Source organism: Saccopteryx leptura, chromosome 9 (genome assembly GCF_036850995.1).
Source record: "Saccopteryx leptura isolate mSacLep1 chromosome 9, mSacLep1_pri_phased_curated, whole genome shotgun sequence".
NCBI lineage: Eukaryota > Metazoa > Chordata > Mammalia > Chiroptera > Emballonuridae > Saccopteryx > Saccopteryx leptura.
The window spans coordinates 17,488,837-17,764,476 of record NC_089511.1 but is presented as its reverse complement, the minus strand read 5'-3'; the positions used below and the strand labels follow the sequence as shown (position 1 = coordinate 17,764,476).

Genomic DNA, 275,640 nt, shown 5'->3' with positions numbered 1-275,640 from the left:
CAGGGACAGACATTATGATTCATATGATGTGCAGGTCTTTAGAGGTTATGCATTATTTGGTTTCAATGCTTATAAGAGTGAAGAAAAATACATTATAGAGCAAATGAAACATCATTTGCACACCACAGATGTCAAGAGCAACAGAATAATCTTCCAATTTTAATATATGGGCTACATATATTAAATGAGAAAAAAACATGTTTTATTCATGAAGACAACAAATCAAGTAATTTTTCTGTAGAAAACATTTATAGCTCACTTAGAAATTTAACATATAATCTAATAAAGATTTTTATAATGATGATGAAAGAGTTTCTAATAAATAAAGCAAAAAATATCTCAGAAGTCAACCTGAAAGATGTCCTACTAACCAAAGTTGGGACAAATTCAGCATCAATTATGATAATAACTGCAATGGATTGGAACACATCAAAAACATTTACATCTATGAGTTTATAATGATACTAAGAACACAAAATAACTTCTATTGATCACCTTTGAAGGATGCTAAGAAAACAGCTCATTTTTTTCAAAAACTGGCAAATAAGGTAAAAAAAATCAAGTGTTTATCCTGCCTTTCCTATACAAACTGTACCTCAGAATAACCAAATAGTTGATGTAAAGAAATCTTTTTTTATAGATGTATTGCAAAGCTAATAAAAAATAAAAATCAAATTAGAAAATTATTTTGCAATCTCTAATAAATTAATGGACCCTAGGCAATCTATTCAATGGCTGATAATGTCACAAAAGAACATCAGATATGATATACTTCCTGACAGAAGTATACACAATCATCTATAAGGTAGTCTTGCAAAAAAAAAATCAAACTTGAATCTGATCAAACTCCGTCTAGCTACCGATTAATAGGGAATACAAGAAACGGGGGATATGCCACACACAATTTAATCAAAAGGGATTAAAGACTTAAACATTAAACTTGAAACCACAATAATCCTAGAAGAAAATATAGGTGGTAAAACCTGATACATCACCTCAAACAAAGGAAATGAGAAAAAACAAATGTGACTACATCAAACTAAAAAGTTTTTGCATAGCAAAGGACGCTATCAACAAAATGAAAAGACAACTCACTGAATGGGAGAACATATTCACCAATGATACATCTGATAAGGGGTTAATATCCAAAACTTATAAAGAACTTACAAAACTCAACACCCAAAAAACAAACAATTCAATGAAAAAATGGGCAAAGGACCTGAATAGAGATTTCTCCAAAGAGGACATACAGATGGCCAACAGATGTATGAAAAGATGCTCAACATCACTAATCATTAGAGAAACACAAATTAAAACTCAATGAGTGTGGGGGGCGCTCGGAGAATAAAGAGGGACAAATATATAGTGATGGAAAAAGATGTGACTTTGGGTAAGGGGTACACAACATAATCAACAGTTCAAATGCTATAGAAATGTTTACCTGAAACCTATGTACTCCTACTGATCAATGTCACCCCATTAAATTTAATTTTCTACAAAACAAAAAAACAAACAACCCTCAATGAGCCCTGACTGGTGGTGGAGCAGTGGATAGAGTGTTGACGTGGGACGCTGAGGTCTCAGGTTGCAAACCCCAAGGTTGCTGGCTTGAGCGCAGGCTCACCAGCTTGAGCGAAGGGTGGCCAGCTTGAGCAAAGGGTGGCCAGCTTGAGCGTGGGATCATAGACATGACCCCATAGTTGCTGGCTTGAAGCCCAAGGCCGCTGGCTTGAGCAAGGGGTCACTGGCTCGGCTGGAGGTCCCCTCTTCAAGGCACGAATAAGAAGCAATCAATGAACAACTAAAGTGACACAACTGCCCTGGCCGGTTGGCTCAGCGGTAGAGCGTCGGCCTAGCGTGCGGAGGACCCGGGTTCGATTCCCGGCCAGGGCACATAGGAGAAGCGCCCATTTGCTTCTCCACCCCTCCGCCGCGCTTTCCTCTCTGTCTCTCTCTTCCCCTCCCGCAGCCAAGGCTCCATTGGAGCAAAGATGGCCCGGGCGCTGGGCATGGCTCTGTGGCCTCTGCCTCAGGCGCTAGAGTGGCTCTGGTCGCAATATGGCGACGCCCAGGATGGGCAGAGCATCGCCCCCTGGTGGGCAGAGCGTCGCCCCTGGTGGGCGTGCTGGGTGGATCCCGGTCGGGCGCATGCGGGAGTCTGTCTGACTGTCACTCCCTGTTTCCAGCTTCAGAAAAATGAAAAAGAAAAAAAAAAAAAAAAAAAAAAAAAAAAAAGAATAAAGTGACACAACTACAGGTTGATGCTTCTCATCTCTCTCCCTTGTTGTCTGTCCCTCCATCCCTCCCTCCCTCTCTCTCTCTCTCTAAAAGAAAAAAAAAGGTAACTTTTTCTTACGACTGGAGCACAGGGTCTGGAATCAGAGTCCTGGGTTAATAAACCCTGGTTGCATTACTTTGGGCTCTGCAACTTGGGGCAAAAGTCGAAACCTAATTTCATTCATATGTAAAACGGGAACAATAACAGTATCTGCTTCATCGGATTTTGGGAGGATTAAATAATGCAAGGAAAGCATTTAACACAGACCCTGGCATTAATGATATAGTGAATTTAGGAAGTTGAATTAGGAATGCTGATAACTTTCCCAACATTTCTAATCCTTAGAAATTCAGAGTCGTCAAACCCCAGGTCAAAGGCTGGGTCAGGGGCCACTCGGCCAGTTTTACCTCTAGGACCAAGTCAGGGCTGGGCGCTTGACCTAAGCGCCTTGACAGACAGATCAGATGCTATTCCTTTCACATCCGGCCCCTTTCCGAGTCTCTCTTTAAAAGGAGGCTACACATCCAGATGAATCAAAGAAATGGCCAAACTCTTGAGGCGGAGACTGGACGAAGAGCTCTTCTCCCCAACCAGCCCCCCAAGTCGCAAGTTTCAGGAACTGCCAACATTAACGCCCTGCGTGCCTCAACAGCACCCGGACCTGGAACGCCTTCCTTCTCCCGCCAGCGCCCCTCTTGGGGCTCCGTCTCCTCCCACTAGTTCAGACACCGTCCGTTCTGCGTTGATGTGCTTTCTTGGCTCTGTCCCTCAGTTCCTCGCCCTCCGCCCCAGACTCCTCGGTTACTTCAGTTCCTTCACCTCCACCTCAGCGTAACCATTCAGCCTCGGTGACCCCTCCTCCGGCTCAGGGACCTCTCCTCCGCTGCCGTTCCCCCCTGGCTACCTCAGGTTCCCCTTCCGCGGCCTCAGTTTTCTCCCCTCAGCCTCAGACCCTGCGCTCCCGCCTGGCCCTACCGGGTTGCTCCAGGGTCAGCGCCCCCAGGCGACGGATGCCCTCCTCGTCCAGATCCCATTGCTCCGCCATCCCTGCCCGCCCTCCTGCCGCGCCTCTCAGCTCACCTGTCGCCGCCCGCGAGACCGCCCAACGCGCGCTAGGCCCCGCCCCGCCGTCCAGGCCCCGCCCCCAGCCCCGCCCCGCCCCCCTGCGCGCTGGGGGCCGTTATTGCCAGGGTCACGCGCCTGCCCTCCTGCAGCAGGAATCCGAACCATGGTATGGGGCTCGACCTGGAGGAGCCGCCAAAACCACTAAAACGGCGAATTGGGGGGCGATGTGGTGGAGGATTACGGCTACAGAATTTGGCAACTGGCCCTGGGACATGTTAGGGGGGATATGGCTCCAGCTTTGAAGGGTCTGAGTGCTGGCTCTGAGGAATTGGAGCAATGCACCTGCTTTTAGGGGTGAAGTATTCTAGCTTTGAGGATCTAGGGGACTCCAGGTCTGATGAGTGGGGGTGTGCCTCTAGCCTAGGCGAAGGCCTTCACATCTCAGAGCTTGTGGGTGTTAACTATGAGGCAAGGCGGTGGTTGGGCAGGTAAACGGGGAAGAAGGGGATCCAGATCTGAAGGAGTGGGAGGCAGCCCCCTGAGGCTTGCTGGGAAACGAGAGAACTTGACTCTGAGAAGCTGAGATCTTGTTTTTAGAGAATGAAATGGTCCTAGCTCTAGAAATTGATCTGGGGGAGAGGGATCAATGTGGAAAAGAGATTATCTTTGGGATGGGGTGGGGGTGACTATACTAGAGCTAGTCCATTTCCTGCAGTCAGTCCAGCAAGAGGCCTTTTGTCATCCCAGTACTACCGGCCCCAAAGTTTGCCAGTGATTAAAGGCTCTCCCCAGGCTGGGATAGTTCTGCACTAAGATAGTTCTGTCTTGGGAAGAAAGCTCTGGGAAGAACAGCCACATCCTTAACCCCTATCTTTACTATAGCAGGAATGTCTTGAGACCTTACCTATGAATGGGATGTGTTTGTGAAAGAAGGAGATAAACTGTTAAGCCAGGACCCTCTTGTCATACTCTGTCTTTAACAAGAAAAGAGGAACTAAGACCAGACTGTGGCTCACCTTCAAGGAGCAGGTTTTCTTTAGCATCCAAAATCTGCACACTCAAAGCCAAAACTGAGCTCTCAACCAGCTAGTCACTTTTAAGGAGAACAGAAAGCAAAACTACTAGTCCTTGCATATTATTTATGCTTTCTGGTCTAGGTAGGGCCCTCATTTATTCACAACTTGTCATGTTACCTATATTTAGAGAGGCCAGGACTCAAAAGCCTAGATTAGCTCATAAGATTGGCTTTTTTTGGCCCTGGCCGGTTGGCTCAGCGGTAGAGCGTCGGCCTGGCGTGCGGGGGACCCGGGTTCGATTCCCGGCCAGGGCACATAGGAGAAGCGCCCATTTGCTCCTCCACCCCCCCCCCTCCTTCCTCTTTGTCTCTCTCTTCCCCTCCCGCAGCCAAGGCTCCATTGGAGCAAAGATGGCCCGGGCGCTGGGAATGGCTCCTTGGCTTCTGCCCCAGGCGCTAGAGTGGCTCTGGTTTCGGCAGAGCGACCCCCCGGAGGGGCAGAACGTTGCCCCTGGTGGGCGTGCCTGGTGGATCCGGGTTGGGCGCATGCGGGAGTCTGTCTGACTGTCTCTCCCCGTTTCCAGCTTCAGAAAAATACAAAAAAAAAAAAAAGATAGGCTTTTCCAGCTCTGCTTCTGTGAATCAAGACACCATTTTTTAATTTGCAGTTTCTCTTCATATCCCCTTTAACGCTTCCCGCTTCAAATGTGGCATACATAATTGCTCTTCTTTATATCTGAATATTGAGACTAGGTTTATTATAAGATAAAAGAACCCCATCCCCTTCTTTGTTGCATGCATTTATTTTCCTTCCTCAGCTGTCAAAACAGGAGATTTAGGGTTTTATTGAAGAAATGGGCTTTTCCTCTCTTTAGCAACTGCCTCTTACTTTAATACTGTTCCCCCCACCACCAACATTTTAATGTAAAAGTAACATTCAGAAAAGTTGAATGAATTGTACAGTGAGTATTATACAATTACCACCTAGATTTTACAACGCACATTTTGCTGTATTTAGCACATGTTCGTTTATCCCTTTATCAATTCATCTTATTTTTGATGCCTTTAAAAATAAGTTGCAATATTGGTACATTGTATCCCAATCACTTGAGCATGCATAATTTTTACCTAGAATTCAATATTGTTTTATGGTTCTTCCTTAGGTAAAATTTTATACACTAGTTAGCACTCTTTAATTTTTTTGTAAGAGTAGTGCTTATTTTAGAATCTAATACAGATGGTTTGTATGTTTCCTGGCTTTCTACTTTCTATAGTGTTGATAAAGTTCATCTTGAAGCAAAATAGACAATTCACTTATGAATAGATAACCTTGAACTTTTAATAATGAGCTGGAAGGTTAATGATCTTTGCTGCCTTTGTATATATAAAAAGGAACTTGCAGCATTCAGCTGTCCTGCCAAGACCCCAATAAGGTAATGTCTTTGCAGGTATGATTCCAGTAGAACCCTGCACATCCTCAATGGAGTGGAGAGCGCCTCATCATAATTCCCTTTACTTATTTATTTCGTATTTTTCCGAAGTTAGAATCGTGATGGCAGTCAGACAGACTCCCGCATGCGCTGGACCGGGACCCACCTGGCATGCCTACTGGGGGGCGATGCTCTGTCCATCTGGAGCATTGCTCCGTGCCTGCCGGAGCCATTCTAGTGCCTGAGGCAGAAGCTATGGAGTCGTCCTCAGCGCCCCGGCCAACTCTGCTCCAGTGGAGCCTTGGCTGCCGGAGGGGAAGAGAGAGACAGAAAGAAAGGAGAAGGGAATGGGTGGAGAAGCAGATGGGCACTTCTCCTGTGTGCCCTGGCCAGAAACCAAACCCGACTTCCATACGCCGGGCTGACGCTCTACCACTGAGCAAACCGGCCAGGGCCATAATTCCCTTTAAAATTTTTTTTTTCTTTCCACTGATTTGAGGAACCAATGTCTCCAATCTTTGTCAATACTTGTTATTATTTATCATTTTGATTCAGGCCATCCTAATGGGTGTGAAGTGCTATCTCACTGTGAGTTTTGTGCATTTTTATGGCTAATGTTGTTAAGTATCTTTACATGTGCTACTGGCCATTTATGTATCTTCTTTGGGAAATGTCTATTTAGATTATCTACTTTTAAATTTGGTTATTTGTCTTTTTATTATTGAGTAGTAAATGTTCTTTTTTTTTTTTCTTTTTTTTGTAAATGTTCTTTATATAGCCTAAATACAAGTTCTTTATCAGACATAAGATTTGCAAATATTTTGTTAGATTCTGTGGGCTTTGTTTTTTATTTTCTTGATGTTGTATTGGAAGCATAAAAGTTTTTAATTTTTTTGCCCTGACCTGTGGTGGCGCAGTGGATAAAGCGTCGACCTGGAAATGCTGAGGTTGCCAGTTCGAAACCCTGGGCTTGCCTGGTCAAGGCACATATGGGAGTTGACGCTTCCAGCTCCTCCCCCCCTTCTCTCTCTCTGTTTCTCTCTCCTCTCTAAAATGAATAAATAAAATAAAATTTTATTAAAAAAAAGTTTTTAATTTTTTATTTATTTCACTTTTGCTTTTGGTATCTTGTCCAAGAAGACATTGCCTAATTCAAGTTATGAAGATTTTTTTTGTTTCCTTCTAAGGGTTTTATTTTTTAGCTCTTATATTTAGGTTTATGATCCATTTGGTGTTAGTTTTTGCATATGGTAAGAAGGGTTCAACTTCCTTTTTTTCTTTTTTGCACGTGGATGTCTGGTTGTACCAGCATCATTTTTTGAAAAGGCTATTATTCTTTGAATTGAATGTCTTAGTTTCCTTGTCAAAATTCAGTTAACATAAATGTAAGGGTTTATTTCTGGACTCTTAATTCTATTCCGCTTATTTGTATGTCTAGCCTTCTACCAGTAGCACATAATCTTGATGACTATAGCTTTATAGAAAGTTTTGAAAGTGGGAAGTGTCAATCCTCAAATTTTGTTCTTTTTCAAGATTGTTTTGACTATTCTGGGTCCCTTGTATTTCCATATGAATTTTAACATCAGCTTGTCAATTTTTGCAAAATAAGAAAGCTGGAATTTTTGTAGGGATTGTATTCAATCTGTAGATCAATTTGGGGAGTATTGCCATGAACAATATTAAGTTTTCTAATCCATACATATGGATTTTTTTTACATTTATTTGGGTCTTTTTTTAGAGTACAAATATTATACTTCTTTAGTTAACTTTATTCCTAAATGTTTTGTTCTTTTTGATACTGTTGTGTATGGAATTGTTTTCTGAATTTCATTTTTGGATTATTCATTGCTATTATATGAACATACAATTGATTTTTTTATACTGGTCAACCTTGTTGAACTCATTCTAACAATTTCTTAGTGAATTCCTTAGGATATTCTATATTAAAAATTATGTAATCTGCAAAGTGAGGTAGTTATACTTCTCCCTCTCCAATATGAATGCTTTTTATTATTTTTTTTCTTGCATCATTCTCTTTTCATTCCCCTTTAGGAGGAGCCTGGTATGCCTCCTGAGTCAGCAGAGGATTTGTTTCATTTCAACGTTGGGGGCTGGCATTTCTCCGTTCCCAGAAGCAGACTCGCTCAATTTCCAGACTCCCTGCTGTGGAAAGAAGCTTTGGCTTTAACCTCTTTGGAAAACCAGAGGCTCTTCATTGACAGAGATGGTTCCACATTTAGGCACGTGCACTATTACCTCTACACCTCCAAACTCTCCTTCTCCAGTTGTGCAGAACTGAACTTGCTCTATGAGCAAGCACTGGGTTTGCAGCTGATGCCACTGCTGCAGGTAAGATACTCTTATCTTCTAGGAGTGGTGATCAGTAAATATGGGCCTTATTATCACTAAATGTTGGGTTGTATATTGGCTGCTGAGATGACCCTCTTAATGGGGAAGTGTGATGAGTAAATTAAAGTAATAAACAATACTCTGGGAATGCATGTTCTGAATAAAGGATTTCATCCTGACTCTGCCTAATCTAACCAACAGCCACCATGGAACCAGAGTGGGACTTACCAGCCCCAAAGAGGGTGCTCTTGACTCTCAGTAAGCTTATTTTAAAGCTTCTTCTGGTTTTGTTGTTGAATTTTAAAAGGTGAAAACTTTAGAAATCGTAGACTTTGTTATATACACTGTGTCTGAGATTTAAATTCTAAACAACTCATCAAATATAGTATTTCTCATTGAGCCTGTTAGGTCCACAGCATTCACTTACAGCAAAGCAAAAAGTCCTCCAAACTGCAGAATCTTTCCTTTGCCTTCACTTCTGTGTTTCTAAGACTGCTTGTCTTCTCATTGTGAGAGCTTTAAATGCCTTTACTTATACCCATTAAAGTATAGTATCTTCTTTCTTAAATTTTCTCCAAGCTACAGAAATCATTTATTTCTGTGGCTTATCTTAAATAGTTTATTTTTAGTTTTTGAACAATTACCTTTTTTAAATATATATACTAGAAGAACTAAATATTGTGATTGGAAAGGACCTTATTAATCCCACTGTCTGGACAAGGTGTCACTTTATCTCCACAATCACTGACTCAACAAGCCCCACTGCAATTCAGTACTCTACCAACTGTGCCTCCCTAGCACCTTTTAGAAAAGAATTGAGGTAGACCATCCATATCTGGGTCAGGGAGTAAGAGCATTTATAATGAATGTTATTATGGATGCTCCTTACAAATAATTCAATGTTTTCTCTTATAAGTTATTATATATTGGGAAATCAAAATGCTTAACACACTACAATGCAAGTGGTTGTAGTATTCTTTTCTTTTTTTTTTTCAAGCTATCCACCTGAATTAAAATTTCTTTTCAACTATCCCAAGACTGGAATATTAACACTGCTTACAAGTGGCTTCAAAATCACTTAAATATCCTGGCATGTCAAGACTGCTGATGATGCTATACCAAGGCACCATTTTGTGGGGGAAAGGGAGGAGTCACTTATTCATTGCAGAAAAATCAGAAAATCAAAGAGATAAAAGCAATTTTCTGAAGAACCATTTTCAAGAACATAGGCTTATAATACAAACATTTATCAAACCCCTTAACTCCTTTTCTGCCTTCACTTCCCAAATTGAAACAAAATATGACTAGAAAGCAACTTCCAAATGGGAGGTAACCACTCAGAATCCAACTGGCTTATCCAATTCCTGAGTTCCAGTTTGTGTGCAGCAGTACTCAATGAATCATGTGGATTGGCGTTTCTAAAACAGACTGTAAAACAAGTGCTTATGTTTTGGAAATGGTGCTTTCAAAGAAATAAACATTTAGGTCGGCACAGCTGAAGTAGTGTTTATTCACTGAAGCAGAGTGTAAATACAGCTGGAGAATGAACAGCCATCTCGAGCAAATCAAGCCTCACACATTTTCTTCACTTCCCTCGCTGCTAAGACCTGGTAAGATAACTCAGGTTCTTGCCTAAGTGTACAAACACTTCACTTGGAGGAAATGGAGTCTGCCAGCTTTTACTCTAAAGACTCCTCCCAGGCAGCCCAGTTTAATGCATCCTGCCAGTGTATACTGGGAGCATTCTGGGTACCAGGCATTATTCCCATGAACTTAAGGATGAAAGGGGATGATATATTAAAAATATGATGTGAGCCACATATGTAATTTTAAATTTTCTAGTAGCCACATGTTAAAAATTTTTTTAAAAAGTGACATTAATTTTAATAATAAATTTTATTTACCCAATATGTTTAAAATGCTACAATTTCAACATGTAATCAAAATATTAAAATTCATATGTTTTGGGTTTTTTAATTAATTTTAATGGGGTGACATTGATAAATCAGGGTACATATGTTTAGAGAAAACATCTCTAGCCTGACCAGGCAGTGGCGCAGTGGATAGAGCGTCAGACTGGGATATGGAAGGACCCAGGTTCGAGACCCTGAGGTCGCCAGCTTGAGCGCGGGCTCAGGGCTCATCTGGTGTGAGCAAAAAGCTCACCAGCTTGGATCCAAGGTCACTGACTCCAGCAAGGGGTTACTCAGTCTGCTGAAGGCCCACGGTCAAGGCACATATGAGAAAGCAATCAATGAACAACTAAGGTGTCACAACGAAAAACTGATGATTGATGCTTCTCATCTCTCTCCGTTCCTGTCTGTCTGTCCCTATCTATTCCTCTCTCTGATTCTCACTCTGTCTCTGAAATAAATAAATATTTTAAAAAAAGAAAAAAAAGAAAACATCTCTAGGTTATTTTGACATTTGATTATGCTGCATTCTCATCACCCAAAGTCCAATTGTATTTCGTCACCTAAATTCATATGTTTTACATTCTAGTTTGGTACTAAGAGAGAATAGGTAACTCCTTTGTATCCTGAGAAACCACGTGAGTGGTAGATTCTGAGGGATGTGTGAGCTAGGGTGGGTGGTAATCAGGAGTTAGGATTTGAATATGTTAAATTTGAGAGGCAAGAAAAGGGTGCTTATTGAATGTCCAAGTGGTTGGCCCTGTCTTGTTGGCTCAGCAGTAGAGCATCAGCTTAGCATGTGGAAGTCCCGGGTTCAATTCCTGGTCAGGGCACACAGGAGAAGTGACCATCTACTTCTCTACTCTGCCCCCTTTTCTTCCCCCCCTCTCCCGCAGCCATGGCTCATTTGAGCAAGTTGGCCCAGGGGCTGAGGATGACTCTATAGTCTCACCTCAGGTGCTAAAATGGCTCAGTTGCTGAACAATGGCCCCAGATGGGCAGAGCATCACCCTATGGGGGCTTGCCGGGTGGATCCAGTTGGGGTGCATGCGGGAACCTCTCTGCCTCCCCGCCTATCACCTAATGATAAAAAAAAAAGAATGTCCACATGGTAACAGTGAGGAAGCAGCTAGATGTATAGGTCTGAAATATGGGAGCAGTGGGTCTAGAGATATAAAATTTGGGAGTTATCAAAACTGGTATGTAAAGCCCTGGCCAGTTGGTTCAGTGGTAGAGCATCAGCCTGGCATGTGATATCTCAGGTTTGATTCCTGGTCAGGGCACACAAGAAAAGTGACCATCTACTTCTCTACCTTTCCGCCTCTCCCCCTCTCTCTTCCGCTCCTGCAGCCATGGCTCCATTGGTTCGAGCACAGTGGCCCCAAGTGCTGAGGATGGCTCCGTGGAGGCTCTGCAGGCATAGTTCAGTTGCAAGCATAGCCTTAGATGGGCAGAGCCTTGGCTCTGTATGTGGGAGTCTGTATCTTTTCTCCTCTCACTTGGAAAAGAAGAGGAAAAAAAACCAACTGGTATGTAAACCCATGAGCCTGGATGCTTAGGAATGTCATATTTTGTTCACAGAGGCAAAACAAAGTAGTCATTACAGGTGTGTACATTATCACAGTACTTCCTAGAATTTTCTGTGTAATTTGGGAAGGCCTTTTTGCCTAGATGTAAACCGCTCCGAGCCTTTCACATGCTGTCAGTTGGTTGGGAGACACCGCTGCTACGGCAGAGTGTGAAATTTCCCTTCAGGGTCACTCACAAGAGCTCCAGGTTCACGGCAGACTGTCGGTTCCCTTTTATGTGCCCTCTTGAAGTGCACTGAAAACTTAGTATGTTGACAGTACATGCTACTTATGTTTCCTTCTCACTGCCTTCTGGGAACTTCTAAGTTTGGAAATTTAAATTGTTCCACCTGTGCAAGCATTCTGCTACCAGCAAGCAACCCAAATATGACTGTGTTCTTTGTGCTCAAGAGAGCCAGAGAGCCTGACCAGGCAATGGCGCAGTGGATAGAGCGTTGGACTGGGACACGGAGGCCCCAGGTTCAAAACCCCGAGGTCGCCAACTTGAGTACAGGCTCATCTGGTTTGAGCAAGGCTCACCAGCTTGAGCCCAAGGTCGCTGGCTTGAGCAAGGGGTCACTTGCTCTGTTCTGCTTTAGCCCCCCCCCCCCCCGTCAAGGCACATAGGAGAAAGCAATCAATGCTGCAACAAAGAATTGATGCTTCTCATCTCTCTCCCTTCCTGCCTGTCTGTCCCTATCTGTCTCTGTCACACACACAAAAAAGAGCCAGAGAGTTTCATGTTCATCATACAAATGATGCTTTTAAAAAAACAGACCAGTGACAACCTCACATTTCCTATTACTCACAACATGAAGACAGATCACCGCTGCTGGGTTCTGGAAAGGAAGATTACATAAAGAGCAGATACCCCAATAGTGTAGCTTTTCAGTGGATGGGGCTAAGTGGACAACTCAAATGTAAATGCCTTGACATGGCCTCAGGGCTCCTCACAGGATGGCCCGTCTGCTTGTCCTGGCTCATATCCCAACACATACACACATCTACAGGTATACATAGGCACAGGCGCGCATGCACACACACTCTGAAGTTAAGGCCCATCCCTTAGCACCCCACCTTTTCACTTGCTGTTAACCTCTTGCTAGAGTTCCTCCCCTTTAAGATTTAGCCGAAATATAGCCCATAGGAAGCCTAAACCTGACATTTCCAGGCAGAGTCTTTGTGTCTCTGTTCTCATAACAGAGCTAGTTCCTCTCTAATAGCAGTACTAATTCTGTTGGGATCATGTATTCATCTGTCTTTCTCCCTCATTAGCCTGTATTCTTTCCATGTTTCCATTGCTAGCATCTCTCACAGTACCCGGCCTGGCACAGGAGTTACTGAACATCTGCTGAGAAGCACATTCAATGATATACCCGGGATGACCTGTGAAGGGTGACTACTTCTGCCGGGTCAGGGAACTGGAGCTGGCAGTGGAGGGGCAGGTCTGAGGTGCTGAGAGCCGTATCTTATTTGGCTTCTGTGGCCGAGAGCGCTGTTCTGCACAACCTTGTGTCCTCCCAGCCTTGCTTCCCTTGAGCTTCAGAGTGGTGCTGGCCCTCCTTGTCTTTACAAGTCAGTTGGAGAAGCTCCCTCACCATAACTTTCCAGAAGCCTACGTCAGAGCATAAGGCATCTCTGAGCCCTGCTGCTGCTTTGGAAACCCTCCACTAGGTCCCAAAGCTCTGCCAGCAGTGCACTTGTCAGCCATCTTTTGGCAGCCATACTTGCTCACACACTCGCCCCGTGCTGTCAGTCTCATGTTGCTTCTGATTGACTTATTTTTCACTGCAATCTAAGCCAGAAACAACATTAATTTTCCTGGTGCTAGCAGTTAGCCATCTGAATTCAAGTCTGTATTTCCCTAAGGAAATCCTCCTTCTAATATTTTCTGGGTCATACATACGAAGAATAAAAATCCTAGAAGTAATACTCAGGCAATAGTGGAATTGAAGTTCACAGAAGATCAACCACACACACTGGCAACAACTTCAATCAGTAAAGGCAAAGGATAGCTGGAAGCCTAGCTCTCTGAAATGCCTTTTCCCTCCCTCCCTCCCTCCCTCCCTCCCTCCCTCCTTTCCTGCCTTCTTTCCTTCCTTCCTTCCTTTCTTCTCTCTTTTCTCCCTTTCATAAAAATGTATTGAGATCCCACAAGCACTGTTGTGGGTTCTGTAAATACAGCAGAGAATAAACAGGCAGGGTCTCATGGTATTAGATATTAGGGGAGACTGGCAGACAATAAATAAATGAGGAGGTGTTACTGAGAACAATAAAGCAGGATGAGAGGATGGGCAATGCTTTGTGGGGATGCTTACAGTACCCAAGTGGCTTTCTATGAGCGAAGGCCTTGCATTTCTAGAAGTCAGAGCAAGGATTGGCTGAGAAAGTTTAGAAGACAACCTAGCTGAGGCTCCTGGGCCTAATGCATGCAGCATGACTTGACTGATTGGCAGGAATTGTGATCTTTGTGGATTTATTTTTTTGGTGTATATTTTTTGTTTTTTAAGATTTGTCAAACATAGGCCCTGGCCAGTTGGCTCAGCAGTAGAACATTGGCCCGACGTGTGGAAGTCCCGGGTTTGATTCCCAGCCAGGGCACACAGGAAAAGCACCTATCTGCTTCTCCATCCTTCCCTCTTCTTTCTCTCTGTCTCTCCTTCCCTCCTGCAGCCAAAGCTCCATTGGAGCAAAGTTGGCCCGGGCGCTGAGGATGGCTCCATGGCCTCTGCCTCAGGCGCTAAAATGGCTCCAATTGCATCAGAGCAATGATCCAAATGGGCAGAGCTTCGCTCCTTGGTGGGCATGCCAGGTGGATCCTGGTTGGGGACATGCAGGAGTCTGTCTGCCTCCCTGCTTCTCACTTCAGAAAAATACAAAAAAAAAAAAAGATTTGTCAAACACACCTTTCTTGAGAACGGTACTGTTTCCACTTTATGTTAGTGGAAGTAGCAGGAAATGGAGATTTCCTTTCTAAAAAATAGATCTCACAAGCTAATTTGACTGTCATTACTGACACACCCCAAAGGACACACCAGGGTTCCAAACAGTACCTCTAGATAGGACATCCAGGCCCATCCTCAAAATGGTTGTTCTCCCAGGCAGGGATTTCCCTCCCCCAATATGTCCCCTCCCTGATGGTCAACCTAGAGTTGTTCAAGGGCACCATTGTTTCTTCCACTGAGATAGAATCTCAGGATTTGAATCTGCAGGTGAAATAAATGACAGCTTCAAATTCCTGTGATGCAGTCAGCTTAGCAGGAACTTGGAATGGTATGCTATCTTTGAAAGGCTCTCCCTAGTTTTACTCTTTTCTTGCTACTTCATCCAACATTTTTCAGTCCCAACACCAACCAGACTCAAGCCAAGCCCTTTCTTCCTGCCATCTTTTCTCCCTCTCCCTCTTAGACCTTCTCTCTGGACTCCCGGTCCCAAGTCGGAATCGCTGTCTTCACTGCCCTCTGAACTCCCTGCCACTGTAACCCTGTGCTGGCTTTCCTATGGTTCTGAATACTGAGCATCTTCCTCAGTTTAAATGAGTGCAATTTTGGGGCTCCCCCATGTCTCACTTTGCTTTGCTTTACAGAGGACTCAGCCCTTCAGCCCTCCAGTTTTGTGCATTCTTTCATTTAATATAGTAGTTCCGTGTACCTTACTACTCAATAGCTTCTAAACTAGAAGTTGGGGGTGCGTGATCATAGTCCTTTTTCCAGTAGCCTCAGTGAAGGCGGGGGACAGGCCTGAAGCCAAGTCAGAGGCCCAGACAGCGTGGCCCAGGATTGTGGGAACAAAGGAGGAGAGTGGCCCACTCTGGCTGTAGTAGGCATCACACTCCCTAGAGAGCGAAGGGAAAAGAACAGTGTTCTGGGCAGAGGGAACAGCATACATAAGTTGAGGCATCACAGAACATGGAGTGTCTTTGGAGTTGTGTGGAGTTTAGTGGCACTGAAGATGGAGTGGAGATGAAACAGTGGTAGGAGATGAAGGTGGAAAGGTAGTTGGGGTTCTGACCACTAAGAGAAAGGAAATATTTACATTCTTTATTTTCTTTTAAGATTTTCTTTATTGATTTTACAGAGAGAGGCGAGAGAGGGGCAGGGGAGCAAGAAGTATCAACTCATAGCTGCTTCAGTTTAGTTGTTCATTAGTTGTTTGTTGTATGTGCCTTGACCGGCCAAGCCCAGGGCTTCAAACCGGTGACTTCAGTGGTCCAGGTTGAGACTTTGTCCACTGCGCCACCACAGGCCAGGCTACATTATTTCTTTTAATCCCTATAAAGCCACCTCCTTACTTTCTCCACTTTGCATGTGAGGAGCCTGAGGCTTGGAGAGGTTAAGTAACAAGTGGGAGGCAGCTGGTTAAGAGTAGTGGTTAAGCCTGACCAGGCAATGGCACAGTGGATAGAGCATTGGCCTGGGACATGGAGGATTCAGGTTCAAAATCCCAAAGTCACTGGCTTGAGTGTGGGCTCACCAGCTTGAGCGTGGGGTCGCTGGCTTGAGTGTGGGATCATACAAGACATGATCCATGGTTGCTGGCTTGAGCCCAAGGTCGCTGGCTTGAGCAAGGGGTCACTGGCTCGACTGGACCTCCCTGATTCTTGGTCAAGGCACATATGAGAAATCAATCAGTGAACAGCTAAGGTGCTGCAGCTATGAGTTAATGCTTTCTCCTTTCCTGTCTCTCACTTTCTTTCTTTCTCTCTCTTACTCTCTCTCAAAAGAAAAAAAAGTGGTGGTTAAGAGCCTGACCTGCGGTAGCACAGTGGATAATGCATCAACCTAGAATGTTGAGGTTGCTGGTTCAAAATGCCAGGCACCAGGTTCAAAATGCCAGGTTTACCCGATACAAGAAGAAACTAGTAGGAGTTGATGCTTCCTGCTCCTCTGTCCTTTTCTCTCTCTCTCTCTCTCTCCTCTAAAATTAATAAGTAAAATATTTTAAAAAAATTTTAAGTAGTGGTTAAGAGCATGGGCTCTAGTGTCCTGGGTTCCATTCCCTGCATCTCCCCTTACTTGGGGCACTAAGTATTCTTTCTCTTCCTGGGCCTTGTTTCCCATTTACTAAATGGGACTGCAGGGGGGACATTAGGAGGACTCAGTTTAAAAGTTCCTGGGCAATAAATGTTAGCTATTAAAGGACAGAGTTAAGGCCCTGGCCGGTTGGCTCAGCGGTAGAGTGTCGGCCTGGCGTGCGGGGGACCCGGGTTCAATTCCCGGCCAGGGCACATAGGAGAAGCGCCCATTTGCTTCTTCACCCCCCCCCCTTCCTCTCTGTCTCTCTCTTCCCCTCCCGCAGCCAAGGCTCCATTGGAGCAAAGATGGCCTGGGCGCTGGGGATGACTCCTTGGCCTCTGCCCCAGGCGCTAGAGTGGCTCTGGTCGCGGCAGAGCGACGCAGCGGAGGGACAGAGCATCGCCCCCTGGTGGGCGTGCTGGGTGGATCCCTGTCGGGCGCTTGCGGGAGTCTGTCTGACTGTCTCTCCCCGTTTCCAGCCTCAGAAAAATACAAAAAAAATTAAAAAAAAATAAAGGACAGAGTTAAGACTTAAACCCCAGTCCTTCCCCAAGTCCACCAGCCACCCACAGTAGGGAAGACTCCCTCAGGTCCCCTACCTTTTGCAGACCTTAAGCAGTCATGTGGATGTAGTTTATAGCCATGACCACCAGAGGGCTCTTCTCAAATTTCTGGATTCCAATGAGCAGCTTCACAAGAGCTTCACCTGGGTAGCTAGAAATTAGAAACAGGTTCTTTTATTAGTTTTATACTGAATCTGAGGTGTTCTGTCCATTATAAGGCTCTTAGAGAAAAAACTTGTCCATGTGGTCCTGTAAAGACAGGATCACTTTTCCAATTATAGCCAAAAATTTCTTAGGAAAATTCTACCTTCTTCTAAGCTAGTGTCACAAACCCGCGCAGCAAATAATTTAGCAGGTCTCGGGTGGGAACAGTGGAGGATTAGAAAATAAACAGAGGAAGAAAAAGGGTGGGATCGGGAGGACCCAATGCACAGCTGATAGCTTGCGAGAGCAAGTCTCCACCCCCAAACCACTTTATTTATAAGGCAGAGCAAAGTCATTAGCAAAACAAAGAAAGCTTAGATACAAAGTCACATTTCTGAGGCAAACCAAGAATTCTCCCAAGTGCAGAAAACTCTCCACCATGCATAACATCTTTTTTTTTTTTTTTTTTTTGTATTTTTCTGAAGCTGGAAACAGGGAGAGACAGTCAGACAGACTCCCGCATGCGCCCGACCGGGATCCACCTGGCATGCCCACCAGGGGCGACGCTCTGCCCACCAGGGGGCGATGCTCTGCCCCACCCGGGCGTCGCTCTGCGGAGACCAGAGCCACAATAGCGCCTGGGGCAGAGGCCAAAGAGCCATCCCCAGCGCCTGGGCCATCTTTGCTCCAATGGAGCCTTGGCTGCGGGAGGGGAAGAGAGAGATAGAGAGGAAGGAGGGGGTGGGGGTGGAGAAGCAAATGGGTGCTTCTCCTATGTGCCCTGGCCGGGAATCGAACCCGGGTCCCCCGCACGCCAGGCCGACGCTCTACCGCTGAGCCAACCGGCCAGGGCCTATAACATCTTAACTTCACAAAACAAAAGGTAAAAAGAAAACTGCCCCTAGTCTCCTTGAGGGACATGGGGCATGGGACTAGTGGAAACACAGCTAACATGGAGGTGTGGAGAAGGGCATGTAAATTGCCTTTACCAACCTAAACAGTCAGAGGTTGTGGGGAAGAGCTTAGCCTTTTGGCTTAAGTCTTAAACTACAAGGGCTTTGCCAGCTTGCAGTCTCCCACAAGCTAGGGACAGAAAAAATGAGCTTGCTGTTATGATAACCTGTCCCCTGGGCAGGACTTTTGAGGGAGAATGGGTTCCTGAGTGTGGGCGGCATGAAGACACCCAGCCCAGCATCTTCTGCCCTGGGCATCAGCCCTGCTTAGCCAGGGTGCTCCACTCCAGCCTCGGCCCACCCCTGCTCACCTGCTCCTTGAAGTGGAGAAGCTCTGGACTTGGAAGACTGCTTGGGCAAGTCACAAACCCTGTGACCCCAGCTGCCTCGTCAGCAAAACAGGAACGCAAACATCACGTCTATCTCCAAGAGCTGTTTTAGGTTTAGGGTAAATGAGCGAATGAGCGAAAACACTTTGGAAAATGTACCCTGTGCCACGTCCACTTCCCTACTTAGACCACACTCCACATTTAGGATTAGCACAGACAGCAAGCAGAACAAAACAATTACAACAGGTCAAAAAGGGTTTTTGAACTTTTGAGGGGAAATGATAACTGGAAATCTCAAGTTTTTAATGGTTAAATATAAATTACCCTTTAGATTGTGTAAGATAAATTTCTATTAATCCATATAAACTATCATCCAAAATACTGCTTAAAAAATTAGAGGAGCCTGACCAGGCGGTGGCGCAGTGGATAGAGCGTTGGACTGGGATGCCGAGGACCCAGGTTCGAGACCCGAGGTTGCCAGCTTGAGCGCGGGCTCATCTGGTTTGAGCAAAAGCTCACCAGCTTGGACCCAAGGTCTTTGGCTAGAGCAAGGGGTTACTCGGTCTGCTGAAGGCCCGTGGTCAAGGCACATATGAGAAAGCAATCAATGAACAACTAAGGTGTTGCAATGCGCAACGAAAAATTACTGATTGATGCTTCTCATCTCTCTCCGTTCCTGTCTGTCAGTCCCTGTCTATCCCTCTCTCTGACTCTCTCTCTGTCTCTGTAAAAAAAAAAAAAAAAAAAAAAAAATTAGAGAGAAATCATCAATGAGATTTTGAATATCAACATATCATCTTGACCCTGTCCAGTTTGCTCAGTGGTAGAGTGTCAGCCCAGCATGTGGAAGTCCTGGGTTCGATTCCCCATCTGGGCAAATAGGAGAAGCAACCATCTGCTCCACCCTTCCCCTCTCCCCTTCTCTCTTCCTCTTCCATAGCCATGGCTCAAATGGTTCAAGCAAGTTGGCCCCAAGCACTGAGGTTGGATCCATGGCCTAGCCTCAGGTGCTAAAATAGCTCGGTTGCCAAGCAACAGAGCAGTGGCCCCAGATGGGGGTTTGCGGGGTGGATCCTGGCTAGGGTGCATGTGGAAGTCTGTCTGCCTCCTTGCCTCTCACTTAATAAAAAAAAATAAGCCTTACCTGTGGTGGCACAGTGGATAAAGCGTCAACCTGGAACACTGAGGTCGCCGGTTCGAAACCCTGGGCTTGCCTGGTCAAGGCACATATGGGAGTTGATGCTTCCTGCTCCTCCCCCTTCTCTCTCTCTGTTTCTCTCTCTCTCTCTCTCCTTTCTAAAATGAATAAATAAAATAAAATTTAAAAAAATAAAGTCATCTTATAGATCTAAATTTTTACATTTTTGTGTGATTGACTCTATTTTAAAACACTTTACCAAAGTAAGTCACATACTATCTTTTCCTGGTATTTTACCCTAGAATTGGTAGATAGTTACTTAATTTAGAATTTTCACAGTGGTAATCTTCTTTATCTAACAGACTCTAGATAATCTGAAGGAAGGGAAACACCATCTACGTGTGCGGCCTGCAGACATACCTGTTGCCGAGAGAGCATCTCTGAACTACTGGCGAACATGGAAGTGTATCAGCAAACCCTCAGAATTTCCTATAAAAAGCCCAGCCTTCACAGGTATGACTACAGGCTGACCCTTCCTGAAGCCCCCACCAGCTTCCCTTCTCCTCACCCTAATAGAAGTGGCTTCCATCCAGAGAGTACCTTGATTTCTGAACTAGTTCTGAACAATTTCTCTACGTCACTGTCATCTCCTTTGATCGTGTACCCTGCCACATGCCCTCTCCATGGCTGCCTACCCACTGGCATCGATCCTCCTCCACATTCATTCCTCTGCATACTGGTTTCACTCGGGCAGAGCTGGGCTGCATGCTGCACTTCCTACTAGTCAGGGAACACTCCACCATCCTTTCAAGTCATTCTAACCACATAAGAAATGTCCCCAAACAATCACTGTTTGATGGATGCCTTGCAGTATGGACTGGCCTAGCTGAGACATCAAACAACCATTCATGATTATGGATGGATTTTAGACTTCCAGAAGAGTCAAAAGGATCTATTTTACCTGTAGGTCACAATGGTTAGTTTGATCAATTAGAAAGAACCAATTAGATAACCAATGTGAATTTAATTACTTTGGATACAAAGCCAAAATTGTATAGCATGTCCCGCTGCCCTTCATTATGGAAAATAATAGATTTCCATGCCCTGCTATCCATCACACTCCTGCCAAACCTTAGGTTTACATCTAAATAGAGAGAAGAAAGCACCCGGCAGGGATCATCTCCAGAGAGAGTCTTCCCAGCTTCCTCTGGGGCCCCTGAATCAGTGAAAGCCTGGTGGCATCTGAGACTGGGCCTCTTGGAGGCGGTGACAGCCCTCTGCACATTCTCCTCCAGGCCTACATGATAAGGCACCTTTGGGGCTCATGGACACACCACTGTTAGACACGGAAGAGGAGGTGCACTACTGCTTCCTGCCCCTAGACCTGGTGGCCAAGTACCCAAGCCTGGTAACTGAAGACAACTTGCTGTGGCTGGCCGAGACTGTGGCCCTGATCGAGTGCGAGTGCAGCGAGTTCCGGTTCATCGGTGATTGCTCTCTCCGGGGGTAACATGGGGATGGGGGTGGAGGAGGGGGTGGCCTAATAGGGCTCATCCACCCCTCCCTGCCTTGGAGGCCCAGCCTGTGCTTAGGGTCTCAGGAGCATCCCTGGGCAGAGCTGATGGAGGCATGACAGAGCCTTCCTGGAGGCAAGTAGCATCCCAGCTTTAGACTCCTACCAGCCTCGGCTATTTTATTCCTTATTCATCCAGGATGGCCTGGGTATAAGGGGGCACTAGAAACTACCGGTGGCAGTGTCAGGGACCCTAAGAGTTGGTGTGAAGGGCAAGGCCCTGAGCTGGACTCAAAGGTCACTTACCCTTCTTGTTCCTACCTACCTACCACGTGGGCTCCAGGCCTCAGTTCCTCTCACTGCAGAATGAGGAACTAGGGGTGTTTCAAAGTACAGTCCCCTACCTACTCTCACTTCCACTAAACTCAGAATAAAAGGGAAGGGTAGATGGAGAAAGGTTCCCAGAGTTAGAATAGAATTGTCCACTTGAGTTAATGGCCTAAGGATGGATGAGATCTTCAGCCCAGGACAGAGAGAGCCTTCCTCCCACCACTGCCTAGGCAAGCTCTGGTGGGGGTGTGAACTGAACGACATCTTGGATTCTAAGATGCTGCTGCTGCCATCTAGATGAATAGGCAGGAAACACCCAAGTTGTACTAGGGGCCCAAATGCGTAGAACCCCATTCATGTTCATAGTCTCCTGGAAAGTTGTGATGTGCTTCTGAATCTCCAAGTTGGTTCACACAGGACATCTCTGCCTCCTACACTGCACTCCAGGCAGGGACAGTGCCACCTGCCAGCCCAGGCTCAGCTGAGCCCGCCCTGTCTAAGCGGCAAGACAACTCCCTCTTTTGGAATGACCTGCCTTGGGTCAGGACTCGGCAGGGTAAGTCTCAGGGCCAGTGTGCTCACCGGCAGCTTCTGGCTTGGGAGCCCCAAGCCAGGTCACGGGAGACCACCCCCGTGAACTCAAACACAGGCAGCAAAGTAATCTGGGGTCTTTCACCTTGAAAACCACAGGCTTAAAGCTAATCTAACCAGGTATTGTTTAGAAATTGTTTCAGAACCAGGAGAACCTAGGATAAATTGCAGCATTAACAATCTGCCATAAACCTGGACCTTCAGTTCAATTAGAAATGATCTCATTAACTCATTTTGTTTTCCTTTGCTTTTCAAGTGAATTTTCTTGGCTCACGGAAGATTTTACTACCAGATAATTTCTCCAACATAGATGTGTTAGAAGCAGAAGTCGAAATTCTAGAGATCCCTGAGCTCACTGAAGCTGTGAGGTTGTACCGCATGGACATGGGTATGCCACCGGGGAAACCTGTCCTCCCCTCGACATTCTGGGGCCGACGGGCTGGAGCTGGACGAGCCGAGAACAAACATCCCCCCTCCCACAACTGCTTCGAGCTCTGGGTGGTGTGAGAGAAGCAGGTGTTTGGACTGTCTTAGAATCCAAGAGAGGAATTTCATCTGAAGTCCTGTGTGGCCTCTGTCTGTTCAGCCTCCCCACTGAGGGTGGGTGGCTTACAGCCAACAGGGGCTGTTAAGTAGCCTAGTTCAGCTTCAGTTGGGAAACCAGGCCAGAATGTTCTAGAGAGGGAGGCTGGGCCTGATGGCAGATTTCCCAGGAGCAGGGCAGGTCTGGGAGCCACTGGAACTAGCAACACACACCTGCCACTCCTGTCCTTTGTCTTCCAGGCACAGCTGGGGGTGGGGGGTGGGGATTGTTGAACAAATTCCTCCCTAGTGCTTCAGTGTTCCCACCCAACCCCAAACTCCCTTGTCCCGTTTCGAAACCGCCGGCCCCTGTGTCTGTCTCTGCCCACTCCTGACCCTTCCCGACCCGGGTCCAGTCCAGGCCTCATGCTCCCGGCCCAACTTCGTTCTAGCTTGCCCATCTCTTCACGTTTTTTTCTTTTTTTCATTTTCTTTATTTTTTTACCGTCATCCCATTGTGCAAGTCCTGTGCATGTCACAGGAGCTAGCTACTTCAGTGTGGCCTCCGCTGGCATTCTGAGAATGTATAGAACCAAGAACGTGTAGCACGTGGGAAGTGTGGTCTGCACATCACCAGACATTGAGCCCGTGGGGACAGGCCTTCCTTGTCTTCAGGCCCTGCTCTCCCGGCCTCCTCCCGGCAGACAGAGTGCTCTCCTATTGGGGGGCAACAGCGCCTTGCGGCAGGTCTCAGGAACCCGTCGCAGGTTCTTATAACAATCCAGTTAAGGGGGTATGACTACAAACCCCTCTCCCACAGGCTTCTGTTCCTCGGAGAACACGGGTCACTGAGATGGTGGAGTGGTGCCTACGCCACGAGAGCGATGGGAAGGTGGAAGGCAGAAAGTGTGGTGCTGGCCTTCTCTAAAGCACACACCTAAGCGAGACGACTCCAGTAGCCCTGGGGTGGGCAGCTCTGCCCCTGCCTTGCTTTGCAGTTCAGATGAGGTGCTTCATTAGTCTCTCAGGACAGTTTCCTCATCTGTGATGTGAGGAAAGCACTGCCCCTCTCGTAGGCCTGCTCCTAGGATCGGAGATCACCTGTGAAAATCACCCAGCAGCTTCCCCGGGGGCCCACTGTGGCCACTGCAGACTGTGCGTGCGCTGACTGCAGGAGCACAGTGTCCTGCCCAGGAGCCAGCAACCCAAAGCCCCATTGGAAAGTGACACCACATAGAGTATCTCTGGGGGAAATCCTGCCCAGGAGTGACACAGATGGCGAACGTGGGAAGCTGTAGTGTGCTTCTGGTTGTGTGCGCAGGCTGCCGACTTCACCCACGGGCAGTCAGAGCGGAGCCTGAACGGAGGGAGCTGCTCTCAGAGCTGGCCCCGGGGGCTGCTGCACTGAACTCTGAATGCCAAGTGGAGTGACACAGCAGAGTTTTCTCTTCTCCCACCCCACCTCCCAACTAATAGTTTTGACCTCTAAACCTGACTCAATATGAAAAATTATACTGATTTTGAGACGAGCCAGTTTTGGGCTGTGGAAGGAAATGTGGACCCGCTAAGCCTCTTCAGTACTCATTCAGAGCAGCAGTAGGAAGGAGACCCACTGATTCCAATACAGGTATGAGTAGGAGGGGTCTAGGAGTCACCTCTTTCTCCCGGCACAGGTGGCTGTTCCCGGACCGCCTGTCCTTCCCCAAGCCCGGGGAAGGGGGGCCGTGCAGCAGGTCTGGAGTCCATGAAGCCACTATACATGATGGCCCTGGGTGTGCTGGTCAAGTACCCGGACTCTGCGCTGGGACAGCTCCGCATCGAGAGCACGCTGGATGGAAGTCGACTGTACATCACGGGGAATGGGGTTCTGTTCCAGCACGTCAAGTAAGGGTCTCCTCAGAGAATAACAGCCCAGTCCCACTTAGGGTGGGCTTCTTTCTCTAGGAACTAACCTGGGGCCCTGCCACCAGCCAGAGGGAAGTAGTGTCCTTGGGAGCAAACCCATAATTTTAGCCTCTCCTACCACCAGCACTGAAGCCCGGCGTTAAGAGGAGAGGACTGGTGCCAGGGTGCAAGGGTTCCCAAGGTTTAAAGATTCCAGACTGTCCCATATCTCTGTTCTCTGCCATTGCTCTGGTTCTAGCCCTCTGCCAGGTCTGAGGTGACCAAGCCACAGTCACAAGCCTCAGGATCCTAAGTATTGCCCCCATTCACATCCTCCTACATAGGTTCCTCTTCAACCCTTGGGAGGCTCACTGGATGCACAGAGAGGCCAGTGCTGGGGATGAGCCCCCAGAAATAAAGGCAGACTTCACAGAGGAGGTGATACCTGGCCTTTGCCTTGAGGGATGAGCTCAGAATATCCCCATTAGTGCAGGGGCATGGGTTCCAATCCATTTTTTTTTTTTTTTTTTTTTTTTTTTTTGTATTTTTCTGAAGCTAGAAACGGGGAGAGACAGTCAGACAGACTACCGCATGTGCCTGACCGGGATCCACCCGGCACGTCCACCAGGGGGCGATGCTCTGCCCACCAGGGGGCGATGCTCTGCCCCTCCGGGGCGACGCTCTGCCTGACCAGAGCCACTTTAGCGCCTGGGGCAGAGGCCAGGGAGCCATCCCCAGCGCCTGGGCCATCTTTGCTCCAATGGAGCCTCGGCTGCGGGAGGGGAAGAGAGAGACAGAGAGGAAGGAGAGGGGGAGGGGTGGATACGCAGATGGGCGCTTCTCCTGTGTGCCCTGGCCGGGAATCGAACCCGGGACTTCTGCACGCCAGGCCGACACTCTACCACTGAGCCAACCGGCCAGGGCCCCAATCCATTTTTCTAGAAGTGGGAAATGAGGCTTAAAGTGGAACAATTCTTTTAGAGTCACAAAATACATTGGTACTAAAACTAAAGCTAGAACTGGGTTTTTCTGAGTCCTTGAGGAGAGGATCAGCCAACCCTCAATGCTCTTACCCCAATATTGTGTTTTGGGCCTTTGTAGCCCACCCCTAATTTCACAGAGGGCAAAGAAAAGTGCCTTTAGAGGGAGGGGGTTGATGTTCGGACTTTCTTGGGCACACAGGGTATTAGCAATCTAACAAGATCATGGCAGGCTGCCACATAGTGACTAGAGGTGTCTTGAGCAGATACTTATGGGGCCAGGAAAGATGTGGCTGGGCTCTGGCTTGGCTTTTCCACCTGAGACAGGGCCTGAAAGCCTGCAATTAGTCAATGAGAGGGCTTTGATGAAATAGATCAAGCTCAGCTCCAAAAGGGTGAGCCTGTGTTCAACCTCACTATCCTACAAGATACCACCGGGTTTCCAATTAAATCAGGGAAACGCTTTACCAGGTTTGAGCCAGTGCTAGGCAAGACATTCTAGACGCAAAGTTGACGGGCTACACTCCGTTGGGGTGCAGGGCTGAGGCTGTCTGTGACAGGCCTTTCCTCTGAGCAGGAACTGGCTAGGGACTTGCCGGCTGCCCCTGACCGAAACCATTTCTGAGGTGTATGAGCTCTGTGCCTTCCTGGACAAGAGGGACGTCACCTATGAGCCAATGAAAGTGGCTTTGAAGACTCATCTGGAGCCAAGGACTCTGGAACCCATGGATTTGCTCAGTAAATGAAGAAACTTCTTGTTTTGAATTTAGCATCAAGGGAGGGCCTGGAGGATCAGAGGGGGGAAATGAGGCTGGCCAGGGCCAGAAACTATAGATAGAAGAGGTAAGAAAAGCCAGACAGCCCACGTAGGTTTTTGTCTAAAGGAAAACTTTCATGTTAAGTGACCCCTGTGCCCCCCAAGCCCCAAGTAGTCTCAAGCAGTACAGACAGGGGGGTACAGGCTGAGCATTACAGACCCAGTGTGGGGCTGCACAGTGCCTGAGGCACAGCTCCAGCCCTGGGTGCTGCCATGCTGTACTCATTTGGTCCTCACTGCCATCCAGGGAGCAGCAGCCCCGAGTCTCCTTAACAGATGAAGCAGAGGCTCAGGGAGGTAACTTGCTCGAATTATATAGTTAGATCATGATTGAACTGGAGTTGATATCTGAGTCCAAGACAGTATTGTTTTCAACATCTGCCTATAACCTCCTATTAACAAAAAGTTTTTCAGGTCAGGTTTACTCCATATTACTGTCATTCTGCAACATTCAGCATTTATTGTGCACCTACCATATGCCAGGATAAAAGCAGACACTAGGTGTACAGAAGTGAGCAAAACAAACCCAGTCCTTATCTTCAGAACTCACAACTTAATTATATACACCTTATCTCATTATAATCGAGTTATTTACCCTTCACTCATTACAAAGCTCATTAGAAACTGGTTCCCAAACATCACAACAAAGCCTAGATCTAGTCGTCCCCAGAAGAAAGCCCCATTTTCCAGACTAAGGCTTGTTCTCTATAGAAGTGGTGGTGAATTGATAAGAACTGACTCTATGACAGTCACCAAACCATCAGCACAAACATGATGAGGGACTCCTAGCTCCAGTCCTAGTAGCCACATGAAAACTTAACCCAAGACACGCGCAGCCAGAAACCAGAAGCAGTTGACAATGTAGGTAGACAGGAACATCAGTCCAGCTTTCTTGAGAGAAGTGAGTCAGGGCAAGAGCAGAAGTGCCCTTGGGGCTGGGATTCCAAAGGACTTACTCTCTCCACCCAAGGGGAGCCTGACCCTCCAAGCCACCATTCCAAACCTACCTCACCACCCAAGAAACCAAATGGTAAGAATGGTGAGCCATAGGAAAGGCCTGTGCAGCAGAAAAGGTTGGTGTCAGGGATTTCTGCTGCTTTTAAGAGTAAGCAACATAATATGACTGAGGAAGATATTGAGTCTTAACATGCAATACATTGTTGACTGAAGTTTCCCTTCTGGGCCATGTGACGTGTTTCCTCTCTTTGGTTTCCTTAGATGAGGAGTGGATGGCAGAAATTACCGTGTATTCCCCCCAACAGATCATCAAGGTTTATGTTGGAAGCCACTGGTATGCAACCACCCTGCAGACCCTGCTAAAGGTACTGCCAGCCCCAGGTTGCCCGCCCCACTCCCTTTGGCTTCTGTATCTGAGCTGCTTTGGAACCTAGCACCTGAACCTCACAGACCCAAGCGCCTGCTTAGAACAAGGACCTTCTCCCTACTCTTACCATTTAAACAGCAGCCTGAGGCGGCCCGCAGGAGTTTGGGTAGGGAGGAGTTCAGTCTGAGGGGCCTGGACTGAGCAGGAAGTATGGTGGGGTTCCAAATGCCTCAAGATGGTGGGTTAGGGGCCAGCAAAACTTGAAGTAAAAACAATGGGCTTCTCCCTAGATCAGGTGTCCCCAAACTATGGCCCGCGGGCCGCATGTGGCTCCCTGAGGCCATTTATCCGCCCCCCGCCGCACTCCCGGAAGGGGCACCTCTTTCATTGGTGGTCAGTGAGAGGAGCACTGTATGTGGCGGCCCTCCAACGGTCTGAGGGACAGTGAACTGGCCCCCTGTGTAAAAAGTTTGGGGACCTCTGCTAGATGTTCTGCTTCCCAGTGTGGCTCTGTGGTCAACAAATACCAAAGCCTCTGCTCTGGAATGGTCAGGAAAATGAGAGAGAGAAGACTGATCGGCCCCTTACTAAAGACCTAGCTCTTTAAGCCACACTGACAGAGCTAGGTGTCCAATCCCTTGCAGTACCCAGAGCTGCTGTCCAACCCTCAGAGAGTGTACTGGATCACATACGGACAGACCCTGCTGATCCACGGAGATGGCCAAATGTTCCGACACGTTCTCAACTTCCTGAGACTTGGAAAACTGTTTTTACCATCCGAATTTAAGTAAGTGAAGAAAGGAGATCATGTGCTGAAACCCCATCCCTGTGTAACAAAGGAAACTTGAATTTGCAGCCTTCAGGAAGAGGTTATTGTATTTCCAACATGTGAACTGCTGTTGAAGGCAGAAGCTCTGAAGGCCTATGTCCCTACCCACACTCTCACCCAGCTGGCCAGTCCAACATTTCTTTGTCATTTGCAGGGAATGGCCCCTTTTCTGCCAGGAGGTAGAGGAATACCACATCCCATCCCTCTCAGAAGCCCTTGTGCAATGTGAGGCGTACAAGTAAGGGGACTTTGCTTCAGACACCACATTTGAAGTTTGTTCCTTTAACTCCTCTTGGGAATCCTGTTTAAGTCCCATCTCCCAGTAGGACCTGTTTTCCTTGGGGATAAGGAGGTGGGGAAGGCCCAGGATTGGGCAGTGACCTCAGCAAAACCCTTTAAGAGCCCCTTCTCCACTGGTGTCTAGAGTTCACGCTCAGTCAGCCTGACTGACTGGGCGATGGGCTAGTATAGTAGAAACTTCCACTCACTAACCAATCCTTCTTGGAGTCTGCAGGTCATGGACTCAGGAGAAGGAATCTGAAAATGAAGAAGCTTTTCCCATCAGGAGGCTGCATGTGGTGACAGAAGGACCAGAGTCGATGATGGAGTTCAGCAGAGATGCCAAAGAAGTAAGGCCCAGCCTTCCCTGGTCTGGTGGTGTCCTCAAAGGGCATCCCACAAAGCTCAGGGCAGGCTCTGCTGCGACGGGGGGCGGGCAGAGCCTAGCTGGATTCCTAGCACAGCAACTGGCTTCTGAACGGGAAAGGAGGCCCATGGAAGTGTTGGCCGCAGTGGCCTGGCATGCTGATAACATGTCCCTTTGGAGTATGAGAGGCCCCTGGGCTGACACCACCCCCACTCAGAGCAAAGCTCAATGGCTGACCATGTGGGGAACAGGATCATTCTGGGTGAGCAAGTGAAGTCTCAGAGGCCCAGCGTATTAGATCTAGGGGGAGCTCCAGGGTAGAAGCACAACATGACCAGAGCAGCTGTGCTCCCTCCCCAGGCCCCAGCCTGCATGCCTGCGGACTTCCAGGACTGCAGTGACAGGACCCCATGGAACAAGGCCAAGGGCACCCTGCCCAGGTCCAGCCAAGTGGAGGAGGCTGAGCCGTACTCCCGGACTATCCAGATGTCCCTGTGCCGAGGCGCCAAGCGGGCAGGCAATCCCAGCACATACTCCCACTGTTCCAGCCTGTGTGCCAACCCCAGACACTGGGGGGCCCACCCTGAAAGCCCCCCCAAGAAAAAGTCCACCACAGTCAACCTCACACAGAAATGTGAAACCAAAGACCCTCCTGTCACGCCCATGCAAAAACTCATCTCCTTGGTGAGGGAATGGGACATGGTCAATTGCAAACAATGGGATTTCCAGCCACTGCCAGCTCCCCAGAGCAGCTCCTTGGAGGAGGCCGGCCTGCAGCTCCCGTCAGGGAGTGAGGCTGCCTCCCAGCCCAGCACCTCAGCTTCCTGGAAAAGCCATTCCACGGCCTCAGAGAAGGACCTAGGTCTGCAGGCAGGGGCTGGAGCTGGAGCCAAAGACAAAGGGCCAGAGCCACAATTTAAGCCATTCTTCCCCACAAAAAGAGCTGTCACCCTGAAGGACTGGGGCAAGCAGAGGTCAAAGGAGAGAGGTGAGTCCTGTCCCACCCTTGACCTAAGTCTCATGTACAGCAGGAAAAGCAAACCTTGACCAAGACCACAGCGTTATTACAGAGGGGGACTAGAACCCTGCACTCACCAGTGCCAGCTCCGCGCCAAGCAGCAGACTCAGGGGTATGACTAACACAATAGCATGGCTTGAGGAGCGAGAAACTACATATAGCACATGGGAAAGGGGTGCCCATGAAGTAACGGAGCACAGAGGGGGTGCCTATGAAGTGTGGCGTGTCAGCAGAGGAAGGAAGAAGCCTTGGTGCTTGTGGAACCAGGTCATTGATCTAGCTTGAGGTCAGGCTTCCTGTGGAGAATGAAGATAAGACTGAAGACAAAGTAATCAGATGGGGCTTGTGGCCCAAGTTCAGGACCTGGCACTTTGTTCTGGGCCTAAGGGGAGTGGGCAGCCACTGCAGCATTAACCAAGGGAGCAAGCATTAACCGAGGGTGTGCATTCAGAAAGCTTGCTCCAGAAGCAGAGGAAATGCAGCAGTGGGAGGCAGAAGTGGTAGAAGTGGTGAGGTCATTCTAAATCCAACAGGCTGGACAGGCTGGGGGAGAATGGGGTAAGGACTCGGCCAGAGGGGCCAGGTTTCTGACTTGGGTGCCTGCAAGGAGGTGATGGTTGCTGAAGCAGAATGGACAGGATAAGGAGCTGGAGAGAGGGTGAGAGGGTCTGTGGATCGGAGCAGAGCAGCGCCGTGATGTGTGCTGAGAACAGCCACGATGGACTGTTTCTCCTGCTCCGTCAAGGTCCTCCCTACAGTACTGTTGCCTTCCCTTTCAGTGACTCAGCCCTGCTTGGGGGGGTGCTTTCTTGCTCCCTGACCCTAAGCCACAGTTGGTCTGTCAAGCATACTCTTTAGAGTGGTCATATATCAAATGCTCACCCAAAAACTCCTCTCATTTTATAATTTTACAAAGATTTCCAGTCTCCATCTGGGTTATTATTGGCCTTATTTGATACCAGTTTTAGTTTAACAGAAATTTGGAGAGTTCCTTAGAGGGCATTGAAGAGAAGAAAGAACAGGCTCCTGCCAACCCAAGGTGCCGCTCCGGGAAGCTCGAGGCAGCAGTTGCTGGAAAGTTGGGGTGACTGACTGTACTGGCCCGTCACCAGAGGTCTGCTCCCTGCTTGAATTCTGAGATGGCTTAAGAACCCTCTCCCCACATTGTTTTCACAGAAAGTCCTGCCCCTGAGCAGCCTCTGTCCGAGGCCAGTGATCTAGAAAGCACAGGGGTCATCCTCAGAGTGAGCCATCCCCCCGTGGTGGGCAGTGATGGCTCCTGCATGTTCTTTGAGGACAGCATCATCTACACCACACAGCTGGACATCCTGAGGCACACACTGCCTGCAGCCAGCCCGCTGCCCCAAGGTGAGGATCTGGAATCAGGCCTGCACTTCCTGGTGGGATGCTGGAGCCCCACCCAGGGTCCTGCAGGGAGACAGACCCCCTTGGGAGCCCTTACTACAGGCTGCCTCTAAGGCCCTAGCTGTGGGCAGCTGGGGCCACATCCTCTCTCTCCTCCACAGAAGTGACTTTCCTGAGTTTCTCTCTGTCCTGGGAAGAGATGTTTTATGCACAGAAATGTCACCACTTCCTGACTGACATCATCCTGGATTCCATCAGACAAAAGGACCCCAAAGCCACCACAGCCACGGTGGTCTCCCTGGCCAACCGCCTGTGGGTACGTGATAGGCCCCAGGCCCTGGTCCTTCCCCACCTGTCCTCTTACCCCACGATAAGGGATGCACGGCAAGAGGAAGCAAGCCAGGGCGGTGGCGGTGGGGGATAAGTCAGGGGCAGAAGGGTGGCAAGAACAGGGACAGGAAGACAGGGCAGTGTCATTTGGACTGAGCCTGGGCCAGTGCAATGTGGAGTGACAGTGCCTCCTGACCCTTGCAGGCCCAGGGAAGCCCCTGTTCTGCATCCCCCTCTGAGGGCTGAGAGCAAATGTGTGTCAAGCAGCTGCCCCGGCCCTGCCTGACAGTGGGTTCTCCCGACAGACCCTGCACACCAGCCCCAAGCAGTTTGTGGTGGATTTGCTGGCCATTGCTGGCTTCAAGGGTGACCGGCATACCCAAGAACGCCTGCACAGCTGGGTGGAGGTGAGAGCCTCCTATACCCCACTGGGAATGGGGACCCTGTGGATGCCTCAGGTGGGCACTGTGTCTTGCTTCCCAGAAGGCAAGACAGCTAGACCTCAGGACCCTGGGTTGCAGGGAAGGGAAAGGATGGCTGAAATTAACCAGTCCAGAGTGGTCAAAAAGCAGTATTCAAGCCTGACCCGTGGTGGCGCAGTGGATAAAGCATTGACTGGAATGCTGAGGTCGCTGGTTTGAAACCCCAGGCTTGCCCAGTCAAGGCACATACAAGAAGCAACTATTATGAGTTGATGCTTCCCACTCCTCCCTCTTTCTCTCTCTCTTTCTCTCTTACATAAGAGGGGGGGTGGTAATATTCAGGCTACTTGTTTTGTAGTTTTCCTCCAATGATACTAATTTTTCCTTCATCACTGACAACACTGGCCACACTCAGGCAAGCACATCATCCAAGCCCAAGGTTTTGTGATTCTGAAAACAAACTATTCTGAGTCAGACCTTTTCAATAGGTAATACCAGCTTCACCTGCTTAACCACGATGTCACCCTTTCGTACATTCCGTTCATATTGAGAGCACTTACATAAAGAAAAAGAAAAGTTCAATAAGGGCAAAGGAATGATTCCTTAAAATAATTTTAGGGTTCAAAATTTATATTTAACATTGTAGGTGAAAAAGTCTTAGCTAATTTCTCACTAAGCTGGTATTTCTGTAATTAAGTAAATTATTCTAACACCTTTGGCATAAACACACTAATAATTAGTGCCAAATTATTAGGCCCCTGGCCTGATTGGGAAGGTAAAATCAGCATCTGTAGCTAGAAAGTAGAAAAACGGTGGCAGGAACCATACGTTTTTGACTGGTCATTTTGCTCAGGTCCCTGGTAGCCATTTTTAGTCACAGCCCTATAAGATGCTCTTGGGTAGAACTGAGCCCAAGAGCATTTTAGTTTCCCAACAACTGGCTTTACCTTGTCCCTGTCCCTGACCAGCTGGGAGGACCTGCACACACAGAGGTAGAGTAGGCAACTGGCCAGGAAATCAGGGATAAGACCAGTCCCAGGAAATCAGGGAGAAGACCAGCCCCAGGAAATCAGGGAGAAGACCAGCCCCAGGAAATCAGGGAGAAGACCAGTCCCAGGAAATCAGGGATAAGACCAGCCCCAGGAAATCAGGGAGAAGACCAGCCCCAGGAAATCAGGGAGAAGACCAGCCCCAGGAAATCAGGGATAAGACCAGCCCCAGGAAATCAGGGATAAGACCAGCCCCAGGAAATCAGGGATAAGGCCAGTCCCAGGAAATCAGGGATAAGACCAGCCCCAGGAAATCAGGGATAAGACCAGTCTTTCCTTCCAGCTCACACTGCCTTTCGCCAGGAAATACGCCTGCTGCGTGGACCTGCTCATCCAGAGGGGCCTGTCTAGGTCTGTCTCTTATTCTATCTTGGGCAAGTACTTACAAGAGGCCTAGGGTGCCCAGAGATGCTGCCCCACATATCCCAAGCTTCCAAGACTCATTTGAACCAAGGATGTCCCCAGAATGCATGTGCACATCCAAAAGTGTGTATCAGTCTATTTTTTATTGTAAACAAATAAAAGAGTAAATCACAAGTCAAAGGCCCAGACTCCCCCTCTGAGACGCCAAAAACCTAAGAGCCAGTGAAGTAATTTTAGACAACAAATCTAACTGAAAGCTATTCAAAAGGCAGAGTTGATATAACCACACTGACCCTGATAAGAAGGGGTCTGGGGAGCCAGAACAGGCAAGAGTAAGGGCTCAATAGGGGTGGGCTTGCCCCGCAGTTTGAGGAGCTTGCCTTTGAGACCAGGGGTTGGGAAGCAGCAGCTGGGAACTCACTTGTGTTCCTCTGGAGGAGTGGGGCAGTCTGGTCGCTGCCTGGAACCACTTGGTGCCCCGCCCGCCTAGAGCATGGAAACGCCCACCTCTGCTCTAGCCTAACCCTAACCCACAACTGGAGTGGGAGCCGGAGAGGGGGCAGAAGAAGGGGCCAGGAGGCCAGGATCAGGGTGCTCATTCAGGCTCTGCAGCAGACTCCCCTGGAGACGCCCCTGCCAGTCTGTCCAATGGGCATAGACATCAGAAAGGGTAGTCAATAGGGCAGTACGTGTGGGCTGGAAGTGGCTCAGGTGCCAGCTATGCCCTGTCATAGTAGATCCAGAGAAAAGTGATATTCCTTTGAGCTACAAGCTGCTGGATGCACTTCTCACCTTCAAGCCCGGGCTCAGACCTGTGATGTGAAGCTAGGCATGAATGTCTATTTCCCTGGCTCGGGGTCCAGGTGGTGTCTCTGGGGAATGGCTCTGGCCCATCCACCCCCACTTCCACCTAAAAGAAAGGCAGCCATAGGCCCAGAATGGGCTGGGGTGGGGCTGGTGGGTATGGGGCGAAATGGCACTCACATAGGACAAGTCCTCGAGGCCCCTGCCCAGGGCCTGCCCTGACACACAGCTGCTGTCAGAGCCACTGGAGCCACTAGCCGACGGGCACTGGGATGAGACCTCTGAGTCCTCAGGAGCTAGGGGAGGGTGAGGAGCTGATGAGCTGTCATCGGGGCAGCCCAGACCCCAAGTCATGCCCTCCTGCCCCTGGCTAAGCCCAGACCTACTCAAGGACGGCTGGCTGCCCAGCTCCACGTCAGCGTCCAGCGCTGTTTCCTCGGGGAAGCTGGCAGAACACAGGGGCGAACGGAGGTCCTGAAGAGCCGGGTCTCTGTGCAGGTGCAGGTTGAGGGAGCCCAGTACAGAGCGGGAGGCAGGGTCTGCAGGGAGGGAGCTCGATGCCCCCAGGTAGGGGCTATCGCACTCAAATGGGGCCACAGCAATGGAGGCCCGAGAACGAACTTCTGCATAAGAGAGAGGGTCAGATTGGGACAGGTGAGAGCCAAAGTCCTGAGGGGAGTGAAGACCAGGGCTGACTGAGGCCCATGTTGCCTCCCGCGAAGATCCCCTCACCCCCACCCCCACCCCCACCCCATAAGGCTACCTCGGCACTTTAAAACATAGTTGATGGTGCGGTCGTTGATAGCTTCCTCACTGGGGGCGATGTCCCGGAAGGCTCTGTTCCCCACACCCATGGACATCATCTCAGCCATGCGCACCTCTGGGTGGAGAGCCAGGCACAGCTGGGGCCCTCTGTGACCTAAGCCTGGCCCTCGGCCTCTATCTATTCCTCCCCCTTAAGTAAGTCTTTCCTCGACACCCATTCCCAGAAGAGAAACCATCCCGTGCACTGAGCCTTTCTGGTGCCAGGCTCTCTCCTCCCAGCAATCCTGTGGACAGGTGTGCTTCACCTTTTAGAGCTGAGGCCTCGATACTCAGAGATTAATATTGTGTCCACGGTCAGAGACAGGGACAGCAGGACTGCTGACTTGCAGGGTTTTCCCTGCCCTGGCTGCTGCTGCTGGACCTCCTCCCACTTCCCAAGCATTTCCAGGTCCCTAGGCCATCCTGAGCGCCTGTGGGAGGGGTTCTCTGGGGAGGGGAGTGCGGGGTGAGGTAGGCCAGGGCCCTGTGGGGTGGAGGAGGGGCAGGGCCTACCCTTGTTGTGGACAGCCTGCCTCCAGAGCAGGCTGGAGATATCAGCCGTCCAAGCCTGCTTGGTGGCCAAGTTGGCAGCTTGCAACACAAAGGTGTCCCTGGCCTTGCATCGGCGGAACCAGATCTCAAAGCGCAGGTTGCTGTCCCCACAGCTCTCAGTGAGGCCAAGGTCCACCATCTATGTGGCCCAGAGAGGGATGTGGTGAGGGGTGAGGCGGTGGGAAGCAAGGGGCTCAGGGCAGGCGGGGGCCTACCTTGAAGGAGCGCTTGTAGGCAAACATGTCGATGCCCGTGGGTCCTCGGCGAGGCTTGCTGAAGAGCAGCAGCTCCTCAAAGAGGAAAACACGGCGCAGGGACTTGTGGCGCCCGGCACGCACTGTGAACTCATCTTGTCGCACCAGCTGCCCCTGTTCCTTGAGGTTAACCTGCCGAGTTGGGGCCCAGTGGGTGCCCAGCCTCTTCTGCCACCACCCTCAACACCCACTGCAGCTGCCCACCATGCTCTGGCAGGACTCACGTCACAGCCCTGGATGGCATCCATGGCGAGCAGGTCGTTGCCGTGCTGCAGCTGGAAGCGCACCAGGCTCTGGGCAGCCTGCAGTGCGCTCAGCTCTGGCATGGGCCCCCCGCAGGCCCGCGCCAGCTCCTGAAGCAGCAGTGCGTACTTGCTCATGCGCTGGACGGGTTTTAGCAAGTAGGAGGCCAAGTCCAGGTGGTCCCCCAGTGCTCGCTGCTTGTCCTGTCAGGTGGGCCGTAGATCATCAGGCACTTCCAGGGTTCCCACCATCTGCCTCCCCTACAGACACAGGCTCACATACCTTAAAGAAGGCGTGACCGTAGCTGGCCATCAGGGCATCGGAACGAGGTTTATTTTTGCTGTACAGTGCATACATCCCAAACTGCACCCTCTGCAAGGACACGTAGCTCAGCCCCAGGTGCAAGGGGCCAGCTCCCAAAGGCTGCCCTTACCTCAGCTTGAGAGGACCAAAATGCCAACTGGCAGCTCCCAGAAAGGCCTCGCCCTGCAGATTCAATCTGCCCTGCTTCAAATGAGGGGTGATCTGACAAGAACGGGCCCTCGGGGAAGAAGTCCTGCACACAGCTCTGCTCCTCCCACTCCCTGAGAACCCTCTCTGGTCTCAGCTCACCTCGGACTACTACTCTGCTCAGGACACTCAGCCACCTTGACCCGTCTGTTCCTTAACCACTGGGCGCTTGCTCTGTCCCCTGATGGAATGTTCTCTGACTCCAGCCCCTCCCTCTGGCCTCAGCTCAAACACCAGCTCCTCAAGGACTACCTGCTCTCTCTCTAAAGGGGGAACCGGTGCCCTGCTGGAAACTCACAATCATCTGTCTGTTCTGATTATTTTCCTCTTAGCCCCAACTATAATCTGAAATTACCTTTTTCACTTTTATGTCTCATCTACTTAACTATGAGCATCCTGAGGGCTAGGGCCCTATTTGTTTCACTCATGGCTACACCCAGCACAAGGCCTGGCACCAAGCATGGGCCCAACAGCTTTGCTGAGCGTAGCAGAATCAGCCGTGGCCATATGGCCTAGGGGGCTTACATGACGCAGGAAGGCATAGGCCACGCGGGGTGGATGCCGCGTGCAGGCCTCCAGCTCCCTCAGGAAGAAATGGCAGTGGAAGTCGCGCAGCTTCTCCAGGTTGCCAAAGAGGTGGGCACGCTGGCCACGGAGGCCCTGGGGCACATCGGGGCGATCCAGCTCGGGGAAGTAGTTCTCTATGGTATAGTCAAGGGCACGGACATACTCCCGCTCCGTAGCCACCAACTCTGCCAGCACCAGCTGCAGTCTACCAGGAAGGTGGAGTCAGGACCCTAGACATCTGCCCTGCCACTTCCCTCCCTGCCCTGCTCAGTGCCCGTACCTGTTGGGACTCCTGAGATCAGAGCTGCCTGGCAGAGGCATGGTGGGGGATGACCCTGGCTGGACACCATCTCCAGCCTCTGTTCTGTGGCAGGCAGCCACAGTGACCACATGGTGGCAGTGGTAGACAGACTCTCTGAGACTCTGCCCCAGATTCCGGTCAAGGCTGTACGCCTTCCTCAGGGGACGGGTGGCAGCTGCAGCTAGGACCCCGCTGACACACAGGCTAGCTGTGCTGCCCGTTGGTGGTGGCTTCAGTGCAGCCTCTAGCTTCTGGTCCAGGGCCAGCCAGGTGTCCTGGCACCGTGCCCAGGCCCAGTGGCACTCTTGGCGAATGCCTTCAGAGCCTAGCCCTGTGGCCAGAGCCCACATCTTTTGGAAGTGGGCAGGAGGCAAGTCAGGGTGCTTGGTCCGGTGTAGCTGCAGCGGCTGCAGCACGACCCCTGGATTCTCCTGCTCCAACTCTGCCAACACCCGCTGCCCCTCCTCAGCCCATGTTGAGGCCTGCAACACCAAGGCCACACAGGTCCTGAAGGAGGATCCCACCAAGAACAAGACCAAACCTTCTCCCCACGACCCCTCCCCACAGGGTGCTGGCCCCAGCCCACATTCCCAGAGGTTGGTTTTAAGGGTCAGAATGAAGACGAGGAGAAAGAGCAGGCAGGACCACCAGGAAGAGCTCAGGCTGTGGAGCAGCCGAGCGGCCACCCTTCGGGCCCTCCTGACCACCAGGAATAGGCCCCCTCACACACCTGCTTGAAGAACCACAACAGCTTCTCAGCATCTGCCAGCCGCTGCCGCCGCCGGGCCAAAGCCCCAGAGAATTCAGTCAGTTGGGCTTGCAGGGCCAGAAAGCGGGCCCCAAGGGGGCCCAGTTCAGCTGCCTCCCAGCCAGACAGTGGCTGCAGAAACTTCTCCCCTTGCCTGGCCTGCTCCTGGAGACAGAGATTGGGCTCAGCAGCAGCGTCTGGCAGCCTAGCCCTCGAGCCTAGGTCTCCTCCACTGACATCTACACATCATCATCAAGTCTCCTCTATAATTAAAGACCACTCCCCACCCCCACATTTTCTTCTCTCTCTTAGCCCCTCTCCACAGCCAAACCTTCCTGGAAGAATTGTCTATTTTTACTATGGCTGTGTCTTCACCTCATCAGCCTACTCCAATCCACTGCTGCCCACCTCCCAGCACGTCTCAGGACTCGTCTGACTCCACAGCTCAGCAATATTCAACCCTCTCTCTTCTGGCTCCTGACCCCTCCCGACGCTCCCTATCCTTCCCCGGTGGTTTCTTCTCCTGCTCCCAAACCCTGACCCAGGCCCCAGAACACTGAGGCCCCTGAAGACCATCCACTCTCTCTTCCTAGGCAATCTTGTATGACCACACTTCAAATGTCATCCACACACCCACATCCACCAAGTGACCCTCTGCAGCTAGATTTCTCCTCTGAGCGACAGGCCCAATCCTAATGGATCTTCCTCTCATTCCCCCATGGTCATCTCCAAAGTACACCCAAGATTGGACTCATAAATGTCCTTCCCCTAAAAAGTCCTTGTCTCTTGGTACCTCTCAAGGAACAGAACCCATTCGTTCTTACAACCTCCCTCTCCCTCTCCCTCTCCCTCTTACCCTCTCATATATGCATACCATCAAATCCCATCAATTTCTCAGATCCCCTCTGCTATCATATATAATATGGCCAGAGCAACCATTTCCACCTGGACCACTTCAAGTGCCTCTTCAATGAACTCTCCTCCAAATCACTGTTTATCCAGAAACTAGGGTAGTCATCCTAGAACAGAAATCTAAATATATGACTTTCCTGCTTAAACTGTCCACTGTTACAGGGCCCAGTGATCTGGCCACTGACCACTTTTCCAGCGTTTTTTTTTTTAACCTTTTCTCACCCTACTTTCCCTCTCTTTTCTGCTCTACATTTCAACATCGATGTCCTTCTTAAAATTCGTCAGGCAAGTCATGCTTGGTCCTGTCACAGGACCTTTGCACATGCTGTTTGTGCCCTCATCCTGGAATGTCTCAAATCTCCAACCCTCTTCTACCTTAGCTCAAAAATCACTATCAAGAAAGCCTGCCTAGGCCCTGGCCGGTTGGCTCAGTGGTAGAGTGTTGGCCTGGCATGCAGAAGTCCCAGGTTTGATTCCCGGCCAGGGCACACAGGAGAAGCGCCCATCTGCTTCTCCACCCCTCTCCCTCTCCTTCCTCTCTGTCTCTCTCTTTCCCTCCAGCAGCCGAGGCTCCATTGGAGCAAAGTTGGCCCAGGCACTGAGGATGGCTCCATGGCCTCTGCCTCAGGCACTAGAATGGCTCTGGTCGCAACAGAGCAACGCCCCAGATGGGCAGAGCATTGCCCCCTGGTGGGCATGCTGGTGGATCCCGGTCGGGCTCATGCGGGAGTCTGATTGCCTTCCCGTTTCCAGCTTCAGAAAAATACAAAAAAAAAAAAAAAAAAGAAAGAAAGAAAGCCTGCCTAACACCCCTCCTGGGCCAGGTCTTTATTACACACTCAGGTAGAACCACTGAAATTGCTTTTCTCTATAGCTTCTTGCCTCAGTTTGGAAACACACATATATGACTTTGAACCTTTAGTCACAACTTATCTGCTGGACTATAAATCCCAAGAGAGCAAAGGATAGATTTGTTTTCACTCACCCTCTAGTCCTACTACCTGGCAAATTGGCCCAGTGCCCACAGAATGAACACGTGGCCAAACTCACCTGGGCAGCTCGGTCTAGCTCCCCAAATGGGCCTTGGGCCTGCAGCAGCATGTCCAGTGAAGGCTCCTTGGGCTCCTCCAGTGCTGGCCAGCCTACCTGCTGCAGCCATATTTCAATCTGGAAGGGCACAAATAGGGAAAGGACAGAGCAGAGTTACCGTGGGCTGGAGGGTCACGCATGAGATCAGGGATAGGGTCCATCTAAGTGGGTAGTTCCTACCTGGTGCAGCCTGCCCTCCTGGGCCTGTAGGGTCTGGACCAACTCCAGTGCCTGTACTCGACGGTTACTGTGCAGGGTCAGTTGGTGCAGCAGCCCATCCACGCGGCCATACAGTTCATCAGCCTTGTCCACTGCTGGCCTAGTACAGGATACACGATCTTAGAGCCTTTGCCAGGTGCCTTGCTCCACTCCACCCTGTCTGGGGACCACAATAATGGCTGGTTCTGAGCCAATCAGCTCAGTCATTGGTGCAGGATATGGTGTGCTGGTGCAAGATCTGGGAGCTAGGCCTGCACCTACCTGTAGTCTGGGCTCTGGGTCACCTCTGGGACCTCCTGTTTCAGCCATGCCAACTCTATGCTCCCCTGGCATTGTAGCCATGCCAGCCGTGGTGAGTCTAGCACGTACTGCATCAGGACCTGTGCCTGCCGTAGAAGCTGACTCACTTCCTGTGATTAAAGCCAATAGGTAGTGAAGCTAAGCTTGGGAGAAAAAGAGGATGACAGGGAGAATTTGAGGAGAAGTCAGGAGGGGACACTTACCCCAGTCTCCATGGGCTGGGGCAGAGCCTTCAGGCTTTCAATGGCCCCCTGGAGCAGGGCACACACCACCTGGCAGCTCTGCAGTAAGGCTTCCAGACGCTATGAGTAGGGGCAGGCACGACAGAGCAGTACACACTGCTGGTCCCAGGCATCCTGGTTCCAGGCTGCGCAAGCCAGCTCTGCGCTGCGCAAGCCAGCCCAGGAGAGGCTCCTGCTGCCCAGGTGGGCTACATACCCACCCTCTGCCCCACCCAGTGCACTGACCCTCCGGAAGTCCAGCCAGGCCTCATGGCAGTAAGGCAGATCTCCTCCCAGAGAAGCAGGGAGCCATGAAGTGGAGATGTGGGTCAGGAGGCTCTGATGAGAGGACAGCTGCTCTATCTGCAGGAGAAAAAGGTGTTGTCACCCAGGCCTGGCTGGGAAGCACCCCACTTCCACCCCTGGCCAACGTGGCTCAGTACCTGCAGCCCTGAAGGCACCTCCTCTGGCATTTTCCCGACCAGCAGCACCTGGTGCACAGACCCTGGGGCTGCTTCCTGAAAGGAATCTGAGCTCAGCCCTGCCCCCAATCCCACACATGGAGTGGGGAGCTACAATCTTGTACTCACCTGCAGTTGGCTGAGCCCCCAGAAGAGGGAAGAGCTCGGGGGACAAACTCGGGCATCCACTAGTACAGTCAGTCCCAGGGCCTGTACTTCGAGCCTAAGGGAGCAGGCTCCATTCAGTATCTAATTCCCAGGCCTTGCCATCTCCTAGCTCAGGCTCTATCCCCCAACATCCTCCTCCCAACCTGGGGATGCTTCGCAGGTAGAGCAGGAGGCGAACGAGCTCATGGCTGCTGCCCTTGGGATGACGCCAGGTGTGGCTATGGGCGCATAGAAGCAGCACTGCCCGGCCTTCTACATCTCGAGTCCCTGTGGGGAGAAGGCAGTGAACATCTGCCCAGTCAAGTCACCCAACCTCCACCACCTCTAGTCCTTCCTGCTACCTGGCAGGGCAGCCATGCCACTGGCCAACAGCTCCCAGGATAGGTCTTGGGCCAGAAGGTAGTCAACAGGCTTGGAAAGGCTGGATTCACTGGGGTCTTGGGAAAGGAAATGGCTTGGGTCTGCACTGGCCCATCTACCCAGAGATCCTCCTCTCAGACCAGGGCTTCAGTCTGAGCAAGGTCAGAACCCTCCCCAAGTCTCGACACCCCCCTCCAAGCACTCCCACTCCCTTCCAAGACATCTCTGCCCAGCCTCCCTTACCTGCCTCCAGCAGCTGTGATGATGTCTCAGATAAAGGGCCTCCAAGGTCCACAGAGTCACTATCCAAACCTCCAGGGTCCAAGCCAGCTGGCCTTACCCTGTCTGGATCTGAGTCCCCTACCAAACCTTCCCCTTGGCTGGCACTCTTGCCATGTGCCAGGCTGAGGTGGGAGGACATTGGGCATAAGAGACTCTCCACTTCAGAGGGGACCAGTTTCTCTGACTTGCCTGAGGAACCTCCTGATGTGCCCTTCTGGTCATCCGCTGACCCATCTACAGCCATCTGTCCTGGGGTTGACCGAAGCTCCCCAGGCAGGGGGCTGCCCTGTAACCCTTCACCCTGGGCGGCCCCTGCTGGTGGTCCTGGGGGACTGGGGTTAATGACCTGCATTTGGGGAGCAGGTTCCTCCTCATCCCAGGCATCCCTGAAACTACACACAGCAAATCTCCAGTCCGTGGCATGGCCCTGGGAGTCTGGAGACTCATCCCCAAGCTCCAGGGACCCTTCCACCCACTCCTTAAGGGTAGGCCTGCTCATGGCAAGCGGGAGATGGGCTGGGGCCTCTGTATGAACGGAGGCCTCAGTTCATCCAGGAAAGGGGTCGAAAACGGTCGGGTAGCACTCGGCGGGTAAGGCAGGCACAAGGCACTAGGCTGTAGGAAGTGCCAGTTTTCGTTCCTGGGCGCAGGAAGCGATGTTGCTGCAGTCCAGGCCTGAGGAGGTGTGAGAGGAGCAGAGGTTTCCCGTCCGTCCAGGCCCGGCGCACTCACATGGGCTCCCACCCTCGGAAGGGGACTCTCGCGGCTTTATAGGCTTATGCTGGGGGCGGGCGCTGCCTCGTGCTCGCTCTCGCTAGCCCAACGGGGTCCTGGCTTCACCTGGAGACTCGCGCGCCTCCTCCCACCCGCCCACCGCACTCACAGCCCCGGGACACGCCACGGGGACCAGGGAAGCCCGGGAGGCGCGTAGCTGGAGCCGTCGAACGTACCGCAGCGGAGCCTCGACGACTTGTAATAGTGCGCCACCGGCGTCCGCGGGCGCCGCCTCCTGGCCGCGGGGAAGGGAACGCAAGGCGTCCCAGGTCGCGGCGCCGCACCGCCCCCTGGGGGCCGGAGGACGGAGCCACAGCTCACCGCACCCGGCCCGACGGCAGAGGACCGGGGCCGCCCTGAGAGCACGGAGGCATAGGCCCCTGCAGCGCCCCTGCCCGCGGCCCGGGCCGCTCGCTCCACCCGCACCCCTAGGGCCCTGCTGACTGGTAGGGGCAGCGATCAGCGGCCGTTCCTCCGTGCCCACTCCCCGAGAAGCGGTCTCCGCTGGGCAAGGCGATGCAGGTGTGCCAATGGGTGAGCTTGTGGGTCCCTCTGGGTGTGTGGGGAAGGTCATGCGGGGACGGGGGCTTCTGCTCTTGAATGCACGCAGTATAAGGGGAGCCTACCTAAGCAAAACAAGGAGCACTCATTCCTCTCAGTGAGAAGGAAAGTGTGATCCCAGGGTCCCAGGAGGCCCCTTAGAAAGAGAGACTCCCTAAGCCCGGATCAGCTGCCTGGGGCTGCTGGGAGAGGGCAGGCATATCTTCATGGAGAGTGGGAGGGAGGGACCCCTCTGTTGCAACCACATCTTCATTCCAGGCCCCAGACCCAGGCACCAAGAGACAAGTATGATCCCATGATGGGAAGAGGGGCTGCTGTGGGGTTGGAGAGAGGGAGGGAACAGGAAGGCCTTTGGGGTGGGAGCTGACCCAGGCCAGCCAGGATCCACCAAATCTATCAGGCCCAGCCCTCCACTCCCTTACATTCCTGGCACTTCTTTCACATACACGCCTTCCCCAGCCAACACTGCCTTTCTCACAAAGTCCAGCCAAGGGGGCTAGGACCGAGGTCCAGTCCTGGAGCCAGACATATGCTAACCGAGGCCTGTCTTCCACTTACCTGCTGGGCAGGCTCCCGCAACTCCGTTCTCTTTGAGCCTCACCTTACTCACCTGTTTAAAAAAAAAAAAAAAGTCATTCCTTTTGATTTGGGATTGCCATGAAGACTAGAGAAGACCCCATTTGTCAGATCCACTTGCTGCCACTACTTGTGCTATGTTAGTGCCTTGCCCCTCACTTCACCCTCAGTCAGGGGATCCCCGACTGGTGAAAGTCATGTGGATAGTTACCTGTGAGATTCCCTCCCAGCTCTGAGCTATGAGGTCCCTTTGAGGCAAGTGGGTCTAGCCTAACACTCCCCAAAATATGTGGGAAGACTGTTAGAAGGTAGACTATGTGATCAAAAGAAGGCTCTGTGCCCTACAACATGCTCAGGCCTGGGTTCCTGGGTGTAACAGCTTCCCTGACTCCATGGCAGGGACCTTCTTCATGAGCTCAACAAAGCTGCCAGAGGAGAGATCCGGGGCATCCGAAGCAGGCAAAGTGGGAACAATAGCAGTCCGCCCTCCTCCCAGCTGTCACATTAGGACCCAGATTCTGGACTCTCAGCTACCGAGGAGACCTTCATGAGCTGATATGGCTGCAAGCGAGGAGCCTGGGAGTTGTCCCGCTCCGTCCCCAACCCCAGTGGGCCCTCTCACCCCACTCTCCTCTAGCTTCAGTGAGCATCAGGTCCAACCTTGGCTCCCTCCCCAGCTGTCCCAGGGCCGCCCACTGAGTCACTGCCTCCTGCTCCCTCCCACTTCTGCTGCCCACTCTCTGCCCACCGCCAACCACCAGCCAGGCCCCCTAGTAGCCTTAAGAGCTGGGGGAGGGGGATCTGCTGGCAGGAATACATACCCCTCCAATGCCAGAGGCAAATAAGATGCCTCAAGCCACAGGCCATAGCTAACCCCAGCACCCCTGGTCACAGGCAAACAGATTTGGGCCAGGGCCAACCCCTGGTTTATTAACTCCACATAGAATGTGCCTTGTAAGCTTCATGAAAACAGAGGTTATGTGTTGTCCACTTCTGTACTTCCAGCAATAATAAGTGCTTAGGGGATGCCTAAGACTGGTCACACTATCCCTGCCTTCCTGAGGCTTTCCATCAGTGAGCCAGATGTAAACCAGCGTTACAAATGGAGACAGATTCAGAGGCTCTGTCTGAAAGGGACACAGAAGAGGCAGAGAGCTACAGAGCATAGCCCCAGGATGGCAGAGAGACAGACAGAAATGCGGACAAACTGAGACCTAGTGGGGAATACTGGGGCCTGGGCCTGGAGCCAGCCTGGGCTGCTGACCACAGCAGACATTATGGGCTGAGCTTGCAGGAGTGAGCAGTGACTCATGGGCCCCATCTCTGTGGCTTTCCTGGCAGCCGAATCTACTCATAGCAGCCTTTTTCCACTGAGATCATAAAATGGGAACGGGCTTCCCACCCCTGCCCCTTTCCCAGCCTTCCCTTATCTTTCCTCAGCCTCCCATTCCTTGCCAATATATATAAATCAAACATAATATGGAAGCTCTGTGCCTCAGTGGACCTACTAATAAGAGACCTACAGTCATTACCCTTATTCCATCCCAAGTCTTGCATGCCTTCTTTAATACTGCCCAAGACGGTGAGGGTGACAGATACCCCAAACCTAGAACTCTCTCACCTTTGTCCTAAATAAACTCCAGACACCTTAGTGGGCCATTCAGGGCCATCCAGAGGCACCAGAGTCAGCTCCCATACTGGCCTGGAAAACTCATCTGATTATAAGTCTTAATTAGCTCTCCTCTACCTGGAATGCCAACACCCATCTCCCCAGGTCAAAATCCTTCTTCCTTTAAGGCCTGGATGCAGCTCAGGTGGCACTGAAGGCCATTCTTCCATCCTGCCCAGTCAGGTAGTGACCCATGGATGATTTCTTGACTTGCTCACTCTCCTGCACCCCAGATGCCTGTCTCTCCAGATTTCTTCCCCCAGTCCCTTTGCCTCGGCCTGGCAGTTCCACCATCCTTAGTTACCCAGCACCAGGCCCAGAAGGCCCTTAGCACCCCCTCCCCTACACCATTAGTTGCCTAATTGTGTGGATTTGATTTCTACATTTCTTTTTCTTTTTTTTTTGTGGCAGATACAGAGAGAGTCAGAGAGAGGGACAAACAGACAGAAAGAGAGAGAGATGAGAAATATCAATTCTTTGTTGTGGTTCCTTAGTTCGTCATTGATTGCTTTCTCATATGTGCCTTGACCTGGGGGCAACAGCAGACTGAGTGACCCGCTGCTTGAGCCAGTGACCTTGGGCCCAAGCTGGTGAGCCTTGCTCAAATCTGATGAGCCCATGCTCAAGCTGGCAACCTCAGGGTCTCGAACCTGGGTCCTCCGCGTCCCAGCTGGACACTCTATCCACTGCGCCACCACCTACTCAGGCTACATTTCTTTTCTTTTCTTTTTTTTTTTTTTTTGTATTTTTCTGAAGCTGGAAACGGGGAGGCAGTCAGACAGACTCCCGCATGCACTCGACCGGGATCCACCCGGCACGCCCACCAGGGGCGATGCTCTGCCCACCAGGGGGCGATGCTCTGCCCCTCTGGGGCGTAGCTCTGTTGCGACCAGAGCCACTCTAGCGCATGAGGCAGAGGCCAAGGAGCCATCCCCAGCGCCCGGGGCCATCTTTTACTCCAATGGAGCCTAGGCTGTGGGAGGGGAAGAGAGAGACAGAGAGGAAGGAGAGGGGGAGGGGTGGAGAAACAGATGGGCGCCTCTCCTGTGTGCCCTGGCCGGGAATCGAACCTGGGACTTCCGCACGCCAGGCCGACGCTCTACCACTGAGCCAACCGGCCAGGGCCCATTTCTTTTCTTTTCTTTTTTTTTTTTTTAGATTTTATTTATTCTTTTTAGAGAAGGGGGCAGAGAGAGAGAGAGAAGGGAGAGAGAAGGGGGGAGGAGCAGGAAGCATCAACTCCCATATGTGCCTTGACCAGGCAAGCTCAGGGTCTCGAACCGGCGACCTCAGCATTCCAGGTCGACGCTTTATCCACTGCGCCACCACAGGTCAGGCAACATTTCTAATCTAGTAATTCTCAAAGGATGTGTGGACCACCTCCCTCTGGAGAGCTGATTAAAATTACAATTACAGCCCGACCTGTGGTGGTGCAGTGGGATAAAGCGTCGGCCTGGAACGCTGAGGTCGCCTGTTCAATACCCTGGGCTTGCCTGGTCAAGGCACATATGGGAGTTGATGCTTCCTGCTCCTCCCCTTTCTCTCTCTCTCTCTCTCTCTCTCTCTCTCTCTCTCCTCTCTGAAAATTGAATAAATAAAATAAAAAAATAAAATAAAATTACAATTACAATTTCTGGACCCCCATAGACCTGCTAAGTCTACACCCATTGAAACTTTGGGATAAACTTCGGAGTCTGCATGTTTGATAATCTTCCCAGAGTTTCCGACAAACTCTGAGAATGGCTGCTTGTCCTCTCCAGTACCAACCCCTTTACTTCCCCCGTGCTGCTGGAGCAGTCTCCCAACAGGTTTTCTCCAGCCTTACCTTCTACCAATCCACCCTTTACATGGGGTTTCACACGTCTTCCACCTGGCCCCAGCTACATCTGAGCTCCCTACTGCACATCATTTTGTCTAAACCACTCCCAGATCCCAATTCTCTCAGGCCCGCTCTCTGCCATCCCCCAAACTCAGCAGCGTCTCCCTACCCAAGCCTTGTTTCCCTGGCTGGTTCCTCCCAACACATCACCCAGTTTTGCTTTTTGCCATGTATGCTTTTTGTTTATGCTGCTCTTTTTACTCAGAATGCACCTACCCAACTTTGCCTGTGTTGTCTGAGCCTCTACATACACACACACACACACACACACACACACACACACACACACACTCACTCACACACACACACCTTCTAAAGCCTGCCCAGATCTCCTCAAGTCCCCATAGCACTTTCAGTGCTTTTTGCCTTACAGTATAAGACCAGTGATGACAAACATTTGTGATCGATTCCCATGGGCCAAGCTCTGTACTACATTCTTCTCATTTTATTATTGACTCCTGATAGCAGCTTTATGAAATAAGGATGATTGTTCTCCCATTTTAGAGATGAAGACACTGAGGCTCAGAGAGAGTATATAACATGCCTATAATTATATACCTGGTGAGTGACAGCTGGAACTTTTAAATACTATGTCTTATCACTGCCAACTGTAAACAACTGGAGGGCAAAGCCTGCATCACTCTTTTCTTCACACTTTCCTCATGCATAGTATAGAAAAAGTGACTAAATCTGCAACCTTTGCAGTGTGTCAAATCTTTCAGATCTATAAACAGAAAGTGGGTCAGTGATTACCTAAGGCTAGGCCAGGGGTAAGGAGTGACTGCTAATGGGTCCAGGGTTTCTTTTGGGAAAAATGAAAATGTTCTAAACTTAGGTTGTGGTGAGGATTGCACACCTTAATATATATAATATAATAATATAATATAATATAATATAATATAATATAATATAATATAATATAATATAATATAATATAATTTTTGTATTTTTCTGAAGTTGAAAACGGGGAGGCAGTCAGACAGACTCCCGCATGCACCCGACCAGGATCCACCTGGCATGCCCACCAGGGGGCGATGCTCTGCCCATCTGGGGTGTTGCTCTGTTGCAACCAGAGCCATTCTAGCGCCTGAGGCAGAGGCCACAGAGCGATCCTCAGCGCACCGGGGCCAACTTTGCTCCAATAGAGCCTTGGCTGCGGGAGGGGAAGAGAGACAGAGAGGAAGGAAAGGGGGAGGGGTGGAGAAGCAGATGGGCGCTTCTCCTGTGTGCCCTGGCCGGAAATTGAACCCGGGACTCCTGCATGCCAGGCTGACGCTCTACCACTGAGCCAACCGGCTAGGGCCACACCTCAATATATTAAAACCTCTGAAATGTATGTGTTAAATGGGTGAATTGTATGGTATGTGTATCATATCTTAGTAAAGATAGATGTATTTTTTTTTTAGATTTTTTTATTTATTCACTTTAGAGAGAAGAGACAGAGAGAGAGAGAAGGGGGGAGAGAAGGAGGGAGGAGCAGGAAGCATCAACTCCCACATGTGCCTTGACCAGGCAAGCCCAGGGTTTTGAACCAACGACCTCAGCATTCCAGGTCGACGCTTTACCCACTGCGCCACCACGGGTCAGCCCAAGATAGATGTATTTTTCAAAAGTCCTTCAGACATGGCGGAAATTGTATCTAGGACTGCTGTTACCAGGTATTTCTAGCCCTAGATGTTTCTGGACCGACTCTACCCAATTCGTATTGCAAACACTCAGGATAACCAGCTCCCTTGAGATTGCCCTCCCACCCACAATGTGCAGAACACTTCTGTTCATTTGTACTCCACCTGCCCTCAGGTTTTCAAGGAAGTTTTATCGATCCCAGTGTGTGGCAACTTCATCTTTGGGCACCATGGCACCTGACCTCTCAGGTCTTTCCTTGCTGACCTTCCTCGTTTTGTAGACTCCCAGTTCTGTGATCCTGTGTCCATATTGATCCTCTGGACCGCCTGCCACTGCAGGCCCCCAAAAGGGGGCAGTATTGGGAAGGTATGGGAGAGGAGGGAGGGAGAGCCAGAGGGCCTAACAGTCCTTCCCAGGATCCTTCCAATCTCTATACCAGAAGCCCTGCGGTAGGCAGCTGGAAGTTTCCATTTCCCTTACCAGATGCCCTTCTTGCCAACCCTCTCCCACAGGGACCCCCAGACACAGGAACAGAAGACACTCATCCGCCTGAGGGCTATTTATTATATCTTTGGTTCAAGATATGAAACACAGGGTAGGTGCTAACCCCAGGAAAGTCACTTGCACCCTGTCAGCCCTCTTGTCACTGTAGCCAGGCATCCTAGCCCACAGAACAGTGGAGCAGTGACACTTGGCTACTTTCTTGTTTGGGAAGTGTCAAGGTAGTAACGTGGGATCTCAAAAGGCGACAGTCTCCCTTCCTTAGAAAACCCAGACCCAAGCATCTGAAAGGCCCAGCCTTGGATGCAGGGCAGCAGATACTCAGTGACCCTGGCTAAAAAGCAGCCTTGGTCCTGGATAAGGAGGAATATTTCCCCAATAACTGGCAGGAAAAAGGAGGTAAAGCAAGAAGTGAGGACAGATTCCCAGTGCCCTAAAAAAAAATTGGTTATGGGTAACTGATGCAAGGTTGAGACCTGCTCCACCTCCCACCCCAAGTGCTCTGAGGACCAGCCCCTCAGAGGGACCTCATTGCCACTATCCTTAAGATAGTGAGTGGAGGGCAGGAAGGGCCAGTGTCAGGAATGATGCCCTTGCTTTAGGGGCAGGAAATAGCTGCCTAAGGTGACGCTAGGAAGACCCACTGGGGAAGGGGAATCAGCTATTCAAGTCGCTGGGCCTAGCCCCTAGCTCTGGACTGGGTCTTAAACCAGGGTTAGGGCCTCACTAAAGGGAAGTGGCAGGAGTTGGGAGCAGAGGTGGTGGTGAAAAGGACCTCATCAGGACCAACCCGAGAGTCCCTTCTGACCTGCCCTAAGGGAGCACAGTTGCTACTCTGACCCCATGTCAGTCTGAGTGGGTTTCTCTGCCCTTGGCACAGGGATCACTTCCCACAGGAACTCCAGCCTCCTGCTCCTCCCTGAGTCCCTGGGCTACAGCCGGCCACCTCTGTTGAACTGGATGCACCAGTGGGAGTTGGCAGTGCCTGGGCTGAGATGCGAGTGGTCCTCATGTTCCATGAGGGGCTGCAGCTCCTGCTGGCGGGGGATGTCAGCGCTGCTCTCACTGCGAGAACGGCCAGCCTTGGCCAGGCTTGGGGGAAAGGCAAAGCTAGGGCGTGAATCAGAAGGCAAGTCAAGAGGGGCCTGGGGCTCTTCAGCAGCCAGTGGGTGAGGAGGCAGGTGAGTCATAGTTGGGGCCTGGGTGCAGGGTGGGGATGCCAGGCTCTCCAGAGATGAGATGCTCTGATTCCAGCCCGTCTGCATGTCCACTGGCACAATCTTGGTGGTTTCCGAGGACACAAAGACTGCCAGGTCCCCCTGCCCACTCTTCCAGGGTAGCTCCTTCTCTGCACAGGTTGGAGAGGGGGGAATGATACGTGGACTTGGACACACCTCAAGGCTCCCTGGAAACAGAGAGTGCATAATACTTACTACCCACACAGTGGAATTCTCAAGTGTGAGCACATTTTCATAAATTCATTCCACAGTTGCCATATTACATCCATTTGTGTGAGAATTTGATGAATGCCTTGCCAAAGGGAAGCTCCACAGCTGATTTTGCTCTCCACTGTATCCCCAGCACCTAGCACAGGGCTCAACAAATAGTATTTGCTCAACAAACACCCATTGAAAAATGAAAATAACAAGCAAGAGAAAACAAGAGCCAAGCAGGAAAAAAGCCCCATCTGCAATCAGCTCTCACTGACTGCAGCCTCAAAAACCACATCCCACCAAGCCCCATCCCTGGATGAGATGGCAGGGAGGTGAGGAAGATCTCAAGGCTCCAGCCAGAGGCTTTACTTCTGGGAGCCCTGGTTGACCACCCACCACAGCCCTTGGTGGGACAGATCCCAGGAGTGTGAGCTCATGCAAACCTAATAGCAGGCTAAAACTGTGCCAGAAAGGGGATGCCAGAGCACAGGGGACATGAGCTAAGAATCCCAGAATGCTAGCAGCCAGGATGGAAGCCTCAGCCTCTGTATGACAGGAAATCTGAGGTTCTGAAAGAGGAAACCTGGGGAAGAGAAGCCCTCTGACCAAATTCAAACACAATGCCTTGCATATAATAGGTGCCCATTCTGTGTCTGCTCATTGATAAAGTCCTGAGAAGTTCAATACACTAGATTCAGTACATTATAAAATGTATTGAAAACTGCCTCTCTTGGAAAGACCTGAAGTATTAAATTTTAACAACCACAACGAAATTAAAACAATAAAAACTTTCAGTGTTTACCATTGGAGGATGCTCGAGTACTAATCCATGGTCTAAAAACTGATAAATAAAAAGAAGAAATCAAGCATTTATTCGTTCTTTTCTGTATGCACTATATCTCAAAGTAACTAAGTAATTGATATGGGGAAGTTGCTAATAATGCAGTCCAAAAAAAAAAAAAAATAGATGTAGAGTATCACCATTGTGCACACCCAGTGAAATATTGGATCTGGCCATGATCTTCAGTGGTTGCTAAGACCATTTGATGAAAAACTTGATAATGGGGAGATCAGGGTAGCAACATCTGAACCCAGTGGTTCATGTTAAGATCAGAAAAAGACAACTAGCCCTTGCCAGATGGCTCAGTTGGTTAGAGCATCATCCCGAAGCACAGAGATTGCTGGTTCCATCCCCGGTAAGGGCACATACAGAAAGAGACTGATGTTCCTGTCTTCTTTCTCTCCCTTCCTTTCTCGCTAAAGTCAATAAATAAACATTAAAAAAAAAAAAAGACAAGCAGGTGGTATGTACTTCCTGATGTGATGCCATAGAAAGTATACCATTACCACTGATGAAATATTTTATTTTTAATGAGAGGAGGGGTAATAGTGAGGCAGACTCCCACATGTACCCCAGCTGGAATCTGCCAGGCAACCCCCATCTGGGACCAATGCTCAAATCAACTGAGCTATCCTCGGCACCTGAGGCTGACACTCTAACCAATCGAGCCACTAGCTGCAAGATGGGAAGAGGGAAAAGGGAGAAAGGGAAAGAAGGAGAAGCAGATGGTTGCTTCTCATGTGTGGGTGCCTTGATAGGGGATGTCTGCACGCCGGCTGACACTCTATCCACTGAGTCAACTAGCCAGGGCCGTATTTTTAATTTTGTTTTTTTTTTTGTATATTTTCCTGAAGCTGGAAAGGGGGGAGAGATAGACAGACTCCCGCATGTGCCCGACCGGGATCCACCCGGCATGCCCACCAGGGGCGATGCTCTGCCCACCAGGGGGCGATGCTCTGCCCCTCCAGGGCGTCGCTCTGCCGCAACCAGAGCCACTCTAGCGCCTGGGGCAGAGGCCAAGGAGCCATCCCCAGCGCCAGGGCCATCTTTGCTCCAATGGAGCCTTGGCTGCGGGAGGGGAAGAGAGAGACAGAGAGGAAGGAGGGTGGGGGGTGGAGAAGCAAATGGACGCTTCTCCTATGTGCCCTGGCCAGGAATCGAACCCGGGTCCCCCGCACGCCAGGCCGACACTCTACCGCTGAGCCAACCGGCCAGGGCCTTTTTAGATTTTTTTTTTAATTTTTTAATTTACTTATTCATTTTAGAGAGGAGGGGGGAGACAGAGAGAAGAGAAAGAGAGAAGGGGGAGGAGCAGGAAGCATCAACTCCCATATGTGCCTTGACCAGGCAAGCCAGGGTTTTGAACCGGCAACCTCAGTGTTTCCAGGTTGACGCTTTATCCACTGCGCCACCACAGGTCAGGCTATTTTTAATTTTTATTTCTTTGTGATTGTATTTTTAAAGGATCCTTCTCTTTTAGAGATATACGCTGAAGTGTTTATTGATGAAGTGAAAGGATATTGGAGATTTGCTTCAAAAGAACCCAGTGAAGAGAGGGGCGCAGTGATGATATGAAACAAGATTAATTAGAAGTAGTTAATTAGTAAAGCTGGGTAACAGATGGATGGAAGTTCATTTTACCATGTATAATTTGAAATTTTCTATAATAAAAAAATTTTCAGCCCTGGCTGCACAGTGCATAGAGAATCAGCCAGGTGTGCGGATGTCCAGGGTTCGATGGCTGGTCAGGGCACACATGAGAAATGGCCATCTGCTTCTCTTCCCTTCCTCTCTCTCTTCCCTTCTCACAGCCAGTGGCTTGGTTGGTCTGAGCGTCAACCCCAGATGCTGTGAATAACTCAGTTGGTCAGAGCATCAACCTCAGGCACTGAAGATAACACTGTTGATTCGAGCATCGGCCCCAGATGGGGGTTGCCGGGTGGATCCAGGTCGGGGCTCATGTGGGAGTCTGTCTATCTTCCCCTACTCTCACTTAAAAAAAAAAATTCCAAAGACACCTGAGGGAGCTTGAGCCAATCAGAGGTGATATTTAAGAGTCAGTTCTTCACATATGGAAATATGTAAATAGTGTTGTTTTTTTGTTTTTCCTAATAGTGTTTTTTTTTAATCCACAATAATTCCATTTGGATGAACTCAGGCCCTTCCCTGGGACAGGCTGACACTCTCAGCAGGGCTTCTACCTGAGGGCATACAGGCTGAGCATGGGTCACAGCAGAGCCAGGTACTAGCTTGTCACCTCATGTTTCTCCTCAGACTGTAAAGGGAGGTAGCATGGCAGTGAAAAGGCTGTGGGCTTTGGAATCAGATGGGTCAGGTTCAAATTCTAGTTCTGCTGTGGGATGCTGGACAAATCCCAGGTTTCTGTGGTTCTCTGAGCTGTTTCCCCATCGGGTTGTCATGAGGGTTGGATCACATCAAATCATGTGTGCTAGATATCTGATATAAAGGAAATGCTCAGTAAACACTGGTTGGTGAATGAATGAGTGAATGGGAGAAGGGAGTTGTCTGGAGTAGAGGCCATGAGTGAAAAGGGAGAAGCCGCTTGCTCGGGGTGGAGGGGGGAAGAAGAGGGGGTGGGAAGAAGCCGTTACCTGAGACCTTGCCCTCTTGGAGAACCTCATTGGTGGCCCGAGCCACAAAGATGATCCCCTCGTCGTCCTCCTTCTCTGTCTCAGAACTATCGCTCTCTTCCTCCTCCTCAGACTCCACAGTTAAGACCACAGCAGCTAGATAGTGACAGGAGCTAAATTGGGGTGGCCAGCCCAGCAGCTGCCTCTTGATACTGCACAAGCTAGATCCCTGTCCACTTAGGCAGAGCCCACAGTTAGAAGAGGCACCTACTTTCTCCTCTGGCTGCTTTGGCACTGGCCTAGGGGTTGGAGGCTCACAAGGAAGGGAAGTGGGACTACAGATCCGAAGGAGGGAATCAAGGCAAGCAGGACCCTCAGAGGAAGCCTTGAGGGAAGTCACACTTTCCAGCTTCCCCATACTCTCCTCTCAGCCCCAGATCTCATTAACTGAAAACATGAGCATTTGGAGAGCTGGAAGGCTTGTCAATGTCCAGCTCATCCTGGTTTTGCAGATGGGACACTGGGCCCCAGGGTCCAGCCACCCTCCAAGCCTCAGACCAAGCTCTCCCCTTCTCCATGACACCTTTTCCAAATCCTCAGGGCCTGTAACCTGTAGTTAGCTATCAGACACCTCCCACCACAAATTGTCTAATAAACGCTTTGAATATATTACATCCAGCTTTGAAATCAAGTGTGCCAATCTAGTCCCTGAGGGGAAGAGCCCCAGCTCATGGCACTGAGTACAGCACAGAATAGGTCCTCCAGGATTCTGGCTGATGGGCCTATGCCCTCTCCCTACCCTCTCCCACCCCCATCCCCATCCCCACCCCCTGCTTGCCTGTGTCCTGAAAGCCCAGGTCTCGAGGAGGTTTCCCATTTGTAGCTGCAGTATTCGCTACAGCATTCTTCTGAGGAGCAAGAAAAAACCCTAAGCCTTTGGCTCTGCTCCAAGCCCAACCCTGTTGTCTTGCTGATACAGCCGGGGAGGGAATCTGTGTCAATCCCAATGCATCCACCACCCCTCGGCCCCCCGGGGATGTGTTGTGGAGTCTGAGTAACCCATAGCCCAACAAGGGCTCTCGGTGCATCAGCCTGGGATAAATTAGGAGCTTGTGGAGTTGCCTCCTCCGAGGAATCTGCCCTCCTCCTGCTCATTTCACCTCTGGTAGGAAGTCCTGCTGCCTCCTGGCCAAGAGGCTGATCTCCCTCTGAAGGCCTCACCTTACCCTTCTGGGGTCACAGGAAGATGCAAAAGGGAACCAGACTGCTGCAGCCACCAAGTCCCTGAGGATAATCCAACTAAGGGCCCCCCCTGGACTAGATTCCAACACTTGGGGGCTCAAAACTACATGCTGTCAGTCTCCAGCCCCAAACAGAAGTCCCAAAGAAAGCACGTGCCTTCTTGCCGCCAGCCTTGCGGGATCGTGGCTTGCTCTTGGTGAAGCAGATGTTGTGCTTGGTGGACTTAAAGGACTCCAGCCGCCGCTTCATGTTCTGCTGGAAGATCTCCTTGTCCTGCCGCTCCTGCGCGTCCTCCAAGATCAAGTGGCGGCTGCAGCTGGCTTTGTACTGGCAATGACAGCCCCACCCTGCCATGAGGCTGGGTGCCTTGGCCTCCCACAGGAATCCCAGGCCACAGCCCCATGGTCACCATAGGCCCTGCCAGCCCAGTTTTTGAAGAACTGGCTGTGGATTAAAACAAAACAAAAATACAACAGGAATCCAGCCAGACACTCTGTATTCTCAGTTCACTGGGGAAAAACTTGACTTTATCCTGAACCTATTCCCTCAAATCTGGTTTCCCCTATCCACTACTGCCCTTTCCCGATTCTCTCTGATTTGAAGTGACAAGAGGAAGAGGGTTACTATAAGACCATGGGGAACATTTCTGTCTTTGCATCTCCAGTTATGAACCTGGTCCACTTGCCTGGCCCACATACACCCTTCTAGCCACACAGGATTCTCTCTTCAGGGGGAACTCTCTCGCTAGCCATCCCTACAACAACCACAATGACACCTTGGGCTGCACTTTGAACTCCCATAACTATCTCTTCTGACACCAGAACCTTCTCAGTCCAACAACATCTGTGCCTAATTGATAACCAACCCCATCACCTGCTCCTTCCAACTCTTCTCATAAAGACCAAACCCACTGCACACTCACCTAGACTGCACCCATTTCTGCCCTTGGCTCTTTGCACTATCTAGCAGTAGTCCCTCCAGGACTGCCAGCATGTTCCCAATCATCTTGTCTTGCCTCACATTTCCAGTCTGTCCCCTCCCGTATACCTCATATTTTCTGCTTCCCTGAACCAGTTCTAAGAGCTCCCTGCAAGTATCCCATCTTCCCTCCTCTACATACTCACCCAGAGGTGCCCCTCTCGGGGAGGTGAAGAGAAGGCTACTCATTCCCCAGCCCAGCCTCCACTCTGCTCAACTCACTTCTTCCTGGGTCATCAGTTCCCTGCCCCTCCTATTTCTCCTTCTCCTGCTTCTTCAATCCCTCCCTCACCACTGCCCCCTGACCTCCTTGAAGAAAACCTTTCCACTGACTCCCCTTTACCGCCAGACTTCTATACTTTGACTCGGACACCTTCCCTCATATCCACTACTACCTGGAACACCAGACTACAACTCCAGGGCCTGCAGCTCCCCAGTGCTGCCTTCTTCCTGGCCACCAGTGCCATGGCCCCGGCTAAGTGCTGGCCTGACTTCTGTGCAGCATCCAGTCAGTCCCACTGCTGCCCAGGCGTCCGAGGCCCCATCTGCTACTGATCCTCCAAGGGTTCTTTCTCTTTCCTCCTTTGCTGGCTCCCCTTTCTTTCCTTCCATGTGCATTCCTCACAGTGTCATCCTTGGCCCTCCTCTCTCCCCTCGAAATGGTCTCTCCAGCAAATATATTCATTCTCTCAGCCTCAGCTAGCCCAGTCAGAGAGATCTGTGGTCCCCACACACTAGCTATCAGACCAGCTGCATTTGAGTCACCTGGGGGACTTACTAAATGCACAGACTCTTTGTCCCATTTCATACTACAGAATCAGAAACTCCAGGAGGTGAAGCCAGGAATATGTATTCTAGCAATCTCCCCAGGGGGTTCTGATGTAGACAGGTGAGAAAACTTCTGATAAATGCTTCCAAAACTATCTCTAGCCCTTATCTCTTTCTTAAACTATAATCTTCTATTTCTAACCTAATACTAGACACTTCTGTCTCTCTCTAATGATATCTCTATGAAGAACATGAGGAATTATGTATTGTGTTATGGTATAACTAAGTGGATTCAGAACTGGTTGAGTGACCATACCCCAAAAATGCTTGATCCATGTCAGTCTGGAGGAAAGTCTGTAGTAGCATGCCACAGGGCTCTGTCCTCAGCTCTATCCTGTTCAACATTTCTATGTTGATTTGGATCAATACAGAGTTAACAGGCTTAGCAAATTTTCATATGATGTGAATCTGAGCAGATATTTGGTGGCAGACATGGAATCCAAACGATGGAATGATGGGCTAAATCAAATAAGATGACATTTAACAGGGATAAGCACAATCTTACTCCAGTTTTGGTTGTTTTTTTTTTCATTGACTACACAGAACTGGTTGGACTGAACCCACTGACCAATCTTACACACACACATATCCATAGACAACCAATCATTAAGTACATCCTGATGTGACAGAGTGAGAAACACGTAGCATACTTATTGAATATCCCTGAATCTGACCAGGCCCCTAGGTGTAACTACCAGGAAACACAGGGGAGGGAGAAACATGTTAAACACCATTGCTGAAATATAATCAGCAAAATCTATGAAATGGAAAATTCTCTGAGATAAAGTATCTAGTTTCTTCAATAAATAAATAACAAAGGGATAAAAGAAGAGAGAAGGAAATATTACAGATATTTTAAAAACAAAGAGACATATTTACCAAATGCAAAGTGTGTTATTTGGATCCTGGAAAAGATATTTATTAACACTGGATATTTGATATGAGAAGGAATTATTGAAAACTCTTATAAGTGATAATGGTACTACTTTTTTTTTTAAAGTTCTTGCCACCTAAAGATACATACTGAATATTTAGAGATGATATAATATAATGTCTGGAGTTTGCTTTAAGATAATAATGTGTGGATGGAGTGAGATGGGGTCCAGAATATAATAAGATTAAATTATTCATTGATAATTATTGGAGCTGGGTGATGGATAAAATGAGTTATTTTATTCTCTCTAGTTTTGTGAATGAGTGAAATTTTCCATTAGGAAAAAGTAAACAAAACAAAAACCCCATAGGTTGGATGAGATAGGGTTTAACACCGACTGACTGAAGAAGACATTGGGGATTTGCCCGACTGTAAGGACAGTATGGGACCTCAGAGGGGTGAGCCAAAGCTGGAGGCATTCTGGGCTGCAAGAAGAGAATGGCAAATTCTAGAGTTAGAAAGGTAAGAGAGGCCCTACACCCTGCCCTGGCAAGCCAGGCAGAATTGCACCTTCCCCTGTGGGCCTTATTTCTTAACGACCAGAGGAGACATATCAGGGAGAAGAAACACTAGCCTGAGGGCAGAGGCCTGTGTGGAAGGGAACTGCCTTGAAACCTTTGAAAATAGTATGCACAGCTGCAGAGAGTTAAATTAGGACCAGTGGGAGCAAGTTAAAGGAAGCCAATTCTGTCTCAACGGAGAAACAGCCTTCACTGTTAAAAGTGCCAGAAATGATAAGAGCTGGTTCCCATTTCAGGAAGGTTCAAGGTAACTGCTGCTGCCCCCTTGTGGGGCTGCACTAGGTTCCCTCCTAGATGGGATGGGCCTTTTCCATCCCCAGACCTTCACCAACAACCTGCACTAACGCACATTACCTAAAATAGATGTGTCCTTCCCCATGCTAAGCTGGTCCCACAGGCCTTCTCAGCACTCTTGCTTCTGTGACCCCATCAAGCACTCTGTACTCCATCTCCTTCTCTCTCCTCCGGACCAATCACCAAGTCCTATGCTCCTCTCCCTTCCCACCACCCAGCTCTAAATCAGTGTTGCGCTCCAGCTTCCCAACTGGCTTGTCCAGCCTTTCAACTCACCCCGTCCAACTGGATCCGCATTCTGCTACCAAAAAAGACAACTTTAAACAGTGCTTGTATCAAACTAACCCTTACTCAAAAAAGAAAATCTAAAAGTTATTACTGACAAGATGAAGCCCTCCACTCTTCAACTGGGCATCAAATGCTCTCCACAAGCTAGTGCCAACTGCCTCTTGAGCCTGCAATTGGGGCCTCCTAAGACCACCTTCACCCCTTCCCCGCAGAACTCTTATACCCTGGCTACTCTCACCCTGCGGCGTGGCTTGTAGAGGCCTCCACAGAGCAGGTGGTGCATCACAGCATCCTCACGGTCCCGGCCACTCCGTACTGTATCAATCACCTGCAGATCCAGACACGCTCCACTGCCACTCTCCCTCCTGCAAGAGGCAGGGAACAGATGCGCTGGAGAAGGGCCAGGAGGCAGAGGCCAAGGGAAGGGCAGAAGCAAAGGTGCTTACAAACTTGCCCAGACTGATTCATGTAGAGGCCCCAATGGAGAGGAGCTGGAGGAAGGGGAAGTAGGCTCAAGGACTTACAGCAGGTTGGTGACAGAGGTCTCTGCCACAGAATTTCGGCTGGGCATAGAGGGCAGAGTGAGCCCTGTGGAGCATAAGACATGGCCTCCCTGGAGGGGTCAAGACAAAGGTCAGATGGCAATCAGATTGCAGGTGGCCCACACAGTTAGAGGACAATAAGAAAATAACAATAGTTAACACTTATTCTGCTCTTCTGATGTTTGAGGCACTGTGCTAAAAAAATAGTTAATACATTCTGTTCTTTTGATGTTTGAGGTAAAACTCCACCAATTGAATTCACAAAACTCTGTGAACATAGGCACTTTTATTTCCACTGTCTTACAGTTGAGGAAACCGAGGCTTGGAGAGTATAAGTGACTTACCCAAGGTCACAAGCCTGTAAGTGATAAGAATTGAACCACATCTGTTGACTCCAGAGTCCAGCTGTTTCTGACCTTTCTCTGCTGCCTGCCAGGCTCTGAATGCCAGCATCAGGCCATACTGGTTCCTGCTGCTGCCACTTCACAAGACCATTGAGTCTGCTAGGAATTCCCTGCTTCCTGCTCAGGGCATGTCTCTTTCAGGCTCCCCTTCCTGCCCTGCCCTGCTGGCCACCTACTCACCTAACACTGGCTGCTCTGACCTACCTGGTCCACGAAGCTGATGGCATCCCGGATGTTGAGTCTGTAGTACACATCCCAGATCTGGTCCCGGATGCGGTAGGCCGACCGCCGCATCAGCAGCTGACTCAGGTACTTCTTGTCAAACTGCTCCCACCTACAGAGGATGCCAGGCCCGGCCCTGAGTGCTATCACCATGGCCCGGCCAGCTGGCCCCTCCTTAGATGGGGCAGGGACACTACCAGCACTGGCCTGGCTCTTTTGGTATGGGCCTCTGTTAGGGAAAATCTTGAAGCTAGTCCCTGCCCTTATGGAATTTATGGTGTTATGGGAAAACCTGCCATTAATATCAATCAGTACAAATAACTGTAAAATTGCAACCACGACAAGAACTACACAGGATAATTATAGAGTGTGATGGGAATTTGTCCTAGTCAGGGAGACCAGGGACGGCCTCCCTAAGGACTTGATGGCTATGGTGAGATCTGAAGGAAGAACAAAGATAAGTAGGTAAAAGGGAGGTGAAGGAGTGTTCTAGGATGACTGTGTAAACTTCCCAGTGGCCAGTGTGGGAGGAGCACAGTGGGTCCTGGAGTTCTACACCGGAATCCATGTAATTAACAGGCAGATGGTCAAAGACAGAGCAGCGCACAATGAGGTTGGAATCTGGCAGGTGCCATATCATGCAGGGCCAGGCAGGCCTCACTAGGGGGCCTTGTCTTATCCCGAGAGTACTGGGCTGCCACTGAAGGGCTTTAGGAAGAGGTCACCCAGCCTAAGCCTGGCTGTGTCCCTTCTCAGGAGAGTGGCACACCCCCATGCTGCCCTGGCTGGTGGGGCTGCTGCTGCTGCTGCTGAAGGAGCCTCGGGGCAGCTCCCTCACCTGTCCCTCCAGTAGTGGTAGCCATGGTGCCCCACAACGTCCTCCACTGCAGCCAGAATGTGGTCAAAAGTCTAGAAGGGGGTGGGTAGGGGTACTGGATCAGGACTCTGCTCAAAATAGGAACAGGGAGAGAGGGCTAGGTGGCGGGATGGGAATTCTGGTACCCACATGCTCATGCAGCTCCTGGTTCAGTGTGGGTTTGTGATGCTCACTCCTCTTCACCTTCAGCCACTTGACCAGTGGCTTGATGGTCAGGCCCTACAGACAGGCAGCAGGTGAGCCCTGCCCTATCTAGTTTCCTGTTGCATACTTCTCCCCATAATTACGCTTCAGCTTTTGTATCTTGACCTCAGTACATTCAAGGTCTGGAAAGACAAGTTCTTGTACCCCTAACAGGAAGAGAAGTCCCTATCCCAAAGGCTCCAAGCCTCCCCCAGGACCTGCTGGACCCTCTCCCCACCTGTCTTGGGGGCTTTCCCACCTGCACAATGACTGTGAAGAAGACCACCACAATAGTAGTGGCCACAAAGTAGTCCTTGGCAGGGACCTTGGTATTGTCCAGTAGGATGACAAGAGCGAAAGCCACAGCCCCACGAAGGCCCCCATAGGACATCACCACTTGGTCAATCTTGTCCAGAGGGACCAGCCGGAACTGATTCAGCACCCACGTCTGCAGGACTACACCTACAACAGGAGAGAGGCCAGCGGGAGCTGGGTGTTGGGAGTGGAGGGCACTGGGAGTGGAGGGCACCAAGTATCTGGGCTAAGATCTGACAGGGGCTGGGAGGGGAGAGCAACAGGGGGAGGCTTAGGAATTGACAAGGATGTATACTCTGACTGGGAGATGAGGTAGGGCAGAGGCAGGAAGAAAAGTAGGAAAGCAAAGGGTGCCAGCAATACCAAGGGCTCGGAAGAACAGGATGAAGAAGAGGGTGCCCAGCACCAGCCCAGAGTCCCAGGCCCACTTAGAAGAGTCCACAGCTGAGATGCCAAGCAGCATGAAGATGACGGTCTCAGCACAGCTAGCTAGAGTCTTCATTGTGTATTTGACAGTTGTGCGTGACTTATGGGAGATGTTGGCCTCCACATACTTCTTACAGCCCAGGCCACACATAGTCACCCTGGGAAAGGAAGGGAGAGACAGGCGAGTAAGAAAGGGTCTCAGAAGGCACAGCATCTGGGGTTTGAGCATGCTTCAGAAGAGGGTGTTGCCTATCACAGGACTTCAGATCTCAGAGCTAAAAAACTCAGGGGGCATGGAGACTGTCCAAGAATATCTAGTGGTGGTCCCAGGATAAGGTCCGTATCTCCAGGCTTCCCACTCAGTGCCCCCTGGAGAAGGTGGGAGAAACATGCTCTGAAGAGCACACTCTCTGAGACACCTTTTGAAGTGCTGTGGGGCCACCACAGCCAGTGGCACCAGGCCTTGAAGCCAATTCCAGTTCAGCCCACAACCCACGGAGAACTTCAGGCAGAGGGAGATTGGGTTCTGGAGTGCCCAAGAAAGTTCTGGAGGCAGATCCTAGAATATTATCTGAGGTTTATTGTCTCTCTAGGGGAGTCTGAGGCTCTCACAACCACAAGGGCTCAGGGAAACCTATGGACTCCTCAGGGCCCTGCTTCTGTCCATATGAGGGGCAGCCATCTCCAATGCCCTCTCCCAGTTCCCCAGGACTCACGCAAGAATGGCTGAGAGTGAGGCCATTTCAGCAGTGAGGTAGGCCGCATAGGCGAGGAGGAAGACCAGCAGTGGCTCGATGATGCGGACCCGCTTGGTGAAGCGTGTGGTCAGGGCCAGGAGGAAGGCAAAGACTAAGCCCACGGCTGCCCCGCCCAGACTGACCACAAACAGGGAGGCTGGGGGAGGAGTGGGTTGTCAGCGTGACCCCTGGCCTGGACCCTACCCAGGCCGACAAGACTTCTGCCTGGCAGGGAGCGGAAGATGATACCCACTGCACTCCCTGGGGATTAGGATCCTGGAGCCAGGATCCCAGGAAAGCCCCTCCTTCTTGGGTTCTCAGGGCCCCATTTCTCCACAGAGGAGGGAAGGGAATGAGGCAACCTGAACAGCCTCCTCTGTCCTGGTGCAGTAGGGACAGGGACTCAGCAACCCAGAGGAGGCAGACCTGCAGTGCCAGCTGAATTGGGGGAGATACTGACCGACTCCCTTCATGTAGTCAGTGGCCTGCACATTGGCAGAGCCCATCTCTACAAAGGAGTTGCAGACCTTGTACAGCACCTGAGTGGGAAGAGAAGAATCAAGAACAAGGGGAAAAAAAAAAGAACAAGGGGAAGGCAGCAACTGGGACTGTTGGGAGGTAAACACTGAGACTGTATTTCTTCCCCAAGGGGTGAGGGGAGAGGGTCTGAGCCTGCTCATATACCCAACTAGTCAGTGTGAGGGCCTGGGATCAGGAATGGCAGCTAGCTGAGCATTCTTACCACGGTGACTGCATCATTAAGCAGGGACTCGCCAAAGACAATGATAAAGAGAGTCTCGTTGACGTGCACCTCCTCAAAGACAGCCAGCACAGCCACAGGGTCCACCGCTGAGATGAGGCTCCCAAACAGCAGGAAGTCCAGAAAGGCAGCCTGTACTCTAGGGGCTTTCAAGGGACAGATGGGGAACACTGATTGGTGAGGTACTGAGTCCCCTAGCACATTCCTTGCGGCAAGCCCAGACTCCATCCCACTGTTAAACAAGGACACCCAGAAAGGGCCTGGGATAGTGAAGAGACCATCAGCCTGCCAGTCAAGAACTTGAGACTCAGGCCTGGCTTTGCCACTTACCAGTCTGAAATGTTGGCACTGTCATTGTCACATGACTTCTCTTAGTCATGCCTCCTTGTGTGCCTACCTCACAAGACTGCTGCAAAAACTAACCTAGGAGATGGCTAAAAAAGCTCTGTGTAACCTGAAAAGCTAAAATGGCACTGACAATAAATACTGCAGCAGCAGCAATAATAACCACCACAGGTGGAAACTGGCTGCTGACTGGCTTCATTAGGGACAAGAACAAGAGTATGCTTTCTTCCAAACCTGTGGTTTTCAGCCTAAGGGAAATGACACAATTTCAGCAGGAAGAAAAGAGGCTTTCCATCTATGAGGGATGAATATAGTATAAAAAGCACCAAAGGTGGGACTTGAACATGTCATATCTCTGTGAGCCTCAGTTTACTCTTGTATATATTAGGAATAATAACAGTACCTTCCTCACAAAGTTCTTCATTTAGCCAGTACCTAGTACATGGAAAGTACACTATTGTTAGAATTACTATTAATATCATGGTCTCATGTCCTCCCTTCCCTTCCCACTCAGAGAGTTCACTGGCCCATTAGAAAACCAGGTTTGAGGTCTCAAGAGAAAGTTGCAAACCTCCCCTTGCACCTTGAAAGAAGTCTGAATGACCAACACTCAAGGTTGAATAAATTTGGGGGGCAGGAAATGAGGAAGAAGGGAGCAGGTAACAGCAGCTTGAATGCAAAGAGCCTCAGTAAAATGGACCTCTCCTGCTAACCTTGGACCTGATGTCAAATAAGTTTAAGGGCCTCTATTCCCCCATTCATTAAATCAGACAAATTATACCTCAACAGGGTTCTATGATGAGTTAATTGGATAAATAGAAGGAACACCCAGCGTAGTTTCTTGTATGTTGTGAATGCATAATATGTATTTATTAAAAATAATGATATGAGCTAGGATGGAAGGCCCTCATAGGAGTGGTGAGCTGTGCCTCAGGGGAGTAGGACTGGCAAGTGGCAGTGTGGTAACAGAGGGTAGGAGGCAGCAGAGTGGTAACACAGACTTCCCAGCCTCAGCAGCCCACACACAGCAGGGAGTCAGGTCCCCAATCATCTGTCATGTTGTAGAAGCCCAGACTCAACTGGCAAAAACCTCCATGAAGGCTGAAGGCCCATTTGGAGTATTGCCTTGCGCTGCAGCTGGGAGGGACCCTAGATGGAGCTCTCAGGGCATGGCTCTCACCAACATGAGATCTCCAAAGCAGGAGGAGAAAAGAATTGGGTGATGAGTTTGGCAAAGCCTCCCTCTGCCAGCTCAGGTCTTAGGATCACTCACCCACAAATCCCACCTGCTGCAGGCCCCAAAGGGCAGCCCCTGTTGTGAAGGCATTCCAGAGTGTGCCCACCACAGCATAGGTGAGGATGGCACCCAAATTGTCAAAGAACAGCCGGCTAGGCATGAAATAGCCTGAATCTAGCACGATAGGAGGCAGCAGGAAGAGGAAGAAGGTGCCTGGCTCCAGTTGGTACTCAGCTTTCTTGGCCACAGCCAAGACGATGCCTCCAAGCACCAGTCCCAGTAAAATCAGCAGGCAGCTCTCAGGGACCAGAGATGTCACCTTCCGAGACAAGTGAAACACTGCAATGCAAGAAGAGGGCCAGAGGTTTCAACTTATGGAACACATGGACACACCACACACACACACACACACACACACACACACACGCACGCACGCGCGCACACACACACTGGCCTATAACCTCCCAGTCTTAGAAGGTTATCCAAGATCAGGACTCTGACTGTGCAATCAAGGAAGGAAAAAAAATAATGCAGGACTCCTAGAATCTCCAACCTTCCAGGGCTACAAAGTTGTCTATTTCTTGGTGTTCCTATCATGGTAAGCTAGACCATTGCTTGCCGTTTCCATCTCCAGAAATGACCCCTCCTCTCTAGTTCATACAGGGTGGAGCAAAAGTAGGTTTACAGTTGTTCATATGGAAAATAATATAATTAATAAATAATAATACAAGAATAAACTCTTGTGTTTTGTGTACTCATGACTGTGAACCTACTTTTGTCCCACCTTGTATTCAGGAGACTTCACCTTTCTCTGATTTCCTTTATACATAGCCATTATTTCAACCCTAGCAAAGGCTACTCAATAGACTTTTATGTATAGCACAGCTATAAAAATCAGGGCCTCTGGAGCCTGCCTGCTTGGGTTCACAGCCTGGCTTCTCTATTTATTAGTTCTGTAACTTTGGGGCAAATAACTTCACCTCTCTTTCAGCTTGCTCAAGAGTAAAATGAAATAAAAACAGTAATGATCTCACAGGAGTGTTGTGAGGTTTAAATAAGACCATCTATTCAAAAGCAGTTAGTCCAGCACTTTAAAGTAAGCGCTCAAAAAATGTTACCTGTTATTATTTTACTGTGTCCTGTCTCCCTAACTAAACCATAATGCATAATATACCTCTTAGAAGCACTATGCCAGCCCAATGTGCTTTTTACTATATAGGTTCACCAAGGACTCAGTAATTTAAAAAGTATTGGGTTTAGCAGTCAGAAGATCTCCAATTCTTCTGTCTCTATCACTTTCTAATTGTACGGTCTCAGATATATTGTTAATTTACCTGAACCTCAATTTCTTCTCCTGTAATATGGGGAAAATACCTATTACAGATGGTGAGGATAAAATGATATAGTGTGAGAAATACAATAAAACATAAAATAAAATGATATAGTCTGGCCTGGCCTGTGGTGGTGCAATGGATAGAGCTTTGATCTGGAATGCTGAGGTTGCTGGTTTGAAAACCTGGGCTTGCCAGGTCAAAGCACATATAGCAAGCAATGAACACCTAAAGTAAAGCAACTATGAGTTAATACTTCTCGCTCTCTCCCCTCTCTCTGTAAAAGAAATCAATAAAATAAAATCTTTTTAAAAAGTGATATAGTGTGAATGTGCCTAGTAGTATGTCAAACCAATAGCTGGTTCTCAACAAATGTTAATTAAATATAACTCTGGGGGAAAATAATAAAGCATCTGTCCCTAGGGATAAAGGAAGAGGTATGAAATATATTTCTAGTATTATTGCCACTTCTACCTTTGCCCCCTAAAATAAGCTCTTTGGGCTCCTTGGTTTCTGAGGCCATGTATCTCTCCCCATACAGTCTCTGGGGTGGTGGGTAGTGTGGTAGACTTTCATGTACCTGTGTGAGATCCAATGACAAGATAGTACCTTTTAGAAGCTATACCCAAAGGGCCTAGGACAGTGTCTGGCACACAGTGGGATCTACATAAGACCTATTGAATAAAAGAGGGAAAAAATCTCCTAGCAATGAAGCTGGAGGAAGATATTTCACAACATTCTACCTATCTATCTCCTTCTCTCTTTTTTTGACCTGTGCAAAGAAGGCTATCTTCTCCTACCTACAGAGAAGGTGTCATCCAAGCTAGGAAAAACACTATGATTTATGGGAGAAACTACAGTCATTGCTGTAAGTCTAAATAAGAGAGGAACTCTTCTGTAACTCAAACTTCTCAGCAAACTCAATTCTTGGCTCCCAAATCTGAGGCTCCTCTCATCTTGCTCTTGTTGCTGCCAGGCACCAAGCTAAGTTCAGTCATAGATCTCCCACACACCGCCTTTGGTCCCCCACTCCCCTCCTTCAAGAACCCTATTCCATCCTCCTCTTCTGAGCATGCACCAACCCCAGCAACCCAAAAGTCATCACCAAAACCTGTTCTCTGACAAACCTTGGCTCCCCGAAGGCATTTAAAGCCCCATTTTCCATTATTAATGGGCTGCCACAACAGAGTGGAGAGTTTTTCAATTCCTGCTCAGCCCCTCTCCTCCCAGCAGTGTCCCTGGGGGAGGAGGGGGGCAAGCAAATTCTAGGCTGTGTGATTTCTACATGAAGACTGTATTAGTGAGATTGGAGTACAGACTGTGCCAGCATAGATGGGGAATGAGTAGCAACGCTTAGCTATAATTAGTCACCCCCACAGCAGAGCTTGCACAACGGGGAAAGGGAGGAGGGTCTCTGGTGGGAGGAGGGACCACTGGCTGCTCAAAAGTAGAAAGGAGCGGGCAGTAGCAAGAAAAAGCAGCACTATTCAAGGAAAGAATTCTGAAGAACAACCTTCATTGTTATGCAGACTAAAGGAGGTCAGAAGTATGAAAGCATCGAGTACTGGCAGCACATAATAAAGCCCCAATAAATGAAAATTTCTTATACCCTGAAGTGGGACGACTGTAGACCTGAACTTGAAGGGCCGGGGTGGGGTCCCACAGTCAGGCACAGAAGGGGGCATCTTTACGGGACTAAAGGAAAAGTGACAGTTTAGTCACTTGGGAACTGATCTGCAAGGAAGACTGTTCCTCGGGATCAGGATGCCTGGGTTTTTCTGGGAACACCATCCCTTCAATGTCCCCACATGTTCTCACAGCTGACAGAAGTATCTAGGAGGTTGGGGACTGGTGGAGAAGTGAGACCAAAGGACTTACTGCAAGAGGGGAACAGAGAAGGCGAAGGAGTCTAAGGATGGGGAGGGAGAGAGCTTGGGAAACCCTTATAGAAGGCAAAGCCTCAGGGCTCCCACGCGAGGAGAGGAGGGGACACACAAAGGCAATGCAGGAACTGTATGAAAGCCCGGATTGTGAAATTGCATCCCAAGTCCCGGCACTGTGCAAGAAGCCGGCCCTGATTCGGGAACTAGGGGTGAGAGGCGGGTCCGCTGCGGGCCGCCGGCCTGGAGCTCGCACACACTCACCGATTTTGGCCAGGCTGGCCACCAGGATCCACAGGGCTACCAGGTAGGGGGCCTCCACCTCGTGCCACTGCCAGCGGAAGAGCGCCAACCCTGGGGGAGGCTCGCCAGGAGACCCCGGCTCCTGCGTGGGTTCTTCGGTCGCTGCCGCCCCTGCCAGGGGCAGCCCTAGCAGCGGCAGCACGGCGCGCAGCATCCCGCTGCCTGCCCAGTCGCCCTCTCGGCACCGCACGGCCGCCGGCTCCGCGTCGCCGTCGCCGCCTGCTGGTCGCCCCCGCGTCACAGGCACGTGGGGCGCGCTCCCCCCAATCCTGGCTCTGATACCCCCAAGTCACGTCCGACTCCCTGTTCTGGGTGTACTCCGACCCCTGGCTCCTCCCGTCCAAACCAGCCTCAGCTATGGTGATTCCCCGGTGCAGCCCTCCTCCAAGTCCCGCAACCTATTCCTTTTTAGTAGGAATAGGTTCCTACTAAACCTGCTTCCTCAGACCTGCCCAAAACCTTTCCCGGCCCGGATTCGAGCTGTGAGCGACCACAGCCCTCCCGAGTCACCAACGCGTCCCATCCGCGGGAGGTGGCAGCCCGCCGCGGGAGGGGCCAGGGTCTCCCCGGGGGCGGGATCTAGACGAAAGGGACGCGACTCCGAGGGGAGAGCCACCCGGAGGCGAGAAGCTGGTCCCGGGTACCCAGGCCCCGGCCCCCGCGCCGCCGCGTGCGGACAGACCGCAGCGAGCAGCGCGCCACCGCCTTCTCCGCAGCCCAGCAGAGCCTGAGACCCCTTTCGGGCTCCAGCCCTGTCAGAGCTGCGCAAGCGCACTGGGCGCTCCCAGAAAGCCCTGATGGACAGCACGGTCCCCAACGCCCCCAAAACCCCAAGGCCCAGACTGGACCCAGCTCATTCCAGGCTGAGAAGGCCGGCCCTTCTCATCTCCCAAACCAAGGGGCACCATTTCTCTTCATTTCCCTCAAACTATAGGGAACTCTTCTCGCTTTTTCCATGAAACTGAAGAGAATGTATCACCTTTCCCTAAACTACGGAAAACCCAGACTATGAATTCCCTTCAAACTAAGAGGGATTCACCCAACTTTCCCCAAAAATCTGAGGAGCGTTATTCTTATCTCGCCCCAAACTGAGGAGGGCCGTCTCCACTTCTTTCAAGCCGAGGGGTCATCCCATCCTTTTCCCAGAACTAAGAAGCACCGCTCTCTCTCTTCTTCCCCCAACTAAAGGAAAATGACTCCACGTCTTCCTTCACACTGAATGGAATCTATTTTCACTTCTTGCTCAAAATGGAAAGAGACCCATCTCCCCGCTTTCTTCACATGAGAGGATCCCATCCATTTCATCCCTCAAACTGAGGGACTCAGGACCACCTTGTCCCAAAACTAAGGGAGACCAGGCCAGCCATTATCTGAAGAAATTCCCGCCCCACCTGCCCTAACAATCCCTCAGAGGGCAGCCTCACCGCCTCACGTCCAAAGAAAGCCTCCCGGCCCTCTGCGCGCTCTCGAAGGCGGGGAGCGAGCTCGGGTTTTCCCGCCCGCCTAGCGAGGGAACTAACGGGATTACGATCGGGCCCTCTGAGTGGCTAGCCTCAAGCCCCGCCTCCGGCAGTGGTTGCCAACCCCCAGAGCTTTCCCGGATGACTCTTGGCTCCTCCCCCTTCCTCGGCCCCGCCTCCGCCCGGCTCCACCCCTCTTCAGCAGCGTCCGGTCCGGCCCCGCCCAAATCTAGTTGAGTAGTTGTCGCGGCGGGCCCGGGACCTGTCCAGAGGCGCACGGCGCGAGCCAGTGGCAGAGCCATGGCTGGCGGAGAAGACCGCGGGGACGGGGAACCGGTATCAGTGGTGACCGTGCGGGTGCAGTATCTGGAGGACACCGATCCCTTTGCATGTGCCAATTTCCCGGAGCCGCGCAGGGCCCCCACCTGCAGCCTGGACGGGGCACTGCCCTTGGGCGCACAGATACCCGCACTGCACCGCCTGCTGGGTGCGCCACTCAAGGTGAGGGTCGCCGGAGAAAGGTTGGAGACGATCGAGGAGGGTTCAGGGTGGGTGCTATGAAAGTCTTTAGGAGGTGCATTTCGGGGAGAGGCTGGAGTGGGTACGCTCCTCCGGAAAGTCTTGGGCTGGGAACCCAAGGTCCACGCGGCCCTGCTTGCAGGAACGCCTCTCAAGTTGAGGGGAAGCTGAAGAAGACAGATGGGAGTTTGTGGTCTGCCCCACCTTGGCTGCCCCTTGAATGAGGCCCGCCTGGGGAGGTTCTCGGCGTCCACTCGCTGCCTCTCTGCCTGGGTAACTACCCTGGATTGGGTGATGGTAGATTTTAGGTGGTAGTGGACCCAGGAGGCGGAGCTGGAGGTGGAGGTGTGGACCAGCTTCAACCTCACCTGAAGCAGGAACGGAACTACGAGGAGGGCGGGCCTGGGGCGGGCTAGGAAAGGTGGCAGAGGCTTCGAGTGGTGTCTGAAAGTTGGAATGGACCCTGCGGTACTGAGTGTTGCCCCTGCAGATGGGGGCGGGGGGTCTGGCTTAGGAGTGACGGAAGCGAAGAGACTTTACGGGGTGAGGGGAGTCCTCGAGAAGCGGCCCGGCCCGGGACACGCCGAGCACCAAGAGGCTCCACTGGTGGAAAAGCCCCTTGAGTGACCGCCCCTACCATCCCGTACTCGCGTCGCCGAGGGTGGGCAGCTGGAAGGGAAGGGGCCGGCCGGGCTAATTTTAAACCGCTGGCCTGTCCTAGTTTGCCTGCACCCTGGAACCGACTGGTGCACAGCACCGGGAAAGGCCCTTTTCCAGATGGCCGGCCCTACACCCCCCCCCCCCCCTTCGCCGCGTTCAGCCCCCCGCAGGCAGGCCTTTCCGGTGCGCTGGGTTTCCGGGCCAGGACTCTGGGAAGCGCACTACCACCCCTCGGGCTTCCCCGCCAACCAGTCTGCACCGAGTGGTGAAGAAAAGAAGAGAGAGTTGATGGGGGTGCCCGCCCCTGCTCCCAGCCTTAGCTGGGTCACCGAGTTACGCAAACTTGCCCCCGGGACCCGGGGTCTCCTTTGGAATGTGCCCCCGGGCACCGGGCCCCCAGCTTGCATTCCTTGCGCTGCGGGCCGGCCCCGCCTCCGAGCACGGGCGGGAGAGGTGGTGCGACTATTGGCCAGGGGAATGGCGCGTGTCCCGCGAAGCCCGAGATTCAAGGCCACGACCTGAAAGTGGCAGCATGCTACCCACTCCGGAGTTTTGATGCAACAGCCGTTCCCCGACCTCCTTGTCCCACCCTGTTGAAATGGACAAACTGAGGTGGGCCTGCAAGAAACAAGACCACCTCCTATTCAGGATGAGCACTGAGAAAAGAGGAGTGCTGAATTGAGGCCAGGTTCCTGAAACTCCTAGTGCTAAATAAGCCTGGAGCACTACAGAGAACATAGTATTCCTCCACCTGCCACTCACTCCCACTACCATAAAACTTAACCCTGACACCTCTATTTCCAAATAGGAACAGATTTGGGAGGTCAGCTATAGGAAAGAGGCTCCGAACACCACCCATATAGGGACCCATCTCCCTACCCTACCAGGTGCTCTGCCCTCTGCTCTCTGCTCCCTAGCTGAGGACACTACTGATTTCAGAGAATATGTTAAATCCCTGCCAACTCAGTCCTTCCTGGTTTCTCTACTTCCAGGAGCTCCCACCTGGTGTACCTGAGGACTGCCATATCCTCCACAGGCACAGTGCCTAGAGCCAGGACTCCCTGGGGCTGGCAGTTCTGCCAGCAATGGTCAGATGCACTGTGATGTGTTCATCCCAAATATAAACTGTGACCACAGCCCCAGAATAGAAGGCTGGAGGAAGAAGGGCTGAGAATAGGGTAGGGGCAGGGACATCAGAGAGCTGAGGGGGGGGAGCAGGGCCCCTTCTTGCAGGAAATGTCAACAGCTGGTTCCTCTCCTAGTCCTTTAAGTGAGTGCCCCAGAGGCACAGACATGACTCAGGCCTGCCTTGATAACCCTCTAGAGGGGCGAGGTGGCCTAGAAACCTAGGCATCCTCATGCAGGGTTGTAGAGCAGAAATAAGTGGGAGAGGTTTTATACACCCCGTTTCACCCTCTGTACAGTTAGTTGTCCAGCAGAGGAACAGGACACAGCAGTGTCAACCCTTCCACTCTGGGCACTGACCCCCACCATCCCTGCAGACCCTGCCCCTTCCCTGGGGGTATGCAGAGGCCCAGCCCACTTTCTTTGGGAGCTCCACCCCACACACCCCATTGGGCTAAGCCTAGGCACTTGAGTTCCCCTGGGGGCTTCCTTTTCAAGAACTTGGAGCTTTCAGATCTGAGAGGGCCTTGCTCATTTCCTCCTAGTCTAGGAGGAAGCTCCTGGCCACAGCCTCTGACTCATCTCCTGGCCCTGGAGGGGAGGAGGGGCCTGAGGCAGGGTCCTGGCAGTACCTTGGGCCATGCCTGATGTTCCCAGGGGAGTTTAGAAATATCTCTCTTCCCTCTAATGCCATTGCCTCTCCCAGCCAGGGCCCTGGCCCTGGGCCCTGTGGCTCATCTCCTTATCCAAAGCCTCGCAGTCCCACCCTCCCCGTTACCCTTTGCCCTTCTGGGAGATGCCTCAGGTGCAAAGGCCCTGCCACATCTGGGATAGTACTGACTTCTCCCTGGGCTCTAGGCAGAGGGACCTAGGTGCTGCTCTGACCCTGATGCAAAGGCCAGAGGAGCCTCTTACTCCTAGAAGCAGACATAGCCATAGAAATCTGTCCATTACCAGCAACTTTGTTCCCCTAACTGTGGCTAAAGATTAGAGTAGGACAGAGGTGGCACTGCCCTGGAATGTTTCCTGACCTTGCCCCCTCCTTGCTCCAGCCTCAGTTTACCCTTCAGAAGCAACTGTGGCAAAGGAGGCAAATGTGTGAACCTGACCTGCTGGGACAGGGACCAAATTGAGGGGTCCCAGAGGATTCTTAAGGATAAGATGAGTGCTCTGGTGGTGAGCTGAGACCTTTAGTCCCTTGATATGGAGTTTTCTTGGGAAGCGGTAGAAGATTGGGATTTGGGCATGAGTCATGGCCTCCTCCCCACTTTTCCTATGGCTGACATGTCCAATTAGCTGGTCATTCTGGACTAGGAAGCCTAGGCTGCAGCCTGGTGAGGGACCCTAGGATCTAAGGCCTGGCAGAAGTAGGTACTATTACCCCAGCATGTATGGTGGGTGTGTGTATGCTCATTGGCATTCCCTTGCTGGAACTGGGAGGACCAGTTTGGGGTATTTGCAGAGTCCAGAAAGCTGAGGGTGTAAAGCCAGCAGTCAAGGCCAGGGCCACTATCACAGCAGCCTTCTGGCCTATGCAGGTTCGCATTGGATTCGGACAGTCGGTAAAGAAACCATGGAGCCAAAAACTGGTGGGCCATAGTCTTTAATCTAGCTTGCACCCGGCGGGCAAGTAAAAATACACACTGGGCTCCAAAACCCAGTCACACTCAGTGCTCACAAAGCCACTGACTTATCCGAGTTTCCTAGAATCAAAGGTTTCTAGCTCACCAGCCTTCTTCTCCTCAGTTCCCCATCTCCTCCCTTATCCCAGATACAAACTCTACACAAACTGGCATCTCACTCAGCACTCCGCCATCTTGGCTGCTTTTCCTGGCCTTCTCCACGTGGCCTCCTCCCACTGCTGGCTCTATTCTCTCTGCTCTCTCATGCTAACCTCAGGAACCAAGAGCCAAACTCCCGCTCCGTTCCCATTTTATAGTGTAGAAATCCAAACCCTTAATCCAATATACATAATAGGGAAGTCTCTTAATACAAAGTCATTTCTCTGAGGCATGATAGGATTGTACCACCTTACACCAAAAAGGGTAGGAAAGGCTTAATCCCAAAACCAAGCCCCAGGCTACAAGGATTCTGCCTGCCTTTAGCCCACCCCAACACACATTAATATCACCTGGGCAACGGCCTCTTTAACAAAGTGAGCATAATACATTTTATCTGCCCAACAGAGGGGCTGTCTTCAGCTCTTGGCAACCCTACAGGCCTGAGCCCTCATTTCACCTCCCCTCCAGAGTTGCCTGGAACACTTCCAAAGAACAGCTGCTTAAGATCTAGATCAATTAGGCCTAGTTCCATTCCTCGTTGTGCAGCCTTGTGCAAATTCACTGAATTTCTGTGCCTTAGTTTCCTCACCTGTAAAAGGATTATCAGAAACAAACGAGGCAGCCCAGCATTGCCACAAAGAAGGCATACAAGAGTGGGTTTCCCTTCTTGAGTCCCATCCATGTCGTCTCATCCAGGAAGTCACGGTCTAGTTGGAGACCCAAGATAATGGGAAAGAAGGGTCATCAGAGCACAGGGTCTTGTGTTGATAGCAAAAGAGAAGAAACAAGAGTCCCTCAGCATATAATTCTGTCCTCTTCTCCATCGTCCTTGTAGTACCCTGCCCCTGACATGTTCATTCTCTCCTTATTACACTGCTATGAAAAATATTGGGGAGGAGACACCAGAGTCCCCTAAGCTTGGCCCTGCCGATAAAATCATTGTAACAAGTTGGTTGGGGCTGCCAAAATTCCTGAGCCCGGAGAATCAAAGGAAAAGCGCGGTCTGGAGGCTGAAGTGAGGGGCTGGGCCTGGGCAGAATAGGGGAGGGACACCACCCTAAGACGAACAGCAGAGAAGTGTGGAAGACAAGAGCCAGGAGGGAGTCAAGGATGTAGACCCTTACCGACCATGTGCTGACCCTAGAAACTGTCAGCAAGGACCGGGGTTTGGGCTTACTCAGGCCTGGCCCAGTCCCAGGGTGTGAAAAACAAGGCCCAGAGGTTTGGCTCTCAGCAGGGTTACCCAGGAAGGAGCCAGGGGTGTGAGGGACAAGTACCACTCGCTGGCAGGAAGCCTCTGCTCTTTGCTGTTTGCCTGACCCTAGTTGCCTTCCCCATCTCCACCCAGGACAAGCAGCTGGAAGAGACGGACACTGTCCTTCAGGCTTTGGGCTGCCTATTACCTGGGACCTCCTGTCCAGAAATGGGGCCCTGGCAGGATTGGACAGGTGACATGGTTAAGGAAGCCGTGGCTCCCACCAGGGTTTAAACCAGCTCATCTGAGGAGGCTGGGGGAGGTGAGCACTTAGTCTTCGGGCTCTTGCCCCATATGGATGCAGGTATCCCAATATCCTGCACATGTGGGATTAGAGCATTCAAGTGCAGATGCAGGAGGGAAGAGAGCATGCTGGGCCCAAGCTTTCTGCGGGAATGCTTCTTGGGCCTGTGCCTGGCCAGTGAGCATATATACCTGGGTGTGTAAGCAGTTACCACGTATAAGCTGATCACCCCTCCAGTGTTTATCTTTACACCATTCCATCCCTCCCCCCTCCCCTTACTTAGCACCCTTGGCCACTGTGCTTCTACATTTATTTGGGGCCTTTCTCTGAGTCAGTCCTGCCTGCCTCCCCGACTGGACTAGGAAACAAGGAAGGAGGCAGTCAGTGTCTTATTCCCTGCTATGTCCTCAGCACCTAAAACCAGCTCAATTCTTGAATGTTTGAATGAATGGGCTGTTCTATACCTGTGTGATTTGGGGGACCCCTAAGGGGGGTTGTAGCTCTGGAGGAGATGTTTCTCAAGGGTCCCAGAAGGAGATGCAGCTGTGCCTGAGTCATCCCGTGGGAAGAGGGCTCAGGAGGAATGTGGGGCTGCCCTCAGCTGAGCTGGCCTTGGACAATGTACCCCAGCCCTGGGGCTTTGCGCCCCCCCCCCCCCCATCTCGGGCCTGTTCCCAGTAGGCCCTGGAGAAGATGACTCTGCTCCTACGGAGGGGAAAGAGTCCAGGCCCGCCCAAGGCGCCCAGGGGAGGGCACGCAGCCAGGCAGGAAGTGGTACAGAAAACAGGCTGGAGTATTTGTCCTATGTCCTATGTCCCAGGCAGTGGGGGGAGGCGGTCACCCAAAAGCCTCACAGGAAGGGCCTGAACTGCCAGGAAGTAGTTGGGTCAGGCTCTCAGGCATTGCAGGGGTACTAAGCAGAGGCAGGGGTCGGGGCAAGAGCTGGACTCAGACTCCCTTTCCCCCAGGGGACCAAGGGCAGCTGGAAGCCCTTGGGCTAGGTCCAGAGCAAGGCAGGTCTGACAGAACAACAGAACAAATGTTGTGGTTGACTTTCTCATAAGATGGAGACCAGAAGCAATCTGACTGCAGAGGGGCACTCTCCCTGGGTCATGGCACCTCAAGGAGTGGAGCCAATCGAATCAAGAGGACTTTCTGTGGGGGAGGTGTTCAGGGGAGGCACAGTGCTGTCATCAGACTCTCCACAGTCACCCTGCTAGGCCCTTCTACAGGCACCTGTCAAGGGGCCAAGTGTCCTGCCCAGCGGTGGAGAGGAGCCAGGCTCAGTGAGGAGAGAGACATGGGAAGCACATACATGGATAGAGCATGTACCTTTTTGTTACAACACTGATTTCAGCAGCCCACTGTAGACTGACTGAGTCAGATCCTAAAATCTGGTTTTTAATAGGTCCCGTGGAGGCCTCCAAGGTCCAGCTAGGACCATGGTCACTGTAGCCCACTTGAGGGTAAGGCAAAGACCTTCAGGCCTGGAGGGACTGGGAACCTGTGAATTAGCCTCTGCTCCTCTCTGCCTTAACTCAAGAATATACAAACACAGCCTGACCAGGCGGTGGCACAGTGGATAGAGCGTCAGACTGGGATGCCGAGGACCCAGGTTTGAGACCCCAAGGTCGCCAGCTTGAACGTGGGCTGATCTGGTTTGAGCAAAAGCTCACCAACTTGGACCCCAAGGTTGCTGGCTCGAGCAAGGGGATACTCGGTCTGCTGAAGGCCCACGGTCAAGGCACATATGAGAAAGCAATCAATGAACAACTAAGGTGTTGCAACGAAAAACTTAATGATTGATGCTTCTCATCTCTCCGTTCTTGTCTGTCTGTCCCTGTCTATCCCTCTCTCTCTCTCTCTGTCTCTATTAAAAAAAAAAAAAAGAAAGAATACACAAACATATACTACCCAGCTGGGTTTGCACCTCTGAGCATTCTTTTTTTCTTTTTTCTTTTTTTTTTTCTGAAGCTGGAAACGGGGAGAGACAGTCAGACAGACTCCCACATGTGCCCGACCGGGATCCATTCGGCACGCCCACCAGGGGGCGATGCTCTGCCCGGGGGGGGGGGGGTCGCTCTGTTGCGACCAGAGCCACTCTAGCACCTGGGGCAGAGGCCAAGGAGCCATCCCCAGTGCCCGGGCTATCTTTGCTCAAATGGAGCCTCGCTGGGGGAGGGGAAGAGAGAAACAGAGAGGAAGGAGAGGGGGAGGGGTGGAGAAGCAGATGGGCACCTCTCCTGTGTGCCCTGGCCAGGAATCGAACCTGGGACTTCTGCACGCCAGGCCGATGCTGTACCACTGAGCCAACCTGCCAGGGCCTCCGAGCATTCTTAACACTTTTTCCCTGGCTTGAATGCTTTGTGGCATCAGTTTATCACCCCCTAGGGCTGTGAACTTCCTTGAAGGCAGTAACTTCCTTCCAGCTTCTCTCTATTCTCCTTCCTTATTCATGTTCATTAGCTCAACACATGTTTAGTGAGCACTTACTATGTGCCAAGTGCTAGAGTAGGCCCTGCAGATATATAGCATGCAGCAAGACTGAACCCAGAGAACACATGGTTAAGGGGAAGGAGACTAGTGTCTAGGATATTATACTGCTTTGGGCCTTAGAGTGGCCTACACACAAGGCATGGAGGAGTCTGGGAAGTCTTTTCAAAAAAGACTTAGCAAATCTGAAAGCTAAAGAATGGGTAGATGTTAGCCAGGAGAAGACATAGCACATACAAATTGAAAAAAAGCCTGGCACCTGAGGTGGGCTTTGCTCATAGTAGGTGCATTAGGAAGGACTACTGAAGGAATGCATAGCTACATTGCAGAGCTTGTAGTGTGCCTCTGCCAGCACCCCGAGTAGGAGGTAAGAGGTCATGGGATCTTCGTATGCACCCCTGCCCACCTTCTCCCCAGCTCTGACAGCTATTCTCTTTGCCCCCAGCTAGAGGACTGTGCCCTGCAAGTGTCCCCTTCTGGATACTACCTGGACCCTGAGCTGTCCTTGGAAGAACAGCGGGAGATGCTGGAGGGCTTCTATGAAGAGATCAGGTCAGAGCTGATGAGGCCAGGAAGACAAGGCTAGCCCCATCCTTGCCCTACCAGGGACTGGCTCAGGTGTCAGCAGCCAAGACACCTGATCTTTAGGCTGGTCTGTGGATCACTTCCTGCTGCCCCAGGGAACTGTGCCAGGGGAATCCCAAGGCCTGGCCAGTGTTACCTGCTGCCCAGGATGGGAGTATGGGGCTCTCTCACACACCTGAGATCCCTGTGTTTGCAGAAACTCTTCTGTCTGGCCAACCCTAGGGCTTGGAGGGGCAGTTGGGAAGAAAGAGCTGGGCCTGGGTTGGCATGTGGGGAGGTCTTTGGCTGCCTTGGTGTGGGGGAAGGACCCAACCCCAAGGAATGGGCTGGGAGCTGCTGACTTGGCTGCTTGATTCCAGCAAAGGGCGGAAGCCTACGCTGATCCTGCGGACACAGCTCTCTGTGAGGGTCAATGCCATCTTAGGTGAGTGTGTGAGGGCATCAACGCCCAGCAATTCCCCCACCCCAGCACAACCGGCTCAGTTTCTATCAGGCCTGTGCGGGACAGTGGACAGGGATGATCAGAGATAGGATATGTAGTCCCTCCCCATTCCCAGTCTGACCTCTCCTTCCATAGCTTGGGCTGATTCCACAGCTAGACTGTGGCGGGGGCCACCCAGAGTCAGTGAGTAAGTAGAAGAGGAGGTGGGAGGTTCAAGAGTACTAGAATGTTTGGTGGGGGTGTCCTCTCGAGGTTACTATGGCCACCTCCCCCTTGCAGAAAAGTTATACGGCTCCAGTGGCCCTGAGCTCCGCCGCTCCCTCTTCTCACTAAAGCAGATCTTCCAGGTGAGGTGAGGCCCAGAGGTGGGCTGGGGGTGGGCATCCAGCCTGAACCTCGCTAAACTCCCCATGGTGCCTCCAGGAAGACAAGGACCTGGTGCCTGAATTTGTGCATTCAGAGGGGCTGAGTTGCCTGATCCGTGTGGGGGCTGCTGCAGACCACAACTACCAGACCTACATCCTCCGAGGTCAGCCCCACCCCTCCACCATGACCCTTGTTGTCAGTGACCCCTTACTGATCTCTTGTCTCTGTGTCCCCAGCACTAGGCCAACTGATGCTTTTTGTGGATGGGATGCTGGGGGTGGTGGCCCACACTGAGACCGTGCAGTGGCTGTACACCCTGTGTGCCAGCCCGGTAAGTGGCCCTCCATCAAGCCGTGTACCCTCTTCTCACTGCCTCTCTCTGGGCCTCAGTTTCCTCTTCTGCAAAATGGGCTATAGTGGAGTGAGTCCGTGGCCCCCTAAGCCTAGAAAACACTTCAACACCTGGGCCTAGAGCCAGGGTCTTTCTGCTGACACTCTCCTCTCAGTCCAGCCCAAGTAGGCCTTCCTCCCCCACAGAAGGAGCCGGCACAAGCCTCACTCATATATGGTGATCCCTCCCCCTAGTCCCGCTTGGTGGTGAAGACAGCCCTGAAGCTGCTGCTGGTGTTTGTGGAATACTCTGAGAGCAACGCGCCGCTGTTCATCTACGCAGTCAACTCTGTGGCGAGCACCACAGGTCAGAGGCTGTCCCTCGCTCCCCCAGCACTCAGAGCCTTCTTTCTACCTTTCTCTGCATGACTGCTCCCCCTTCTGTGTGACAGGTACTTTTCCATGGGCCAATCTGGTGTTCATCCTAGAGGAGAAGAATGGTACAGACCCTGAGTTGTTGGTGTACACAGTTACCCTCATCAATAAGGTGTGTGGGGGGGGAGGTGAGGTGGAACCAAACACCGCTTCTGAGCCCCTCAGGCACCTGACTTCAGGCCACCATTAATTTCAGTCTTGCCCTCCTGTCTCCACTCTAGACGCTGGCCGCGCTCCCAGATCAGGACTCCTTCTACGATGTGACGGATGCGCTGGAGCAGCAGGGAATGGAGGCACTGGTCCAGCGCCACTTGAGCACTGCGGGCACTGACGTTGACCTTCGAGCGCAGCTTGTGCTCTACGAGGTAGGCTGGGCCAACTGGGAGCGAGAGGAGGGGAGGGAGAGGGCGCTGTTCCCCAGCGCTCAACCTTGCCTCTGCTGCTCACATCTGGGCCCATGTCTGCTAGAGCGCCCTGCGGTTGGAGGATGGTGACATAGAGGAACCGGCCGCGGGTGGGCGGCGGGAACGGAGAAAGCCCTCTTCAGAGGAAGGCAAGAGGAGCCGCCGATCTCTAGAAGGCGGGGGCTGCACTGTGCGTGCCACTGAGCCTGGGTAAGAAAATGCCTCAGCAGTTGGGGTGGAGGGATGGGTGGACCTGGAGAAGCCCAGGCTCCTGACTGACCCCGCCTCCAGCCCCACAGGCCCCTCCTCTACCACCACCAGCCCTGCCTCACCGACAAGCTCCGCCTCCAGCCCCACAGGCCCCGCCCCGCCTACAGGCCCTGGGCGGGGCCAGGTGGGCCCTGCCTCTGGCCTCTATACCTCGGTGAACCTCTTTCCTGCGCTCTCCGTGACACCCTCAGCTGACAGCTCCTCTGAGAGGAGCATCTACAAGTAAGTAGGCAGATAGACACTGCCCGCACCTGGAATCCTCTTCCCACCTGTCCCCCAGCTCTGCTCCCCTTCATGGACCCTCCGCCTCCTCTGCCCAAACGCGTGCTTTCTCTTTCTTTCCAGACTTCACCAAACTGCTCCTGTTTGGTAAGTGACTACTGGGGGGGTGAGGTTCGGTTCTGACTGGACCTCCTCCTCCTGTGGCTTCTCTTCATCTCTTTCTAACGTTCCGTCTGTCTTAGCCAATGTCACCTATCTCCCTACTCCTACTGTCTTTCTGTTTCTTGGTCACTGTCTCTGACTCTTGTTCTAATCTGCCTTTGTCTCTTACTGCACCCTGTCTGGCTTTATGTCGGTCTCTCCCCTCCGCTTACACTTTGCTCTTGTCATGTCTCCCCCGAGCCCCTCCTCTTCCCACTGTGGCCGGGAAGGAGTCCCTGACAGCACTGCCCAGCTCTGTGTGGGTGTGAGCAATTGGGCTTTGGGGCTGAGCAGACACCACAATTACTATCTCTTCTCTCATCCCCTCACCCAGGGCCCCTGAGAGCCCACCTGTCCCCCAGTCCCCTACTGGGCAGGCCAGGCTGGAGTAAGTACAGATGCCAGCCTGCCAGGCCTGCCATGTGCTCAGGGCTTCAGCATTGCTTCCCCCTGCGGGGATTCCACTTGCCTGATGCAGTCAGAGCAGGGGGACCCTCAGGCCCTTCTCTCCCAGACTATGCCTCCTCAGTTACCTGTGGACTAAGTACTGGGATTAGTTCACTGGGGTCATAGTGGTCCCTGTGCTTCAATAGTGACAACTTAATGGCTTTGACTGGAGCTGAGGACAGGGACTCTCAACCTGGGGTCCATTCTCCCATGTGGTCAGAACAGGACTATGGCAGGGAGGGGATCTAGGGTGTTGTGTGGTGTGGAGGTGGAGAAGCAACCTGGGTCTAAGTTAAGGGCAGGGACTGAGGGCCATCAGAGGCTAGAGGAACCAAAAAAGAGACATTAGATCATATTCACGTCTACGGCCATACCACCCTGAACGCGCCCGATCTCGTCTGATCTCGGAAGCTAAGCAGGGTCGGGCCTGGTTAGTACTTGGATGGGAGATCATATTCACTACCTCAACATGACCTGAGTGCCTGTCATTTACCAGGCCCCTTTCTGGGCATAGGTCATAGCTCTTAGAAGCTACAGACATGCCAAGGGAAGGACAGCCTGGTATGCCCATTGGGACAGCTGTCCCCTTAGCCTGCTCTAAGGGCCCTTGTCTAGAATCAGAGTAATTAACGTGAACTGCAAGTTTGTAAGTCTAATATTAAGTAGAACTTCTCTATATATATTGATCTAGGAATGCTGGGTTGGAAGTGACCCTCCCGAGATGTGGAGAACTAAACAGGGACTGGACTTGAGGGGTTGGGTCCTGGGTGTGCTCAGCGCATGGTCTGTTCCTGTGTGTCTGTGTGTGCCCAGGGGCCCAGCATGTGCATCACCCTGGGCTGGATGTGTCAGATACCCTCACTGACAAGTGCCTCCCTCCAGAGCCCGGTTCCTGGAGAATGTGGCAGCGGCAGAAACAGAGAAGCAGGCTGCGCTGGCCCAGGGCCGGGCAGAGACATTGGCTGGGGCAGTGCCCGATGAGGCTGATGGGCATCCAGGTAAGTAGATGGGTGGGCAGAACCTACCCATGTTGCCCTATTGCTCTGCAGAGGGCAAGACATTGACAGCTGCTTTTCTTTTTCTAGATGCCCGGGAACTATGGGATTCCCCTGAACCAGTCCCTGCACCCAGATCACCCCAGAGCCCTGTCCCCCGAGTACTACTCCGGGCCCAGCGGAGCCTTGAGCCAGAGCTCAAGGAGCCACTGGCCCCACCAAGCCCCAAAGCTGAGCCCACCCAGGAGCTCCATACCCGTGTCCCCAAGCTCTGCATTGGGGACCTGGACTTCTCAGATCTGGGGGAGGACGAAGACCAGGACATGCTAAACATAGAGTCTGTGGAAGCTGGGAAAGGGGTCCCACCTCCACCCCCCCCACTGCCCTCCCTCTCTGAAGGCCCCCCACCTCCTCCACCCCCTCCTCCTCCACCTATCAAAGGCCCCCTCCCACCACCTCCACCCCCAGCTGCCCCTCTTCCCCCCTCAGCACCAGACGGCCTAGCCCTCCCCACTAAGAGGAAGACAGTAAAACTCTTCTGGCGAGAGCTAAAGCTGGCTGGGGGCCACGGAGGCTCTAGGAGCCGCTTTGGGCCCTGCTCCACCCTGTGGGCCTCACTGGAGCCTGTCTCAGTGGACACAGCCCGGCTGGAACACCTGTTTGAGTCCCGTGCCAAGGACATGGTACCTTCCAAGGTAAATGCACCCTCATCTGCAAGGCAACCCCAGTGGAGAGGGGAGGGAATCAGAGCTCAAGGGTCTTAACTGCTGGGGCTGCCACTCATTTCCCACATGGGGAAACTGAGGCAAAGAAAGGCATGGGGACTTGTCTCGGGTCTCTTAACAAGGGATCAGCAGAGTCCTAACTAGCATCTAAGTTCGTCCTAGGTCCCCAGTTGTGGGGTGACCCCACCATTTGGCTATTTAGGGGGGGGTCTTGGAGTGCCTCTTAGACTGTTGCCCCAACTAGTCCCTTTCCCAGTCTTACACTGCCCTTCCCCCCACCTCAAAGAAAGCTGGTGAGGGCCGCCGGACAATGACCATGGTGCTGGACCCCAAGCGCAGCAACGCTATCAACATCGGCCTGACCACACTGCCACCTGTGCATGTCATCAAGGCTGCCCTGCTCAGCTTCGATGAGTTTGCTGTCAGCAAGGACGGCATTGAGGTGAGGACACCTAGCTGGGGGTGAGGAGGGAGCTGGGAGGTCCAGCCCACTCCTTCGGTCACCAGGTATTTCCTGTCCCTCCAGTGGTGGGCATAGGCTTAGCAGAGCAGTTTCCAGTCCCTGGGGCTCCCTAAGATAGCCTAGGGGGGTGGGGTGAAGACCAACACCAGAGGCCTCAGGCCAGCACTGAGTGGCCTATGTGGGGTGGTGGTTGTGTCTTCAGAAATTACTGACCATGATGCCCACAGAGGAGGAGCGACAGAAGATCGAGGAGGCCCAGCTGGCCAATCCTGACATACCTCTGGGCCCAGCTGAGACCTTCCTCATGACTCTGGCTTCCATTGGGGGCCTAGCTGCCCGCCTACAACTCTGGGCCTTCAAGCTGGACTATGACAGCATGGAACGGGTACCTGGGTCAGGGGATGGGACAGGCATTGGGGGCAGGTAAGTATGATGACCATGTAGTCTAAGAGTCCTTGGCTTCCCACACCAGGAAATTGCAGAACCACTGTTTGACCTGAAAGTGGGTATGGAACAGCTGGTACAAAATGCCACCTTCCGCTGCATCCTGGCCACCTTGCTGGCTGTGGGCAACTTCCTAAATGGCTCCAAGGTGAGTGACAGCACATGAGGGCTGGGGACCAGGCTGTGGTGCCAGCCAGGCCCAGGCTCAGACAACGTCCTTTCAGAGCAGTGGCTTTGAGCTGAGCTACCTGGAGAAGGTGTCAGAGGTGAAGGACACAGTGCGCAGGCAGTCACTGCTGCACCACATCTGCTCCTTGGTGCTCCACACCCGGCCCGATTCCTCCGACCTCTACTCAGAAATCCCAGCTCTGACCCGCTGCGCCAAGGTTAGCACCAGCCAGACTTGAATAAGACTGGCCACGGCGTGAGGGCATGCTGCTTCCTGGAGCCGGCTTCCCCCCTCCTCCCTATTTCGGCTGCTGTGCCAGAGCTTGCTGTGCCACAGGTGTTTGTGTGGGCTGTGTCCTCTGCCAGAAATGCTTTCCTCTATTGGCCTGGCTACACCTACTCAGTCTTTGGGTCTCAGCTTACCTACCACTTCCCTCAACAAACTTTCTCTGCTCCCATTGGATCAAAAGGACGTATCTGTCTCCTATGTAGCCTGTGAATTTTTGGAGGGCAGGGGCTGGACCTTGTCTGTGTTCCTATGGCCCAGGCTGACCAGCCAGGCACAGAAGCAGCCTCAGGCAGTACCTTCTTGTGGGGAGATAGCCCGTGTACCCTCTGCTTTTCTAGGTGGACTTTGAGCAGCTGACTGAGAACCTCGGGCAGCTGGAGCACCGGAGCCGGGCAGCTGAGGAGAGTCTGCGGAGCTTGGCCAAGCACGAGCTGGCCCCGGCCCTGCGTGCCCGCCTCACCCACTTCCTGGCCCACTGTGCCCGCCGTGTTGCCATGCTGCGAGTAGTGCACCGCCGTGTCTGCAACAGGTGGGATCACTGGCCCGAGGCAGGACCGCCACCACTGTCCCTTGTCCCCAAACAGGACTCACCATCCAGTCTTACCCTGACTGCCTAGGTTCCATGCCTTCCTGCTGTACCTCGGGTACACGGCACAGGCAGCCCGGGAAGTGCGCGTCACCCAGTTCTGCCACACGCTGCGGGAGTTTGCCCTGGAGTACCGGACTTGCCGAGAACGGGTGCTGCAACAGCAGAAGAAGCGGGCCACGTACCGTGAGCGCAACAAGACCCGGGGACGCATGATCACTGAGGTGGGTACCACTTCCAGGTTTTGGCTGCCCCCCCCCGCCCCGCCTTGGTTTTCCTTCCTGGCTCCCAGCTCATCCTTCTTCCCTCTCTAGACAGAGAAGTTCTCAGGTGTGGCTGGGGAAGCACCCAGTAACCCGTCTATCCCAGTGGCTGTGGGTAGTGGCCCAGGCCAGGGTGATGCAGACAGTCATGCCAGCATGAAGAGCCTGCTGACCAGCAAGCCTGAGGACACCACACATGGCCGCCGTAGCAGAGGTGGGAAATGTGACCACTGGGGTGAATGGGTTTGCTTTGGGGCCACCTTGGCTTGACCTCCCTGTCTGGTCTCCCTCAGGCCTGGCCCAGAGCAGCTCCCCAGTCATGCCCACAGCAGCAGGGCCCTCTACTGTACCCCCAGAAGAACCCCCAGGCTCCAGTTTACCCAGCGACACTTCAGATGAGATCATGGACCTGCTGGTGCAGTCAGTGACCAAGAGCAGCCCTCGTGCCTTAGCTGCTCGGGAACGCAAGCGTTCCCGTGGCAACCGCAAATCCTGTGAGTACTCCCTGCATGTCCCCTGCCCACTTCACCCCCATCAACCCCCTCCAACCCTGCTCTGTCCTTGCAGTGAGACGGACATTGAAGAGCGGGCTCGGAGACGACCTGGTGCAGGCACTGGGACTGAGCAAGGGACCCGGCCTGGAGGTGTGAAGGCGCTATCTCCAGGATATCTATCTGGGCCACAGTCTGCATGCAAAGGACTATAGAGTGAGGAGGGGCCAGGGCAGAATTCTGGGCATCTTCTCAACCCTGGGTTCACTCTGTGACCACTAGCCAGTGCCTTGACAGTATTATCTGTGTGTGTGTGTGTGTGTGTGTGTGTGCGCGCGCGCACATGTATGAGTTCCCCTAACACGTGGGACATAATAAAGTTTTCTTAGCCAATCCAAGAGCCTTTTTCTTCTTTCATGGTATAGACCACACTGGTATATACCAAGGTAATACCAGGAGAGAAATACCAAAGTATTGGCTCTTCCTGCCTCATCATCACCCATACAGCCATCAGCCACATTCTAAGCCATTTATTCAATAATCCTATGTCTTAGACTGCTTTCTGCCCCCAGACTAGGCCCTCATTACTCCTGGCATGGGGCCATACAACTTGATAAAGCCACCCAGGGTCCAGCAGTCTGTGGTCACAATGTTAGTGGCTACAACCGTTTCATCTGCCGCCGTTCCTGTCGGCGCTGCCTTTTCTCATTGTGCTCTGGCGCTGGGGCACCACTGTCTGCTGTGAACCAAGGGCCCAGCACATTTACCCAAAGGAGGTAAAGGGCCCGTCCTGGAGCCTAAGAGAGAAAAGGTAACTTAAAGCCAGGTTCAGAATATGAAAAAAGAGAAGGGTTAGATGCCCCAGCCCCTCCTTAGGAGCCCAACAACCCACGCACCAGAAGCCAGAAGGACCAGATGTAGAGGGAAAAGCAGCTGAGCACCTGCACGATGGCTGTCAGCAGAATCACATCCTTAAGGTGCCTGTGGATAGAAGGGAGACTGCAAGGGCCAAAAATAGTAGATGGATCTCAATTCAGCTCTCACCCTCTTCAAGTTGCAGGTAGCTGTGGGTCTTGGGCTATCTGGGCCCCAGCACCACAGCCTTGGGGCCGCTCACCTGGGCTGGCTGCGGGGGACACTCACTCTGCCATGCCCTGCTCCATGTTGAGGTCCATTCCACCATCCATCAGGGCCCCATCCTCAGAGAAGGCTGCCCGTGCCATTGAGCTCATAGAGTGGTAGCTGGCCCCATATACTGCCAGACTAAAGACCAGGGCCAACTGCAGAAAAAAAATGGGGTATCAAAGGCCCGCCATTGACCCTATGTGCTCACTTCCCAGGATGGGGAACACTTACCCAGGCCCAAAATGAGGCAGATGAGTAGAAGACGACCAAGGTCACAAGACAGTAAATGGCCTGCAAGCAGACAAAGGATCAGGCTGGGATCAAAAGCTGCCCCAAGCCATGGACCTCCCTTGACTGACCAAGGGTTAGGCCAGACTGTGGAAGGAGACAGGTTGTTTCTTATAGGGCTGGGGAACAAGGGATCTGCTCCCCAAGTCTTGAGTACCCATACTACCCTCTGACATATCAGCCTAAGAAAGCAGCCTCTCGCCTGACCAGGCAGTGGCACAGTGGATAGAGCCTCGGACTGGGATGCGGAAGGACCCAGGTTTGAGACCCCGAGGTCGCCAGCTTGAGCGCAGGCTCATCTGGTTTGAGCAAAAGCTCACCAGCCTGGACCCAAAGTCGCTGGCTCCAGCAAGGGGTTACTCGGTCTGCTGTAGGCCCGCGGTCAAGGCACATATGAGAAAGCAATCAATGCACAATTAAGGTGTCGCAATGCGCAACAAAAACTAATGATTGATGCTTCTCATCTCTCCGTTCCTGTCTGTCTGTCCCTGTCTATCCTTCTCTCTGACTCTCTCTCTGTCTCTGTTAAAAAAAAGAAGAAGAAGAAGAAAGCAGCCTCTATATTTGGAGTGGAAAGGCTCTAGTCCATCCTCATTCTATTTTTGTTTTGTTTTAGCTACTCAACATTTCCTCTGTATAGGATTGATTTTCTTTTTTTTTTTCCCCCAATGATTTGATGGGGAGAAGGGGAGAAGGGAAGAAGGGGGAGAAGGGAAGAAGGGGGAGAGAGAGAAGCATCAACATGTTCCACTTAGTTGTTCCATTTAGCTGGGTACTCACTGATTGCTTCTCACATGCGCTCTGACCAGGGAGAAATCTCAGTGCGCTGGGATGATGCTTCATCCACCAAGCCACCCTGCCAGGGCCTTTTTTTTTTTTTAATTGAAATTTTGTTCTGAAGACTTGACTCTCACATACCACCACCGTGGCCACTGCGACCAGAGTTGAGGGCTGTGGGACCTTGGGTAGGCACAGAAACAAAGAGGCAAGCACTTACATTGGCCCCCAGTATGATCCGCAGGTAGAACTTCAGGGTCTCTCTGTTCTCTTCATATATCTGCTTCTTCCCTCTTGTTCCCACTTTGCCCTTGGGCTGCAGAAGGGCGATGAGACGCCTGTCAGAGCCCTCCTCAGCAGGGTCCTCCTCACCCTCCACCCAGTCTGGTTAGCTACAGAGTTTCAGCTGCACCTCAGCCAGTTCCCTACAGTGCTCCAACCTAGCACAATTCTTGGATGTCCACCCGTCCTCCAGTCAATCCTGCTTAGGGCTGAAACTATCTTTCCAACAATCCCTGCTGTCATTGTTTCATGCACACTCTCGAACAATCCAACACTAGGCTGATACCGCCTGGCTTCCCTGGTAAGGTCCAGCTTTGGGAGATGCCTGAGTGGCGTTGAACAGCGCCCCTCCCCAGCCTCCGCTGGAGTAGACCAGGATCTCGGCTGACGCCCACAGCCTGCAGGCCCCTCAGATCTTCGGCAAACTATGGTACTATGTGATACTGATGACTACCCCCACTCGGACACCAGTGCTGGTAAGTCCTGCACCGCTCCCTTCCACCCTCCTCGCTCTAGTACGGTCCGGCCACTGAATGGCGCCTCCCTTTGGTCGACCTGCTTCTCTTGATGTCCTTCCTTCCTTTGTTCTCATTCTCCCGTCCATGGGAGCGCTCTGCCGATGTGGACCCCAACCTTCCCGGGAGCCCTCCTTACCGCCATGGTGCAATGCAAAGAACCGGCCAGGGAAACAAGGGACAGAGAACGAAACTGCGGTCACTAGGTACCACATCGGCACCACAGGCACTTCCGGTGCAGATTCAAATCGTCATCAACTAGGACAGAGGTGGGTGGTCCACTTCCTCTCCTAGGCCCGCCCCCCAGAGTCAGTGAGACTACACTTCCCAGAAGCCTTGCGAGGGGGCGGAGGCGGCAGGGATGCGATGGCGGAATCGCTGCCCCTGGAGGTGAGAAGAGACCGCCCTCAGGTCTAGCTCCGGCCAGGCCCCGCCCTCGGGTCCCGGGCTGTGGGGAGGGGCTGTCAGACAGCTCGCAGGGTCCTCCTATCAGGCGGAAACGACCGCTGGGGAGATCGTAGGACCTACAAGTTAATGGGTAACGTCCCTTTAGTTTGGGGGACATCCTCTTCTTCCCCCCTGGCCCCAGGAATGGCTGTTCTGTCCCCTCAGAGAGGACAGGGCCTCTGCCTACCCATCTTCTTTTGAAATGGCTGACCCTACCCCTCTGTTCTGGAAGATGTCTGCTCTATCCCATCCTACCCGAAGGGTAACTGATCTTATCCTCATTGGCCCCTTGAGTTGATCGTTCCATTTCCTACACCTCCACCCAGGGAGATGGCTGTCCCCTCCCTCTGGCGTTGGTAGACAGACTGCCCCCTCCCATCAACTCCGGGCTTGGTCGCTGAGCTCTGTCAGGAAAGAAAGGCCTACTCCCCATTCCCTTGACCTCTAGTAATGGCCGCCCCTACCTCCTTGGCCCCAAGCAATGTTCGCCCTTCCTTAGCCTGGAGCAAGACTGCTCTGTGGCCATTGTTCAGAAAGCAATAACGGGTTTTGTCCCCACTGGACTCTCTTGGGATGGCCCCTCCATCCCTTTTGCCCTGAGAGTTGTTCGCTCCTTCCTACTGCCGACAGCAGACGGCACTCTTTCCCCATCAGCCCTGGAATGGTGCTCCTAACCCCCTAGCAAAAATAGGACTGCTCCCACCCCGTTGAACTACCTGCCATCTCATCCTTTCTTTCCTTGGCCCCAGAGGATATCTACTTCATCCCCATAGACCCCAGGAATAACCAATCATATCTCTAATGGCTCCTTGAGATAGGGTTCATAGGATGGCCGTCCCATCCTTGTCACTGCCTCCTCTGGTTCCTCTAGAAAAGCCACACCCTGTCTCTTCTCAAAGAATACCCTCAGTGAGGACTGGCGTTTTTACCTCTACCTTTGATCCTTGGGTTGGCTGCTAAGCTCTAGAAGACAGGATGGGCGCTATTGTAGCTGAGACAAGCTTCCCTACCTCCCCCTGGGGTTGGGGGTCTGGTCATTCCCAATACTCATCAGTGTTCTCTTCCTGGTTTCTAGCCTCCCTGGCCCAGAAGGCTGTTCTCCTCAGTCATTCTCAATAATTGATCTACTTTATGTCCCCAACCTGAGTAAACCTTTGGTGAAAATAGAGGTAGAAGACTATCCATCCTTAAGTCAATCCAGTAAGTTTTGGCTGAGCACCTTCTGTGTGCTAGGGATAAGAGAGGAGAAGACATCAGAATGGACTGATGAGGTCAAGCTGAAGGAAGGGCATGCCAGGAAAGAGGCCCACATAGGCAAAGGAACTAGACATGCTGTGTTTGTAGGACAGTGGGAAGACTGGAGTTGGGAAGCTCTGGGATCAGAACCCCAGCTGGGTATGGAGGCCTGACAGTGCTGACCCAAGAGTGGAGAGTTTTTCCTGAGGGTACTGGGATACCCGGAAGGTTTTTATCAGGGGTGTGCTGAGACTGAAAACTACTTTTTAGGAAAATTAACCTTGCTGAAGTGTACAGAATGATTAGCAAGGAAGAGCCTGGAGGCCAGAGGGTCTGGTAGAAGATTGTGAAAGGAATCCAGGTTTGGAATGATGAAAATTTGGGCTACTTTTCAAAGATAGAAATATTAGTAACAGCAGTCCAACAACCATTTAGGGAACACCTACTAGGTGTCAAGCACACATATCTATTAAGTTCATATATATATAATTATAGGTCTATAAATATAGATATGTAAATATAATTATCACTTAATCCCTATGACTATGACCTGGATTTTCTTTTCTTTTTTTTTTTTTTTGTATTTTTCTGAAGCTAGAAACGGGGAGGCAGTCAGACAGACTCCTGCATGCGCCCAACCGGGATCCACCCGGCATGCCCACCAGGGGTGATGCTCTGCCTATCTGGGGCTTTGCTCTGTTGTGACCAGAGCCATTCTAGTGCCTGAGGCAGAGGCCATAGAGCCATCCTCAGCGCCCGGGCCAACTTTGCTCCAATGGAGCCTGGCTGTGGGAGGGGAAGAGAGAGACAGAGAGGAAGGAGAGGGGGAGGGGTGGAGAAGCAGATGGGCGCTTCTCCTGTGTGCCCTGGCCAGGAATCGAACCCGGGACTCCTGCACACCAGGCTGATGCTCTACCACTGAGCCAACCGGCCAGGGCCTGGATTTTCTAATATCCCCATTTTACAAGTATGGAAATTGAGGCTCAGAGAAGTCATGTAACTTGCCTGAGGTCACACAGGTTACTCAGCTAGGAAGTAGTGGAGTTGGGATTTGAATGAGTCTAAGTTAGCCGGCCTAAAGCCTATGCTTTACACCTGATTGAGAGCAAGAGACAGAAGAGCATGATAAGTACAAAATATTATCAAGTTCTTCAGACAAGACGCACTGTTGGCATTGAAGCTCAGGTCTGGAAAGTTGGAAGCTGAGTCCCCTTTGGACTGAGGGCAGAATATGAATTCTGGTTGAGATGAAGGTGATGGTAAATATAGTATTTGGATGAAGCCTTCTGTGGACAGTTGGCAACACTGGACTAGCACATGAGTAAGACAATATGGGAATATTGGATTGTTGGTTAATGGTATAGAAGTAACTGTTGGAACCATGCAAATGAATTTATATTATCCTAGAAGGTAAACAGATGAAAAGACCCAGGTCTGAGCCTGGGGAACCACAGAAGAATCCAGAAACAGCAATTGGAGTGGTGAGTGGGGCTCTACAAAACACATAGGAGTTAAGGAAGGAAGGTTTCAGGAGGAAAAAAAAAGAGTTAATATCTGATCATTCCTGGCTTCACAGTCTTTTCCCTCCCCAGTTCTCTATAATGGGGCCTCCCTTCTCACTCCCGCCCCAGCCTCATAGAGCATAAGTGGAGTGAGGGCCTGAGACCCCTAAGCTGAGTCCTCTGGGATCATATCTTATCAGCTGAGAAGGCAAGTTGGCAGTGGAGAAGATGGGAAAAGAGTGGGTTCCCAGAGCTGACCTGCGATGGCAGGAGGAAGGGGTATAGCTTCCTGAAAATCAGAGGGGGAGAACCTAACTTTCTGTGTTCTAGATCCTGTACAGGACAAGTTACTGTTTGTTTTTTTATTTTTATTTTTTACAGAGAAAGAGAGTGAGTCAGGGAGAGGGATAGACAGGGACAGACAGACAGGAACGGAGAGAGATGAGAAGCATCAATCATTAGTTTTTCGTTGCGCATTGCGACACCTTAGTTGTTCATTGATTGCTTTCTCATATGTGCCTTGGCCGTGGGCCTTCAGCAGACCGAGTAACCCCTTGCTGGAGCCAGCGACCTTGGGTTCAAGCTGGTGGGCTTTTTTTTGCTCTAACCAGATGAGCCCACACTCAAGCTGGCGACCTCGGGGTCTCGAACCTGGGTCCTCTGCATCCCAGTCCAACGCTCTATCCACTGTGCCACCGCCTGGTCAGGCAAGTTACTGTTATTTAATTCTCACAATAACCCGTTTAAATCTCACTACAGTTGCCGTTTCACAGATAAGGAAAACAAAGCTCAGAGAGGTCAGTTGGTAAAGTAAACATTTGAATTAGGTTTATCTGGTCCCAATGCCCAGTCTTTTTTTACCAAACTGAGCAGAAAGTTTGGTTTGCATTAGTACAAAGTTGCATCTAGACAGCGCTTAGGAAAGGCTTGTTCACAGTAAAGATACTAAGGAGATGGAGAGAGGCATGAAGACTGTGAAGCTTAGGATCCAAGATGAACTAGAAGCCAGTGCTCTAGTCACTTCCAACCTACTACGCTATCAGCTAGAGAAAGTCCCCAAGGCCCCCAGCTCTAACGGCCTGCCATGCCCTGTTTTTTTCCCTCAGATGCTGACATATATTCTGAGATTTCTGCCCTTGTCAGATCAGAAAGAGGCCTCCCTTGTGAATCGGGCTTGGTACTGTGCAGCCCAGAATGTCCTTCGGGAGGTAAGGTGCTCACCCTCACCTGGCCCATTCTCAGTTGTCTCACATGTCAGCTTGCACATGGCCCTGCTCATCTATCATCCATCCATTTATTCATCATACATATTCACACATACATTACATTTGTACATCCTTGTCTCTGGCTACAGTGCTAGAACTATACAGATGAATAAGACATAGCCCCTTCCCCAAGGAGCCCAGAGTCCAGTAGAGGAGACAAGTGATCAGATATCATGTGCTCGGAGCTGTGACACTGGAATGAACGGTGCAATGGGAACGTGAGAAAGGACATCCACAGGAGACCAGCCGCAGCGGGGAGGGCTTCCTGAAGGAATAGGGTGAGGATACTAAGACTGGTAGCAGAACAGGTGAAGGCACCACGGTGTGAAATAGTTCTGGAAATGACCATACAAGTGCCCTGTGACCAGAACTTAGATGTGTGGGAGAAGGGGTGGGAGATCAGACTACAAGCTGGCAGGTGTGCCAGGTGGCTCCACTGGGGCTTTCCCCTGGTTACCATCCTGGGGCCTTTAAAGCAGGGGTCCCCAAACTTTTTACACAGGGGGCCAGTTCACTGTCCCTCAGACCGTTGGAGGGCCGGACTATAAAAAAAAACTATGAACAAATCCCTATGCACACTGCACATATCTTATTTTAAAGTAAAAAAACAAAATGGGAACAAATACAATATTTAAAATAAAGAACAAGTAAATGTAAATCAACAAACTGACCAGTATTTCAATGGGAACTAGGCTCCTCTCACTGACCAGCAATGAAAGAGGTGCCCCTTCTGAAGTGTGGCAGGGGCCGGATAGATGGCCTCAGGGGGCCGCATGTGGCCCGCGGGCCGTAGTTTGGGGACCCCTGCTTTAAAGGAATGTTAAGGCTGCAGAGTGACACAGGGTGATTTGTGTCTTAGAACTCTGCAGCACAGAGCAGGCTGGAGAGGGAGAGTCAGCGCGTAGGGAGACAGCCCAGCTAGGAGGTGAATGCAGACATCTGTCCTAGTTTGAAAGGCAAATGGTAACTCTGTTTCAATTTTTACTTCTTTGATTATTACTGAAGTTAAACAGTTTTCTCATTAACTGACCATTTTTATTTCCCTGTTTTGTTTATTCATGTTCTTTATGCATTTAACTGTTGGGGTCCTAGTATTTTTCTTACCTATTTGTATGAACTTTTTATACATTAAAGAGATTAATCTTTTACATATTTATTGAAATATATTCCTAGTATGTTTGCCTTTTAATTTGACTTGTAGATTTATGTTTATTTATGAGATACAGAAGTTAAATATCTGTGTTGTTGACTTGGGGCATCCTTTTCTTTCTTATTTCTTCCATGGCTTTTTAAACTTACAGATCCCTTGCCTCTTCAGAGATTTGATAAATATGCACTCATGTGTTTCTTCTATTTTTTTTAATTAGACTTTATTTTTTAGAACAGTTTTAGGCTCACAGCAAAATTGTTTCTTCTGCTTTATAGTGTGAATCTTTATATTAACTGTTTTTATTGGAGAAATTATTTTGATTTATGCTATGAGGTAGAAGCTAAACTGATTTGTTTTCAATAAGCCCAAATAGGCCCTGGCCGGTTGGCTCAGCAGTAGAGCGTCAGCCTGGCGTGCGGGGGACCCGGGTTCGATTCCCAGCCAGGGCACATGGGAGAGGCGCCCATTTGCTTCTCCACCCCCCCCCTTCCTCTCTGTCTCTCTCTTCCCCTCCCGCAGCCAAGGCTCCATTGGAGCAAAGATGGCCCGGGCGCTGGGGATGGCTCCTTGGCCTCTGCCCCAGGCGCTGGGGTGGCTCTGGTCACAGCTGAGCAGCGCCCTGGAGGGCAGGGCGTCGCCCCCTGGTGGGCAGAGCGTAGCCCCTGGTGGGCGTGCCGGGTGGATCCCGGTCGGGCGCATGCGGGAGTCTGTCTGACTGTCTCTCCCCGTTTCCAGCTTCAGAGAATTAAAAAGAAAAATATAAAATAAATAAGCCCAAATACACTTTCTGTATAACCTTCCCTTCCCCTCCCCTGCTGGATTAGAATCCTCCTCTGTCATGCCTGTTGTCGAGTTCTCTATCCAGTGTCACTGAGCTTACTGTCTAAAGGAATTTGATTTGGACTTGTCTAAAACTTGAAGTGGAAGATAGCTAGGTGGTACAGTCTAGTTGGTAGTTGGATTTCTGGGTGAGGAATCTAAGAGCAGAGTCCAGACAATGATTATACATTTGGGTGGCATTAGAGAATGGGTAGGAGTTGAACCATGGGTGAGGTAAGTTCCCTCAGGGAGAGCCTAAAGAGCCAAAAGGACAGCAGGCCAGGGAGGATGAATGCCCAAGGGCATGGAAAGGGGGAGGAGCCTACGGGGGGGGGGGGGGGCTGCGGAGGGCCCAGAAGTCAATGGCAGAGAGCATTTCAATGCCAAGTGAAGTATAACAGTGTCAAATCCCATGAAGAGCCTAGAAAATAACGAACAGATAGTGACCTTTGATGTTTGGCATCGAGGGAGGTCACCAATGGCTTCAACAACATTTGGCATCTGGGGGACAGGGCAGCCAGATGGATTGAGGGGTGAATGAGAGTAGAAAGGGAATGTAGAGTAACCTCACTGCCAAGAAATTTTCCCACAAAAGGAAGGAAATATAAATAAAAAATAAATAAATAAATAAATAAATAATTTAAAAAAAAAAAAAGGAAGGAAATAAATTGGGCAGTAATGAGAGGTTGAGGTTGGTTTGACAAAAGGGTTTTAATTGGGAGAAATCTCAAATGTGTTTACGTGCTGAGGAGTCACTAGAGGCGGAGTGAATGTCAGGAGGAAAGGTCGTCGGGAATGGCGGATGCCACCTGAGGTGGTGGAAGAGGCAGGCTTCAGAGTGCAAGGCCTGGTCTTTGATAATCCTATGATAATCCAGATGGAGAGGATGTCATCTCTCCTCCCCAGGCACTGGAGCGGTGGGAGTGGCAATATGGAAGTTCCTCAGAGACTAGCGGCCTCTTTGCTCAGTGAATTTGGAGGCCAAGTTGTCTTGGGGGAGTAAGAAGAAAAAGTGGAAGCTGGGGCCTCAGCGGAGAGGTTTGGGATATTTACAGGGCAGAAGGAACATGGAAAGTCACATGGAAGGGCCTCACACACTTGCATGTTGATGTTGCCTCTCTGTGCCTAGCACTGTGCTGGGCCCTGGGGGTACAGGACTGGGGAAAACATAGCGTTCAGGCGTTGGTAGTGAGAGGAAAACAGCAAAGTCAGAACGAGAGGACAGGCCCTGGCCAGGTTCGCAAAGGTTGTGGGTTCAATCACCGGTCAGGGTACATATAAGAATCAACCAATGGCCTGACCAGGCGGTGGCGCAGTAGATAGAGCATCAGACTGGGATGCAGAGGACCCAGGTTCAAGACCCCGAGGTTGCCAGCTTGAGCGCAGGCTCATCTGGTTTGAGCAAAAGCTCACCCGCTTGAACAGTTGCTGGCTCCAGCAAGGGGTTACTCGGTCTGCTGAAGGCCCGCGGTCAAGGCACATATGAGAAAGCAGTCAATGAACAACTAAGGTTGCAATGTGCAACGAAAAACTAATGATTGATACTTCTCATCTCTCTCCGTTCTTGTCTGTCTATCCCTCTCTCTGACTCTCTCTCTGTCTCTGTAAAGAAAAAATAATAATAATAAATAAATAAAATTTGAGTTAAAAAAAAAGAATCAGCCCTGGCCGGTTGGCTCAGCGGTAGAGCGTCGGCCTAGCGTGCGGAGGACCCGGGTTCGATTCCCGGCCAGGGCACACAGGAGAAGCGCCCATTTGCTTCTCCACCCCTCCGCCGCACTTTCCTCTCTGTTTCTCTCTTCCCCTCCCGCAGCCAAGGCTCCATTGGAGCAAAAGATGGCCCGGGCGCTGGGGATGGCTCTGTGGCCTCTGCCCCAGGCGCTAGAGTGGCTCTGGTCGCAATATGGCGACGCCCAGGATGGGCAGAGCATCGCCCCCTGGTGGGCAGAGCCTCGCCCCATGGTGGGCGTGCCGGGTGGATCCCGGTCGGGCGCATGCGGGAGTCTGTCTGACTGTCTCTCCCCGTTTCCAGCTTCAGAAAAATGAAAAAAAAAGAAAAAAAAAGAAAAAAAAAAGAATCAACCAATGAATGCAAAAATAAGTGGAAAAACAAAGCAATGTTTCCCTCTCTCTCTCTTTCCCCTGTTCCTCTCTCTTTAAAATCAATAAAATAAAATAAAAATTTAAATGAGAGGATAGGGTGCTGTCCTCAAAGTCTTATAAGGCACACAAGGGATGTGAGCAAGGACTCAGAAAAGATTTTATGGAGTAGGGATACTTAGGACGAGTCTTGAAAAAAGAATAAATATTTGCTAAATAGACAAATAGGTGTAGGTGAGGGATGAGATCCCCACTCACACACACCCAAACCCGAAAAGCAGCTGAGCAGAGGCTTGGCGGCGTGAGACAGGGGTCGGAAGTGGACATTCCCAGAGCTGGGGGCGAGGCGCTGGCATGGGAAGGCTGAGGCCGGAGAGTAGGCAGGGAACTGACATAAAAGGGCTCAAATGCCAGCCAGGAAGCTCAGCCTCTGTCCTATGAAGTGAACCATCAGAGGGTCTGAAGGGGGACAGTTTGCCTTCTGTAAGGATCACTATGGCAACAATTCCAAGGACAGATGGAGCCAGACAGACTGGAGGCCAGGACCCCAGTGCTATAATAAATTTGTGAGAGGTAATAAGGCAGAAGCAGCAAGGTGGGAGCAGAGGAACATGTGGCAGTCTATCAAGGAGATGGGCTGGAAGGGACTTTGGTCACCGGATGCAGGGGGGGAGTCTAAGGTGACGCCCAGATTCCTGACTCGGCTACCTTGGTAGAGGGTTTAGGGGGAGGGCAGGGCAGCGTTGGGCGAGAAGACAACGAGTGCAGACTCGCATTCGTGTATCTGGAGAGAGGCCCGTCAGGTACCTGGCTGCCCGGCGGCTGCTGTTGGAGATGATGCGGACCATCCCTAAAGTAGTGGTCATGGGATGAGGCGCAGTCGGCCAGGATGGGGAACAAGCAGGGGCAAGGGAGGGAAGGAGGGAGAGAGTGGAACAAACTGTGGGAACCCACGTGCCTATGGAGTGGGTCTTTCTCTCCTTTGGTGACCCCAAAAGAGGCAGAAGGTAGGAGCAGAACCATGAGGGCAGAATTGCAGAACCCTCAGTGGGAGGTAGCTTTAGGGGGAGACTGGCCATCCATAAGGGGTGGGATGGCAGAGAGCACACTGGGGGAGGTCTGCAGAGGAGCACCAGATGCTGCTGGGTTGGTCACTGTGAAGAACTCAGGACATCTCAGCTTCTGCCCTCCTCTGCCTTCTCCTGCCCGAGGTGTTTGTTTATAAAGACCTGGAAGTCTAACTCCTCTAGAGACTAAAATCCCTGGGTTCCAGGACCTATGTTTTCTTGAAGGCCTTCTAGAGAACAGAGATGTGCTAGCTTTGGATTTCTGTACCAGCAAACAAGGGGCCCTTTCTCTATCAGATGCCTGTCCAAGTCTGCACACAAGCCTGCAGCCTCAGCTCAGGATTCAGGAGCTACAACAAAATTCCAGCCTGTCGCAATGAAAGGACATGTGTCACTTTTAGCAGGTGTAGGGCATTTCCCAAATGACTTTGCATTTACTCTTAAGATACCAGCATTGGGAAAGAAGGAGACCAGGGGTTAGTTGGCCCCTCTGTAGTTAGGGCAGCTAAAACTGGAGAAGGTACCCTGGCAGTCCTCTCCTGAGCTTCTAGAAGCATCTTTCTAGGGCCCAGGAAGGGGGGCTTTGCTATGCCAGGGCCAAAGACAAGAACCCAGGTGCCGGCTCCTTCCACCTGCTGCTCTGCCCCCCACAGATCATACATATCCCTAAAAGGCTGCTGCTGGGCTCCTGCACTTCGAGTCCAGACTAGACCACCTGAATGATGACTTAGAGTAGGGGTCTCAAACTTGCGGCCCGCCGAACAATTTTGTGTGGCCTGTAGACTAATCCATGAAGTTCAAAATATTTTGGATAAAATTAAGTAAGCCCGTGGATTAGTCTGCAGGCCGCACAAAATTGTTCGGCAGGCCGCATGCGGCCCGCCAGCTGCAAGTTTGAGACCCCTGACTTAGAGGCTGCCCTCTCCACATGGTGGGGAGCAGGGAGGTGGGTGGGCTGGAAGTCCTTAGGCCAGGCCCTGCCCCTTTACCTACCCAGTGGTTTTTGTTACTACGAGCCAGCTCTGGGCTTGGATCCTGGACTGCAGTTCCTTCCCACAGCTGTTTGTCTAGCTTGTTCATAGGGAGGCGGTTGGAAAGGGGAGAACATTCCTGCCCCACTGGGCTCAGGAAGGAAGGAGAAAAAGGAAGCCGAAGGCAGGCGGAGCTGGGGCCTGTGGGGTAGCCTGTGACTGAGGGGCGAGTGCTGCCTGGGTGGGCGAGCAGCAGACTCTACTCCCCCAGCCGTAGTTCACTCCATGCAGCATCTGGTTGGCTTGTCTGGCATTCGGGGCTCTGAGGCCTGCCTTACCTTTCCTTTCTAAAACCTCCTCCCTGATCATTTCATCACCCTCCCCACCCTCACTGGTTACTGAGAGAGGGACCCAGTTCCTTGGGAGCCCCCACTACCCCTCTGTGTCCCCGAGCGCTCCTCTCATCCACAGTGACCACATTCAGGGAATGGGATGTGGAAAGTGAAGCTGGTTTTACCCACGATTCCTGTGGAAGCAGTCGGGAGCTGGTCCTCATCACTTACCACCTGCTCCTTCCCATGATGACAGCCATGGTGGCCATAGGTGGCTGCTTCTCTCTGGCAGAAGCCAGGTGGTTCTTCCACCCCTGAGGATGAGCTCCATGTGTCTTCCTGGGAGGGTCCTGTTGATCAGTATCCTGCAGGAGTGCTATTGTCATTTCTACCTTTCTGCTTCCCTTCAAAGATGTGCTGGGCTCACCAGGAACCGTGAGCTTGTTCTTACTGCTGCTGGCAGGGCAGCTTCTTCAGGGAGCTTGCTTTCCTACATCAGGATTGTGTTAGTACCTTACGATAAGAGCCTTCTTTGAGTACCACTTGCCTTCAACTTGGAAATCTTCAGGCGTAGAGAAATAGGGCTAGGATTTTTTAAGCCAAGCCCTCTTCTTCTTTTGGCCACAGACCTGTTCCACAAAGACCTGTACCCCCTGCCCTTTGGCTCTCTCTGGCACGAGGTTGGGAAAGGTTTTATGAAATATCTCCTTAGCTGGGGGCTACCCAAACTCCTACACAAACCAGTTTATTCCCACAACGACTTAGCCCTGAACTGATCCTCTGCCCCCACACTGTGTGCGCTAACTCTCATTCCCCAGCTCCCCCTACAGCAAGGCCAGCTCAGTTCCTCAGTGCCTCTGAGACTCATTCTCTTCATTCCAGCCCCTAGAAATGGAGGCTTTTCGTTCCTTACCTGGATGTGATGGACCCTCAGGGATGATCCTCAGGGATCATATCATGAACTCTGGAGCCTGTGGAGCTCACATGTGTTAGCGCGGGCGCACATATGCATGATGAATGCACCCATTTTCACTTACACACAAAACCCATTTTTGCAAACATTCTTTTTTTTATTTTTCTGAAGTTGGAAACGGGGAGGCAGTCAGACAGACTCCCGCATGCACCCAACCGGGATCCACCTGGCACGCCCACCAGGGGGTGATGCTCTGCCCATCTGGGGCGTTGCTCTGTTGCAACCAGAGCCATTCTAGTGCCTGAGACAGAGGCCATGGAGCTATCCTCAGGGCCCAGGCCAACTTTGCTCCAAAGAAGCCTTGGCTGTGGGAGGGGAAGAGAGAGACAGAGAGGAAGGAGAGGGGGAGGGGTAGAGAAGCAGATGGGCGCTTCTCCTATGTGCCCTGGCCGAGAATCGAACCCGGGACTCCTGCACACCAGGCCGACGCTCTACCACTGAGCCAACCGGCCAGGGCCTGCAAACATTCTTATGGCTGAGACACTGAAGCCACCAGGGGACCTTGGCCTCACTACCTGCCCCAGACCTCAGTCATCTGGGCCACAGGGGGTTGTGGTGAGTGGCACCTGCCTCCCTTCTTCCCACTTTCAGTTCTGAGGGCTATTTATATGTTCTAGAGAAAGTAGGGGAGGCTGGTTGCTTAACTGATGCCAAGGGCTGAGTCCATGGTCTCAGGGCCACCTTCCAGAAGTCTCAAAGGTTGGGGGTATAGCATAATTTGTCCTCCTGCTCCCTGGAGGCTCCTCCTTCTATAGCCATCCATCCCCTGAGACCCAGTGTGACTTCCCCTCTCAGCTCACACTTCCCACTAGCACCCCTCAACCACACATAAACCACATACTACAGGGGGTCCCCTTGTAGAAGGGCCCTTTCCTGACCTGCCCTCAGTCTCTACTCAGCAACTTGCCACCAGACCTGATGCCTAGCACCCTCTGAGGCCAGAGGACTAACCCAGGCCTGTTGCTGCCCTTCAGATGAATGTGCGGTACAACATTCCAGTATGCTCGGCCTCCCTCCCAGCCATCAAGAGCCTGGGCCTTAGGGGCATCTCCTGCATCAGTCTGACCAACCTGGATGGCTCACCAGTTTCACAGCAGGTGTTGCAGTCTGTTGCCTACCACCTGGGCCCACACTTGCAGAGCTTGTCCCTCGGTGGGGGTAGCCCCACAGAGGCCTCCTTTGTGGCCTTGCTCTTGGGCTGCCCAGCCTTGCGTAGCCTTGACCTCAGTGGCTGCAACAGCCTCTTCACATCAGGCATGCTGCTCGCTCAGCCCGAGACGGCACAGCAGGTCCAGCAGGCGCTGAGAGGCCTTCGCGAGCTCAGCCTGGCTGGCCTGCGAGACCTGGTCGACCTCAGCTTCAACCGGCTCAGCAGCTGTGCCCCCAGCCTGGAGCGCCTCTCCCTGGCCTACTGTCACCTCACCTTCAAGCCAGGTCCAACCAGGGGCTCCCTCAGCTCCCAGGACTCCTCCCCCTCCCAACTCTCCTTCCACAACCTGCTGCAGTTCTTGAAGGAGCGGGCTGGTAGCCTGCGCGCCTTGGACCTGAGTGGCACTGGCTTGCCACCCGAGGCCCTGCAGGCCCTTGGCCAGGTGGCCGGGCTACAGCTGCAGGAGCTGAGCCTGCAGAACTGCCAGGACCTCTCCACAGAGGCTGTGGCTGCCCTCTGCCACCAGCAACCAGGCTTGACCTCCCTGGACCTCAGCGGCTGCTCAGAACTGGCTGACCAGGCACTGGTGGCTGTGAGCCGGGGCCTGCAGCACCTACAGCGCCTGAGCCTGAGGAAGCTACAGCGGCTGACAGATGCGGGGTGTACAGCCCTGGGGGCCCTGCGAGAGCTGCGGGGCCTGGACATGGCTGACTGCTGCCTGGTGAGCGGGCGGGGACTGGCCCAGGCCCTGGGCTCTGTGCGCGGAGCTCCGCCCGCACTGGCCACCCTCAGCCTGGCCTATTGCTCCTCACTCAAGGTGAGCCTACTCTCCCCGCCACCCCTCGCTAGGACCATGGGCTGGGGACACGGGGAATATGGCACCAGGGAGGCACTGCCAGTGTTTGTGTCCAAGGAATAGTGCTGAACTGAACTCAGGACCCAGTCTGAGAGGGGAAAGGAGCCCAGACAAGACAGTGAGGCCGCCAGCACTCCGCCCGCAGCTCCCACTGTGGCCTCAGGTAGAGGGAGGCCAAGAGGCCAGGCTGGCCCAGCCCACGAGGTGGCATACGCCTCGCTTGCCTGTGCTCGGTGACCACTGCGGTCCCAAGGGCTATGGAGGGCGGGTGTTCTAGAGACAAGGAAGGCTGGTGAAAGGAGGTGACAGACCTGAACCCTGTGGGGAAGGGGCACTGAGGTTACATCGAAGAGGCTCCTCAGGCAGGGCCCGAAGGAGGTAACGTGATGTGGGAGCAGTAAGGTCACTTTTTGGCTGAAGCCAGTCTCTTCCGTGGGGCTCAGCCCTGTCCCTCTGGGTGGTAGTGCCAGTCTTCTTAGTGCGTTATTCCTTCAGTCTGTCGATGTGACCGGGTATTCCCAACCTGAAAACCGTCTCTCAGCCTTTTCCCCACGGTGCCTCTCTTCCCCTGCCCGGCTGCATCTTCCTCTGCCATTGCGCCTCTTAGCTAGACTCCGGCCTCACATGCTCATGTCTCCACATCCCTCTACACACCAGCCTCCTCTGTTCTGCCCTTAGCTCCAGTTCCTCCCACCGCAACTGCTTCTGCCAGGTCCTGTGCCCACTGTGACCTCACAGTTCTGTTTCAAACTCGAGGGAACATATCTGATTGTGTCAGTGGGGTCAGACGTCCACAACTAGCCCAATAAGCTGTGGTTGGAGGGCAGCCTCAGCCCACCCCTTCAGCAGGGACTGGGAGCACAATCAGGGCAGATACCTTAGAAATTTCCACCTGCGGCCCTGGCCGGTCGGCTCAGCGGTAGAGCGTCGGCCTGGTGTGCGGGGAACCCGGGTTCGATTCCCGGCCAGGGCACATAGGAGAAGCGCCCATTTGCTTCTCCACCCCGCCCTTCCTCTCTGTCTCTCTCTTCCCCTCCCGCAGCCAAGGCTCCATTGGAGCAAAGATGGCCCGGGCGCTGGGGATGGCTCCTTGGCCTCTGCCCCAGGTGCTAGAGTGGCTCTGGTCTCGGCAGAGCGACGCCCTGGAGGGGCAGAGCATAGCCCCCCTGGTGGGCAGAGCGTTGCCCCTGGTGGGCATGCCGGGTGGATCCCGGTCGGGTGCATGCGGGAGTCTGTCTGTCTCTCCTGTTTCCAGCTTCAGAAAAATACAAAAAAAAAAAGAAATTTCCACCTGCATCTTCCTGCCCGAGTCAGTCTAGGCCTTTACTCCAGCACGCTCCCCCTGGAGGCCTACCCCCATGGCTCACCCCATCCACACGGACCTTTCACTGGCACAGTGACATCGTTGCTTCCCTCTGGGCACCCTCTGGTAGCTCCCTATTTCCTGTGGTGCCGGAACCTTGGGCAGAACCTTCCTAGTGACTCTTGCCAAGCCTGGTGACACAGGCTTGTTCTCTCCCCATTGTTCTCTCCCTTCTCCATTTTTCTCTTAGGACAGCTCAGTGCGCTCCCTGATTCCAGTGCTGGGCCCAAGTCTCAGGGTGCTAGACTTATCCTCTTGTTTGGCCCTCACCAACCAGACCCTGCAGACCATCTGCGCCTACCTCCCTGCCCTCTCCGTCCTGCGCCTGGTCTGGTGCAAGGAGCTCTGTGACTGGGGGCTTCTGGGGCTGAGGGACCCAGGTCAGGAGCCAGCACAGGGAGCCCAGGTGTGGCATCTTCGAGGTCATGGAGGGTGGGGCGGTCCCTGGGCTCAGCTGCCCTCCTGCCCCTCCTGAGTCTCTCTAGGAGCATTTGAGAGCCAAACTCGGGAGGAAGCTGAGGAGCAGGGGCCTCTTCCCACAGCCACACCGAGAGCTGGAGCATCAGGCCGTGAGCCCCAAGGACCCCTCTCCCCAGCCACAGGGCCCCTCCCTGCTCATGCTGCAGGCCCTGCAGGAGTTGGACCTCACAGCCTGCAGCAAGCTGACTGACGCCAGTGTGGCGAAGGTGCGGGGCTGGGGGTGTGGAGAGGCTGAGGATCCCGGGGCTGGGGCTAGGGGCCTGGGCTGACCCACTTTTTGCTTGGAAAAAGTTCCTTTCTAACTGGCACCTGCTGTCTATGGCCTGTCCTTCAGCTGGGAGCGGGGGAAGCTAGAAGAGTCCCAGACCCGGCTCTAGTGCCGTACTACCCGCCATTCCCACACCCCCATCCTTGCAGGTGCTCCAGTTCCCCCAGCTGAGGCAGTTGTCACTGAGCCTGTTGCCGGCACTCACAGACAAGGGCTTGGTGGCTGTGGCCAGGGGCTGCCCTAGCCTGGAACTCTTGGTGCTGAGTCACTGCAACCTCCTCAGTGACGAAGGCTGGGCCCAGGCGGCCAGCTCCTGGCCCAGGCTGGAGCACCTCAACCTGTCCGGCTGCAGTCAGCTCACAGAGCAGTGAGTATCTGATGATGCCACAGAGGAGGGGCCGGGCTGGGACCCCACATCGGGTCAGGCACTCACACAGTGGCCTCCTTGCAGAACGCTGGATATTATTGGGCAGGCGTGCAAGCAGATCCAGATGTTAGATGTCTCCATGTGCCCTGGCATTGGCATGGCTGCCATCAGGCGATTCCAAGCTCAACGACCCCAGCTGACCTGTGTCCAGTCCCGCTTCGTGGGAGGGGCTGATCTGACCCAAACACTCTGAGGTCAGGTCAGTATGCAGCCCTGCAGCTGAGCCTCCGTAGTTCCTAGCCCTGGTTTTGACCTGGAGTTTAACTCCATGCCGCCTGTTTCCCTCTGCTACACACCCCAGAGCCCCTTCCCCAAGCTATAAATACCTCTGCTAGGACTGGAGGGGGGTTAATCAGTCTTCCCCGCAGCCCAACAGGGGCCTTTCCTGCTACAGGAGGCTGCCACAGGCCCCTGGAAACGCAGGCTCCTGTCCTGGTCAGGCCTGGGTCCAGAAGCCACAGGCCGATAGGTGATAGGCCTGATACCAGGGAGGAGCAGAGCCCGTGCCCCTTGCCCTGCCCATTGCTCCCACCTAAGGCCTGTGCCCCACCTTGTCCCCTACAGGAGCTCCCCAGTCCCCTACCAGCACTGAACTTTAGCAGCCAAGCCACAGTCTGTTGTAAACCCAAACAAGATTAAAAATTCCAGATTTTTCCTGACCAGGTGGTGGCGCAGTGGATAGAGCATCGGACTGGGATGTGGAGGACCCAGGTTCAAGACCGCGAGGTCACCAGCTTGAGCGCAGGCTCATCTGGTTTGAGTAAGGCTCACCAGCTTGAGGCCAAGGTCACTGGCTCGAGTAAGGGATCACTCGGTCTGCTGTAGCCCCCCCCCCATCAAGGCACATATGAGAAATCAATCAATGGCCTGACCAGGCGGTGGCGCAGTGGATAGAGCGTCAGACTGGGATGCGGAAGGATCCAGGTTCAAGACCCCGAGGTCGCCAACTTGAGCGTGTGCTTATCTAGTTTGAGCAAAGCTCACCAGCTTGCCTGACCAGGCGGTGGCGCAGTGGATAGAGTGTTGGACTGGGATGCAGAAGGACCCAGGTTTGAGAACCCAAGGTCACCAGCTTGAGCGCGGGCTCCTCTGGCTTGAGCAAAGCTCACCAGCTTGGACCCAAGGTTGCTGGCTCCAGCAAGGGGTTACTCGTTCTGCTGAAGGCCCACGGTCAAGGCACATTTGAGAAAGCAATCGATGAACAACTAAGGTGTCGCAACGAAAAACTGATGATTGATGCTTCTCATCTCTCTTCATTCCTGTCTGTCTGTCCCTATCTGTCCCTCTCTCTGACTCTCTGTCCCTGTAAATAAATAAATAAAATAAAAATTTTAAAAAAAAAAAAAAAAAAAAAAAGCTCACCAGCTGGCTCGAGCAAGGGGTTACTCGATCTGCTGCAGGCCCGTGGTCAAGGCACATATGAGAAAGCAATCAATGAACTAAGGCTTCTCAACAAAAAACTGATGATTGATGCTTCTCATCTCTCTGTTCTTATCTGTCCCTATCTATCCCTCTCTCTGATTCTCTGTCTCTGTAAAAAAAAGAAAGAAATCAATCAATGAACAACTAAGGAACCACAATGAAGAATTGATATTTCTCATCTCTCCCTTCCTGTCTGTCTGTCCCTATCTGTCCCTCTCTCTGACTCTCTTTGTCTCTGCCACCAAAAAAAAAAAAAAAAAAAAAAAAATCCAGAAAGCCAGAGGCCTCTCCCAGCATGAGCTCCCAGGCAGGTGCTGCAGCAAAGGCACATTGCCTTTGTAAGCACTTGGCCCAGCCAGGCCCCGGAAACACACTGATGAACGATATATCTATCGTCTAGAAGATCCTCTTCAGGGGGAAAAAGGACAAGGAGGATAGCGAATAGCATCTCTGGGCAGGGTCATTAGAGGTCATCTAGTCAAACCTCTTAAACAGTACCAGTGAATTCTCGACAGCAGCTCTGAGAAAATCTGTCTGTCTGGCCCTCCATACATCCACCTACACTTTGTCCCTCTGCCTGTTCATGTTTCAGGAGCAGCCAGCCAGGCTGCCTGAGTGCCTGCTTTATGTGGGGATTAAGAGGTGACAAAGCTCTCCCAGCATCCAGGCCATTTGGGGAGGCAAATCAGCCAACAGACAGGGACAGCCGGTGTGCTGGGTGTGTACAAATAGAGAAAGAAGCACCTGGGACCAGGAGCCCGGGGTAGCCATGAACGTAGCCTGGGAGGTCAAGAAGGACTTAAGGCAGTGACAAAATGAGCAGAAAAGAGAGAAGGAAGCAATCAGGCAGAAGAGACTGGGAGTTACACATGGCAGGCCAGAGCTGGTGCTGGTGTGAGGGTCCCGGCCCCAACAGGTGCAGGGAGGATGCCAGCACAGACCCAGCACCGAGAACCCTGCAAGCCATAAGCACACTGTTGGAAGACTGAAACCACAAGTCTGCAACCCATGTCAACTCTGCTCATCACGGTCCCGTGACCAGTATCCCCTGGACAGAGGGAAACACTGAAGAACCTGGGGTGGGGGTGGGGTGTGTGAGCAGATCAGCTTCACGTCTGAGAAAGCAGCTGGGACAGCTGCTACTGAGAGGGCTAGAGGGGCGAGACCAGAAGTAGGAACTCAGGAGGGTCTTGTGAGATGATGGTGGCCTGTACTAGGACATGGACCGCCGAGAAGGAATGTTGGGAGACGACTGCATCTAGGATCCCTGCCCCGTTTCCACCTTGAACTCAATAGCAGATGAGTACAAATGTGGTGGGAAATCTCGGGTGCCCGATCAGAAGCACAGCTGGGGGAGAAGCTCCTTACATTCTCCAAAGCCGATGTCATTTCATCCCTTTTCAAGGTAACATGTTGATGGTTAACACTGTTAAAAAATATATTTGAGCCTGACCGGGTGGTGGCGCAGTGGATAGAGCATCGAACTGGGATGCGGAGGACCCAGGTTCGAGACCCTGAAGTTGCCAGCTTGAGCGCGGGCTCATCTGGTTTGAGCAAAGCTCACCAGCTTGGACCCAAGGTCACTGACTTAAGCAAGGGGTCACTCGGTCTGCTGAAGGCCTGTGGTCAAGGCACATATAAGAAAGCAATCAATGAACAACTAAGGTGTCGCAAGGAAAAACTGATGATTGATGCTTCTCATCTCTCTTTGTTCCTGCCTGTCTGTCCCTATCTGACTCTCTCTGTGTCTCTGTAAAAAAAAAAAATTAAAAAAAAAAAATATATATATTTGAGGATGTGCTGGGAAAGGTAGCGTGAAGCATAGAAAAGGTCAGAGGGTGGAGGCAGCTTTCAGCCTGTCCTATGGGTGGGTGTGCTGCTCTTTGCCTCAGAGCCTCTGAGCATGGCCTCCAGCCGGGCCTAGTACCCCTAGCCAATTCTGATTCCAGGGGCTCTGGCCTGCCTTTGGCCCCTATCCCACCCTCCAGTGGTGGGTTTAATCAGAATTCAGACTTCCTGCACTGAATTCCCTCATCAGAATGTCCTGACCTGGCCAGTTGTTCAGTGGTAGAGCATCGGCCCGGCATATGGATGTCTCAGGTTCAATCCCCGGTCAGGGCACACAAGAGAAGTGACCATCTGCTTCTCTCCCCCTCCATATACTCCTCCCACAGCCAGTGGCTCAATTGGTTTGAGCATTGGCCTGGGCACTAAGGGTAGCTCTGTTGATTTGAGCAGCAGCCTGAAGTGCTAAAAATAGCTTGGTTGATTCAAGCATTTGCCCCAGACAGTTTGCCAGGTGGATCCTAGTCGGGGCACATGCGGAATATCTATTTCCCTTCCTCTCACTTAAAAAATCCTCCCACCAGTTGCAGACATCTTCTGGAATCTTTTTTTTTTTTTAATTTTTTTTTTTTATTATTCATTTTTTTAGAAAGGAGAGAAAGAGGGGGAGAGAGAGAGAAGAGAGAGAGAAGGGGGGAGGAGCAGGAAGCATCAACTCCCATATGTGCCTTGACCAGGCAAGCCCAGGGTTTTGAACCAGCGACCTCAGCATTTCCAGGTCGACGCTTTATCCACTGCACCACCACAGGTCAGGCGTCTTCTGGAATCTTAAGTCTGCCCTTGAGCACAAAGCAGGCCCAGCTCTCCATCTCTCCTTTCCTACCTCTCACTTAGGGGCCTCCAAGTCACACAAAGGACACAGAGCAGGCCAAGGAAGGGGTCCACTTGGATGCCTCCTTCCCTGCTGCTTCTCCCTCACCTGGCTGGTAGCACCAGCCCTCTCTTGGTTGGTGCCCACCAAACACAGCCACCCCTCTCTGTAGAACCAGCACTGTCCCCACCCTCCAGAACACCAGCCCCTCAACTGGAGCTGCCCAGGTCTGTGACCCCAACCTGTGGCCCTGGCCTGATACCCCACATCTCATTTGCCAGCTAAGTTTGAAGGCAGACTTGGCCTCCAGGGGTCACAGCTGACTCGATACGTACTCAAGGGCCAAGCAGACTTTATTTCTGCTGCAACCTCCGCTGCTCAGGGCACCTGCACGTCTCCATCCTTCACTCTCACGGCCACCACAGCAGCAGCGGCTGCAGCCCTTAGCCAGCCTGTCAAGGTTCTGTGATGCTACAGTCATAGCAGAAGTTGAAGTTGGTGGGGGGTGGGGGGATAGGAGGTGGCTGCTCAGGGATGGGCACGTTCTCCAGCTCCAACAAACGCAGCTTGGTCTCCATGGTCAGCAGCTGCTCCAGGTCCAGCCGTGTCTGCTCACTGCCCATGGGACTGCCCAGCAGGGTGCTCAGCCCATCTGTCCACAGGTGGAACTGGGGACGGGGTCAGCTCCATGAGGGCCTGCCAGTCTCTTCCCCTGCCCATCTGCCCATCTGAGCTCAGCCTGCCCAGACACTCACCTCCCGTTTGGAGGGAGCGATGAAGTTGAGGTAGGCCTCTTCCTCCCCGTGGTCGTAGCTAACTGAGAAAGCTAACTCATAGAGGTCCTGGGGAGGCAAAGGGGCACTGAGCAGGGGGCAGGGCAGAGTGGGGCGGGCGGGAAGAAGCCCAGGCTTCCACTGCCCTCACCTTGTTCTGCTTCACTGAGCCCTTCTCCCGGACGTGGGGGCAGTCCTTGCCAGTCAGTAGTGCCCTCATGTCAGCCACAGGGACTGCAGGAAGAAGGCCAGGCTGACCACTGGGCCCCAGGGGTCCCGAGGCATGCAGTGGTCTGCCCGGGCCCCTGCCCTCCTTACGCTGTTCTGGGAGGCTCTCGGGGGCAGGCGGACTGGCACCATCCTCCACGTCCCCATACTGTAGCACCTTGTGGTTGGGGGACAGGCAGCAGAACCACAGCTTGTCTGCGGCAGCAAGAAGAGGGAAGGAGTGATGAGAGGGGCCTTGACCCCAAGCCAGAAGCTCTCTGCCCCCCTGCCCACTCAGCAACCTTGGCGCCTTCGGCTGCTGATCTTGCGGAAGAGTGTCCCCTCACAGAGGCGGAGCAAGCGCTGTTGGCGGATCAGGCCCAGGAGCTCTGGCTTCAGCTTCTCCCGAAGCTCCCTGGGTCGGGGGAGGGGTCTGTTCACACCAAGTGACCTGGGACAAGGCCCATGGAGCACCAGGGAAAGTGGGGGCTAGGACTAAGACCCATCCCCACCAACTCACAGTATGGGCGGCGCCAGCGTGCCCTCCTGATGCAGCCGCTCGGTCTGCCGCAGGCGCAGCACCTCTGCATAGGTGAGCGCGTTCACCTTGGTTCGGAAGAGCTCCAGGGAGCTGGGCTTCAGGGCCAGTGTGCGGGCTAGCTGCTCCCGAACCACTTGCATGACCTGGGGTGACCCCAGGTTCAGTTCGGGGTCTGAGCTCTAGGCCTCTACCCGGCAAAGCCCCACCCCCCTGCCCTGACTCAGGTCTCCCAGCTCGCTCCCACCCACTTTGTCGAAGTCCTCCTGTGTGGCCCGCATCTCCTTCCAGGTCTTATTCAGCAGCTGGATGCTCACACAGAAGAGCTCGTGGAAGCTCTGGTCTTGGCCAAAGAACATGGGCGAAAAGTCCTGGGCAGTTTCGGAGCCTGGAGCAGGGGGGCAGGAGGGGCTCAGGGAGGAAGTATGTGAAGCCCCTGGCCCTCTCTGCCCTTCCGTCCCCCGTTCCCGAACAAACGGTGCCCAGTCCCACTCACAGGGCTCCCCGACGTGGAGCAGCTCACACAGCAGCACAGTCAGCTGGATGCTGCTCCGGGCGAAGGGGCACTCATGCTTGTCCTCACGACTGCTGTTCTCCAATACAAACTGGGGTGGTAGGAGCAGAGAATGGGGCGGAGTCACAGCTAAGGCCACAGGGATCCTGCACAGGCGGGCATCCCTCTCTGCCCACTGCCCCGCCACTGACCCGGCTGTAGGCACTCGGTGCGTGTCTGGCGAAGTAGAGCATGTTGTCCAGGGCCAGCAGGCCAGGGGGCACTCGCTCCAGGTCCTGTGCAGGGTTGCTGTTCTGAGGAAGGAGGGACAGGAAGCTGAGGAGGGGCCCCGGCCCTCTGGAACAACAGCAGCTCTGGGCTGAGGCAGGGGTGGGGAGCTGGGTAAGGGTCACTCACAGAGAAGCCCAGTTTGCGGAACTCGCGGGCACAGAGAGAACGACGGCGGTCAGCACTCAGCCCGGCACCGAGGGACTCCCCTTCCGTCTCAAAGGCAGCCTGGCGCAGAGCCTGCAGCTGTTCCCGCTGCTCCTGGTGGTCCACATTTGGGGGTGTGTGTGTCATGATCTTAGATTCAAGACCAAGCTCCAGCTGACCCCAGCCTGTGTAACCCAAAGGCACCCACCTGACTGTAGGGGTCCAGTGGCATGCGCATGCGCGGCTCCAGCAGCCCCAGCGTAAGGGACTGCAGTACGTACAAGTGGTGAGCCATCTCGTCACCCAGCGGTGCTGCACTATGAATGATGTTCTGGAGGACAGCCGGTCCATGAGTGTGAGCATGGGCTCACTGGGAAAGGAGTGGGAGGGGTCTGCTAGCCCAGGGCTTCCTACCTTATAGATGAACTGGCGAAGGTTTCTCTGCCACAGGTAGTCAAGCATGTGCTGAGGGTGGGTGGGAAGGGGGCTTAGATGATGTAGCCCCTCCATAAGCACCCACCCAGTAGACCCAGAGTGGAGCACAGTACTCACAGCTCCTGCCCCCATCCATCTACCAGAAGGACACTCACCTTACGTTCAACAGGGCTGGTCCCCTGCAGCAAGGCTGTCAGCAGTGCCATGGCCTTGGTTTGCAGCTGCTGGTTCATCCTGGGACAAGAAGAGGGCTCAACCGGCCATCCAGGATCCGGCTGTGCTCCTCACATCTGTACCCCACCCCCAAACACTTACACCTGTAGGTGCACCAGCAGCCTATCCAGTGGCACCTCACTCTTGACCAGCTGGCCCAGGATAGGGCTGCTTAAGGTCACACTCTCCAGCAGCCTGAGGGCTAGGGGCTGTACAGACGCATCCATCAGGTTCATGTTCACATAGCACACCACCTGTAAGAGGGGCAGGGGTTGTCACCACCTGACCAACATGCACGGCCAGAGCCTGATACCACTCCACTGCCCCTACCTGCTGTCCCTAGAAAAGCCCACCCACCTTCCTAACAAAGGGGACACTGAGCGTCTCCCAGGACACCACGCCGTGCTCCATGAGCTCCAAGAAGACCTGCAGTGTGAGGGCCAGCACCTCCCCTAGGCTGGGGGGACATCCGGGGCTGAGCAGGGCCAGATCAGGACCCTCAGCCCCACCATGTCCACCACCCACCACAACCCAATGCTCACTCGTCCCCTTCCTCAATGATGGTGCCTAGCTTCTGAAGCCCATCTCGGCTGATGACCTCCTGGGCAAAGGTCATGTCTGGGGCCAACAGGACAAGTTGCTGCAGGGCTTGCCGGCGCCCTTCAGGACTCCGGCTCTGCAGCCCATGCAAAAGCTGCTCAGCCTCAAGGTCCTGGCAGGGGCAGGAGCAGAAGCAAAGGTGAGAATGCTGGGTGGAGGGAAGAAGCGGGAACTGAAGGTGTGGGGACCAGGGTGTCCACTAGAGCACAGCAGGGATATGATTGGGCCTCCAGACCTGGGGTAGAGGGGCAGGGGGCAGAAAGGAGGCACAGCAGGGGGGGCAGGGAATGAGGTGGGACTAGGAGGGGTATTACTGGGGCAGTGCTGAGGCACAGTATGCTGCCATTCTTGATCTCGGAGCGGTTCTGGAGAAGACAGCAGAAAAGGGAGAGAAGTCAAGAAAGGCTCTGAGGATTGGTTAATTGGGGTTGTCAGTGAGGGAGGATTTGGAACACGGTGCAAGATCACATTCCAGTAGGATAAGGAGTCTGATGAACCAGGGCCAGGAATCAGGAATCAGAAGGGGCCTAATGGGAGAGGGGACTCACATTCTCGGTGATGTATCTCCTGTGCCCATCAGCAAACTGCAGGGCATAGCGCTCAGAGTGAGTCAGGCTCCACCTGCGGGCAGAGGTTCAGTGAGGGAGGTAAGGGGCACCCCCACCCTCGACGCTCCCCCACCCCTGGCCTGACACGCCTGCACTCACGCGTCGCACACCTCCTTCAGCACAGCCGCCAGGGGCTTTGCCTGCAAGTGAAAAAGTCACTCACGGAGCCAGGTGTGAGGAAGAGTTGGGGAGGAATCTGGGGAAGGGGTAGGGGGGGCTGTTCCAGGGGGAATGGCGTAACCCAGAGGTGGGTGGTGAGATGAATGTTGGCCAGACAGGCCGGGTGACCTGGTCCAGCTGGATGAGCTGCGGGATGGCGTCACGCTTCTGAACGGCGATCTTCACCACGTCCCGTGGGGGCGCCATGGTCCAGCGGGGCGGGGTGCCTGTAACTTTCAAACTGTGCCAACTCCTGCCAAGGGCGCACTGAGTCTAGGCCCCTGGGGACAAGGGCGTCCTGTCGCGGCCTGATGCCCGTGACCCGTACTCTCTACCCAGGTCCCCACTCCTGGCCGGGCGCCGCGGCCTTCCCGAGGGAGCCAAGGCTAGTTCCGGGTGGGGGGGGGGGACAGTAGGAGGACTGCCTGCCCTGCCCCGCCCCGCCGAGGTGGCCCCGCCCCAAGGTGCGGCAGGTGGGGGCAGAGAGGGCGGGCTGCTAGCGTAGCCACACCTCCTATTCCAGCAAGGTGACCCACCCAGTCCCACCAGCATTCCAGCAGCCCCAGGGAGGGGCCCCAAAAGAACCAGACCAGAGATAGCCTTAGGCATGATCTTTATTCGCTTGGACACTGTACAAATATTACAATTTATTTTGCTGTAAAAAGTATAAAAATAATCTTTATATAGTAATCCATTCATTACTGCAAATCTTTCTAAATCTCTGCAAATGACTCTAAATGAAAGTAAATGAATAAACAAGGACTATAGGGCCAATCCTCAGGGACTCACCTGCCCAGATTCCTAACTAGAGATCACTGTTCCTTCCTGTTAGCAACCCCCCTCCCAACACCACCTACAGGATGTCAGAGCTAAGGGCCAGGCAGAAGGGGAGGGCAGGAGAGGCCCAGTAGGAGCCTTAGGGTCAAGGGGGCAGGGAGAGGTGAAGGAGGCCAGAAGTGTGGCTGGGAGTGCCCAGCTCCACCTCAGCTTCCCTCCCGGGAGGGGGAGGAGCGGGCAGGGAGTTAGACAGGCTACCCTATGGAGTCAAGGTGGGTCCTCCTGTGACACTGGGTGGCTGCAGAGCCTGGGCTCAGGAAGGGTACAAGGAGTACAATGTGGGGGAAGTCTCCAGAAAAGGAGAGGCAAATATTCTGGCTCCACCATGGAGGGCACTGAGCCCCTCCCTCCTGCTCTCCCAGCGCAACACCGGGGTGGGTGTCTGTGTCGGGGCAGGAGCGGGGGCTGTGGCCAGAACTGTGCCGTGAGGGAAGGCTGGGGAAGTCGGGAGCCTGTGGCTCTCAAGCTGTGTAGGAGTGCGGTGTGGGGAGACCCCCAAGCAGCCCTCAGGTTAGACAGTCTGTGTTCCAGCCACACAGGGCATGTCCCCATCAATCAGAGGTTGAGAACAGGCACATCAAAGAGGTCACAGACACCTTCACTTTCATCCAGGTTGTAGATGTAATCGTGGTCTCCAGGGGGCGGAGAAAGGCGCAGAAGGGGGGCAAACACTGCAGAGAGCACCAGGCTGAGGCCTGGGGCCAAGGCCCCACCCAAGAGCCACCCAAACCCCAGTCCACACTCACCCCCCACCTTCCTGGACCACCCACCTTCTGAGGACATCAGCTCCTCCAGCAGCTCCGAGCTCATGCACTCTGTGGGAGGAGGGAGAGCTCAGTTACATTCTGGCTCCTACCTCTCCACCCACCAAAGCCCATGAAGGGGACCCTCCCCCCAAACCAGGAACTTTTATAGTTTGTCCAGGAACCAACCACAACCATAGGTCCTCAGAAGGGCAAAAAAATAGCTATAAGACCCAATAAACTGTTCCTGTTACCCTAACCCCAAGGAGGAACACAGCCCTACCTCGTGTGGGATCAAAGATTTCTGACAGCTCTTTAGGGAGTTCCAGAACTGAAAGACAAAGAAGTCATTCATGCTCAAGGGCACAGAGGTCCAGCATGGTCCCACTCTAGTTCCCAACTTCCTCAGATCCTATACCACCCACCCTAGGGCTCCACACAGCTGAAAAGATGGGAGGCCCTGCCACAAACAAGCCTAGCTGGCACTGTGTGTCAGTCTCCCTTGTTCACCCAAATTCCTCAGCACTGAGCCCAGGGTACCAAAGGCTCACTGCAGTAACTGGTAAAGCCCTTCGAACTCAGAAGTGCTGCAGGAAAGCAAGCAGACTCCTTCACTCTCTTGTCTCAGCATGCATACCCTGTCTGATGGAGGGACACCCTGTCTGATGGAGGGATACCCTGTCTGATGGAGGACACCCTGTCTGATGGAGGGACACCCTGTCTGATGGAGGACACCCTGTCTGATGGAGGGATACCCTGTCTGATGGAGGGATACCCTGTCCGATGGAGGGATACCCTGTCCGATGGAGGGATACCCTGTCCGATGGAAGGACACCCTGTCCGATGGAGGAATGGATATCCTGTCCGCTGAAGGGACAGACACCCTGTCTGCTGGAGGGATAGACACCCTGTCTGATGGAGGACAGACACCCTGTCCGATGGAGGATGCCCTACCTGGGGAATGCCCTATCTATGCCCACCCACCCTTACTGAGCACTTCCTCAGTACCAGGCTCAGACATCACACCTGGTAGGGTCACCTGGCAAAGGAAGAGGCAGACACTTCAACAAGGACTAGTGCTTCACAGTGACAACCCTGCTACAAAGGTCTGGCTGGGAGGAAGTGCACATGAAGCAGAAGAGAATGAAGCTGGAGAGAAGGGCTGGGGCTGGATCACGAGGGATGCCATATGCTAGTCGGGTTTATCCAGCAGGCCTTAGGAAGCCATTCAAAGTACTTTTGTCAACAGAGAAGTGCCAATCAGGCTGTGTTTCAGACAGATCCTTGTCAGCTGTGGTCAAGAGGAAAATGGTGAAAATTTTAAAAGAGATGGCTGGCAGTGATCCTGAGAGTAGAAAATATGAGATGTCGGCAACAGAACTCACTTAGTAGCTGACCTGAGCTGGGGAGCTAGAACTGGGAAAGCAAGTTTCCGTTGAGGACACATGGGAATGAAGTGCCCACTGGATGTGCAGAGGAAGGCACGTGGACATGAGTGTGGAGTTCAGGCAAATGACCTAGGCAAGACGGAGGTGTGGGCTCACCTAGCCCTCACAGGTGTGGAACGGGACAGAGACCTGGAAGTGTCCATGTTTAAGGAAGCGCCAGTGAGAGAGAAGCTCCAAGAGCTGGCATCATGAAGGCCAAACAAGGGGGAAAGGCATCGATATGGAGCAAGAGAGCATAAGAGCACATAAGCCTCGAAACCCACTGCAGCTGGCAGGCAGGGCTGGGCCACTTATCACGAGCATGGTGTGTGGGGTGAGTGCAGAGGTCCTGACTGCTGCAGCCAGGGCGACTAAGAGACCAAGATGTGAAGTGGAGTGGAGATGACTTTGTCAGAGTCCAGACAGAGAAGAGGAGAGCAGTGCTTGTGGGCAGAGAACGAGTCCTGGAAGAAGCAAATACTAAAGTTGCAGGATGGAGATGGGACTCCAGGCAGATAATATCACCTCTCCTGGCAAGGTGCTGCCCACCTGTGCAGCCTAAAAGCCATACCACAGGCCCTGGCCAGTTGGCTCAGTGGTAGAGCGTCGGCCTGGCGTGCAGGAGTCCTGGGTTCGACTCCCGACCAGGGCACACAGGAGAAGCGCCCATCTGCTTCTCCACCCCCCCCCCCCCTCCTTCCTCTCTGTCTCTCTCTTCCCCTCCCGCAGCTAAGCCTCCATTGGAGCAAAGTTGGCTCGGGCGCTGAGGATGGCTCTGTGGCCTCTGCCTCAGGTGCTAGAATGGCTCTGGTTGCAGCAGAGCGACGCCCCGGATGGGCAGAACATCGCCCCCTGGTGGGCGTGCCGGGTGGATCCCGGTCAGGCGCATGCGGGAGTCTGTCTGACTGCCTCCTCGTTTCCAACTTCCGAAAAATTTAAAAATAAATAAATAAATAAATAAATAAATAAATGCCATACCACAGCCTCTTCCCCAAGAGAGTGCTTTCACCTTCTGAGACTCAAGTCCAAAGGTGGCAGAAAGGGTTTGAGAGAGGGCCAGGGAGTTCTGTGACAGACCAGTAAGGAGGACAAAGGGGCACCAGCACTGATGCTGAAGACCAGGCTCCTCACTCTGGCTGGCAGAGCTCTGGTCTAGGCAAGGCTGATGGTAAGGGCTGGCCCTTCTACTGGCCAGCTCTGGCTAAGGAGATAAGAGAGCTGGGTTTCCAGCCCCAATTCTGTCTTGACTTCTCCTCACTCCTGATGGGGCAAGTACTCACCGCCGGTGGGGTCTGCCTTGATGGGCTCAAAGGAGGTAGAAGGGTTGGGTCCAGATGAACTGCTATTGCTGCTGCTGCTGCTGCTGCTGCTGCTACTGCTACTGTCCAGCAGGGCCGAGGACTGCAGTGGCCGGGTGTCCAGTGCCATCGGGCCCAGCGGGAGTGAGCTAAGCTCAACACTGTCCTTGCTATCAGTTCCAGAGCCGCCACTCACTGCAACCACATGCCAGAACCCAGTCACTTAGAGGCAGGAAGTGGGATATTGAAGTTGGCAGTGACAGAACCCTTGGCCAGGATGACTACAGCTCTGATTCCTGGGCCCAGGGAGAATTAGCAATGCCAGTCACCCCCAAAGAGGTAACCTGGAAATAAAGTACTGAAGGAAACAGGCGCATGAGGACTTTAACAGGGAGACTTGTGGACAACATGGCTTCTGTGACCACATTTCAAGAGGGGCTGCCTGGGCATGTGAGACAGAGGTGGACCTGGGGGAAACTGCCACCACTAATGCCCCTTCACACAGTCAGAGGTTCCCTGTTAAAAAGGGCTCCCTTGTCACAGCAAGGGGAGGCCAGCTGGGGGCCAGGAAAAGAACCCCCACAAGGTCTCTTCCAGCTCTGAGTATAGCATTCCACAACACAGAGGTAGTGTATCTTGGGCCCCAGAGATCACACTATCACCAGATGCTCATGCCTCACCTGTGATCTCAGCTGCTTGACTGGCCATCCCTTGGGCTTTGGTGCTGCCAGGGAGACAGGTGGTAGAGGTCACCTGGGGACTACTTGGGTGTGAGGCATCCTGGGGCAGGGCCACAGCAGGTTTGGGCAGAGGTGGAGGAGTAGAGACAGCAGGTGGGCTCTGCAGCAGGTCTTCAGGTGGCGGTACAGGCACTGCCACAGGTGGTGAGCTCCATGCCTCCTTGTTCACCAGCAGCACCTCAATGGGGCCACTCATACTCTTCAAATGAATCTGGTACTTCTTCTGCCCATTGAGGCCCTGGAGGAATGAGACGGGGTTGGGAGGCAGGTGGAATTGGAAACAGGCTTGGCTTCTGCCTGACCCCAAGCCACATCGTCCTCTCCCACCCCAGGCTGCCCGTTCTCCTAGATAACCCGAAACCTCGGGCCTCCCCTTACCTGCCCCACCCGGGACTTATCGGGTTCCACAGCCAGCACCCGCCCCTGACCAACCCAGTCTGCCTGAGCTGAGCACCCACCTCTGGGATGGGCACCTCCAGGCTGGTGCCAGATGGAGCCCGGATGGCCAGGAGGGTGTCTCCTAGAATAAGAAGGAGGATGGGTCAGGGCCCAGGGGCTCAATCTGAGCTAAGAATGGGGGTTCCTGTCCCTTGGAGCAAGGAGGAAGATCATGGTCTCTGAGGAGCTAGACAGTAGGCCTCACCCATCTCCCATAGTAGCTGGGGCCGAGAACTAAAGCTTTTCTTCCTCCAAGAGCCCAGGGGTCAGTAACCAGAAAATCTGGATCCAAACACATAGAGCAAAAAATTGCTGACCGAGGACATTCCACTCCTCAACTGAGAGCTGCTTCCTAGCTGTAGGTGTTCTGGCCAAGGCCAACCTCCCTTCCCCAGGACCAGTCTGAGGAATGAAAGATGTAGAAGGAACAGTTCCTGTGCCCACACTACCACTAACCCAACTACAGGTCAGAAGTGGCATTATTGCCCTCTGCATATAAGCATGCACAAATGAACATGTACACACACCGTCCCCCTTATGCTCGTCACACCAGAGAAGCCAAACCCAAAGCACAGTGAGGATGGGGACTGACTCTGGGACCCAGTCCAGGATTCTTATGTATGGTTAGCTTCCACATGGTCCCAGCGATCCTCAAACCCAGGACTTACCCGGCCTGATTCCTCTTTAGGAAGGCCCCAGGAACTCTCTTTGGGTACTGAACCCACTGCTCACGACTGTGGCTCAGCCCAGACCCACCCCCACTTCCCCCCACTCAGGCTCTGCTCACCAGCAAAGCATCTGCAGATGTCCTCATGAGTCACATAGGCCAAGGTGTGGGGGTTAAGGAGAACAATTGATGCCCTGCCTATGGTGACAGATAGAAGACCAAAAAAGACTCACTTCTTTTAGCAGAAGTCTAACGTACAAGCTCTCAGAGAAAGTCCTGGGGCCTGGAGTCTAGATGGGGAGGATCACAGGCCAAGACTGGTGGGGGAGGGGCTCTGAGAGGGAAGCAGGAGACTGAGGCCTGGCCAGGAACTGCAGGACCATCCTTCCAAGAGGAACAGAACCCAGGGCAACACAGAGCAAACCCAGCTGGACTAGAGGGCCCCTTGCCCACACCCCAGGAGCAGGGACCGCCAGGAGGATATCAGCTGTTCTGCACGTCTTCTGTGACATTCCGGATGCTCTGCTGCACCCACACCTTGTGCTGGTCCAGTTCTTGCTCTCTCTGCTGCAGCTCCTCGATCTCTGCCTTGAGCTCAATCAGCTTGTCCGCAATCTCTCGAGTATTGCAGCCAGGCCCCACACCCCTGAGCCCAGGGAGGAGAGCTGAGAGGAGCTGCCAGAAATTCTGGGTTCTATGGCCCCTGCTCTCTCCTGTACCCTCCACCCCTAACCCAATCCTTCTAGGTAGGAAATCCCATTGCCCTCCCAGGTGTCCCCACTCACTTCCACTGGATGCTATTCTTGGATTTTTTCTCGATCAACCCAATACCTTCCAGCACGTTGGTAATGTCGTAAATCCGCCGCTTCTGGCGCACAGCTAGTGTGTCAGCTGCCTGGCAGAGAGAACAGAGAGAAGGATGCTCGGCCCCACTCTCAGGTTGCCCTCAGGTATCCTAAGACTTGGTATGGAGCGGTCCGGAAAGGGGGTGGACGATCCCAACCCTCCTCCCAGACATTACAGCAGTTCAGGACCACAGAGCGTAAAGAGGGCTAGTGCAAACTGAACTGCTGTTCTGATGCTCTTCTCCCCAGGCACGGTGGGCCACGAGGATCAGCACCTGCAGCCCAGAGACTGGCACATGGCTGACACCCAATAGCCTCAGCCGAATGAATGAAACAACTCTATGCCTCCCACACAGATGGCGGTCTGCTCTCTGAGGGCTTCGCTGGGCCGCTCCGAGGGTTCCCGCTACCGGCTCTGGCCTGTTCCATCATCCCTCCGTCGCCCCTTAGCCCAGGCCGCACCAGCTTGAGGTCAAGCACGCCGTCCTTGGCCTCCTGCAGAAGCGACACGAACTTGGTAGTGAGAAGTCCCAAGCTCTTCTCGTGCCGGCTTGGAGTGCCCGGGGGCGGCGGCGCCTGTGGCCCGGCCTCCGCCATCTCGCCCGCCCGCCGCCTCCCCTTAGCCAGGCCAGGCCAGGCCGGCGCCGCCGCCACTTCCGCTTCCGTTCCTCACCGCCCAGCCGCCGGCGCCAGCATCGCTGCTTCCGCTTCCGCCCCGCGTTCTCCTAGGGAACCTGGAGCAATTCCTCTCTGCAGGCACGGCCGCAAATTTTGGGGACATCAGCAAATGTTCAATCGCCGAAAAGGACGAAAACAACCCGGGAATCACGGGACTCGCCTCGGAGCCCTGGCAGTAAAGGAGAGGGAGCCATGGAAACCTTTCTCAATGGCCAACCTGCCCCAAGTCCACTAACTGTGCCCCAACCCCTTCTCAGCAGATGAGACCATGCTGTTGAATAAACCCAATATCTTTCCCCAGTCCTGCTCGCATAAGCTGCCCCACTGTCTTGGGGTCACCTACCCTATTATGGTACCTCACTTACTGCCAAACAGTAAGCACTAACTACATCTAGCTTGTCCTCTTCTCCAACTCCACCCCCCTTCCTTGATCCCAAACTCATCTTTCTCTTCTCTCCACACTGCAGTACTCAGAGGCCATGGACTTAAAAACCACTTTCAGCAAATGCAAACATATTTTTAAATATATAGTTTTTACAATTATTTATTTATTTATTTATTTTTATTTTTTTTTTTTTTTGCGAGAGAAACAGAGAGAGGGACAGGTAGAAGGGAGAGAGATGAGAAGCATCAGTTCTTCATTGCTACACCTTAGTTGTTTGTTGATTACTTTCTCATAAGTACCTTGACCCCCGGGGCTACAGCAGAGTGAATGACCCCTTGCACAAGCCAGCGACCTTGGGCTCAAGCCAGTGACCATGGAGGAGTCATGTCTATGACCCCACGCTCAAGCCAGCGACCCCGCAGTCAAGCTGGTGAGCCCATGCTCAAGCCAGATGAGCCTGCGCTGAAGCTGGTGACCTCAGAATTTCAAACCTGGGTCCTCTGCATCCCAGGCCAATGCTCTATCCACTGCACCACCACCTGGTCAGGTCAATGCAAAACATATTTACCAATGTGTAAATATACGTAAAGCACTTAGAGCAGTTAGTTCCTAGCATACAGGAAGGATTATGAGTTTTCTGGTATTATTTTTGTTATTTATTATTGTTTATATTAGGTCAAGTTCTCTGGGAAACAGACTTTGACACAGGAATCTACCTACAGGAAATGAATGGAGGATTCCCACTTGTAAGACAAGCAAATTGGATAGAGAAGGAATTGAACTGCACTGCAGTTAGTTTTGTTTGTTTGTTTGTTTGCTTGTATTCTTGCTTACTTGCACTGCAGTTATAATAGAGGCCTACCCATTCTACTAGGAGCTCTGAAACTGGGGTGGCCCTTCCAATGCATTCCATGTCCAGGCAAGGGTACTGGGTCTTTGCAACCCAATACTGACTGAGAGGATCAGCTGTGAGACCTCAGCAGCCTACATCCACTACATTATTACTACTTGTAGTCCTTTCCATAGTGCCCTTTAACTCTCAAGATAAACTGCTTTCATAGCCCTTGACCCTCCCTCTCCTGCCATCACCCACCACACACACACATTCTTCACAACAGCTTGTGATTTCTCACTCCTCTGCAGAGGTACACACCCTCCTCTGTCAAGTTCCTCTGAGGGGCCTGTCAACAGTTTTCATACTGTGATGTTGTCTGTATCCGTGTTTGCGTACCCCACTCTCCACCCCAGGTTAGAGCCATCTAGTTCATGTCTATTCTGGGCACTAAGAGGTCCTGGGTGGACTGGTCAAGACTCAATAATCACAGGCAGTACACTCCCCCCACCCAAGGAAGTGGGGCCCAGCCCTCCCCATTCAATCCCACAGTACAGATGCTCTTTCCTGTTGGGAATAAAATGCCAGACTCAGCTTCCTTCCTTCCTGCACGTGGTCTTTGGGAAGGAGGGACCTTGGAGGGAGGAGGAGGCTCCTGGACAGGGAGGTGGGACAGAGGCTTCCTTGGGAAGAGGAATTCTGCTGCATGCTGTGTTGTGAGCCAGTCACTCAGTCCCTGTGAGCCAGTAGAGGGAGTACCCAACTCCCCTGTGAGGGCCGGGGGAGAGGGCCATCCTCAAGGCCAACGCCCTTTGCAGAGGAGGGAGTACTGGACGCCTGGTCAAACCTAGTGAGTCCCACACCAAACTGTCCTCTGCAACTCAGAACAGGACAGGGGACCAGTGAAGGCCTGTGCCTACCCTGCCTCACCTGGCATCTTCAGGGGCAAAACTGAGAAATCCAGCAAGGAAGACTTCCTAGGTGCCTCCCCATCACACCCGCCTCCCTCTCATTTTCCGAGGAGCCCGGGCAGGAGCCGTCCTCCTCCTTCTCAGAGAGGCCGAGACAGAGTCTGCAGCTCAAAGAAGCATCCACCCTGCCCGCTCTAACTCAGACCATTGCCTGGACTCGCACCTCAGCTCTGGCTCTTCCAGGGCCTAACATGGACTCCACGGTCAAGGACGAAATGCAGCTGGCACTTCCTTCAGGTATGAGCCCATCCAGGTGGCTTGGGGGAGGGCTGTAATAAGAAAGACTGGAATGGTGGGGTTGGGTCCTCCCTGCCAGGTCTGGCTGGAGCCTGTTGGTTAGCGAGAAGAGTGGACTGCCCTAGGGGCCAGGCTAAGGAGCAGGAAGGGGAGCAGGGTCAGCAGCTGCTTCCTTCAGGCCCTGCCCAAGTGATGTGGCTGCCCAGGCTCTTCCTGCCCAGGACTTGAGTGGCCAGAGCAGGAGAAGGCAGAGCAGCTAGCCCGGGGTGCAGCACTCAAGTGGGCCTCAGGCATCTTCTACCAGCCAGAGCAGCTGGCCAGGCTGGGCCAGTACCGCAGCCGTGAGGTGCAGCGTACCTGCTCCCTGGAAGCACGGATCAAGGTGGGCATCTGGCAGGAGTGCTGGGGTGGGTGGCAGGGCTGGCCAGGTCTTACTGTTGCCCTCCCTTCCACAGTCAGTGGTGCAGTCATACCTGGAGGGTGTGAAAACTGGTGTGTGGCAGCTGGCCCAGGCCCTTGAGGCTGCACAAGAAGCCCGTGAGGCGCTGGGCCAGGCCCATGGGTTGCTCCGAGGCATGGCCGAGGCTGTGCAGACTCTAGAGCCCCTGCGGGAGCAGGTTGCCCAGCACAAGCAATTGCAGGCTCTGTCCCAGCTGCTGCCCCGGCTACGAGCAGGTGAGTGTACAGGGGCCCTGGCCTTCAGCCTTCTGACATTTAGTCAACAAATTCTCATCAAAGGGTCGGGGTCCTAGTGGACTATTACCTAGAGCAGTGGTCTCCAACCCCCGGGCCACGGTCCGGTACCGGTCCGCGGGCCATTTGGTACCGGTCCGCAGAGAAAGAATAAGTAACTTACATTATTTCCGTTTTATTTATATTTAAGTCTGAACGATGTTTTATTTTTTAAAAATGACCAGATTCCCTCTGTTACATCCATCTAAGACTCACTCTTGACGCTTGTCTCGGTCACGTGATACATTTATCCGTTCTACCCTAAAGGCCGGTCAGTGAAAATATTTTCTGACATTAAACCGGTCTGTGGCCCAAAAAAGATTGGGGACCACTGACCTAGAGGGACCTCCCAGAGTAACTCAGGCTTATATGGCATATGAAAGACTGCAAATTAACTCACCCTAGGGTTTCTTAGCGTGGGATGTCTGAGTCAGGATTGACACCAGTCAAGTGGCTCTGGCCACCCTGGTTGTTAAATTGAAATATTTCCCTAACAAAGTAGGTAAATAGCCATTAGAATGGTCCTCCAGGATTCCTGATTTTTTTTTTTAGATTTTATTCATTTTGAGAGAGAGAGAGAGAGAGAGAGAGAGAGAGAAGAGAGAGAGAGAGAAGGGGGGAGGAGCAGGAAGCATTAACTCCTATATGTACCTTGATCAGGCAAGCCCAGGGTTTTGAACTGGCAACCTCAAAATTCCAGTTCAAAGCTTTATTCACTGCATCACCACAGGTCAGGCCTGGATTCCTGATGTTTTGTTTTTTTGTTTGTTTGTTTTTTTGTGACAGAGACAGAGAGTTAGACAGAGAGAGGGACAAATAGGGACAGACAGACAGGAAGGGAGAGAGATGAGAAGCATCAATTCTTTGTTGCAGCACCTTAGTTGTTCGTTGATTATTTTCTCATATGTGCCTTGACCGGGGGCTACAGCAGACCAAGTGACCCCTTGCTTGAGTCAGCGACCTTGGGCTCAAGCTGGTGAGCTTTGTTCAAACCAGATGAGCCTGCACTCAAGCTGGCGACCTCGGGGTCTTGAACCTGGGCCCTCCACTTCCCAGTCTGACCCCTATCCACTGCGCCACTGCCTGGTCAGGCCTGGATCCCTGACTTTCTTATGTTCCATCAGCTCAAGGGTTTACACACACCCTCTAGGACCTTTCCTGGTCCTTTCAGATTTTTTTTTTTTTTTTCTGAAGCTGGAAACGGGGAGAGACAGTCAGACAGCGATGCTCTGCCCACCAGGGGGCGATGCTCTGCCCCTCCAGGGCGTCGCTCTTTTGCAACCAGAGCCACTCTAGCGCCTGGGGCAGAAGCCAAGGAGCCATCCCCAGCGCCCGGGCCATCTTTGCTCCAATGGAGCCTTGGCTGCGGGAGGGGAAGAGAGAGACAGAGGAAGGAGGGAGGGGTGGAGAAGCAAATGGGCGCCTCTCCTATGTGCCCTGGCCGGGAATCGAACCCGGGTCCCCTGCATGCCAGGCCGACGCTCTACCGCTGAGCCAACCGGCCAGGGCCCAGATTTTTTTTTTTTTAACAGAGACAGAGAGAGTCAGTGAGAGGGATAGACAGGGACAGACAGACAGGAATGGAGAGATGAGAAGCATCAATCATTAGTTTTTCGTTGCGCATTGCGACACTTTAGTTGTTCATTGATTGCTTTCTCATATGTGCCTTGACCGTGGGGCTACAGCAGACCGAGTAACCCCTTGCTCCAGCCAGCGACCTTGGGTCCAAGCTGGTGAGCTTTTGCTCTAACCAGATGAGCCTGCACTCAAGTTGGCGATCTTAGGGTCTCGAACCCGGGTCCTCCGCATCCCAGTCTGACGCTCTATCCACTGCGCCACCACCTGGTCAGGCGGTCCTTTCAGATTTGCCAGGGTTCTACTGCACCAGTTATTTTTTTTTCTAATAAGACTAAACTTATTCAATAACTTAGTAAAAGGTTACTGTACTGGTTGTTAAATATTTTACATATCACCCCAGCCCCAGGGCCTCAGCATCTTGTTCTGTACCCACTGCACTGGTGGAAAGGCTGAGACCCAGGGCTGTCTCTTCTGCTCCCTCCTCAGTGCCGGCTGCAGTGACCCACACACAGACCTTAATTGATGCCCATCAGCTGTTGGAGGCATATGTCAGCCTTCGGGAGCTGGAGCAGCTGCAAGAGGAGACATGGGCATCTCTGGGGGGCCTGCAGTTTCCTGTCTTTGAGAGGCTGGGCCCTCTGGCTGAGGCACTGGGCCAGGCAGTAGAGGCAGCTGTCGGGGCTGCAGGGCAGCTGGCACGGGAGGACCCAGCCCTGTTGGTGGCCGCTGTGCGTGTGGCAGAGGTGGAGGCTTGCCGCACCACCTCCTTGGAGCAGGCCCCCCGGGACTGGCGGCAGCGCTGTCTGCGGGCACTAGAGGAGGGCCTAGAGCGGGTCCACTTTGGGACACCTCTGTTGCCTGGACCAGGGGCCCTAGCAGGTTGGCTGGAGGCTCTACGTGTGGCTCTACCAGCTGAATTGGCCACTGCCGAGGCACTTATAGCACCCTGCTGCCCACCACACTACAAGGTGGTCCAGCTGTGGGCCCATACCCTGCACAGTGGCCTGCGCCGCTGCCTGCAGCAGTTCTTGGAGGGGCCTGAGCTGGGAGCTGCTGATGCCTTCACTTTGCTGCACTGGGCACTGCATGTGTACATAGGGTTAGTGCTCTTGGGCCAATGGGAAGTGGGTGGATCAGAAGCTGGGGGCTCAATGTGACACTGGGCCACTCATCACCAGGCCAGAAATGATGGGGAGCCTGGAATTGGGGCCTGAGGCTGATGTGTCTCAGCTGGAGCCTCTACTGACCCTAGAGAATGTCGAGAAGCTGGAGGCAACATTTGTGTCCAAAGTTCAGGTGAGTAGTTGGAGCCCAGGTCCAGAGAAGCTCTGCCACCAGCTGTGTGGCTGTATTTGTAGAGTCACATGTCTACCATTCTCTAGCAGGGGGTCAGTGGCTTGCTACATTCTGCTGCCCCTTGTCCCTTTTCCCAGGCAAGTGTGGTACAGTGGCTGCAGAAGGCACTGGATGGGGAAGTCGCTGAGTGGGGCCGGGAGCAGGAGCCTGACGTGGACCCCTCCGGCTTCTACCACTCACCAATGCCAGCGATCGTGCTGCAGGTGAGTGGGAAGTGGCAGCCAGGTGGACAGCCCTCATAAAGAAAGAGGAGGAGGGCAGGCAGGACTAAGACTCTGCTGATGGCTGCCCATCTCTGCCCACAGTTACTGGAAGAGAACATTCGAGTGACCAGCCTGGTCAGTGAGTCACTGCAGTGGCGGGTGCATGGCATGGCACTGTCAGAACTGGGAGCATTCCTGAGGAGGTCTGCTAAGGCACTGACCCACCCCCAACCCCTGGTCCTGCTCCTGGGGCAGCCCAAAGCGGCCCTGAGTGTATAAGGCACATCAGTTGGAAAAGGCTCCTTCAAATAGTGCCTTGGGTGTCTTGGAGGTGGGGACAGCTATTGTTGGGGAACCAGAGCGACAGTTAGTACAGAATCCACGCCTGCCCTTTGCAGCTTCAATGATGCTCTGATCCGATTCTCCAGAGACCACCTCAGAGGAGAAGCAGTGGCCCCTCACTATGTGCCCTACCTACTGGCTGCCCTCAATCACCAATCAGCACTCAGGTACCAGAGGCCCCACAGAACCCTACCTTCACTAACCCCTCACTGAACAACCTATTAGGAAGGACCCAGCCTTCAATAAGTCATTAGAAATTTTGAATTCACGTAGCCTTGTGGTCCTAATCCTAGTTCTACTAAGTACTAGCTGTGTGAACTTGGGAAAGTTACCTCATCTCTCTTTTCATTTGTATTATAACAGGCAATGAGATATTCTGAGAATCACATTAGATGTAAAGTACCTACCATAGTGCCTAGCACATAGTCTTATGTGCTCATTCATTCAAACTATATTTGCCAAGTCCTACTCTGTGCCAGGTAACGCATGGGGTTACAGCTGTGAACAAAACGGAAAAGTATTCTCATCCTCTTGGATCTTATATTCTTTGGGATGGAGACAGAGAGAGCAGACAAACAAGTTGCTGATCTTTATTCCCTCCTGACTAGGATGAACTCTCTCCACTTATCGATGAGGGAACAGGAACGGAAAGACATGACTTGCTCAAGGTCTTAGAGAGGAATCAGAGGCAGTTTCGGCTAGTTTATGTCCCTTCTAGCTTGCTGAGCCCACGACTCCACACCTCAGTCCACACCCCAGAAGTGAGGGAAATCGCCCTTCTTGCCCCCGCCCGCCACACACACTCCCGCCACTAGATGGCACCCAAGCGGCCAGACCTCAAAGGGCTGTGAGGGCCTTGGCCTTGGTCCTGAAGCTGTACTTTTGGTTGGTAGCTCCTCCGTGTCGGTCTTGCAGCCCGACGGGGTGGCTCCAGGGGCCTTGGCTCCGGTGGAGGCAGCGCTGGACGAGTTGCAGAAAAGGATCTGCCGATTGGTGTTGGAGGCGCTGCTAGTGGAGCTCCAGGTGAGGCCTCAGGTGGGGATGGCGATCGGAGATACGTATGGGAGTCTCTGCGAGACATGCCGGGTCTGGATCATCTTTCCAGCCTCATCTCTCTCCCACCCTTTCCCTAGCCCTTGTTCGCCGCTTTGCCCTCGCGCCGTTGGCTGTCGAGCCCGGAGCTGCTGGACGAAGTGTGCGAGCGGACCGCGCGCTTCTGCCGGAACTTCCGGCGTGTTCGGAATCCTGAGTTCCAGGTATGTTGGGGAAAGGCTGGTGAGGGTGGGGCGCCGATGGGAAAGCGTTCTGGACCCACCTGATCGCTCTCCCCGCAGGTGCTCCTGGCCGAGGTAGAGCGCACTGTGGTGCTGCAGTACCTGTGTGCGCTGATGCAAGGCCGTCTAGTGTGCCGCGATGTGGACGAGCGGAATCAGGCAGCTGAGCGCCTACAACACGATGCCGCCCAACTGCGGGATCTTTTCCTCGATTTGGTGAGAACTTGTTGGACGAGCAGATGGGCGGGAGTCTCAGTGGTTGAATGGGAGCCAAGGGCCGGCTCAAGACCTACCCCAACGTGTTCAGGGCCTGGAGGAGAGCGTTCAGTGCGTGCCAGTGCTGCTCACTCTGCGGAAGCTGCTGAACCTCCGCGACCCCACGATGCTTGGCCTCGAGGTGGCAAGCCTTCGGCAGCAATTTCCCGACGTGAGGTATGCAGATGGGAGCAGAAAGGGAGAATGGACCTGGGAGGGACGCAGCGAGGCTGACGTATCTCTAAATCTCCGTGGTGCCCCCATAGCGAGGATCACGTCTCCGCCCTCTTGGACCTGCGTGGGGATGTGTCCCGAGAGCAGCGCCAAGCCGCACTCAGCTCCCTGCAGGACGGCCCGCAGCCCTCGCCCCCTGCGGGTCGCCGCGCACTCTTCAGCCTTGTGCCAGCACCTACACCCGCTCCATCTTCCTGCCTCTTTTCAGGGACCTGTGCCTGACTCCCAACTGCCCGCAGAATAAAGCTACGCCCCCCATACGCCTTAATTGTGTGTGTTGGGTAAGGGGGATGATGAAATAAAAGTGTCCGCTAACCTTAGAGTGCCCACGGGGAGGGATACGCCTAAGTAAGGTATCCTGGCTCCAGTCCCGATATACGGTCTGTACCGCATCTATCCCGGCATAGTTCTCAAATACCCGGGATTCCGCCACACTGCGCGCACTACATCCCTACGTATCCGCGCGTAAGCAGTGATCTCGTGTCTCCCCGACACTCCGAGGATGGCGGGGTACCACCTGAAGTCTTGAAACCCGCTTGGCCCTCGAGGAGGGGGCGGGCTCAAGACACGCCCCGCCCAGGGGCTTGACCTGGTGGTGGACACGGTACCCTGTGCTTTGCTAGGCGTCTGTTTTCAGAAGCCCGCCGCCTCGGAGATTGACGTGAATACGCGCGCTTTTGCGTGTGCGTGCGCGCACCCGAGTGCGTGCGTCCCCGGCGACAACTCCCGAGGGCCGGGCTGCCGGCGTCTGATGTTTCGAAGAGGTAACGGTGACGCCGAGAAGAGCAGCAAACAGGTGGGGGTGCGGCATGAGGACGGAACCCTTTTACCCCGAGAGGCTGAGAAGGCGCGCGACGCGACCCCCACCTCATCTACCAAGGAATTCCCCCCTCCATTGTTCTCTGGCCCCACCCTCCTTTGGGCACGCCTTTTTTCCACCCCCGCCGTTTATTGGCTGCAGATCACGCCCCTCCTTAATATCTCCGCCGCTATTGGCTCTTCTTCCACGTTATCCTCTTCCTAAGTTTCCTATTGGCGCAGGCCACACCCTCTTTATTTGTCACCGGACTCCGCCTTCAGTCTGAGTTCCTCCCCCAGCCATCTTTCATTCATTCTGCATCTAGTGCCTAGTGCTTGGAGCATGGGGGTGAATCAGACCCGTCCCTGCTCTGAGGGCGTTCAGGAGATGGTGAGGGGACACGGACCTAGGCTACGACATTGACAGCCTAGGGCGGTAAAGAGGCCGCCTAGGCACTGGGAGCCTCTGAAACGCCTGGAAGGCTTCCCGGAGGAGGTGAGGCCTACACCGAGCCCTGAAAAATGGGTAGGCGTTTGCTCCAGGGAGACATTGGGAAGGCATTCTTGGCAGAAGGAACTGAGACATAAATGAAACAGGCGTATTCTGGTAATTGCGAAGAGGAGATGGAAGGAAAGAAGGAAAGATGAAGGGGAATTGGTCCAGGTAGAGGGCCAGAGACCAGTGAAGAAACTATCCAGTTAGTTGAGGGGAGTGAAGCCTGAGGCCTGAAATCTTTTCAAGCAGCTGGTCTCTAGACAGGGTGGAAGGAATGTGGGTGGAGGGCCAGCAACGGAGGATCAGATCCAGGTGGGGAAACAAAAGTGCTAGGGAGGAACTATTCCAGTTCTGAGAAGGAGAAGGGCTCTGGGGTTCAGTCATTATTGAGCAGCTGCTCTGGGACTGTTCTGGGCTCTGGGGACACACTGAACACTTGAAAGTAGAAACTAACAAATTAAAGGAAACAACTAACATTTAAATATACTTTACTTCAGAGAACAATAATGTGAGGAAGGGGACAGAATTGTGGTGGAGTACGGAGAAGAGGTTTACTATTTTATAAAAATGTGTTTTAGGGAGGCTTTTCTAATAACATATTTGTACAGAAATCTGAGGAAAGTGAGAGAGTGACTCCTGCAGTTATATGGGGGGGGGGGAGACATTCCAGACAGGGCACATGTTCAGTTTGAGAGGCCTGTTGTACAGTTCAGAAAAGATGTTGAATTGAGAACAGGCAACACTGGTCTGAAGTTTATGGAAAAAGTCTGGGCTGATGGTTTTAAAACCACAATAATGGATGAGATTCCCTAGGGAGTGAGCACAAATGGAGAAGAGAAACTTCTAAACGCATTATGGTTTTAAAAGGTCAGGAAATAGGGATGACCAGCAAGGGAGATCAAGAACAAACAGCCAGTGAGGTAGGAGGTTTGGGGAGCCAAGTGAGAACATGTTTCCAGAATGAAGTGATTAACTGTGTCGAGTGCTGCTGATCAATATGCAGATCATTGATGACCTACGTCAGATGAGTTGTGGTAGAGATTGAGGGGGAAAGCCTGTCTGGAGTGAAATTTTAGAGAGAACAGGAAAGAAAGAAATGGACTGAGTATAAATAACTCTTGACATGTGCTGCATTGAGGAACAATTAGAGGAAGTGGTGGTATTGCTGGAGGAAGGAGTGTGGGATCCAGTGAGAATTTCCTTTTTTTTGTTTTGTTTTTTTTTTGTATTTTTCTAAAGTTGGAAAGGGGAGGCAGTCAGACAGACTCCTGCATGTGCCCGACTGGGATCCACCCGGCATGCCCACCAGGGGGCGATGCTCTACCCATCTGGGGCGTTGTTCTGTTGCACCCAGAGCCATTCTAGCGCCTGAGGCAGAGGCCATAGAGCCATCCTCAGCACCCGGGCCAACTTTGCTCCAATGGAGCCTTGGCTGCGGGAGGGGAAGAGAGAGAGAGGATGGAGAGGGGGAGGGGTGGAGAAGCAGATAGGCGCTTCTCTTGGCCCTGGACAGGAATCGAACCTGGAACTACTGCACACCAGGCCAACGCTCTACCACTGAGCCAACCGGCCAGGGCCTCCTTTTGTTTTTGAAGGTAGAGAAATAACAGCATGTGTTTATGTTGATGGAAAGAATCCAGCAGAGAGGAAGAGATTGGTGATGTAGGAGATATTGAAGAGAGGAGAAATGCTGGATATGTGTCCCTGAGCAGGCAAGGGAGTTCAGAGGCTGGGGCCCTCAGTCCCTCTCTGGAGAGAGACTGCAATGGACTGAGCCCTGGTACAGAGTCGGGGCTGAGTGCCCTGACACTGGCCTTGGATGACAACTAGGAAGATGTCTCTGATAGGAGATAGACCAGGGACTGGCTTGGATTTGCTAAAGTTTCCCTCTGCCCCTCAAAAGCTGATTCTAAATTGGATTTGAACAGATGGCCCAGTGGAGAGAGAGCATTCCAGGTGGAGGGACTGGCATAAGTAAGGGGCATGCAGGCACTTAAACTTACCGAGGCTGCCTGATCTGTGGTGGCGCAGTGGATAAAGCGTTGATCTGGAATGCTGAGGTTGCCGGTTCAGAACCCCAGGTTTGTCTGGTCAAGGCACATGTGAGAAGCAACAACGAGCTGATGCTTCTCACTTCTCCACCCTGCCTTTCTCTCTCTCTCTCTCTCCTCTCTCTAAAGTCAATAAATAAAATCTTTAAAAAAAAATTAAACTGACTGTGGCCAAATGGGCTGGAGGAGTTGGGTGGGGCCAGGTGAGGGGATGGGTAGGACTGAAAAATGCCACAGGTAGAAGGCAGGTAGAGTAGTGAGGGCTCCTCACCCATCAACCTGGCAGCTGAGGCTACATTGTACCAGCTTCCAGCCTATGTGGCCACTGAGCACAGGGATTAAAATCATGAGCAAGGGCTCAGCCTTGCTGTCAGGAGCGCACAGGCTAAGGGTATTCCAGGAACCACCATCTAGGAAGGTGTATAAGACTCTTCCTCCTCGTCTCTCCCAGTCCAGCTTGCTTGGGTGAGTCTTCTGAAGGGAATGAACACTGGGGTGGGTGGGGTAAGGGGGCAGCCACACAGACCCCTGGGACCCCAGCGAGCTCCGTAGGGCCTACTGATCCTCAGGCCACACCCACTCATGCTGGCTTCCACATATCCTTCTGTGTCCCCAGAAGTCGACAGTGTGGGGAGTTGGAGTGACTCGGCTGGATGTGACCCCCAGAATAGAATGGTGCTGGACTCAGGGACTCAGGTGTATGAGCAGCCACCCACCAGCCCACCCACCAGTAGCTCAACCTTGGGCCATAGGCTGAAGCCCTCAGTCCGAGATGGGACTCTGCTGTACCCCTGGCCTCGGTCACTGGCCTTGCCCCTGGCTCTGTCAGTCTCCTCGCCCTTGCGGCCCCGGCCAGAGCTGCAGTCTTTCTCAGAGCTGCGCTTGGGCCACCGTGGCCACATGCGTCGCAGTGAGAGCACCTACACCATAAATAGTACTGGCCGGCGCAGGGGTGGTACCCAGGGTCCAGCCTCACCTGGACAAGGACGGGATCCAGGTGGGGGAACCCTGCGATCTGCAGCTTCCCTGCCTCACATTGCTAAGACTCGAAAGGATGTAGGCCATGGTGCCAGCAAGAGCCCCTGCATGTTGGTGGCCCTGAGGCCAACCAACATGGACCATGAACGAGACAAGTTCTTCCAGTCCCATTACACCTACAACCCACAGTTCGAGTACCAGGAGCCCATGCCTACGGCTGTGCTGGAGAAGTACTGTGAGGCCTCTGGACAGTTCATCCGCCAGGTCAGTTCAGCCTGCCCACCTCACCCTGGTCCTGACCACCCAGGGGGCCTGGCTTGACCAACCACTGCGGCCCTGTGTACAGGCAGTTGGCATCATTGAAGCTGTCCTAGAGAAGTTTGGCACCTATGAACGTTTTGAGGCTGCAACGGGGGGCCAGCTGCTGACCAAATGCCAGATCTGGTCCATTGTGCGCAAATACATGCAGAAGGAGGGCTGCGTTGGAGAGGTGAGCTTGCCCTGCCTGCAAGGACCCTCTGCTACATGACCCAAACTGGGCTGACCAGTGGGTGGTACCAGGCCCAGTTCTACACCTGGCCAGCTAGTGACCCCTGGCTACTCCTTGTCCCTGCCCTAGTAAGGTGGGAGCTGGCTCTGAGCAGAGATGGTGATGGGTGGGTGCCTTGGCCAAGTGTCCAGCCTGGATGCCCTGTGGCATTGCTAGTGGGTACACTTGCACACTGGCCCCAGAGCTGGAGGCCACGGCTCAGGGCACTGCTGCTGCCTGCAGGTTGTGGTGCAGCTGAGTGAAGACCTGCTCTCCCAGGCAGTGATGATGGTGGAGAACAGCCGACCAACACTGGCCATCAACCTGACTGGAGCCCGCCAGTATTGGCTGGAGGGCATGCTGCGGCACGAGATAGGTCAGGATGTGGGTAGGTGGGTGGGCAGGTAGAGTTGAGAGTGGGCTGGGGTGTGGGGGGACAGTGATGGGCCCCAGTAACCCCACCCTCTCTTTAGCCCACTTCCCTCCGAGGATGCGCCCTCTTCTTTCACGAGCAGTCACCTCCCCTCTCTGGCTCACGGAGGTAGGCCCAAACATACCTGCCCCCTCTCTGGGCTCACCCTCATCTCTCACTTTTCTTGGGTATCTTTCCTTCTCCACTTCCTCTTTGACTTCCTTTGACAGTGGGGACAAGGCTGCTGGGGCCTGGACAGGCCAGAGGGAAAACCCTGAGGATCCCACTAGCCCAAGGCAACATGCAGACCCACTAGGGCAGGAATGAAATTGGCTGAGGACACAGAGCTGGGTATAGGAGGGGATAGGCTAGTCTGGAAAGGTCATGGGACATTAATTACTATTATTTTCTGTCTCTCTTCATCAAGAATCCTGTTGCTCCACGCAAAAGGTGGTTTTTGCTAGGGATGTCAGCGTGACCATCTAAATCAGTGGTCCCCAACCTCCGGGCCACAGACCGGTACCGGTCCATGGGCCATTTGGTACCAGTCCGCAGAGAAAGAATAAATAACTTACATTATTTCCTTAACTCTGAATGATGTTTTATTTTTAAAAAATGACCAGATTCCCTCTGTTACATTTGTCTAAGACTCACTCACTCTTGATGCTTGCCTCGGTCACGTGATATATTTATCCGTCCCACCCTAAAGGCTGGTCCGTGAAAATATTTTCTGACATTAAATCGGTCCGTGGCCCTAAAAGTTGGGGACCACTGGTCTAAATGATATGGGCATGCAGGATGTGGGGCTGGGGAGCAGTGTGTTTGGGAGGTTGTGTGTGTGAGATTGGGAGGGTGTGTGCGTGTGTGTGTGTGTGTGTGTGTGTGTGTGTAGGTGTGTAGCCCTGGCTAGGTGGGGAGGATTCCTGCCTGCGAGACTATGGGTCCATGGGTGCAGGTTCATCTGAGGAGGGTTTTCAAGCTGCCTGTGGTTGGGTAAGTATGCAGGTTGGGGCAGGGGTGACAGGGAGAGCTTATATGAGAGCCTGAATTTAGGAGCATGAGAATACACCCATGAGCACTGGTTAGAGGTCTGGCAAGTGGGTCCCTAGATGACTTGCCTAGCTCAACCTCCCACAGGGACCCACTACCTGCGAGGCGTGAACAATGCTCGGCAGCCCTGGCGCAACGCTGAGGGCCGGCTCCAATACAAGCTGCGGCCAGCGAACCCCACCGAGGAGGGCCTGGCCAGCCTGCACAGCGTGCTGTTCCGTAAGCAGCCCTTTCTGTGGCGCGCAGCTCTGCTCTACTACACTATCTACCAAGCCGCGCACATGTCTTTTCGCCAGCTCTTCCAGGACCTAGCGCGCTACGTGCAGGACGCCAACGTGCGCTGGGAGTACTGCGTGCGTGCCAAGCGCGGCCAGACCGACACCTCGCTGCCAGGTGGGTCCCCGCATGGGGAGTACCCTGAGCTGGGGCAGGGGTGGTTTCACATGTAGGAGCTCACAGCCTTTCCTGTGCCCACAGGCTGCTTCAGCAAGGACCAGGTGTACCTAGATGGCATTGTGCGCATTCTGCGGCATCGCCAGACTATCGATTTCCCACTGCTGACCTCGCTGGGCAAGGTGAGTGGCCACAGGACTTCAGAGGTCCCAGCCAGCTCTCCTCATCGGAGTAGTCCCTGAGCCCCTGATGGGTGATTGACTAAGGACTGGGTGCCCAGCCTCTCTGGTGGATGAATGTGAGCAGAGGAGGTGAAATAATAGTCTGGCAGGTGCTTGACCCAGCCTGTAGCTGCGTGTGTATAGATATTGTATCTCAAAGAAGCCAGTCAGGAAGGTCTAGAGATGGACATTGGAGAAATGGCCAGGGACCAAGTCTCTGACATTGGGTGTTTGTGCCAGAAAGGTAAACTTCATCTGAACAAGGGGGAATCAGAGGAGCTTTACTAAGTAGAGAAGTGGCACAGATGTTTGCTTTAGAAGGCTCCCTCTGGGTGTCATATGGGAGGTGGCTTGAGAGAGAGGCTTAGGTAAGGGAGTACAGGGAGAAAAGGATAAGAGTTTTCTAAATTAAAAAAAAGAATTTTGCCTGACCTGTGGTGGCGCAGTGGATAAAACGTCAACCTGGAAATGCTGAGGTCACCGGTTCAAAACCCTGGGCTTGCCTGGTCAAGGCACATATGGGAGTTGATGCTTCCTGCTCCTCCCCCCCCCCTTCTCTCTCTGTCTCCTCTCTCTCTCCCTCTCTCTCTCTCTCCTTTCTTTCTTTTTTTTTTTTTTTGTATTTTTCCGAAGCTGGAAACGGGGGGAGGGGGGGGCAGTCAGACAGACTCCTGCATGCGCCCGACAGGGATCCACCCGGCATGCCCACCAGGGGGCGATGCTCTGCCCATCTGGGGCGTCGCTCTGTCACGACCAGAGCCACTCTAGCGCCTGGGGCAGAGGCCAAGGAGCCATCCCCAGCGCCCGGGCCATCTTTTGCTCCAAAGGAGCCTCGGCTGTGGGAGGGGAAGAGAGAGACAGAGAGAAAGGAGAGAGGGAGGGGTGGAGAAGCAGATGGGCGCCTCTCCTGTGTGCCCTGGCCGGGAATTGAACCTGGGACTTCCGCACACCAGGCCGACGCTCTACCACTGAGCCAACTGGCCAGGGCCGCTCTCTCTCCTTTCTAAAAATGAATAAATAAAATAAAATTTAAAAAAAAATTTTTTTTTTAATTTTTTTTTTTTACAGTGACAGAGAGAGGGATAGATAGGGACAGACAGACAGGAACAGAGAGAGATGAGAAGCATCAATCATCAGTTTTTCGTTGCAATACCTTAGTTGTTCATTGATTGCTTTCTCATATATGCCTTGACCATGGGCCTTCAGCAGACTGAGTAACCCCTTGCTTGAGCCAGCGACCTTGGGTCCAAGCTGGTGAGCTTTTTGCTCAAGCCAGATGAGCCTGTGCTAAAGCTGGTGACCTCGGGGTCTCGAACCTGGGTCTTCTGCATCCCAGTCTGATGCTCTATCCACTGCGCCACCGCCTTGTCAGGCAAAAAAAAAAGAAAAGATTTTTTAAAGACTATTTATTCATGTTAGAGAAGGGAGAGAGAGAGAGAAGAGGGAAGGGAGAAGCAGGAAGCATCAACTCCCATATGTGCCTTGTCCAGGCAAGCTCAGTTTTGAACCGGCGACCTCAGCGTTCCAGGTTGACACTTTATCCACTGTGCTGCCACAGGTCAGGCGAGACTTTTCTAATCACTCCTGCAGAACTGATGATGGTCTGGCCGAACCAAGCAGTGGCCATAGAGTTGGAGAGGGAGGGGCAAGCTGGAGAGCTCTTCAGTGAGTGGAATCCCTTGAGTTCAATGGCCACTCTGAGTGAGAGGGTGACAGATTCCAGCCCCCTCCCTGGGGGCTGACCTAGGGGACTGTTAGGAGAGTAACTGGCATAATATGACACGCAGGAGTTCGGTGTTAAATATGGGGAATCTGAGGTACCTGTGGACTATCTAGGAGAATGTGTTCAGAAGGCAATTGGATACCCAGGTTTGGAGGTAGGGGGAGCTGGGCTGGAGATAGGACTAGGGTGGTAGGCAGTGTTTTTCAACCATTCGTCCACAGACTCGTCCACGAGAAATTGTGAGCTGGTCTGCAAAAGAGTTAACCACCCTGATGTTGTATGAAGATTATAGACCCAAGTGATTAGTTGAATTCACTTATGTTCAGGGTGATTTCTGCCTTAGTAGTCCCCCAGAATAATTCTCTTTTCATTGGTCCCCAAGTTTAAAAAGGTTGCAAACCACTGTTGTAGGGCATAGATGATCCAAGAAGGTGTTAGGAGAAAGAGCAGACGCGGGGGATTGACCCTCGGTAATTGACATGGGGTGTGCAGGAGGGAAAGGAAGGTGCCAGGAGCAAAGAGCAATGCACCATTGGCAGAGGGCTGGGACCAGCCGCCCAAAGCCAGGCCGCTGCCTACCCCTCAGGCCCAGCTTCATTCCTGCAGGTATCCTATGAGGATATAGACCACCTGCGGCCCCATGGGGTGCTGGACAAAACTCGAGTGCCCCACTTCATGCAGGACTTGGTGCGCTACCGACAGCAGCTGGAGCATATCATGGCCACCAACCGGCTGGATGAAGCAGAGTTGGGCCGCCTGCTGCCTGATTGATGTTGGTCAAAGGCTCCAGCTCGTCCCCCAGAACATGAAGATGGCTGCTCTGTGGCTCCTGGCCTGGGTGTTTCTTGGGGAAACTGGGAGGACAGGAGCATCTGAAGAGGGAGAAGCAGCAACATCAGTGGGTCTGTGTCCCTTGCTAGCCTCCCTAGGACCTGGAGACCTTCAGCAATATGTCGGGCAAACTGAGTCTGCCCTCCTGCCTCTGTGTTGAATGGAGGGGAAGCCTGGGGACGGCAGGGAAATTGAGCATGGATGGGGATGGGGGTGGTTTGGGAGTAGAAACTTTTTCTTGCATGAGATGGCTTTGGTTATCTGTACTCCAGTCTCCCTTCCCCCACCTGGCCCCTTGGTGCTCCTTCAGCTTTCACGCTGTCTACCTCTCACTGGGTCCTGGTGGTGGGCTCCCTTCTCTTGGGGTGACTGCCTGAGCCTGGGGTCCTGGCTTTCACACAGACTCAAGGGGCAAGGGCCCTGGTAGTTAGAGACCCAGCTGGGCTGGGGTGTGCTTTCCAGCATTTTGCCCCTCTCACTGCTCGTGTATGTGTTCCCTATTTATGTGCTCCACTTCCTGGGACTGGGAGGCAGCAGCCTTGGAAGGTTCTGGGGAGGGAGCAGTACTCCTTTGGAAGGCACCCACTGTTCCTAGCCCCAGGCTCATCAGCCACAGTCCTTCAGGCCTTGTGAATGGAGCGCACCCGGCCCTGCCCCCACCTTCTCTACTGGCCTCTGTTTCTCTGCCCACACCCTCACAACTGGTCTGACAGAGGTTGACATAGCCTGGCAGCATCCACAATCAAGCCTGAGGGGCAGGCCCTTAGTTGTCCCAAGTTCTGAGTCCCTCCTGGACCGGAAGAGGTGCAGACATGGCTTTTGCTTCCAGTCTCACCTGAGACTCAGCTGTGTGAGGCTGACCCAGTCCCACTCCCACCCTTGGCCTTAGTTTTCCCTTCTGTAATATTCGAGAATGCAGCTGGAAAGTCCTTCATTTAGTCAGTGAATATGCATAGGGCGCCTTCTGTGAGCCAGTTACCTGTCAAACCCTCACTGAGCTAGCAGTCCTGAGGGAAGCTAGGCAATTAAAACAACAGTTACAATGAGGTGTGTGGTCTTTTGTCTACCCAAGATCTCTTCCTCTTCCTCTCTCCAAATCTCATTTCCCAAGGCTGTCAGCTCTAGTCCTCCCAAAGTGGAGAGAAGTTCCCTTCCCTGGCTTCCATGGAGTAGGGCTGGTGACAACATATGCTCCCAAATGGGTTCAGGAAGCTAGAAGGCCCAAGTCAGGGCCTGTCTCACTGCATGTGTGGGTCTGGGGTCTGCTGGGGTGCAGCTTGAGCTATTGATGAAATGGGGCTGAGGACTGAGCAGTGGGGCACAGGGTGCCCAGGTCATCGGGACTCAGAGCATAGATCCACACCTTATTCCAGAGCACAGAGCCAGAATCAGAGCCCAGACTGACCCTAGTTTATTCTCTTCCAGTGAATACTGGGCCAGGTGGAGCTTGGTGGTAATCCAGCCCCACCAGGGCAGGATCCTGGGTCCTATTCGGCTTGGGTAGGGAGCAGCCTGTCAGCATTCTGGCCTTCAGGAATCTAGAGATGAAGGGGGAAAGTGGTCAGTCAGGTGGGGCTAGGGCTCTGCTGCCCTGGTCACAACCTCCCACCAACCCGGCACCAGGTTCGGGCAACCTAATACCTTCAGACTCGTCCCCGGCCTCGAAGTCTGGCTCTGGCTCTGGCTCAGGGTCGGGCTCTGGCTCAGGGTCGGGCTCTGGCTCCGGCTCAGGGTCGGGCTCTGGCTCCAGCTCCAGCTCCGGGTCGGGTTCTGGCTCCATTTCAGGCTCTGGTTCTGCCTCTGGTTCCATATTCATTTCCGGTTCAAACTCTGGCGCAGCTCCTTCAGAGGCCTCCGTTTCTAGCTCTGTCTGGGGCTCCTCCAGGGTTCCGGATTGCTCTGCCTGGGAGCTCTCAGGACCCCCAGCCTCATCACAGTGTGAAGCCCTGGACAGACCAGGGCATGGGGTCCCTGAGCCGGCTGCCTCAGGTGTCCAGTGACCTGGGCACGGAGGGTTGTAGCTGCGTTCCCGGTAGCCTGGGTGGAGTGGGAGGGTCTCAGGTTCAGTTTATCCCTCTGCACACACGCCTACCTCTTGGGGAAGCTAGAACTCTCCCGCCCCCCTCCTCACCCCGCCTCTACTCTGACCCAGGCTCCTGCTCCACGGCGCGTGCTCACCAGTGCCCACATGCTGCCAGTCCCAGGCTGGGTCGGGAGTGCGCACGGTGCGCTGGGCGCAGCGCAGCAGTTCCTGGCAGGCGGCCTCGCCCTTGTTCTGTACCAGCAGCAGCAGGCGGCGCACCCTGCGCTCGGCATCAGGCAGCGCATCCAATGCCTCATACTCCGGCCCAGTGAGCACGCCCCGCGCCAGCAGCGCATCCAGCAGCAGCCCAGAGTCCGCCTGCAGCGTCTCTACCAGTCGTTTCCGCTCGCGGTCAATCGTCTCTGAGGGTCTCTCCTGCGCGTTGCCCATAGTGGGGGATGCCTGGAGGATGGGGAGAGAGGTACTCAGGCCGGGGCTTCTCCGCCCTTGCCTTCTCTCTAAGGACCCTTATCTACTTTCTCACTGCTTTCCCCAACCAGGATGTCCCAGCTGCCTGCAGATTCTTGGATCTGTTCAGAACCTGTTTATCCACACTAACTCCTCTTTCCCAAACCTCCTTCCCCCACCTTAACAGGAAAGCTTACATCGCAGTCAAGTGCTCTCCAGTCTATCTGCAGAATACTGCTCTGTCATCCTCACTACTTTCACAGTCTAGGCCTTCACCTCCAGCCCAGACCCTGCAGAGGCCTGAATTCACTCTACCCAGAGCACAAGGTGCTGACTTCCTCCCCTACTCGACTCACCCACCAGAGGAAGACCACACCCTTACCCTGACCCTGAGACTCATCTGAGGTCTGGCCCCTGCACCCCCTCACCAATTCCACCTCCAGGTTGCAATCCCAATGTGGTCTCATGGCCCTTCCTGATTCCCTAATATCTGAGCTGGATACCTGAATCCTCTTTAGTCCTAGCCTTGCCCAAGATCTCCTGACATCTGAGACCTAACTGTCTCCCTCAGGGGTCTCCAAACTTTTTACACAGGGGGCCAGTTCACTGTCCCTCAGACCATTGGAGGGCTGCCAAATACAGTGGTCCTCTCACTGACCACCAGTGAAAGAGGTGCCCCTTCCAGAAGTGCAGTGGGGGCTGGATAAATGGCCTCAGGGGGCCGTAGTTTGGGGACGCCTGGCCCTGCTGCCCTGGGAATGACTCACAGCCATCTCTTGCTTCATCTTGCAGTTCTGAGGGCCAACTCAAAAAAGATACCAACAATTTCTTTTTTAAATGTTTGCTGAGCCTGACCAGGCGGTGGCACAGTAGACAGAGCGTCAGACTGAGATGTGGAGGACCCAGGTTCGAGACCCTGAGCTCGCCAGCTTGAGCGTGGGCTCATCTGGTTTGAGCAAAGCTCACCGCTTGGACCTAAGGTCGCTGGCTCGAGCGAGAGGTCACTCAGTCTGCTGTAGTCCCATGGTCAAGGCACATATGAGAAAGCAATCAATGAACAGCTAAGATGCTGCAACGAAGAATTGATGCTTCTCATCTCTCTCCCTTCCTGTCTATCTGTCCCTCTCTCTGACTTTCTCTGTCTCTGTCACAAAAAAAAAAAAAAAAAAAAAAAAATGCTTGCTGAACTTGTTTTCCTTCATGGATCCTTCCATTTTGAGAGATTGTCTCTACCAAACAGGAGGTGTTAGGCAGAAATTAATCCACTTTGTCCACTTACTGATATCTTAAGGACAAGGGCCCATCCCTTCTTGGATGGCCTGACCCACGCAGTCAGGCCCCTGACATCAAGGGGCAAAGCGGTCAGGCCCTGGACCACTCCCTCTCTCAGCCTGTTTCCTCCAGCCCTAGCTTTGTCCACATGGTACCCCCCTTGGTCTTGCCCTGTCTTTAGGGTCCCTCCTCTACCTCTTTACTGAACTCCAGGTCTGGTAGAGCAGATTTGGTCCTGGCCCCCTCCTGCCTTCCTGGTCTCTCTCATTACCATCTCATGTCATGCTATGTCTCCCTGGTCATTTCACCGCTTCTGACCATATTGAAGTGCCAGCCCTTCCTCCAGGTTACTGATCAGAGATAGGACTCCTCCTTACCCCTTCCTCTCCATTCATGTCCCATCTGTGACAAATGCTGCCCCTCTACCTCTCAGTCTCTATCAGCACTGCCATTAACCCCACCATCCTCACCTCATCTCCTTTGACAGTGTCTCTGAGTACCTCTCACTCCTATCTCATCCCCCACAGCACAGTAATTTTTTACGACTCTCTGGGGCAGGATTTATTGTCTCCATTTTACAGATGAGAAGACAGACTTAGACCAAGTGACAGAACTGTAATCTGACTTGCTCTAACCTGAACTATAATAAGGGCTCCTGCTAAGCAGAATATCTGCCCTAACCATCTGTCCCCTGCTCCCCACTGCCCATCAGAGAGAATTCAGACTGTCTGACCTGGCTGCTCTCCCATCTCCAGGACAGCCGGGCTGTCCCCCACATCCCCCAACCCTCAGTGCTAGGAGAACTCCCTAAGCCCCTGGCATTTCTGAACCTTATCCGTGCTGTTCCTTAAGCCTGAAATACCTTTTCCCTCCCTCTATGCTGTGGATCCATCCTCCAAGACTCAAATAAAGGTCCCCTTGTCTACTCCAATGCCTGAGTGTGTCATAGCACCTCATTTCCTGTGTACCCCAGTGAACTGCATGTCCCCTCAGCACTATGCTGACACTGTACTGTGTACATGCAGCCCCTCTACCTTCTACAGCTGAGGCTCGCAAAGACTGTCCTATCACAGGTGCCAGAAGGGAGAGGGGGCAGGACCTCCTCTGGTACACGTGCAGAGGGAGGGGGCAGATCAGATTGGTCCCTCGTTCTCCCTCTCCTCCCCAAGTTATTTTTGTTAGCCTCCTCCTCTCATTAGCCAAGTCTTGTCCTTGGTCCCAGCTGGTCTGGGACCTCCCTCTTCTGAGACTCAATGCTCAGAAGTAAATACTGTACCGAAGTTATGTCGCAGCCAGTCCTTCAAGGGTCACGGGCCAAATCCTTCCGAGAGCTCCAAGTTCCAGGCGTGGAGGGGCGGGTCGTCTCGGCCCCCCTCCCGAGCTGGCTTGTGAACTCTCTTGCTAAGGAGCGAGAGCTGTGGGAAACTGGGGAAGCTTTTGCCCTTAGGTCTCCTCCACCGGGTCTCGGTCCCAGAGTCCTGTGGAGGGGCGGGGCTCATAGACCTTGGAGCAATGCTGGATGGGACACGGATTCTACCGTATCTCAGTGTTTTGTTTTGTTTTGTTTTCCTTCCCCCAGCCGGGTTGGTAGAGCTCCGGGTCCGATGCGCTCTGGGCGGCACCCGGGCCGGGCCCCACTCACTGGTCGAGCCTTGGCGGGGTAGAAGATGACAAGGCAGAAAGGGCCGGTGGGGGGCGGGGGGAGCAGCTGCCGCGTGGGGGCGGGGCGGTCAGGGCTGCCGGGAACCCGGAGTGGGTAGGAGAGAACAGCTGTTCAGGTCTGCACACTGGGAGGCCGATCGCCAGGTCACGCAACGCCTGGGCTCGTACACAGAGACCGCTTTCCCTCCCCACCCCAGGAGCGCCAGTAGCCGACGCCCACTCTGGGCCTGGCAATTCCCAGGCGCTTTACTCCTGTCTTGTCATCGACTCCTCTTTACCTGCCACAGATAAGGCTCAGAGAAGGGCACCAGCTTACTCAGGATCACAGAGCAGATTTTATTGCGGGGCTGAGTGTAACCACCAAAGCCCCCACTTCGCGAAGAATGCAGTGGCTGAGCACCAGCTCCGGATCCTGGCCGGAGGATCCGGGCCTAAGCAGGAGAATTAAGAGCAGGCTCCCCAAGCGTTCCACTCTTCAGGGGTTTCTCCATTAAAGCCCTAGGACCGTCTGACTAGGCGGTGGCGCAGTGGATAGAGCGTGGGACTGGGACAAGGTGGACCCAAGCTGAAACCCCGAGGTTGCCAGCTTGAGCGTGGGCTCATCTGGTTTGAGCAAAGCTCACCAGCTTGAGCCCAAGGTCGCTGGCTTGAGCAAGGAGTCACTTGGTCGGCTGTAGCCCCCCCCCCCCCCATCAAGGCACATATGAGAAAGCAATCAATGAACAACTAAGGTGCCACAACAAAGAATTGATGCTTCTCATCTCTCTCCCTTCCTGTCTGTCTCGCTCAGTCTCTGTCACCAAAAAAACAAATAAATAAAAAATAAAATAAAAAGCCCTAGGACCTGGATGCTTCAACGAATGCCAAATCGCTCCTCCTCCCCCATTGTTTCTATGCTCCCAGGTTGGTAGAGAAAAGAGACCAGAAACAGAAAAAAATGCGGTTTATGTGCACAACTTGGTAGTGGAAAGGGGCGGCTGAGTAGCAGGGTCTTGGGTCAGCCTTCGCCAGGGGGTGCCAGAAAGCAGAGAAGGGCCCAAGGCTGCAGGCCAGCCCTCAGCCAGGCTGGCTTCGGACTGGAGAGGGTCTCAGGGGGAGGGATCAGCCCCTGGGCCCAGGTAGGAGGGCCGGCTCTCAGGGGTACTGTAAATAGTAAAAGCTCCAGGCAGGCTGAGAGCTGGACCTCCTAAAGCTGCTTGGACGTCCAGCAGGAGTGGTGCCCCAAGTGTAGAGTCCTTCCCTAGGAGGAGTAAGGCTGTGCTCAGTAGGGACAAACATCCCGCTTTCTCCAGGGAAGGAAAGCCTCGGCCGCCTTGCCCTCTAGTCTGCTAAGATTAAACATCCATTCTCAACCTCTCCGTTTTCACTCAGTGGTGAGGAGATGATGGGTGAAGTAGCTCTCTGCAGGGCAGCCTGAACTCTAAGGATGTCCCCCAAAACACAAACTGCCCAGCCCACCCAATCATAGTTGCTCTGGCCAATCAGGGCCTCCCACAGGTCCTGAGTCACCACACCATTACCTGGACTTGGAGAATTTAACCCCTTGACAGTCAGCTCAGTCTCACCCTTCTCTGGAACCAAGGGCTGCATCTGTATTGGGAGAACCCCATGAAGCAACTGGGGAAGGGAGCTGGGGCTTGGGCTGAGAGGACAGTCATGGACCAACGGGCTTGGCTCAGCAACCCTAGCCCCCCACCCCCATCTTACCAGGGACAGCTCCATGTCCAAATCCATCAGGGTCCATTCCCTCCCTTGAAGGCTGGGGCCCAGCACCTGGGGAAGCTCCAGGTCAGCAGTGCCCTTCCCAGACTGCATAGGCAGCTGGACCCTCTCCAGCCCTATGCCCTGCTGAAGGTGCACTCACGTCCAGGGGCCCTGCAGGCTCCATACATTCTGGGGGGGCCCGAAGTAGCATTGAAGGCAGCAGAATCTCGGGGCTCCGGCTCCCCCTCTCCAGGCCCAGAGGCCCCCTGTGCACAGAGAACTGCTGTTGGCCTGCAGTAACCTCCACTCTCCCAATTAGGTCCCAAGGGATCTGGATACATCAGGATCTAAATCTGACAATATCTAGAAAGTGCTAGGAGAGGACCCCCCTTCCCACATACCCATGGAGGAGCACATAAGAGTGCTTCTGCCTCCTACTTTTGGCCTAAGGTTTGGGTTATAGAGCTAGGGTCTTGGGATGTGTCCCCTCCTTATGCAACTGCCAATACCAGTAGTTCTTAAACTGTTGTGTACTTTACAATCTACAACCGCCCCAATGGACTTGTTTAATTTCCTGAGCCCTACCGCCGAGATGTTTCCACTTTCCAGGACCTCTAATGGTGGTACCCCTTAGAGCATCTCTGAGAAACCAGGTCAGATCATAGTACCTAACATCCCCCTCAGCCACCAAGGGGCAGACAAGGCTGGGAAGTTTCAGGGGCCTACTAGTGCTGGTCTAACTGCCAAAGTGGCCCACAGGGCTCACAGTCAAGAATGGGCTCTCTGCTCACCTGTCAGGTACCTCCCTGGAACCCCTTGGGTCAGGCTGTTGGGCATTCCTGGGCCCCTCAGGGCTGAAGCTCCCTTTCCCTTCCAGGATGGCCTGCACCACAGCCACAGGCAGCGGTGGGGGGGCTGTCACGCAGAAGTCACACTCGTTTGGGGCTAGGGCCAGCCCGGCCTGGCCTTCCCCCCCTGGGCTGGCCGGCTCTTCTTTGAGCAATGCCAGGCCCTTCTCCCTGCACCAGAGAAAAGCTTCAACCAGACCCTGGCACTGACCTCTCCCCTACCCCCATAGCCATCTGAGCTGCCAGGCTCTCCCCCACAGGCTCCCCAGAGGACAGTCCAAGTGTGTCTCTCTTACCTCCTGCTTCCACCGGAGGGAGAAAGCCTGACCCCTTCAGGAGATGGAGAGTCTTCTGGGATGTCAGAGATGATGGGGCCCCTGGCCCTGTGAGGACTGCTGAGGCCTGAAGTGGTTTCTGGGGGCTGTAAGTAGGAGATTAGGCTCAGGACATAGGATGAGCCAGAACCCAAGCAGGACATAAGGAGCAGGTCTAAGGGGGAAGGTTTGCAGCCCATGTTGGGGAGCCTAGTCTGGTGTGTGTGTGTGTGTGTGTGTGTGTGTGTGTGTGTGTGTGTGTAGCAGGGGACACTGACCTCCATCTTCTTTATTTGGGGTAGAGGAATTTGGGGAGGAATGTGTAAAAGGAATAAGCTCTCCATAAGCCCAGCTGTGACCTAGGGAAGAAAGGAAAAGCAAAACCTACCGACTGGATGAAGTAGGGGTCCTGCAGAAGGGCACCAGGTAGGGGGCAGGCACTGAATTTGGCTGGCGTTGGGCATGAGCTCCCCTCATCCAACATCAGGGACCTATGCAGGGTGGCAGGGCCCAGGCAGGGAGCTGGGTAGGTTCATCTCCCATGCCCCTCAGTCTGCACCACCTCCCTCCCACAGGCCCCAGCAGCCAAGTCAGCAGAGCTGAGGCCCATTGCCAGGGCATCAGTCACATGCTGGAGGCAGAAGAGGCTCCCCCCAGAAATGGGGGCCCTTTTGAGGTAGAGAAGGGAGGGAGGGAGCATGGTTTGAGCCCCAGACCCTCCGATGTTGGGATGCTTTGGGGTGAGGGGGAAGGGACTGCTGGGGTGGAAATTTGGGGATAAGGCCCTGGGACTGAGGGATCTGAGAAAGGGGTTGGTGGTGAACTTGGGGAGGAGAAGGGGGAAAGTTCTGGAAGGAGATTCTTGGGGTGATGGCCACGGGGTGAGGAAGACTGGTGTGGGGTGGGGGGATGAGGATTCCCAATGAAGGGATTTCTGGAGGAGGAGTCCCTGCAGAGGCCTTTCGCAGAGGAGGCGCTGGATGGGGGAGGGGCGGGTGAGTGCCCCTAGCTTTCTCACTCACAGCTTTCTCTTAGCTCCCGTGCTGCTGGATCCAGCCTGAAGCGGTCCAAAGAGGCACTGGATCAGCTAAAGAGGAAGCAAAGGGTTAATTCATCCTTTGGATGTGCCCCGTTCTAACAAGGCACTTCCAGGTGGGTTAGAAGACTGGGCGGAGAGGGGTATTCAGGAATGGGAGAGGGAAATGGGGTGGGGGAGAGGAACACCTTGCCAATGATCCGCTGCTGCTGGCCGTGGCTCTGCCGCAACGTCACCACCTCCCTCCATAAGATTTCGTTCTGCCTGGAGGAAGGGGTGGGAGGGCGCTGAGGCGCGAGAGTTCGCCCAGTCACCACTCCCCACGGAATGGCTCGCCCCAACGCGACCACCCTGACGGTCATCCATCCATAGAGAACAGTTTCATGGCCCGGCCCATTTCGTCTGGATGAAGGCGCCAAGGCTTGAGCGAAGAGCTACTACCCCAAACCGCACTGTCCTCTCACCCAGACCCCCGCCCCTGCCTCACCCCCCAACGCCCCCTCCCCCGCACTGCCTGAGCTCCCGCAGCCGCGCCTCGGTGCTCTCCTGCACTCCCCGCAAAGCCTGCACCTCGCCCAGCAGCCGGCCCAGGTCCTCGGGGCGCCAGCGGCCCTCATCCCCGCGCAGCGCAGGTACCTGCATGCAGTTGAGGAACATCAACGGGCCCGAGTCACATAAAACAGGCTCAGCCTGTCCAACACCCCCACCCCGCTTTGCTGGCTCCCACCTTGCGCCTCACGCGGTCCAGTAGTTGCTCGCGGCCACGCACGAAGCTCGGGTGTTGGAACTCGACGTGGTCGCGCTCGGGTCTGAGCAGGCCGCCCTGCTCGATGCTCACCACCTTTCGAAAGCCGTCTAGGGAGTGGGGCGTGGAGCCGTAAATCGATTGCCTCATCCCCACGCGTCGAGTCACTTACCCCTACTTCCCGCTGGGCCCTAGGTACTCACACATATTGAGTTGCCGAACAAAGCTCGCCATGTTGTTGTGTTTGAAGTACTGGGGCAGCACTTCCTTGGCGAAGCGGCTCTGGTCGCTTACAAGGAAACTGGTCCCGCTCTGCGGATAATGCCGCCCTCCCACCCACCATGCGGGCGGAGACCGGACAATACAGTGAGCAGGTGCTCGCCCACAGCCAGGCCCGCACTCTGGCGAGTGTGCACACACGCTCTCACTCTAAGGACCAGGCCTGTCACTTATGGGGACAAGGGACAAAACCAGGCTAGAACCAGTTCTGAGGCCTAGTCTGGGGCGATCACAATGAATCCCTACCCCAGCCTGACCCAGAGACTCCCTTTTGGTTCTCAGAAAGGAGGTGCAGGGGCCACACTGGGTTCCAGACCCGTGATGTGACTCTTAGAGATAGAACCAGACCCAGCCCTTCTCTTCTGGCCTCTGTCTCCCCGATCTGTCTGATGGGTGGTGTGGGAACTAAATGACCAGAAAGATTCTTCGGGTTTTAGGTCTCCAGAAGACTGCTATTCTTTCCTCACCCAGAAGTCACCTCACCTCCATCTCGCACACCCCCTACCAAAGATAAACTACTTTGGACCGCTGAATCGAGAGACCCACAGCCGCGTCCCAGGCGCGGGCTGGGCGGGAGTGGATGCTCACTGCTCACTGACATGGAGGAATCCCGGGTACCACTGGGGAAGTCGAGGGGCCCCAGCCCTCACCGGGCTCCAGCGGATCAGGTGGTCGGTGCCCGGGTCGCCCACCAGCGCCCAGAGCTTGCCGAGGAAGGCAGGCACTGGGCTGGGGCTCGGCTCCGTGGGCAGCGCGGCTGGCGCTTCCTGCATGGCGCGGTCTCGGCCCGCTCAACGCTGGGCCGGGCCGCGGCTGGCCAGCCAAAGCCGGGGCCAGTGCTGTGTTTGCCGCCCGCCCCGCCCTCCTCCGCCTCCCAGCGCCGGGTCAGGTGGGGCCCACGTGCAAGTCCGCGGGGCGGGGCTCAGCCGGGCCGCGGTACCGTAGACAGAAAGGGCAGGCTGGTCGGAGGTGTGTACCGGGGTGTGGGGAAGAGGGAGACCCGGGCTCGAGTTCCACCCTTCTCGGACCTGCTGTCTCTTCTGTTGTTATTTGGGAGAAATAGTCCATGGGCAGCCTGGTGTGAGCTGGAAAAGTCTTAGAAAGCGATGGTCAGGGGCACAGTGAAGCCTCGGGTAGAGCGGTCAGAGAGGAGCGGGGGAGGGAGGACGGGAGGAGAAGCGGACACCTTCCTGCCGAGCTCTGGGGCGCTGTCATTCCCAGGATAAGGAGTGCCCCGCCCATGACTCCCACATCCGCGTCAGTAGACGGACCTTGAAGTCTCAATCTCTCCGACTCCTGCTTGGACGGCCCCTCGGACCTCTGTCGGATCTTTGCCCTCCCCCGTTCAGAGCTGACTGGGTCTTTTACTTGGACGTAGAGATAGTGTAGGATTTATTTCACTGAGGCTTGGCCTGAGCTTGTGCCCTCCCCGCCCTCCCCACGCCCAGCTGCAGGGCTAGCGCAGCGTTAGTGTTCGTTTGCAGAGGAGGGAGGTTGGAGGAGGGTGATCACAGTACCGCGGGGACAGTGGGTGTCTGCAGATGTTAGCATCAAGTACACCGAGGGCATACTCGCCTCCCCTCAATCCCCAAGAGGCACAAGAGACAACAGAGTCCTGAAGGAGCAGGTTAGCAGTTGACCCGCACTTGGGCAAACATTATCTCACAGCCACATGCCTGCTGGGGCGGCATAGGGCTTTCTCCATCACTCGACAAGCGTGGGCCGCCAGGGATGTGGCTCCCGCCTTAGTTTGAGGGTGTAGCTGCGCAGGCGCAGGCAGTGTGCGCGGAAGGCGTGCAGAACCGACGGTCTCACCACGCAAAAACAGTGCACCTCGCGCAGACCTGGGCAGCGCGCAGCTAGCAGCTCCAGAGAGGCATCCAGCTCCGCGGAGGCGGTGGTGCGCACCTCGAGCACGCGCAAGGTTGCAGCGTAGTATAGTGCTGCGAAGCGCACCGAGCCTACAGGGTCCCCAGAGAGGCAGAGGTGCAGCGCAGCCACTGGCATTGCTGGCTGCAGGACACGAGTCACACTCTCAGCAGGTAGTGCTGGCTCCAGTTCCACCTCCACAGCCAGTCCCGGATGGCGGTGGCGCAACGCGGCCCAGGCTTCGTTGGGCAGAGGGGGGGCACGTGCATCCTCAGGGCAGGCGCATCTCAGCGCCAGGAGCGAGAAAGGTGCGCGGTCTGGTGCTGCCAGCACCTCGAGGGCGGTGTGTGACAGGCTGGCCAGGTGCAGGCCGAGGGTGCACAGGCGCGGGCAGGCCTCTAGTAGCTCGAGCACGGCCCCCGGCCCCACGCTGTTCACCAGTGTACAGTTGTTCAAGAAAAGGCTGCGGAGCTCGGGGCAGCCGCGTGCCACCTGTAGCACCAGCTTATCGTCCAAAGTGAAGGGCAAGCACCGCAGGTCGAGGTGACGCAGCCCCCGAGCTGTACTGCAAATAGCATGTACCGCGTCCAGGACATCCCGGCCCGCGTCGAAGAGCGGCTTTTCTCCGCGGCACTCCAGGCACAGGCCTCGAAGACCTGGGGCACAGCCCGCCAATGCAGTCAACAGCTCCGTGGCCACCTGGCGGCTTGGCTCCCTCGATGGCTCAAATTCTAGCCGCAGGTTGTGAATGTGGTCCAGGCAGGAGGACAGATAAGGTAGCACCATGCCTTCTCGCTCACAGTCGCAACTTGGGGTTAGAGGGGTGAAGAAGAAGCATCTATGTGTCCCCCCCCCAAGCTGAAGAGAAGACTCTACCCATTCCTCAGCTTGAGTTGCACCTACTGTCCCCACTTTCTACCCTCACCCCCACACCTCCCTGTCCCAACCATTTCTAGTTACCCCAAGCTAGCCACTAATGCTAGGAGGGAGCTCCCATCCTATCCCTTTAGAAGACTTCAGCCCTAACCAAATAGTTCAGTTGATTAGAGGGCCATCCCTGTACACCAAGGTTGTGGTTCAGTCCTCTATCAGGGCACTTACAAGAATCAACCAATGAATGCACAAATAAGTGAAACAACAAATGGATGTTTATCTCTCTAAAAATAATAATCAAAGAAAAAAAAGAACTGGACGCGTCTGCCACAAGTTGAAACCCTGGCAGGGAGAGAGCCAGGATTTTTAGGAACTGGGATTTCTTAGTGGTTTTGGAGCAGGCCAAATTCACGTTCTGCCTTTGCCACTCCTTAGCTGAGTGACTTAAAGGAAGTAACTCACTCTGCCTCAATTTCCTATCTGTACAATGGAGATAATACTAGCTATTAATATATGTGAGGCACTTAGAACAATGGTTGATACATAATAATAGGCAGTCAATAAATGTTAGTAATGATTATGGGTTTTTTGTTTTTTTACAGAGACAGAGAGAGAGTCAGAGAGAGGGATAGACAGGGACAGAGAGGAATGAAGAGATGAGAAGCATCAATCATTAGTTTTTCCGTTGCACATTGCGACACTTTAGCTGTTCATTGATTGCTTTCTCATATGTGCCTTGACCGCGGGCCTTCAGCAGACCGAGTGACCCCTTGCTCGAGCCAGCGACATTGGGTCCAAGCTGGTGAGCTTTTTTGCTTAATCCAGATGAACCCGCGCTCAAGCTGGCGACCTCAGCGTCTCGAACCTGGGTCCTCCGCATCCCAGTCAGCCGCTCTATCCATTGCGCCACTGCCTGGTCAGGTGATTATGGTTTTTAATATGGGGAGAGTCACTGAATCTTCCCAATCCCTGACTCCACAAAGAGAGGGTGAAGACTGGAGTGTGGCAAGAGGAAGGAGGGTAAGAACTGGCTCACCTGATGTTCGTGTCATGCCACACAGCACTACAGGTGGCAGCAGCAGCCCAGGCTCTGCAGACCCTGGCGGCGGCAGCACGGTCTGGCAGGGACAGGTGACAGAAGATGAGTACCAACACCTCCTCAGGCAGTTGCCCTGGTTCAGTCATTGCCCTTCGTGGGGTGGGGGCTCAGCAGCTCCCAGCAGCTCTGGCTTGGAGAGAGAGGGACGTCCTTGGGCTCAGGAAGGCCAGAGTGTTGAGGGGAACACTGGAGCCTATGTATGGCAATGCTTGTGGCCCAGGAGCTGCTACATATTTTGCAGAGCTCAGTGAAAAATGAAAATGCTGCACCCTTTGTTCAAAAACATTATTAGAAACTCAAGTCAGTGACAACAGAGCATTTAACCAAGTTACTAAGCCAAGCATGGGCTCGTGCTACTGCATAGGTCTCAAACCCTTGGTCAGCTTTGGATGCGAAAAGATTTCTGATTCTCCTTCAAATTACTTTATCATTTGTGTTGGAAAAAAAACATACCCACTTTATATAATGTTAGAAGAAACGCAACCACAATCTATGCATGAAGTTAATCAAGAACAATACTGTGGCCTGACCAGGTGGTGGTGCAGTGGATAGAACATCGGACTGGGATGCAGAGGACCCAGGTTCGAGACCCCGAAGTCGCCAGCTTGAGCACAGGCTCATCTGGTTTGAGCAAAGCTCACCAGCTTGGACCTAAGGTTGCTGGCTTGAGCAAGGGGTTACTTGGTCTGCTGTAGCCCCCCCCCCCCACCCCGTCAAGGCACATATGAGAAAGCAATCAATGAACAACTAAGGTGCCACAACAAAGAATTGATGCTTCTCATCTCTCTCCATTCCTGCCTGTCTGTCCCTATCTGTCCCTCTCTCTGTAAAAAAGCACACACAAAAAAACAACAACCAATACTGTGGGAGACTGCAAGCTGGCAAAGCCCTCACAGTTTAAAGCTTAGTCAAAGGCTAAGTTCTTCCCCCACACCTCCATACTGGTTATGAAGCTGAGTATTTGTAGTCGTCTCATCCCCCCACTTCACTTGCTTGCTTAAGTTGGTAGAAGCAATTTACATGCCTTTTTCTCACCCTTTGTTCTGATGTTGGTTGGTTTCAGTTATGCAGGGTGGAGGGTTTTCTGCACTTGGGAGAATTCTTGGTTTGCCTAGGAAATGTGTCTTTCTCCCAGTTACTGAATGAAGTCTTCTCTAGGTTAGTTGGAGGGCAGCTGCATAGGCTCTGACTGCGGAACAACCCGGTCCTCCCTCACCCTGAGCTCAGAGCCGGCCTCCTCTCCTGGCCTTCCTATACACACTCAGAGCTGTCTACCAGGATCACTGTACTGCTTCCCTCCCAACTTCAAACCTGCGTACTAGGGAAGGACTGGGCCCAACCCCCACCTCGAGGACCACTGAAATAAGGGATTCTCAGACCGTGAGGGATCACAGAGCCACTTGGACACTTGTTCCCAATACAGAATCCACGGCTCCACACACTAAATCAGGGTCTCCGGAAAGAGTAGGCCCAAGAATCTGAATTTCAACAAGCGCCGGTTGGCTCCATAAGTCCCAAATTGAAAAACCCCGTACTGACCCTAGAGAGTGACAGTAGGGTTAATAGGGCGGGAGCATTAGCGAAGAGTTTTAAGTGGCAGGGACCATAAGCCAATCAGGAAGCCTGAGGCGGGGCACAGATAAATTCGCCCGGAGAGGGGTGGCTCCTTCCCTTCCCCCCTCCTCCCTCAGGGAAAGACTTCCTGAGTACTTCCAATGAAAGGCTGGTGGGAGAAAAGTTTGGGGCTCTGGGACCCGAGAGGCCCCGGGTTCAAGTTCGCATCTTGACCTCCGAGCAGCCCAGGTTCCCGTCGGCGCGGTTCAGACTAGGCTGAAATTCCGCAGATCCACCCGGAGCGCCGCCTTTCCGAGTCCGGCGTCGTTGGACAGTGTGCATCCTTTTAAGTTGCCAACTTTATTTTAAGGTTCTTGAAATTTTTCGTACACAATGTTTCACATCACTTGTCAGTTTCCTATTTCCCCGTATTTTCCAGGCTAACGGTCCCTGCTGGAATTGGCGCGTGTATCCTGGAAGTTCTGATACCTTCAATCAGGCCTGAACCTGGAACCCACCGGCACCCCGTCTTAAATGTCAGTGAATAGCAGAGATCAGAGATCATCGAGCACCAGAACATTCTGGCCCCACGAGACGCCCCCTTGTTTCCCCCTGAGGAAGCGGGGCAGCTTTCACCCGGGAGATCTGCGGCCCTGTAAGAGCCACAAATCCCCAAGGCCCCTTGCCGCGGGCAGTTTTTCCTGCGGTCTAACCTCGGGTGCCAGTGTCTTACCTGTTAAGGCGGACCTGGTGTGCTTTGCCCCTGGGCTGGGGACTCGCGTTGGAGGACTGTGAGCGGGAAGGAGCTGCCGGGAGCTCAGGAGGCGGGATGCCGGGGCGGACCGGGCAGCTCGGGCACCGCCCCTGCGCTCCGCGCACACCCGGAAGCAGCGCGGATCCAGTGGAGCCGGGCGGGCGTGGGAATCCGGGCCGGGCCGGGCCGGGCCGGGGCGGCCAGGTTAGTGCAGAGGGTGTGTGGGCTTCCCGGTACTGGCGGGAGCAGAGGTGGATCCTGGTTCAGGAGCTTGGGTGCGGCACGGTTGTCAACAGCGGCTGCCCCGCCCGGGCCTATTAGGCTGTTTCCGTGGGAGGCGGGAAAGAGGGTACAGACCTGGGTCCCCGTAGGTTCCTTGTTCCAGCTAGGGGCTGGTTCTGAACGGATCTGAGAGCAGAGACCTCTTGACCTCCCCAGCCAGATGCGCGTGCGAAATCCCAGCATTAAGGTGAGCTAGTGGGAGGCTGGGGAGCTCCCCTCCAGAGCTCGGAAGAGGAGTAGGGGGCGCGCCCTCCTACACGCTGGAAGTCGCAAACTTTCAATCCTCCAGGGGCCACGCCCACAGGCCGTCGCCACGCGTCTGGCCCGAGGTGGGGCTGCTTGGGGACTGTAGAGAGTGTTAATGGAGCGCTGGCCCTCAGTCTCAGTCCAGCTAAGCCTTTCCAAGACCTAGCACGGCCCGACCCAAAGAGAGGCGAACCCCGGGAGAGTGAGGCGCGGGGCTTCCCGAGGAGGGGCTTCTGTGAAAGGGCACGTAGGAAGTGGTTCCCAAGGGCACATGGAGCCAAGGGTCCCGGCAGACCTGTTTGCCTTACCCTATTTGTCCAGTCCTAGTGAGTGTGATGGAGGGTCCCCTTTCTCCAAGTTTCCAGTGCCCACCTGTAAGGCCTGCTGGGCAGACTCTGGTTCCACCCTGACCCCTATTTCCACTCCTTGGAGCAGGACCACATCCATCGGGAGAGCACCCTCAAGTTAAGGGTCTGAGAAGACATGAAAGAGCAAACGTTCCCAGGGCAGGTTTTTACTCTCTTCTTCCCTGGGCCGCATCCCCAGGGCTTCCCACTTGTCTCTACCTGGCCTCACTTGTCGCCTACAGAGACTCACCCCGTCTTTGTTTTTTTTATTTTACTTTCTTGCTTTTTAAGAAAAACACTTTATTTTATATTTTGCCATTTTAGCACAAAGCAAATGTACCTATTTTACGTAAAGTAGAATATTGGTAAATAGAAGGAGAACTAAAATCTCCCAAATCTTCTGCCATCCCCATAGACATTGCTTTGGATACATACACAAGTATTAATATACTGTCTACCAAAAGGTTATTGGTATGGGGGAGGGGAACTCAAAGGCATGTCTTCTGTGCTCAGACCCATGGTAGGACCACCACCAGGTATTTTTCTTGCCAAATCTGTTGATGCTGCATGGCCCCTGCCCAGGTACTGTCCCAGCTTTGGCTCTCTGGTTAAGGTCTGGGGACACATCTGAAACAACCTGCCCAACAATGCTCAAGGTTGTGGTCCTGGCTCCTCCTGGCATCCCTCCCCTGAGGTTCCCTGTTCCTCATGTAAATGGATGCCAGTTGGGGTCACTCTATCTGTCCTGCCCAGAGCAGTAGGTCAGTCCAGGGTGCTCACAGCTGGGGCTCAGCACAACTAGACCACATATGTAAATACCAAAGACCAGATAGTAAAGAAGTATGGCTGATGGCGTAGGAGGTAGGGTCTTGAGCCCATTTTTATAGGTATGGGTGAGATGTTGCCTTAGGTGAGGCAGGAAGGAAGAGGCAGGCCTCCTGGCACAGTGCAATGCTTCTCTGGCTGGGAATTTTGCCTCCTGATCTAGGGTTAGGATTTTGTCAGTAGATGGAGGAGATACTAGAACCAGGATGCCCAGACTGTCTCTGAACAGGGAAAGTATCTGTAATAGAACAACTTTAGCTGCATAAGATCAGAGCTCAGCTCCAAGTACTTTAGAAGGAAAAGGAATGGTTTAGTTTACAACTGAAAAGCCAGAGTGCAGCTAGACCCAGGGGCATAATGCGGTTAGGAGTGTACCTCTTCCTCTCAGGCTGTTTCCTTCTATGTCAGTTTCATTTTCAGTTGGGCTCTTCCCAAGCAGTGGCAAAGGACGGACGGAGACCTCCCCTTCCTGCCAGCTCAGCCCCAAGGGAAGGGAAACTAGTGTCTCTTTCCTATTGGTCCAGCCAAAGTTGCAGGTTGCTTGCTCCATCTTGAATCTACCCAACTCTGAACTAGTCATTTTAGGAAAGAGAATGGAATATGCAAATTGGCCAGACCTGTTTCACATGTCCACACCTGGAGCTAGGGAGTGGGGTTAGCCCTCCCAACAAGCATATGGATTAAAAGGGAAAAGAGAAGTCCCCAAAGGTCAGCCAGGATTGGTGAAAGGTGTCTGGACAGGCACAAACTACAGGTGTCCTTTGAAGTGAAGTCAGAATGTATAGTAGGAATACAGGTGACAAAACTGCTGAGGGAGGCGTGGGGGCTGTGGTCCTAAGGGATACTGGGGCTCAAGTTCAAGCTGAGGGCATTCTGGGACATGGGTCTGGTTGGTTGTGGGGCATAGGCACCATCCAGGATGATGTGTCTCCTGTCAGCTTTGGTAAGAGACAACTTGGCCTGAGGTTGGGGAATAACTTCTTTGCCTCCACTGCAGGATAGTACCTCTCCTCTCTCCATTGTGACTCTGGGCTTTTTTTTAAAAGTCAGTGGAGGGACAGTCCTCACTGCAAGTTTGGGCTGGGCTATGCAGAGCCAGACACACAAGGGGCTGCCTGTGGGAGGATGAACTTCCCCTCACAAGTGAGCCAGCTGGATCGTGTGGGACTGTACAGTTATCTCCAGGACTGGGTTGGGGGTGATCTGGATACTCATCTGCATCTCCAGGAGGCAAGATGGCTGCTGGGCCAAATGGGCTCGAGGAGTGGGTGGGCAGTGCATACCTGTTTGTGGAGTCCTCGCTGGACAAGGTGGTCCTGTCGGATGCCTATGCGCACCCCCAGCAGAAGGTGGCAGTGTACAAGGCTCTGCGGACTGTATTGGCAGGTGTGTGGTTGGGTCACTTGGAGAGAAAGGAGCAGCCTGGGTCTGGGACCTTTTGTGGGCAGGGCTAAGGGCTGAGACCCCCCCCCCCTACCCTACACCACTTGAGCTCTATGGGCTTGTGCATGGGAAGGAGAGGAGGTGGACTGGTTGCTTAGGCTGTCTTCTCTGTTACTCCTCATATGTGCCCTTAAGTGTAGACATGTGTCTGTGTATGATTTACTTATGTATTCAATAACGTTCCGCTGCTTCATGTCTCCCACTCCTCAAACCAGCCAGCTTACTGCTTTCTACTAATTGCACATCTCTCTCTTTTCCTCTTTCACTGCAGCATTCCTTGCCCAAGACTGTATTGGCAGTCTTGTACCTACTTTTGCCTCCTCCTTTCTCTTGTCCGAGCAGAGGTGACAGGAGGCTGAACCCAGTTAGGGGATCCCACTAGGGCCCCAGAGCAGCCGAGCCCCTTTCCTTCCCGGGCAGCAGGAGACCTCTCATTCCTTCCCCACCCCGCTTGCTACCACCTACCCAGTCAGCTTGGCTGCCCAGGGCATTTGCCCCTCTCTGTGCTGCAAAGTCTCTCCCCACGTCCTTTTGCCCCATCTTAATATGGGACTCTAGGAATGGGGCTAGGGTGGTACCCACTCCCTGTGATAGGTCCTGGCCTTCACTCTGGTATGTCAATTTTGTTTTCTGGCTGAGAGCTCAGGGGTAAGCCCGGCGCCCCTAGGTGGGGGGTGGTGGTGGTAGGGAGGGAGTCTGATTGCGAGCTTTACCCCTCCAACGACCGCTTGGGGACCACCTGGCGCCTGACTGACCGCCTCTGCAGAGAGCGGGAGCCCGGACGTGTTGCAGATGCTCAAGATACACCGCAGCGATTCGCAGCTGATTGTACAGCTGCGTTTCTGCGGACGCCAGCCCTGCGGCCGCTTCCTCCGCGCCTACCGCGAGGGGACGCTGCGCGCGGCGCTGGAGCGCTACTTGGCCGCAGGGCTCACCCTGCACTCCCTGCCTTTGCAACTGGAGCTGCGCGCGGGCGTGGAGGTGCTGGACTCCTTGCTGACGGATGAGGAGCGTTGTTTGAGTTGTATCTTCGGCCAGAAGGTGCGGCCCGGCTGGGTCCAGAGCGGGGGTGGGGCAGGGATTCATGGCTAATGCCCCTACCGACGGCGCACTCCCCTCTCTAGCCTGACCGGCTCCGGGACGAGGAACTCGCTGAGTTGGAGGATGCTCTCCGGCATCTGACCTGCGATGGCGCGGGGGGCCAGGGTGGCAACGTGGAAGCTCCTGCCTCTTCGCAGTTCCTGACCCCTTCTCCATCGGAGGAGAAGCCGCCACTGCCGGTATCTGGCCAGACTTTTCTGTTCCAGGGTCAGCCCGTAGGTGAGGCACAGACAGGGTCACCGGGAAATCAAGGGGCGGGAATGTACGGGTACTTGTCTGCCGCCCTCGCCCCCCCCCCCCCCCCCAAGCTCACTCTGTTTCCCATCACCTCCGCAGTGAACCGGCCGCTAAGCCTGAAGGACCAGCAGACATTCGCACGCTTAGTGGGCCTCAAATGGCGCAAGGTTGGGCGCACCCTGCAGCGAGGCTGTCGTGCGCTGCGGGACCCCGCCCTCGACTCTCTGGCCTATGAGTATGAGCGCGAGGGGCTGTACGAGCAAGCCTTCCAGCTACTGCGGCGCTTTGTGCAAGCTGAGGGCCGTCGCGCCACACTGCAGCGCCTGGTGGAGGCGCTGGAGGAGAACGAGCTCACCAGCCTGGCAGAGGACTTGCTGGGCCTGGCGAATCCCGACGATGGTCGGGCCTAGGCTGGGTAGCAGACAAAAGGGAGGTCGTCCAGTTGTCCAGCCAGGGTTTGGAGCACCCGGGTCCCTTCTGCTGCTACTGCTGATCTGTACATCCACAGGACTTATAACCCTATTTGCTCCAGGTGCTGGGCAGAGTTGACCGCCTTCTCCAGGAGTCAGATAAACACCGACCATGCCTGCTGGGGTACCATTGGGGATTCGGCCCCAGATACTACAATAGAGACAGTCTGTGAGGGTGATCTGCTGCAGAGGTCGGCCTCACCTCACCCCAGAAGAGGGGCTTCTGGCTAGCTCTTATTTCTTCACTCATTGAACAATCAACTCATTAGACACCTGTTGTGTTTTAGGCATCATACAGGGTATTGCAAATACTGTGGTAAACAAAGTAGACAATCCTGCCTGCCCTCAGTTCACACTCAGTATGGGACACCAAATAGTAATAAAACATTAATGTTTCTTGATGAGAAAAATACAAGTAATTGTGGGAGCACTAAAGAGGGGCCTAACCCAGGTTAGGGGTTAGGCTTCCTGGGAGAGATATGAGTGTGAACATGGGAGAGAGTGGGGGGTGGGCACTGAGAGTAGAGCAATGTCCTGGGCATAGCCAGCTGCTGGTGTGGTCTTGAGGGAGGTGAGAGGGAGGGTTGTTAGAAGAACAGAAAGTTTGAGTGGCTAGATCTAGGGGTGGGTGGATTTGCAGAGACCCAGGGAGAAGTGGGGAAAGTAGAGAGTATGGGGTCTGGCAAGCCACTTTATAGAGTTTGGATTTTATCCGTAGGTCAGTGGGAAGGCTTTGAAGGGTTTTGGGAATGAAGGCTGGGAGGCTGGTGAATATGAGAAAGGAGAGAGAGAAGGGACAATGCCCCAGGCCGGGGCAGTGGAGATAGAGGGGAGAGATGAACACAGAGCTGTTTTGGACAAAGGATAACAGGCCTGATAACACTGGATAAGGAATGAAGTGAGACCTAGTTTCTGCCTTTGCCAGTTGGATGAAAAGTGAGGCTTCCTGCTGGCATGTGGGCCTGGGAAAGGTGAAGTGTTTGCTGTTTGGAACAAGCTGGGCATGATGTTCCTGTAGAATATCCAGGGAGAGATTCCCCCCCCCCTTTTTCTGAAGCTGGAAACGGGGAGAGACAGTCAGACAGACTCCCGCATGCGCCCGACCGGGATTCACCCGGCACACCCACCAGGGGGCGATGCTCCACCCATCCTGGGCGTCGCCATGTTGCGACCAGAGCCACTCTAGCGCCTGGGGCAGAGGCCACAGAGCCATCCCCAGCACCCGGGCCATCTTTGCTCCAATGGAGCCCTGGCTGCGGGAGGGGAAGAGAGAGACAGAGAGGAAGGCGCGGTGGAGGGGTGGAGAAGCAAATGTGCGCTTCTCCTGTGTGCCCTGGCCGGGAATCGAACCCGGGTCCTCCGCACACTAGGCCAACGCTCTACCACTGAGCCAACCGGCCAGGGCCAGGGAGAGAATTTAAGGAAAGCTGGATCTATAGTTTTGAGTTCAGCAGAAGGTCAAGGTTCAAGATTCACAAAGGGACAGGTATGAGTGGGTAGGGTTTCCCAGGGGGAGGTCCAGAAAAAGAGCAGCTCATAGAAGAAGGAGGAAAACTGGAGATTTGGGAACCAAGGGAATACCTACCTGCTGTGATGGAGGCTGTAGATCAGTCAAGGTGAAGGAGTGTTTGCTGGGAATATTTCTGGGACATGGTGGGTACAGCCTCAAGCGAGGCCACGGAGGGGTGGGAGATGAGGCAGTGGAGAAAACCAGAATAGCAGAATCCTGGGAGGTTTGAAAAGGAGAGTGAGGCTCAGGAGGGTTTGCTTTTTTTCTTTTTTTGGTATTTTTCCAAAGTGAGAAGGGGTGGGTGTGAGGCAGGCAGACGACTCCCAACCAGGATCCACCTGGCATGCCCATTGTTCCATTGCAATGGGAGCCATTCTAGCACCTGAGGTGGAGGCCATGGAGCCATCCTCAGCACCCTGGACAACTTTGCTCCAATGGAGCTTTAGCTGCGGGAGGAAAGAAATAGAAAGGAGAGGGGGAAGGAAAGGGTGGAGAAGCAGATGGGCACTTGTCTTGTGTGCCCTGGCCGGGTATCGAACCCGGGACTTCCACACACTGGGCCAACCCTCTACCACTGAGCCAACCGGCCAGGGCCGGGGGGGGGGTTGATTTTTTTTTTTTTAGTTTATTTATTTATTCATTTTAGAGAGGAGAGGGAGAGACAGAGAGAGAGAGACAGAGAGAGGACAGAGAGAGAGGAGGAGGGGAGGAGCTGGAAGCATCAACTCCCATATGTGCCTTGACCAGGCAAACCCAGGGTTTCGAACCGGTGACCTCAGCATTTCCAGGTCAACGCTTTATTCACTGCACCACCACAGGTCAGGCGGGGGGGGGGGGGGTTGATTTTTAAGGGAGAACATTAGTGGGAAGTTGTCAGAAGGCTTGGCCCTGAAAAGAAGGCGGCGCTGGAGAGCAGCGCTGGTTTCCGTAGCCTGTCCTCAAACTCTTGGGCAGGATGGGGTGGGGGCTGCAATCTCCCGGCCCCACTGCATATGTTGGGACTTGGAGACTGAGTTCCAGAAAGACGGAGCTGGCAGAATTAGGCAAGGATGGGACACTCAGTCTCCAGAGCACCTCTGCCCATAAGCATCCCAGATCAAACCCTGTGCTCACTGGCTTCCTTCAGAAGTCCGCCATCCGGCCTGCAGTGGCCCAGGCTTGGTTATTTCTACCAGCAGGAGGCTATGCTGGTCTGGGGCACTAGGGACCAGGGTACACAGAACAGGGAAATACAGACTGAAGTGCTCACCTGTGAAATTAACAGGTGGGAAAATAAATTAACAGATGATAAAAAAAACAGGGTTGGCCCTCTCTCCTGTGTCCCAGTGGATGGATGGGGAGAGCAGTGAGGGACAACAGAGGAAAGGGTTCTGGACCGAATTCCAGAAGACCTGGGCAGTGCTCTTACCTTCTGCCTTTATGCTCCTGGGCAAGTCACTCAGCTCCCCGAGTGGCAGTGTCCCCATCTTGGCATAAGCAGTAAGAACTGATGACAGGGTTGTTATGAGAATTGAATGACTTGTCTTGGTACATGTGTGCTTTTGCTAGGGGTCAGAGTAAGAAGGCAGCCATGTGTCCCAGGAGCAGTTTATGGACCCTGCCTGGTGGAACCAGAGTTCCTCCTAAGCTGAAGAAAGACACTTCCAAGAATGGGCTGGGATAGTGGCCAGGTCGATGATAGGACCCTGGGCCCCAGTGATTTAGGACCAGGTTGCCAGCAACACTCCCACACCCTGCCAGCCCAGACCCTGCCTCACTCCAGAGAATCCGGGGTGGGGTGGAAAGACTAACCAGAGAGATTGCTTTTTCCTGCCCTTGCCCCCTGAAAAGTGGATTGGGGGAGCTTGAAACTGTATTGAGACCAGAACCCACCTCTCCAGGCATTCCCAGGAAAAAGTGCCGGTTAGGTTTCTTCTCAGACATCAGTCTCCACTCGGAGACAGCCCTCCCAGCAGCGCTGGGGTGGAGCTGAGCTCCAGCTGTCCGGGCGCGCACAGCTGGAGGGTCACGTGGCAGCGTCCCTGACCCCCCTTCCTGCCAACGCTGCATTTGGCTCAGGCCTGGCCATGGCCGCCCTTGGGACCCTGCGCTGAGCCCCGGGAGCCCCGGAAGCCCCGGCGTCCGGGGCCGCGGAGTTCCCAAGGGCTGAACGTGAGTGTCGGGATCCCAAGGACTGACGCGGTGGGTAGAGAGGGGTAGAAGGGATCTGGCTTCAGCATTGGGAAGACAGGCGGGGTGTGGGGCTGAGTGAGGCTCTGCGTTTCCCTGCTCCGGCCTTGGAGCACAGTCCTGGGCCGAAGCTGAGGGGGTGGGATTTGGCTACATGGACTTCTTGTCCTTTCAGGCGCCCATCCCGATGGGTGTGTGTGTGACAGAGCTCAGAATAGAAGGGAACAGGAGGGGGATGTACTGTGGGTAGTTGGAGACCCCAGGCAGGTGGGCTCCCGCCCATTGCCTTGGAGAGGACGAGGCCCGGAGCCCTGACAGAGTTTTTACACAGGGGGCGCGGGCACTAGCCACACAGACATGAGGCGGAGGCTGCACCTACGTGGGGACGCGTCGCTCACACTACTCCTAGGCGCAGCCCTCGGCCTCCTGCTCTACGCGCAGCGCGATGGAACGGCCCCTACAACTAACTCGCAGCGAGCGCAAGGGAGGGCAGCGCCGGAGCCCACCCCCCGGCTCCGTGTATTTCAGGCACCGGATGCAGGAGCTGCCCTGCTGGCCTATGAAGAGGATACGCCAGAACCGCCCACACCTACAGGACCCTTTGACTTTGTCCGGTACCTGCGCGCCAAGGACCAGCGACGCTTTCCCCTGCTCATTAACCAGCCACACAAGTGCCTAGGCGATGGCGCACGCGGCACAGGACCCGACTTGCTCATCGCTGTCAAGTCAGTGGCGGCGGACTTGGAGCGGCGCCAAGCAGTGCGCCAAACATGGGGTGCCGAGGGTCGCGTGCAGGGGGCGCTCGTGCGCCGCGTGTTCTTGCTCGGAGTGCCCAGGGGTGTGGGTTTAGGTGAGGCAGAAGCGAAGGGAGCGCGGGGGGCGGGCACGCAAACGCACTGGCACGCCCTGCTGCATGCTGAGAGCCGCACCTATGCGGACATCCTGCTCTGGGCCTTCGACGACACTTTCTTCAACCTAACGCTCAAGGAGATCCACTTTCTGGCTTGGGCCTCAGCCTACTGCCCAGACGTGCGCTTCGTCTTTAAGGGCGATGCCGACGTATTCGTGCATGTGGAAAACCTGCTAGAGTTTCTCGCGGCACGGGATCCAGCGCAGGACATGCTTGCAGGCGACGTGATCGTACAGGCGCGGCCAATCCGGGAACCAGCCAGCAAATATTACATCCCTGAGGCTGTGTACGGCCTACCTGCCTACCCAGCTTATGCAGGCGGCGGTGGCTTCGTGATTTCGGGGGCCACGCTACGCCGCCTGTCTGGCGCCTGTGCACAGGTCGAGCTCTTCCCCATCGACGATGTCTTTCTGGGTATGTGTCTGCAGCGCCTGCGGCTAACGCCAGAGCCTCACCCTGCGTTTCGCACTTTTGGCATCCCCCAGCCTTCAGCTGCGCCACACCTGCGCACCTTCGACCCCTGCTTTTACCGTGAGCTAGTTGTAGTACATGGACTATCAGCTGCTGATATCTGGCTTATGTGGCACTTGCTGCATGGCCCCCATAGGCCAGCCTGTGCCCGGCCACTGCCTGTCGCCACTGGCCCCTTCCAGTGGGGCCCTTAGTAACTTAGCACAGCCCTAGGTTCACCGCATTCAGACTTAAGATGTAGTAGGTGCTGTGATGATACCTTAAAGGTGTGGTTTCAACTCACTGAGAGTGAAATGAAGAAAAAAAAAAAAGATGTAGTGGGAGTCTGAAAGGGGGTTCTCTAGGCGGATTATCTTGGTGTATGTGGTTCCTCCCCCCAAAAGGGCAGTTCAAGAACCAGCTCCAGAGTGTCAGGTGTCTGCTTCCTCCAGGTCCTAGGGAATGAAGATTGAGCTTGGCTCCTGTCTGCCTAATGCGAGTGGACCTGGAACCATCTAATGACAGCCCTTTGAGATATCCACACTCTTTGTCATGCAGGGGTACGTGGTCAGTCCTCCTAGTACAAAGTAAGGAGGGTGGGATGGCAAGTGCTAGTGGAATCTAACCACACTCTTTGGTTTGGAACTCCTAGGATAATGCACACATGCAGGTCTTTCTGATGGCTAGACGCCACAGGGAGGTATGGTGACCTGGTTTCTGTCTTCATCAAACTAGGAGGTATTCTGTTAAAATCCAGTCTGTAAGGAGGCATTTTGCTTCCTGCCTGTCCTTCCAAATTATATTTTCAGCCTTGTCAGGGTCTTTAGATCTCCTTTTTTAGAAGCCACCCCCTTCTGGACCCGAATTTGGCTGCAACATCAGGGATCAAGGTACACAGGGATGACCAAGTACGTGGTTCTTCTTAAAGCCTTTCCACATCTCCCAACTATTCTCAGCACAAACACCTGTATCCACACAACTACTATATGATGATCTCCTACTGGAGGCTCTATTGCCTTCCCAGAGAAGCCAAGGAACTTCTCCAAAGATGACTCCACTATACATTTCCCCATACTCTTAAAAAAGAATTCAATGTCCCCACACTTATTTTAATACAAAGATCCCAGCAATGGCACATGGTGAGCCGCTGCTGAGGACACAGATCTTTATTGAAGAATTGCGGGCAGGACATGAGGAAGGTTCCCTTATCCCAGGAGGATGAGAACAGTCCTGACTACCCCAATAGTGGGATGTGTGTGTTTGGGGGGGTGTCTGTGGCCAGGCCATAGTCCAAATGGGAAGACACTAGTCAGTCACAAAGTCATGAGCGCCACACAAGCCTGGCAGCAGGTCCAGGGAATCACCTAGGAGCCCAGGGCAGGTCCCCTGCACATTCATTGTTAAACTATACAGGATGAGGCTGTACATGAATTAATTACAAAAGAGTCATATTTACAAAAATCTGTACACACATTTGAAAAACTCACAAAATTGTCATCTATGTATCACAATTTGCTAGACCAAAATATTAAAAATGGGATAAAATTACACATTTCTCTTTTCAATTCTTTTCAAAAGGTTAATATTTTTAAAACACATACACTATTTTCCTTAACAAGACCCATGAAGAGACTGAGCAGCCCAGCCCTCCTTGAGTCCCCAGAGGCCTTGAACCATGAATGGGCGCAGTCAGCGAACGCTGTCCAGGGTTAGGGCAGGGGAGCCAGCCCACAGTGCAGAACAGAATGCTGAATCACAACAAAAGGAGGAAGATGTCTTTGGCTAAAACTTTGGCATTAAATAAAAGAGGCAAACAGGATGGAAACATGCAGCCCCGCCAGCCAGGTGGGGGCAGTGGGGCACAGGCAACCTTGAAGGCTGGTTCCAAGAAGGATGGGAACCAGGCCTGGGCATGTACCTGGATGGTAGAAAGCTGTGTTTCAATTAGTGGGATGTGCCTACTGGGCCTGGCTAGGAGCGCGTGCAAGAAAGGAACAAGGAAGAGCAGGTGGGCCACCCTGGCCACACCAGCTCATCAAGTAACTAAAGTGGATGTAGTGCAAAAGTCGCAACCAAGGACTATGGACATGCTGCCTGCTTGCCGCAAGGGTTATGTGGCAATGTTGGGCCAAAGGCAGGACCTTGTCCTCATCCTGGGTGCCTGTGTCCTCAGCCACAGAGTAAGTCCCAAGTTTTCCACTGTGTGTGGCACAGAGGAGACATAACCCTGCCTCTCTGTGTTAGTTGAAAGCTCCTGGGTCCAGTTATCAAGGCTCAGAATTTGTGCTTTTCTTTGCAGTCTGTGTCCCCTGTTGGCACCAACAGGCTGAGGACGGACAGAGGATATCTGGGCCTCTCATCCCATGGCAGAGCACCAAGCCTAAGCCCCATCTCAGAACATCACAACAGCCCTTCAACACTGGCAAGGTGTCCAAGAAAACCCACAGGTGGTACATGAAAGCCCACTGAGAAGGATGCAACACACAGTTCCATGGGGGAGGGGGGCATGGGTAGTGATGTCCCTAGGGGAGCTCTGCTGTTTTCAGATGGCCACCAGGCCTGGGGGGGCCATACAGGGTCACTGAGGCAATGTGGTTATTCTGCATGACCTGGTGTGAGAAGAGGACAGCAAGTCAAGGGAGCGGAACAGAACCAGCAAGCAGAACCACAGAAACCACCAGTGGGATCAGCACCGGGGCTCTGTCTGCAGAGAAGGGACCCAAAGAAGTTCCAGTCCACAGGCATGGAGGTCATGTGTGCAACAACTGCACACAGGGTTGGGCCAGTCCCTCAATACCCCTCACTTCAGCTAGGGGTCATTTCTGCCCATGTCTACCTGTGCCTCATGGGATACATAAACTTTACTACATCCACTTGTCCAATTCTAGAGCTCTTAGGGGCCTGCTGACAGTGACGGCATCCAGAAGGGAAGCAGGGCATACCATTCTCCCAAGCCAGCAGGGCCTCTACAGCCACTCGCCAGAGCACATGCATTTACATGGCATTCAAAGGCCATAATACCCCGAGATGAGGCCCACTTGCCCTGTGGTTCCCTTCCCTGCTACAGTGTTTTTAGATATAAATGTGGGGTCCATTACCTCTCATCTTATTGGATAAAGACCACTGCTTTAGCTTCCATGACCCTGAATTTCCCCAACATAATTTCTGAACCTTCACTGTTAAATTGGGGGTAGGCCAGGTTCTCAGCAGACAGAGTTGTTGGGGAAGGATTAACCTGCCCAGAAGGTCTGTTAGGTCATCCTGAATCTCTTTCAATAATTTGCCTATCCCTGCCATGAACACTAGCCCCTCAGTCCTAGGGCTTACCTCAAAGATCATCCGCTGAAGACCAAAGCAGAATGTGGAGCCAAATGGGTTGGTGTTGTTTGGGGAAGAGGACCTGAGGCCAGGGAAGACAGAATTAGAGGGGCAAAGGCCAACACCAGGGCAGGTAAACCCTTCCTTTTGGGACAAGGGGCTACTGGCAAGTGGTCTTGTAAGTTCTACACAGGCCTTCGAGATCCTTGAGGTTGCAACAGGCCTCACGCAGCTCCGAATCCTACACAGACCAACAGGGTTACTATGGAATTGGACTGAGCTGGTGAGAAGTCAGGAGGGAGAGAGCCTCAGGCAGCAAGGCAAACAGGCTTTGGATACTGGGCTGTGGACTACAGCAGATAGCAGCTTTGATGGGAAAAATGCCCAGGAGAGTTAGTCAAAACTGCCTTCCTTTCTGAATAACATGGGGTAAAAAGGCCCTCATACTTGGAGGTGGCGGGGGGGGAGGGAAGCTACCCCAGTAGGCAACCTCTCTGGTATAGGTAAGCATGCAAAACAGCAGGCCTAATACTAATGTGCAGGGTGGAGGTAGGAAGTGTGTGTCTGTCATTTCTAAGCAATACCCACTGCTAAGCTTCCCTGGGCCTTCTGGATGGGGTGGTCAGAGACGGCAACCTCTCACACTCACCTGTGCAGGACAACAGGTTTCTCTACAGGGTGACCCAGGAGCTCTTGGATGTTGTCCCACTGCAAGGGGGACAGAGGCAGCAGGGGGTTAGCAGGGCATGTCCACCAGACTGTTGGTGGGCTCATGCCCACCTTACCTGCAGGCTGCATCCGAGGGGAACAGGAACTCACCTTGCTATAGGTTGTGCATGTTTCTGTCTGACCATCTGCATTTTCTGAAAAGAGAACAGAGTGGTTGGTAGCTGCCCCAGCCCTCCTGTGAGGGCTAGTCCTAGGCAGAATCCACACCTGGCTACCCTTTGCACTGGGGTTGGAATATGGAGGGAGGATAGGCAGACTGTTTACTGTTTGAGAGTTCCTGAGTGGAAGAGAGTGAAGGGCTGACTAGAGGTCAGTCAGGTGGGAGCTGCACCAATCAGCAGTGGGCAACAATCACAAGGCTGGGCTGGGAGCACCTATACGACCACCTGTAGACAGGAAACTCTCCCTTCCAGAAATCAGCAATCCACAGCCACAGGAAAGACCAAAAGAAGGCTTCTCTGAGACAACAGACCAGTAACGCAGTCCCCAGAACAAACAGCTCAGCCTAGACAAGCTGGGGCTACAGGCAGAAGCAGGTGGGCAAAGACTCCACAAACCCACCCACTTCCATCCTCTCTACTTGAATCTCTTGTCCCATCTCATTGTGAGTTGCTAACCCCAAAGTCTTTTCTTGCCCTGAGAATACTCACTACTTACCTTTCTTTATGGCTAGTGGGATCTTGAACTCACAACGGTGATAACTAAGAGACAGAGAAGGGAGATGGGTAAAGGCCAAGCCTCTTGAGGGGACTAAACCACCCCCACATCTCAGAATCAAGCACACCTGTCCAATGCCCTGGGCACTGGGCCTGACACAGCATGCATTGGGGGAGGCCAGATTTAGACATTAAGAGTTCAACAAAAAAAAAGACATGGGTTCTAATGACCCAATTACCTTGGATAAGACACCAAGATTTCTAAATCTATTTCCCTATTTGTAAAATGGGTATAAATGAAGAGATGTCAGGTATCGGACACTATACCAGGAACAGCAAAAACTCAGGAAATGTTCACTTCCCATGAAATAGCAAGAATTCAGGTGTAGATAAATTAGTGAACTCCGAAGTTATAAGCTCTTTTATGAGATTTTTAAGAGAAGCAGGTATAAGTATACTCACATGTTAAAATTATAATGCCCAGGGTAGTTGGTGTGCAGGACAAACTTCTTCACTTTGTGAGTATTTGCATCAAAGAGGATGTCCTGTGATAGAAAACAAGGAAGCTCAAGTAGGGAAAGTTACAGAAGCAAGGCAGGGACCCTTCCAAGTTCCTGTGACCCCCAGGTTACCCCTGACTCCACCCTCCATCAACAGCTACAATAAGTCCCATTAGGGCCAATCCATCACTCCATCTTCCCCAACCTGTCCTGTCATCACTGGCTTTAGAACTAAAAGAGGTTCAGCTTATAATAGTGCCATTCCCTCCAGGAGCCAACCTACTCTGAAGGGTATGATTCCCTACTGGCTCCCCCACAATTTTGGCTCCTGTTTGGTCTTTCCCACATAAGCAGACCCAGACTCTCCTTTCTCCTTCTTTGGAATCTACCTTTTCTTTGCTGCCTCAGAACTTTGGTCCCTAGAAAGCACAGAGGTTAAAAGACCCAAGGTCCAGGCCCTGGCCGGTTGGCTCAGCGGCAGAGTGTCGGCCTGGCGTGCGGGGGACCCGGGTTCGATTCCCGGCCAGGGCACATAAGAGAAGCGCCCATTTGCTTCTCCACCCCCCCCCCCCTCCTCTCTGTCTCTCTCTTCCCCTCCCACAGCCAAGGCTCCATTGGAGCAAAGATGGCCCGGGCGCTGGGGATGGCTCCTTGGCCTCTGCCCCAGGCACTAGAGTGGCTCTGGTCGCGGCAGAGCGACGCCCCGGAGGGGCAGAGCATCACCCCCTGGTGCGCGTGCAGGAGTCTGTCTGACTATCTCTCCCCATTTCCAGCTTCAGAAAATTACAAAAAAAAAAAAAGAAAAAAAAAAAGACCCAAGGTCCAGGTCAGCCCTGCTCTCTGAGATGTATCCTACTGGTGCAGTGTATATCTATCTACCAGCTTGATTGTCAGCTCTGATAGTGGTCATTAGTTTAGCATACTCCCACTGTTTATGAGCTTTTTAAATCTCCTAGCTTTGTGATTCCAGAAGAGGGTCCTTTGCTCTATAAAAGGGGTTTCCAAAACATCTTAACCTGAATGATTCCTACAGCCTCCTCCTGTGGAGCACGTTTCAGTCAGAAAAGAAGATACACCAGGAAACCCAGTGTCTCTGTAATCTTGGTGGCAGGAAAGGTCTGCCATACAAGACAACACTGAGCAAAGCCAGCTGGGGCTAGGTGCCCTGTTGCCAAGCACAGTTGCAGCTGCATGTGTACAAAGAGGTGTGCCCACCCCCAGAGAAATTACATGCTGTTCTAAGGAATCATAACTTACCACTCCAAGAGTGAAGTAGTTAAAAAAGTAGTCATTGCACTTGGATGGAACTTGCTTATGAGGCGAAGGAGAATGAATTTTCATCTGTTGGGGGAAAAAAATCAATAAATTAAGATCAAACCCCTTAATATATAGTTCTTAGATTAAATGAAAGTCTACAAATTGTGTTTTTTCTTTTTATATTTTTCTGAAGTGAGAAGAGGGGAGGCAGAGAGACAGACTCCGCATGTGCCCGACTCAGATCCACCCAGTATGTCCACCAGGGGGTGATGCTCTACTCATCTGAGCCACCAGAGTCATTCTAGCGCCTAAGGCGGAGGCTAGGAAGCCATTCTGGGCACCTGGGGCAACTTTGCTCCAATGGGGCCTTAGCTGCAGGAGGGGAAGAGAGAGACAGAGAGGAAGGAGAGGGGGAAGGGTGGGTACCTCTCCTATGCTCCCTGGACGGGAATTGAACTCGGGACTTCCACACGCTGGGCCGATGCTCTACTGCTGAGCCAACCGGCCAGGGCCTTTTTTATTTTTTTGAGAAACAGAGAGTCAGAGAGAGGGATAGATAAGAACAGACAGACAAGAAGGGAGAGATGAGAAGCATCAATTCTTCATTGCGCACCTTAGTAGTTTAATGATTGCTTTCTCATATGTGCCTTGACCAGGAGACTACAGCAGAGCAAGTGACTCCCTCCCCCCCCTTGCTCAAGAAAGTGACCTCGGGCTCAAGCCAGTGACCTTGGGCTTCAAGCTTGTGATAAGGGGGTCATGTTTATGATCCCACACTCAAGCCAGTGATCTCAGGGTTTCGAACCTGGGTCCTCCACGTCCCAGTCCAACACTCTATCCACTGTGCCACTGCCTGGTCAGGCTACAAACTGTGTTTTTTCTATGACATCAAGCTGCTGGGCGGGCAAGAGTGTGGGAGTCCCAGCTACTGGTGCCAAACAACCCAGACAGTTGTGGTTGACTACAGACTGGGCCCTGATATCCAACAAAAGTAAGAAAAGAGCTTTCAATTTACTTCTCCATCTGCTTTAACAGAACAGGTTCTATGAGAAAATAGCAAATAGTTTATATTTACTCAATATTAAGTAAATGATTAAAAAAACTAAAAGACCGCCTATTCACTTTAAAAACACATTTCCCTTACCTTGTCTTCTGACTTATAGAAGACCTTGTGTGGAGAACCAAGCATGCTAAGAACATCTTGGCAAGAATCACCAAAATAGACTGAACGTTCAAATACCCGCATCTTGGCATCTGCTAACAGGCCAGGTCCACAACCTGCAGAGAACAAGGAAGAGTTAGTACCGTTCACATTCGGGGCCTGAGACCCTATAGCCCAGGGCCCTGGGAGTCCCCGAGAGGCCACTGACCGAAGCAAGCAAAAATACCAGGTCACCAGGGCTTGAGATACCACCAAGACTACTATCTCCTCAAAATAATGCCAGAAACTCACTTAGTTCCACAAAAATGACACGGAATTCTGGAAACATCATTCACTCACTCACCAAATATTTACTATTGACCACCAAGGCCTAGGACACTTCGCTAGATGTTGAGGAAACAATGGTGAGCAAAACAGGTGCAGTCTCTGCCCAGATGGGAGTTTAAGGCGTGATGAAGATCCCAATCACATCATCACACAACCGAGGTACAATAAACAGCAGCACTGGTGCTATGAAAGTATATAATAAGGTACTATTATTCCTTATCACTGTGCAGGTCCTGACAAGATAAAGGGTACTTTACATTAGGAGGTACTTCTCAACGTTAACACCCAGGAAGAGGTTGAAAATAAAGATTACTCTATAAAAGAGCCAAGAGTGAGGCACCCATTAACTCACTCCCTAATTCTACAAACACCTGACAGACACTCTAATACGTCAAGAGACAAACCAGTAAAGTGGTAATATGAAAAAATTCTTATTTTTCAAAAGTTTTTTCTTTAGAAAGAAACTTTAAACCCTGAATTTGTCTAATAAATTTCAGAAATGGCTCCAACACACACACACACACACACACACACACACACACACACACACACACACGAGTTGTGGAAGAGCAACAGGCATACAAACAGTAAAATCTCCCCCCCATTCTGTGGATGGAAAGACAGTGTTTTACCTCCTACTCCCCCAAAACAAACAAACAAACAAACAAACAACAAAAAAAAAACTCAAAAAAAGCAGCCAAGAATCTGAGGAGGACTGCAATTCCTGTACCATAATAACCACCCCATCACCTTACTCTGCACAGGGCTTTAGAGTTAACCAAGTTCTTTCATGGATAACAACCTATTTATTACAGACAGAAGACTTCAGGGATCCAAAATATGAAATAACTAGGTGCTGAGTTCTCCAATTAACCCAAGTCTTTATTCACAGCACATATACACTGAATGACAAAGCTGTGTTTAAATTAACTAGGTCCTGAGAAAAGCACAGTCCACATTAATTTCTACGCATAAATTGTGCATCTTAGGCAAGTCTGAAAGCCACCAAAATCCTGTCAAGCTGGACTGTGTACTCAAAGTCTCCAGGTACCAGTTACTTGTGATGTCCGGATGGGGCTACAGGGAAGGCACCTTTCACAGGTGAGCTTTTTATTTTTCTGCCTGAAGTCTAGCCAGGTAAAATTACCTTTAGTTTTAGGAGATTATTTTAGCTTCTGATTCCTCGGAGTGAGTCTTCCTATAAATTACTGCGAAGACCAAAACAGTTGAACTGACTTCCCCTGTTAAAAGCCATCACTGTAGCCATAAGGAAACAGATAGGAAAAATGGGTCGGTTGAGACAAGCTACCCTTCTGCTTGCCAAAGGAAACTCTAAATGAGTACTGGATTGGGCAATAACTCAGTGAAGCCCTGACTTAACAGTGTTTTCTCCACTGACCCCATAAGCACTGAGATGTGACTGACTGCTAGGAGTGTGCTGCTGTACAGGGTGGCAGTCAGAATTAGCTTAGCCACTCAACCTCCAAAAGGCTCCTACTGCTGTCACCTGGAATAACTGTGTCACCCTTGACTATCCTGATGTTCAAGCAGTGATCCTCTGGAGAAAACAGATCCTAAATTATTTGACTATGCTGCCACATCTCAACTCTCTCAAAAACTATAGCTCAGGGCCCTGGCCGGTTGGCTCAGCGGTAGAGCGTCGGCCTGGTGTGCAGGAGTCCCGGGTTCGATTCCTGGCCAGGGCACACAGGAGAAGCACCCATCTGCTTCTCCACCCCTCCCCCTTTCCTTCCCCTCTGTCTCTCTCTTCTCCTCCCGCAGCCGAGGCTCCACTGGAGCAAAGATGGCCAGGGCGCTGGGAATGGCTCTGTGGCCTCTGCCTCAGGCGCTAGAATGGCTCTGGTTGCAACAGAGTGACGCCCCAGAGGGGCAGAACATTGCCCCCTGGTGGGCATGCCGGGTGGATCCCGGTCGGGCGCATGCGGGAGTCTGTCTGACTGCCTCCCCTTTTCCAGCTTCAGAAAAATGAAAAAAACAAACAAAAACAAAAACAAAACTATAGCTCAGTTTGACCAGGAGGTGGCACAGTGGATAGAGCGTTAGCCTGGGATGCTGAGGACTCAGGCTCGAAATGCCAAGGTCACCAGCGTGAGCGTGGGGTCATCCAGCTTGAGCATGCGCTCACCAGCTTGAGTGTGGGATCATAAAAATGACCCAATGGTCATTGGCTTGAGCAGGGGTTACTGGCTTGGCTGGAACCCCCTGGTCAAGGTACATATGAGAAAGCAATCAATGAACAACAAAAGTGCTGCAACCATGAGTTGATGCTTCTCTCTCCTCTCCCTGTCTGTATGTTCCTGTCTGTCTGTCTGTCCTGCTCACTGAAAACAACGACTACAACAAAACTATAGCTCAGGCGCAACATTCAGTAGCTGGTGTTTTTTGCCTTGGCTAAAAAAATCACTTTTTAAGAAATTTCTAACTTGGAGGTTGTGAACTGTCTAACTGCTCAGGGAAGGGAGTTCAGTTTATATATCAGATTCTTAACAGTTAAGAACCAAAGCCCAGAGACTGATGCAAGCCCCCAGTTTATGAACAAACAATGGCTAGACCGAGTTGTGTGAAGGTATAGCTTCTACGTTTGCTCCTAGACCATTTTTATGAAAGCAAGCTGAAGATCCTTGTCCTACAAACCCAATCCAAGGTCCAAAGTACCAGAGATTGGCTAGGTATTAAAAAATCCCCACAAAATGATATGACTTTTTTTTTTATCAGTGCCACCCCAATAAACTTAATAAAAAGAAACCACCAAATGAGGTGTGAATCCCAGAGAGGCCGGCTACAGAAGGCAGCAACTCATTTTTTGTTCAAGGCCAGCAAAATCTAAGCAGGGTGTGGCCAAACCACAATTCAATAAGTCCCTCCTGCCAGCCTACTCTGGGAACTCGGCTTAAAAGGTGGAAAACAGACAGTACTTGTAGCACACAACATATATCTCCAGGAAACAGCCTGGGAACCACTGCAGCTACAGAGCTACAAAACGGGGCTACTGTTGTTTATGAAAATATGCTAATATTAAGATTATGTCCCGTCCCCTCACAAATTTAAATGAAAGCTTTAACCATAAACATCCACATCATTTGTCTTCTACCAACTATCTCTAAGCATGTGGGACTTTCGACTGACTGAACATGGACATAAGAGGGAACCCACCACCCCAAAGGCAGTAACTGACCTGCAGCAAGTAGTCGAAGTCGTAAACCTGAGGGTCCAGTTCCATCTCGAAGAACATCTACACTCTCAGCATAAACATTGCCCAGGAAACAGCTCAGGGGCATCACAGGAGCCCTGGGGGCAGGCACAGAATGAGCACCGGCGTTGCCTTACCTCCCAGGCCTTAGCATGAAGCTTGCGCTCCCCGACACGTACTTGGTATCCTGTAGGCTGTTTCCACTATAGATGTACATTCGTTTCACAGTTGCTCCGTGGGGTATCTGGAGAGAAGCTAGACCATGGGCAAAGTTGGGCTGCAAACACAGGATAGAAGTTTTAGTAAGGGCACACTGTAGGCCATGTGACTCAGGCCCTGGCACTTCCCTAGCAGTCATGATCTTCATGAACCGGCCAGGTCAAAGCAAGTAGTTAAATCTGGCTCTGGGTCAATAAACTCATTCCAACCATGCAAGGTCATTTTTAATTTTACTGTTTTTCTTTTCTTTCTTTCATCAGTTGAAAAAATGCAGGAATGCCTCCTTTAATAAAATGTAAGCTTTATGAAAGCTATCATTTCATAATCCTAAGGATGTTGCTGCCTAAGGATGAAGGAAACATTTTGTTAAAAGCAATAGATAACTAAAAATCCAGGATAAACTCTCAAGTTATAGGTCATTGAAAAAGAATGGCCTAGTGATTAGGAGTTTTAAAACAAGGCACAACTGGATTTATCTCTGAAAAGTGAGCTTGTCCTTACTCTGCAGTTGGAAGTGACCTCTTCCTGGGAATGCCAACCTGACCTTTCTTTGTTTTTCCTGTCAACTCTACCCACTCTACACACCCCTTAGCCCTGAAGACCTCAGAGACAAGAAAACAAAAGTACCTATCCAGTCTTCTTAACAGCACTACCTGCTGACCCATATCACCAGGGCACTGGGTAAGAAATACCAGGGGAAGAGAAGGGCTAACCTCATACTTGGGAGCCTCAGTCCACGAGTCTAACTGAAAAGAGAAAGACAGTCCTCTGAAGTTGAGGTGGAAGAGCTGCTCAGCAGAGTTGTACACTGCGCAAATGGGGAGAAAAAAAATGCACGGTTGAAAGGCATCAGAAGTTGCAAACACAAACCAGCCTGGCAAGGAGTAATGACTGGCAACAACTTCCTTTTGTCTCATTTCTGGACTGATCTACTAGGCTGAAAATAAGGGGGAAGAGCTTTCCTTCACACTCAAGTACCAATCCCCTTATTCTATAGGAACTGGGCTTCAGGGGGCTGTGGCTGGGATGGTACCACTTGCCCAGGTTATCACTATGGGCTGCCACAGATGACCAGAGGAATCAGATGGACTTGGCTTACCTCCAGGATGGGTGGCACCGAAAGACTGGTCAATCTGCTCAATGGTGGGAGCTATGGCCTGAGAGTTAAAATGTACTCCACTGAAAGACAAAGATACTCTTTAATACCAGGCATCCAGGATAGGCTCACAGATCATTGGAAATGGTGGCTAGGAGGGTTATTCTTAAAACACAGGTGAGTGAGTCTATACTTATATCAAAATAAAAGTTTAATTAAATAACTTCTAAATAAGAGAAAATTAATGAGGTCAGAACAAGTCAATTCTCCTGAGGGCCTCCCAAGACATCTGTGGCCACCAGGTATAGTTCATAAGGAAATAAATCAAGACTCAGCCTCATGGCATCCAAACTTAGATAAAGAGTAGCCTCAGGCATAAATAATGTTACTATGTTTTACCAGGATGCCTACTAGTAGTTGGCCTGAAAAAGGAACTTTCTTAAAAAGGGATGAATATATTACAAGAAGGGTGTAGCCAGGAAGGCAGCTTGTTTTCTTTTCCTTTCTTTTTTAAAGATTTTATTTATTTACTTTAGGGAGGAAGGGGAAAAGAGAGAGAGAAAGAGAAGGAGGGAGGAGCAGGAAGCATTAACTCCCATATGTGCCTTGACCAGGCAAGCCCAGGGTTTCAAACCAGCGACCTCAGCATTCCAGATTGAGGTCGACACCTTCCACGGTGCTACCACAGGTCAGGTCAAAGCAGCTTGTTTTCTTAACAGACACATGAATTGGGTGACAGGGTAGATAAGTGGGGGAGAGATGAATCCATGCAAAGGGAAAACATCTAGGGTGTGGGCTTGGGAGTAAAGAGGGGCATGATTTCAGATGATCAGCATGAAGATAAGGCATTTATGATTTTAAGAAGAATGCTTAAAGGTTAGGAATAATTTTTAGCTCTGGCTGGCCTGGCTGGATAACTCGGTTGGTTAGAGCATTGTCCTTGTATGCAAAGGTTGCAGGTTCAGTCCTTGGTCAGGGCACATACAGGAACAGATCGATGTTCCTGTCTCTCTCTCCCCCTTTCTCTCAGGCTAAAATCAATAAGTTAAAAAAAAAGGGGGGGGGGACGGGGCCCTGGCCAGTTGGCTCAGCTGTAGAGTGTCAGCCCAATGAGTGAACATCCCAGATTTGATTTCTGGTCAGGGCACACAGGAGAGGCAGCCATCTACTTCCCCACCCCCTCTTCTCTCTCTCTTCTCCTCCTGCAGCCATGGCTCCAGTGGTTCGAGCAAGTTGGCCCCATCTGGCAGAGCATCGCCTTCTGGTGGGATCCATTCCCTGCTGGGTGCATGCCGGAGTCTGTCTCTCTGCCTCCCAGCCTCCCACTTAATTAAAAAAAAAAATCATAAAGAGGTCCCAGAAGAGGTTGTGCAGGGGAGGACATGAATGACCCAAGATAGTCACATCACCTCTAAGCTGAGGTCCTGCTTTGTTGTGAAGATTAAAGAAGTTGACATATATGTGAGGTGCTTTATATATGGCATGTTCTTAATCAGGTCTCTTTTTTTCCTCCTGGAAACTGAGTAGCCTTGAAGCCTGCCTGAGGAAATCATGGCACCAGCTATAATCCCAGAACTGCTGCGGACAGTATTCCTTTACTAATATAATGAGTGTAGTAGATAAAGGCCACTTGTACCAAGCCTGTGACAAAAACCAGCAAGAAAGAAACTCACCAATATTTTAACTTTACTTTAGTCAAGTCATATACTTCAATCACCTAAAAAAAAAGTTTGAGAGTTGTTAATGCTTTGTAGTTGAAGAATAATTAAGAAGGCATTTATAGAACAGTGAAGAAAAATGCTATCACTAGCTGAAATTCTCCTGAAACACTACATTACCTTTAGTTCTCATTTTTAAATTCGGAGGGGAAAAACCCTATCACACACAGCATAACCTCTCCTTCTTCTTCTTCCGGTAGATTGTACAACAGATACCCGTGGATGCTCTGGGTCAAGGTTCTTGTACCTAATCTGCTGTTGGGTCATAGAGAAGACTGCACACACACCAGTGAAACCTTCCACAAACAAACTCATGCAGTTTGTTAAGGTTGTAACCTTGAACACAGAGTCCCATTCCTTCTACTCCATACTGTGCTACATTATAATAACCCAAATCAAGTCAATTTCAAAAACAGCTTCAAGCCCTGGCCGGTTGGCTCAGATGCATAGAGCATTGGCCCAGACGTCCCGGGTTTGATCCCCGGTTAGGGCATGCATAAGAAGTGACCATCTGCTTCTCTACCCCTCTACCTCCCCCTTCTCTATCTCCTCTTGCAGCCAGTGGCTTGACTGGTTCGAGTTTCAGTCCTGGGGGCTGAGGATATAACTCGGTTGATCGAGTACTGGCCCCAGACAAGGGTTGCTGGGTGGATCCCAATGGGGATGCATGTGGGAGTCTGCCTATCTCTCCTCCTCTCACTTAAACAAACAAACAGCTTCAAAATACTATAGCAGGGGTCCCCAAACTTTTTACACAGGGGGCCAGTTCACTGTCCCTCAGACCGCTGGAGGGCCGGACTATAAAAAAAACTATGAACAAATCCCTATGCACACTGCACATATCTTATTTTAAAGTAAAAAAACAAAATGGGAACAAATACAATATTTAAAATAAAAAACAAGTAAATTTAAATCAAGAAACTGACCAGTATTTCAATGGGAACTATGGGCCTGCTTTTGGCTAATGAGATGGTCAATGTGCTCCTTTCATTGACCACCAATGAAAGAGGTGCCCCTTCCGGAAGTGCAGCGGGGGCCGGATAAATGGCCTCAGGGGGCCGCATGTGGCCCGCGGGCCATAGTTTGGGGACCCCTGTACTATAGTTTACAAAACAAAAAAGATGGGAGGTCTACCCTGCTAGAAAACAAGTCATAATACATTTACTTAGGACAACTGTGACAATATTCCAATATATCTTTAATGAAGGGCATCTGGCTAAACCTGGAAAACCTCAGGACCCTGGTGAAGTTTCAATAGGTCCGGCCACAACAAAATTCCCAGGGTCCAGGGCAGAGAAAAATGAAAAGTTATTGAACACTCAGCCACTAATGGAGCCATGTAATAAGCACTATCAAGTCCTCTATGTCAATGGTGTCAAGGACTTAGTGACCAGCAGGAGACCTGGCTGGGGCCTGGAATACCATCTACCATCCTCTAGCTGGAAGGTCTTGGGGCCCTTTACAGGCACAAGCAGAGCTGGCGCAGTGTCTGTTTGTCCTGACAATTTGGGCCTGACCGTGGAAGGGGCTGTGGGGCACTAGGTATAGGAGCATCTGGCTTTGCAACAGAAACTGAGACATAATAGGCAATTCACTCTTGGCAAGACCTTGTCTCTAACTTGTTTAGAAATTATAACACTGAATTTACAAGTTGGACAGACACCTCAACTATAATGTAGCTATTATGATCCTACCTGCTGCTAAGAATCGCTTCCTCTGTTGGGCCACCACAGCACTTGAATCAACCCTTTCCTACACTACTTTGTGTATGCGGTGCATGGGTCCCACTAAGTTAAGGCCTTGAGGTCTGGCTTACTAGTTTGCAGAGGGGAAGTACTCAACATATCAAGCAAGTCAGCCTAGTATGAAGCTAGCAAAGGGCAACACGAAACTTGAAAGCATGAAGAGAGATGCCAAGAGAGGTCATGTAAGGAAGGGTAGAGAAATAGCTGTGATTCATCATAAGACACTTAATGTCCCCTTCAGAAAGCCTGGGCATGGCAGTCTATCATGCCTGATTGGTATGCCATTTCACTGAGGCCAGGGCCCATGCTGAAAGAGGGCCTCAACCTTTGGCCAAAGCCCTACTTATATAGGAGAGGGAGGCACTCTGTCTCTCTGATTACTACCACTACAGCTGGCCAATGGCCCTGTAAGAACTTCCCACCACTCACCCTGTAGGGATGAGGCTCCGGATGTTCCTTCTATGTCACTGTCACCCACCTGCTGCAGCTCAGACCAATACTTATATATCTTCAATCCTACCTGCCCAGTGGAACAGAGTTAATGACAGGGTGGACGTGTGGCAAAAGACCCAGAGTCCTGACCATCTGGGAGTCTGTGTTACAAGGAGAATCTATGAGCGAATTTTAGTCCATGGATTTTGCTGGACCACAGGGACAAGCAACTGGAAAAATCTAAATTCCATGATTTTCTATCCTCTGCGGTGGAAAAGGCCTTGATTTCTCCCGGGAGGAGGACACATGGCAGCAGCTAAGACAGGAAAAGGTAAGTGGCTGTAAAGGTTGTGACCTGTGAAGCCTCATTCCACAGAGCTCACTCATAGGCAGCAAGCTGGGGAAACTGCAGGAGACAGCATGGGGGAAAGGACTCTGTGGCCTCTGGATGGAGGGTAGGCAGATGGGTCAGATAAGACCTGGTGTCAAGCAAGGGCACTTGATAGATCGCTGCCTCAGTTTCCAGAGGCCCAGGCAGGGCCCTACCTCCTCCTCCTTTTTTAAAATTATTTTTTTATTCATTTTAAAGAGGAAATGAGAGAGAGAGAGAGAGAGAGAGAGAGAGAGAGAGAGAGATTGAGAGAGAGAAAGAGAAAGAGGAAGGGGGGAGGAGCAGGAAGCATCAACTCCCATATGTGCCTTGACCAGACATGTGCAGGGTTTTGAACTGGCGACCTCAGCGTTCTAGGTCGATGCTTTATCCACTGCGCCTCCACAGGTCAGGCCCCTAACTCCTCCTTCTTCATAAGAACCACAGAGAGACAGAAGACTTTACCTCCTTTTCCATTCTAATGTTCTTGCCATTCCTCATATTTCTGCATAATGTACTCATACTATTTTCTTCAGCTTTTATCATATTTATTTCCCATACCCAACAAAAGAACTTAAACCATTCTGATTTTCAGTGGCTAGTCACCACACACTGGTAATACAGGGTTAAGAAGCTTGGTCAGGCAAACCACTTATCCTCTCTCCCTCAGCTGTCTCACCCGGAACCAGTACCACTCACAGGCTTGTTAAGATTACATTAGGTAATGGATGGGAAGCACTCAGCCATTCACAGGTTGTGATTCTATGACGGGCTGCCTAGCTATCCCCCTTTCTTGTCCACTTAGGTTACTTCTAGATTTTCACTATTATGAAAAGCCCTGCTATAAACATCTGGCAACATTACTCTCCCCATAACCTTTTAAAGTTGTGTTTCCTAAAAACGGATTTATCAAGTCAAAGGCAAATGACTCTTTGTAAAGGGTTTTCCAGATTAACTTCTCCCCACTGTGATGAAGCCACATTGAAAGTCGTCCTCTCCCTTTTCCCAGTGTGAAACTTCAGGTCAGTGAGGACAGGATGACCAAGTCCACAAGAAGAAGCAAGGGAGGTGTGGGTTAAGAAAGTTCACTTCAAACCTTGCTTTTGAAAAACCTATCATAAATGAGGAATTCTCATTTCATGTACAGATTCTTCTCCCATGTTCTATCTTGTGTCCTCAGTAGCTCACCTGTGATGGGATGCAGAGAACAAGGAAGTACTCAAGTCTCTTGGAAAGGCAACTCCATAACCTAACCAAGATGACAGCACTGGCAAGCCACTCAACCTTGTGACTCTGAAGCATGAGTCTGATGTCACATGACTAACCTATGAAGCCCAGGCATTTGTAAACAGTGTATTAAAAACACCCTGACTAAAAAACAGGTGTTAGTAAATTGCATTTGAATGCCAATTAAGACAACCCTACACACCAGCAAGTTGTCTGTTTACACTTCATCAAAAAAGTTAAAGAATCAACTCATTACTGATGGTGTTATGCCCCAAACCCTAGCATTTTAGGAAGAACAGCTCCATTTTTCATCTTCTAAATCATAGTGTCAGACCGAAGAATGAAGTAACACAAGATACTAAAATCATTTGGTCCTATTCTGCAGTTTGGCCCCACTTTTAGTACCATTATAAAGACCCGGGATAATCTATGCCATATGCTTCACACCTCCCGTTTTCCTATTTAATATAAAGGCCACCTCTCTTCCCCACAGTATGTTCCCCAAATCCCCTTCACCTCTAGAGCCTGGGACCAGAGTCCTTCTCAGAATCTTTCCAACCATCTGACCCAGTTTTTCTCTTTTTAGGGGAATAGGCATAATTCAGTCCCCTACATCCTGGTGGTCTCTAAACCACAGAAGTCTACTCTCACTTAGGAATTTCAGAAACATCTCACAACAGCACATATTAATCAACCTGAAATGAAACTTTAGTTACCTTAAGTCTCTGATTGAAAGCATCGAACAGTAGTTTGATCCCGTCCTGAGTCAGGTTAAGGATGAGGTCATGGCTTAGAGGAGACTACAAAATAAAAGAAACATACTCTGAACAATTAATTTACTTACCAGCACCTATTGAAAATCTTACAATACAAATGCATACACAGGAAAAACCTAAGTGCAGACTGCCACTCCCTCCCCTAATTAACAAGGTTTGGAAGCCAGAAACAAACTATTGCATGAATGCACCGTGTGCTCTATTTCCAGCCTACAGCTGCTCCTTTATAATGCTGGCTGCAAAGAGCCTCTCTTTACCAGGCTTTAAGTAAATACCCGGGGAAAAGGCCAGACTTACGGTAGTATATAGGCCACTTTCTTTTGAGGGTCTAGGGTCCACATCTGTAGCATGTTTACTGCTGTTAAACCTACAAAAGCAGTTGGTGAGGAATGCAGGTCTTGTGACAAGGCCTCACGAAGATCCAAACTCAGCAGATGCAAATGCTCAATGCCTGTCAGCTGAACCTATGTCCATTCACTCCCAGGCCGTACCATCCACAGGGAAACATTTTATTCTTTGACCATTTTAGGCTATATTCCAGGACAAAGAAGCACTTCGTGATCTGATTATGTATGAGATGACACTCACTCTTTCCGTCCCTCCCCTCACATATCTCCTGTGCTTCTTTCTGCAAGTCCCAAGTCTAAGATCTAGGGAGTCATATTTCTACATTTGTCCCTTCTGAGTGCTGGGGGAGGGGAGTAGCAGCATAGAGTAATGGACAAAGCTGGCCTTAAGTTCAGGTGAGCTGGTGACCTTAAGTGACTCTCAAAACTTCTCTGAGCTCTAGTTTCTTCATTGGACCATCATCCATTCCCTCCAGGGTTGTTGTGAGGACAGGTAGTAGGTCAGAAAGCAATAGCATACTAAACTTTTTCCTCATGTTTGCCCCACCTGTCTGCTTCTGGTCCAATACAATCAATTCAAGGACCTAACATCTGAAGACTCACCACAGCCCTAACCAGGCTGTCCAGAAGACAGACAACACCATCCACAACTCAGCCCTTTCTTGAAATTAGCACTCAGCTCTCAAAAGGATTTAGAAAAGTCTCTACAGAGCTTCTCAACAAAAGCAGTGAATGACGGAGGTGTGGCTGTCAGAGATAAAGACTGCCCCACTCCTGTGTGAGCCTCACTAGAAAAATTCTCTCCCAAGAGCCTTCTGGGATTAGCTTAGACTGTCTGCTCCCCTCCACCACACGATTTCACCAGGTAACAGGCTATAGTGGCACCATCATTATACCTGCAAACACTGGAAGACAGAACGTCATATGAATGTCTATACCATTAGGTCTCAAGCAAGGTAATAGACTAATGAACCCTGACTTTATTTTCAACCCAGAACATAATAACAGTTTCTTTTCTGAGAGGGACATTCCATAGTGGTAAGGAGAATGAAGCAACATTTTTGAATCTTTCAAGATTCTTGCTTGGAGAAAGAATGCTGGGAGGATCTGGATTTTCTTACATTCTCCCAAGATCTGATCCTTTTCTTCCTACCATTGTTTAAATGCAGAACATAACTAAGTAAATTTTTTGGGGGTACAACTAAGCAATTTTTAAAAGGAAGCAAATAAGTCATCCTCACAATCAATGTTTTATTAATACTTTGTATCTCGAGTACCAAAATACACACATACTATGTGATGTTTAAGCAGGCCCTTCCAGTAACCAAGCACTACGCAGTCCTCCATATGAAAAAGTTCAGTAAAGATGTCTGTTGTAAATTGTTACATCTGCACTTGATGAGAAGGAGATAAATGGGAAAGGAAAGAGGGCAGAAGAGGAAAGGACCACATGTAAAAAACACCATATCAGAGCTCTGAGAGACTATCTCCTCTTGATCCTCATTAAAAGATTCTTCTATTATAAGGAAACTATCCATTTCACAGAAGAACCAGACTATTTTTTTTTTTTTTGTATTTTTCCAAAGCTGGAAACAGGGAGACAGTCAGACAGACTCCCGCATGCGCCCGACCGGGATCCACCAGGCATGCCCACCAGGGAGCGATGCTCTGCCCATCTGGGGCGTTGCTCTGCCGCAATCAGAGCCATTCTAGCGCCTGAGGCAGAGGCCACAGAGCCATCCTCAGCGCCCGGGCCAACTTTGCTCCAGTGGAGCCTTGGCTGTGGGAGGGGAAGAGAGAGACAGAGAGGAAGGAGAGGGGGAGGGGTGGAGAAGCAGATGGGCGCTTCTCCTGTGTGCCCTGGCCGGGAATCAAACCCAGGACTCCTGCACGCCAGCCTGACGCTCTACCACTGAGCCAACCGGCCAGGGCCCAGAAGAACCAGACTATTAAACGCATGTTTTCTAACTGATTCCAGTTGTTTAGAAAATACTGGGGAAAATTAGTTTAATGCTAAAACTACTATTTGTGTCTAAAAACTACCCACAAAAAACAAAGAGAGTGATGTAAGAAATACAGGCCCTGGCTGGTTGGCTCAGTGGTAGAGCATCGGCCTGGTGTGCAGGAGTCCGGGGTTCGATTCCCGGCAAGGGCACACAGGAGAAGCGCCCATCTGCTTCTCCACCCCTCCCCCTCTCCTTCCTCTCTGTCTCTCTCTTCCCCTCCCGCAGCCAAGGCTCCATTGGAGCAAAGTTGGCCCAGGCGCTGAGGATGGCTCCATGGCCTCTGCCTCAGGCGCTAGAATGGCCCTGGTAGCAAAAGAGCAACGCCCCAGATGGGCAGAGCATCGCCCCCTGGTGCGCATGCCAGATGGATCCCAGTCAGGCACATGCGGGAGTCTGTCTGACTGCCTCCCAGTTTCCAACTTCAGAAAAATACAAAAAAATAAAAATAAAATAAAATACATTCTTAAAAATTGGTTAAGAATATTTAAAGCCTATTTTCAAATGTTCCTATTCTTGAGGTACATATATCTGATTTAACTAAATTTTCAGGTTATCTATAAGCTCAAGTAAGCCCATTTTCACCTGACCAGGCAGTGGCACATAGAGCGTTGGACGGGGACGCACAGGACCCAGGTTCAAAACCCCGAGGTTGCCAGCTTGAGCGCTGGCTCATCTGGTTTGAGCAAAGCTCACCAACTTGAGCCCAAGGTCACTGGCTTGAACAAGGAAGGTATCACTCAGTCTGCTGGAGCCCCCCCCACCCCATCAAGGCACATATGAGAAAGCAATCAATGAACAACTAAGGTGCTGCAATGAAGAATTGATGCTTCTCATCTCTCTCCCTTCCTTCCTGTCTGTCCCTATCTTTTCCTCTCTCTGACTGTCACAAAAAAAAAAAGGATTGATGCTTCTCATCTGTTTCCCTTCCTGTCTGTCTGTCTCTCTCTGACACACACACACACACACACACACACACAAAAGCAAGCCCATTTTCTTGAGCTACTTCCTGTTTTGATGACACCTACTTGTCATGTGCAATTCCTTCAAGGTCTAACATTGGAAGTCTGATTAGATTAGGAATGATCTAAGTGTCAACAAAGAGGAAAGCTATTATCTTTCACTTTATAAATGACAGGTCACTTCCCTTCTGTGGCTCAAGGAGCCTCTGCCTACTCCTCCAAGTCCCTTGTTCTGTGGCAGGCACCACAAGAATACCCAAGCACTTGCTTGAAGATGCAGAGGGGTACAGTCTGAATGCAATTTCTAGGTATAGGTAATAGGCTCAACTCTGACACTAAGTGAAATCGAGAAGCCTCACAGAAATCTCACCCACTTCTAATCCTCGTATCAAAAATAATCTTGCCTGATCAGGCACTGGTGCAGTGGATAAAGCATCAGACTTGAACGCAGAAGACCCAGGTTCAAAACTCTGAGGTCGCCAGCTTGAGCAGGGGTTCATCCGGCTTGAGTGCAGGCTCACCAGCTTGAATGCAGGGTTGCTGGCTTGAGTGTGGGATCATAGACATGACCCCATGGTCACTGCCTTGAGCAAGAGGTCACTCACTCTGCTGTAGCCCCTCTCCCCATCAAGACACATATGAAAAAGCAATCAGTGAACTAAGGAGCTTCAATGAAGAATTGATGCTTCTCATCTCTCCCTTCCTGTCTGTCTGCCCCCCCCCCCCCGTCACACAAAAAAGAAAAAAAAAATCACACCTGGCCTGTGGTGGCACAGTGGATAGGCGTCAAACTGGAATGCTGAGGTTGCTAGTTCAAAGCCCTGGGCTTGCCAGGTTAAGGCACATACAATAAGAAACCAATGAACAAATAAAGTTTAGCAACTATTAATCGATACTTCTCACTCTCTCTACCCTCTCTCTGTAAAATCAATAAATTAAATAAAAAAATAATAATATCTGTCATCTGCTTCAGGATCTGAAACTATAAATACAACTAAAATCAAACAGGTATTTCAATGTTCTCAGAAAAGCCACTTGAGGACAGCCTATATAGCTATATAAGCTTAAAATAATTCCTTGAGGCTTGTGACATATACAGCACCACAAAGGTTGCTCCACACATAGCACATGGTCTGCGTCATAAAAGGACCACAGGTTTCAGAAAATTCAGTGGAAAGGAGACTGCATTTTTAGAGACAAAAGAATCCTATTTCTAAAGGCCTATGAAATAAATGTCCTGGGTTAGATTCCCAGTCAGGGCACACAGAAGGGCCCATCTGCTTCTCCACCCTTCCCCTTCTTTTTCCTCTCTATCTCTCTCTTCCCTTCCTGCAGCCAAGGCTCTATCGGAGCAAAGTTGGTCCAGGTGCTGAGGACAGCTCCCTGGCTTCCACCTCAGGCACTAGAATGGCTCCAGTTGCAACGGAGCAACACCCCAGGTGGGCATGCCAGGTGGATCCTGGTCAGGCGCATGTGGGAGTCTGTCTCTCTGCCTCCCTGCTTCTCACTTCAGAAAAAATACAAATAAATAAATAAATGGCTATGAAAAGCAGTTTCTAACTTTACATACTTAAAAAACAAATATTATTTTTGAAATTTTGATGTTCAGCAAGTTCTTCTCTGATTCTAACCTAAAATATACTCTTTCTGGAAATTGAAACAAGGTCTTTGCAGGTTACATGCAACATTACATCATAGGGGGTTAATTCCTGGCACAATTGAGCATCACTTAGTAGAGATTACCACAAATTGGACAAAAAAGTATAAAATATATCCATTAATTGGGAGCCAGTATTTTGCAATTTCCATGTATCAGATCATTCTCACTAAAGATGTGAAATACATCTGCTTCACATCTGGGATGCTCTGCTAGCTAGAAATCTGCTCTACCACACAATCCTGGAACACAAACCAAAGCAACCAACAAAATAGAAAAAGAGTATTCTAAACTCAAAAATGGAAAGCAAGCACTGTAGAAGACCAGATAGTCCCTGAGGTGAACTTCCATTGAAAAGTCCCTGTCCAGGGCCAAGTTCTGTATTACCACTCTTCAAAATCTGACAGCACCAGATTAAGACCAAAAGTTTCAGAATAAATAAATAAATAAAGGAAACTAACTAGTGCTGAAGATTCTCCCATTCAAACACACTGACCCAACAACCCTTGCAAGTCAGCCTCTCCCAGATCATCAACCTCTAGAGGTGACTTACTAATTAGGGATGCTATTTCAGTAAACAAATCAGCTATCACTCACCTGATCACTGTAGAGAACCTGGACATTTTTGATGATGCGACAGTGCTTCTGAAGAATGGCTACTGCCTGAGCCAGAGGCATTCCTGAAACAAAGCAAGGACACCTGTGTGGGTTACTTGAGCTGTCCATTTGCTGACATTTACCACTGTGCTAGGTATCAGTCCACACAGGAAAACCTGGGGTGGGGAGTCATGAAGGTCCACAGATACAAGAGCAAATCAAAGTTCAATAAGCAGTAAGAGCTAGAATAAAGTTAACAGCAAGCACTAAGGAAATAGCCAAACTGTATAATGGGAGGGAGTTAATATACAAAAGATTTCTGAAAATGGGGACTTCCATGCTGATCCCAAGCAGGCAAAGAGCTTTGAGAAAGCCAAGTCAGCATGAACTGAAAAAGAGTGAGAAAGCACCAATTGCATGACTCTGGAACCAAGGTTCTAGTTCTCACTCTGCCATGGACTACATATATATATACTAGGAACAGTTCCTTCCTTTCTTCCTTTGTGGCATCTGTCTCCTCCTCTCTCAAATGAGTCTGCAGGAACATATGACTTGTAAAGGCTCATTAAAAGTTAAAAATCACGCCCTGGCCGGTTGGCTCAGCGGTAGAGCGTCGGCCTAGCGTGCGGAGGACCTGGGTTCGATTCCCGGCCAGGGCACATAGGAGAAGCGCCCATTTGCTTCTCCACCCCTCCCCCTCTCCTTCCTCTCTGTCTCTCTCTTCCCTTCCCCCAGCCAAGGCTCCATTGGAGCAAAGATGGCCCGGGCGCTGGGGATGGCTCTGTGGCCTCTGCCCCAGGCGCTAGAGTGGCTCTGGTCACAACATGGCGACGCCCAGGATGGGCAGGGCATCGCCCCCTGGTGGGCAGAGCCTCGCCCCTGGTGGGCGTGCCCGGTGGATCCCGGTCGGGCGCATGCGGGAGTCTGTCTGACTGTCTCTCCCTGTTTCCAGCTTCAGAAAAAAAAAAAAAAAGAAAAGTTAAAAATCACACATCTACCAGAATCAACTTATTTTACTAAGGATTTTCACTGGATCCTTATCTACTCACAAACATGTTCTAAAGCTTAACACTTGAATTTTCAACTCATGGCCTATTATAAATAGATCTATATATGCCCCTTGTTAAAACAAAACAAAACAAAAAACCCCAAATCCCAACAGCCTCTAAAAACTTCCAGAGATGCACAGGGAACACCAAAAAGTATGTCTTCAGAGCCCATTATATATCAAAGAAGACACATATAGAGAGACATTTAAAACAAACTTCCAGACAACCCAAAAACAAAAACTCATAGCTTTAAGTGCAAGAACAGTATGTCTCTTCAATCTGGCTTCTTCTGCATATTCTGACCTCTAACATCTACCCAATCATACAAGCCAGAAACCTGTGGATTCCTCCTCCTTCTCCATCTTTCTAAATCTAGTCTCCAAACTTTCTTCTTAAACCCAGGCCCACAACACATTTTCCTACAAATATTTTCTTTTCCAGTGAGCCTAAAGACTTGTTAACAGTGTCCCAGGCAGCTATTACCAAAGAGTATTAGCAATCTAGGGAACCTATTTACTTTTTCCAGTAGTATATAAGTATATTACACTCTAATTATAATACCCAATTCCTTATAGTTCCCTACACACCATCTATCTTTCCTATTGTTTTGTTTTGTAACTTGTCTGGAAGATTTATATCCATGGAGACAGTACAGATGAGAAATCTGTCAGTAAGTCTGATAGGGCCTGCCTGGTGTTCACTAGCTTCAGGAAAGGTACTGACTTCTGTAAGTTGATAGGAAGCCTTTCCTCAACCCCCCAGGTCAAATCTTTCTCTCTTTCTATATCACTCTATATAACTTCTACCTCATTAAAATAAAATGCACTATGTATACCAGACCTGTAGTGGTGCAGTGGATAGAGTCGAGCTGGGACACAGGTTCAAAACCCCAAGGTTGCCGGCATGAGCGAAGGCTGATCAGCTTGAGTGCAGGCTCACCAGCTTGAGCATGGGATCATATACATGATCCCATGATCTCTGGCTTGAGCCCAAAAGTCACTGGCTTGAAGCCGAAGGTCACTGCCTTGCCTCAAGTGCCCCCTTAGTTCTTCCCATCACGTCATGTATGAGAAGCCATCAATATACAACATCAGCTACAACTATGAGCTGCTGTTTCTCATCTCTCTCCTTTTGTCTGTCTCTCTCTCTCTCTCAAAAAATCCCCAAACAAACAAGACACAAAAACCCCCCAGGATTTCTGTAATCCTTCCTTCCCACTAGACTAAGCTCTTCAGGGCATGTGACTATGTCTTATTCAATTTCCAACATTTGTAAGCAAAAGCTACAGAGGTACATGCTGCCTTCAACAAAGTGAGCTTTCACTCTCTCTGGAGCAAGGTAACCTCTAGGAAGAAGGCTCTTCTCCAGTGACCCTTTAAATCTACCCTCTTTGGACATTTTCAACACCAGTTTAAAAAACAAATTCAGAGACACGCCTCCACACCAATGTATTCTGCAAATCCCACTGAAAAACATTTCAAATTTGCTTTACTCCACCACTTATCAAGCCATCAGTGACATTCTCAGAGATTCCTCTTGGCCTAGGTTTTCCTGTCCCTGTATTGATGGCATTTCTCTAATATTCCAGCATCAAACAAAGGCCAGGAAAGCAGCCAAGAAGTTAGATGCAGTTTCCCATTATGCTGCCAGGCAGATGATGGCAAGGTCTAGATAAATTTGCATTGGCAGAGATTCCAAAAAGAAACCTGGAAACAAAGCCAAGCCCATTCTCAGATGGGTTGAGCAGTGGGAAGCAAGAAATCCCTCTTCGTTACTTTTTTTCATCTCTACCTGTCTGAACCTCATCTGGCAAATGGAGATTACTTTATGGGGTTGTGGTGACTTGAATTAAGCACTGCCTAGTTCTCTAGCCTAGGAATGTAATTCTATAGCACAGATCCACTTCTTAGACCTAGCCCAACCTATAAGCCCTAGTTTAGATGTGTGAGGGCTGGGGAGATTAAGAGGAAAAAATAACTTGTTCTCACTCTGCCCTGTTAAGTCCTGGTGGGAGCAGAAGCTGTGGGTGGGAGGTTCTTTCCTAACTAGAAGCCAAACAGCACCGGCATGATGAATGGGTCTAGAGGCAAAGATATTGCCAGCCTCCCAATCAGGCTCTTGTTGCTTCACAAAAGGCTGGTGAAGCTTAACTTAACAGCTAAAATTTCGGGAAGAACTTTGCAGGAGTGCTGTAAGTTATGTGCGAAATTGGCTAAGACCTCTCAATAAAACTGGCTCCTACAACCCAGAGGAGGTTTATAGTTCAATGGGGCACCAGCAGGGTCCTACCAACAATCTGTGCTGCCCAGTTTCTCACTTACCTTGCCTCCATAGAAATGAGTCTTCCAGATTCAAGGATAAGTTATAGCCCAATGGAGCACCTGACTCAGTCCAGAATCCCAAATGAGCGTGACAAAAGTTCAGGCCTGCACGCACAAACAGCATAACCTGCTCCCCACTCCCTTACCCCAGTGCTGGTACATCAAAGTAAACACACACTAGGGTCACTGAATGCAAATATTTGTACACGTCAAGGTAGTTACTTTGAAGATGAGGAAAACTGGTCCCAGAAACCCCAAAAATGGCCAAATTCCATTTTCTACAAATTAAACGTTACTTTCCCTAAACTATTCCTTTCTCAGCTAAGGTCTGGGTTTAGGATTACGCCAGACATCGACCACATTAAAAACGAGAAGGAAACAAGAAGTTCCTTTAACACATAGACTCTCCTCAGCAACTTTGCCCAGATCCTCAACATCTAATTATGGGATGGGAGCCTAGGTTTCCCCTTCCAAAGAGGAAACCTCTAGTCCAGAAAAGCAAAGGGAGACAGACGGCTGTGGCGTTTAAGAGGGTCAGTCACTGCTCAGCCATTTCGCCTGTAAAATGGGAATAAGAATAATAGCATCGACCCTCCCATCCCAAGAAGGCCGACTAGAGATAATGACGCACCCAAAGCTGGGCTTGGCCTCCAGCGTTTGGGGCGTGTCAGTCATTGTTTTTATTATTACTACTACACCACGGCCCCGGGAGGGGCCCTGCTAATGCCTGAGCCGAGGGCGCCAGGGCCCAGCTGAGCGATAGACGGCAGGGCGGGTCGGTCGGAGCGGGTATCTAGTGCCTGGAGTCCCAAAAGCCAAGAGGACGGAAGAGACGAGGAGCCGCGGGCGCAGGGGAGTCAGGGGCAGAGACCAGAGGCGGGAAGGGCCCGGAGGGAAGTCAGGACCAGCGAATAGGGTCCTGAGGGAGGAACCCAAACTTACCCAGCGTGAATTCCCATTGCTCGTTCCCCAGAGAGCGCTCGGGCACAACCTCCAGATCCAGCATTGATTCGGCTCGCCGGGCCGGGGCGGCCTCCCTGCGGCAGCGCAGACCGGACCGGAGCTGAGAAGACAAAGTCGTAGCTGACCTGTCGTCCCCGCCGTCCCTCGGCGGTCTTGTTCCCCAATTCCTCCCGGGTCGCCGGGGGCACCGACCCCAAAACACACCTCACCTCACTTCACCAGTAGCAGCCGCGGTAATAGGGGCAGCGGCAGCGGCGGCAGCGTATGCGGCAAAAGTGGCGTGCCGGGCCGTAAAGTGTGGCGAAGGCGGAGCGAAGGCGGGACTTCAGTCGCGGGGGAGGAGCCTAAGGCGGAGGCGCGCACGCGCAAACTACGAATCAGAAGGCTGACTGAAAAAGGCCTGTCGGTACCATCCCAAAGGGCTGGAACGAGAAACCCCACACTTCGTAAACCGCCACATCTGCACACCGCGCCTTACACGTTTCACACGTCTAAACAAGGATGTGTACACCATGAGACATACATGTGACATGGTTATACAACCTCCACCTGCCGTCTACACGCACGTCCTACTCATATTCAATGGGCGCAAAAAGCGAGTTCTGATGGCGCACAGCCTGAGGCCCTGCAGGGAGGGAGGACGCGGAGTTCCGGAAACCCAAGGTCGGCGAACGCCCTCCCATCCCCGGCTGCAGCTCCCTCCAGGTGTCTAGGAATGACCCCTCCCCCACCCAGGCGCTCCTGGGGCTCGGGTCGAACTCAAAGCGAGTGATGAGTGTGCTTAAGTTCCTGTGTAGGTTCCAGGAGTGGAGGGGACTGTAGTTGGGGAAGAGGAATAGGTAGAAAGGAGAGGAGCTCGGGCGGGCCTCTCAGCTGACCAAATCCAGATGTGTGCAGTTCCTCTCCCATCCCAACCCCTCCCGCCCGGTTCCGGGACCTGAAGTCGCGGGCAGCAGCTCAGACCCAAGCCAGAGCTATCTTTGCCGCCAACGCTGTGGTAGAGCAAAGCCTCTGGTGCTCTTTGTGCCTCCGTTTCTCCATCTACAAGTTAGGGGAGGGGCTCCTCTAACCTGTTCAGCCTGAACTTTTGGCCTGTGCCCTAACGCACTCTACAACTATAAGGCAACCAGGTCTCTTATGGAGCCACGACTTAGTAGGGTTCGGAGACCTATGGCTCGCGAGCCAGATGTGGCTCTTCTGATGGCTGCATCTGGCTCGCAAATCTTTAGTAAAAAAATAACGTTAAAAATATAAAACATTCTCCTGTATTACAATCCACTCATTTCCTACCGCTCATGTTCATGGTTACTGGTAGCGGGAGCCAATCACAGCTGTCCTCCGGGACAACACCAAATTTTTATTGGATAACGCGTAATGTACACTGGTCATTGTATGGCTGTCACAGAATTACATTTTAAAATATGTGGCATTCATTGCTCTCAGCCAAAAAGTTTCCCGACCCCTGCCTTAATGAAAGCAATTCTCACAACTACCCTGAGGCGTAAGTTTATACCTCAATTTACTGGCGAAAAATGAGCCGTAGAGCGGTTAAAGAGGTCTTGTGGTCCTAGGTGGTAGAACCCAAATTCTTTTCTTTTGCATTGCCCCTTGATGGTTTTTAGCAGGGGATAGTGATATACTGTACTAGATTCTTTTATTTATCTATTCATTATTAGGAGAGACAGAGAGGGAGAGGAGAGAGAGACAGAGAGAGAGAAGGAGGGAGGAGCTGGAAGCATCAACTCCCATATGTGCCTTGACCAGGCAAGCCCAGGGTTTCAAACCAGCGATCTCAGCATTTCCAGGTAGACGCTTTATCCACTGTGCCACCACAGGTCAGGCCCTGTACTAGATTCTTAAACCGGCTTAGGAGTGTAACTTGGGAGGCTGTATCAAAATTTGAAGTCACTGCGTGGCCTGTGGTGGCGCAGTGGATAAAGCATAGATCTAGAATGCTGAGGTCACCAGAGGGTTTGCGAGGTCAAGACACATAGAAGTAACTACGAGTTCATGCGTCCCACTCCTACCACACCCGTGCCCCCAGCACCTTTCTCTCTCTCCTCTCTCTAAAATCAATAATAAAGTCTTTTTAAAAAAAATTGAAGTCACTGCTACTGGAATTAAAACAAACATGGAGAAGGATGTCCACTGCAGTACTGTATGCCAAAACAAGGAAAACTAAACTCACATAGAATATGTTTAAAATATGAAGTATATCCAAATATGTTGATGTGGAAGGAGCTCTAAGAGAAAAAAGCCAGGTGCAAAATTGTATAGTATTACCCTTTCCCCCCTGTAAAAACAGAATTTTTATTTATTTACTCATTGGGGGGGGGGAGTGAAAAGAAGGGAGGAGTAAGAAGAATCAACTCCCATTTGTGCCTTGACCAGCTAAGCCAGGGGTTTCAAACCAGTGACCTCAGCATGGCAGGTTGACACTTTATCTATGGTGCCACCACAGGTCAGACAAAAAAACCCAGAAATATAGCCAAATATTGGCTAAACCAAAAAGGGAAAAAGATAAAAATTTATCAATAATACCTAATACTGGGAGTGTGACAGGGGCCAGGGGCACATTTACCTCTTACCATGCATGACAAGCATTAAAGATGTGTTTAGGAAGTTAGCTGGGCAGCTGGCCTAGATGGTGTGGTAAGAAGACCTGGAAAAAAAAAAACTTTCAAGATTGGTTAGAAGTAATTTTAGTCAATTTAAACTGTCTGGTCTTGGTCAGGTGGCTCAGTAGATAAAGCAACATTTAGGTGCACTGTCATGAGTTCCATCCCGGGTCAGAGCACATAAGAGAAGCAATCAATGAATGTACAAGTAAATGGAGCAAGTTGATGATTCTTTCTCTCTCCTCACCCCCTCAGGTCAATGGAAAAATAAATAAATAAAATATCTGAATTGAACTCAAATCCAGACGAGTGGTTCTTCCACTCAAAAAACACTGGAGGGACTAATTTCTGGTGGACAAATCCAGGTAGGGCAGGCCAGGTGGGATATGGGAGAGGAAAGAGAAAGTCACATACTCTGGATAATAATGTGAAAGAATTTTTAGTTTGAAAAACCCAAGAAATCTAAAGAACAAGGTTGGAGAGGCACCTAAGAAACTCCCTGTTGGGTTACAGGCAGATAGGTTTCTGTGAATCATGTCAATCAACCAAAGGTTATCTTTGCTCATCATTCTATCCCCAAACCTTTGTCTTCAGTGGGATCCACCCAGGTTTTTGTCAGGAACCAATTAGAATGACAGCTTTCAGATGGTGGTCTGGGGGAAGGCCATAGCCAAGAGGCTAGTACAGATAGAAGCAGGAGTGCCTCAGGGAAATAGGCCAACTTGGAAGAATGTCAGAACCTGTCCCCCAGATGGAGGGTGGGGATGTTCAGAAATATTGAACTGGCTGCTGGTACTGATAAGAGTGTATTCAGGGAGCACGGGTAGACATGGGGCAGTTCAAGCCAAAAAATGCAGGGACAGACTCAGGTCAGAGTATAGTGGTTTAGCACATGGACTAGGAATTTGAATCCCAGTTCTGCCATTTAATAGTTTCGTGCCTTGAGCAAGTTGCTTCACTTCTCCATGCCTTTGTTTCTTCATTTCTAAAATGATTACCTCAAAGATGTGATAGGAGGACTGCACTCATAGAAGTATCTCACTTAGAGGTAAATGCACTACGTGTAACCAATTTCTTAAAAAATCTGCCTAACCTGTGGAGGTGCAGCTGATGGAAGTGTCGCCTTGGAATCCCTAGGTTGCCAGTTCGAAACCCTGGGCTTGCTTGGTCAGGGCACAGACAAGAAGCAACTAGAGTTGATGCTTCTTGCTCCTCCCCTCTCCTATTCCTTTCTCTAAAATCAGTAAATAAAATCTTTTAAAAAATCTAATCGAGACAAAACTGTACAGATTGTATGTAGATGAGGGAAAAAAGGAGTCAAGAATCAAAACAGGTTTCCAGCTTGGGTATCTGATGGATGGCAGTGTCACTTACAGATGGGAGAGAAAGCCTTGGAGAACTGACATTGGAGGCAAGAAGGACGCTAATTCTTCTGTTAAAACTGTCACCTGATAATTTTGAAGGCAGAAAATGTACTGTACTAAATTTTAAGCCCTTGGTGAAGGGCTTAGAAAACAAAATCTTAGTACCATTGTTACTATTGGTTGCATTAATGAAGGTTAAAAAAAAAGTCAGTTTGAAAGTGGAAATAAAAGGTAATTGGGCCGCCCTGGTCAGAAGGCTCAGTTGCACATACAGGAACAGATAGATGTTCCTGTCTTTCTCTCTCCCTTCCTTGCTAAAATCGGTAAAATAAACATTAAAAAAACCTTTTTGTAAAAAGGAAAATGCATTCAGCAAGTCAGGAATCGGGACAAGAGTCATGGTAAACAATAGATTGGGGAGCCCTCCCCATCAGTCCTACAAAGAACACTCCCTTCTCTAAGGGTAGAGGGCCCCTCAGTCAACCCAGGAACAACTGTTACAGACCAGTGACTTTATTCCATCCCTTTCTGAATAGCAGTGTTTCCGGCAGTTTTCCCTATTTCACTACTTAAGTACTGGCTGTGTAGAGGGCAAATAGCCAATACCTTAGAATTTTAGCTCAGTGCCGGACCAACTGGAACTTTCTCTCACAGTAAATGTATTTTCTTGAAGAAAGGAAAGTTAAATATTTAATCATTGAGCCTGATCAGGTGATGGCACAGTGAATAGTGTTGGACTGGGATGCAGAGAACCCAGGTTTGAAACCTCAAGGTCTCCGGCTTGAATGTGGGCTCACCAGCTTCACTGCAGGGTGGCTTGGCTTGAGTGGGGTCACAGACATGACCCCAAGGTCGCTGACTTGAGCAAGGGGTCACTCAGTCTGCTGGAGCCCCCCAGTCTACATATGACAGAGCAATCAATGAACAACTAAGGTGCCACAATGAAGAATTGATGCTTCTCATCTCTTTCCCTTCCTGTCTGTCCCTATCTGTCCCTCTGTCCCCCAAAATAAAATAAAAGTCAATTTCAGGTGAGTTTTAAAAGCAAAAGCTCTTTCCATTACACTATCTTCTTGGCCATATATCACATGGCTTGGCAATATTTTAGTGACTACTCTGTCAGCTTAGGTCAACCACTGATGGGTATTTAGCAAATAAGAGATGTCTCTTTTTTTTCTTGTAATGTTTTTTTTTTTTTTCCTTTTTTTTTTCTTTAGCTGGAAATGAGGAGAGACAGTCAGACAGACTCCCGCATGCGCCCGACCGGGATCCACCCGGCACGCCCACCAGGGGCGATGCTCTGCCCCTCCCGGGGGTCGCTCCGCCGCAACCAGAGCCACTCTAGCGCCTGGGGCAGAGGCCAAGGAGCCATCCCCAGCGCCCGGGCCATCTTTGCTCCAATGGAGCCTTGGCTGCGGGAGGGGAAGAGAGAGACAGAGAGGAAGGAGAGGGTGGGGGTGGAGAAGCAAATGGGCGCTTCTCCTATGTGCCCTGGCCGGGAATCGAACCCGGGTCCCCCGCACGCCAGGCCGACGCTCTACCGCTGAGCCAACCGGCCAGGGCCTCTTTTAATGTTTTATTGATTTTAGAAAGAGGAAAGAAGATAGAGACAGGAACATATGTTCCTGTATGTGCCCTGACCGGGAGTCGAACCAGCAACTTCTGTGCCTCAGGATGATGCTCAACAGAGCTATCCTGCGAAGGCAGAGGTAAGTAAAAATTGGGGGTTTAAGGCAACACTACCAGCCTATTATGGTAAGAAAAACTGGAGAAATGACAGGCCTCCTGTACTTGCTTCTCAACTGAACTTAGCTTCTTCCACATTTTTGACTCACAGAATCTGTAAGATGTTTATTGTTTTAAGATGCTAAAAACTGTTTAAGCTTTGGGGCAATGTGCTATTGTTTTATCAGAACAGCGAGAAACAGACATTTTGCCACACAATTAAGTAGCCAAATTAAGGAGTCTTTATTTTAAAGCCAGTGACTCTACGGAGACCTAAGTCAGTCAAATCATGTGGCCCCAAACAGTTTGGGGTTAGCTTTCAAAGAGAAAATTACATACTGGTTGGGGTAGAAGGGGGGGAGCTCGGTGAAGCATAGCATGGTACAAAAGCAATAAAACATATTCATTAATCTCGCTATAAACTTATTAAATCTTACTATCTTGTTACAATGTTTATCTATAGGATCAATTTAAAGAAAAAATATTTCTACACACTAAGACCATAAACTTTGAGGATAACACAGTAGTAATAAATGTTTCACATGCTTAACAAAAATATTTCTAAACATTCTAGGATTTACGACCCACCCGACACATCTGCAATTTGGCAAAACTAATTTCAAGGCCAGGGGTAGGGAGTTTTAGACCTAAGTAACTTCTGGGGTTATAGTTTAAGATAAAAGAAAAGCTAAATGAAGTTACTTATGCTAAAAGCCTTTTAAAGTTACTTATTGCTAAAAGCCTTTTTTTTTTCTTTCTATATTTCATTATGCAGCAATGGAAAATTGGTATAATGGCTTATGGCTTGAAAAAGCTCACTGCCAAATGAAGCACAAATTAAATAAGATATTTCTTTTCCCCAGCAGCCCAAAACAAGCATATTCAAATACCTAGTTTCTAGAGGTGATACAACTTTTGAAATTAACTCTAAGAGTATGTTCCAATTCAGCATTTAAAGATACTTGTCATTTACAGTAAGTCTGGTGGTAAATATTTTCATATGCACCAAACTTAAGAGATTACTTATAAAGTAAAAGGCTTAATTTTTGGGTATAGGAAAATGCCAAGAAAAGTCCTGAGAATGTTTGATAAAACACCAGCACAAATTAAGTGTATATATTGCTAAAATGACTACTTTGAAAGATGGCACCAATTTGGATATGCAATTTTTGGAATTCTTCCTCCCCTCCAAGGTGAGGTCATTGCTTTACAGTCAGATCTCATTGGATGGGTAAATTATGCCAGACTTTATTATTATTATTTTAAGATTTATTCATTTTAGAGAGAGGGGAGAGAGAGAGAGGGAGAGAGAAGGGAAAGGAGCAGGAAGCATCAACTCCCACTTGTACCTTGACCGGGCAAGCCCAGGGTTTTGAACTAGCGACCTCAGCGTTCCAGGTTGATGCTTCATCCACTGCGCCACCACAGGTTAGGCTAAGCCAGACTTTTTGAAAACCATTAATCTACATTGGAAAATCAGTATTCTTTGTGATATTTACATTACAGTTTTCTTTTGGAATTAGGAGAAATGACCACTAGATGCCACTGTTGTTTTTTCTTTAAGGTTACAAAGCAGGATGAAATAGTGTAGAAACAACAAATTAAGTTTCATGTCATAACAAGCACTAGAACAGAAATTGCAGAATTATGTCAATAAAGAGCCCAGACCCGGTTTTCACTACACAAGTTTATTGTGAAAGTAAATTAAACACACAAACACACAGTATGGCTAATGGTGGCAAAAGCAATCTGGTACGTTAAGGCAAGTTTTAATGGAGATGAATTTAGAAAAGATGATGCAATGATGTACTTTTGTTTAAATAGATTATGGAAAAATATCAAATTGCATCAATAACTTAATAAAAGTTTTCAAAGCCTGCATTATTGGAGAAAAAGGGCTCATGATCTTAATGCCAGCATTAAGACAGATGGAAGCAGCACAGTGCTAAATGACAGAACAAATTCAGTATTTACAGAAGAATGGCAACATGAACATTTAATAACATTTGATCGTAGTTACTGATGGACTAAAAGCCCTTAGCTAGAAGCAATAGAGAAAAATGTACCATCATCATGTTATTGAAAACAAAAATTTAAGTGCAGAAGTCAAAAACCAAGGAGCTCCATGATAAAGTAACACCACTGTAAGGACCACTTAAAAGGCGATTCCCTCTGAGGAAATTAGGGCACTGAGTGTGTAAACATGTGAGCTGCACAACACCAAATAACAACCAAATTCATTCATAGTACTTAGTCACACAGGATCAGCATGGTCTTTTATGATGTATTATTGTTTATAACAATTTAAACACACTCCTTACCATGCATGACTTCAAATATATAACAAACATTTTTATTCTGCAATACAGGATATGTTTATGAATTGGTAAGACGTATATACAGTGAAAGTCACATCTCCTCCATCAATCAAGTATATATATGTTTATATACGTTTTAAATGCAATCTTATTCAGACTTCATTTTCTGAACTGACCATATCAATTTTTTGAACTCTTTAAAATAATGCCATTCTATTATGATAAAATACATTTTTGCAAAATTCAGAAATGTGATAACATTTAATGAATGTGACCATGAAAATTATTTGTAAGGAGGTGCAAAATAACTTAGCACATTTTTCCAGTCTCGTATTAAAAAAAAAAAAGTTGCATTCAATTTGACAGTGAGCCTATTTAAAAAATATTCTCATACTAACTCATCTCAAAAGGTTCTAGTGATAGTCCTTTTGGAAAATACCATATACATAAACGTAAATTTTTTCCGTATTAATTAATGGAAGAAAATGTATCTTCTGCACAGATGAACATTTTCTAAAACTAACCTTTTATCACCCAGCATTGTTTTTTTTACAAAAGCATGCATTTATAAAATACACATAAAAGCAGCTATCTTAAACATAATTTCAATACAATATTACCTTTGTAGCTGATTCATCACTGTCTCCAGTTTAATATGCTGTTACATACATGAAGAAGCTCCAGTATCCCTTTTCTGATTTATTTAAAAAGAAAATCCCTGAATAAAACAGAAGCCAGCCTGCGACTTCTTTAGGCATTTCAGTAGAATATTATCATCTATGGAGAATATCTTCACACAAACTCATGATTATAGAGCAGAATCTAAAACACACGTGGGGCAGATTAGAGTTAATGCCAATTTAAAATTTTTATGTTTAAGAAGGAAAGGAAAGAGCTAATTATCAACATTTAAAAGGATACTGCAACTTTAACAACTGTAAACTTTGGTAGAAGGCTGTGGCAGACAGCTCTATGCTACTAGGTTCTTAGCTTGTAAATAATGCAAACACATCAGCAGTTTTAAAATGCCATAGACAATTAAGAACACAAAAGAAAATGGGGAAAACAAAACAAAAACCAAGAGTGCCTAGCTAAAATTAAGCTGTATAACCAACACATCTAAAATCACAAAAAAAGAAAAATCAGAGCAACTGATTAGGGAAAAAACCCTCTGATAAAAATTTTAATTTCTTGAGTTGTTTTAAATGACATGAATTATTAAATTAAAATGGAGGACAAAAAGAGCTTTACAAGTAGATAGTTTCAACTCACTAAAATAATGCCAACAAGGTGAGCTTGCATAGAAAAAAATTTAAAATTATTACTGGCTATATGCATACAAAATTAGAAATGCAGGTATTATAATCATAGTGCAAAACCATGGCAGTCTGTGATGTCTTGTTACTGCCTAAGGTTGAGAAATAGACTGTAGTACCTCCAGTTATCACAGTTTCTGGTCTTGATAATCAATTATTTTTGCAGGCTTGAAACAATGTATATGTAAATATTGGGGGGGCACATCTGCTGTGCTATTAATTAACGAAGTTTGAGGTCATCACCACCACCTAAATTGGAACCAGGACTAGGGTCTTGTTGTCTTCTTGCCTGCAATGACAAAATCATAGTTTGGGGTCAAAATGTGTTTGAAAATCAAATTGCTAGATAAATAAAACAGCACATAAGTTTGCAACTAAAATATTTTTAGCCAATATCTCTCCATACGAAAGAGGAAAAAGAACAATTTAAATAATGTATGAAATATTTGGCTAAATTTCCTTAAAAACCCAAAATAAACATCTCATTATATTCAAAAGAGCATTATGAAATATGTACCATGTATAAAAGAACAACAAATCTACATTTACTGTTTTGGGAGTAACAGGTTTAATTTTAAAATATCATCTAATCACCTTAGAAGTAAACTTTCCCTTTTAGTAATAACTGACACTTAACTGAGCACCAACTATATACTGACCACTGTTCTAAGCACTTTCTACAAATGAACTAATTTTAATACCTGCTTATCACCCATAACATAGTTGCCATTGTTTATCCATTTTACAAATAAAGTGAAATGGTTAAAAATTGTAGCAAGCCTGACCAGGCAGTGGTGCAGTGGATAGAGTGTCGGACTGGGATGTGGAGGACCCAGGTTCGAGACCCAAGATTGCCAGCTTGAGCGCGGGTTCATCTGGTTTGAGCAAGACTCACCAGCTTGGACCCACAGTCGCTGGCTCAAGGGGTTACTCGGTCTGCTGAAGGCCCATGGTCAAGGCACATATGAGAGAGCAATCAATGAACAACTAAGGTGTCACAATGAAAACTGATGATTGATGCTTCTCATCTCTCTCCATTCCTGTCTGTCTGTCCCTGTAAAAAAAAAAAAAATCTAAAAAAAAAATCTGTAGCGAATATCATCTCATATGTTGAATTCCTTCTCTGCCAACTGAGCTTAAACTAAAAATCTCCACCTCAAGAAATAAAATCCAGAATTACTATGGGTAAAGTACTGTCTCAAAAGCAAAAATAGTAACGTAAAATTATAGAGTCCTTGGTGCAGTTATATATCTAGAAGTATCTTTACAACAATAGTTAACTAAGAGGTATGACAATTACAAACAGAATTTTTTTAATTTATTTATTGATTTTACAGAGAGAGGGGCAGGGGAATGAGAAGTATCAACTCATAGCTGTTTCACTTTAGTTGTTCATTGATTGCTTGTCATATGTGCCTTGACTGGGCAAGCCCAGGGTTTCAAACCAGCGACTTCAGCATTTCAGGTCGACGTTTTATCCTCTGCACCATCACAAGCCAGGCAACAATGAGGATTTCAAGTTTTACTTTATTTATTTTTTTTTCTTTTTTTAAATATAGGAATCTTTTATTTTATTTATTTTTAAAAAAATAATTTTATTTTTTTAATGGGGCGACATCAATAAATCAGGATACATATATTCAAAGATAACAAGTCTAGGTTATCTTGTCGTTCAATTATGTTGCATACCCATCACCCAAAGTCAGATTGTCCTCTGTCATCTTCTATGTAGTTTTCTTTGTGCCCCTCCCCCTCCCCCTTTCCCTCTCCCTTTCCCCCCTCCCCCCCCCCTAACCACCACACTCTTATCAATGTCTCTTAGTTTCACTTTTATGTCTCTTTTTTTCTTAAGTGAGAAGCGGGGAGGCAGAGACAGACCCCCCCGCATGCGCCCCAACCGGGATCCACCCGGCAAGCCCCCTATGGGACGATGCTCTGCCCATCTGGGACCATTGCTCCACTGCTTGGCAACTGAGCTATTTAGTGCCTGAGGCAAGGCCATGGAGCTATCTCTCAGCGCCCGGGGCCAACTTGCTCCAACCAAGACATCACTGTAGAAGGAGAGAGATGTAGAGAGAAGGGAGAGTGGGAGGGGTGGAGAAGCAGATGATTGCTTCTCCTGTGTGCCATGACTGGGAATCAAATCCAGGATATCCGCAAGCTGGGCCAATGCTCTACCACTGAACCAACCGGCCAAGACCTCAAGTTTTACTTCAGAATGAAGATTTTGCATGACATTCTCTGCTAATATAAAGTTTTATATATAGAATATAGTGCCCCTTTGGTTCACCCAACATTTATTTTCAGTCTATTTCACAAATTCCAGCACATGTTTCTCCCATATACTTCTTTAGTGACTACAAATGTCAGTCAAGCACAAATATCTGTATGTATCTAGAACCTGGCTCTTTCAGCAATAGTTTTCTTGTTAGATAGAAGCAACTCCATTTTATCAACTGTTTAAGCAAAATACCCTGATGTCACCCATATCTCTTTCTCTTATACCCAAAAGCAAATCATGACAGTTCTACCTTTAAATATATCCTGATAAAAGGAAAAATAAAATAAACAAACATATTCTCAATCTGATTACGTCTGACTACCTCTATCACTCTCACCCTTGTCCAAGCCATTATCTTTTTCCATCTGGATCTTGTTTTTAGCCACCTCTGTTACAAGCAATTGGGACTAACTGTAATTATCTATGCAATCTTTAGCTAAATGGAACTGAATCACTTATTAATATCACAACTGAATCTCCACTGCCTATGTCAGTTTTTAGAAATAAATTTAACCAAAAATTGAAATACTGATTACTATTTTTAGTATCTAAAAGTGATAAGAGCAATCTTGACTTTTTTTTTTGTAACAGGAGACAGAGAAAGAGGGGGACAGAGAGAGGGACAGGCAGGAAGGGAGAGAGATGAGAAGCATCACGTCTTTGCTGTGGCTCCTTAGTTGTTCATGGACTGCTTTCTCATTTGTGCCTTATACTGAGGGGGGGGGGGGAGGCGCTACAGCAGAGCGAGTGACCCCTTGCTTAAGCCAGCGACCATGGGTCATGTCTATGATCCCATGATCAAGCCAGTGATCCGCATTCAAGCCAGATGAGCCCGCACTCAAGCTGGCGACCTCGGGGCTTTGAACCTGGGTCCTCCATATCCTAGTCCCATGCTCTATCTACTGAGCCACCACCTGGTCAGGTGAGCAATCTTGGCTTTCAAAGAAACATCTTGAGTCGTATTTACACTGTAAGGTCAAGTTCAGTCAGCTATGTCACCATTTCTCAAGAGGATTATATTATTTAGACAGAAATGACACTGGCTTAGTTACTTTAAATGAATCAAATAAAATCCAACACGAACTTCTGTATTCTGATAAATTTTTATATTTCTCTAGCAGACTTTAACTATTTTTTATTAGCAGACTGTACACTGACTAAATTTTAGCACATTCCTTTCAATTAACTAGTCAGGTTAAAGTTATGCTGCATGATTATAGACTGAAAGAACTATGGAATGCATATGAATCAGAAAAACAATTTATGTTCCATACAGAATCAATGTTAAATACAGTGTAAGGATAAATCAAATCTGTAAAATCAGGGATGATGATATGAGTGTCTGATTCTAGTCACTGAGGGGCTGAGCAATGAAGAAACACTGAAAAAAACCAAACGATTATATATTTATAAATCACCAAAAACCTAACGACGACTCTTTGTGAAAAGGATATTTCAGCTTCTCTTGAGATAACAATTTTCTTTTAAAAAGTATTTTATTTTATTTTTTGGGAAAGGAGAGAGAGAAAGTGGAGGGGGAGGAGGAAGCATCAACTCGTAGTAGTTGCTTCTTGTTATGTGCCTTGACCTGGCAAGCCTGGGGCTTTGAACCAGCGACTTCCAGCACTGCAGGCTGATGCTTTATCCACTGCGCCACCACAGGTCAAACAAAATAATTTTTAAATTATTTCAATAATAATGGGATGACTCCAAAGGAGTACAAAGAACAGTCATCAGAAGCTGTAGTTCTCCCTGGTCATGGATGGCTATGCACAGGTTGCTATTTGTTTTTGTTTCTATTTACATTGTTAAGAAGGAATGAGGAAGTTGTAAGGAAGACACTGTAAAGGAGGATCAAAAATAGGAAAATTAAAAGAGGGGAAGTCTGACAGTATGAATGAGAGCAGAAGAGGGAAGAATGAAAGAGCTGGGAGACTGGGAGGAAACAATGCTAGAAGGGAAGATGTACGGGAGGTCAGGAAGGGGACAAATACAAAAACAGATTTAGGTTCAGTGCAATCACTTCCACAGGACTGGAATTCAGCAAAGGGATAAGGTATCTGAAGAAGCAATGCTTTCTACTGTGACAGTTTTCTAATGGAGGATGGATGTTTAAGAAATTCTTTTGTGCCTGACCAGGCAGTGGCGCAGAGGATGGAGCGTCGGACTGGGATGTGGAGGACCCAGGTTCGAGACCCTGAGGTCACCAGCTTGAGTGCAGGCAGGCTCATCTGGTTTGAGCAAGGGGTCACTTGGTCTGCTGTAGATCCCTGGTCAAGGCACATATGAGAAATTAACCAATGAACAATTGATGAATTGATGTTTCAATGAAGCCACAATGAAGAATTGATGTTTCTCATCTCCCTTTCTGTCTGTCTGTCCCTATCTGTCCCTATCTCTGACTCTCCCTGTCTCTGCCACACACACAAAAAAGGGAATTCATTTATGGGTTATAAGCCCAACGAGATGATGGTAAAGAAACTCCCTGAATTTAATTATTCTAAAAGCATAAGTCCATAATTTCTAGTTTCTTTCTCCTTAGTTAATTAACATGACCCTTAATTCTAACTTTTTAACAAGTTTTTCAGAACAAGGTTTTAATATAAAGCAGATATCACAAGCCTGTTCAGAATTGTCTTTAATATTTACAAAGAATTAACCTAGATTTTTTGGGGGGGGGGGTATTTTTCTGAAGCTGGAAACGGGGAGTGATAGTCAGACAGACTCCCGCATGCGCCCAACCGGGATCCACCCGGCACGCCCACCAGGGGCGAAGCTCTGCCCACCAGGGGGCGATGCTCTGCCCCTGGGGGGGGGGGTCGCTCTGCCTTGACCAGAGCCACTCTAGCGCCTGGGGCAGAGGCCAAGGAGCCATCCCAGCGCCCAGGCCATCTTTGCTCCAATGGAGCCTCGGCTGCGGGAGGGGAAGAGAGAGACAGAGAGGAAGGGGGAGGGTGAAGCAAATGGGCGCTTCTCCTATGTGCCCTGGCCGGGAATCGAACCCGGGTCCCCCGCACGCCAGGCCGACACTCTACCGCTGAGCCAACCGGCCAGGGCCTAACCTAGATATTTTAAAACAGACCTTTTTCTGCCAGTCCCTATTTTCTTTCAATATATGACCCAGAAACATGGCAACACAGTTTCTAGGAGGCAACCGTGGCATGAGTCCAAAATCAAGAGAAAAAATGTCACCAGTACTAGGAATTTTCCTTACTGGTCAGGGCTGTGTAGACATAGCCAACAGCAGGAATAACTAAATGAAAAAGAATAAAACTTCTTGTTTGATTTTCACTCTCTTATTACCCAGATCATCAAATTGGTGAACACTTCATGAGAAAATGCCCTAATAATTAAAAACAGCTACAAATCACTGAATGTATACTAGGTCCAGATAGTGTGCTAATGATTTAATGTTTGACACTTGGCTAAAAGAACACAGAATTGTAGAATTTTAGAGCAGCACAGGACTTGAGAGATCTGGTTCACTCTCATTTTACAGATGATTAGCCTGAGCTCAAGAAGGTTACGGGCCTGACCAGGCGGTGGCACAGTGGATAGTGTCAGACTGGGATGCAGAAGACCCAGGTTCAAGACCCCGAGGTTGTCAGCTTGAGCACGGGCTCATCTGGTTTGAGCAAAAGCTCACCAGCCTGGACCCAAGGTCTCTGGCTCGAGCAAGGGGTTACTTGGTCTGCTGAAGGCCCAGGGTCAAGGCACATATGAGAAAGCAATCAATGAAAAACTAAGGTGTCGCAACGAAAAACTGATGATTGATGCTTCTCATCTCTCTCCGTTCCTGTCTGTCTGTCCCTATCTATCCCTCTATCTGACTCTCTCTCTCTCTCTGTCCCTGTAAAAAAAAAAAAAAAAAAAAAAAAAGGTTACGTGATTCTGCTAAAGTTACACATTTTTTAGCTGGTGGCAGTTAGACCTCTGGAAAAGATGAACCTTTAACTCACAATTGCATTAATATTAGCTTCATGAGTCATTGCTATTTCTCCCCATTTCTAAGGCTAGAAGAGATACAAAGCAAAAAATTTAAGTTCTAATATGAAAGAAAGGAAGGCACTTTTTTATTTTAAAATTTTATTCATTTTAGCGAGTGAGAGGGGAGAGAGGGAGAGGAGAGGAAGAGGGGAGGGAGAGGGGAGGGAGAGAAGGGAGAGAGAAGGGGGAGAGGGAGAGGGAGAGGGAGAGGAGAGAACAAGAGGAGGGGAGAGGAGGGGAGAGAAGAGGAGAACAAGAGGAGGGGAGAAGAGAAGAGAGAGACAGGAACACTGACCTGTTCCTGTATGTGCCCTGACTGGGGATCGAAGCAGCAACCTCTGTGCCTTGGGACGATGCTTCAACCAACCAAGCTATCTTGCCATAGAATGCATTTTCTTTAGACTCATTATTAAAAAGGTGAACACACCCCAATAAATTTAATAAAAATTTTTTTAAAAAGTGTAAAAACCAAGTTAGCAGACAATTATAAACACCCATTAGATTAACAGACTATAGGAGCTGGTCTAACAGGTATGGCAAAAATATAATTCTTGCCTGACCTGTGGTGGCAGAACAGATAAAGCGCTGACCCGGAATGCTGAGGTCGTTGGTTTGAAACTTTGGGTTTACGTGGTTAAAGCACATACAAGAAGCAACTACTACCAGTTGTTGCCACCCCCCCTCTCTAAAATCAATAAATAAAATCTTTAAAAAATATATAATTCTTATAAAAGTATAACACTTCACAAATACTTAAAATATAAAGTGAAATTTCAAAATAAAAGAGTGAAAATAATGTGAATTTCTGGGCATGGATGGGGATGGCGCTACCACATTAGCTATGTGACCTTAAGACAAGCTTCTTATCCTTTCTCAGCCTCAGTTACTCAAAATGGAAATACACCTTATGAGATCATTTAAGAGTCAAATGTAAAATAAATATTGTAGTGTATCCAGCTATGCCATCATTTCTCACATATGGCACATACTTAGCACTCATGCTGGTTTTTTTGGTTTTTTTTAACAACAAAACTACTCCTCGCTTCCCAACTTATCTATATGTACTTTTCAAATGTTAAAAAAACCCTGAATCTTGCAGCTGAGTAATCTTACAAACTAAAAGTTAAAACTAATAAACTTCAGTAACATCTACATTTCCTGTGACAGTCAGCAAAGGTTCTTTCTCTCTCAGTGTGGGAGAAGACAGATTTAGTATCCTCTTCCGATTCTTAATTCTTAGTCCGAGTTCATAGCTCCAATACCCAGTTCACACTCATCTAATGCCCTTAGCCAACACACACCTCAGGAAGGCTCAGAATAGACAGATTCTCATGTTAATTATCCTTACACAAATATGAGTGTTGATAGAGTTAAATGATTTGAAACTGAAGTCTGTGGGAATTTAAAATAAATAAGGTTGGGATTTTTTTCTTGGACCACACAGAATAGAAGGCTCCAAAAACATACAAAACACAAATACAAAAACCACATAAAACCTTTTGCCTGTTTTTATTTCCAAATAGTTTCCACATAAAATACTCCTACGATTTGCTGAATTGCATTAAAACTGCCTAAAGTAGAAAAACCAATAATTATTTATCCATTTTCTGGCATTAAAGATAACAATTTATTTGCTAACACTTTATAAGCTAACCAAATGAAACCATTTTCTATATAATGACAGAGAAAATCTCTTACAGCAATGTCACTTTGCAGCTGAATTAAGAGCAAACACTGCCATATTAGTTTTAGGTTAAGAGGCCAATCAAGGCCCTGGCCGGCTAGCTCAGTGGTAGAGCATCACCTGGAATATGGAAGTCCCATATTTGATGATCCCCAGTCAGGGCACACAGGAGAAGTGATAATCTGCTTCTCTACCCCTACCATCCCCCCTTCTCTTTCCTTGCAACTATGGTGCAAATGGTTTGAGCAAGTTGGCCCCAGGTGCTGAGGATGGCTCCATGGCCTCTCCTCAGGCACTAAAGTAGCTCGGTTGCTGAGCAAAGGAGCAGTGGCACCAGATGGGCTGAGCAGGCGGCTTGCCAGGTGGATCCCAGTCAGGGCACTTATGGGAGTCTGTCTGTCTGCTGCCTCCCTGCCTCTCACTTAATAAACAAATAAAAAGAGGCCAATCAAGTTGAAAGCTGTCTCCAGACACAGAGAGTGTGTACAAACTGTTATCAAACTGATGATGAAGGTATCTTTCCAATTTATCTATGATCAGAACTTTGTCTTATTAACCTCAATATCCCTTCACAAAGGCCAAAGTAAGCATTAGAATTATAGCTACAGAGATATGTAACCCAGAGAGAACTGCTGTGGGTAACATGTCAACATTTTCAAATCGTGGAGATTCTCAGGTAGAAAATGCACTGTACTACTTTATGTGGCAACAGATAGCCAATGGACAGGCATTTATAGAAGAAATGTCTGTGATTATGATTTTTTTTAAAGTGTACTTTTTATTAAACTACAGAAGAGTACATAAATCATGTAATTTGATAAGTTTTCACTAAGTAAACACACTCATGTGTAACTAGCATCCAGATCAAGAAATATAACATTATCCAAACCTGGGAAGTTCTCCTTGTACTTTCTCTCAATCATTATTCAAACCCCCAGGTAACTGTTGTCTTGACCTCCAAAGAACCATGAAAAGTTCAAAATCCTTTATCGTTACAAAAATACACAAACAAACAAAACTAGAATCTGAAGCAGCTTGGTAAACCAATCAATATCTGAAGCTAGGATATGCCCGCCTTTATTGCCAGTCAGATACGTCATGAGCCAAGGTGCATACAATGGGGGGGTGAAGAAACTAGCTTGTACTGAGCGGCAAAGTGTCAGATACTGAGCTATGGAGCTTCCTGGAGGAAGGATGTTGTTAGTCCTATTTTATAGAGCGAATAAGCAACTTTCCCAAAGTCACATGCAATAAGTAGTGGCGGTAGAAATGAAAACTAGGGAAAACTACTACAAACCTCATGTTCATTCTATATCAAAGGTTCTCAAGTTACATGCATCCAACTACAGTACTGGGTTCCCTGAAAACACTCCAGGGTCCAAGGAGGAAGACCAGAATAATTCCTACCCATCTTTCACTCAGGGTCCCTGTATTATTTTATATATTGGGGTTCTGCATAAAGTTTCAAGTGGAAAAAGATTTCACATATTTTTTAAAGCAATCTATATGTCAGGGAATACAGATAGCAAGTTCTAGAATGTTCTATTTTCATCATTCTGTGTTAACACTAAAAACAAATTTTATTTCTTTTCTTAATAGGTAATAGGTGAATGTGATATAAAACTTCCAAGAATAGGCCCTGGCTGCTTGGCTCAGTGGTAGAGCATGGGCCAAGTGTACGGATGTCCCAAGTTCAATTCCTGGTCAGGGCACACAGGAGAAGCAATTATCTGCTTCTTCACCCCTTCTACTATCCCTTCTCTCTCTCTCTTCCCCTCCCTCAACCATGGCTCAATTGGTTCGAGTGCATCAGTCCCAGGTGCTGAAATGGCTCTATGGAGACTCTGCCTCAGGCACTAAAAATAGCTTGGTTATGAGTATGGCCCCAGATAGGCAGAGCATTGGCCCCAGATGGGGGTTGCTGGGTGGATCCCAGTCGGGGCACATGTAGAAGTCTATCTCTCTTCCTCTCAACTGGGAAAAAAAGAAAAAACAAACAAACAGAAGAACTTCAAGGATAAACAGTGAAAAGCAATCATCTTCACATGTGGCCCCCAGATACCAGATTTTCCTCCATAGTTACCAGTTTCATAACATATACTACTAGAGAGGCTATGCATATTCAAATAAACAAATGTATTCATTTCAAAAATATACAGAGGGTAGCCTGACCAGGCGGTGGTGCAGAAGATAGAGCGTCAGACTGGGACGCAGACCCAGGTTTAAAACCCCGAGGTCACCAGCTTGAGAGTGGGCTCCTCTAGCTTGACTGTGGGATCACAGACATGACTCCAGGGTTGCTGGCTTGGGCCAAGGACACTGGCTTGAGCAAGAAGTCACTTGGTCTGCTGTAGCCCCCTCCCCGGGTCAAGGAACATATGAGAAAGCAATCAATGAACAGCTAAGGAGTCGCAATGAAGAATGATGCTTCTCATCATCTCTCTCCCTTCCTGTCTCTCCCTATCTGTCCCTCTCTCTGTCTCTCTGTCAGACAAAAAAAAATTATGCAAAGGGTAGTCACTTTATTATACATATATCAAAATTTTAACAGTATTTAAACAAGGTTACTAAAATAAAGTGTTTCTTCATTTCACTATGGTTTTTCCACCTGCTAAATAAATGATAATCTCCCATTACATCTGAAAGGTAAAGAAAATACCAGGCTACTTAAAATATCCTTTTCCATAAATCAGAAAAAAAAAAGGTAAATCTTACCATGGATGATGGATTGAAACTTCCTAAATTTTACAGATAGTGAAACAGAATGAATTTTCTAACTGATTTCAGGTTAAAAGACACTGGCGAAAACCAAACCCCTTGGGCTGTTAACCACGCGGGAGTTCTGCTTCCTGCTGTTAGTAAGCTCAATTGTACTCAAATATTAAATGCTCTCGAGCACCACCACTACAAGTTTAGCAGAGCAGGACCAGAGTACACAAAGGTTATCCTAACACGGGTGGGACATCCCTAAGCCTCTGTGCTGGCAGGATCTCAAGCTTCCAAGAACCATCTATTACTGGATTCCTGCCACCCACCACTACTCCCTGGACCCTGTCTCTACTCAGGCACCAGGACCACCCACTGGAACCATTATTATTATTCTGTTGTGTCTCAGCTTTTTCTTTTCTAGGCAAAACTATTTCTAACCTCTCCTGGCAAATTTTATTTTTCAAATTAATCATCTTTATGGGTGATGTGGAAATTTATTTCCCAGTGCTAGCCTGTATTTGTGGAGACCTTTTGGTTAGGAAACTGGCTTAAACCTTCATTCTTCCTTCCATTAACCAACTATTTGAAAGAAAGAAAGCCAATTTTTCTCAGGTCTCAGCTTCTTCAACTGTAATAAGAATGTGAAGCTGAATGTAAGAAACAATTTTTTTAAATTGTGATTTAATAAAATCAAAACCAAAACAAAGAAAAGAATATTTGATTATATAAGGCCTCTTAACAGATGTTCTAATTAAAGGGAGAAAACATTTTTCCCTAATGTTCTCCTTTTGGGAAAAAAGAGATAAACTATAAGAAAATAAGCTGACATAAGAATAGTTTATGAATTTTTTTAAAAGGGAAGAAAATTACAAATTGCTAGTTACACAGAATAGTCACAGAGATGTAAATTACAGACTATAGTAAATAAAACTGTAATAACTATGCATGAGGCAAAGAGAGTACTTGAAATATCAGGGGATCACTTTGTAAAGTATATGATCATCTAATGGCTATGCTGTAGACCTGAAACTAATATAGCTGATATTGAACATAATTTTTTAAAATATATAAAATATTGCATGAACAGGCAGTGGCACAGTGGATAGAGCGTCGGACTGGGATGCAGAGGGCCCAGGTTCAAGAACCTGAGGTCGCCAGCTTGAGCACAGGCCCATCTGGTTTGAGCAAAACTCACCAGCTTGGACCCAAGGTCGCTGGCTCGAGCAAGGGGTCACTCAGTCTGTTGAAGGCCCACGGTCAAGGCACAGATGAGAAAGCAATCAATGAACAACTAAGGTGTCACAATGAAAAACTGGTGATTGATGCTTCTTATCTCTCTCCATTCCTGTCTGTCTGTCCCTATCTATCCTTCTCTCTGACTCTCTCTGTCTCTATAAAAAGAAAAAAAAATTAAAATATATAAAAATTAAAGAGGGAAGCAAAATATACACATGCAAAGTGCTAAAAGACATGCATACCGCAATCCCCCCTAAGTGACTGCCAGCGCAAACTCTGAAGTCTGATTCTAGCCCAGTATTCTGATAGTTCATCACAAGAACTGACATTTTAAATTAATGCCATAAAGGACTACAGGATCTTAAATCATTGATGAAAATCTAACCGTTTTTTCTATGCTCTAGATCATAATGCAAGGAAAGTGCCATTACACTTGGGCGAACTAAAAGGGTGTTCTTGTTAGCCAGACAATTCAATTAACTGAAACCATCACTGTGGTAGAGCTTTTAGTGTTAAATGTATTTTAGATCTATTATTTACTGTAGGCATACTCATACCAAGCACCATACTAAGTGCTTGACAAGGATTTTCCTATTTAATTCTCATAATTTCTAGGAGAAAACCAGTTAAGAGAGATTGGCAAGTGATGCAGGAGTCTCAACTAGGCCTGACTAAGAAGCCTGTGTTCTCAAATCACTGACAGAAAACCGATTGGAAACAATCTATCCACCCAACAAATCAAATGACATCCATGAACACACACAAATATAAACTCACACACTAAAACATTGTTCTTCAAATAACATGATTTATAAGAACAATCAAACCAACATTTTAAAAGGATAATTCTTAGTCTCAAACTAGAATTTTATTTAAAGCAAAACATATAGAACTTCCTAAATAACTGTTCCATTAAATGTTAAATACCTATTTTTCAAATATAATGTAGGCGAAGGGCACTTTTTTTTTTTTTTTCTTCCATTTTTCCGAAGCTGGAAACGGAGGCAGTCAGACAGACTCCCGCATGCGCCCAACCGGGATCCACCCGGCACACCCACCAGGGGGTGATGTTCTGCCCCTTGGGGCATCGCTCTGCTGCATTCAGAGCCATTCTAGCGACTGAGGCAGAGGCCACAGAGCCATCCCCAGCGCCAGGGCCATCTTTGCTCAAATGGAGCCCTGGCTGCGGGAGGGGAAGAGAGAGAGAGAGAGGAAGGAGAGGAGGAGGGGTGGAGAAGCAAATGGGCGCTTATCCTGTGTGCCCTGGCCGGAAATCGAACCCGGGACTCCTGCACGCCAGGCCGACACTCTACCGCTGAGCCAACCAGCCAGGGCCTTAAGGGCACTTTTTATAAAATAATTCTTATATTCATTTAAAGCCACATTAGCTTGTTCCAGAAAGACTGACCAATCATATTCTGACATGGCAAAATCTCTTATTCCTTCACTTCTCTGATATTCTGTTCCTTCTGCCCAGAATGTTCTCTCTAGTTTGTCCAGCTGGCAAACTTATAATCTTTCAAACTCCCTGAAAGTACATTCTGCAAATCCCCCAAGCAAAGGTAGATGTTAAGTGTTCTGTCCTCTACATTGCCATTATTACCCCTCTGAACCTCCACTGTGGAGGCTGCTGCTAAAATAGACAGCAATTATCTGTTTGTATCATACATCTACTTTCCCTCAAAACTGATAGTTGCTCAAGGACAGAAACCATGTATTTTCATCTACTTCCTAGTCCCTAATAAAGAACCAGCACAACAGTTGGGGTTCATTACCTAATAAATTACTCAATTAATATAAACCAATAAATTATAAACATTTAAAATTTCTTCAGAGACCACTAACATGTATTATTATTCTACTTTAACCTACAGGCTAGCTTGTAACTCTAGTTCTCAGGCAGGACAGGAGCTGTTCTTTGACAATCTCCATTTGACAACTAAATACAATGTACAAAAACTGTGGTGAGTAGTGTGGAAGTTAAAAAATCAGGGTCCCCATCTCACTAGGGATCACAATAGAGTGGAAAACAGACACATTTATAATTGTTTCGACATATTGTTCAGTAAGAACAATAATAGAAATAAGAAATGCTCGGGAAACTACAAAGTGGAAAGGCTAATTATGATTAAGAAGACTGGAGAAGGGACTGACAGAGAATATTTAAGCTGGGCCTTGATGAATGGGTAGAAAAGTACATTTTTGGCCAGGGAACAAATAGCATGGGCAAAAAGGTTCAAACATATAAGACATAAATGTGTATTATACATTTTTTAAAGTCTTACTACTACAGATAACAAGCATTCTGAAAAAAATGCTGTGGGAAGTTTAATTACAAGAATTCTAAACGTTTCAAAGGAAAAAACATATTGCATTATATTCTTCCCATCTCTTCTGAGCTAATAAATATTCTTGGGGACATTATCAGTTGCTATCAGCATTTTAATGTTAATTTAAATAACAGTACATAAAATGTTGTGCATGGAAAACCCACACATTTTCTTTACAACACTGACTTCAATTCCTTATTTTTTTTTTAAGACTTTATTTATTCATTTTAGAGAGGAGAGAAGGAGGAGGGAGGGAGAGAGAGAGAGAGAGAGAGAGAGAGAGAGAGAGAGAGAAGAGGGGAGGAGCAGGAAGCATCAACTCCCATATGTGCCTTGACCAGGCAATCCCAGGGTTTTGAACCGGCGACCTCAGCATTCCAGGTCGACGCTTTATCCACTGCGCCACCACAGGTCAGGCTTCAATTCCTTTTAATGTGGTAAAATACACAAAACATCAAAATTACCATCATGGCCATTTTTCTTTCTTTGAGAGGAGACAAACAGGAAGCGAGAGACATGAGAAGTATCAACTCATAGTTGTATTGCTTTAGTTATTCACTGATTACTTCTCATATGTACCTTGACTGGGGGGCTGAAGCCGAGCCATGGTCTCCCTGGCTTAAGCCAGCACCCTTTGGCCTCCAGCCAGAGAGTGACCACAGGATCATGCCTAGGATCCCACCCTCAAACCAGCAACCCAGTGCTCAAGCTGGTGACCTTGTGCTCAAGCCGGTGAACTTAGGGTTTTTAACCTGGGAACTCAGCAACCCAAGTCAATACTCTATCCACTGCAGCATCACCACCAGTCAGGTCCTTCATCACCATTTAGAAGTGTAGAGTTCAGTAGGGTTAAGTATATTCACATTGTTATGTGAATTGCCAGAACTCTTTAATGCCTGGAAACTATTCTATTTAGTTGATATACTATAATTATATTTTACATTGTTTATAATAAAATGATGAGTATGTGCTAACTTTTTCTATTTCTTCTTGTGTAAAATGTTCATGTTGATAAGTATAAAAACTTGAGTCACATGACAGATCGTAACATTTGACATTATTCTTTTTAAACATCAGTTCTTACCTTGATCATTTTTGTTAGAGTATACTGGTTTTTTTTAATGGTTTTACATTAAAAAAAAAAAAAAAAAAAAGATCCTATGGCCTTGGCCAGTTCGCTTGGTGGATAGTGTTGGCCCAGCTTATGGACCTCCCAGGTTTGATTCCTAGTCAAGGCACACAAGAGAAGCAACCATCTGCTTTTCTCCCTCACCCTCTCCCCCTTCTACAGCCAGTGGCTCGACTGGTTCGAGTGTGGCCTGAGGCATTGAGGATAGCTCGGTTAGTCCAGGGTGTCAGTCTCAGGTGCTAAAAATACCTCAACTGATTCAAGCATCAGACCTAGATGAGGGTTGCCGGGCAGATTCCAGTTGGGGTGCATGCAGGAATCTGTCTTATTATCTCCCTCCCCCACTTAAAAAAAAAAAAAGATTTATTGATTTTAGAGAGGAGAAAGAGAGAAAGGCGGTGGGGGCAGGGAGCATCAACTCATTGAGTGCTGTATGTGCCTTGACCAGGCAAGCCTGGGTTTTCAAACAAGGAACCTCAGAATTCCAGCTCAATGCTCTATCCACTGCACCACCACAGGTCAGGCTCGAGTATACTTTTTATAGAATTTGGATTTCTGAACAATTTGCAGATACTTTATTAATTTTTATAATTGAAGTCTGCTTAAAGCAGGATATAATTTTATGTAGAAAAAAGTAAACATCCATGTCAATTAAAAGTAGTAACAAATTTAAACACTGGGCAAGACTAAACTTGAATGTCTAAGATTGAAGTAGACATAAATAATAAAACTATAAAAAGACACAAGAAAGTGATTACTATAAAAATTGAGGTAGAGGAGGAAAAAGATCATAACTAGATGTAAACATGGGGCTAGTTATAAGGGTGTTAGTCTTATAATAATTAAGCTACATACTTCTTTTGTGTAGATTTCTATGCATGTTTTTTATTTTACCACAAATAGGTTAAAAAAAAGAGTTTAGGTTGACATTCTATTTTTGAGTAGTTTGAAATATTAAATTTTCCTCTACTAAAGAGAATAAACAAATGAGCAAAAATTACACTGTTAAAAACCAAGACAAATAAATGTTCATAGAAAAATTAAAAATATTACTCTCAAAGAGTTTTAATAATATTCTAAAAATATATATTCTATGATTAACAAGGTATTTTTAAACAAATAACCTGAAAATAATTAAGAAGAAATATGTCAAATTGATGGATTAAAGAGAAAATATACATTATGCTAAGTGATTTTTATAAGAATAAAGAATTCATGTATAATCTTAAAATTAAGACTAAGTTTCTTTATAGCAATTACATTTAATAAACACAAAGCCATACAGTACAACTTTTTGAAAATAAAAGCCAAAATTAAACTTAAACTATTTTAAAACATTATGCATAAACATCACAAATAGAGCCTGAGAGTTTGGGGGAAAGTACTAACCAGTTACTGCCAGCAGCTGTGAAACTCTCACCTCCATTTCCTCCCGATGAGACCTGTCTCTATCTTCAAATTCACGTGTCCTTCTCCGAGCCTCTTCAAAGGCCTGTTGTGCTAAAGCATCTTCCTGCTATCAGAATATAAGACATTGATATTTTAACTTTGATTTATAATAAAGAAATCAAAATTTGGTAGTAATATCTCATAAGATTGTTGTAAAGATTAAATGAGGTAACATTTTAAAAGTGCTTAAACACCCTATGTGACAGCATGCAACGTCCTATTATTTTACATTATGAATATATAAAATTTACACATTTGACTAAACATAATTACACATACCTACTGTATTCTCAGAATGTACTATATAAGCCAGAAGTACCAGCAAAAGAATGCTGTTCCCAACTCCCAAAGGATTTCTATTATTTAACTAGGTATTAACTAGTACCTAATCTGTGGTAAGAGAATAACCCTTCTGTCCCATGCATTCACTCATTCACTCTTTCATTTATTCCACAAATATTTAGTGAGTCTTTATTATGTCCAATTCACTGTACTAGGTGTCATGAATACAGTGCGAGGAAAAAAATACTGCTTTTCCTCATACTTTCTAGCCTAGTGAAGCAGGTAGACAATGAACAAATAATTACAAAAATCAATATGTAATTATCAACTGTGATTTAGTACAGCAGAAGACAGTAAAATGAGAGCATAAAACATGAGATGTGATCTAATTCCCTAAGACAATTAGACACTAAAGTGTATTCTAGCAATGGTCAGAGATTTTTATTTCCTTAAAAGAAAAAAAGTATTATTATTAATAATTATAGTAAAATAAGATTTAGTAGCCCTTCACTTTCTAATTCTAGCTTCTGTCTTGGTCTTTTCTAGTGAGATAGATGTGAAATGTGTGCTCGGTCAACAGTTTGCACTTTAATAAATGGCTGAATCTGAAACACCATCAGCAATTAATTACCAGAGTCACCCTGATCCCTTCCCCTTACTACCTCAAGTAACACCTCCTTTTAAAGGTCAGCGTACAGGGCATTTGCTGATAAAACCACATACTCTCCTAAAAAGTAAGTTCAAATGGCCTTGGACAACTAACTCTTATCAGTCTCAAGTGGTAGTGAGAGAAATTTTCTTAGAGAAATTTTTAAGTTGATGACTGCTAGCTACATGTTCTATATTAACCTGTTACTTTGTGTCTATACCACAATCTGCACAAAGCAGTCAGCTGGGGTCATCATAAAAGGTGGTTGGGTGTATGTGAAACCTGTGTGAAAAACAAAAGGCCCGGCAGTGCTTTCATAGAGCATATATAGAATATTCTGACCATTCTTGCTGCAGTAATCTTGCCTTTATTGCATCTACAATTATACTTATTTTACAGTTTGGTAATACCTTTCTGCAGCAATAAATTTTAAAAATAAAAGTGCGCCTGACCAGGCAGTGGCGCAGTGGATAGAGCGTCAGACTGGGACACGGAGGACTCAGGTTCGAAACCCTGAGGTCGCCAGCTTGAGCATGAGCTCATCTGGTGTGGGGAAGGCTCACCAGCTTAAGCCCAAGGTCGTTGGCTCGAGCAAGGGGTCACTGGCTCGGCTGTAGCCCCCCCTCCCCCGTCAAGGCACATGAAAAAACAATCAATGAACAACTAAGGTGCCACAATGAAGAATCAATGCTTCTCATCTCTCTCCCTTCCTGTCTGTCTGTCCCTCTCTCTGACTCTGTCACAAAAAAATTAAAAATTAAAATAAATAAAAAGTGCCTGTTTAATAAAAAGAATCAAAATTTCCAAGAATGTTGAAGATGAGTATGTAATTTGCAAAAAGTAATGACATGTAATATTCAGCGTAGATCAGAATTATTACCGATCACATGAAAACCAAAAGAAATAAATCTGCTGAAGCATCAATATATACTTCAAAGGCAATTTAACCTGTGCAGCTGCAAATGGTGCATTTAACATCCTACTGTAGAACTTCTCATTTGAATCAAATGACTGACTCTTTTTTTTAAGACATTATTCATTAGAGAGAGAGAGAGAGAGAGAGAGAGAGGGGTAGAGGAGCAGAAAGCATCAACTCCCATATGTGCCTTGACCAGGCAAGCCCAGGGTTTCGAACCAGTGACCTCAGTGTTCCAAGTCAACGCTTTATCCACTGCACCACCACCGGTCAGGCTCAAATGACTCTTCTAAATTAATTTCAATCAGATTCTCAAGCACACACAAAAAGCTGTTATGTTGGCTTCATTAACAGAAAAAACTTACAAAAAGCTAAACAACTCCAGTTTTATATCAGTGTCATGAAGTACTTCAAATACAAAATTGGTAAATTTCAGCAATGGTTCAATTTTTCTAACCTAATCATAGACTTAAACTGTAGGCATTCTGCATTAATTGTGCTTCACTTTATTGTGTTTTCTAATAATTAAAGTTTTGTGGCAAATTTGCCACAAAAGATTACAACTAACTCAAGACTCAGATAATGGTTAGCATTTTTAAAGCAATAAACTATTTTAAAATTAAGGTATGTACACTGCTTTTTAGACACAGTGCTATTGCACTCTCACTAGACCATAGTATAGTGTAAACATAACTTTTATATGCACTGGGAATCCAAAAATTGGTGTGACTAGTTTTATTGCAATAGTTGCTTTATTGCAGCAGTCTGGAACCAAACTGGCAGTATCTCCAAGGTATGCCTGTAAAACTTTTTAGAAAGGTCATTATGTTAAAAGGTAAAAACATCTTTTTGTGACTGTCAAAGCAAATTAATTATAAGAGTACAACAATGAAGATAGGATTATTGGCTTTCATAATAATAATACAAATACAAATGTTGGTGGAGCATACATTTTGTAAAAAATAACATTCTCAGTGAATTTAAAAAAATCTATGAAGTAGAAATTTACTAGGAATTGTGGTACACACATAATTCATAATTGTTATCCAAAGGAACATTCTGCCAATAATTTAGAAGTTATAGTTGCATAAATTACAAATATAAGTATTTATGTACCCACAGTTAGAGTAACTAAACTATAAAATTTCTGTGACAACACTAATGCTGAATACGGAAAAATTCATCACAACAGTACATATGCACTTTGGATTTTAGAAAAATCTGAATCTTTGAAAAAATATTCTGAAATCAAGCTAGTTCCTGTAACGGCACTGACTTTTTTTTGGTAGATAAGTCCTCATTGTTACATATTGTTCAAAATTAGCTGGGATACTCTGATTAAAGTGTTCAATGGTGAAATTACAAAATTTTTTGTTTTTCAAGCTTTCAGAGAATTGCAATTATTGAAAACTTGAAATTTATCCTTATAAATTACAGAAAATAAAATGAAATACAATCAGCAAACATGATTTAACTTTGAATTTATATCATTGTACTCAGAAATATCTTCATTTGTAAGAAACTTAAAACATTTTATTGAAGTATATTATATAGTCACACTTTGTGTAATGATGGGGATATGGTACTGAGAAACACATTATTAGGCTATTTTGTTGTGTGAACATCATATAGTGTATTTACACAAATCTAGATGGTATAGGCTACTACACACCTAAGCTATAAGAAATGGCCTAGTCCTCCTAGGACAGCATGTTACTGTACTGAAAACTGTCGACAACTGTAACACAATGATAAGTATTTGTGTATCAAAACATAGAAAAGTACAGTAAAAATACAATATAAAAGATAAAAAATGGTACACATGTATAGGGCACTTACCTTAAATGGAGCTTGCAGGACTGGAAGTTGCTCTGGGTAAGTCAGTGAGTGAGTGGTGAGTGACTGTGAAGGCCTGGGACATTACTGTTCACTACTGCAGACCTTATAAACAGTGTACACTTAGGTACACTAAGTTTAATAAATTCTTTTTCTTTTTTCAATCATAAATTAACCTTAGAATACTGTAACTTTCTTACTTTATAAACTTAAAAAAAAAAGATTTATTGATTTTATAGAGAGTAGGGGGGACTCGGGGGATAGCAGAAGCATCAACTCACAGTTGCTTCTCATTATGTGCCTTGACTGGGCAAGCCTGGGGTTTCAAAACAGCGACCTCAGTGTTCCACGTCCACACTTTATACACTGTGCCATCATAGGTCAGCCTTACTCTATAAACTTTTTTATTTTTAAAAATTTTTTATTTTAATTTTTAAATTTATTTTAGAGAGAGAAAGAAACATCAATCTGTTCCTGTCTGTGCCCTGACCACAGACTGAACCGGCAACCTCTATGCATCAGGACGATGCTCTAACCAATCAAGTATTTGGCAAGGGAAAACTTTTTGATTCTTAAAAACCATTTTTTATTTAACTTTTTAAACTTTTTTGTTAGAAACTATGATACATTAGCCTAAACCTGCACAGGGTCAGGATCATCAATAACACTGTCTTCTGCCTCCACATTTTGTCCCACTAGAACAGCGGTTCATATGTATTTCTGATGGCTTTAGGCGACCCCCGCCGGGGTCGCGACCCACAGGTTGAGAACCGCTGTCCTACAGTAACAATACAGGACTTTCTTCTGGGCCTGAGGCGCCTCTTCAGGATGTACTTCTATTTTTAGAAATTTCCTAGTTTCTTCTTTTTTTCACCACAGATTTGCTTATAGGTAGATAATGAATCACGAACATTCCTCTCTATTAATGAAAACCTTTCCATATTGGGGTCCATGTTTTCAAACTGTTTAGGGAGCTTGTTAAGGTCTCCAAAAGCTCTTCACTGTAAATTTGAACATTTTTTTAAAGTTTGCCTTTAAAAAATTTTTATGATTGATTTTAGAGAGATTAGAAGGGAGAAAGGGACAGAGGGAGAGAAAAGGGATGGAGGGAGGAGGGACGGAGGTAGAGAGAAGGTAGGGAAGGAAGAAGGAAGAGAGAAAGAGGGAAAGAGAAATATCGACCTTGCTGTTCCACTTATTTATGTATTTCTTGGTTGGTTCTTGTATGAGCCCTCACCAGGGATCAAACCTACAACCTTGGGATATCAGGACAATGCTCTAATCCAGTGTTTTTCAGCCACTAGTGGACCGGCTGCCAGAAATTTTGTGCCAGTGCCCAAAAGAGTTAACCACCCTAATGTTGTATGAAGACTACTGACCCAGTGATCTTAGTAGAATTCACTTTTGTTCAGGGTAATTTCTGCCTTAGGGGTCCCAAAATAAGTCTATTTTTCACCGGTCCCCAAGCGTAAAAGGTTGAAAACCACTGCAAACCAAGCAAACCAACTGAGTGAAGTCCAGCCAGGACTTCACTGTGAATTTTCTTTGAGGTTCTTCTCCTGCAATTTCCTTTTCTCTTGCCTCTTCTTCAGCTATGTCTTATCATTCCAGTTCCAACAACTCAATAGTCAATTCCTCAGGAACCACCTCTAGGAGGTCCTCAATGTCATTCTTACCCACACTTAGGTTAAAGTTGTTTGCCATCTAAACCACATCTTCTTGATTTTTATAACCCCCCTCATCCTCGGCAAATCCTCTGAAGTCATGGATAAATCCCTTGAGTGTCTTCTTCCAGATGCCATTGATATACTCCTTGGTGACATCACCCGAAACTCAAGCCAGGTTCTTGATGCAGTCATTGATGTACTACTTCCATAATTGTATTAGTGTCTTCCTCAGTTGTAGCAATAGCCTTGGCAAATGTCCTCTGCAGAAAGTAGGCCTTAAAGCTGCTCCAACTCTTTTTTTTTTTTTAGAGAGGGAGAGGGAGAGACAGAGAGAGAAGAGGGGGAGGAGCTGGAAGCATCAACTCCCATATGTGCCTTGACTAGGCAAGCCCAGGGTTTCGAACTGGCGACCTCAGCATTTCCAGGTCGACGCTTTATCCACTGCGCCACCACAGGTCAGGCTGCTCCAACTCTTTGATCTACTGTTTGGATCAAAGAGATGGTGTTTGAAGGGAGAAACAACTCTTGATAATGGGACGAAGATCACCAATAAAAAAAGGATGTCCAGGATCATTATCAACAATAAGCGTAATTTTGAAAGGTATCTTATTCTCTAAATAGTACTCCATATTTCTGACATGACAATTCAGGAGGGAATCTTGAAAGAGGAGCTAGGTCAATCTTGACTTCTTATTGTTACTACAGTACACTGGCAGTCTGAGCTTATGATAATATTTGAAGGCCCTGGGATTCTCACTTTGCCAGATCACAAAAGGTTTCAATTTGTAGCCTGCAACATTACCTTCAAGCAAGACTATTAATTATCTTGTCTTCTTTTTTGTGTGTGTGACAGAGACAGAAAGAGAGGGACATATAGGGACAGACAGACAGGAAGGGAGAGAGATAAGAAGCATCAATTCTTTGTTGCGGCATCTTTAGTTGTTCATTGATTGCTTTCTCATATGTGCCTTGACGGGAGGTGGGGGTGAGTACTACAGCAGAGCGAGTGACCCCTTGCTCAAGTCAGCAACCTTTGGGCTCAAGCCAGCGACCATGGGGTCACGTCTGTGATCCCATCCTCAAGTCAGCAACCCCACGCTCAAGCCGGCGGCCTTGGAGTTTTGAACCTGGGTTCTCTGCATCCCAATCTGACATTTTATTATTCACTATGCCACCACTTAGTCAGGCTAGTTATCTTAAGAATCTTGAAACCTGCCAATGAATTGGCCTCCTTATGGATGAAGGTCCTTTCATGCATCTGTCTCTAGAATAAGGAGGTTTGATACATACTGAATATTTACTCTGGCAAGTAATTTTCCTCCCCAGTCAGGTTATCTAGAGTTTCCAAAAATTTTTCAGCTGCTTTCACATCAGTACCCAAAGACTCACTACTCACTTTCACATTATGTAATGAATAACAATTCTTGACTCATTTAAACCAGTGGTTTTCAACTGCTGGTCTGAGGACAGGTGTCTAACAGAAATTTCATGTTGGTTGGTGAAAGAGTTAACCACCCTGATGTTGTTATGAGGATTACAAAGTTGAGTACATTGGTTTTTTGTTGAAAAACACTGATTTAAACCACCTAGAGCTAGCAGTAAACTCAACTTTCAAACCTTTTCATTCAACACTGAAAAAATTTTTTAAAGATTTTATTTATTCATTTTAGAGAGGGGAGGGGAGAGGGGGAGAGGGGGAGAGAGAGAGAGAGAGAGAGAGAGAGAGAGAGAAGGAGAGAGAGAAAAGGGGGAGGAACAGGAAGCATCAACTTCCATATGTGCCTTGACCAGGCTAGCTCAGGGTTTTGAACCAGCAACCTCAGTGTTCCAGGTCAACACTCTATCTGCTGCACCACCCACAGGTCAGGCAACACTGAAAACTTTTTGCTTTGGTTGTGATTGCCATGGTGCTGAGAGGGATATGCTTCTATGTCTGGTCTTTAAATCCAGGTCATTAGAAGATGACCACATCTACACATCTTAGGTAGACCCTTCTCAAATTCTTGTTAGTCTCATTGCCTTCAATGAAGCAGGTCCTTTAACAGCTTCTGTCCCTTTGTTCTTCTTTCAAGATCACAGCTATGGTGGAATGGGACATGCCTAATTGGCAAGCAATAACCATCACTGATTTTCTACCTTAGCCACTTTTAATTCATTTTCAGGTCAATCACTTGATGTGGCCTCTTACTGGTAACATTAGCAATGGGGTTTTGTACACCAGGGGCCATGATAAACAAACAACACAACATTTAATCAAGTACAAGAGAAAATGATGCACTTTAGTTATCTTTCCCAAATCTCACTGATAAGTTTCTAGCTAGTCTGTCATTTTGTTGCTTTCTTCACTAGCTTTCCTGGATTGTTTCCACAGAGACCGCTATTCCTTTTTTTTTTTTTTTTACAGAGAGAGAGAGAGAGAGAGAGAGAGAGAGAGAGAGAGAGTCAGAGAGGATAGACAGAAACGGAGAGAGATGAGAAGCATCAATTATGTTTTTCGTTGTGACACCTTAGTTGTTCATTGATTGCTTTCTCATCTGTGCCTTGACCGCGGGCCTTCAGCAGACCGAGTAACACCTTGCTCGAGCCAGCGGCCTTGGGTCCAAGCTGGTGAGCTTTTGCTCAAACCAAATGAGCCCGCACTCAAGCTGGCGACCTCTCGGGGTCTCGAACCTGGGTCCTCCGCATCCCAGTCTGACGCTTTATCCACTGCGCCACTGCCTGGTCAAGCGAGACCTCTATTCTTTTTGACAATATCTCTGGGCATGGATTTTTCCATGTCCCACTCTAAACAAAATCAGCTCCCTCTGACAGGAGAACACAGCTGCCAGCCCTCATGGCTTGCCCTACCTGCCAAGGGTAGAACTGGAGGAACCAGAGAGCCGAGGAAAGGGATGGGGGCAGCTCCTGACTAAAATGCCAGACTATTATTGTTGTTACCGAAATTCCGTAGCTTTGTCTGAATAAATGCCTTTGGTTAATGTCCAGAGACCTTAAAGGGTTTTTTGTTTAAGTTGTTTATCTGTTTATAGTTTTGGGGTGAAAGAAAAAAAAAGAAGAAAAAAAAAAGGATTAGCCCTGGCCGGTTAGCTCAGCGGTAGAGCGTCGGCCTAGCGTGCGGAGGACCCGGGTTCGATTCCCGGCCAGGGCACACAGGAGAAGCGCCCATTTGCTTCTCCACCCCTCCGCCGCGCTTTCCTCTCTGTCTCTCTCTTCCCCTCCCGCAGCCAAGGCTCCATTGGAGCAAAGATGGCCCGGGCGCTGGGGATGGCTCTGTGGCCTCTGCCTCAGGCGCTAGAGTGGCTCTGGTCGCAACATGGCGAAGCCCAGGATGGGCAGAGCATCGCCCCCTGGTGGGCAGAGCGTTGCCCCTGGTGGGCGTGCCGGGTGGATCCCGGTCGGGCGCATGCAGGAGTCTGTATGACTGTCTCTCCCTGTTTCCAGCTTCAGAAAAACGAAAGGAAAAAAAAAAAAAAAAGGATTTTACCAAACTCCTCCATTCAGATATTTTAGTAGTGCTGCTCCTGCATTTTAATATGAATTTCTTTTTCTCATAATGTTATCAAGATCAATAACAGATATTAAACAGAACCATTTACTAAACTTTGAAGTATCTCACTGAGCAGATCAGGGTCATCAAATGAAATTTAGAAGCACTGAAGAAAAAATTTACCTAAAACCAGGACCAGAATTTGGGTCTCAATATCTTTAGGATTCTTCAATATTACTTGAATGTGAGACTTCCTATAATTACTCCTTTTAAAGAATAGGTAAAATAGATCTCCAGACAAAAACAAGATTAGGCCCTGGCTGGTTGGCTCAGCGGTAGAGTGTCGGCCCGGTGTGCGGGGGGACCCGGGTTCGATTCCCAGCCAGGGCACACAGGAGAGGCGCCCATTTGCTTCTCCACCCCCCCCCCCCTCCTTCCTCTCTGTCTCTCTCTTCCCCTCCCGCAGCCAAGGCTCATTGGAGCAAAGATGGCCTGGACGCTGGGGATGGCTCCTTGGCCTCTGCCCCAGGCACTAGAGTGGCTCTGGTCGCGGCAGAGCTTCGCCCCTGGTGGGCGTGCCGGGTGGATCCTGGCCGGGCACATGTGGGAGTCTGTCTGACTGTCTCTCCCCGTTTCCAGCTTCAGAAAAATACAAAAAATAAATAAATAAATAAATAAAAAACAAGATTGGGGTAAAGGACCACACTCAGTAAAGCCTGAAGTCACCATACCTGGGCTCGTTCCTCATCAAATTCCAGGCAGCCCATACCATCCAGTCTCTGGAGATCAATCCAGCCTTTCCAGATAACACAGACTCCATTCAGAATCATGGGAGCTTTCAAATACACCTAAGACAAAGAAAAGGATGAAAATCAATCAGACAAATGAGAAACAAAGGACAAAGTTACTTATGAAAACTGCAGTTTTCTTAGAAAGTATAAAACAAACAAAAAAACAATTACAGAATTAAGAATTATAGGAAAGTATATAAACTACAGCTTCTGACCACATTCTATAAATTAAGTTAATCTGGTTTACCAGGATTTTATTTCTAGTTGCAATTCTTCCAGATTATTTTTAAAAGAAAGTTTTATAGATTTTGTAAATATATTTTCTATGGATAATCTCAGTGCTTCTGAGCAAAAATTTGCATTATTTATTACCTCTAATTATATAAAATCAGTAAGACAGATTCTCATTTTGAGGAAAAAGCTGGAAACATTAACTTTTCCTTTACTCAATTTAGCAATTTCTTCAACAAGGAATTCTGGGGCATTCTTGTTTCTAGAGAGGTTTAACAAGAATAGTTGACTATTGCCTGACCAGGCAGTGGTGCAGTGGACAGAGCGTCGACCTGGGACGCTGAGGATCCTGTTTGAAAAACCCAGGCTGGAAAACCCAAGGTCGCTGGCTTGGCTGGAGCACCCCACCCCACCCCTGTCAAGGCACATATGAGAAAGCAATCAATGAACAACTAAGATGCCACAACTATGAGCTGATGCTTCTCATCTCTCTCCTTTCCTATCTGTTCTTGTCTCTCTCTCGGTCACTAAAAGAAAAAATAATAATTGACTATCAATAATTACAAATATGCTACAGAAATTATAAGACCTCTGTAAAATAAAACCTTTAGGATTTATACCTTTCTTTCTTTCTTTCTTTCTCTCTTTCTCTCTCTCTCTCTCTCTCTCTTTCTCTCTTTCCCTTCCTCCCCTCCCCTCCCCTCCCCTCCCCTCCCCTCCCCTCCCTTCCCTTCCCTTCCCTTCCCTTCCCTTTCTTTCTTTCTTTCTTTCTGGCAGAGACAGAGAGAGTCAGAGAGAGGGGCACATAAGGACAGACAAACAAGAAGGGAAAGAGATGAGAAACATCAATTCTTCGTTGTGGTTCCTTAGTTGTTCATTGATTGATTTCTCATATGTGCCTTGACCAGGGGGCTACAGCAGACCAAGTGACCCCATGCTCGAGCCAGCAACCTTGGGCTCAAGCTGGCAACCTCGAGGTTTTGAACCGGGGTCCTCGCGTCCCAGTCCGCCGCTCTATCCACTGTGCCACCGCCTGGTCACGCTATACATTTTTATTTTTAAATTGAATTGGGGGGGATTTATGCCTTTTTAATACATATTCATTTCATTGCCCTCTCCTACTAAACACAACCATTTTTCCTGTTAAGGACAGACTCCAATCAACCACGCTGAACCAATTTCTACTTACACTGGAAAATGCCAAAAACATTAAGTTCCATTTCTCCTCCCATTTGGACCAAGGGAAATAGTCTACAGTTATAGCTGAAACCGTTTAACCACACATTTCCTTCTGCTCTGATAAGTGCTCATTCCCTTCCACAATGTAAATTTAAAAACTCCACTGACATGCACCTAAGTCAAACAAGTGACTATGACCTCATTTTTGACACCTCACAAAACCTAAAAACAATATCGCTCTATACTGTCTAATAATGTAACTTGACTTAACACAACTTCTAATCAAGATTTCCACCTTCTTTCTAATGGGGATGGGGAAAGTGAGCAGTATAACATTTCACCTATCAATATGCCTCATTTTTAAAAATTCTCATACCAATGATAAAGATAATTCTCCTAATGACAAAGATTAACCTCATGATCAAATTCTACATTCAAGTTTACATTTTTTAGGATCAAAGATTCCATAAATGTACCTTATTCATACTCACTTACACAAAAATATTTTCCTTAAGAAATTACTAAATTTTTAAAAAACCTATTTTTTTTGGTTGTTAAGTTTTTTTTGTTGTTGTTCGTTTTAGAGAAAGAGAAAGAGAGAAAAACACAGGAACACTGATCAGGTCCTGTAAGTGCCCTGACCAAGGATTGAACTGGCAACCTCTGCACTTCAGAACAATGCACTAACCAAAGAAGCCATCCTGCCAGGGCGGTTGTCAAATGATCTTTAACTTATTTTCCTTTGTAGTTCTTAAAGGTGTGGTTTTTTTTGTTTTTTTTTTTTTAAGATATTTATTTATTTATTTACAGAGACAGAGAGAGAGTCAGAGAGAGGGACAGATAGGAACGGAGAGAGATGAGAAGCATCAATCAAGCCTGACCTGTGGTGGCGCAGTGGATAAAGCGACAACCTGGAAACGCTGAGGTTGCTGGTTCAAAACCCTGGGCTTGCCTGATCAAGGCACATATGGGAGTTGATGCTTCCTGCTCCTCCCCCCTTCTCTCTCTCTCTTTCTCCCCTCTCTATAATGAATAAATAAAATCTTTAAAAAAAAAAAAAAAAAAAAAAGAGAAGCATCAATCATCAGTTTTTCCTTGCGACTCTTTAGTTCATTGATTGCTTTCTCATATGTGCCTTGACCACGGGCCTTCAGCAGACTGAGTAACCCCTTGCTTGAGTCAGCGACCTCGGGTCCAAGCTGGTGAGCTTTTGTTCAAACCAGATGAGCCCGCGCTCAAGCTGGTGACCTCGGGGTCTCGAACCTGGGTCCTTTGCATCCCAGTCCGATGCTCTATCCACTGCACCACCACCTGGTTAGGCCCTTTGTAGTTCTTAACTAGCTGGGCATTCCACTGAACCACTGTTAATGTCATCCATGATGTCATGAGGATAGCAGCTATCACCACTGCAGCCCCACAGACTGGGCAGTCCACAGGATCTCTTCAATGGTTACAGACAGTTCTCTAGCCAAAGACTGGTGCTGTATCTGTTGAGCAATGTTAATAACCTTATAAAAAGGTATTTCCAGACCCTGGCTGGTTGGCTCAGCGGTAGAGTGTCGGCCTGGCGTTCGGGGGACCCGGGTTCGATTCTCGGCCAGGGCACATAGGAGAAGCACCCATTTGCTTCTCCACCCCCCCACTTCCTCTCTGTCTCTCTCTTCCCCTCCTGGTTGAGGCAGAGCGACGCCCCGGAGAGGCCGAGCGTCGCCCCTGGTGGGCGTGCCAGGTGGATCCCGGTTGGGCGCATGCAGGAGTCTGACTGTCTCTCCCCGTTTCCAGCTTCAGAAAAATACAAAAAAAAAAAGGTATTTCCACTGTGCTTAACGTTTTTGCTTCTTTCTGTCTCTTGGCAATTCTTTAAGGGCTTTGATGATCAGGACAGAGACAGAAGGTACTACCAGGATCTGGGCCTGTCTGTTCTGAATTGTCAATTTCACTGTACTCCTTAGACCCTTCAGATCACCTGTTTCTTTGGTGATATATCACATACCTTTTTTTGAGAAAGACCCTGGTGGCCAATCTTGGGGACCAGGGCATACGTGGCATCACCTTCCCACTGGTGCACCTCAAGCACACAACTCTGATCTCGTTGGAGTTGAATTTCAGCAGCATGGTGGAGGTGGCCATTGTCAGGATCATTTTGGGATGACCAAAGAAGCTGCACCTAAACCTCCTCTGAACCAAAAACTATTACTTCTTTTTTTTTTTTCTTTTCTTTATTCCGAAGCCGGAAACGGGGAGAGACAGTCAGACTCCCGCATGCACCCGACCAGGATCCACCTGGCACGCCCACCAGGGGCGAAGCTCTGTCCCTCCGGGGCATCGTTCTGCCACCACCAGAGCCACTCTAGCGCCTGGGGCAGAGGCCAAGGAGCCATCCCCAGCGCCTGGGCCATCCCTGCTCCAATGGAGCCTTGGCTGCGGGAGGGGAAGAGAGAGACAGAGAGGAAGGAGGGGGGGAGTGGAGAAGCAAATGGGCGCCTCTCCTATGTGCCCTGGCCGGCAATCGAACCTGGGACCTCCGCACGCCAGGCCGACGCTCTACCGCTGAGCCAACCGGCCAGGGCCAAAACTATTACTTCTTTATAGAAGTTCTCTGGCCCTGGCCAGTTAGCACAGTAGGTTAGAGCATTGTCCCCAAAACAACAAGATTGAGGATTCAATCCCCAGTCAGGGCACATACAGGAACAGCTAGATGTTGCTGCTTCTCTCACTTAAAAAAAAGGTTCTTTCATGACAAAGAGAACCACTGATCTGTATTGGGAAATTCCTAAATGGGTTCAGAGAATGGCTACAGTTCTTCACCAAGGCTAGTGCAGTGCATGGAATCACAATTTAAAATAACATTTAGATAATCCTGGTGACTTATTTAGATATTCAGATTCAAATATAGTTTTACATGTAGGTCTTCAAAGTAAATGTTTGTCACTTTCATACATTCTTGAATACAAAACCTCAAAGTATGAAGAAAATAAAATTCTGTCTCTTACCAGTTTGGCATTTAGTAATATAATTCAATAATGTCATTCAAATACTAAGATTTTTTTTCCCCCAGAGACAGAGAGAGGGATAGACAGGGACAGACAAACAGGAATGGAGAGATGAGTAGCATCAATCATTAGTTTTTTGTTGCACATTGCGACACCTTAGTTGTTCATTGATTGCTTTCTCATATGTGCCTTGACCGTGGGCCTTCAGCAGACCGAGTGACCCCTTGCTCAAGCCAGCGACCTTAGGTCCACCCTGGTGAGCTGTTGCTCAAACCAGATGAGCCCGCGCTCAAGCTGGCGACCTCAGAGTCTCGAAACTGGGTCCTCGGCATCCCAGTCCGACACTCTAACCACTGGGGCCACCGCCTGGTCAGGCGAATACTAAGATTTTTTTTAACTGAAAATAATGATGCCCTATTTATGAAAAGAAAATTTATTAAAATCTGACCTAGGGATTAAACCCATTGTTCTAAGAACAATTAAATATTTTATACAAAGTGGATTCTATAAAGCCTTTAAAATGAGTAAATAGATTAATTATATACAAAACCAACAAAAAGGCCTGCTTATCTTTCCTAAAGTAAAACATCAGAGAATGTGTTTGAGATTTCACATAAAGTTAAAAAGAGACTACAGCCTCCCATTTTGTATTCTTTCGGAAAGAAGGTAAAATCAATTTTTAGTATTACACAAATTTTTAATCAATTCAGGTTGTAAATATCAGTATTTGTGATGTTATAGTCAACCCAAATTACACATATCACTTAATGTTGTTCACATTCTGTAGCTTTAAATTCCACAATCACTGTAGCAGTCGAGCTTTAGGAAATCGAGTATGCATCATCAACTGTGGCATTACCCAAAGAACGAAATACTGTTCAGCCATAAAAAGGAATTAAGTATTTATACATGCTACAACGTGCATCTTGAAAACACTCTAAGTAAAAGAAAGCAGAAAAGGGGCATATATTATATGGTTCCATTTACATGAAATGCCCAGAATAGGCAAATACAGAGATAGGAGATTACTGCAGTGGTTGCCAGAGGCTGATGGGGGGAGGAAATGAGGAATAATTACTAGCAGGGGCAGGATTTCTTTTTGGGGCGATGAAAATGTTTTGAAATTAAGAGGGGTTTGTGATGGCTGCACAAACCTATGAATATACTAAAACCTCTAAATTGTACACTCTAAAAGGGTAAATTTTATGGCATGTAAATTTTATCTCATAAAACTATTATAGTCTGACCAGGCGATGGCACAGTGGATAGAGCGTTGGAGTGGGATGCGTAGGACCCGGGTTCGAGACCCTGAGGTCGCCAGCGTGAGCGCAGGCTCATCTGGTTTGAGCAAAGCTCACCAGCTTGGACCCAAGCTCGCTGGCTCAAGCAAGGGATTGCTCAGTCTGCTGAAGGCCCACGGTCAAGGCACATATGAGAAAGCAATCAATGAACAATGAAGGTGTGGCAACAAAAAACTAATTATTGATGCTTCTCATCTCTCTCCGTTCCTTCTGTCTGTCCCTATCTATCCCTCTCTCTGACTCTCTCTCTCTGTCCCTGTAAAAAACAAAAAAAACTCATAAAGATATTTGCAAGTTTTTATCTGTTACATAAGTGACACCTATGATATACAAATAGACTTTTAAAAAACAACTTTAAAAAATTTAATAATTTTAGCCCCTGGCCAGATAGCTCAGTTGGTTGGAGCATCGACCCAGAGTGGAGAGATTGCCAGTTCAATCCGTAATCAGGGCACACACAGGAACAGACCTATGTTCCTATTTCTTTCCTTTCTCTCTAAAATCAATAAAATAAAATAAAATTTATAATTTGAGAGAGAGGAAGCACAAATAGAGAGAGACATCAATTTATTGTTCCACTTATTAATAGTCTTTGATTTTTTGTGTGTATATGTGTGACAGAGACAGAGAGAGAGACAGATAGGGACAGACAGGAAGGGAGAGAGATTAGAAGCATCAATTCTTCATTGCAGTACCTTAGTTGTTCACTGATTGCTTTCTCATATGTGCCTTGACAGGGGTGGCGAGGTGGGGGGGGTGGAGGCACTAATAGCATTGTGAGTAACCCCTTGCTCAAGCCAGCGACGTTGGGTTCAAGCCAGCAACCGTGGGGTCTTGAACCTGGGTCTTCTGTGTTCCAGTCTGACACTCTTATCTACTGCGCCACCGCCTGGTCAGGCTGGCTGATTCTTGTATGTGCAAACATAGCATACTGGGAAGAAGCTCTAACCTACTGAGTTACCTGGCCAGGGCTTTGTAAATAGAGATTTTTGAGCAGGCAATTGCAAAAGAGAGAATAGCACGCAGAAAAGATATCTGGCAGCTATTAACAATACAGTGGTATTAACTCCAGGGGAAAGGAAGAGATTTCCCAAGCAGTAAGTAGGAGGGCCCAGGAAGAACCCTGAAGAAATCCAACTTTTAGATGCTAGATAACAGAAAAGAATCCAGCAGAGCATGCTATGAACAGCTACTGAGAAAAGAGCAAAACACATAAGAAGCCTAGAGGTTAAGGGTTAAATTATAGGTCCCCAAGTAAAAATTTCCCCTTTGTTGGATGGCTTAGATATCAAGGTGTTATGGGTCTTTGGGCACTCATAACTTTAAGCAATGCTTTTACTTGAGGCAGGAGTTCTCAGTCTGGAGTTCAGAGAACCTACAGGAGTTTGGGTTTATGGATAAGTTTCAAGACCAGAAACCTACTGAAATTCTGTGGAAAACCTTATGTTTGTGCCCATGTGCATTTTTCCAAGAAAGTCCACTGCTTTCATCAGATTCTCAAAAGGGTATGCAAGGCAAAAAGAATTCAATAATGATAATAAAAATTCCATTCTTTCCCTGCCCTCATAAATACCCAAGTCTTTGTAGCACAGAGCTTGAAAGATAATATCCTTAATTTAGTAAATGGACCAAACTTTTAGGTAGCTAAAAATTAGTTACTGCCTGACCAGATGGTGGCGCAGTGGACAGAGCGTTGGACTAGGATGTGGAGGACCCAGGTTTGAGACCCTGAGGTCGCCAGTGTGAGAACAGGCTCATTTGGTTTAAGCAAAAAAGCTCACCAGCTTGGACCCAAGGTCGCTGGCTTGAGCAAAGGGTTACTAGGTCTGCTGAAGGCCCATGGTCAAGGCACATATGAGAAAGCAATCAATGAACAACTAAGGTGTCACAATGAAAAACTGATGATTGAGGCTTCTCATCTCTCTCCGTTCCTGCCTGTCTATCCCTCCCTCTGTCTCTGTAAAAAAAAAAAAAAAAAAAAAAAAAAGTTACCCATTGTTTTGAATGTGTCAGAGGAAGAATATGAGAGAATCTAATTAACTTCTCATTTACCAATCTATACAAAATACAGTTAATCTCTCAGAGTCTAGAGTCTACTTATTCTGAGTACCTAAATTTAGAACAAGCATTGACATCCTCAATTTTCTTTTCCTCTAAAATACTATATATCTATAGATGTTCAGTGTTTCTAGCTCCTAGGTAACTGGGCAGAGAACAGAAAGTGTAGGTACAAAGGAACAGCAGAAAGAGTTCCCTTTTTTTGAGTAGGTCTAAAAATAGTTTCAAGATAATTAAAAAAAAAACTAGATTTGCAACAAGATTCCCATTCACACCAGTTCTAAGCCATAAAATCAATATATATAAAAACCAAGTGTCAAAGCAAAAAAGCAGGTATTTCACCCTCAAAAAACCATTTCAACTGGAAGGAATCATTCTTCTCTGTAGTAAACCATTTCAGCTTAAACACTAGTGACTCTAGTCTAGATACTGAAAAATTAGGGAAAACAGTAAGAGGGAATGGTTAGCACCTCTTAGGCTCTCAGTAAATATTTGAATAATTATTAACAGAGCAAAAGTACAACTGGAATTTAATTTTTTCTTGTATCTTCCTTATTTTCAATTTGAAAAGATCTACCTATTTAACAAATGTTTATCTGTCATTCTGTACACAGTATTATAAGAGCAGTGGGAATATATAATAAATTAAAATAAGATTTATGTCCCACGCCCAAACAAAGATTCCTACAGTAAAGTCTTTAATAAGGAAAAGCTGAATACATAAAACAAACATAAGAATTAAAATTGAGGCCCTGGGCCCTGGCTAGTTGGCTCAATGGATAGAGCGTCAGCCTGGCATGCAGACGTCTAGGATTCAATCTCTAGTCAGGGTACCCATGAGAAATGACCATCTATCTGCTTCTCTTCCCCTCCCTCAGCCCATGGCTCGATAGGTTTGAACATCAGCTGGGCACTGAGAATAGCTTGGTTGGTCCAAGCATTGGCCTCAGATGGGGGTTGCTCGGTGGATCTCAGTCGGGGTGCACATGGGAATCTGTTTATCTCCCCTCCTCTCACTTAAAAAAAAAAAAATAATAATAATAAAATTAAATGTACCCATTATATTTAAGTAGAACTCGATTCTTAGTGGACTGTACCACTAATAGTAGAACTGTATGAAGCTGGACTGATCAGGCAATGGTGCAGTGGATAGCATGTTGACCTGCGATGCTGAGGACTCAAGTTCAAAACTCCAAGGTCATTGGCTTGAGCACAAGCTCACCAGCTTGAGTGCAGGCTTGAGCATAAAATCACAGACATGACCCCACGGTTGCTGGCTTGAGCAAGGAGTCACTGGCTCGGCTAAAACCCCTAGTCAAGGCACTTACGAGAAAGCAATCAATGAACAACTAAAGTGCTGCAACTACAAGTTAATGATTCTCATCTCTCTCCCTTCCTGTCTGTCTGTCCCTGTCTATCTCTCTCTCTCTCACTAGGGGGAGGGGTGGACAGGGGCGGCTGGATCCAGAAGTACAATCTCCTTTTAAAGACCTCAGTTTTAAACACAGTTGCACATAATATATATATTATCTGAAGGTTATCTACCTGAAAAATCCAAGAGTCAACTGAAAAACCAAGTGAATGAGTTCAGTAAAGTGGGTGGTTATAAAAACAAAACACAAAACCCAACAACTGTCTTATATTACAATAGTCTATCTCCCTTCCTCTCACTTAAAAAAAAAAAAAAGAAATAAGGTCTGCCTGACCTGTGGTGGCGCAGTGGATAAAGCATCAACCTGGAATGCTGAGGTTGCCAGTTGAAAATCCTGGGCTCACTGGGTCAAGGCAGACATGAGAAGCAACTATGACTTGATGCTTTCCACTCCTCCCCTGAGCCTTTCTCTTTCTCTCTCTCTCTCTCTTCTAAAATCAATAAATAAAAACAAATAAAATCATGTACTATAATGTAAAATTCACCATCTTACCCTTTTTAAAGTGTACAGTAGTGGTGTTTAATATATTCAGTGTGCAACCTTCACCACTATCTAATTCCAGAACATTTCAGAACTTTGGACCATGGTTTAAATACTTTTTGACAATCTGCAAACCAGTTTTTGTTAATCATCATTGCCAGGTACTGTGTTAGATGATTTACATTATTGCTAATTCTCTTAACTTTGCACTAGATAATAAAGTCTTTAATTTAAGAACATACTTAAAATTTTTTTTTTAATTGATTTAAGGGAGAGTGGGAGAGAGAGACAGACAGAAACATTGATCTGTTCCTGTATGTGTCCTGACCAGGGATCAAACTGGCTACCCTGCATATTGGGATGATTCCCTAACCAAGTTACCTGGCCAAGGCTAATTTTAGAATATATTTTGTGATAGCTTGATTTTACAGCTGAGGAGACTAAATCTTCAAAAGTCACGCAATCCATTTCCTAAGTAGATCCAGGTTTGTTTGTTTTTTACCCAAGAGTCTGTTCTTTGCAGTATACTACAGTGCTACTAATAAATAATTATTAGGTAAGTTGTCAGAAACTTCACATAGCACCCTCCAGAAGCCCTATATTATTTTGGCCCACTAAGTTACTTATCATTAAAGTGAAAAATATTAATATTTTAATATGGTGTTTTCAGACCTTTTGATGACTTTGAAACAGCTTTAATCTTCATCATTTTCCTTTTAACCTTTAATTATACTTGAATTGTTTTTCTAACTTTTAGAACAAATGTTTGCAATGATAATTGATCTGGAAAATTACAATCAACTTTTTGTATTAATAATGTTAATAATTTGGTAAAGTTCGTTGTAATATTAAAAAAAATTTTTTTTTAAAGATTTAATTTACTGAATTTACAGAGTGGGGAGCAAGAAGTATCAACTCATAGTTGTGTCACTTTAGTTATTTCTGGCTTGCTTGACTTAGGTGCCTTGACTGGGAAAGCCCAGGATTTCGAACCTGAAACCTCAATGTTTCACATCGTTACTCTATCCTCTGTGCCACCACAGGCCAGGAATTATAGTGTTTTTGTTTTGTTTTGTTTTGTTTTATGCAGAGTGCCCTCTGTACTGAGCAGCCACTCTTTTTTATTTTTTTATTTTATTTATTCATTTTAGAGAGGAGAGACAGAGAGGAGAGAGAGAGACAGAGAGAGAGAAAGAGGGGAGGAGCTGGAAGCATCAACTCCCATATGTGCCTTGACCAGGCAAGCCCAGGGTTTTGAACCGGCGACCTCAGCATTTCCAAGTCGACACTTTATCCACTGCGCTACCACAAGTCAGGCTGTTTTGTTTTTTTAAACAGAGACAGAGAGAGAGTCGGAGAGAGGGATAGATAGGGACAGACAGGAACAGAGCTAGATGAAAGGCATCAATCACCAGTTTTTCGTTGTGACACCTTAGTTGTTCATTGATTGCTTTCTCATATGTGCCTTGACCGTGGAGCTACAGCAGACCGAGTAACCCCTTGCTTGAGCCATCGACCTTAGGTCCAAGCTGGTGAACTTTGCTCAAACTAGATGAGCCCACGCTCAAGCGGACGGCCACAGGGTCCTCCACATTCCAGTCCGATGCTCTATCCACTGCGCCACTGCCTGGTCAGGTGAATTACAATTCTTTCAGAGATGACAGAAATGGATTGAAATAAATAACATCTGCCTCTTTTATTTCATTATGTTTTTTTTTTTTATTTACTTACTGATTTTAGAAAGAGAAAGGGAGCAAGAGACAGAAACATCGGTCTATTTCTCTATGAGCTCTGGCCTGGGATCTAACTGCCAACCTTTGCATGTCGGGATGATGCGCTAACCAGCCAAACTCTCCAGCCAGGGCCATTCATTACTTTTTTGGGGGTATTTTCCCAAAGTTAGAAGTGGGGAGGCAGTCAGACTCCTGCATGTACCCAACTGGGATCCACCTGGCATGCCCACTAGTGACGATGCTCTGTCTGTCTGGGGCTTTGCTCCGTTTCAGCTGGAGCCATTCTAGCGCCTGAGGCAGAGGTCATGGAGCTGTCCTCAGCACCTGGGCCAACTTTGCTCCAAAGGGGCCTTGGCTGCGGGAGGGGAAGAGAGAGATAGAGGAAGGAGAGGGGGAAGGGTGGAGAAGCAGATGGGTGCTTCTGTGTGCCCTAACCAGGAATCAAACCCAGGACTTCCACATGCCAGGCTGACGCTCTACCACTGAACCAACTGGCCAGGGCTTACTTTTCTATCTTAATTAAGAAACAAAGAATTTTATAATTTTGTACTGTTTACTTAAAATTATACCTCCTGGGCCAGAACATTTCAGGACTCTTAAACATGCTTTGAATCGTAGAATGAAGATGGTAGAACTAGTATGCTGTTTTTTAGGGAGGGATAAATATTCATATGATGTATTTTAAAGTAATGTAAAGAGTTCACAATATCTATTATTCTAGATGCTATGGATATACCATGAAATTGTTCAGTCTTGATTGTAGATTTCTATTTGTATTTCTCACTTTTTCACGCTTGTCTTTGCACTCATTGTTTTTCACTTGTTACAGGTATATTACGGCAGGTCACGTTTTGCCACATTCTGCTCAGAAACCGCTCAGAAAAGATTGGCTCAGAAAAGATTTTGTACAGTGCTGAATTCAAGTTAAAAGTGACCCAGTTTACAAAAGTGAATGGAAATTGCGCTGCTGAACATAAGTTTGGTCCTCGTCCAACTGAGAAATCAATCTAAGACTGGCTACCAGAAGAAGAAACACTACTAAAAACACCATGGCAGCCCTGGCCGGATACTGGATAGCTCCACTGGTAGGAGCATCAGCCTGAAGCACAGAGATTGCCGGTTTGATCCCCATTCAGGGCACATACAGGAACAGATCGATGTTCCTGTCTCTCCCCCCACCCTGGCTAAAATCAATAATAATAATAATAATAATAATAATAATATCATAATAATAAAAAACACCACGGCAGAAGAAGGCCATGAGAGGCAAGTCAGCAAAATGACCTGATTTAGAGGGAATTGAAGATGTGAATTGAAGAGCAATGGGCAATTGGAATTCCTGTGTTCACAAAGATGCTTCAGCATAAGGCAAGAATTGCTGATGAAGAAGAAGTAACTGATTTCAGAGGAGGACACAATTGGTGCTTCAGGTTCATAAAACAGAATGGACTAAGCATGCATACACGCACCAGACTTGCCCAAAAGATGCCTGAAAGCTATGAGCAGAAGGTCCTTGAATTTAAACCGTTTTGTCATTCAATGTTGGAAGACACATCAGTCTGAGTTGGGACGGATTGCAAATATGGACGAAGTCCCCCTTTAATTTGATGTCCCAACTGACAGAACTGTTGATAAAGAATAGTGTGAAAACTATAATGGTGAAGACAAGTGGACATGAGAAGAACCATTATACAGTTGTTCTAGCTTGTTGGGCCAACGGAATCAAGCTGCCTCCTATGCTGATTTTCAAAAGCAAAACAATGCCCAAAGAAGACATTCCTCAAAGAGTGATTGTCCACATTCATGACAAAGGCTGGATGGATCAGGATAGGATGAAGATCTGGATTGAGAAAGTTTGGAGAAGTAGACCAAGTGGGCTCTTATGCAAACCTGCCCTATTGGGCTTAATCAGTTCAGGTCACACATAACAAAAAACACAAAAAGGATTGCTGCAGAGCAAAAAACAAAACTTGCCACCATACCTGGAGGCTTGCCATCCCAGCTCCAACCACTTGATGTCAGCATTAACAAAGCCTTCAAAGCTGCCATGAGAGACGAATGGACTCAATGAATGAAGTCTTCTGGGGACAATTTGACACCAGCAGGAATAGTGAAGAAACCAACTACAGGAGAAGTTTGTACCTGGGTGAAAAGATCCTGGGATAATATCAAGATCGAAATCGTTGTCAAGTCATTTAAGAAGTGGGGCATTTCAAATGCCATAGAGCAGCGGTTCTCAACCTGTGGGTCGTGACCCCACAGGTTGAGAACTGCTGCCATAGATGGAACTGAGGCCGAGGCAATATATGAAGACAGTGATTCCTCATCAGTCACAGATGAGGACAAGCTAATGGATGGGAGTTTTGACAGTGATAAGGAGTTGTATGAATTTTATGATGAATAAAACCTGAGTTCAAAAACTTTATGCAATTTTTTTTTTTTCAAATTTTGGGCCCCAAAATTAAGGTGCATTTTTTTTGTGTGTGTGACTGACAAAGTTAGAGGGCCAGAAAGACAGGAAGGGAGAGAGATGAGAAGCATGAATTCTTTGTTGCGGCACCTTAGTTGTTCATTGTTTTCTCATATGTGCCTTGACTGGGGGGGGCTACAGCAAACCATTGTTGTTTTGAAAAACTGGTTACAGCAAGCACAAACTTCATGGCAGTGTAAATAAAGGACTGCAATGTCATTTTAACATGAAAGCTTAAAGGAGATAAGCTGAACAGAATCTGAGTCAAGTCTGAATTCAGTTTCTCTGGGAATTTTTAAGAGCTCTTCTGGGAGGTGTGTGAGCAGAGTCATGAGTGGGTTAAGGAAAAACTAGGGCTCACACTGAAGTTGAGGCATCTGGCACAGTGTGAGCCAATGTTCACAGTATGCTAGATATCTGGAGGAAATAATGATCAGAGGGGAGCAGGCTGCTCTGTATTTTCTGAGTCTAGGCTCATATGATCTACTACTTCCTTTCCACAGGAGTTTCTCCATAACTCTTTTCATCTTGTAAAGCCAGAACTCAATATCCATTAAACAGTAATTCCCGATTATCCCCTTCCCTCAACCCCTGGCAACCACCATTCTACTTTCTATTATTCTGACTACTCTAAGTGCCTCATACAAGTGGAATCCTACAATATTTGTCTTTTTAAGGCTAGCATATTTCATTTAGTATAATGTCCTCAAGTTATTCATGTTGTAGCATATTGCAAAATTTCTTTCCTTAAAAGACTGAATATTCCATTGTATGTGTATGCCACATTTGTCTGTTCATGGACACTTGGGTTGTTTCCATGTTTTAGCTATTGCGAATAATGCTGCTATCAACATAGTTGGACAAATATGTCTTTCAAGACCCTGCCTTCATTTCTTTTGGGTATATACCCAGAAGTGAATTACTGGATATGGTTTTATTTTAATTTTTTGAATAACTGCCACCCACAGTGGCTGTACTCTTTTACATTCCCACTGGCAGTGCAAAAGGGTTCTAACTTCTCATCTTCACTAGTACTTGCCATTTCTGTTTTTTGGTAGTAGCCATACTGGTGGGTGTCCAGGTGGTATCCCATTGTACTTTTGGTTTGCATTTTTCCTAATGATTAGTGATAACCATCTTTTCATGTGCTTTTTGGCAATTTATATAGCTTCTTCAGAGAAATATCTAATCAAGTCCTTTGCCCATGTTTTTTTTAAATGAGAGAGGGACAGTGAGACACTCTTGCATGCACCCCAACCGGATCCACCTGGCAAACCCCCATCGGAGGCTGATGCTGGAATCAACTGAACTATCTTCAGCGTCTGAGGCTGACACTCAGACCAACTGAAATATCCACAGCGCTTGAGACTGACATTCAGACCAGCTGAGCTATCCTCAGCACCTGGAGCTGATGCTTGAAACCCATCGAGCCACTGGATACGAGAGACAAAAGGGGGAGAGGTAGGGGAAAAGCAGATGGTTGCTTCTCATGTGTGCTCTGACCTGGGATAGAACCTAGGAGTCTGCACGCCAGGCCAACAATACATTGAGCCAACTGGCCATGGTCTTATTTCAATTTTTTAAAATTGCCAAGAACCAGCCCTGGCCTGTTGGCTCAGTGGTAGAGCGTCGACCCAGCGTGTGGATGTCCTGGGTTTGATTCCTGGTCAAGGCACACAGAAGTGACTGACCATATGCTTCTCCACCTGTCCCCCTCTCCCTTCTCTCTATCTCTCTCTTCCCCTCTCGCAGCCAAGGCTCCACTAAAGCAGGTTGGCCCTGGGCACTGAGGATAGCTCCATGGCCTCGCCTTAGGCGCTAAAATGGCTCGGTTGCAATGGAGCAACGGCCCTAGATGGGCAGAGCATCACCCCCTAGTGGGCTTGACGGGTGGATCCTGGTTGGGGTGCATGTGGGAGTTTCTCTCTGCCTCCCCGCTTCTCACTTAAGAAAAATACAAAATTGCCAAGAAATGTTCTGGATAGTAAAGGGATGGTAAGCTAGAACTGAAAAGCTGGCAAAAATAAGCACTACCCTGCAAAAATTTAGAGCATTCTCCCAAAAGGCTATTATTTAAAATAATATTCTGAGGCCCTGGCCAGTTGGCTCAGTGGTAGAGCGTCGGCCTAGCGTGCGGAGGACCCGGGTTCGATTTCCGGCCAGGGCACACGGGAGAGGCGCCCATTTGCTTCTCCACCCCTCTGCCGCACTTTCCTCTCTGTCTCTCTCTTCCCCTCCCGCAGCCGAGGCTCCATTGGAGCAAGGATGGCCCGGGCGCTGGGGATGGCTCTGTGGCCTCTGCCTCAGGCGCTGGAGTGGCTCTGGTCGCAACATGGCGACGCCCAGGATGGGCAGAGCATCGCCCCATGGTGGGCAGAGCGTAGCCCCATGGTGGGCGTGCCGGGTGGATCCCGGTCGGGCACATGCAGGAGTCTGTCTGACTGTCTCTCCCTGTTTCCAGCTTCAGAGAAATGAAAAAAAAAAAAATTTAATTTAATAAAATAATATTCTGTAAGGCCACTTATTGGATCTTATTATTTAATAGGGGCAGAATATTGTCTGTTTAAAGAACATCTACATTCTCCTAATGGAAATGTTGAAGTCACATGTTCTAGGCTACCCTTTTTATTCCGAAGATTAACCTGCTTTTACATCTGAAGTTTTAAAACACAAGAGGACTCAGTATTGGTTGTATATGTGAAAAAAAGGTTTTCACTTGCAAAAACCACCTGCCAACCATTCCCAGACTTGACCTTTATCTTCTTAGGACCCACAGGACAACACAGCATCAGAGTTCCTAAAAGCACAGTTATAGCATCAAAAAATACACTTATTAAGTGTTATTTTAAAGTCTTGGTTCCTAAGTACACATTAATTTGACAATGCTCAGCCAAAACTGAAAAGCTAATAATAATTTCCAACGATTACATAGTATACTTTCATAAAAGAAGGTAAAAACAAACTCCCAATCATATCACTGTAACATGGAGAACATGTTAGCTAGTCTGTGGCTTCTAATCTGTAAAACACTAAGTATCAAAGAAATGATATCAAAGAAATAAAGGCTCTGATCCTGCTCATGCTAAATAGCATTAAAATTTATAAATGTTTTCTTAGTAGTAAAAATGGAGATCATGAAAGTATCAGTTATGTTATTTATGTATCAATTAAAATAGTCTGGCACTAGCCAGTGCTACATAACTCTTTGCTATTATTCTAATTCTTATATGAGGAAATAAAAGTACACAGTAAATAAAGGGAATCCCATCTATTCAAAGGTAGATAATAAACTTTTTCTGCCCGCCAATACCTTTATTTGAATGCCTGAAGTTTTCTGTATGAGAAAAAGATTTTTCATATGACTGTCACCTGTACAGTACTGTTTCCTAAATTAATCTGCAAAGAGTCCCTAGCTAGGCACACTGCATGTGTGCTCAATAAGTACACCTATGTCTTATTTCTCATCTTTTTATTCTAAAAGTTAACACTGATAATAATTTTGTTGCTTCTTCTTCTTCTTCTTCTTTTTTTTTTGAGAGAGGCAGGAAGAGAGAGACAGGAACATTAAGCTGCTCCTATATGTGCCCTGGACTCAGGAATTGAACTGGCAACCTCTGTGCTCCAGGATGACACTCCAACCAACCATGTTATCCGGTCAAGGCTTGTTGCTTCTTTTCTATACATGGGTATATACTTATTTTGTTCTTTCATGGTTAATAACAGTAAAATCAGAAGGATATATATTTTTTTATAAATGTCAAATATACAGTGAAGGCTATCTCTACTTTAAATCTGACTCATAATAAAACTCCAATTGTAATTGATAAAGAGCTTATATTTAGATATATAAACCTCTTCCATCTTCCATCTCATCTCTTGATACAGGAAAATGGGCAAAGAATATAAACAGACACATCATCAAAGATATACAAATGGCAAAAGAGCACATAAAACATGCTCAACACCATTAGTCACAAAGGAGATGCAAATTAAAACCAAAATGAGATGCTATCACACACTACTAGAATAGCTAAAATAAAAAAGACTGGGAGTACAAAGTATTAGTAAAGATACAAATTCACTGGGAGTGAGAATGCAAAATTGTACAGCCACTTTGGAGAAGTTTGGCAGTTTTTAAAAAAGTTATAGTCATGAAATGACCAAATCACCCAACAATTCAAGTATTACAGAAATAACTACCCAAGAAAAATGAAAACATACATCCACATAAAAGACTTGTATGTAAATATTCATAGTACCATTACTGACAATAGCCAAAAAAGGGGAAATAACCTAAATGACCCTCAAATGGTAAATGGATAAATAAAATGTGACATATCCACACAATGAAAAAATACTCAGTAATAAACAGGAATGAGGCCTGGCTGGTTGGTTCAGTGGTTGCGTGTCGGCCCAGCATGTGGAAGTCCTGAGTTTGATTTCTAGTCAGGGCACACAGAAAGCGACCATCTGGTTCTCTACCCCCCTTTTCTCTTTCTTCTCCTCTCTCTCTCTCTCCTCCTGCACCATGACTTGAATGGTTCAAGCAACTTGGCCCCAGGCACGGATGATGGCTCCATGGCCTCATTTCAGGTGCTAAAATAGCTTGGTTGCCCGATCAACGGAACAGTGGCCCCAGATGGGCAGAGCATCACCCCGTAGGGGGCTTGCCAGGTGGATCCTGGTTGGGGGGCATGTGGGAGTCCATTTGTCTGCCTCCCTGCCTCTCACTTAAAAATAATAATAATAATAATAATAATAATAATTTTTAAAAAGCCTGACCAGATGGTGGTGCAGTGGACAGAGGACCCAGGTTTGAAACCCCGAGAGCGCTGGCTTGAGCGCGAGGTCACAGAATGAAGCCCAAGGTGGCTGGCTTGTGCAAGGGGTCACACTCTGCTGTAGCCCTCGCCCCAGTTCAAGGCACATATGAGAAAGCAATTAATGAACTAAGGAGCTGCAATGAAGAATTGATGCTTCTCATCTCTCTCCCTTCCTCTCTCTCTCTCTGTCTCTGCCACAAAATAAATAAATAAAAAACTATACATTCGACACAGACATATTTCAAAAACATGTTGCTAAGTAACAACTAGACACAAAAGACTACATATAATATGATTCTGTTTATATGAAATCCTAGAAAAGACAAAACTATAGTAATAATGCAACTTTTTTTTTTTTTTTAATTTATTTATTTTTTACAGAGACAGAGAGTTAGTCAGAGAGAGGGATAGACAGGGACAAACAGAAACGGAGAGATGAGAAGCATCAATCATTAGTTTTTCATTGCGTGTTGCAACACCTTAGTTGTTCATTGATTGCTCTCTCACATGTGCCTTGACCGCGGGCCTTTAGCAGACCGAGTAACCCCTTGCTGGAGCCAGCGACCCTGGTTCAAGCTGGTGGGTTTTTTCCTCAAACCAGATGAGCCCGCACTCAAGCTGGTGACCTCAGGGTCCCGAACCTGGGTCCTCTGCATCGGAGTCCGAAGCTCTATCCACTGCGCCACCGCCTGGTCAGGCCAAAACTATAGTAATAGAAAGCTTATCAAGTGGTTGCCTGAACCAGGGGATGAAGAGAACTGACTGCAAAGGGGAATGAGGTAACTTTTTTTTTAAGATGAAGTTTCATCATCATTCATTAATACAGTATCATTTTATTTATTTTAAAGATTTTATTTATTCATTTTAGAGAAGAGAGAGAGACATAGACAGAGAGAGGAGAGAGGAGCAGGAAGCATCAACTCCTATATGTGTCTTGACTGGGTAAGCCCAGGGTTTCTAACCAGTGACCTCAGCGTTCCAGGCCAAAGCTTTATTCACTGCGCCACCACAGGTCAGGCGCATAAGGTAACGTTTTAAGTTGTAACAATGTTTTATAGCTTAATTGTGGTGGTCGTTATACCACTGACTGTACACGTTTTTCACTGAATTGTCCTAAAATAGATGAATTTTGTTGTATATAAATTATATCTCAATAATGTTGACTGAAAAAAATCAGAGATGAAGAAAAATGAGAAGCAGTAAAACTACGATACAGCAATCCTACTCAAAAATTAATTTCTTCAGTTGGTAACATTTCGAGGGTCTTTTATCCTTGCAGTGTTTGAATTAATCATTTAAAAAATATTGGGGTAGAGGCCCTGGCCGGTTGGCTCAGTGGTAGAGCGTCGGCCTGGTGTGCGGAAGTCCCGGGTTCGATTCCTGGCCAGGGCACACAGGAGAGGCGCTCATCTGCTTCTCCACCCTTCCCCCTCTCCTTCCTCTCTGTCTCTCTCTTCCCCTCCCGCAGCCAAGGCTCCACTGGAGCAAAAGATGGCCCGGGCGCTGGGGATGGCTCTTGGCCTCTGCCCCAGGCGCTAGAGTGGCTCTGGTCGTGACAGAGTGACGCCCTGGATGGGTAGAGCATCGCCCCCTGGTGCGCGTGCCGGGTGGATCCCAGTCAGGCGCATGCGGGAGTCTGACTGCCTCCCGTTTCCAGCTTCAGAAAAATACAAAAAAAAAATAAAAAAAAATATTGGGGTAGAAAGTAAAAGCACGGAGGGGAAGTATTAAAGACATCCCTTTCAGACATATTATTTCTATCTTCTTTAATTTGGAATCTATAATTTAGTTCAGGCAGAAACTGAAAATTTACTTTTACACTAAAAGACAAATCTGGGCAAATATGCAAGTCAAAAGAAAGAAAAAAACCAATATATTTATATAATCTTCAAATACTTCAGAGGTATATATACTATATATTTAAATCAATGTACCTAACTAGAAGGTACATGACGTCCTAGTTGTTGTTGTTTTTTGACATGATATCCTAATTTTTAAACATTTCTTATTTATTCATGAAACCAGTCAACTCTCCCTCTCGGATTTAAAAATTATTAAATTAGGGGATATTTCAAAATAAATATGAAGTGATATCACCTAATTTTTGTGAGCAGTATAATATACTTAAAACATTTTTAAAAAGCCAGATTACTTATCTTAATGCACTAAATTGTTGATAACAATTTAAAAAATTTACCTCATATTTTAGCTGAATTGGAATACTTAAAATCTAGCTATGACAAGCTAGTTGTCAAGTTGCTTCGGTTTCTCTAGGGGAAAATCACATTCTAAAACTTTGCCACAGATATCTTTTATTTGGAATGACGGGGCTGCCAAAGGAGAATAAACTTGTTGAGCTTGAATAGGATTTCTCAAAGCTAACATCGAGTTCTCTAAATCCTGCCAAATTGTGGATGGTATATAAACAGACACAATATTTATTTTGGGACAAAGATCCTGCAGGCAAGTAAGCAAAATACTCCAGAAGCAGAGTCACAGACCTTTGAGACGCCATTTAAAACAAGAGTCTGTCCTAACTCATTAAATCAAATGCTGGTAAATTTTGCTTTGCTATTTGAAGATCATAAAAAAGAACAATAAAATATTTTTGTTTTCCCTGGCCGGTTGGCTCAGCGGTAGAGCGTCGGCCTGGCGTGCAGGGGACCCGGGTTCGATTCCTGGCCAGGGCACATAGGAGAAGCAACCATTTGCTTCTCCACCCCCCCCCCTTCCTCTCTGTCTCTCTCTTCCCCTCCCGCAGCCGAGGCTCCATTGGAGCAAAGATGGCCCGGGCACTGGGGATGGCTCCTTGGCCTCTGCCCCAGGCGCTAGAGTGGCTCTGGTCGGGGCAGAGCGACGCCCGGAGGGGCAGAGCATCGCCCCCTGGTGGGCAGAGCATCGCCCCTGGTGGGCGTGCCGGGTGGATCCCGGTCAGGCGCATGCGGGAGTCTGTCTGTCTCTCCCCGTTTCCAGCTTCAGAAAAATACAAAAAAAAAAAAAAAAAAAATTTTGTTTTAAGTATAAAAGTTGAGATAGAAAAAATATAACTTTTAAAAACATTTATTTTAGGCCCTGGCCGGTTGGCTCAGCGGTAGAGCGTCGGCCTGGCTTGCGGGGGACCCGGGTTCGATTCCCGGCCAGGGCACATAGGAGAAGCGCCCATTTGCTTCTCCACCCCCCCCCTTCCTCTCTGTCTCTCTCTTCCCCTCCCGCAGCCAAGGCTCCATTGGAGCAAAGATGGCCCGGGCGCTGGGGATGGCTCCTTGGCCTCTGCCCCAGGCACTAGAGTGGCTCTGGTCACGGCAGAGTGATGCCCCAGAGGGGCAGAGCATCGCCCCCCGGTGGGCAGAGCGTCACCCCTGGTGGGCGTGCCAGGTGGATCCCGGTCGGGCGTATGCGGGAGTCTGTCTGACTGTCTCTCCCCGTTTCCAGCTTCAGAAAAATACAAAAAAAAAAAAACAAAAAAACACATTTATTTTAAAAGTATCTACTCTAATAATAATAATAATAATAAATACCTACTCCAGACCTGGCCAGTTATCAGTTGGTTAGTCCCAAAACACCAAGGCTGCAGGTTTGATCCCTGGTCAGGGCATGTATGAGAAGCAATCAATGAGCATGCAACTAAATGGAACTAAAATCAATCAATAAAAAAATATATAAAAATAAAAAGCACCTTTTCTTTCTTTAAAAAAATTTATTTTATTTATTGATTTTTTTAGAGAGAGAGGAGTGAGAGAGAGAGACAGAGAGAGAGAGAAGGGGGAGGAGCAGGAAGCATCAACTCCCATATGTGCCTTGACCAGAAAAGCCCAAGGTTTCAAACCAGAGACCTCAGTGTTCCAGGTCGACGCTTTATCCCACTGCGCCACCACAGGTCAGGCAAAAAAATATATTTTAAATGTTTATTTTCTTAATTTTAGAGAGAGGAAGGGAAGGAGGGAGAGACAGGAACATTAATCTGTTCCTGTATGTGCTCTGACTAGGGATCAAGCCAGCAGTCTCTGCACTTTGGAATGATGCTGTTAACCAACCGTGTAATCTAGCCAGGGCAAAAGTACCTATTCTAAAGATATATACTTCGTAACTATTTCTCAATGTCTGGTACATGTTATTTGATTACCAATTAAAATCATAAGTTATAAATAAGACTGCAACAACTATAAAGAGTTTAAATTTTCCCTTTCTGGAGTCAATGTAGTAAAACTAGATAGTATATATTCAATTTTCATAGAAAAAAAGAGTAAACAAATAGCACTATAGCGCGATTGGTGGTGAAAACAGTGGATAAAGCACTGACCTGGTACACTGAGGTCCCAGGTTCGAAATCCTGAGGTCACTAGCTTGAGCACGGGCTTATCTGGCCTGAGGGTAGACTCACTAGCATGAGTGCAGGGTCACTGGCTTGAGTGTGGGATCATCGACATGACCCCAAAGTTGCTGGCTTGAGCCTAAAGGCCTCTGGCTTGAGCAAATGGTCACTGGCTTGGTTTGAGCCTCCTGCTCAAGGCATGTATGAGAAGCAATAAATGAACAACTACAAGTTGATGCTTCTCATTTCTCCCACCCCAAATAAAAAGCACTGTGAAGTTCATTTTTTTCAGTTTATACTTTTCATGGTCTTTGTTTTTACATTCAATAAGTAGGATTATATAGTAAGGCTATACAATCATTAATTCAAAATCCCAAATGAGGCTTTATAAAACACAGAATATATGCAAAAATCATAAATTTTATCACTCAAGACTAACAAGTTTTGGTCAACCATAATCATTTGATTTATTTGAAATAAAAAGTAATTGGAAATGGGTTCTAAGAGCAAAGATCAAAGAAAATGGATTTGCCTGGTCTACAAAAACTTAATGTAAGAATGATTTAAATTCTGATCAGTTGCTTTTTTTTGTCTCCTAACAGCTAAATTAAGAGATAAGCAGTTTAGATTAAGGAAGAATAAAGAACATTCTGGCTTTTGAGTTTTATTAAGGCACCATAATGGATCACTTGGGAAAGATGTAGTGTTCCAACACTGTCTAGCTACCTGAAGATGACCTAAAGCATGCCACAGCACCAAAACTCCATGATTAAGTTATCATCTCACCCTACAAAACCATCCAAGAGCTGAACTTTGGATAGAGTTTCACAATTTAAAGGTATTTTCACACATTCTGGCACCTCATTAAATGCTCATATATATATACATGAGGTATATGAATAAGGCAGACATTCTGATTCCTATTTTACAGATAATAAAAATGGCTGATTGTCTTTTGACTCAAATCCAGAGCTCTTTCCACTACACTGTAGTATTTTAAACTTTCTTCTGAGAAAGACTCTTATTAAGAGCCAATGTACTCAGCTATCTAGACATCAGGGTGCAAAAGTTCCAAATTATATACAGATTATAAAACTGTGGCCTGACCTGAGGTGGTGCAGTGGATAAAAACATTGACATGAAATGCTAAGATAACTGGTTCAAAACCCTGGGCTTGTCCGGTCAAGGTACATATGGGAGCTGATGCTTCCTGCTCCCCCCTTTTCTCTCTCTTTCTCTCTCTCCCCTTTCTAAAAAATATATTAATAAAAATCTTAAAAAAGAAAATAAAACAAAATAAAATTGTATGCTCTTGCCAGTTAGCTCAGTAAGTTAGAGGGCCAACTTGAAACATCAAGGTTGCAGGTTTGATCCCTGGTCAGGGCACATACAGGAAGAAACCAGTGAATGCACAACTAAGTAGAAAAACAAATAAATGCTTTACTCTCTCTCTCTCTGGCTCTCTCCCTTCCCTTCTCTGTCTCTCCAAAATCAATAAAAAAAAAAAAAAAGAAGAAATTTATAAAATTGTGTGCTCTGACTTGATCATACATAAAATACCCATTTATAGTCAAGTTATCCATTATCAAACCTTCCTTATTGAAGACCCTTGGTTTGAAAATATTCCTACAATAAAAGGACTGAATTTACGGAACATACTTTCTTAGATCATAAAGCCATTATTTCAAATCAGAGAGAACATGAAACTCTGCTTCCTATTAGCATTCTAATTTTTTTCTTAATTCACTTTAAGTGAATATTGTAGTAGCCCGTTTTTAAGATGGCCCCATGATCCCAGCCTCTTGGTATTTACACCCAAGGGAGAGAATAAATCCCCTCCCCCCCATTGAGTGTGGACTAGACTTAGTGATTAGCTTCTAATGAAGAGTAAGACATAAGCGATGGAAGAATAGGACATAAAAAAGCAGGGTGACTTCATTTTTTCTCTCTCTGTGGAGCAGCACTCATGACTACAAAATGAAGCCACTGTAACCACCTACCAGAAGTCACATGAGCTGAGCTTGGAAGTAGATCCTTCAGCTCTAATCAAGTCTTCAGAGACTGCATGGTCTCAGCCCTGAGCCAGAGCCATCCAACCAAGCCACTCCCAGATTCCTGTAAAAGGGCAGGAGGGAACTTTTGGGAATGACTGAAACATTATCTTGCTTGTGAGTGGTTTTTACATGGCTGTGCGTACATTTGTTAAAACTTAAATTATATACTTAAAATGGGTTCATTTTATTGTGTGTAAAGTATACTTCAGTAAAGTTGATTATTTTTAAAAGGCCACTGAATTCTTCAGATAAATAGACAAAGGGTCACTTGTGAAAAAGCAGTGCTATGACTTACAGATAGGTGATGAGAAAACAGAAACAAAGTCACATGTTCTAAACTGCTCCTCAAAATTGTTCCATCCACTTCTTTTCCCATCTCAGATGACCGCAATCCCATATTCCCAGTTGTTTGAGCCAAAAAAGCTGGAGTCATTCTTGACTCTCATACCCCACAACCAATCCATAAGCAAATCCTATTGGCTTTAACTCAAAATACATGCAGAGTACAACTTCTGACCATCCCCACTGCTGCCACCATAGTCTCACCAAAATTACCATAATAGCCAAACCTGGTCTCCCTGCTTTACTCTTGCCCCAGTAGCCTATTGTTAACCCAGCAGCTAGTGATACTTTCAAAACCTATGGCAGATCATATCATTCATTGGCTCAAAAACCTGAAGACTCCTCATTGCACTCCAAGTCCATCTCAACACAATGGCTAACATGGTCACACAAACTGGCTCCTTGTTATCTCCCTGATCTCATCTCCAAGTATTCTCTTTGCTCAACCTACTCTAGCCACACTGGCCTGCTTGCTGTATATCAAACACACAGTACAGGCTGTCTTCCCTGTCTTGAATACCTTTCCCTATACCTGCATGGCTCATCATTTCCTAACCTGCTTCAGATTTCTGCTCAAGTACGGCCTTCTTTACCCAGATCATCCCATTTAAAACTGCAGACACTCCTACTCATCTTTATTTTACTCTACTTTTCCTTTTGTTCCCAGAGCACTTACCACTCTGTAACATAATATATATTTATTATGTACATTGTCTATCTACTCTTCCACTTCTTCCATAAAACCACCTCCAGATCAGGATCCTTATTTTGTTTACTAATGTATCATAATTGCCCAGGGCAGGGCTCAGTACACATAACAGGTATTTAACAAATACCTTCTTAAATGAATGAATTTTGGAATAACTGTGTCTGGTACTGGGCTAAGCACTTTAAATTCATTATTTCAATCATTAGGGCAATCCTAGCAGGTATGCATTGACCTCATTTTACAATTGAGATCAAATAACTTGCCCCAAGTTACCTAATAGCTAATGAAACTAGAAGTTAATTCTGCCTAACTCTTAAGCTTTAACCACTCGTTTTCTCAAATCTAGGTGGGAAGGGGAAGAGAGCTAAGATGCTTTAGGAAGTACCTGGTTGAGAGTATGTGGAAGCAAAGACACTGATTTGTGTGATATGAGGAACATAGGCAAATAATTAACATTTGGGGGAAATTCCTTTAGTTTTTCCCTGCTTCTAGCCCTAGCCCTGTTGATACAGAAATAAAAGTCAATGGTTATCAGAAAGAGACCATAAAAAAGGAGGAAGAGAAAGAGACCCTATAGCCTGAACTCCATGGATAAGAAAACATGGGTCAGTAGCTTTTATCCAAATTTCACTGGCATACTTTATCCCAGTGGTATGGAGTAATATGAGCTATTTTAAAATGATTTCCCCCCCCTCTAGATTCTACTGGTGTAGCACAGGTGCTGGCAAAATTATATTTGAGGAATACACGGTCTATACATAAACATTTATAGATTAAAATCTGAGGGAAAGATAACTGATTTTTTGCCAGTGTTACCATTCTTGGGACACAGCCACACTCATTTGTTTACAGGTTGTCTATAGATGCTTTCACACTTTAACAGCAGACCTGAGTAGTTACAACAGAGACCATATACCAGCAAAATTAAAAAAAAATTATTATCTGGCCCGTTATAGAAAAAAACTTCTAAAACAAATATAAATGTTAGTAAAATGTAAGTTTCCTCATTGCTTACGTCAGTTTTATCACTTTTCCTGATATATCTGAAAACATATCCTCCATGCTTTCACATTCTTACTAGAATACACCATTAAAACATCTTTATTATTGTTGGTTATATAATTAAAAACACCTTGATGGCTTAAGTCCAAGGATAATATGATCTTTAATCTAGTAACAGACATCATTAAATTAATGTAAGCAAACATGCTTCCTAGTGGAGTTAACACCCATTTAATAGTACCTATATTAAACACTGAAAGACTCCAGTAACACTGAGATGTCAATTTTGAAGTCTTAAAATAGTTTAGCATTCAAGTTGGAAGGAAAGAATTTATTTTTGGTCTATGTCTGGATTATCTGAGCTATCATGTTAAACTTTTTCCTTTTTAATTTTTATTTATTGATTTGAGGGGGAAGGGAGAGAAAGAGAGAAAGTAACATTGCCTTGCTATTCCTCTTATTTATTTATTCATTGGTTGATTCTTGTATGTGCCCCGATGAGGGACTGAACTTGCAACCTTGGAGCACCAGGACAATGCTCTAATCCAGGGGTCCCCAAACTATGGCCGGCCGCATGCGGCCCCCTGAGGCCATTTATCCCGCCCCTCCTGTACTTCAGGAAGGGGCATCTCTTTCATTGGTGGTCAGTGAGAGAAGCACACTGACCATCTCATTAGCCAAAAGCAGGCCCATAGTTCCCATTGAAATACTGGTCAGTTTGTTGATTTAAATTTACTTGCTCTTTATTTTAAATATTGTATTTGTTCCCTTTTGTTTTTTTACTTTAAAATAAGATATGTGCAGTGTGCATAGGGATTTGTTCATAGCTTTTTTATAGTCTGGCCCTCCAACAGTCTGAGGGACAGTGAACTGGCCCCCTGTATAAAAAGTTTGGGGACCTCTGCTCTAATTAACTGAGCTACCCAGCCACGGCAATGTTAAACAAACTGTAAGGAATTGTTTTGAACAAAGAAAACAATAATTTCTTCATTTAGTCACACATACATGCACCAAACAGACATGCACAAAAAAGCAATAATCCTACAATGATTTCAAAACTTCTCTCTTATAAGAATTTCCAAACAGTAAAATCTGGAACATTTGCATACAATCTTATAAACATACAAACTAACATAGGAAAGCAAATTACTTACTTATTATTAGTAATTTTTAACATTCTGTCTTCTATTTTCCCTCTCCCTTTCCAAAGATTGGTTTGTCACTGACAAAAGATCAAACCTTACTTCATACAATTAAACAACAACAAAAAAATCTTCACTATGTATACAGAATATAAGATATCATTTTCCTACCTAATACAAAAATTTTTTAAGTTCCTCAAAAGAATATTTTGCCATTTCTTATGTTTTGCAAATAAAGTGATAGGTTATGGTATTCATGACGATATTTGGAAAAGTAATTGAGCAAGTTGATAAAAAAAAAATAGGTATGAAAACACTACAAAGGAAACAGGAGAAAAATTAAGAACAAAATGAGGTCAAAAGTTTATTCTTTAAAATATTTTATTGAAGTCAACTTCTACATAAAAAGGTGAACCAATCCAAGATATTACTCATTAAAATTTCATCAAAATCATATAATTCATTTAACTTAGATTTTAATAGGGCTCTCAAACATTTTCACTTACATTTTCCATCTTCAACCTAAACTTTCAACATAAAAATTTTAGAACATTTATTTGTTTCCTCAGAAGCTTTTTCTCAAAACAAAGAAATGATTGTCAAGTTAAAATTTTCATATTGTTTTTTCAAAATTAAATTAAAATATTAACAGCAGCAGAAAGTTACCCATGAGCTATTTCTAAGCATTATTAAATTTAAAGCCTTTCCTCTTTTTTCTCTTAATTTCTTTTTTACAGCACTGTAGTCACACATATTTTAGTTAAAAAAAAAATTCCTGTCAACACTTTTAAAGAAATTAAGTTTTGAATGTTACATGTAAGAAAGTACTCTCTTTAAAGGCTAGAACTTTCTATGATAAATATTATATAATAAAGCGATATAAAAAAATGAGTGATTTTTAAAAACTATATTATATCCTTATAATATGAAATAAAAACAAATCTGACCATATGCCTGTATAATCAGAATTGTGATCTCTCTATTAAAATGTAAATAATCCAATAATCTCTAATAAAACAAGCCACAGTATTTCAAATTGCAAAGAAATGTTTCCTACCTTGCCTGCTTCTCTTTCTAAGTCGACATATTCCCGGCTAGGTGTTTGTCGCTGTTCTCCCTGCCAGCTGGCCGGAAAAAACTGGAGAGACAGATTGGTTCCTGTGGCCACAAAAGCCTTTTAGAAAAATCAATACAAACAGGATCAGGAGCAGGACATTACATAAATTATGCAGGCAGTCATTTATTTTTACATCAGTTTCTGTCTTAAGTCAGGCAGCACCGAGAATACTTAGAAGTAAAAAACATGCACTCATCATTTTTCTTAAGTATTAAGTTACAAACATCTGATTCCATTTTGAGGACATTTGCCATTGGCTGCTTAAATATAAAATCAAGACATGGAATCAATACTTTCTTTCAGGTCAGTTTTTGCTGACGTTAGGACCACGCATTGCTAATGTTTAACCAGAAGCCACCATCCCTGAATTTAAAAACTTTTATTTTTAAATGTGAATATCACTGACAATCTAAACATTTTGAATTTTAAAACATACCACAATTAGGTTGTGTAAACGAGACGTTTTAATTTTTCTTGATTTCCCTTGTTCAAGGAAACACTATGCTCTAAGGCCCATGATAAAAATGCACATGACTGTCTCTTCTGATAAACCATACACTAGCATGTCCCGTGACAGCATGTCTCATTCTAAAACCTTGGGTGATTAAATAAAATACGCATTTTCTATAATTTGATTTTAGGTTAACTGGATCTGACTATAACAAAAGTATTCATCTAATATTTATAAAAGATTTGTATGGCACAACTGTCGAAATCTATTTCAATTAAGTGTCATTCTGTGTAGTCCCTGAGCAATTTAACTATATTTCCCCCCAAATAAAAAATGGAAATAACACTATCCCTCTTCCCAAGGGAAATTAAGAAGTAAATAAATAAAATGCGTTTTGAAAAAAACACGTATTTCATCATCTAAATGTAAACTTTTCTTTGTTGAATTTTTGTTTTCTTTTACTAATTAAAATAGAATGTTTTTGTTTTATTTTACCAATTAAAGTTCTAAAGCCTGTGTTTTCAAGCAGAGTCTTCATCTGAGAGTGAGGTTCACATTTTGACAATTTGTTTAAAACCTTTAGCTGATTAAACTATCCTCTATTTTCTCTGTGATTAACAGTTTAAATTCTTTAAGGGTAAAAACTTTACTTCCTATTATTAGGTACAGCTGTCAACCTAACTTCTAAATCTCTTTGATGGCATTTCCCTAATCATCTGGGGTACCTCTTCTTATGAACAGACACTGAACAAAAATCATTACAACATTAACTTTAAAAAATATCTTACCCCACTATTAGCATAAATTTAATAAACAATCAACTGAAATGAAATGAACCAACAGTAATTCAAATAAAAAGCAGACTTGAGGCAAGCTGCCTAGGCTGTGTAACCTGAAGCAAGTTACTTAACCCTGTACCTCAGTTTTCTCACAAATTAATATTTGTAAAGTGCTTAGAATAGTACCAAGTAAATGCTATATATAAGCATCTGCTAAACAGTCTGACCTGTAGTGGTACATTGGATAGTCTTGAACTGGGAGGCTGAGGTCCCAGGTTCAAAATTACCAAGTTCCTGGCTTGAGCACGGACTCATAGAAATGATTCCATGGTCGCTGGCTTGAGCAGGGGTCACTGGCTCAGCTGGAGCCTCCCCTCCCCCATTAAGGCACATAAGAGAAGCAATCAATGAACAACTAAAGTGATGTAACTATGAGTTGATGCTTCTCACCTCCCTTCCCATCTCTCTCTCTCTCTAAAAAAAGTACTTGCTAAATAAAATAAGAAGTAATTGTGAGCTACATTTTCTATCCTCAGATAATGAAATTCTCAGAGCAAAGTGGTGGCAAATAAGAGGCTTAGATCATGAAATGAATGCCAAGTCAAAATCTCCCAAGCATGTTTCTTCAGTACTCACCCAGTAACAAATTCTTCCATCTCTAGTGTACCCCAAATCAGCTCTGTGCTAAGTAAAAACAGTCTACAGATCTCATTACCTCACCTTCCGTCTAAAGGCCAACCTCAGAAGAGATTGCCTGCTTCATCACTTTATGCCCATTATCTCATCAAGATCCTTCTTTCTGAGACAGGAGGTGATTAAAAACAGACCACTCTAGAATAACATTTCCCAATTTATCAGACCACAGAATTCTTTAATGGAATACCTACACATAATAGTTGGGAAAATTATGTTTGAAAACATAAAAATGTTGTACTGGTATTCCAGTCTATATGTAAGATTTACAGATTGTCCCAACTATATTTTATAGGTTCCATAAATTGTAAAACAGCACACCTTGTGCCAACCCAACATAGCTTTTATTCTTCCATTTTCAGGATTAAAAATATGTTTTTACCACTCTCATTGTAAGAGTCACCATATCTGTCATAAGATTTATTTATTTATTTATTTATTTATTTATTTTTACAGAGACAGAGAGAGGGATAGACAGGGACAAACAGGAACGGAGAGAGATGAGAAGCATCAATCATTAGTTTTTCATTGCGCATTGCAACCCCTGAGTTGTTCATTGATTGCTTTCTCATATGTGCCTTGACCGCGGGCCTTCAGCAGACCGAGTAACCCCTTGCTTGAGCCAGCGACCTTGGGCTCAAGCTGGTGACCTTTTGCTCAAACCAGACGAGCCCGCGCTCAAGCTGGCGACCTCGGGGTCTTGAACCTGGGTCTTCCGCATCCCAGTTTGATGCTCTATCCACTGCGCCACCTCCTGGTCAGGCTCATAAAGATTTTTTTTAAATTTATTTTTTGCTAATCATTAGTGTTGAAGACATCTGTAACACTTTTATCACAATAAGAACTTACTGGGGAATAAATCAGAGTTTACCAAATAGATTCCATCTCTCACCCATTACTTTTATTCACGTTCTGACAAAATCTGAGTAAGTTATATAGTTAAGAAGAAATGAGGGAGACCCTGAGTTTACATGGGACTCATCTAGAGCTTCCCTTTCCAATCCAGTAGCCCCAGTCCCCCAAGGTCTTGGGATGAGGTATAAATGCAGAATACACACTGGATCTCAAAGATGTGGCACCCAAAATGTAAAATATTAAATTAATAATTTTTATATGAATTACATATTAAAATGACATTTTGGATCTATTGGGTTAAATAGATATATTATTAATATTGGGGGGGGGGAGAAGAGCTGAGCATCACAGCCCTTAAATTGTTTTGCATCTAAATACAAAATAAATTAGCCTGACCTGTGGTGGCGCAGTGGATAAAGCGTCAACCTGGAAATGCTGAGGTCGCCGGTTTGAAACCCTAGGCTTGCCTGGTCAAGGCACATATGGGAGTTGATGCTTCCAGCTCCTCCCCCCTTCTCTCTCTCTCCTCTCTCTCCCTCTGTCTCTCTCTCCTTTCTAAAAATGAATAAACAAAAATTTTTTAAAAAATTTTAAAAAAGTTATATAAAAAAAAACCTATTTAAATACAAAATAAATTCTTCATTAACCTCACTAATACATTAAGGAGACATTCAAAATAAAAAGACTAAAAGAGGAAAATGGTTTGGCAATAATTTTGGGAACATACTTAATTGCCATCAAAACAGAGGTCGAAGAATGCCTTTTCCACAACCAAATAAGTAAAAGCCACTGCCTGTTTTATAAGTCAAAAGACAAATCTTAGCCACTACATTAAGTAACCTCTAAATTGAATTAATCAAGTACTACCTATGATGCAAAAGGCATTGTGCACAGTACCTGCATAGAGGGAAGAACATTAATATGCCACAGAATTAATATGGTATTCACTTTTCAGGAGCTAAGACTACCATAATTTAAGTGTGGAGAACGAGTTAAAAGGGGGAGACTAAAGAGAGAGGGTAATGTGAAATCCCAAATACAAAGTTACATTACTCAACAAATTAAGACACATATGCTTCAATGTACCTTCAACTTTTAATTCTTGTCAGATATTAAGAGCTTATTAAAATTTGTAGGATCAGATATTTCGGGGAGGAAAAATGAGGATGTCTGATTCTGGGAAAGAAGTTTTATAACAAATACAAGCAGCCTATAAAATATTACAGCAATATTGTAGCACAACAATTCAGGTATACTGTGGGTTAAATTATATTTCCAGTTCATATTTACAAGCAGTAAAGTCTGATATGACAGAAAACTCTAATAGCTATTCTTCACTTGGATTCAAAAGAAATCCCTCAGCTTTAAAAAAATCCTGACAGTATTCTCTATCTCATCTTTCACACTAAATTACCTCCAGGAAATCCACTGGTTAGGCATTCCAACACCCTTTGCAAAAGGAAACGGGCAAAGGATGATACACTCAATGGGACCAACTAATAAGTGATTCTTCTATCACTCAGTGCCAAAAGCAAAAAATATTTCTTACACATTCTAATTATATGATTATTACAACTACTCAATAAATTTGGCAGTGGGCTAAAAGCTGAAGATTTTCTTTCATACTATTCAATAATAACAAACTATTCTAGAGCTCCTGATAAATTTGGCCAGTATCTTCTCATTACCTGTAATAAAATTCTAAAACGCTTTCATTTTAAATATCAATCTTCTCTAAAAACAAATTTGGCTTTGGTGATGAAAAGGGAGAAGTTTATGTCATGTGAATTATATATCAATAAAAATAAGTAGATTCTCTACAAAGGGAGGTGGGAGAAGTATTGTAAATGGTTCCAATATGTCCTCCTATTGTTAACCCCAATTCAAACTGCACTGTAGCTTCAAGTCTCTTACAAATGCAATGGGCCCAATCCCGGAGTAGATCAATTGTATTCCATTATATAGTATTTCAACTTTTATTTTTAAGTTAATAATCAACCTTTCTTTCGTTTCTTCCTATCCCCTCTTTGGCTTCTTCACTCCCCCCTCATTAGCACCACAGGCTAAACCAAAAGGAGATAAGAGGAACTAGGACACTTTAATTTTCTTTTGAACATCAGGTTTTGGTGGAGGCGAAGCACCAAATCTACCACCTAAAACACGGCCTCAAGATCAACTGCGGTTTTCGCAAATCCAAGCAGCACTACCGGGGTATGCTTTTTAGAAAACGACGATAATGGTTTCTTTCTGATTTTCTTGAATTTCAACATTTTAAGAAAAGAACACGGCACATCCTTAAGGGGATTTTTTTTTTTCCTATAAGGACAATAGATAACTGGCGTAAGGATTTATTATTCTCAGCTATACAGAGAGCGAGAAAGCTTCCCCTGTGGACTTACCAACAGACCTAGCGTGTCAGAAACAAACTACCGTCCAGGAGTCAGAGCCTTGAATGAAGCCCAATTCTTTTCCCGACTAGGTGTTTTCTTCCTTAGACAGACCCGATCCCCTACTCGGGTCCCAACCTACACAGTGACCTTTCCTTGTTTAGTTGGCCTCTGGTTCGAGTTCCACCGGCGGCAAACTGCCGAGTCGTATCAGGGAAACGTCCCCACCCGCCGCGGGCCACAGGGAAGCGCCTCTGCGCGACGACGCGGCCCGCCAGGGTCTGCTTTCGCATTTTGAATCCTGAGTAGGAAGTGAGTCGGCGCCCGCTCAGTTCCGGGAGCCACCGCGTCCGGAACCGACCTGGGCCTCGCCGGCCCCCGCGCAACAAGTGCCCCGCGCGCGCCTCGGCGCCCCGCGCCCCCGCCCCGCCGACTTACGATTTCCGAGCGGCCGTCGCGGCAGGCGTTCTGGAAGCGCGCCTGGCGCTCCTCGTGGGGCCGGTCCCTGAAGCCCGTGTACTTAATCTGCAAGGCAGAGACGGCCCCAAATCAGGAGCCAAATCCGCGCCGCCGCCCGCCCCGCCGATAAGGGCAAGCAGAGTCTGCGGCGGGCGGGCGAGATTGCCCCTCCGCGGACGCCCCGGTGGCCGCGCCGCCCCAACTTCTCTCCGCCCGGGCCCACCCGGGGCACGCTGCGGCCTCCGCGCCGCCCGGCCGCCTCACCTCACACTCGCGGCTCAGCTTCCTGAAGAACTCCTCGTTCTCGAACTTGCTTCTCTGGTCGGGCACGACGCGCGGCATCTTCCCGCCCTGAGATCGCGCCGGCCGGCAGGGCTCCGGGCTGGCGCGGGCACCCGCTGGCCGGCTCCGCGTTGACCGACTGACCGCCCACCCGCGGCGCCCCGACTCTCGCTTCCCTTTGTTTCAGGCGCCCGCCCGCGTGGGCTGCCACTCCCGCAAGTCGGAGGTGCCGCAGCCCGCCGAGCCCAGCCCACGCCGCCGCCGCCACCGCCGCCGCCGCCTCGGCCGTTGCCTACTGCCCGCCCGCGCGGACACAGCACTCGCCGCCCCCGGCCGCCGCCGTCGCCGCCGCCGCCGCCACTTCCTCTCACCGCCCACCTCGCCGGCCCGCCGGCCCCGCCCCCGTCGGCCCCACCCCTCCTCCTCGCGCGCCCGCCCGCCCCAAACTCCGGCAAACAAAACGCACCATTCACAACTCCGCGGCCCGCGCCGCGCATGCGCTGCCTTCCCGCTTACAGGGCCGCAGGGCTTCAACGTATCCGAGCTCCTCCCGCGGCGCATCCCTCTTCCCGGTGCTGGCCCGCGACCAGCTCACTGTGGAACCGTCCTGTGGGGATCTACCCGGTCTGTGGAGATGGGTCGGCCCGCGCGGGTCCTTACTTTCGACTGTCTGAAACTTCTGGGCTTCCCAGCCGCGCGGAGTAATCCTAAATTGTGACCTGAACGCGCGGAAATTTAAGTCCTTGGGAACTTTGCGTCCCCAAACCGACGGGGATGGGTGTAAACTGCACATCAAAGACTAAAGGTGGAAACAGGCCAAAGCATCCACTGAATCCGCGTTGAGATGGAAAGGTCGAAGCTGCTGGTGTCAGACGGGTCCTAGATGGGATCTTACTCAACTCCGCTGCCTGCTGACTGGGACCTTAGACAATCACTGGACTGCTAAGCCTCAGTTTGCTTATTACCAAAATTCAGACACTTACAAGCTCCCACTATAACCGTGAGAGTCTTTATGTAGGTCTAACCCATAATAAGCACTGAATTAATTTATGTTTTTAAAGAATAACAAGCTGAATTTTAAAAATATATTCTAATACCAGTCCATACAGTTACCCAAATGTGCAATCAAATCCTAAAAAAGATGCAGAAGTTCTAGGAAAGTTGTTTAACTCAAAGTGGAGAGTCTGACACGGGATTTATGGCAGAACTTGACTCAAAGTTGATCCTCAATAAATTCTGATCCTTAAAATTCCAGCTTGTCAAAAACTCAGCAAAAGGATGGCATATTGTGCCAACTCTGATTGACAGTAGCTGGCCACATTACAAAAGATTGTAAAGATACACCTAAGCTCAAGGGAATTATTGCCCAGGGCAATTAGTAATGTCTGAATAATGCAGAGTTTGGCCACATTTCCCACTCCTGACTAGTTCTATCTCATTTTTACAGACACAGAACTGGCCTAGAGTGACCAACTGTCCTGGATTTCCTGAGGCTAACATAAGACATGGAAACCCCCATGTCCTGGGAAACCACCCAATCGTTGGCAGAATGGGATGGTTAGTAACCCTAACTGAGGTCCAGAGAGCGATTCATCACCCAAGGTCAGAGAGGGAATTCTTAGCAAGTCAAACCTGTAGGCTGATGGTTTTAATAAAGACCCTCTTTCTGAATACCCAACATAGAATTAGTTCCTTCCAAGGGCATGCTCCCCTGTCCACAACAAGCCTATGTGAATGAACCTATGTGGGTACACAAATAGAAGGGGTATAGATATGGATGCTACCAACCACTATTGTTGGGCTTCCCTCTATCTCAGAATCTTCCTCTCATGTCTTTTTCAATTGCAAGTGACAGAAATCCAATTCAAGCAAACAAAGCTAAAAGAGGCTCATTTTATTTTAAGTAAATAAATCACAAAGAGAGACAGTCTATTTTTTTAATTAATTATTTTTATTTATTTTATTTTTTTTACAGAGACAGAGAGAGAGTCAGAGTGAGGGATAGATAGGGACAGACAGACAGGAACGGAGAGATGAGAAGCATCAATCATTAGTTTTTTCGTTGCACATTGCAACACCTTAGTTGTTCATTGATTGCTTTCTCATATGTGCCTTGACCGCGGGCCTTCAGCAGACCGAGTAACCCCTTGCTGGAGCCAGCGACCTTGGGTCCAAGCTGGTGAATTTTTGCTCAAACCAGATGAGCCCACGCTAAAGCTGGCGACCTCAGGGTCTCGAACCTGGGTCTTCTGCATCCCAGTCTGATGCTCTATCCACTGCGCCACCGCCTGGTCAGGCGAGACAGTCTATTTTTGTTTCTCCATTTCTTTTCACACCTTAATTCTCTCAAACTCTCTTGATGGCATTAATTTCCTGGCAAAGTATGGGAGCAGCCATGTCTCCATCTCTAAGTCATAAAATTCCTGGAGAGGAGACTTTAATCGGCCCAGTCTGGGTCACACACTTTCCCCTCTGCAAATCATTATGTCCAGGCTGATTTGATAACACATGCTCTCGCATCTGGGATTGACAGCCTCAGAAAGAAGTCGATGGTTGAAAGAGCATATTCTCTGAAAGGAAGGAATAGGAATGCCTCGTGGGCCCACTGAATAGTTTGTATCAGCTACATCTGGCAAAGGATGTCATTTTTATTTTGCTCTGGTGAAACTGGAAGGGGAAACTTCACATCAGCACAGGCAAAGTGCAGACAAAACCAGCCTTAAATCATCTGCAACTTATTTTGATAGGTGAATGAGGCAGCTGCTACCCCAAGCCTCAAAGGCAGAACGAAGTCTCTCACAGTAATAGAAGCTTTCATTCATCTGCTACCTCTACCTCAAGTCTTCCCAATGTGGCTGAAACTTTTGGATACCATGGCATTACAGCCATTGTCTACATGAGAGGAAAAGGATGATTTTGCTTCCATTCAGCAGGGACTGTCTGAAGGCCAGTCGTCAGGGAAGCAGTTTCTGCTGTTGACTTCTGTGGTAGAAAAAAAGAATATCCCTTGTGATATCATTCAGCACCACCATATTCTGTTTAGGTAGACATTTGTGTAAAATTTTCCATTTCTGTCTCTAGAAAATGATCTAGAAAGCAACACTCTTAATTCACAGTGGGTCCAGGTGGGTGGGGCTCACAGACCTACAGCTAATCCCATAGTAATAATTGTTTCTACCATGGGAAATGTGCAATAAATAGAAGTTGAAATATCACTAGAGTGGCTAAAGATGCCCAGACAGACACCATGAGCTTTGACAAAGAAAAGGTCAAAGACAAATATTTTTAGGTTCAAGGGAGATGGAGGAAGGGATGGGTGTGCAGAGCGTGGCAGAGTACTCTGTCAGCCTCATGGTGGTGGGAAACGATGTCCTGAGGGAAAGGGATGAGAGAGCCTGCCAGGCGAACCAGAACAGTAACACCACAGACAGCCTTTGGCAACTCCAGGCCACAGGCTAACCCACACTCAACATTGTCTGGCATCCAACTGGCCAGGGCGACTGGGAAACAAGCTGCGGGCTGAAGGAAGCCATTTCCTCGGCTGACCTCTCTATGCCTTTTTCTTGTTGTTATTAAAAGATTTTTTTCACTTATTTCTAAAACTGAATTAAAGGAAATTAATAAAGGAAAATTTCACCCATGTCAGCTATATTTAGCTCTGGGCTTCTGTCCAGCTGGGTTTGGGTTGGTCCAGGCACAACCCCAAGGAGAGGTTTGCTAAGAGTCAGCTCTGGTAGGGCCCACAGATGGAAGCCTGAGTGTACCTGTTTGTTACCTAAAAATACCCTCCCCACCCCCCAAATCTGGCTGAAGTCTCTGAAGCCCCACTACCTTTCCAAGATTCAGCCAGCCCAGGGCCTCTTCTTCCTTATCTTCTTGGGTGGGCAGCTGCTTCTGCAGGACTCCTGGTATGATCTTGAGTGGGTAGGCAAAGCATGCACAGTAACACTGAACAGAGAATGGGAACCCTCAATCGTCTGGCCCGACTGTGAAGGTCTGAGCTGGGTGCTTTCATTTTCCTTATCTCAGCTAATTCACACAACCACCTTCTAAGACAGGTCTTGTCCCCATTGAACAAATGAGGAAATAGAGACTCTGAAAGAGTAAATAAGTGACCATAAGACAGTGACAAGATGGTGACCCATTAGAGATAGTAAAATGGCTAAGCATTGGGGTATAGCATCTTTGTTCACTCTTCACCATAAATTTGGTGTTGATGATTCCAGGGTCATTCTCTTAACCATTCTCCTCTAAGGCCTCTGCAGGTGGAGATGCCAAAAGTCCTGCTTTCCTTCCTAGCTGCACTGTGAGCTCACGGAGAGCTGTGCCTGGGATCATTCCTCCTGGAGCAGCAAGCATGCTCCCAAAGGGTCCCCAACAGTTTGAATGGAGGGGTCCTATTGTGGGCCTTGTGGCAGTATGTGGCTCTTTCTTTGAAGGTTGTGCATTTGTGTCCCCCAGCCAATTGTTGTCCCTCTTAGACTTGGCAGGTCAAGGCCTAGACGTCCTGCTTCCCTACATGCAGTAGAAAGATTGGCTTTATCCAGGTCTGGTGTCAGCAGCCACCACCATCTTCGTCTCCTTGAAGAGGGAGTGAGGTCCTGCTAGGTCTTTGAGACTCTGGTGCATTTTATCTAAGGAAACTGTTTCCCTTCAGTTACTGAGGAAATACTGTACCATCTTGAAGTTGAAATAGGATCTGAAGCCACAAATGAGACTTGAGGGGGGTGGGAGAGAAGGGAAATTAGTGGCTGGCATAGTGCCAAAAGTCCTAGCTCTACCCAGCTTCTAGATTCTGGATGGAGATGGGCCCAAGTCCAGGATGAGGGTGTCATCTGTCTGAATGAGGCAGTTTGCTGAGCCCTAAAGAATTCTTTTCTGAGATATAATTTACATACCATAAAATTCACCCTTAGGCTTTTAAGACTTTCCCCTCCTAGGAGGTTCTAACTCTTCTTAGCTCCCCTTCCATTCTCTACCACCAACCAGCTCAGCCATTCCAGGGGGAGAGGGAAGTGGAGAGGAGCAAGTTTCCCCAGAATAGCCTTTCTTCAGTGTTGGGATCAATAAACCCGTTTGCTTAAAAGGAACCAGATGATTTCATCCTTGTAATTATAAGTTTGACGTTGGCAAATCTTGCCCAGGCTCCAAATGAGCCTCTTTGTCATGGGCGGCGAGGGGTTTGTCTGGGTGCCTGGGGATGGGGACTGAGACTGGTGTGGTGGGAAGAGGGCCAGGCTGGGGTCAGGAGGTCTGGCTGACCATCTTTGAGGGCTGCTTTGGACTGCTCCCCTTCCCCTTCCGTACTCTCCAAATTTCTGGTGGGTGGTGGGAAACAGACTAGACTAAGGGACAAGAGAATGACAGTGGTGAGCTCTAACCACACTGCCCTTCTGCCCAAGCCCCCTCATTCAAGTCTCCAAGTCGCTTGTGGCAGAAAGGCCAAGGCCCTTGGCTCAGCATTTATGACCCCCTGACAATCATTACTTTCTCTTCCAATCTTATTTCCCATCATTTCTCCCCATGGCACCCTGCGATACAGCCACACTGGCCTGCTTGCATTTCCCACATGTCTCAGGGCCTTTGCCCATATATATGAGTGAGTTCAGGGAACTTTCACTGTCCTCCACAGAGTGACTGGCCCACAGCATCCCTGCATTCTGTCATTTGGGTTCATACAGTGTGCCAAGGAGAAGGTCAGTACACCTACGACACTGTAACACTCTGGGTTCTGGGAGGATTTGGCTCCCCACTAATTTGTGTTTATTTTATTACTGTGCAGCCTCTTAAAGGAGTGCCTCTTAAACTGTTTTATTTAAAATTTGTGCATGTATTGGGTAGAAAATTTAGGAAATATAAGAAGAGAGTCCCACCACCTCAAAACAACCATTGCTAACACTTTGATGTATTTTTTATTTTTATTTTTTAGATTTTTATTCATTCATTTTTAGAAAGACAGAAGAGAGAGAAACAGAGAGATGGGGGGAGGAGCAGGAAGCATCAACTCCCATATGTGCCTTGACCAGGCAAGCCCTGGGTTTTGAACTGGCGACCTCAGTGATCTAGGTCAACGCTTTATCCACTGTGCCACCACAGGTCAGGTTCGATATATTTTCTTTGCCCCCTTCCATCCACACTTCTTCATATAGTTATGATATTCTATAGGTACAGTTTTGAATGCTCCATTATCCCAACTCTATGGCATAAATATTTTCTCATGTAATCATATAAAACTCCTAATGGCATCTTGGCCAATTGCCTACTGTAGGGCATTTATTTTGGTTGTTTCCTATTATTCACTGGTGCTTAAGGCTTTTCTTAAAAGTTTTGGGTAGTGGTTCCAGAGGTACCATCACCACGTCAAAAGGTATAGGCATTTAAGGTTCCTGATATCTGTTGCCAAATTTCTCTTTTTGAGTCTTAAAAATCATTTCCCTCCACCCTGCAATTTCTTTTCTCAGCATCTCAAACACAGGAAATGCCAACCAAGAATAAACCAAGACCTGCAAATAGAGATCAATGGATCAATAAAGGAGGCTGAATAATTCAACATTCACTTCTGGCTCATTATCGACTCCTGAATCCAAATGCATCCTCTTCTACCTTCTTTCCTTTTGTCTCCCTGCTGATGATACCTTGACACCCTGTCCTGTTCTTGGATTCCTTCCCCAATTTCCCAAGCTCAAAACCATCCTGGCAGGCCAAGATTTCCTATCATGCCATAATATTGCCTTGTAAATAGACAAAATTACTAGCCCATGGCCACCTCCCCAGCCTGCCTGCCTTCCAAGGACAATTAACAAAGCAAACAATAATTCTCCTTCTTTAAATGATACTTCTAAGTGAATAGGCAAGTTCAGCTTCAGCCATGGCTAATTTCTTCTGCCTAGATTGCTTCTTTCCTCTTTCTCAGCAACTCAAATTCCTACTATTTCACTAAGTGTAGGTCCAGAGGCCTCTAATAAGTCTTTCTCCACTGTACTGGGCAAAATGATTGACCCACAGAGTCCCCTCACCAATGCCTTCCCTAGAGACTGAACTCAACCTCCTCAAAGGCACCCCAGTCTTGGTAGCTTTCTTAGCCTCACCTTATGCTAACTTTGTCTTTCTCCCTCCTGTCCAAGGGGAGTTCCCAGCATGCCTTGGTAGTGTTGGAGATTGAGATGGACACAGAGATGCTATGGATAGGCTGGAGGGAGTACATTGTTTATTCACTGGTGCTTAAGGCTTTTCTTAAAAGTTTTGGGTAGTGGTTCCAGAGGTACCATCACCATGTCAAAAGGTATAGGCATTTAAGGTTCCTGATATCTGTTGCCAAATTTCTCTTTTTGAGTCTTAAAAATCAGTTGCAAAGACTTAAAGTCTTAAAAATTGTGTTGCAAAGACTGCCCAATGTGGATGTTTTGCATTAGGTGGTGACCCAGCAATCACCCAATCAGAGTCTTTTCTGTGGCATGTGTGGTACAAGTGTGTGTGTAGGCAGCAAGCCCAGAGAAGGCAGACCGTGGAGTTCAGATTTTATCTAGGGGCTCATTCACACTGTAAACCAGGTCAGTGGTGCCCCCTGGAGTTGTGTGCTGCAACAGCTCTTCTGCTTGCCATACCTGGGTGCTGTGAGAGAGAGGCAAGAGCCACCCAGGATAATGGGACCCATATCCAGACGGTTTCCTTGCTTTTCCCATAAGACTCTACTGCCATGGTTTATTTAGGTATGGCTGTATCCTCACCCTTGGAAAAATTATTATTTTTTCCAAATGTGCTGAGTTTTGTAGATATATTAGTTACCTAGAAGGCAGGCAAGATCAGGATTTCTGCTTGCAGGGAGGATCAGAGAGGCCAACTGAATGTCAGATCACACAGTAGTGGGATCAGTTGTAATAGAACCCATGACCCCTGTCCATCAGTAGCCTTTCTTAGCAATGCAAAATCCCATGGTTCTAGAGCAACGGATCAATGGTAGCACCTCCAGCAAGCGCTGAAACACCCAGCAACAGGGCCAGAGTTTGGGGTCTCTGGAAGCCTTAGAGGCTAGCAGTCCCTCCCCTAGGCCAAAAGAGCTGCTCTTTAGGAAAGAGACATGAATCAGCCTGAGGCACGTCTACCAGCTTTTGATGAATTTTCCCGCCACGGGTGCTAATTTCCTGAAAGGCTTTTCTTACACCTTCAGGATCCCCATTAAAAGGGTCTTGCTCTGCCTGACCAGGCGGTGGCACAGTAGATAGAGCATTGAACTGGGATGTGAGGAGGACCCAGGTTCGAGACTCCGAGGTCGCCAGCTTGAGCGCGGGCTCATCTGGTTTGAGCAAAACTCACCAGCTTGGATCCAAGGTTGTTGGCTCGAGCCAGGGGTTACTCGGTCTGTTGAGGCCTACAGTCAAGGACATAAGAGAAAGCAATCAATGAACAACTAAGGTGTCGCAACAAAAAACTAATGATTGATGCTTCTCATCTCTCTCTGTTCTTGTCTGTCTGTCCCTATCTATCCCTCTCTCTGACTCTCTCTCTGTCTCTGTCAAAGAAAAAAAAGGGAGAGGGGTCTTGCTCCTTCACTGTAGGAGATTCACGATCACCCAGTGGCTCCTTGGTGAGGTTACCCGCAAGCCCTTCCATAGCCTGGGGCTGAAGGGGCTGGGAGTAAGTACGAATCCTGGGCCAGGGAGGGAG

At 49.0% G+C, this 275,640-nt stretch overlaps 17 protein-coding genes and 1 pseudogene across 47 annotated transcripts; 7 read left to right on the top strand and 11 right to left on the bottom strand.

Moving 5' to 3' along the window:
• Positions 1–5,794: 5,794 nt before the first annotated feature.
• Positions 5,795–33,777, top strand: KCTD19 (potassium channel tetramerization domain containing 19). Its single transcript, XM_066350181.1, has 16 exons — positions 5,795–5,806; positions 7,841–8,137; positions 20,123–20,273; positions 21,056–21,247; positions 22,451–22,582; positions 24,390–24,600; positions 26,158–26,318; positions 27,616–27,719; positions 28,366–28,508; positions 28,705–28,788; positions 29,065–29,179; positions 29,557–30,184; positions 31,391–31,582; positions 31,741–31,895; positions 32,215–32,316; positions 33,664–33,777. Exons 1-16 carry the CDS (start codon positions 5,795–5,797, stop codon positions 33,775–33,777), a joined length of 2,793 nt encoding a protein of 930 aa, XP_066206278.1.
• Positions 33,778–34,371: 594 nt separating this feature from the next.
• Positions 34,372–42,905, bottom strand: PLEKHG4 (pleckstrin homology and RhoGEF domain containing G4). The gene is made up of 21 exons (XM_066349005.1): positions 42,500–42,905; positions 42,238–42,333; positions 42,040–42,163; positions 41,858–41,951; positions 41,711–41,785; positions 41,514–41,630; positions 41,250–41,348; positions 41,008–41,156; positions 40,708–40,846; positions 40,489–40,605; positions 38,509–38,691; positions 37,758–38,260; positions 37,436–37,682; positions 36,683–36,772; positions 36,382–36,603; positions 36,119–36,289; positions 35,865–36,042; positions 35,311–35,427; positions 34,934–35,170; positions 34,728–34,843; positions 34,372–34,555 (listed from the first exon to the last, which is right to left on the bottom strand). The coding sequence occupies exons 1-21, from the start codon at positions 42,888–42,890 to the stop codon at positions 34,550–34,552; spliced, it is 3,471 nt and encodes a 1,156-aa protein (XP_066205102.1). The 5' UTR covers positions 42,891–42,905; the 3' UTR covers positions 34,372–34,549.
• A 7,335-nt stretch (positions 42,906–50,240) lies between these two features.
• On the bottom strand, positions 50,241–70,075 carry SLC9A5 (solute carrier family 9 member A5). 3 transcript variants are annotated; one of them, XM_066349337.1, is made up of 16 exons: positions 69,598–70,075; positions 66,159–66,461; positions 64,523–64,686; positions 64,241–64,319; positions 63,760–63,937; positions 62,981–63,201; positions 62,562–62,764; positions 62,249–62,338; positions 62,081–62,151; positions 61,225–61,354; positions 60,599–60,687; positions 60,313–60,439; positions 56,388–56,558; positions 55,828–55,897; positions 55,011–55,145; positions 50,241–51,529 (listed from the first exon to the last, which is right to left on the bottom strand). In XM_066349337.1, the coding sequence occupies exons 1-16, from the start codon at positions 69,788–69,790 to the stop codon at positions 51,057–51,059; spliced, it is 2,697 nt and encodes an 898-aa protein (XP_066205434.1). In that variant the 5' UTR covers positions 69,791–70,075; the 3' UTR covers positions 50,241–51,056. The 3 variants fall into 3 exon arrangements, with proteins under 3 accessions (XP_066205434.1, XP_066205435.1, XP_066205436.1); XM_066349338.1 differs by lacking the exon at positions 69,598–70,075 and having other exon boundaries at positions 66,172–66,213; XM_066349339.1 differs by lacking the exons at positions 55,011–55,145; positions 55,828–55,897; positions 56,388–56,558 and having other exon boundaries at positions 51,171–51,529.
• Positions 70,076–71,345: 1,270 nt separating this feature from the next.
• On the top strand, positions 71,346–87,686 carry FHOD1 (formin homology 2 domain containing 1). Of its 3 annotated transcripts, none has more exons than XM_066349146.1 (24): positions 71,346–71,597; positions 79,619–79,725; positions 80,118–80,182; positions 80,480–80,547; positions 80,624–80,729; positions 80,803–80,897; positions 81,152–81,263; positions 81,349–81,443; positions 81,553–81,696; positions 81,800–81,945; positions 82,057–82,227; positions 82,351–82,374; positions 82,763–82,816; positions 83,758–83,873; positions 83,961–84,565; positions 84,882–85,037; positions 85,261–85,443; positions 85,531–85,650; positions 85,727–85,888; positions 86,298–86,488; positions 86,577–86,769; positions 86,860–87,022; positions 87,102–87,302; positions 87,376–87,686. In XM_066349146.1, the coding sequence occupies exons 1-24, from the start codon at positions 71,397–71,399 to the stop codon at positions 87,456–87,458; spliced, it is 3,561 nt and encodes a 1,186-aa protein (XP_066205243.1). In that variant the 5' UTR covers positions 71,346–71,396; the 3' UTR covers positions 87,459–87,686. The 3 variants fall into 3 exon arrangements, with proteins under 3 accessions (XP_066205243.1, XP_066205242.1, XP_066205244.1); XM_066349145.1 differs by having other exon boundaries at positions 82,027–82,227; XM_066349147.1 differs by lacking the exons at positions 82,351–82,374; positions 82,763–82,816 and having other exon boundaries at positions 82,027–82,227.
• A 128-nt stretch (positions 87,687–87,814) lies between these two features.
• On the bottom strand, positions 87,815–90,535 carry TMEM208 (transmembrane protein 208). The gene is made up of 6 exons (XM_066348767.1): positions 90,426–90,535; positions 89,710–89,805; positions 88,656–88,715; positions 88,443–88,579; positions 88,196–88,280; positions 87,815–88,096 (listed from the first exon to the last, which is right to left on the bottom strand). The coding sequence occupies exons 1-6, from the start codon at positions 90,429–90,431 to the stop codon at positions 87,959–87,961; spliced, it is 522 nt and encodes a 173-aa protein (XP_066204864.1). The 5' UTR covers positions 90,432–90,535; the 3' UTR covers positions 87,815–87,958.
• A 92-nt stretch (positions 90,536–90,627) lies between these two features.
• On the top strand, positions 90,628–107,622 carry LOC136380610 (F-box/LRR-repeat protein 20-like). Of its 5 annotated transcripts, XM_066348589.1 has the most exons (8): positions 90,628–90,676; positions 94,578–94,679; positions 103,123–104,115; positions 105,708–105,923; positions 106,060–106,203; positions 106,415–106,632; positions 106,717–106,891; positions 107,356–107,622. In XM_066348589.1, exons 1-7 carry the CDS (start codon positions 90,653–90,655, stop codon positions 106,883–106,885), a joined length of 1,866 nt encoding a protein of 621 aa, XP_066204686.1. In that variant the 5' UTR covers positions 90,628–90,652; the 3' UTR covers positions 106,886–106,891; positions 107,356–107,622. The 5 variants fall into 5 exon arrangements, with proteins under 5 accessions (XP_066204686.1, XP_066204685.1, XP_066204689.1 ...); XM_066348588.1 differs by lacking the exon at positions 107,356–107,622 and having other exon boundaries at positions 106,717–107,342; XM_066348590.1 differs by lacking the exons at positions 90,628–90,676; positions 107,356–107,622 and adding an exon at positions 90,767–90,824 and having other exon boundaries at positions 106,717–107,342.
• A 3,483-nt stretch (positions 107,623–111,105) lies between these two features.
• Positions 111,106–115,622, bottom strand: ELMO3 (engulfment and cell motility 3). The gene is made up of 20 exons (XM_066349517.1): positions 115,361–115,622; positions 115,172–115,212; positions 115,013–115,085; positions 114,779–114,829; positions 114,407–114,576; positions 114,222–114,321; positions 113,967–114,118; positions 113,807–113,885; positions 113,631–113,681; positions 113,425–113,547; positions 113,199–113,330; positions 112,994–113,095; positions 112,785–112,893; positions 112,540–112,676; positions 112,271–112,434; positions 112,053–112,165; positions 111,862–111,966; positions 111,695–111,777; positions 111,526–111,612; positions 111,106–111,438 (listed from the first exon to the last, which is right to left on the bottom strand). The coding sequence occupies exons 1-20, from the start codon at positions 115,436–115,438 to the stop codon at positions 111,226–111,228; spliced, it is 2,163 nt and encodes a 720-aa protein (XP_066205614.1). The 5' UTR covers positions 115,439–115,622; the 3' UTR covers positions 111,106–111,225.
• Positions 115,623–115,827: 205 nt separating this feature from the next.
• On the bottom strand, positions 115,828–122,884 carry E2F4 (E2F transcription factor 4). 2 transcript variants are annotated; one of them, XR_010747000.1, is made up of 11 exons: positions 122,689–122,884; positions 122,167–122,276; positions 121,866–122,027; positions 121,502–121,545; positions 120,735–120,796; positions 120,217–120,514; positions 119,519–119,731; positions 117,095–117,142; positions 116,839–116,883; positions 116,405–116,739; positions 115,828–116,320 (listed from the first exon to the last, which is right to left on the bottom strand). XR_010747000.1 is itself a non-coding variant. In XM_066349247.1 (10 exons), the coding sequence occupies exons 1-10, from the start codon at positions 122,821–122,823 to the stop codon at positions 116,624–116,626; spliced, it is 1,233 nt and encodes a 410-aa protein (XP_066205344.1). In that variant the 5' UTR covers positions 122,824–122,884; the 3' UTR covers positions 115,828–116,623. The 2 variants fall into 2 exon arrangements, 1 of the variants encoding a protein (XP_066205344.1); XM_066349247.1 differs by having other exon boundaries at positions 115,828–116,739.
• Positions 122,885–124,836: 1,952 nt separating this feature from the next.
• On the top strand, positions 124,837–131,607 carry EXOC3L1 (exocyst complex component 3 like 1). 8 transcript variants are annotated; one of them, XM_066348656.1, is made up of 13 exons: positions 124,837–124,971; positions 125,276–125,329; positions 125,551–125,711; positions 125,785–126,004; positions 128,126–128,738; positions 128,818–128,935; positions 129,073–129,198; positions 129,301–129,401; positions 129,597–129,707; positions 130,434–130,563; positions 130,674–130,796; positions 130,875–131,246; positions 131,336–131,607. In XM_066348656.1, exons 2-13 carry the CDS (start codon positions 125,284–125,286, stop codon positions 131,603–131,605), a joined length of 2,391 nt encoding a protein of 796 aa, XP_066204753.1. In that variant the 5' UTR covers positions 124,837–124,971; positions 125,276–125,283; the 3' UTR covers positions 131,606–131,607. The 8 variants fall into 8 exon arrangements, with proteins under 8 accessions (XP_066204753.1, XP_066204758.1, XP_066204757.1 ...); XM_066348661.1 differs by having other exon boundaries at positions 124,880–125,329; positions 130,875–131,030; positions 131,122–131,246; XM_066348660.1 differs by having other exon boundaries at positions 124,880–125,329; positions 125,536–125,711; positions 130,875–131,030; positions 131,122–131,246.
• Positions 131,608–131,994: 387 nt separating this feature from the next.
• Positions 131,995–142,057, top strand: MATCAP1 (microtubule associated tyrosine carboxypeptidase 1). Of its 4 annotated transcripts, none has more exons than XM_066348662.1 (7): positions 131,995–132,099; positions 135,265–135,890; positions 135,973–136,116; positions 136,399–136,531; positions 137,705–138,010; positions 138,095–138,192; positions 140,561–142,057. In XM_066348662.1, the coding sequence occupies exons 2-7, from the start codon at positions 135,321–135,323 to the stop codon at positions 140,723–140,725; spliced, it is 1,416 nt and encodes a 471-aa protein (XP_066204759.1). In that variant the 5' UTR covers positions 131,995–132,099; positions 135,265–135,320; the 3' UTR covers positions 140,726–142,057. The 4 variants fall into 4 exon arrangements, with proteins under 4 accessions (XP_066204759.1, XP_066204763.1, XP_066204760.1 ...); XM_066348666.1 differs by having other exon boundaries at positions 132,031–132,099; positions 135,816–135,890; XM_066348663.1 differs by lacking the exon at positions 131,995–132,099 and adding an exon at positions 132,267–132,597.
• A 103-nt stretch (positions 142,058–142,160) lies between these two features.
• NOL3 (nucleolar protein 3) lies at positions 142,161–145,983 on the bottom strand. Its single transcript, XM_066348667.1, has 4 exons — positions 145,825–145,983; positions 142,964–143,270; positions 142,427–142,822; positions 142,161–142,323 (listed from the first exon to the last, which is right to left on the bottom strand). Exons 2-4 carry the CDS (start codon positions 143,256–143,258, stop codon positions 142,316–142,318), a joined length of 699 nt encoding a protein of 232 aa, XP_066204764.1. The 5' UTR covers positions 143,259–143,270; positions 145,825–145,983; the 3' UTR covers positions 142,161–142,315.
• A 1,153-nt stretch (positions 145,984–147,136) lies between these two features.
• Positions 147,137–151,998, bottom strand: HSF4 (heat shock transcription factor 4). 3 transcript variants are annotated; one of them, XM_066348164.1, is made up of 13 exons: positions 151,787–151,998; positions 151,061–151,169; positions 150,840–150,967; positions 150,624–150,748; positions 150,301–150,376; positions 150,099–150,163; positions 149,465–149,567; positions 149,059–149,183; positions 148,706–148,933; positions 148,075–148,180; positions 147,918–147,983; positions 147,731–147,800; positions 147,137–147,450 (listed from the first exon to the last, which is right to left on the bottom strand). In XM_066348164.1, the coding sequence occupies exons 1-13, from the start codon at positions 151,907–151,909 to the stop codon at positions 147,299–147,301; spliced, it is 1,476 nt and encodes a 491-aa protein (XP_066204261.1). In that variant the 5' UTR covers positions 151,910–151,998; the 3' UTR covers positions 147,137–147,298. The 3 variants fall into 3 exon arrangements, with proteins under 3 accessions (XP_066204261.1, XP_066204262.1, XP_066204263.1); XM_066348165.1 differs by having other exon boundaries at positions 151,061–151,299; positions 151,787–151,923; XM_066348166.1 differs by lacking the exon at positions 148,706–148,933.
• A 578-nt stretch (positions 151,999–152,576) lies between these two features.
• Positions 152,577–157,359, bottom strand: FBXL8 (F-box and leucine rich repeat protein 8). Of its 2 annotated transcripts, none has more exons than XM_066348167.1 (3): positions 157,265–157,338; positions 154,915–155,107; positions 152,577–153,813 (listed from the first exon to the last, which is right to left on the bottom strand). In XM_066348167.1, the coding sequence occupies exons 2-3, from the start codon at positions 155,061–155,063 to the stop codon at positions 152,841–152,843; spliced, it is 1,122 nt and encodes a 373-aa protein (XP_066204264.1). In that variant the 5' UTR covers positions 155,064–155,107; positions 157,265–157,338; the 3' UTR covers positions 152,577–152,840. The 2 variants fall into 2 exon arrangements, with proteins under 2 accessions (XP_066204264.1, XP_066204265.1); XM_066348168.1 differs by having other exon boundaries at positions 152,578–153,813; positions 154,915–155,103; positions 157,265–157,359.
• Positions 156,663–162,638, top strand: TRADD (TNFRSF1A associated via death domain). 5 transcript variants are annotated; one of them, XM_066348171.1, is made up of 6 exons: positions 156,663–156,865; positions 156,971–157,186; positions 160,213–160,371; positions 161,195–161,469; positions 161,553–161,748; positions 161,866–162,638. In XM_066348171.1, the coding sequence occupies exons 3-6, from the start codon at positions 160,221–160,223 to the stop codon at positions 162,174–162,176; spliced, it is 933 nt and encodes a 310-aa protein (XP_066204268.1). In that variant the 5' UTR covers positions 156,663–156,865; positions 156,971–157,186; positions 160,213–160,220; the 3' UTR covers positions 162,177–162,638. The 5 variants fall into 5 exon arrangements, with proteins under 5 accessions (XP_066204268.1, XP_066204269.1, XP_066204266.1 ...); XM_066348172.1 differs by having other exon boundaries at positions 156,663–157,186; XM_066348169.1 differs by lacking the exons at positions 156,663–156,865; positions 156,971–157,186 and adding an exon at positions 157,375–157,489.
• Positions 162,639–165,542: 2,904 nt separating this feature from the next.
• B3GNT9 (UDP-GlcNAc:betaGal beta-1,3-N-acetylglucosaminyltransferase 9) lies at positions 165,543–168,823 on the top strand. Of its 2 annotated transcripts, none has more exons than XM_066348403.1 (2): positions 165,543–165,897; positions 166,247–168,823. In XM_066348403.1, exon 2 carries the CDS (start codon positions 166,273–166,275, stop codon positions 167,488–167,490), a length of 1,218 nt encoding a protein of 405 aa, XP_066204500.1. In that variant the 5' UTR covers positions 165,543–165,897; positions 166,247–166,272; the 3' UTR covers positions 167,491–168,823. The 2 variants fall into 2 exon arrangements, with proteins under 2 accessions (XP_066204500.1, XP_066204499.1); XM_066348402.1 differs by having other exon boundaries at positions 165,544–165,927.
• Positions 168,824–169,430: 607 nt separating this feature from the next.
• Positions 169,431–196,204, bottom strand: PHAF1 (phagosome assembly factor 1). Of its 2 annotated transcripts, none has more exons than XM_066348400.1 (17): positions 196,127–196,204; positions 195,897–196,017; positions 191,585–191,667; positions 185,959–186,042; positions 181,424–181,467; positions 179,754–179,833; positions 179,368–179,462; positions 178,615–178,712; positions 178,421–178,533; positions 174,880–175,013; positions 173,736–173,819; positions 172,441–172,523; positions 171,980–172,023; positions 171,413–171,456; positions 171,243–171,301; positions 170,603–170,675; positions 169,431–169,884 (listed from the first exon to the last, which is right to left on the bottom strand). In XM_066348400.1, the coding sequence occupies exons 2-17, from the start codon at positions 195,958–195,960 to the stop codon at positions 169,798–169,800; spliced, it is 1,269 nt and encodes a 422-aa protein (XP_066204497.1). In that variant the 5' UTR covers positions 195,961–196,017; positions 196,127–196,204; the 3' UTR covers positions 169,431–169,797. The 2 variants fall into 2 exon arrangements, with proteins under 2 accessions (XP_066204497.1, XP_066204498.1); XM_066348401.1 differs by having other exon boundaries at positions 196,122–196,202.
• Positions 196,205–203,273: 7,069 nt separating this feature from the next.
• CBFB (core-binding factor subunit beta) lies at positions 203,274–267,362 on the bottom strand. Of its 3 annotated transcripts, none has more exons than XM_066349061.1 (6): positions 266,959–267,362; positions 266,674–266,760; positions 261,011–261,127; positions 231,632–231,748; positions 222,004–222,130; positions 203,278–205,547 (listed from the first exon to the last, which is right to left on the bottom strand). In XM_066349061.1, exons 1-6 carry the CDS (start codon positions 267,034–267,036, stop codon positions 205,525–205,527), a joined length of 549 nt encoding a protein of 182 aa, XP_066205158.1. In that variant the 5' UTR covers positions 267,037–267,362; the 3' UTR covers positions 203,278–205,524. The 3 variants fall into 3 exon arrangements, with proteins under 3 accessions (XP_066205159.1, XP_066205158.1, XP_066205160.1); XM_066349063.1 differs by having other exon boundaries at positions 222,035–222,130; positions 266,959–267,153; XM_066349062.1 differs by lacking the exon at positions 261,011–261,127 and having other exon boundaries at positions 203,274–205,547; positions 222,035–222,130.
• On the bottom strand, positions 234,435–235,216 carry LOC136381032 (large ribosomal subunit protein uL11-like; annotated as a pseudogene).
• Positions 267,363–275,640: the final 8,278 nt, after the last annotated feature.

Excerpts from the sequence above, each read along its gene's own strand:
- FHOD1 (XM_066349145.1), top strand. The coding sequence starts at position 71,397 with ATGGCTGGCGGAGAAGACCGCGGGGACGGGGAACCGGTATCAGTGGTG. Across the intron at positions 81,697-81,799 it reads CGCAGCTTGTGCTCTACGAG|AGCGCCCTGCGGTTGGAGGA; the intron begins GTAGGCTGGGCC and ends CATGTCTGCTAG. Across the intron at positions 83,874-83,960 it reads TGAGGCTGATGGGCATCCAG|ATGCCCGGGAACTATGGGAT; the intron begins GTAAGTAGATGG and ends TTCTTTTTCTAG.
- B3GNT9 (XM_066348403.1), top strand. The coding sequence starts at position 166,273 with ATGAGGCGGAGGCTGCACCTACGTGGGGACGCGTCGCTCACACTACTC.
- NOL3 (XM_066348667.1), bottom strand. The coding sequence starts at position 143,258 with ATGGGCAACGCGCAGGAGAGACCCTCAGAGACGATTGACCGCGAGCGG. Across the intron at positions 142,823-142,963 it reads CTGGCAGCATGTGGGCACTG|GCTACCGGGAACGCAGCTAC; the intron begins GTGAGCACGCGC and ends CACTCCACCCAG.
- TRADD (XM_066348171.1), top strand. The coding sequence starts at position 160,221 with ATGGCTGCTGGGCCAAATGGGCTCGAGGAGTGGGTGGGCAGTGCATAC. Across the intron at positions 161,470-161,552 it reads GTTGTATCTTCGGCCAGAAG|CCTGACCGGCTCCGGGACGA; the intron begins GTGCGGCCCGGC and ends TCCCCTCTCTAG. Across the intron at positions 161,749-161,865 it reads GTTCCAGGGTCAGCCCGTAG|TGAACCGGCCGCTAAGCCTG; the intron begins GTGAGGCACAGA and ends TCACCTCCGCAG.
- EXOC3L1 (XM_066348654.1), top strand. The coding sequence starts at position 125,284 with ATGGACTCCACGGTCAAGGACGAAATGCAGCTGGCACTTCCTTCAG. Across the intron at positions 129,199-129,300 it reads TGCCAGCGATCGTGCTGCAG|TTACTGGAAGAGAACATTCG; the intron begins GTGAGTGGGAAG and ends CTCTGCCCACAG. Across the intron at positions 129,708-130,433 it reads AATCACCAATCAGCACTCAG|CTCCTCCGTGTCGGTCTTGC; the intron begins GTACCAGAGGCC and ends TTTGGTTGGTAG.
- TMEM208 (XM_066348767.1), bottom strand. Across the intron at positions 88,580-88,655 it reads CTGCCTCATTTTGGGCCTGG|TTGGCCCTGGTCTTTAGTCT; the intron begins GTAAGTGTTCCC and ends TTTTTTCTGCAG. Across the intron at positions 88,281-88,442 it reads ATGGAGCAGGGCATGGCAGA|GCACCTTAAGGATGTGATTC; the intron begins GTGAGTGTCCCC and ends TTCTATCCACAG.
- FBXL8 (XM_066348168.1), bottom strand. The coding sequence starts at position 155,063 with ATGACTGAACCAGGGCAACTGCCTGAGGAGGTGTTGGTACTCATCTTC. Across the intron at positions 153,814-154,914 it reads TGGCATGACACGAACATCAG|TTGCGACTGTGAGCGAGAAG; the intron begins GTGAGCCAGTTC and ends TCTAACCCCAAG.
- PLEKHG4 (XM_066349005.1), bottom strand. The coding sequence starts at position 42,890 with ATGCAGGTCATTAACCCCAGTCCCCCAGGACCACCAGCAGGGGCCGCC. Across the intron at positions 35,428-35,864 it reads GCAGGCTGTCCACAACAAGG|AGGTGCGCATGGCTGAGATG; the intron begins GTAGGCCCTGCC and ends CTCTCCACCCAG. Across the intron at positions 34,844-34,933 it reads GGGCAGCCAGCCGTCCTTGA|CTCCTGAGGACTCAGAGGTC; the intron begins GTAGGTCTGGGC and ends ACCCTCCCCTAG.
- CBFB (XM_066349063.1), bottom strand. The coding sequence starts at position 267,036 with ATGCCGCGCGTCGTGCCCGACCAGAGAAGCAAGTTCGAGAACGAGGAG. Across the intron at positions 231,749-261,010 it reads TAGAAAGAGAAGCAGGCAAG|GTGTATTTGAAAGCTCCCAT; the intron begins GTAGGAAACATT and ends TCTTTGTCTTAG. Across the intron at positions 222,131-231,631 it reads TTGATGAGGAACGAGCCCAG|CAGGAAGATGCTTTAGCACA; the intron begins GTATGGTGACTT and ends ATATTCTGATAG.
- PHAF1 (XM_066348400.1), bottom strand. The coding sequence starts at position 195,960 with ATGCTGGATCTGGAGGTTGTGCCCGAGCGCTCTCTGGGGAACGAGCAA. Across the intron at positions 178,713-179,367 it reads CTGAGGCTCCCAAGTATGAG|CCCAACTTTGCCCATGGTCT; the intron begins GTTAGCCCTTCT and ends CTGTGTTTGCAG. Across the intron at positions 169,885-170,602 it reads TTCAGCGGATGATCTTTGAG|GTCATGCAGAATAACCACAT; the intron begins GTAAGCCCTAGG and ends TTCTCACACCAG.
- E2F4 (XM_066349247.1), bottom strand. The coding sequence starts at position 122,823 with ATGGCGGAGGCCGGGCCACAGGCGCCGCCGCCCCCGGGCACTCCAAGC. Across the intron at positions 122,277-122,688 it reads GCGTGCTTGACCTCAAGCTG|GCAGCTGACACACTAGCTGT; the intron begins GTGCGGCCTGGG and ends TCTCTCTGCCAG. Across the intron at positions 120,515-120,734 it reads TGGAGGTGCCCATCCCAGAG|GGCCTCAATGGGCAGAAGAA; the intron begins GTGGGTGCTCAG and ends TCATTCCTCCAG.
- LOC136380610 (XM_066348589.1), top strand. The coding sequence starts at position 90,653 with ATGGCGGAATCGCTGCCCCTGGAG. Across the intron at positions 104,116-105,707 it reads CCTATTGCTCCTCACTCAAG|GACAGCTCAGTGCGCTCCCT; the intron begins GTGAGCCTACTC and ends TTTTTCTCTTAG. Across the intron at positions 106,204-106,414 it reads CTGACGCCAGTGTGGCGAAG|GTGCTCCAGTTCCCCCAGCT; the intron begins GTGCGGGGCTGG and ends CCATCCTTGCAG.
- ELMO3 (XM_066349517.1), bottom strand. The coding sequence starts at position 115,438 with ATGGCGCCCCCACGGGACGTGGTGAAGATCGCCGTTCAGAAGCGTGAC. Across the intron at positions 111,967-112,052 it reads CAGCAGCCGAAGGCGCCAAG|ACAAGCTGTGGTTCTGCTGC; the intron begins GTTGCTGAGTGG and ends TTGCTGCCGCAG. Across the intron at positions 111,613-111,694 it reads GCTCAGTGAAGCAGAACAAG|GACCTCTATGAGTTAGCTTT; the intron begins GTGAGGGCAGTG and ends TTGCCTCCCCAG.
- MATCAP1 (XM_066348662.1), top strand. The coding sequence starts at position 135,321 with ATGGTGCTGGACTCAGGGACTCAGGTGTATGAGCAGCCACCCACCAGC. Across the intron at positions 138,011-138,094 it reads GACCGACACCTCGCTGCCAG|GCTGCTTCAGCAAGGACCAG; the intron begins GTGGGTCCCCGC and ends CTGTGCCCACAG. Across the intron at positions 138,193-140,560 it reads TGCTGACCTCGCTGGGCAAG|GTATCCTATGAGGATATAGA; the intron begins GTGAGTGGCCAC and ends TCATTCCTGCAG.
- HSF4 (XM_066348164.1), bottom strand. The coding sequence starts at position 151,909 with ATGCAGGAAGCGCCAGCCGCGCTGCCCACGGAGCCGAGCCCCAGCCCA. Across the intron at positions 151,170-151,786 it reads ACCTGATCCGCTGGAGCCCG|AGCGGGACCAGTTTCCTTGT; the intron begins GTGAGGGCTGGG and ends CATTATCCGCAG. Across the intron at positions 149,568-150,098 it reads ACGGGAGCTAAGAGAAAGCT|GTCCCTGATGTTGGATGAGG; the intron begins GTGAGTGAGAAA and ends CACCCTGCATAG.
- KCTD19 (XM_066350181.1), top strand. Across the intron at positions 20,274-21,055 it reads AAAAAGCCCAGCCTTCACAG|GCCTACATGATAAGGCACCT; the intron begins GTATGACTACAG and ends ATTCTCCTCCAG. Across the intron at positions 30,185-31,390 it reads GCAGAGGTCAAAGGAGAGAG|AAAGTCCTGCCCCTGAGCAG; the intron begins GTGAGTCCTGTC and ends TTGTTTTCACAG.
- SLC9A5 (XM_066349337.1), bottom strand. The coding sequence starts at position 69,790 with ATGCTGCGCGCCGTGCTGCCGCTGCTAGGGCTGCCCCTGGCAGGGGCG. Across the intron at positions 60,440-60,598 it reads ACCTCTGTCACCAACCTGCT|GAGGGAGAGTGGCAGTGGAG; the intron begins GTAAGTCCTTGA and ends TGCCTCTTGCAG. Across the intron at positions 56,559-60,312 it reads TCTACAAGCCACGCCGCAGG|TACAAAGCCAGCTGCAGCCG; the intron begins GTGAGAGTAGCC and ends TGTCATTGCCAG.